We start from the raw sequence: 288,358 nt of genomic DNA, 5'->3' as shown, positions 1-288,358 counted from the left end.
ATGATGTGTGTTTACAGTACAGTCAACGTAACACTACATCATGATGTGTGTTTACAGTATAATCAATTAAACTGTATATCTTCTACCACTGCTAAAATTAACGTCCGAACTCTGAAGAAGACCAAATATAATTCACTTACTAACTGACATTATAATACGATAACTACTGTGCTGTGTAGTCGTGTAATGGAAGCGGTTTGTATTTTACCAACAGCAATGTATTGTGGAGATATTCCTTAAGTATATTTTGTCTATCATATGCTAATCCTTGAACGACATTATTAAAATATAAATAAATAGTATTTTCAGCATGCTTAACGTTACCCAGAAAATAGCACTGCATTACATTACGTTAGAAAGAAATACGAGATGTTGGTAAGATGTTACAAACAAACAAACATTTTATATACGACTATAGGTTTGTCACATTGGGAGAGGCGTTACGAATGTAGTTGAACGGAGGTGTATCTATGTTTGATACGTCTACGGATTTACAACGCTAAAACCAGGGGTTGGATTTCCCTTGGTGGACTCAGCAGATAGCCTGATGTGAATTTGCTATAAGAAAACACATACACACACACATCTATGTTCGACTAAATCTTAAGGGTTCCAAAAAATTTTTGGTGCCACCTCCATGTTTAATCCGAGTACAGCCGTTATCATGGATATAAAAACAAATTGAGAAGACATAACATTGAGCGTGAAATATTTGTTAACATTTGGTTTGTTTTGAATTTCGCGCAAAGCTACACGAGGGCTATCTGCGCTAGCCGTCCCTACTTTAGCAGTGTAAGACTAGAAGGAAGGCAGCTAGTCATCACCACCCACCGCCAACTCTTAGGCTACTCTTTAACCAACGAATAGTAGGATTAACCATCACATTATAACGTCCTCACGGCTAAGGGGGCGAGTATGTTTGATGTGACGGGGATTCGAACCCGCGACCCTCAGATTACGAGTCGAGTGCCTTGTCGAGTTTATTTACAAAGGATACTTTTTATCTTTCTAAACAGGCCAGGAATAGCCAGGTGATTAAGGCACTCTACTCGTTATCCGAGGGTCAAAGGTTCGAATCCCCATCACACCAAGCATGCTCGACCTTTTTAGCCTTTGGGGTGTTATAATGTGACAGTCAATCCCACTATTCGTTTGTAAAAGAGTAGCCCAAGAACTGGCTGTGGGTTGTGATGACTAGCTGCTTTCCCTCTAGTCTTACTCTGCTAAAATAGGGACGGCTAGCACAGATAGCCCTCGTGTAGCTTTGCGCGAAATTTAAAAGAAAACAAACCTTTCTAAAAAGTAAAAAAAAAAAACTGGTCTAATATGCGGCGTATCACTAGTTATTTATTTTAATTACACATTTTCTGAAAATATTATACTGTAATTATGTGTTATATATTCCATCAACTAATAACTGTTTTCCATCAAAAATGTCGGTGGACTCAGCAGATAGCCCGATGTGGCTTTGCTCTAAGAAAACACGCACATTGAAAATGATGTAAAAAACTCGACTAATTTAAGTTAGGCAGATTCAAGCTTTTGCAGTATGTATATCATAATGGCTGGTATGGGTGTTAACACTTTTATTGATTTTCTAGTATGCTTTATGTAGGTCAATTAGAAGAGCTAATTTTTGTTACTTTCCCGTCACATTTATCCTTATAAGCATTGATCGTAAGGCTAATAATACGAGCCTAGTTTTGTGGTTCCTTTTAAAAAAATGTATATTTAAGTACAATCATACGTAATATTGAAAGATGCGATCGATTCTTTTGCAATGTAATAAAGAAAAATTTATGTAAACGAACTTCGGAGCATTTTCTTAGTTATAGGGGAGGAGATATGTGTAACGTGGTTCCATAAAAGATTTTTAAAAATAACGTCATTAGTGAGAATGAAATGTGATTGGATGATTTGATATTTTACCGAATCAGGCGTGAACAAGAAAATATACGTTCTGCTTACTTCAGTGTTTTTTTTTTTTTTGTCTTTCATTGAATTTCTATCACCTCAATGGATTGCTAACTTATTACCGGAAAAAGCCAAAAAAAGAAAAAGAAAACGTGATATAAAGAAACGAGGGAGAAATCTGGGCAAGTGGATTTGTAGTAGTGATTATATTACAACTTTTTTGATGTGGATAAATCAGAATTGTGTTATATACAACTAAAAAAAGATGGTATTGAGTTGAATCCATAATGTCATAGCAGATCACTACTGGGTTAAACTTACATCACAACGAACTCTGCAAGTATATTATTTTTAATATATTATGCTGGTTATATGTTACAGTGGAAGTTTGTTATATTGAACGTACTTCACAAAGAAACCGATAAATATACCATTGTTATGATATTATGCTGGGAATAAGTCATAGTAGAACACTGTTTCGTTAAAATGACTTCACAATTAAACTTATAAATATGTCGTTTGTAGCTGTTGCTTTATTTACACTTACATCACAAAGCAACCACTTGAGGATATCATTGTTATATATGTAAGAAACGGCTAGTATGTGTAGAGAAGGCACTATGTAGAGGAGCAAACAACGTTTCGACCTTCTTTGGTCATTGTTAGGTTCACAAAGAAAGAAAGAAGTCAGTTACCTCTACATAGTGCTTTCTCTACCCATACCAGCCGTATTTTACAAATATAATTTTCTCCACAAGTGGGTTTTCTCGTCATCACGAAATATCATTGTTAATTTATATTGTTGTATCATAGAGCAACCGCTTAAGTATATCATTGTTAATTTATATTGTTGTATCATAGAGCAACCGCTTAAGTATATCATTGTTAATTTATATTGTTGTATCATAGAGCAACCGCTTAAGTATATCATTGTTAATTTATATTGCTGTTAATAAAAAATTGGATTAGTATGCTTATATTACGGTGATAACTTATTATTAAGTTGGAATATAGTTTGGTTTTGGTTTTGAATTTCACGCAAAGCTACTGAGGACTATCTACGCTAGCCGTTCCTAATTTAGCAGTGGAAAGCAGCTAGTCATCACCACCCACCGCTAACTTTTGGGCTACTCTTTTACCAACGAAAAGTGGGATTGACCGTCACATTATAACGCCCTCACGGCTGAAAGGGTGAGCATGTTTGGCGTGACGGGGATTCGAACTCGCGACCCTCAGATTACGAGTCGAGTGCCTTAACCATATGGCCATACCGGGACAAGTTGGAACATAACATAAACAGTTGTACAGAGTTTATATTGCACTAACAGTTGACCAGTGTTTATGGAACGATTTGGAAAAACTAGGGAAACGAAAACTTGTGAACAACGTACAATTATTGTTGCTTAACTTATTTCAGCATGAGTTATTTTTAGCTTCATCAGTAATACAGTATTTATTATAAAAGCTATGAATCAAAAACTGCTACATAGCTGGTTGTTTTTCTTTTACGTTCAGAATGTCATATTAGTTTTTATTTTACATGCATAGAGCTGAGTCATGTCCACCAAAGATGCTAAGTGAATTGGATCACAGTTCGCCAGAAGACTGTTTCGCCCCCTAGTGGCACAGCAGTATGTCTATGAACTCATATTGCAATAAACCGGATTTCAATACCTGTGGTGGACGGAGCACAGATAGCCCGAAAATGTCGTTAAGAGAATAAATATATTTAAAGCATTTTTATAGAAAATATATATTATCGGTTCAGGCGCAAAACTATTATGAAATAAACGTTAATTCTCCAGAATATCTTATTCTTGGAATGGGAGAGACCGCTTTATTTGTCTTCACTAACTAAATTTTCGCGAAATGGGGAATGCATTGAAAATGCAAGCGATAAATTAGCCTAAAAACAGTTCATTGTCTAGGTTAAATACAATATAATTTTATGACACTCTAATAAAAAAATATCCTACCATCAAAAATAACACGTATACCCATCCAAGAAGCGGTGTAGTTATATTGTATGACGTAAACATGAAAGTTTAGAATAATATATAAGAAAGTGAGGATTATTACGACCTCATATTGTATAAGCACACTGACTTGATATTGTATTATCTCACTATCTTAATGCTCTATTTGCACACTATCTTGATGTGTTTACACACTATCTTAATATATTGTTTGTTTCATTTGTAATTGTTAACGTGTGTTTGTTTTGATGTTTAGCACAGAGCTGCACAATGGGGTATCTATGTGGTGCTGATCACGAGTATAGAAACCCAAATTTTAGCGCATAAGTCCACAAACGGGGGGGGGGGGTTATTGGTAATAAAGTAAAATTATGTTTTTGTACTTTATTGGTACATTTTACTGATAATATAAATTATATTTTGATTTATTAGTATAAATAAAGAGAGCTCGTATTTTAAAATATTTTGATAAATTAATAATAATATTGAAAACATTTACACTTAATATATTAAAAATAACGTAATTCATAATAATTAACCAATCACTGCTAAAAGAAACATTTTTTTTCCCGATGCTTCTTTGAAATGGTTATGACGCTCGACTCGTAATCTGAGGGTCACGGGTTCGAATCCTAAAGATACTCGCTCTTTCAGTCGTGAAGGCGTTATAATGTTCCAGTCAGTCCAACTATTCATTGGCAGTGATGACTAACTTCCTTCCCTATAAATTATGGACATCTAGCGCAGATAGCCCTCATGCAGCTATGGCGAAAATATAAACCTTTCACACCAAACATGATTTCATTAATTTATTTCATCACATAAAAATGGGTGTGATGGTTTGTTAACCGTGTGTAAAATATAAACCTTTCATACAAAATATGATTTTGTTAATTTATTTCATCACATAAAGATGGGTGAGATGGTTTGTTAACCGTGTATAAAATATAAACCTTTCACACCAAATATGATTTTGTTAATTTATTTCATCACATAAAGATGGGTGTGATGGTTTGTTAACCGTGTGTAAAATATAAACCTTTCACACCAAATATGATTTTGTTAATTTATTTCATCACATAAAGATGGGTGTGATGGTTTGTTAACCGTGTGTAAAATATAAACCTTTCACACCAAATATGATTTTGTTAATTTATTTCATCACATAAAGATGGGTGTGATGGTTTGTTAACCGTGTGTAAAGTATAAACCTTTCACACCAAATATGATTTTGTTAATTTATTTCATCACATAAAGATGGGTGTGATGGTTTGTTAACCGTGTGTAAAATATAAACCTTTCACACCAAATATGATTTTGTTAATTTATTTCATCACATAAAGATGGGTGTGATGGTTTGTTAACCGTGTATAAAATGTAAAACTTTCACACCAAATATGATTTTGTTAATTTATTTCATCACATAAAGATGGGTGTGATGGTTTGTTAACCGTGTGTAAAATATAAACCTTTCACACCAAATATGATTTTGTTAATTTATTTCATCACATAAAGATGGGTGTGATGGTTTGTTAACCGTGTATAAAATGTAAAACTTTCACACCAAATATGATTTTGTTAATTTATTTCATCACATAAAGATGGGTGTGATGGTTTGTTAACCGTGTATAAAATGTAAAACTTTCACACCAAATATGATTTTGTTAATTTATTTCATCACATAAAGATGGGTGTGATGGTTTGTTAACCGTGTATAAAATGTAAAACTTTCACACCAAATATGATTTTGTTAATTTATTTCATCACATAAAGATGGGTGTGATGGTTTGTTAACCGTGTATAAAATGTAAAACTTTCACACAAATTACGATTTTTGTTCATTTATTTCCGGATACAGAAATACGTTTGATGGTTGTTTAGCCACGTTTAAAATACTTGTAAGTCATCCAATACTAACCACATATTTCTTAAGTATCATAACTTAGGTGTAAAAAACTATTTTACTCGTGAAATGGGGTGAACTTCTACATTCACTCACAACTTCTCTTCACACCATTCACTTTTTTCTTTTCATTAGAATTTTCTCCCATTTGTTCTATTTGAAATCAATATTATCGATATTACACAAATTCAACAGTTTTCATTAGAAAACTCTAATACAACGTTTTAGCTTTAGAATCGACTTTCATCTGTGGCTTGAACTTATGTATTGAAATATACTCCGGGGTATTTTATTGTTATGTTGAATTCCAGTGGCACAATGCATCAACAACTCAAATGTCTTCCTCTCTGATGTGCTTCTCTCTTATTTCTAAACAGCTCTCGCTTCACTGATTCAATCTTGAACCGTACAGGTAATCTTTGATCAACGTATTTTTGTGTCAATATTATCTGACGACTGAAATAACAGAATTATTTACATTTAATCATTTGATTTTTTTTTTATAACTTTACATTAATTTAATTATCACTTCTGAAGATCATCTTGAACAATGTCTTGAACGGAATACAACTAGGCTTAACACATCGGTTTATGGTGCCTTTAACTTTTTATTGATTCCTTACTCACAGCCATTTCGCGTAAAGAAGTGTATGATAACTGCTTTTGGCAAGAAACACGTGAGGTTATTTCTCACCATTTCAAGTTGTATCTTGTAGTAAACCAAGCAGACGCTCAGATCACGTTCTGAGGCTAATGCGTCCTTATTTAATCTTGGTTAGAACAAAGATTCCAAACTTGCTTCATCAACTGATTTCAAAATTAATTTTCGAAAGTAACCAGTTATTATTTAATTAGCTACCATGTCTGAGACATACACAATTAGAAAAATCTATAATAAAAACAATAAAGCTTCCAGCGTTTTAAGCTTAACCAGTTTCTATCATTTATCTTAAACCTAACTTATAGTAATGGAAAAGTTTGTCGTATCCAGGAAAGGTGCGGTAGATAAGCTGTTCAGTTGAAGATATATTCGTCCTTTTTATTGATATTCTGATTTGTTCTTATTGAATATTTTAAATAAGAAAAATCGTAGTGATGCACTACTAAAAAAACAAAGAATATTGTGAACTGGTTATTGGCTCATTGTCTGTCAAAGTAGTTAGCGCATCAAAATTCGATGGCGTCATGCCGCCAACACATTCATACTTGGAATTGTGGGCGCGCTAAGAGATTGGTAGTGGATCCTGTTATTCGATTTTAAAAGGAGGATAATTCTCTTATCGCGACAGTTGTTTCTGGATGGCCATTTTCCTCCTGGTCAATAGTTCAAAATTAAGGACAGTTATGCTCGATTACCAAAGACCTTTGACTTAGCCGTTTAGCCCACAAGGGGCTCGCAGATTAACATTTTAAATTACAATTCGAACAAACATAATTTACCCAGCTGTTGGAGGTCTTACATGTAAGTTTCACATTTAGGTTTATTAAATGCGGTAGTAGTTGTAAGAACTGGATATAATTAAAAAACGTGTTTGTACTTGTTAAAAACTCGATGTAATCCAAACATTATTTACTTCTAAGCCTACGCTAAATGTGTTTGTATTGATAAGAACTGGATATAATTAAAAAACGTGTTTGTACTTGTTAAAACTCGATGTAATCAAACATTATTTACTTCTAAGCCTACGCTAAATGTGTTTGTATTGATAAGAACTGGATATAATTAAAAACCTGTTTGTACTGGTTAAAAACTCGATGTAATCCAAACATTATTTACTTCTAGGCCTACGCTAAATGTGTTTGTATTGATAAGAACTGGATATAATTAAAAAACGTGTTTGTACTTGTTAAAAACTCGATGTAATCCAAACATTATTTACTTCTAAGCCTACGCTAAATGTGTTTGTATTGATAAGAACTGGATATAATTAAAAACCTGTTTGTACTGGTTAAAAACTCGATGTAATCCAAACATTATTTACTTCTAGGCCTACGCTAAATGTGTTTGTATTGATAAGAACTGGATATAATTAAAAAACGTGTTTGTACTTGTTAAAAACTCGATGTAATCCAAACATTATTTACTTCTAAGCCTACGCTAAATGTGTTTGTATTGATAAGAACTGGATATAATTAAAAAACGTGTTTGTACTTGTTAAAACTCGATGTAATCAAACATTATTTACTTCTAAGCCTACGCTAAATGTGTTTGTATTGATAAGAACTGGATATAATTAAAAACGTGTTTGTACTTGTTAAAACTCGATGTAATCAAACATTATTTACTTCTAAGCCTACGCTAAATGTGTTTGTATTGATAAGAACTGGATATAATTAAAAAACGTGTTTGTACTTGTTAAAAACTCGATGTAATCCAAACATTATTTACTTCTAAGCCTACGCTAAATGTGTTTGTATTGATAAGAACTGGATATAATTAAAAAACCTGTTTGTACTGGTTAAAAACTCGATGTAATCCAAACATTATTTACTTCTAGGCCTACGCTAAATGTGTTTGTATTGATAAGAACTGGATATAATTAAAAACGTGTTTGTACTTGTTAAAACTCGATGTAATCAAACATTATTTACTTCTAAGCCTACGCTAAATGTGTTTGTATTGATAAGAACTGGATATAATTAAAAACCTGTTTGTACTGGTTAAAAACTCGATGTAATCCAAACATTATTTACTTCTAGGCCTACGCTAAATGTGTTTGTATTGATAAGAACTGGATATAATTAAAAAACGTGTTTGTACTTGTTAAAAACTCGATGTAATCCAAACATTATTTACTTCTAAGCCTACGCTAAATGTGTTTGTATTGATAAGAACTGGATATAATTAAAAAACGTGTTTGTACTTGTTAAAAACTCGATGTAATCCAAACATTATTTACTTCTAAGCCTACGCTAAATGTGTTTGTATTGATAAGAACTGGATATAATTAAAAACCTGTTTGTACTGGTTAAAAACTCGATGTAATCCAAACATTATTTACTTCTAGGCCTACGCTAAATGTGTTTGTATTGATAAGAACTGGATATAATTAAAAAACGTGTTTGTACTTGTTAAAAACTCGATGTAATCCAAACATTATTTACTTCTAAGCCTACGCTAAATGTGTTTGTATTGATAAGAACTGGATATAATTAAAAACCTGTTTGTACTTGTTAAAAACTCGATGTAATCCAAACATTATTTACTTCTAGGCCTACGCTAAATGTGTTTGTACTGATAAGAACTGGATATAATTAAAAAATTCAGCGATTACATCTCCGCATTTTTGTCATACGTTTTATTTTTTATATTTCACGAATGTTACTGTACGAACATGCGTCTTACAAGAAATATTGCTCATTATATTGCATTTTCGTTAGGTCTTCTAGATGTTTGCAGTAACGCGTTTCAGAAAAGTCAGTTTCCGTTTAGTTTGTGTGTACAACTACATAGAATTCGTAATATAAATATATTCTGTTGCTCCAACTGATACTATAATCTAAAATATTATATCACAGATTTAAGCTTTGTAGTGTAGCATAACTTTAATATTATTAAAGGGGGAGATATAGTTATTAAGCAGATCAGATTGCTGTTAGAAAAGAGGTACTTTAGGCTTAGCTCTAAGTAGCAAATTAAACACGTGACAACTGTAAATATTAATCTTGCCACCCAACTCAGAATAAACTGATGCATGTTATTTTCCATTTTAATTCCTTTGCAATTAGTGTTTATATAATAAGGTTTAAGTAACATAAAAAAAAGACACCTGGATACACGGGCTGTAAGAAAACGAGAAAAGAAAACTTTGTGGGTTGTAAGAAAACCTGGAAGGAAAAATTAATGGGTTGCAAGTAAACCTGGAAGGGAAAAATACATGGATTTTAAGAAAACCTGGAAGGAAGGATTAATGGCTTGCAAGAAAACCAGAAAGGAAAAAAATACATGGCTTTTAAGAAAGCCTGAAAGGATGAATTAATGGGGTGCAAGAAAACCTGGAAAGAAAAACACAGGGTGTCAAGTAATGGTATGAACGTGTAAAAATCAGTAATACGGTGTATTTTGTAAAGTCTGATTGTACATAAGTATAAGGAGTTTGATGAGCATTTTTTTAGTTTTAGCGTAAAATCACACAAATGGCCATTTTTTCGCTGTCCACCTTGTGGAAACGGACCTCGGATATTCGCGTTTTAGTTCGTTAGCTTATTGCTAACTTACCAGGGGGCTGTTTGGCGTGAACATAATCTAGCTAGTTAAAAAGTTTCATGCTTTCGAATCAATAAACACACAATTTGATGTCAATAGATCATAGTAAGTAATAAGCTAGACATAAACATAATTTAGTTGCATAAAGTTTGATCTAAATACAATCTAGTGGTATAACATCTGATATAAGAAATGCAGTAGTACAAAGTTTATTGTCAACGTAATGTATTAGATATAAAGTTTGATGTAAACGTCTTTTAATAAATAGAAAACTTGATATAAACCGAATTTTGGGATAGGCTTGGTTTGTTTTGAATTTCGCGCAAAGCTACACAGGGGATATCTACCTGTCCCTAATTTGGAAGTGTTAGACCAGAGGGAAAGTAGGCTAGTCATCACCATCCATCGGCAACTCCTGGGCGACTCTTTTACTAACAAATAATGGGATTGATCATCACATTATAACGCTCCCACAGCTTAAAGGACGAACATATTTAGAGTGGCGAGGAGTTTTGGGATAGGAAGCTTAATGTAAACACATTTGACATGTTATCCAAATGTGATGATCAAATACAAAAATGGCCAATGTTAATTTCTGTCCCAACCTGCTGGTGACTTAATACGGGACCAATTCCAAACATTTTTGGAAGTTTAATGTGATCACAAGCAATTACCACAACAAAATAAAAAAAAAGATATATCTGTTGATGCGTTATAACTGTAACAGTCAGTTCCACTATTCGATTAAGATTACCCGCAATAGGGCTGTTGATTTGCTTCTTTTCCTCTGGCCAGAATTAGGAGTGACTGTGCCTGAGCCTTCAAGTTTTTTGATCTGCTATTTAGCCCTAACCTGCTTCGTATGGGCGGGGGGTATTTGTGGTTGAACATTCAAAGTACATAACTTTTGGTTTTATTTATGACAAAGAACTACGTTTTGTGATATTTTATAGCTGCAAAATGACCCCATTTAAAAATAAGTCAAGAATGTGTGAAGTTGCGCAGTTCGTCACTTTATTTTCGTAAAAACTGATGAAAATAGTGAACGTCTGAAAATGAATTCCATTATTAAGACACACGAAAATAATTTATGTAAAAGAAAACTTATCTCCATAGCACTTGAAAATAGCCTGATAGAGAGCAGTGTACATTTAGCCCTAAAATGACTCAATTTTTGTTGCCATTCACTACCGATAGGGTCCATTTATTACGTCATAAAGAGTAATTTAATATTTTAGCTTTATTCAGCACTTCTAGTGGAGAACATTTCCAACAAAACTGAGTGAAATCGCCTGTTTTCTATGTAAAAAAATAGTTAAAATACCACCAGCCGTAATTAGTAAATTTAACTCCAGTATTTGTGTTACTTACGTTTACATACTTTGTTTAATGATTCCATACTATTTGGGACCTTCTACGGGCTTGAGAGTAATTTTATATATGTGTTAAAAAAATGTTAGTAACATCCATGACTCATCGGTAATTCTATGATGAAACTAACTCGTTTCCCGAAGAAGTAGACCATTAAATACTAACTATAAAGTGAGTCGGTGTGATTGTGGCGCCGCTATGTGGCGTGGGTTCAAGGGTAAATAAATAAATGACTGTGAAAAATGCCCAAGAGCAGTGAAAGTAGTGAGAAATCGATTGAAATTAGAAAAGGGAATAATTTGTGCCATCACAAGTTCATGGATCTACAAGAGTACAATACTTGGGTTTTCGTTTTTTTTTTTTTATTTTCGAAGGATATAGGTTTCTATCAGTTTGTCTTCATTACAAAGCATGCACGTTACGTTGTTTTGGTATGGGTAGGTCAAAGTGCGCATGTCACAACCATTTTGCAAAGGTATATTTAAAATTTAATTGAAAAGTTTAATATTTATTGCATATCAATAACCCTAGCATCAAGACATTATTGATAAGTCAAACTTTACTACTGTTTATGTTTTAATTTCTAAGCTTAGAAGAAAACGTTTAACTAAATTTGTAATGTTAAATGTGTCACTATCATGCGACGCTTGTTTATAATTCAATACTACAACATTATATATGTGTATGATACAGCTTTAACTGCGTAATTAGATGTAAAGCAAGGTTCAAAGAGTTATAAAAATAAAATTGAATAAAAACAGACTTAAGTTGTTAAGAGTCTTAAGTTGTTAAGGATACATAGTTGTAATATTATGTTACAATTTACAATCATTCTAGGAAGAGAAAAAGCTAAAGCAAATTTACTTTATATTTTTGTGGTGGTTACGGAATAGATGAAAATGACCTAGTCGTTATAGTGTTAAGACAGCGAAAATGAAACATAAAAGTTAACAACAACTGTTTGATATTAATTTCGGAGGTTCTAGAGAAATAAATATGAAAACAGTAGTATGAATAAAAGTGTATTTAATCTTGGCATAAAACCCACCTTGTGCTTACTGTAAAAAGTGGTGTTTTTAAACACACAGAGCTGAACTTACACCCTCACACTATGGCATACAATGGGAGTGATTCTTATTGGTGTTCTATTTCTTTGTTACCCCCAGCGGCACAGTGTTAAGTGTGAAGGTTTATAACGCCAAAAACCGGGTTTTGATACTCGTGATGGGTACAGCCCGGATAGCCCATTTTGTAGCTCTGTGCTTAACTAAATGGAAAAAAAAATCTTTGCTTTTCTTAAGTACATTTTTTAAACTACTGATGAAATATTACGATATGTAAAAAGGGTAAGAATGGTACATTTGAACTTGGAAGTATAACTCAGAAGATAATAAGTTGTGATAATGAAGCTAAATGCAAGGATTTTAGAAAACGAACCTGTGACGGTCAAGCTGAAGGAAGGTGTTTTATGCTGATTTAAATATTAAGTCAAATAGTATAAAACTTTAAAAGATAACGTGCCTTTGTTAATGACTGAATCGGAAGCAGATGAACAATTTCCAATAGATGGCGGTAACAGCAGAATCGAATAATTCATAATTTTAATATATTTATAATACGTATTGTTGTATTACTTTAGAGGGAATATAGCGTTATTTGTTGTAGCAAAACTCTATTCATATTCAGCAATAAATAATATAGAATATTATAGTAATGTCAATAATGGTATTGCGCTTCTTTTGTTTTGAGAATTACATGTTGTACTAGTTTTTCTGAATTTATTGAATGTTTTATTTTGCGTTTTAGACTCGTAAACTAATCTGACTTAAGTATTTGTAAAAGCCATTCGCGAAAAGTTACACGAGGGCTATTAGCATATTACTGTCCCCAATTTTTAACGGTTGAACTACGAGCAAAGCAGTTAGTTTCCAGCATCCATCGATTATTATTTTGGGTTTTTACCATCTGATCAAAAAACTGAAATTTGACTGTCACTCCTATAGTACACCAAAGACTTCAAAATGTGTAGCGTATCTTCTCCGCGACAGCACACGAACCATGAGTACAACTCAAGTTAACCCTAAGCATTGGGCCACTCTCAATCGAAACCAGTACTGAAAGTGTAGTAGTTTAATATTGAAAAAATTTTATCATATAAAAATGATAGCGTGAATTTATTTTTATCTCGATATTCTGTGATATTGAAGAGAAATAATGTTTCAAATAGGGCTTCACTCATTATGGAATTGGTTGGTAAACACTTTCAGAAGGAGTAAAAGAAACCGATCTTTCTGTTATTAGAACGATTAGATTTCTCGTCACAGTCTGGTTAATGGAAAATATATCATTGTAATGGAATTTCAACTGATCGACCGGAAAGCCTAGGTGGCCAAAAAATCGTCAACTGACGTGCATTTCTTCTACGCAGAGGCTAAAATGAAGGCTCCTTTATGTAACCTTGTAGTGATATGTGAAATCAGTTAGTGGTTAAATCGCGTGCGCCCGTGAATTTTTCTTTAGTTGTCTCCGGCTCGTGTATTGGATAACTCGTCTTTGGTCTATCGAAACCAGTAATTGTTAAGTCTGGTGTTTTTGTTATTAGCTTTCCTGTCACTAGGGGAGCACGTGACATATATACACAAACCGATATATTTTTTTTCAATCGATCGAAACGATTACGTCGCCGTAAGGGAAAAGCAACAGTTTTGAGAATTATAAAATAAAACCTTGATTTTAACAGCTTTGACAGTGAAGAGATGTAATGGTGACAAATTAGAACTGACATATGTCAAACCTAGACAAATTTCTTCCTCAACTAGCGATTATATAAACGTAGTGCAGTGAAATTGATGACCTGGTGGTGGCGAGATCGAATCACTTTCGACGAAAATGCTCACCCTTTCGAACCGCGGAGCATTGTTATGTGACGATCAATACTATTATTCGTAGATAAAAGAGTTGTCGGTGGTTATTGTAGACTAGATGATTTTTACTGCTAAACTAGGGATGGCCAGGAGAGAATATGATTTAACTGAACAAAACAAAAATAAAAACAAATAAATCTGGAGACGAAAAGAAACAATGACCTAAAGATAATTTGATGACTTTATTTACAATGTGAAAGTTATTTTTTTTTAAACTGAGGCATATTATCTAAGTTTCTATTTTATTTTGTGTTAAATACGAAGTTTCTAGAAAGTTGAACGCATCAACTTTGTTAACTAGTACTTGGAGTCTACAAACATACAAAGTTGATATATTACTTTAATGATCTGGACTACTACAGTCACTGGATTCAGGAAGTATCGTCCAACGAAATTCTCATTACACAGTCACTAGTAAAGATATGATAAAAAAGAAGCCAAATAACATGTTAATTTCGTATTGTTTCGTTTCTGTGGACTTTAACTGTATTTTAATTTTAATTCTTACTTTAAGTCTAAGCAAATACGTGGACGTTGGATCGTCCAATTAACTGGAAATCCTTTTTTACAGATAGTTAGTATGTGGGTAAATCGTAAGAAACATCTGAACGCTTGTTGTTACAAACTATATATAATTTCGTTTTCAGTACCATCAAACTGATCGCATAGTATAACCGTCTAAACTTGAAAGTAGGGCCGAACTGTTTTTTTTTTCTTTCTTTTTTAATTTCGCGGAGAAAAAGATCTGATATTCGCATAGTCATCGGATAAGCTTTATTTATTTCTTTTAGTAAGATAGTAGAGGAGATAAGATGGTTTCGTTTTTTGTTTTTTTTTTAATTTCGTGCAAAGCTACACAAGGGCTATCTGCGCTAGCTGTCCCTAATTTAGCAGTGTAAGACTGGATGGAAGGGAGCTAGTCATCACCACCCACTGCCAACTCTTTTACCAAAGAATAGTGGGGTTGACCGTCACATTATAACGTCGCCACGCCTGAAATGGTGAGCATGTTTGATGCGACGGGATTCGAACTCGCGACTCTCAGATTACTAGTCGAACGCCTTAACCAACCTAACCAGCCGGGCCCGCGTTGAAATTATGGATAAAATAAGAAAATTTGGAAAACTTCTAAAATGATTCTGAAAATTTAGAAAATGTCATGATAGTAAAACCATGTAATCACAGGAAAACAACTTGTAGAAGGGAAAAACCGCAAATATGGAGAAAGTATTTTTTTTATCGTAACAGCTCAGCAACAATCAATAATTTTGACAAATTAAAAAGGTAAGAGGGAAGGATGGTGGTAGCTCTTCATAGGATGTTTTTAGTTGAAATAGCTCAAAAGAATACTGATGATGTGCAAATTCAGGGGTTTTGACATTTTTCTTGAGTCACTCAAATGGATTTATTTTAAAAGCTAGTTAACCTCTTAAGGCCTTACCTCACACTTTTGTTTTTATATTGGAATCATTTAAAACGACCAGGTGATCAGGATGATTGACTCGTAATCTGAGGGTCACGGGTTCGAATCCCCGTCATACTATACATACCCGCCCTTTCAGTCGTAGGGGAGTTATAATCTGATTGTCAATTCATTGGTAAAAGAGTAGCCCAAGAGTTGGGTGGCGATGGCTAGCTGTCTTCCCTCTAGTCTTAAACTGTTAAATTAGGGATGGATAGCGCAGATAGCCCTCGTATAGCTTTGCGTGAAAATTTCAACAAACAGATCAAAATAACAGCAGTTCAGGACAACAGAGAAACTTTCTTGTTAAAAAAAAACAGACTTTAGAATTACAAGCTGGAAAGTTATAATATTTTTTTCCTTGGAAGATTTTGGAAAACTAACCAGATGGTGGCCCTCGGAAGTCATTTTAACGAAGTTCACAGAGTTCGACTGACGACCTCAAGTGTTATGTCTGCGGACTTACAATGGTACAATCCGGGTTTCGTTACTCGTGGTGGGCAGAACACAGATTACTCATTGTGTTGCTTTGTACTTAACTTCAAAGAAACAAACGTTAGACTGATATTGCATCTGAGGACTTAGATAACAAAATAAATGTTTCTGGTTTTGTGTGAACCATTTTAATATTAGTAAAAATGTATATTAAGTAACGAATCCAAGTCATTCTAGAAACTGATTTAACGGGTGAATTTCTGAAGGATTATAAGACGTACTTCTGGAAGATTTTATGGTCAGAGCAAATTTTTTGTAAGAATTTGAGGGCTGAAAAACTCTTCGCCATATTGGTTTTCTTTAGAGTTTAAGTTTAGAAACGAAATTTCTTTCTTTTATAAACGAGCGTCTAAACTAGTTTTGTTTACAAAACTAAGTGACAAACACGTATTTGTTTCGATGACTGTCAGGGTGGACGAACTTACCATAAAAAAAAATTCTCGTTTGTCTTTCCTTTAAGATACTGTAGTTTTTTTTGTCACTTCATTGCGTGATTTTGTAAAAGTAAAACATCTTTCATCTTTTTTTTCTTCAACAACGACCTCTTTGAGTATATGAATCCCAGAAAAACGTTCAAGCTGGAGTTCAAATATCTCAAAAGGCAAGAAACACGAGAAAAATAAAATAAAAATTATTTGTTGCCCAAAAAACATTATGTTTTACAATTAACACTGAGCCACGATCTATTGTTACTTTTTAATTTTAAAATTAATTGCATTAATTTTTTTTTGTTTTACCTCAAAATACAAGAGTTTTCACTTCTGCATCAGAATTATTTCGCTGTATCTTTGTATCTTTTCTTTCGAAAGACACGTCTCTATGAATAACGTATTTAGAATACTTTAAGTTCAGTTTGACTGTATTTCCATGTTCAACGTACAGTGTACATAATAATTCATTGTTCTATTTAGAATCTACGAACACGTGACATTCCCTAATTTAAATATGATAAATTAAAGGCGAAAACAGCGAGCCAACAGCACCCATTATCACCTCTTGGTCAATCCCACCTAAATGAATAAGCAGAGTTGACTGTCACTTTTATAATGCACCCACGGTACTACAGTGGAAGTAGCACATGTTTGCAATAAACCAGGTTTATGAACTCTTTGTTTTACTCTCTGGATATACTAATCACAAAACTACATTAGGCCCACTGTTCCTGACACCCCGTAACTTCTATGCTCAAAACAGCTCAACGTTATTTGTGGAATTTGAAACTGGTTCTTAAAGAAACAACAATTACAACAACAAAAACACCATCTCTAACACGTTTGAACCGTAGATAATTTGCTCATTAAGTTAAACAAAAGATACATTCTTTAGCATGGTGAATAATTCTGATGGGATCTCGAAAGCCAATGCAATCTTTAAACTTTGTAACAGTCATATATTCAGACATCTTTCATCTGTTAATTACGATAATTATGTTATTGTAAGTTCAAGTTCGTTATGTTACTTCTCTTCTGGCCAAAATTCGAAAATCATATACAATCAAACAAAGGAGGAAAAAGGGAAACTATTTTATAACAAAAAAGTTTGGTTTCGGCGGAAAGCTACCTGCGCTAGTCGTCCCTAATTTAGCAGTGTAAGACAAGAGGGAAGGCACCTAATCTTCAACACTCACCGCCAATTGTTGGGCTACTCCTTTATAAATTAATAGTGGCATTATAACGCCCTCACGGCTGAAGGGATGAGCATGTTTGGTGCGACGGGGACTCGAACTCGCCACCCTAAGATTAGGAGTCGAGTGCTTTATCCACTTGGCCATGTCCTGCCTTGAAAAGAAAGAAAGAAAGAAAGGGATTGATATATGCCATTTGAGTAACCCATTTACCAAGAAAGCTTTCAAAAAAATCGGATACCAAAGGTTTGAAAGGGTCACTGGTGTCGCTCCGAAACTTAATGGGTGTTGCTCCGAAACTTAATGGAATGCTAATCCTTTCTCAAGGCAGTTTGAAACTGTTATGACTGCCTAGGGAACATTGTATCACACCATAATAACGAAACTGATTTTGAGTCCTTGTTCTTACGACTTTTACCGTTGTACGGAATCAGAAGAATTTTATAAAGACCTTCCTTATGGCATATTTTTCCTCACGTTTTTATGGCATTCTGAGCTTGAAATCCCTGCGAACGTTAGATGTTGCATAATTTTTACAAATTATATCACATGACGATGTAACCACAAAAAGTTACTTTAAAGTTTCGATAATTTTAGATAGGACGTAAAATTGTCTTTTTCTTCTGGTTTAAATATTGCTGTTGTATGTACTGAAATCAGATCCGTACAGATGTTACATTTTGTTTAATAAACACAAAAAATGAGGATTTGATGTGAGCTAAAATATCTTCCAGAAGTATGTTTTACGATCCTTCTGAAAGTTCCCGTTCAATTCAGTTTCGAAAATATCTAGGATTAATTGTGTAAGCATAGTTTAGAGATAGAAAGGACCCACACAAAACCAGAAATATCGGTTTTTATATATTGAGGTATTAATGTAAAACATAATCTAAGGGTCGCAGGTTCGAATCCCGGTCGCACCAAACATGCTCGCTGGTGGCGTTATATTGTGACGGGCAATCCCACTACTCGTTGGTAAAAGAATAGTCCAAGAATTGGCGGTGGGTGGTGATGACTAGATGCCTTCCCTCTAGTCTTAAACTGCTAACTTAGGGACGGCTAGCGCAGATAGCCCTCGTGTAGCTTTGCGCGAAATTAAAAAACAAACAAAAAAATTAATGTAAAAGAGAAAAGATTTAAAGCAGAAGTATCGACAGACGTTAGCGTCTTTTCCTCTGAAGTCGATTGTTTTGGTTTATTTTAGGGCTCGGCATGGCCAAGCGTGTTAAGGCGTGCGACTCGTAATCTGAGGGTCGCGGATTCGCATCCCCGTCGCGCCAAACATGCTCGCCCCCTTTTAGCCGTGGGGCGTTATAATGTGACGGTTAATCCCACTATTCGTTGGTAAAAGAGTAGCCCAAGAGTTGGCGGTGGGTGGTGATTAGCTGCCTTCCCTCTAGTCTTACACTGCTAAATTAGGGACGGCTAGCACAGATAACCCTCGAGTAGCTTTGTGCGAAATTAAAAAAAAAAAATTGAATTTCGGCTGAAAGGGCGAGCATGTTTGATGCGACGGAGATTCGAACCATCTACTCTCGGATTACGAGTCGAGGAAGTCCGTTGAAGAGTCGTTCACGACTTGAATTATTTTCTAAACATTAAAAGTGGAAATAAATAGTGTCCATTTTTACACATCGCTTGAACCTTTTCACCTTCTGATTTACCTACCCATTATAATAAATATTTAGATTTGAGCTGGATTGAGTTTAGTACAGTTACTTGCGTCAGTCAGTCTTAAAATAGAATAAAAAGTTATAGTATTTTCACCTTTAGATTTATAAAGTATCTCAAACAGGTTCCGGATATCATAACTTGAGTGGTCCGCCGGAATTTTATTACTGTTGGCTGTTCCTCTATAAACAGTTTTATTTGAAAGTCCTGTATCATTTGACATCTAATTCGAGTCAGATTTCGTGTAGATTTAGCTTAAAAAATAACGACTCGCAACATTCGTTGAGTGCTGCTCTGCTACACCTAATAAAAATTGGAACATTAATTAATGGATAACGAAACGCACTTGTCGTATTGTTAATGAAAACAACGCAATGTAATATGTAATTAGTTTATCATTATACCTGCAACAGCCATATAGTTCTTTTAAATTACATATGCTAAATATTTCAGAAAATTCAGTTGTTACAAAAATAAATAGAAAAACGTTTTATTTAGGCACGTATAAATTTATATATATTTATTAATCTATAATCGAGTAATTCTGCTTATGTTTTTGTACGTTTTTTTCCTTATAGCAAAACCACATCGGACTGTCTGCTTTGCCCACCTAGGAGAATCGAACTCCTAATTTTAGTGTTGTAAATCCGAAGACTTACCGTTGTCCCTTACAGTGGGGAACTTTGCATATGCAACTTAAATATATTATAAACTGTACTTCCATTTATCTTAGTTCATTAATATAGAGGGGTTGGCAATAAATAGAAGAGAAAATTCCACCAGTATTTGTTTAATAAATTTATTTTGTTTAATGTAGTTTTACATCTGATCTTACAACTGCTTCTGTTTTTATAGTTTGTGCACCTGGAGATTTTGGAAGATGTGCTGAGAAAATAGGCTTAGTTACTCGAGGACAAATTTGAAATAAACATGGAGGTCTCGTTCACTTGTGATGATCTCCCAATCACTATAACGTTTATCTGATGTTAGTTTATGAGATAATCTCCTCACTGTAACGTGTACCTGATCATACTTTATGAGATACTCTCATCCATGTAACGTGTACCTGATCATACTTTATGAGATAATCTCCTCACTGTAACGTGTACCTGATCATACTTTATGAGATACTCTCATCCATGTAACGTGTACCTGATCCTTTATGATACTCTCATCCATGTAATACCTGATCATACTTTATGAGATACTCTCATCCATGTAACGTGTACCTGATCATACTTTATGAGATACTCTCATCCATGTAACGTGTACCTGATCATACTTTATGAGATACTCTCATCCATGTAACGTGTACCTGATCATACTTTATGAGATACTCTCATCCATGTAACGTGTACCTGATCATACTTTATGAGATACTCTCCACACTGTAACATGTATCTGATCATACTTTATGAGATACTCTCATCCATGTAACGTGTACCTGATCATACTTTATGAGATACTCTCATCCATGTAACGTGTACCTGATCATACTTTATGAGATACTCTCATCCATGTAACGTGTACCTGATCATACTTTATGAGATTCTCTCATCCATGTAACATGTACCTGATCATACTTTATGAGATACTCTCATCCATGTAACGTGTACCTGATCATACTTTATGAGATACTCTCATCCATGTAACATGTACCTGATCATACTTTATCAGATACTCTCATCCATGTAACGTGTACCTGATCATACTTTATGAGATACTCTCATCCATGTAACGTGTACCTGATCATACTTTATGAGATACTCTCATCCATGTAACATGTACCTGATCATACTTTATGAGATACTCTCATCCATGTAACGTGTACCTGATCATACTTTATGAGATTCTCTCATCCATGTAACATGTACCTGATCATACTTTATGAGATAATCACCAATCTGAAGAAAAACGTTTAATACTGTTCCTCTCACTAAACAAGTAATAGAGTACTTGAGTCGCTGAAACTCATGTTTGGAGTCAAGGTTTTCTACAAAAAAAATACTATTGACGAATGAAAGAGGGGTAGTGATCTTTTATAAGATATTCGATATTATGTCAATTATTTTAAACGACGTCTGGGGGAAAGTAGTGCCGTTTTTTTGTTTTTTTTTACGCCAGTCAATCTTAAAATAAATTAATTTGCTTCCACCTTTAGATTAATCAAATATCTCGAACAGGTTTGGGGTATCAGAACTTAAATTATCACTGGTTATTAGTGTCTTACAATCTGTTATATTTGAAAGTTATATAGTGCTTAACATCTGACGTGAATTAATCACTCAGTTGAGAATCTAGTGCATTTCATACTCGAGGAAGAAGGGTGCACATGTTTCACCTTTCTTTTTAATATCTGTAACTTTATTTACACATTATGTTCTCAAATTTTAATAGTTTTCTACACTCTTAGTTACAAGCTATATGCCCTCCCCCCAGTGGCACAGCGGTATGTCTGTGGACATACAACGCTAAAAACCAGGTTTCGATGTTTTACTCTAGATTTTGTTTAAACTAGCAGGACGCCCCAAACCATGAAGTGAGCCATTACTACTATTATGAACTGAGCCTCGTGTTTGTAGATTTACTCTAGATTTTGTTTGTTTCACTTGAATTGCTTGTTGGATAATTTGTCACTTTAGACTTGCCTGGTGATGCAGGTGATGTGACATTCTGGAACGTCTCAGAGGACCTAACAGCTGTAACAGAATTGTAAGTGAAAAAAGCGCTTTTTGTTAGAAGTTAGTATAATTTGCCCTTCTTATCGGTTAGTGTAGTTTTATTGTGTGCTGACTCAGTTACTACTCACAGAGAAGCTACCTAGAAACAAATATGGTGTATTAAACACACTTACCCGGCATAAAGTTTCATTAAAAACAAATAATCAAACAACAACAACAACACAAAAAATGTCCTACGAGAATTTAGTTTCTAAAAGGAAAAAAAAATTCTAAACTGGGTATTCAGAGTCACTAGTATTATCACTCTCGCGTCGTTCGCTATAATTTATTTGTGTGCGTGTGTTTTCTTATAGCAAAGCCAGGAAAGGCTCTCTGCTGAGTCCATCGAGGGGAATCGAACCCCTGATTTTAGCGTTGTAAATCCGTAGATTTACCGCTGTAGCAGTGGGGGACAGATTTATTTGTTACATTTGTGAATGAGTTAATTCCCCCGCTAGTACAGCGGTATGCCTACGGATTTTCAACGCTAAAATTAGGGGTTTGATTCCCCTCGATGAAATAATGTGTAAGTTTCTAAAAGAAATGTCCGAGACCAGTTTCTTTATAATCCAGTCAAACTCAATTCTGATGAAATCTCCCATTTTTGAGGTTTAGCAGCTTTCTTGTTAACTTAATCTTTATAAAACTAGAAAATTTCAACAGAGGAGCACTTTCTCAAACTAGATCTTTTCTATAGTAATTAAAATTAGGTTATCTACCATGGTGGACATTATTTGTTGGTCATTTACCGTTTTTTTTGTTTTGTTTTTTTTGTTGTTGATTGATCAGCACAAAGCTACACAATGGGTTTCTGTGCCCTGCCCACCAGGGATGAAGAATAATCCGCTTCTAGCGTTTATTGCCACAAGGGGTTTGGTGGTTTATTTGTGGATTATATCTGAACATAAGGGTAAGAAGTGCAGTTTTTGGAGGTAGGACATATCTCGACAGCAAACTGAAAAAACTGGTAACGGTTTTAGGCTTTCGAAGAAGGAGCTATATTAATAACTGTTTATGGGTGCACGTGATAAACGACAAAGGTCAATAGTCATTGTTTATCAGGTACCGACTAAATGATAATGACATTTGTGATGTGAACCTCAAAGCTATTGACCTCATTACGATATCAACAGTACTGTATAAAGTGGTGGTGAGCGGTAAATGTATAGAATTCTGGGTTTCGATTCCACGCGTTGTACACAGCAGATAGCCCAGTTGGTTTCGTACTAAAACAAACAAATGACAAAACTGTTTGTAAGTTTAGCTTTTAATATAAAGTTATGACGGTTAACCAATACGTTTGTTTCGGTACAAAAAAGACCAATCATGGCCAGGTAGGTGGTTAAGGCATTTGGCTTGCAACCCGAGGGTCGCGGGTTCGAATCCCCATCACATCAAACATGCTCGTCCTTTCATCCGTGGGGGCGTTAACGTGACGGTTAATCCCACTCTTCGGTGGTAAAAAAATAGCCCAAGAGTTGGCGGTGGGTGGTGATGACTAGCTGCCTTCCCTCTTGTCTTACACTGCTAAATTAGGAACGGCTAGCGCAGATAGCCTTCTTGTGGCTTTGCGCGAAATTCAAAACAAACCAAAGTGGAACATTGAGTTTAAAATAAAAAAGATCATTCTATGAGACACCATCAGAGTTATCACAGTGTTTGTTTGTTTTTTAAATTTAACGTTTAGCAATACAACGTATATACTAATACTCATCACGTTATTTGGAGATCACAATACGTGAATTTTATTTCACTGTGTATTACGTTAATTATATCACCTATGCCTCCAGTAACGTTTGCCCTCTCCAAAAGAATCTTTAGAAACGAAGCGAGAAAAAGCTTCATGAGGTATATAAAGTAAATCAGTTATCTTTTAATTCAAGGTAAAATAGATACATATGTGATTTTTAAAAAAAAATGTTTAACTTTTCATTTACATATTTGATCTACGTATTTTTCAATTAACTGTTTCCCTTGGCACTATTTCTCGTGAATAAGCAGTGAGATTGGGATTGATAAGTATAAATCACTCTGTTGATTATATTAAAAAACAACAACACCAATTTAATTAGTTCTTGTTGTTCACGTGAGGGGGCTCAGGTTATATATATGTCAAATCTTGCGCCGGTAACCTTTCATTTCGCTTGTTTATTAACAAAGAAACAGCAGTTGTTTCATTAAATGGGTAAAAATTACCAGCACTTACGTTGGTGGGATAATATTTGAGCGAAGGTGGCTGTCGCACGTTGAAACAAAGTTTATTTATACACCAAGCAAGGCTGGGAATTTAGCTCTTTATTTATCAAATAACAAAATAATATAACGCAGAAGTAAATAATAATAATACAAAAATTACTGTTTTTAATGTAGCATATATATATATGTATATCAAATTCGAGGTATTCTTTTAAATGTTTTAACATGGAAAGAAACGGATAAGTCGAAACTATGATATTATTAGACAATATTACTACATTGAGCAAAATAAACCATTTTAACAATCAAACTGTTTCATACAGGAAAGTATAGTAATACTAAGCAACCAGTTATAACTTTAGTTTCGATATAAAATATATGTTTCGTACCGTAATAGCAGAAACCTGGGTTAAGTACATATACTAATATGATTCTAAAATGTAACAGTTGTATGTAAGTACGCTTTAACGCTGTCACCAGTGAGAGACACTAGCACTAAACCAGGATCATGGACCTACCAGGAACTTAAACTAATAAAACAAATGCTCTGATTTCACACATAAAAAACATTTCTTTTCTTGCAGCTCAACAAACAACATGTGTTAATGATGTTAGTGTTGATTATGCAGTCATGCGATTCGTCCTTGATGTCAATCGGCAGATTGAAACAGAAACAGACTTTCAACCATTTCGTTATGTTTGGTTAATATCATTGATTTATAATTCTTCAAACAACACGTTTTGTTCCTTCCAATTATGAACTTCGTTTTCGTTCACGAGAATGAAAATCTCAAGGCTTTGGGATAATTAGGAGGATTATACATACAGGTTTCCAGCCAGAAATAGCCTCACAACAGAGATATTTTACCTTTGTACACATATACACATGTAACACAGCTGAACAATGAGGCTGGAAAAAGTTTTATAGGGGGCGCTGAAAACCACTGAAAAAATCGAAATTCCCATATGTGATAGGAAGAACGCCAAACCAGAGATGCTGATACATCTTCAGCAACCCTAATTCATGCATCCTTGCAGTTGGAACATTGATCGTTTGTTTGTTTTTGAATTTCGCGCAAAGCTACACGAAGGTTATCTGCTCTAGCCGTCCCTAATTTAGCAGTGTAAGACTAAAGGAAAGGCAACTAGTCATCACCACCTACCGCCAACTATTTGGCTACTATTTTTCAACGAATAGTGGGATTGACTGTCACATAATAACAGCCCCACGGATGAAAGGGCGAGCATGTTTGGTGCGAGTGGGATTCGCAGGGCCAACATTCATTGATGTAAATGGTTTGTCTGTATCTTAACTGTGATTATTCTCGGGCACTTTTAAACGTATTCTCTTAGTTAAAACTGCTTGACAGGAAAACGTTCGTTTTTCCTTTGTTGTCTTCTCTTATGAAAGAAACGCGTAATAATTTCACTGAATATTTTCGGTTGATAATAAACTGACCTGAAGTGAATAATAAAAACAAGTTAAACGTGTAAACACTTCAGTTTCTTAAGTTTTCTATATCTTCTCCCAGCTTTATAGATTGAGGTAAATATTTGTAAAAATAATATCGATAAAACTTTCTATATTTTATTAAATTTACCAAGAAAAACTAATAATAATTGCATTAATTTTGGTTAATTACGATATTTTGCTAGACTAGTTTATTTTCGCTTCGTATTTATTTTCTTAGTTTATGTTTGCGTAAACATAAACATAAACCTGGCATGGCCAAGTGGTTAAGGCACTCGACTCTTAATCCGAGGGTCGCGGGTTCGAATCCCTGTCACACCAAACATGCTCACCCTTTCAGCCGTGGGGACGTTATAATTTCATGGTCAATCCCACTATTCGTTGGTAAAAGAGTAGCCCAAGACTTGGCGGTGGGTGATGATAACTAGCTGCCTTCCCTCTAGTTTTACGCTGCTAAATTAGGGATGACTAGCGCAGTTAGCTCTCGAGTAGCTTTGCGCGAAATTCAAAAACAAACAAACAGTTACTTTGGTTAATTAGTAAAATGCTTATATATACAAAGGTTAGCTATTAAACTAGTACGTTTAAAATAATTCCTCTGAGTTATGAAGGTGGTATATGATTTCCCTGCATGAATCACCTTAATCTGACGATATTCTATAAATTAAAAACATGTTTTTATTCGATTCTTCATTGACAATTCGTTTCCGTATGCTCTAATTCTCCATCATATCTGTGCTGAACATTGTTACGTTTTCTATGTAAAGGCGCTGCGGGAAATGTCTTGCCAAAGTAGCAATGTATCACTCATTCGTTGTACAGAATTTATTAAATCCACCACCATCACCACTAGTGAGTTAATTAAAACTCGAACCTTGTTTTCACTTATCTTGTTGTGGTCTTTCTAACAACAGTGACTGCGAGCTAGTTACAAGTTCCATTCCAGTCGTTTACAAAGTTTAGCAGAGGGCAGCAAAACTTGTTCTCCAAAATTAATATTCCAGTCATGACAGAGTTTCATTAAAACTTCTGTTATCTTGAAACTACTTTGACAGTTTCGAGTGTTTTCTAGGTACGGATGATATTAAAATAAACACCAGAATACAGGATAATCTGGAATATATATTCGTGGAAAAGGAAGCGTGTAGTAAGGTGTAGTCATGGAAGCAGAAGCCACGTCGAGTATTAAACTTTAGAGAATTCTTAGTGTTTGAAGAATATAATATCGCCTTTCATTTCCTCCTTGCTCATTAGCAAGAACTTTCACTGTCTAACTGAATGTGTTTTTCGTCACAATTGTGAAGGCCAATGCTTGTATCGTTTTTCGTCTCAAGCCTAGAAAAACTGAGACAAGAAGAAGACAAAAACATAAAAATTGAGTTTTCATCAATTTGTACAAATTTATATATATATGCTTTTCTAATTATAATTAACTTACAAGTAACACATACAAATTATAAACAAGAAGCAATTACTTTGAAGAAGTAATGTATCAACCTGTCTCGAGCTGTACGTTTTTTTTTTTATATTTATTTCTGCAGAAATGTAACTTTGAGCACAGTAAGTCTGAAGGATTTATAGGTTTCTAGTCTGTCCAATCACTAATATTCCCGAAATACGAGTTTACTCTCGTAATAAAGAACAAAGTATTTGTCAGCCAATCACACTGGATGGGATGATTTCTCATGAGTAATCTATTCAACTCTTTTACAATATGGAACTCGTTTTTTTCTTTTTGTCTAAGTAATTAGTTATTTTTTGTCCTCTTAGACTGGTCTTTCAAATATAAATTTGAACTATTTTTAGTATTGTAGCATACTTAATTTTAGGTAATTAATTATATAATGAATTACCGGACTACAGAGAACTCCATTAAGCTTTAGCATGTATGGTTAATCTCCGAGGGAAATGGCTGTTTTATAACAATAAAGAATACTTAATTAAGTTTCAATGTTTTCAAAAGCTTTTGGCTTGAAGTGCTGTCTTGGTAGTTACCCCAGTGAGTGACTGGCTGTAATCAATTATGTAGGGTGTTTACAAAGCTTCAACCCATATCATTTGAAAATTATTAGGTTTTGGTTTTGTTTAGCTGAAGTTCAGCACGTGAAATCGTTCCTTTGTAATACTAAATAACGTTAGGGACAACTTTCGACTATTTCATGGCGCGTATTAGTTTAACAAGAAGGTTCACGTGTTTCTACTGATGTCATAAAAGTAAATAACGTTTCTTTTGGGTTTAAAAATTTTCACATTCTTTATCACGACGAGTTTCAAGTAACCGTAATTATATTTGAAGGCTGACCTATTTAGTCTAAAAGTAATATTTTGGAAGATCATTTCAACTATTTCGTAAGTAGAAGGATTATTTTTGATTATCTGTGGAGTCTATAGATTAGATCTGCGTGTGACGTTTTCATGACGTCATATCTACACCCTGAGAATGAAGAAAAATAAAGTTTTCCTTGATGAGAAACGGAGGCGAAGCGGGAAAATCGTGAACCTATTGTAAATATGCATACACACAGAAAAAGAATTCGCGAAGTTGGGGGTTGCTCATCGCGTAATAAAAAAGGTTTTTTCCAGTATCATATAAGCAAGAGATCCATTACAGTATGATGAGGAATTATTTTTCAACTAATAAAGATTTAAGCTCATCACATGTATAAGGGTTTGTTGTGCTATGAGACTAATAACATATAATCAGGCCATATTTTAAACAGATTTCTGTCTCCTGTTTAATCACATGAACAATCGGTTCATGGTATAATGGTTTTGTTGGCAAAAAGAAACAACAAAAAACACTTATGTAGGAAACAAATATTTTGATATCATTCTTTGTCGTTTTATTTATTATACAGCACATTAGATGTTTTTATCAACGTTCCACTGTGTTATTACATATTATAAGGTGATATGTAGTATTTTGACGATATGTATAATAGAGCAAGGGGGGATGTTCTGTCCCTAAATTAGTTAATAGAATTTTGTTGCTACAGATAATAAAGTGAAAGGTTGTAATTCGACATTGTGAAAAGTACACCAAAAGGTGTATTTCGATTTAAAAACTAGATAAATGTCCTGCTTAGATGTTAGACGAAACATTAAAAAAATTCTATATCTATAAAGCATTTTAAACGTTATTGCAAAGTTTTGTAAAACTACGGGACGAATAGAACAAGGCTTAGTGTTGTCGACTAAGTTTTGTGCATCAAAATAACTGTCATTAATCTCAACATTTAATGTAACCAAGTTTACCAAAATAACGAACCAATCAACCGGTTAGGTGTGGAATGAAACTAACATTTGACACCACCAGGTTTATGAACATAACGAACCAGTATTTGTATTTTTTTTTATATTGAATTTCGCGCAAAGCTATGGTTCGTCGTTTGTTTGTTTTGAATTTCGCACAAAGGTACACGAGGGCTATCTGCGCTAGCCGTCCCTAATTTAGTAGTGTAAGACTAGAAGGAAGGCAGCTAGTCATCACCACCCACCGCCAACTCTTGGGCTACTCTTTTACCAACGAATAGTGGGGTTGACCGTCACATTATAAAGCCCCCACGGCTGAAATGGCGAGCATGTTTGATGCGACGGGGATTCGAACTCGCGACCGTCAGATTACGAGTCGAACGCCTTAACCAACCTGGCCATGCCAGGCCCATAACGAACAAATTTACTCAGTTAGATATAAAATGAAATGGCTTTGGTATTCTTCCCGGAACGGTGTTGTGTTATAAAGAAATGAATATTATAAATTTTTCGCCATGCAAACACTTTGGCATCAACATTTTTACAGGTAATATTAGATAAAAATTTTATTATAGTTAAGTTGTTTTTAAATGTTCAAAGTTACGTTCATTTCTTCGCAAACTATTTTTGCCAAAACTGGCGAGCAATGTCACAGAATGTCCTGCTATCATTTTAGTGAATTATTTGTCAACTGATATTTAACATTTTGGATTTCTCTAAAATAAATTACACAGTATGGCTAATAAAAAATTAAATCTCTTGTTGAAGCCGTTAGCGGTAGTTTCATAGTACGTTATTTGTAAGATAGCTGAGAGTGCGGAGCTTTTTTAGCCCTACTGCGTTACCTAAAAGACAACTGAGATTTGTCTTAGTATGTTACCTTAAACACAACCGAAAGTATGAAGCTTGTTCAGTAGCATTTCGGACTCGAACGTTCTACTTTCTATTTACGGCTGAAGACGACGGAAACCAATCCTTTAAGATAATCTTCATAAAGGAGCAGCCACTTAACGGTTAGCAATTCAAATATAAATGTAACCATTGAGGAGTCGTTACGTAAGTCCTCGGTGGCTCTGATGGTAAGCTTATAAGGCTGACGTTCCAGATTCGATCGCTGCGGTGGGCAAGTATGAAAAGACCACTGGGAAACTTGTGCTTAACAAACAAACAAACAAACACGTTACTTGGGAACACCTTTATTAATAAAGATTAACTAATATATATGTATATATTTTTGCGTTTCATTATCGAGTCTAAAAACATTCGTCTAAACATGCATCACAGTCATCGTTGGGAATGAAGTATTTAGCCCCTCACTATCTATCATGCATGTCAGCGACATGTCGCTCAAAGAACCAAACCACACTTTCTGTTCACAGTTCGCAAATGTTGTTGTATTCTGGAAGAACACCCAACAACTGCAATGTACAATATTTACAACTGCTACTGAACAACATATAGTAGTACTGTAGTAAATGGAGAATTAGTGATTAAATAACTCAACACAAATCATGTTATTTACAAGATCGTACAAAACAAATTAGTACCACAGGGGACTCTCTTACAAGTAACAACACCAGCAAAATTCTACATTTGACTGATTATTAAACGATACAAGACATTAATAGATAAGAACCAAAATATAGAGAAATATAAACAAGTTACTTTAAAAGTATGACTACTGGCATTAACCAAGGGGATTCCTCACAACACGTTAAAAACCTACAGAACATACTGAGAGCAGTTGTAGAATATGCTTGTATAACATGAACAAATGTGTCAAAAACACATCAACAAAATACGGCAAATACAGAACTATATTTAACAAAGTATATAGTGACCTACTGTCAACAAACTCCGTATTTCAATACACTGACAGGCAGACTCTTGAAAAATTCGCTTCAATATTATAATAAAAATATTAATAAATGTGAAGCAAACTAAATAGTTACATAATATATGATAAACCTAATTCTAAGTACTTCCCCCTCAAACGTCATAAATAAGAATCGTACAGGTTAAACTGAACCATAGACACAAACACAACTGTATTTTAAAATGATTTTAATGTAAAAATAGGATTATATGTATGTGTGTGTATATAATTGTTATGTGAACACAGACTAATAGGGCGATCATGTGTAAGTGAAGCTACTGACAATACACGATTTAATATTACCCTATAAGTTGGACATAACGCGTAAAGGGTATATTAATTGAAACTGCAGACAATGGACAGACTATAACATTCAGTGAGTGATGCAAAAACTAAGTAACAAGTGTTGTTACCTAGGATTCAGTAATAGTGTAAACAAAATAATTCCTGAGAGGGAGGAAGAGGTCAAAAATGACCATCCCTGGTTCAGATCTAAGAACAGTGTACAATATAAAAACAGTTTAAAATGACCATCCCTGGTTCATATCTAAGAACAGTGTAAAATATAAAAACAGTTTAAAATGACCATCCCCGGTTCAGATCTGAGAACAGTGTACAATATAAAAACAGTTTAAAATGACCATCTCTGGTTCAGATCTGAGAACAGTGTACAATATAAAAACAGTTTAAAATGACCATCCCTGGTTCATATCTGAGAACAGTGTACAATATAAAATCAGTTTAAAATGACCATCTCTGGTTCATATCTGAGAACAGTGTAAAATATAAAAACAGTTTGAAATGACCATCCCTGGTTCATATCTGAGAACAGTGTACAATATAAAATCAGTTTAAAATGACCATCTCTGGTTCATATCTGAGAACAGTGTAAAATATAAAAACAGTTTGAAATGACCATCCCTGGTTCATATCTGAGAACAGTGTACAATATAAAAAAAGTTTAAAATGACCATCCCTGGTTCAGATATAAGAACAGTGTACAATATAAAAAAAGTTTAAAATGACCATCCCTGGTTCAGATATAAGAACAGTGTACAATATAAAAACAGTTTAAAATGACCATCCCTGGTTCATATCTGAGAACAGTGTAAAATATAAAAACAGTTTAAAATGACCATCCCCGGTTCAGATCTGAGAACAGTGTATAATATAAAAACAGTTTAAAATGACCATCTCTGGTTCAGATCTGAGAACAGTGTACAATATAAAAACAGCTTAAAATGACCATCCCTGGTTCATATCTGAGAACAGTGTACAATATAAAAGCAGTTTAAAATGACCATTCCTGGTTCATATCTGAGAACAGTGTAAAATATAAAAACAGTTTGAAATGACCATCCCTGGTTCATATCTGAGAACAGTGTACAATATAAAAACAGTTTAAAATGACTATTCCTGGGTCATATCTGATAACAGTGTACAATATAAAAACAGTTTAAAATGACCATCTCTGGTTCATATCTGAGAACAGTGTAAAATATAAAAACAGTTTAAAATGACCATCTCTGGTTCAGGTCTGAGAACAGTGTACAATATAGAAACAGTTTAAAATGACCATCCCTGGTTCAGATCATGGATCGAGTAAGGAATCCAAAGAGTGACCGCATAACTAACTACAAATATTTAATTCTCAGATTGTGGTTTTAGTTTCACAAATTAAAACAACAAACTGTGTTAATCACGTAACCGTTCATTTTACAATCTAAGTAGCTGATGTCAATTGTTTACATCGTGAAGCAAAAATCGATAACGTAACCTTTTGAAAAAATCTCAATGTCCGGTCCGTGTCTGCTCGTCTATGTAGGAATGATACATTATTCGATGTGTACACATTACGTCATAGCTTCGTAATACGAAAGAAGAGGATCTGATAATATTACTAGAGTCAGTATTTGTTTGTGTTTCTCGTCATGTTTGGCAAGTCGCGTGTTCTATATATTAAATAGGTTTGGTATATCCCTGCTGGGACAGCGGTAAGTCTTTGGATTTACAACGCTGGAATCAGAGGCTTAATTTCCCTCGGTGAACACAGCAGATAACTTGATTTGGCTTTTTTAAATAAAAAAACACACACACAGGTTTCGTATACAGAGATGATAATTAAACTTATTTATTCTTCAGAAACTTAAGTAACTTAAATATATGCGTTTTGAAAATTTGTTTTAAGGATTTCATAAAAAGCTTTGATCTTAAGTCAATAACTTCCCATTAAATTTGACGTCCTAGAATACTGTATATAAATAATTATTAATAATTGTCTACTGAAAACTATTTATTCACTTATTGTTAACAACGAGGAAAACATTAGTAACAATATATTTTTGTTGAATTTCACGCAAAGCTACTCGAGGGTTATCTGCGCTAGCCGTCCCTAATTTAGCAGTGTAAGACTAGAGAGAAGGCAGCTAGTCATCACTACCCACCGCCAACTCTTGGGTTACTCTTTTACCAACGAATAGTTGGATTGACCGTAACATTATAACGCCCCCACGGCTGAAAAGGCGAGCTCGTTTGGTGCGGCGGGGGATGCGAACCCGCGACCCTCGGATTACGAGTCGCACGCCTTAACCCACCTGGCCATGCCGGGCCTGTAACAATAACGGAAATTGTACTTCGCGTTATAGTTTCGTGTACTGCTTTAATTAAAGTTTTAATACCCACAACAACCGTCTTGGGAATACATTTTTGCTTTCTAAACAGTATTAGGTCCGGCATGGCCAGATGGTTTGGGCGCTCGACTTGTAATTTGAAGATCGAGGCTTAGAATTCCTGTCACATGAAACACGCTTTCTTTTCAGTTGCGGTTTTTTTAATATAAAATGACGGCCAATCCCACTAATCATTGGTTAAACAGTAACCCAAGAGTTGACGGCGGGTGGTAATGACTAGCTGCCTTCCCACTCCTAAATGACAGACGTTTAGTGCAGATAGCCTTCGTGTAGCTTCGTGCGAAAATTCAAAACAAACATACAAACAGTTGTAAGACTTTTGGAAGCAAAGAACATAAATTCAAACAGACGAAGAGAAATCTGAGAACTGTGTACTGTAGCATGAGTCTCTGAGAATAGTGTATTGTGTTGTGAGTCTCTGAGAACAGTGTACATTATAAAAACAGTTTAAAATAATTTATAAGAAGATTGTATTGTGCATGCATGTTGTTTAAAATGTTTTTTTTCAATCAGTAATTTTTTTTAATAAGAGTCATGTAGGGGTGACATTGCTAAAAATACAGAACTAAATTAGAGATTAATACACAAAAATTATACAGAAAAACTACATAAGTATTCAAAATTTCCAAGAAACACATTTATCTAGAACAACATGTTGAATTTCTATTACTTGGTCCTCGCTAGTACAGTGGTAAGTCCACGGACTTACAACGCTAAAGTCAGCGGTTCGATCCCCCTCGGTGGACTGAGTAGATAACCCGATGTGGCTTTGCTATTAAAACACACACACCTATCAGTTGTGTGAATTCAACTTTGAATTAAAGCGTTTAAACTGAATAATACTATATAGTCTTACAATGGTTAATTTCCTGCGGCCTGGCATGGCCAGGTGGGTTAAGGCGCTCAACTTGTAAGCTGAGGGTCGCGGGTTCGAACCTCTGTCACACCAAAGATGCTCGTCCTTTCAGCTATGTGGACGTTATAATGTGACAGTCAGTCTCACTATTCGTTGGTAAAAGAGTAGCCCGAGAGCTGGCGGATGATAGTGATGTCTAGCTGCCTTCCCTCTAGTCTTACACTGCTAAATTAGGAACGGCTAGCGCAGATATCCCTCGTATAGCTTTTCGCGAAATTCAAAAACGAAAACACACTTGTTTCAGTCGATATAACCCTATAATTATTTCATTTCTAGCATCAATTTAAACCTAAATCCACTCTTATGTGTTTCTGGACACTGTAAGATGTCATCGTTCAGTCATAATAATTAGCAGTGATAAAAAAAATCACAGTTCTAGAGTAAATGATATTATCATTACCCTTTGAAGCTTACTTTTTTACAGAACTCCAGTGTTTGTTTAAAAAAAATGTAAGTGCAAGGTAAAACAGGAATTATCAACGAATGAAAGACAACACTAGATGACCGTAACGTAGGGAGCTGACCTTTATATTGTGTACGAAGTAAAGGAGTAAAAAAATCAATGCACATGATATTGAATTTTATTACACATATTCATAGAACACAGAAGCTTATAATCATGGGGAAAATGTCACAAAAGAAATAAAAGAATATGTAAATGAAAAATGATGTGAGGATGGCAGTGTTAAAATATTGAAAATAGCAATATTATGATGATACAGATATACATAGATCATCCCTGCATGACTTTCAGTATTAAAATTTAATGTCACACTGTGAAGTGTACAAGAACAAAAGTGTTGTGAGGTCAATTCGACCGACCTCGTAACGAACGTTTATACTAGTCTGTAATAATCAAAATATGTTTTAATTTAACTTGATATTCCTTGTACGTAAGTTCTAGTTTCATAGTTACACCACAATGATGCATACCCCATCGTGACCATGATATTATAATAAACAAACTACATACCACAAGTCAGAAATATATAACTTCCAGCTATAGTAATATTAAAGTCAAGTATTCATTTTATAGTGTGGCGTTAAATTTTAGTATTAAATGTCATGTAGGGGTGATCAGTGTATAGCTGTATCATTTTATAGTCTAATTTGCGTTATTTTGGGCACTGCTATCCAAACATCATTTTATGTTTCCAAAATGCTTTCATTAGTCCTAGAGGAGGTTCTGAGAACAGTATAATTTTAGATGGGATTATGAGGGTAAAGTGGAGCTGAGACTATGGGAACAATGATTAATGGAGATGAGGTAGGGTCTGAGAATAGAGTAGAATATAAATGAAACTTTAAGAACAGTGTAGAAGAGATTATTAGAACACTATAGAACACAGATGAGATTATTAGAACAATGTAACAATGTAGATGAGATTATGGAAACACTGTAGAGTGTAGACGGGGTTCTGAAGAAATTGTGCAGTATAGATGAGATTTCTTTACCGAAGAAATGTTGAAACCGAATTTTCTAGATTTAATGAAACGATTTATATATATATATTTGAAAACATACATATATAGATATTTGAAAAGTGTCTACAATATTCTAACTAAAGATATATACCTTTTATTTATGATAGGTAAAGATAGTTGGCAAAAAAAAGTTTATTCTAAGACGCTCTTGTATCAGAACTAGGATAAAAAAAATCATTCAGTTTCCTTTACGTTTCTTACGAAAGGATCTTGTGATGATATTAATGTTACAGTCCGCTGAAAGCTTGCGTAGATGTAACAGAGACTGCAAACTTCACATGCAATGCTAAACTTCTGCTGTGACCTGCAATGCACGGTTGTATGTAAGATCGTGGTTGTAAAATGTTTTTGAAGAAAATCAAGTAACGCCAGTAAAGTGAATCATGTACATGAAGAGGAACTGATAACCATAGTTCTTTTACAAACTTGAACATGAATGAGGAACTGATTACCATAGTTCTTTTACAAACTTCAACATGAATGAGGAACTGATTACCATAGTTCTTTTACAAACTTCAACATGAATGAGGAACTGATTACCATAATTATTTTACAAATTTGAACATGAATGAGGAACTGATAACTATACTTCTTTCAAAACGTGTACATGAACAAGGAACTGATAAACATTCTTGTTTTTAATACTTGAGCACAAAGTATTCTTTGAACAAATAACAAAGTTTCATGAGGTTAAATTATTGGTACTTAACTAGACGTTTCATAGAACTTGTAAACAATTAGTTGTGTATTAAATAAGAGTTACTAATATTGTATATCTAAACATGATGGAGAGAATCTTTGAAATACTCTAGTAAATGAAATTATTAAGTTTTGTAGCAGTGTTATTTTAACTTTCATTTAATAATAAAATCAAAACCCAGAGATCGTTATTAATAATACTTGGACGGATCAGCTCTTTAACCTGTTCAGTGCTGTAGACGAGATAACTCGTCCAAGCCGATCACTAACACAGTGCCAAGGACATAAAACAAACCACCATTTAACACTTGCTCTTACTTCTAATAAGGGGTCCTCTTTTAATGGCACTATTGTCACTTGTCACTTTTGTTTGTTGTATTATCTACGACTTGCTGCTATCATGTCGTCTCGGAATAACTGCAGTAATTTGAAAACTATTAGGGTTAGTGTTTAGTATTATAACTAGGTTAGTAGTTAGGGTTACTTGATTTAATAAATGGTGATTTTGGTAAAGTACATAAATAGCTTCATATTCTACTGCATGTTATACATAGGGAAAGCTGGTGTATGAGATTATGGCCATAGTTTATAACTTCGGACGGGAACAACAGAAATAGAAGTGCATATGAATACATGTAGTTTAACCATTTAGACATCACAAACTGACAAACCAGTAGGGGTATCAACAGTGTAACTTTGACAACGCTTCTGGATGTGATATTGCTTACGTTGTAACTGTGTTTAAATATTACGTTTAGTGAGAATACTGAAAATTCGTCAAAGATACACAGTGGTGGCGCTAATAAAAGTTAGTTCTTCAAATATTTCAACGTCTATGAGAGCTTTTGTGAGCTGTGTTATCGCGCACACAGTGGGAAAAACGCTTTAATATTTTAAACCTCCAAACTGCTCTCACATGATACCTAAATTACATCAGGTTGAGAAAACAATAACTTACGTTACGTCATGATGGGTAATACATTGTAATTCGTCATCCATCTGGTGTTCCCTGATGATAGTGAAGCTGGAAGATATTAAATGCCTTGTGCTAACATAGATAATCTGAAATATGGATCTGCCATTCTAGTTGAGAATTAGAAGAGGTCTATACAGAGACAATACTAATTAAACCTGACAGTGAATGTTGCCACAATACCAGGAGAATGTAACAGCAGTGTGAGTTCATGAACTAATAAGCATTGTTTCTGATTTCATAATATGTTATATTGTGTACTATTATATACAGTTATCCCAGTGTTCGCGAAGGTTTTTCCTTTCGTGAGAAAAAGGAACTAGCGAAGACCAGTGGTTAGTGCACTGGACTGGTGAACTTAGGTTTTGTGGTTTGCGTCCCTTTATTGAAACAAAGAAATAAACAAAACACGCTCTGCATTTTAGGGTGTGTGAGAGTGGGAAAACATGGATGCACCGTAATTGTCACGGTAAAAATATCTGGTGTCTTTCTTCTGATGGATATTTCAAAATCAGGGAAGACTAAAACAGATAGCCTTGAGGTTAGTTTGCTCGAAATCCAACAAATAAAGAAAATGTGAGAGATAATATATAAGTTAGTTTTCTTATAAAACTCTAGTGCCCCTTTAAAAATGTAAGTACAAGGTAAAATAAGAATTACCAGCCAATAAAAAAAACGAACATTAGATAACAGTAACATGTAGAATATTCATTGCTTTGTACACTATACAATCGGTGTCTTTAGGGAGCCAACTCCTACATTATGTATGACATGAAGTAGTTAAAAGAAAATCAATACACATAATGTTGAATCCAACAAATAAAGTTTGAGAAGAATATATAAAGAATGGGATAATTAAAATAATTGAAAAATAACCATTATAACAGTGACGTTGTTAGAACTACTGTTAATGTATATGGCAATGTATGAAATATTCCAGATAAATGTATATACTTATATATACTATCCAAAATTTCAAAGGTAAGTATTAACGAAAGCTTTCGACAGAATGTCAATTTATAGAAGCATTAAGGGTTTACTCATGCTTAATATTTGTAGCCACAGTTTTGGTAAAACTATTTCTTGTTTAAACAATGTGACGCACGTGCTATCTCCATTTGCCTTGCCATTAATTCGATCTTTTCTTAAAACAACAACTGAAAGAGCTGACAGTGTTTTAAAATTTGTCTCTGTATGTTATATGAGCCCAAAATGGTTTCAGCCACATATATATATATATATATATATATATATAAAGAAGAAATTCGAGACGCTGTGAGGGAGCAGTTATAATGACGATAAATCGTTTAAGGGTAACCCGGATACGTGTACATTAAAGTCTAATAGTAGAAAAGCTGGGAGAAACAAATCAATACAAATTTAATATGAGCTATTTGTTAAGCAAACTACGGGTTCTGGCATTAAAAGTATATTCAAGCAGGTGCTGATTTATGTTTCCTTGGCAACATGCCAGTTGTAAGCGTGTGTATGTGTTACGTTACTGCTTAAAATACACTATCCATCTCAGGATAAATGGACTTTATTGGTAAGTGAGGTATTTCTCGTAGTCGTAGCATTACATAAGGATATGTTTACCATAACTTCAGTCTTCTGTTATAAGTGACTAAGAATAACTCTTTCGAAGCCCATTTGTGTCGAAAGAGTCTTCAATGACGAATACTTTCTAGTTTTCACTAATATTCGCTGCGCCATTTGTGTCCTTAAGTTTAATACCGGATTCCTTGTATTCTTCAAATATCCGTTACGTGGACGGGAATCCGTTTGGCATAAAGATGTTTTACGTTTTACTTGGGGGTTTTGGATGATCAGTAAATCAGTATTTTACTACGAATTGTATATACACTTTTACATGTTTATATACATATATATATATTTACTCACACATGCACATACATGTCTATATATATATATATATACACGCACATGTTTAATCTTCTCTCTATATATATAAATATTCACACGTGCACGTACATGTTTATGTATACAAACAAACGAAAATAAAAATGAAAGAAACGCTGCACCAATCAAAAGCATCCTCAGGTTACAGGCTATGATGTGGGGTGTAAAATATATTGGAGGTAACTGAAGATGTAGAACACACATTGCGATGGGGATACACCGTCTATCAGTCTTAGTCAACTTTACATGAAGGGACCCAGCATGGCCAGTTGGTTAGGGCACTCGTTTCGTAATCTGAGAGTTGCTGGCTTGAATACATGTCACACCTTTCAGTCGTGGGAATGTTATAATGTGACGGTCAATCAAACTATTCATTGGCAATAGAGTAGCCCAAGAGTTGATAGTGGGTGGTGATGACCAGCTATCTTCCCTCTAGTCTTACACTCCTAAATTAGGGATGGCTAGCAGAGATAACACTCGTGTAGCTTTTAACTGTGGGAGCGTTATAATAGAACTAAACGAGTAGTACAAGAGTTGGCGGTGGGTAGTGTTGACTAGCTGCCTTCACTCCAGTCGCCCCAGTTGGCACAGCGCAATGTCTTCTGACTTATTTTGCTAGAAATTGGGTTTTGATACCCGTAGTACGCACAGCACAGACAGTCCTTTATATAGCGTTGTGCTTAATAATAAACAAAAAGAGTTTCTCCAGTCTAGTGACGGCTAATGCACATAATTCATAAGTAGATGTGCGCGAAATTCAACAAAAAAATTTTTTTTTTAAGATCGAGGATTGTCTAAACGTTAGCTTATCGGGCTGCTTTACTGTAATTCCGGCGTTAAAGACATGCTACTTCTGCTGAAGGTCTGTGCTTTCATCAAATTATTACTGATGTCGATCCGTTGTTTGGTTTTCTGAACTGAAAAAAAAACCCAAACACAGTACTGCCGGATACTGTAAAAACGAGAAGCATGTTGATAGATACTGTAATAGTGAATACCACACTGGCAGACCCATGATATCATGAAATATGTTATAATGACGGATATTTTACAAACAGATGTGGTAGTAACAAATGCTATACTGAAGGATATTGTACTGATGGACACTATATTGACAGATGGATGTGACATGATGGATACTATACTGGCAGATGGATATTGTAATGGTGGATACTATACTGACATATGAATGTTGTAATGAAAGATACTGTACTGACAGATGGATATTGTAATGATGAATACTATACTGACAGATGAATGTTGTAATGATTAATACTATACTGACAGATGAATGTTGTAATGATGAATACTATACTGACAGATGAATGTTGTAATGATGAGTACTATACTGACAGATGAATGTTGTAATGATTAATACTATACTGACAGATGAATGCTGTAATGATTAATACTATACTGACAGATGAATGTTGTAATAATTATTACTATACTGACAGATGGATTTTGTAGTGGTGGATACTGTACTGACAGATGGATTTTGTAGTGGTGGATACTATAATGACAGATGGATTTTGTAGTGGTGGATACTGTAATGACAGATAGATATTGTAATGATGAATACTGTACTGACAGATGGATATTTCACTGACATACATTGTATCAACAACTATTAAAATAACGAATGATGTAGTAAAATATATTATAAAAACGATTATTGCTGGTGTTTGTTATTAAGCACAAAGCTACACAAAGAGCTATCTATAGTCTGCCCACAACGGGTTTTGAAACCCAATTTCTAACAGTATAACTTCGCAGGCATTTTGAGTGTGTAAACTGATATAATTCAAGAATGAATTTAAATAAAAGACTAAATAAGACAGTGAGAAGACAAAACTGGCAGCTGCTCTCAAACACACGTTAAAAGTTTTTTGGTTCATCAATAATTGCTTGTATTTAGGTTTACATCAGATTCTACGCCTAGATAAAAATTAACATATATGTAAAACTAGAAGGCTAGCCTTCATTACTTTTGCATAAATCCACATTAAAAAAAAATCATTACAAAATTATAACTGTGGATGCTTTATTGATTATTCCTGTTCTAACGGATATAACTGTGACGAATGTTGGATGAACTAAATTGTACTGGAAGAAACAGGACTGGTGTAACATGCAGGCATATTATATTTTTCCATCTGCTTTAGTGATATAGATATTTAAAAATATATTTTGTTTATTCGTTTTCTGTTCTGTAATGGAGGCAACACGTGATCTAGAAAGTCGTTAAGATTACCTTATTCCAGTTGTTTGTTTCCTTGTTTTCTGTATGTCATGTCTTTCCTGCTAGAAAGAATTTTGTTACTTCAACATATGGCATCCAAATTAAAGTGACTAGCAATGTAATGACCTTCTTGGCTGATTATGATGTTGAATGTAATTGAAATGTAATGGCCGACCAGTTTTATGAGGAAACGAAAGTCACGTGGTGGTACTATCAGCTGGACAAAGAAAGCGAGTTTACTTGTTGAATTCAGGAATATATATCTAATAAATAAAGCTAAGTTTGTGTCTGTTTGTTGAAATCTTTAAACTCCTATAAGATCAGGCCTGTATAGATATATAATCACCGTACTCGGGTTTAAAATTTGTACCGTCATGTTTCATGTCAATGGAAACCTTCTAACCTATTTTCTTCCACATAAGACGGATTTTTTTTTTGATCTAATTAAAGTGGAAATAATATCAGAAAAATTTATGCATATTTCGATAAAAAATTATCTAAAAATTGGCCTTTCCCAAACTGGGTTCTTGTTTCATAGTTTGAAATGTTAATAAGAAAAAGAAGGTAAGAAAGAATAATGAAGAATGACGTAAGATAAGGAATTCAGAGCGAAAGTATGTGAAAGTATTTCAGGAGGCAGTCATTTGATACACATAGACTCAATAAGACAGCAGCCAAAGGTGCGGTATTACTTTTGTAAGCTTTACCCTGCCATTAGAGAGCGTCAAAGCTAGCGAGGCATGAAAGCCTTTGAGGCCACAGAGAGTAACAGAACATCACAGTATACCATGAAGGCTTCAGGCATGAGATTTTTAGTGGGCAGTGTACAGGATGCTGTGTTCAGAATCGAGACAAATAGCATTTACACTACATCTCGTGTGCCGCACGTCACTACTATGAAGCTTCTCTGAGTATCTGAGCTCATATTTCCTGGGTTATGGAACTGGCACCACGAATCGAAACACAATGTAATACCGAAATTACCATTGGAGTAGAAAGCCCATGCTGATGGAAACGTGGCGGCTGTTCAGCCCACAGGGTATTTTAGTACTATCACTATAAAGTGTTGGCTCATATGGGGCTCCTCCGATTAAATAAGAGATAATTTTTTATTGGTGTGAACGACAGTTGTAATGGTGTTGGATCCCTCTTTATTTTTTTCTCTCTAAAACCTTAAAGGAACTGCTAAGGATAATGTGCTAGAACTTACCAGCAGCCTGTAGTGAAAACCTTGTTAGGTTTTGATTATCTTTAAAACCAGCATGTACGCTGGTGTCTAAAGACTTTGTGTTGAAACCGAACGAACGGTTCCTTCCTTGACTTTTGAACAACAGTATATATAATTATTTTTACAATCACTTTGAAACGCTTATATCGTAAAAACTAGTATTAAAGTAACACAATAATGAATTTTAATATAAAAACATGAATGTATCTTGAAACATACCAATGTATTTAATAATGTACAATATTACTTTACAAGTCTATTTTAATACGAACAATATACAGTACCTTTACAACACAACAATGTATTTTAACATGAACAATATTACTTTACAACTGTATTTTAATACGAACAATATACAGTACCTTTACAACACAACAATGTATTTTAACATGAACAATATTACTTTACAAGTGTATTTTAATACGAACAGTATAACAGTACCTTTACAACACAACAATGTATTTTAACATGAACAATATTACTTTACAAGTGTATTTTAATACAAACAATATACAGTACCTTTACAACACAACAATCTATTTTAACATGAACAATATTACTTTACAAGTCTATTTTAGTACGAACAATATACAGTACCTTTACAACACAACAATGTATTTTAACATAAACAATATTACTTTACAAGCGTATTTTAATACGAACAATATACAGTACCTTTACAACACAACAATGTATTTTAACATAAACAATATTACTTTACAAGTGTATTTTAATACGAACAATATAACAATACCTTTACAACACAACAATGTATTTTAACATAAATAATATTACTTTACAAGTGTATTTTAATACGAACAGTATAACAGTACCTTTACAAAACAATAATGTATTTTAATACAAATAATATAACCGTACTTTCACAACACAAAAATATATTTCAAATTCAAAACTGTGAGTTATTTATGTTCTTGGAAAAAAACACATCAACATTGTACGTTTTTACTGGTTCAACCGTTAGTTGTTTCACAGTTCACACGAGTTATGTGTTTCGACGAAAACTTGTGTTGTGATATAACACAATGTTTGTGTTAATGTACGACACGAGGTTTAACTGGTGTTCCTTCGTGACTGGAATCTTCTCTTTACATCTCAATGCTTTTGTAATATTGCACGTGATAAAAGCTTTAAAGAGCGAACTGTTGTTCATTAAGAAAAACCGCGAGTACACGAAGACTTTGATAGTGATGTATGACGGATAGTAAAACAAATAACAAGAAACGAGTGTCTAGTATGCTTATACATGTGATTAAAGAAGCATCGTAGCATTGCCATATTAATTATCATAGTTACAATTCTTACGTTCGGGTGTTCAGTAATTTTATATATATAGTTACAGAACCGTTGTCATACTAATTATCATAGTTACAATTCTTACGTTCGGGTGTTCAGTATTTTTATATATATAGTTACAGAACCGTTGTCATACTAATTATCATAGTTACAATTCTTACGTTCGAGTTTTCAGTATTTTTATATATATAGTTACAGAACCATTGTCATATTAATTATTACAGTTACCGTTCTTACGTTCGGGTGTACAATACTTTTATATACTAGTTACAGAACCGTTGTCATACTAATTATCATAGTTACAATTCTTACGTTCGAGTGTTTAGTACTTTTATATATATAGTTACAGAACCGTTGTTATACTAATTATCATAGTTACAATTCTTACGTTCGAGTGTTTAGTACTTTTATATATATAGTTACAGAACTGTTGTCATATTAATTATTATAGTTACAGTTCTCACGTTCGAGTTCTGAGACAGTTTATTAACTGTTGTGTTTACTTTTGTTAAAACAGTTTCAAGGAATAGTGTTGATTTCCTCACTGAAACTGCCACTAAATGGTACAGTAGCTAGTCTACGCTAAAAATAGTGTTTCGATACCCGTGGGGGCACAGTATAGATAGCCCATATTGTGGTTTAACTTTACGTTTTGGTTTAATAAAGAGACCTTATTTTGTGTGTGTGTATTATGCACACACTTTTCTCTATGTTAAAATTTTTTTGCAAGTTTTCCGTTCTCTTATCGGAACTATTATATTACGTATATAGTTAAAGAAACATTGTCATATTAATCATTATAATTACAATTTTAACATTCGAGTGTCCAGTACTTTTATATATTTTGGTTAAAGAAATATTGTCATCACGGCATCCTGTTTACACAGCATGAACATAACTAAGACATCGGTGTTTCCGAAACTATACAAACTAATGACATGGATAGGCTGTTCATTACTTCAGTACTACCCAGTATAACACCTTCATTTAATCAGAATAGCAATCCGGTTCACCAATACTACCGACTATAACATCTTTTTCGACTGTATTAACCAGTATAACATCACGTTTTACCAATACCACTCAGTATAACATCACGTTTTACCAATACCACTCAGTATAACATCACGTTTTACCAATACCACTCAGTATAACATCACGTTTTACCAATACCACTCAGTATAACATCACGTTTTACCAATACCACTCAGTATAACATCACGTTTTACCAATACCACTCAGTATAACATCACGTTTTACCAATACCACTCAGTATAACATCACGTTTTACCAATACCACTCAGTATAACACACGGTTTACCAATACCACTCAGTATAACATCACGTTTTACCAATACCACTCAGTATAACACACGGTTTACCAATACCACCCAGTATAAAATCACGTTTTACCAATACCACTCAGTATAACATCACGTTTTACCAATACCACTCAGTATAACACCACAGTATAACATCACGTTTTACCAATACCACTCAGTATAACACACGGTTTACCAATACCACTCAGTATAACATCACGGTTTTACCAATACCACTCACGGTTTACCAATATAACATCACGTTTTACCAATACCACTCAGTATAACATCACGTTTTACCAATACCACTCAGTATAACATCACGTTTTACCAATACCACTCAGTATAACATCACGTTTTACCAATACCACTCAGTATAACATCACGTTTTACCAATACCACTCAGTATAACATCACGTTTTACCAATACCACTCAGTATAACATCACGTTTTACCAATACCACTCAGTATAACACACGGTTTACCAATACCACTCAGTATAACACACGGTTTACCAATACCACTCAGTATAACATCACGTTTTACCAATACCACTCAGTATAACATCACGTTTTACCAAAACCACTCAGTATAACATCACGGTTTACCAATACCACTCAGTATAACATCACGTTTTACCAATACCACTCAGTATAACATCACGTTTTACCAAAACCACTCAGTATAACACACGGTTTACCAATACCACTCAGTATAACATCACGTTTTACCAATACCACTCAGTATAACACACGGTTTACCAATACCACTCAGTATAACACACGGTTTACCAATACCACTCAGTATAACATCACGTTTTACCAATACCACTCAGTATAACATCACGTTTTACCAATACCACTCAGTATAAAATCACGTTTTACCAATACCACTCAGTATAACATCACGTTTTACCAATACCACTCAGTATAACATCACGTTTTACCAATACCACTCAGTATAACACACGGTTTACCAATACCACTCAGTATAACATCACGTTTTACCAATACCACTCAGTATAACATCACGTTTTACCAATACCACTCAGTATAACATCACGTTTTACCAATACCACTCAGTATAACATCACGTTTTACCAATACCACTCAGTATAACATCACGTTTTACAAATACCACTCAGTATAACATCACGTTTTACCAATACCACTCAGTATAACATCACGTTTTACCAAAACCACTCAGTATAACACACGGTTTACCAATACCACTCAGTATAACACACGGTTTACCAATACCACTCAGTATAACACACGGTTTACCAATACCAATACCACTCAGTATAAAATCACGTTTTACCAATACCACTCAGTATAACACACGGTTTACCAATACCACCCAGTATAACACACGGTTTACCAATACCACCCAGTATAAAATCACGTTTTACCAATACCACTCAGTATAACACACGGTTTACCAATACCACTCAGTATAACATCACGTTTTACCAATACCACTCAGTATAACACACGGTTTACCAATACCACTCAGTATAACATCACGTTTTACCAATACCACTCAGTATAACATCACGTTTTACCAATACCACTCAGTATAAAATCACGTTTTACCAATACCACTCAGTATAACATCACGTTTTACCAATACCACTCAGTATAACATCACGTTTTACCAATACCACCCAGTATAACATCACGTTTTACCAATACCACTCAGTATAACATCACGTTTTACCAATACCACTCAGTATAACACACGGTTTACCAATACCACTCAGTATAACACACGGTTTACCAATACCACTCAGTATAACACACGGTTTACCAATACCACTCAGTATAACATCACGTTTTACCAATACCACTCAGTATAACATCACGTTTTACCAATACCACTCAGTATAACATCACGTTTTACCAATACCACTCAGTATAACATCACGTTTTACCAATACCACTCAGTATAACATCACGTTTTATTAATACCACTCAGTATAAAATCACGTTTTACCAATACCACTCAGTATAACATCAAGTTTTACCAATACCACTCAGTATAACATCAAGTTTTACCAATACCACTCAGTATAACACACGGTTTACCAATACCACTCAGTATAACATCACGTTTTACCAATACCACTCAGTATAACATCACGTTTTACCAATACCACTCAGTATAACATCACGTTTTACCAATACCACTCAGTATAACATCACGTTTTACCAATACCACTCAGTATAACACACGGTTTACCAATACCACTCAGTATAACACACGGTTTACCAATACCACTCAGTATAACATCACGTTTTACCAATACCACTCAGTATAACACACGGTTTACCAATACCACTCAGTATAACACACGGTTTACCAATACCACTCAGTATAACATCACGTTTTACCAATACCACTCAGTATAACATCACGTTTTACCAATACCACTCAGTATAACACACGGTTTACCAATACCACTCAGTATAACATCACGTTTTACCAATACCACTCAGTATAACATCACGTTTTACCAATACCACTCAGTATAACACACGGTTTACCAATACCACTCAGTATAACATCACGTTTTACCAATACCACTCAGTATAACACACGGTTTACCAATACCACTCAGTATAACATCACGTTTTACCAATACCACTCAGTATAACATCACGTTTTACCAATACCACTCAGTATAAAATCACGTTTTACCAATACCACTCAGTATAACATCACGTTTTACCAATACCACTCAGTATAACATCACGTTTTACCAATACCACTCAGTATAACATCACGTTTTACCAATACCACTCAGTATAACATCACGTTTTACCAATACCACTCAGTATAACATCACGTTTTACCAATACCACTCAGTATAACATCACGTTTTACCAATACCACTCAGTATAACATCACGTTTTACCAATACCACTCAGTATAACATCACGTTTTACCAATACCACTCAGTATAACATCACGTTTTACCAATACCACTCAGTATAACATCACGTTTTACCAATACCACTCAGTATAACATCACGTTTTACCAATACCACTCAGTATAACATCACGTTTTACCAATACCACTCAGTATAACATCACGTTTTACCAATACCACTCAGTATAACATCACGTTTTACCAATACCACTCAGTATAACATCACGTTTTACCAATACCACTCAGTATAACATCACGTTTTACCAATACCACTCAGTATAACATCACGTTTTACCAATACCACTCAGTATAACATCACGTTTTACCAATACCACTCAGTATAACATCACGTTTTACCAATACCACTCAGTATAACACACGGTTTACCAATACCACTCAGTATAACATCACGGTTTACCAATACCACTCAGTATAACACACGGTTTACCAATACCACTCAGTATAACATCACGTTTTACCAATACCACTCAGTATAACATCACGTTTTACCAATACCACTCAGTATAACATCACGTTTTACCAATACCACTCAGTATAACATCACGTTTTACCAATACCACTCAGTATAACATCACGTTTTACCAATACCACTCAGTATAACATCACGTTTTACCAATACCACTCAGTATAACATCACGTTTTACCAATACCACTCAGTATAACATCACGTTTTACCAATACCACTCAGTATAACATCACGTTTTACCAATACCACTCAGTATAACATCACGTTTTACCAATACCACTCAGTATAACATCACGTTTTACCAATACCACTCAGTATAACATCACGTTTTACCAATACCACTCAGTATAACATCACGTTTTACCAATACCACTCAGTATAACATCACGTTTTACCAATACCACTCAGTATAACATCACGTTTTACCAATACCACTCAGTATAACATCACGTTTTACCAATACCACAGTATAACACACGGTTTACCAATACCACTCAGTATAACATCACGTTTTACCAATACCACTCAGTATAACACACGGTTTACCAATACCACTCAGTATAACACACGGTTTACCAATACCACTCAGTATAACATCACGTTTTACCAATACCACTCAGTATAACATCACGTTTTACCAAAACCACTCAGTATAACACACGGTTTACCAATACCACTCAGTATAACATCACGTTTTACCAATACCACTCAGTATAACATCACGTTTTACCAATACCACTCAGTATAACACACGGTTTACCAATACCACTCAGTATAACATCACGTTTTACCAATACCACTCAGTATAACACACGGTTTACCAATACCACTCAGTATAACACACTGTTTACCAATACCACTCAGTATAACATCACGTTTTACCAATACCACTCAGTATAACATCACGTTTTACCAATACCACTCAGTATAACACACGGTTTACCAATACCACTCAGTATAACACACGGTTTACCAATACCACTCAGTATAAAATCACGTTAAACCAATACCACTCAGTATAACACACGGTTTACCAATACCACTCAGTATAACACACGGTTTACCAATACCACTCAGTATAACATCACGTTTTACCAATACCACTCAGTATAACATCACGTTTTACCAATACCACTCAGTATAACATCACGTTTTACCAATACCACTCAGTATAACATCACGTTTTACCAATACCACTCAGTATAACACACGGTTTACCAATACCACTCAGTATAACACACGGTTTACCAATACCACTCAGTATAAAATCACGTTTTACCAATACCACTCAGTATAACACACGGTTTACCAATACCACTCAGTATAACATCACGTTTTACCAATACCACTCAGTATAACATCACGTTTTACCAATACCACTCAGTATAACATCACGTTTTACCAATACCACTCAGTATAACATCACGTTTTACCAATACCACTCAGTATAACATCACGTTTTACCAATACCACTCAGTATAACATCACGTTTTACCAATACCACTCAGTATAACACACGTTTTACCAATACCACTCAGTATAACACACGGTTTACCAATACCACTCAGTATAAAATCACGTTTTACCAATACCACTCAGTATAACACACGGTTTACCAATACCACTCAGTATAACATCACGTTTTACCAATACCACTCAGTATAACATCACGTTTTACCAATACCACTCAGTATAACATCACGTTTTACCAATACCACTCAGTATAACATCACGTTTTACCAATACCACTCAGTATAACACACGGTTTACCAATACCACTCAGTATAACACACGGTTTACCAATACCACTCAGTATAACATCACGTTTTACCAATACCACTCAGTATAACACACGGTTTACCAATACCACTCAGTATAACATCACGTTTTACCAATACCACTCAGTATAACATCACGTTTTACCAATACCACTCAGTATAACACACGGTTTACCAATACCACTCAGTATAACATCACGTTTTACCAATACCACTCAGTATAACACACGGTTTACCAATACCACTCAGTATAACACACGGTTTACCAATACCACTCAGTATAACATCACGTTTTACCAATACCACTCAGTATAACATCACGTTTTACCAATACCACTCAGTATAACACACGGTTTACCAATACCACTCAGTATAACATCACGTTTTACCAATACCACTCAGTATAACACACGGTTTACCAATACCACTCAGTATAACACACGGTTTACCAATACCACTCAGTATAAAATCACGTTTTACCAATACCACTCAGTATAACACACGGTTTACCAATACCACTCAGTATAACATCACGTTTTACCAATACCACTCAGTATAACATCACGTTTTACCAATACCACTCAGTATAACATCACGTTTTACCAATACCACTCAGTATAACACACGGTTTACCAATACCACTCAGTATAACATCACGTTTTACCAATACCACTCAGTATAACACACGGTTTACCAATACCACTCAGTATAACATCACGTTTTACCAATACCACTCAGTATAACATCACGTTTTACCAATACCACTCAGTATAACATCACGTTTTACCAATACCACTCAGTATAACATCACGTTTTACCAATACCACTCAGTATAACACACGGTTTACCAATACCACTCAGTATAACATCACGTTTTACCAATACCACTCAGTAAAACACACGGTTTACCAATACCACTCAGTATAACATCACGTTTTACCAATACCACTCAGTATAACATCACGTTTTACCAATACTACTCAGTATAACATCACGTTTTACCAATACCACTCAGTATAACACACGGTTTACCAATACCACTCAGTATAACACACGGTTTACCAATACCACTCAGTATAACACACGGTTTACCAATACCACTCAGTATAACATCACGTTTTACCAATACCACTCAGTATAACATCACGTTTTACCAATACCACTCAGTATAACATCACGTTTTACCAATACCACTCAGTATAACACACGGTTTTACCAATACCACTCAGTATAACACACGGTTTACCAATACCACTCAGTATAACATCACGTTTTACCAATACCACTCAGTATAACATCACGTTTTACCAATACCACTCAGTATAACATCACGTTTTACCAATACCACTCAGTATAACACACGGTTTACCAATACCACTCAGTATAACATCACGTTTTACCAATACCACTCAGTATAACATCACGTTTTACCAATACCACTCAGTATAACATCACGTTTTACCAATACCACTCAGTATAACGTCACGTTTTACCAATACCACTCAGTATAACGTCACGTTTTACCAATACCACTCAGTATAACGTCACGTTTTACCAATACCACTCAGTATAACACACGTTTTACCAATACCACTCAGTATAACACACGGTTTACCAATACCACTCAGTATAACACACGGTTTACCAATACCACTCAGTATAACACACGGTTTACCAATACCACTCAGTATAACATCACGGTTTACCAATACCACTCAGTATAACATCACGGTTTACCAATACCACTCAGTATAACATCACGTTTTACCAATACCACTCAGTATAACATCACGTTTTACCAATACCACTCAGTATAACACACGGTTTACCAATACCACTCAGTATAACATCACGTTTTACCAATACCACTCAGTATAACATCACGTTTTACCAATACCACTCAGTATAACATCACGTTTTACCAATACCACTCAGTATAACACACGGTTTACCAATACCACTCAGTATAACATCACGTTTTACCAATACCACTCAGTATAACATCACGTTTTACCAATACCACTCAGTATAACATCACGTTTTACCAATACCACTCAGTATAACGTCACGTTTTACCAATACCACTCAGTATAACGTCACGTTTTACCAATACCACTCAGTATAACGTCACGTTTTACCAATACCACTCAGTATAACACACGGTTTACCAATACCACTCAGTATAACACCACAGTATAACACACGGTTTACCAATACCACTCAGTATAACATCACGTTTTACCAATACCACTCAGTATAACACACGGTTTACCAATACCACTCAGTATAACATCACGGTTTTACCAATACCACTCAGTATAACACACGGTTTACCAATACCACTCAGTATAACATCACGTTTTACCAATACCACTCAGTATAACATCACGTTTTACCAATACCACTCAGTATAACACACGGTTTACCAATACCACTCAGTATAACATCACGTTTTACCAATACCACTCAGTATAACACACGGTTTACCAAAACCACTCAGTATAACACACGGTTTACCAATACCACTCAGTATAACATCACGTTTTACCAATGCCACTCAGTATAACATCACGTTTTACCAATACCACTCAGTATAACACACGGTTTACCAATACCACTCAGTATAACATCACGTTTTACCAATACCACTCAGTATAACATCACGTTTTACCAATACCACTCAGTATAACACACGGTTTACCAATACCACTCAGTATAACACACGGTTTACCAATACCACTCAGTATAACACACGGTTTACCAATACCACTCAGTATAACACACGGTTTACCAATACCACTCAGTATAACATCACGTTTTACCAATACCACTCAGTATAACATCACGTTTTACCAATACCACTCAGTATAACATCACGTTTTACCAATACCACTCAGTATAACATCACGTTTTACCAATACCACTCAGTATAACATCACGTTTTACCAATACCACTCAGTTTAACACACGTTTTACCAATACCACTCAGTTTAACACACGTTTTACCAATACCACTCAGTATAACATCACGTTTTACCAATACCACTCAGTATAACATCACGTTTTACCAATACCACTCAGTATAACACACGGTTTACCAATACCACTCAGTATAACATCACGTTTTACCAATACCACTCAGTATAACATCTCGTTTTACCAATACCACTCAGTATAACATCACGTTTTACCAGCACTATAACAACCATGTTGTCAATATTACCCGGTATAATATCACGTTTCATCAGTTCTAGCCAGTATAACGTATCTTTTTGCAAATAATTCCTAGATAACATGCGTTTCACCAATGCTACCAAGTATTACATCAGTTTCGTCAGCACCTTTGTCAAATTAATTTATTTTTTATTAATATTAAAAATCGCAAAACTGTCATTTATCCTTTTTATTAATTTCCTTATTAGCTTTACTTTAATTATTGGTGTTTTAAAATATTTCGTGTTTTAAGTTACTCCATTATCTGCCTGTTTTTAAATTTTTATTAATTGGATATGTAAATGTTTTGCCAATATTCATTTGGATTTTAAAGTTTCAAGTTATTTGTAACTATTAAAGTTTTTTGTTTTTTTATCAGTTTATAAATTACATTAGTTACTTTGGGAGAAACTACTTTGTCTCCTAACAACAAGAGTGAGAACAGTTCTCTTAACCCAGTTATTAACATACAGATAACAATAATACGGCCCTTCTTCCTTTTATGTCTGATTGAATAAATATGGACTAAAAACCAAAAAACAAAGCGGACAGGATGTTCTAATTGTATCAGAACTTTGTCTATTTTACGTCGTCTTTGTATCATCATTATAGTTCTAATTAATATCAATTAGGTGTACACCCTATTAAAAGTTTGTGATTAAACGTGATTCTAAAAGAATCCATAGTTTTTATAAATGCATTAAATTGGTGTCTTAGTGTTATAAAATACGCTAATTAAAATGGAACAGCAACATGAGCTTACATTTCGAGTTATTTGGACTCATTGAAAAGGATTCTACCAGAGGGGGAATCCCAGAAGTTGAAGGAAATGTCACGAATTCGACAATAGCTTTTTTTACTCAAAATTTCCAAGTCAGGTAATGTTGGAATTTTCTTAATAGCGGTTTTAAATAATTTGAAGATTTATTGAATGTAATCCCTTGTATTAATCATGTTTTTAATGGAAAATAATCATTAGTATATATATATATATATATGCTTAATTTAGGTCAGCTAGAGTAGTAAGCTATGAAAACTTACTTGTTTCGTATTTTAAATATTAGAAATACCGGTAGTTCAACGATAAATTTTATTAAGGTTGATTATTGTAAGGATCCAAGGTTAGAGTCGTGACACGATACTGAACACACTATGCACCTTCAGTTGTGTATAACTATCACACTGAAACCCCGCCAGTAGGTTAGACTAAATTTGTTTTAATTTTGAGCAAAGCTACATAAGGGCTATCTCTTCTAGCCGTCCTTAATTTAGTAGTGAAAGACTAGAGGAAAAGGCATCTTGTCATCATATCACCCACCAATAACTCTTGGGTTATTATTTTACTAACGAATAGAGGGACTGACAGCTACATTAAAACGCCATCACGATTGAAAGGGCGAAGAGTTGAGTGGGACAGTGATTCGAACCCACGACTTTCAGATTGCGAGTCTAATCATCTTGCCGTACCGAGCCAATAATCAGTTAATGGTGACTTTGTAGGTGGCGGGTATCTCTGGCTGGCTGTCCTTCCCTGACAAGTGTTTTAAATTACCAACGGCTGTATCTGAAGTAATCACGTATTTACGTTTTTCACAAGGTGTCGCACAGGTTGGAAATGTCAGAAAGTTAAATGTGAAAACTCTAACGAATTCTAAACAAGGATATAAACATGAATATAACGTATCTTTAAGGTCTATAAATATATATAGTATATATATTAGAAGACTGCATGGTGGTAGATATTCGATTATATATATATATATATATATTTAATTCAATGTTAAAGCGTTTTCAATGAACATGGGCCCCGGCATGGCCAGGTGTTTAGGGCACTTGACTCACAATCTGAGGGTTGCGGGTTCGAATCACCGTCACACCAAACATGCCTGCTTTTTCAGGTGTGGAGGCGTTATAAAGTTACGGTCAATCCCACTATTCGTCGGTAACAGAGTAGCCCAAGAGTTGGCGGTTGGCGGGATGACTAGCTATCTTCCATCAGGACTTACTGCTAAATTAGGGACGGCTAGCACAGATAACCGTCGTGTAGCTTTACGCGAGAATTCAGAAACGACAACAAAAAACATTAATGAACATGGGCTGTTGCACTGATATATGTAGTACTTGAATAAATATATAGCAATGTTTAAGGTGAACCCAAGTTATGACTGTAGGAAGCACGTCTATTTTCAGTTTTCAGTGTTTAATTAGTATCAAATATATTAGTTGGAAAAGTTCATGCAAACCGTATGGATAAATTGCTCGGCTATGAATTGAATAGCCAGAAACCTTGTCACTAGCACCTGCTTTACTCTGGATGTATAACCTGGTGAGACTGTACGCTCTAGAGCATCCGCATCGGTTGATGATTGCACTGTAATTAGCAGCACAGCGTTACACCAGTGCAACGTTTATTGTTAACTGAGAAGCAATGTTCCTCGAGAAACAGAATAGAGTCAAAGCTTGGAGTTTCCAACACATCGTCTTGATTGTGAATGCTGTGAGCTCACTAAACCTGACTGCAAATGCTGGTTATTCAAAATATCAATAGTTGAACACACTTCTCACATATTCAGCTGTGAGTGCGTTATAAACGTGACAGTCAATCCCATTATTTGGTTAAGAGTAGCCGTGTAGGTGATAGGTGCTTCTGAGTGATGGATTTTCATCTGGTTAGTAGTTTTAACTTAAGAACGGTTATATTTGAACCTAAGGATCATTGATTTGGTAATTTAACGCTTGTGTCACTTAAGATGTTTAAATCGAAAACGCATAATATTTTTATAGTAGAATAAGACCTTGGATCACTAAACCTAAGTTATAAAGGTAGACCAGTCCTCGTAAACCCTTAAACGATTCGAGTCACATTAGCTTATTTGTGTCATAACATACAAACCCACGTTAGAAAAGGATCAAATGGTTCGTAAGATTATAACCAGTAATGAACTAATTACAACTACTTTGTGTCATAACATACAAACCCACGTTAGAAAAGGATCAAATGGTTCGTAAGATTATAACCAGTAATGAACTAATTACAACTACTTTGACCAGTTTTGAAGAAATTGCAATTACTATGACCAGTGTTGAACAAATAACAATAATAGGAAACAAATAAGATTGCATTACATTTATTGTATTATCGTACGACTCTAACACTATGCTTTTTAAAGAGACAGAAGTATTTTCATTATTAAATCTTACGTTTTTTCAGTACCGTTATGTACTTATGACATACGAATGGACTTTTTCTTTCGTTATCAATTAATTTTATATTTCATAAAGAAGTTAAACTAATTACTTTGATTTGTTTCTGCATCGCATACTTTTAATTATATATTTATATTTTTTATTTAAGAATTTGCTCTTGTCTATAATTTCTGTACATACCAGAAACTCATCTATATACTATTATTATATTCTGTTTCTTAACGAAACGCCCCCTGTGGTTCAACAATAACTCTCTGTGCTTGCAACGCTACAAATCAGTTGTGATACCACACGATGGGAGGAGCAAAGAGAGACATTTGTGAAGTTTAGTTGCTGCACAGAAACAATAACAACAAAGAAACAGTTTTAATGTAATATTTATATAGATCTTTATATGGTGGGGTAGATCAGTAGAAAACCTATATGATTCACGTGTTTTCTTTAGGTCAGAACAAGTTCTTATAATCATTAACGAATCTCTTTGTTTGACGAGACTTGAAACTTTATTGATTGAAGTAAGACCGAATTCTCGGTTGAATAACAAAGCTGAGGTATTGAAGGCTGACATATACAAACAAATAACGTGGGAGAAACATGTTAGAATGCTATTTTAATTGAAGAGATTATTCTGTGTGTGGGTTTGAAATGTATGAATGAAATCTTTCGTAGACGTGCAGTCCTACTAATCAGAAACCATTTTGACATATGGCATGAACTGCTCCTTCATTCTGTTTGGCTTGTAGGTGACGACATTTGGAACCCTGTACTGATAAAAGACTCAGCGCAGATCTCGAAACGTCATCTCCAAACAAGATATAGGGCGGTAGCTACTCAGAGCAAACTATTCAACATGTCAGCTTGAAGCATCGAACACGTAATCAACTTATGTGAAACTATTCTTTTATAGTGGTAAAGCTATATAAAAACTGTTAAATTTAATCTCTGTTACTCTACGTTTTTAATTTTCGTTAAAGAAACACCCTCTCAGGTGTAATCTGATTCTTTTGTTCTCCACTCCTGAGAATCCTGTTTCTCATAGCATCCAAAAATCTGATGTGTTTGTTTTTTTAATTAAAAGACGATAAGGCAGAAAGATAGACATAATATGGTTCTCTTCTAATCCGTCATACGAGTTTAGTGGGCGGAATGCCCCACAGGGGTTATTTAGTGATTCCTGATTTCAAATTTCGACCTATTTTGTTGGTTCAAAATAAACTCTTTTCAGAAATAATGTAATATCGACTGACATTTTTGTTCTGAAATATCATGGCACGTTCATCTGTAATGTGTTGTTTGTTTTATTTAAGAATTTTCGCGATAGTTACACGATGGGAGTTTGGTACTTAACTATTCTTAGTTTTGGAAAAATAGAGTTTAGGGAAATAGTTACAAACAACAAATTTCAGTTCTGGATCTACTCTTGTCAAAACGAAGCTTTGAAGCGTTATAAAGAATTTTAACAGAATAACGGAATGTATTGACTTCAACATTTAAAGAGTCACTTCTACAAATAATTATGAATTATTTTTATGTTTCTAATGTGCATACAAACACACAAGTATAGAAAGACTTTAGCACCATTTCTCCAGTTTTCATTACGCCTATCGTCTCTTGTCATTGAATTTATTTCTGTCATTGGATCTGTTCTTCTCTTGTCTTTCTCCAACTACATTTCTTATTACTAGGTTTGTTTTTATCTTATCTTCTACACAACTACATTTCTTATTATTAGGTTTGCTACTCTCTTGTCTTCCACACAACATTTCTTGTCATTAGATTATTATTATTATTATTATTATTAAATGACAACATTTCTTGTCATTGGATCTGTTCTTCTCTTGTCTTCCACACAACTACATTTCTTGTCATTGGATCTGTTCTTCTCTTGTCTTCCACACAACTACATTTCTTGTCATTGGATCTGTTCTTCTCTTGTCTTCCACACAACTACATTTCTTGTAATTGGATCTGTTCTTCTCTTTTCTTCCACACAACTACATTTCTTGTCATTGGATCTGTTCTTCTCTTGTCTTCCACACAACTACATTTCTTGTCATTGGATCTGTTCATTTCTCATTGGATCTGTTCTTTCTCGTCTTCCACACAACTACATTTCTTGTCATTGGATCTGTTCTTCTCTCGTCTTCCACACAACTACATTTCTTGTCATTGGATCTGTTCTTCTCTCGTCTTCTACACAACTACATTTCTTGTCATTGGGTCTGTTATTCTCTTGTTTTCCACACAACTACATTTCTTGTTATTGGATCTGTTCTTCTCTCGTCTTCCACACAACTACATTTCTTGTCATTGGATCTGTTCTTCTCTCGTCTTCCACACAACTACATTTCTTGTCATAGGATCTGTTCTTCTCTTGTCTTCCACACAATTACATTTCTTGTCATTGGACCTGTTCTTCTCTTTTCTTCCACACAACTACATTTCTTGTCATTGGATCTGTTCTTCTTTCATCTTCCACACAACTACATTTCTTGTCATTGGATCTGTTCTTCTCTCGTCTTCCACACAACTACATTTCTTGTCATTGGGTCTGTTCTTCTCTTGTCTTCCACACAACTACATTTCTTGTTATTGGATCTGTTCTTCTCTCGTCTTCCACACAACTACATTTCTTGTCATTGGATCTGTTCTTCTCTCGTCTTCCACACAACTGCACTTCAGGTTAATCTTCTTCATTAGGAAGCATTCTAAGATGAAAAAATGAGATGTGTTTATGAGTATATATCATTGTACCGAAGTAATGAGTTTATATCATTGTACCAAAGTAATGAATATATATCATGGTACCAAAGTAATGAGTATATATCATGGTACCAAAGTAGTGAGTATATATCATTGTACCAAAGTAAGTCAAAACATATTTTTAATCTTACCTTTTTAGACTCTAAAATTAAGTTTGAAATTTGTTTTTCTCCAAGAAATATTCAATATTTGTAATTATGATTCCTTTTCAAATGCAGTTGCATTTCTTCTTCCAATTCAATAATTTTGTACATCAAAGTCAGTATCAACGTTCGTCGCAAAGTCTCACAGCAAATAAAACGTCTTTAAAAATAAGTATTGACTCCTCCAGAGATTTCGAAACGTGAACATCTAACGATTCAATGACTAAATGAACCTCCAGCCAGATCTAATTCCTTTTGCTCTTTATTCACTTTGGAAAAAAATTAAAACAGAATTTTTAGACAAACAAACTAGATACCTTCTGATAAACAAAACCTACATCTTTTTAACAATAATCCTTCTATGGCTTCCTATTTACCGACTTCGTTGCGAATTTTGTAGGTACATAAAAATCCTATCACCTGCTGATTTTGTAACTAAATTTTTCCAAGGTGATAGGACTTTCCTGGAAAACTAATTTCTTCACGAGATATTCGATTTCAAGCTTGTCAGATAGTACTGAAATCAGTAAACCTACGACATACTGCCATTTAATTAGTTCTGAGGTCCAAACAGTTTCTCAAAATAAATACACTTTTCATAATTTCACTTCGTCACTCTATAACTTGTCCAACTAATTAAACAGTGTATTAAATTACTTGCTTTAACTCACTCATTTTCCAGTTTTTCGAGATCGTCTGAGCCATCGTCACGTATTGAGATATATGGGTTGATAATGTAAAAATCATGAGTTCGAAATAGTAACACAATCGAAATTTATCAAACATAGAGCTAGGGAACCAGCCAAGCAGTTTAGGCACTATCAGATTAATGATATATAAATGTTTTTTTTTTGGCTTGTTTTGAATTTCGCACAAAGCTACACGAGATGTGTCTGCGCTAGCCGTCCCTAATTTTGCTGTGCAAGACTAGAGGGAAGACAGCTAATCATCACCACCCACCGCCAACTCTTTTACCAATGAATATTGGGATTGACCGTCACATTATACCGTTCCCAGTTTGGTGTAACGGGGACTCGAACCTTCGAGTTTCGAGATGAGTTCCTCATCCACTTGGCCATTCCCTAAATGAAATGTCACGGTTTTCAAAATAGTAACACAATGAAAATTCCTCAAAAATAGAGCATGGAAACCAGCCAGGCAGTTTAGGCAGTATCAACTTAGCGATTCTGTTCATTAATAGAAATCCTTCGAGTGATTTCTCTTTGCAAATGTGTTTGATTGGTACACAGGAGAATGAGTTGATAGTTCTCTCTCTGTTTATTGCACATGATCAATCATGATTACACTCATGATGTCTCGCAGTAATTGACATGGTCTTATCCGATGACAGATAATTGGCATGGTCTTATCCGATGACAGATAATTGGCATGGTCTTATCCGATGACGGATAATTGTCATGGTCTTATCCGATAACGGCTAGAGACGAAACAAGATTGTTCTTGGTTTCCCAATGTAATCTGTTTATATCCTTGACTATTAATTGTTCTCCAGAAACCCACAACAAATTGTGTCTTTTATCAAGTACTTGTTTGTTTTGAATTTCGTGCAAAGCTACTCGATGGCTATCTGCGCTGTCAAGTACTTACACTTAATAGTTCGTAGATCATTTCTGTATTTCCAATTGCTTCCTAATCTTCGCCTAAACATGTACTCCGTCAGTATCCGGGAAAATAATTTTTGCAGTCTAATCTTTTTAGACTTTTCGCTGTTTTTTTGTTTTTTGTTTGTTTTTCCGTTTAGCTAAAATTTGTATTACAAATCGTAGCAGTAATAAACACCCTGTGGTTTTTCTGATAAATTTATGTCGGGGAGTATCAGTGCGCCATCTATTGACTCAAATTTTCTGTTTCCACATGGACCAGGTGTTATCAAGTTTTCATTCAATATTCTATGATTGGGCCACCACCTGATTGTTCCATTAAATTATTTATGTGATGAACTTACTCGGACAAAAAAATTTAATATTCATTACGAACTTTGTTTTGTGCTGTAAATGTATAAACGAATAGTCAGCTAGACAAACTGTTCATTTTTTTAAGCACAAAGCTGCACAATCGGCTATTTACGTTCTAACAACCGCGGGTTTCGAACCCAAATTTTTATTTTCGTGAGCTCTGAATATTACATTTGTACTATCGGCGGCCCGGCATGGCCAAGTGTGTTAAGGCGTTCGACTCGTAATCCGAGGGTCGCGGGTTCGAATTCCGGTCGCACCAAACATGCTCGCCCTTTCAGCCGTGGGGGCGTTATAATGTTACGGTCAATCCCATTATTCGTTGGTAAAAGAGTAGCCTAAGAGTTGGCGGTGGGTGGTGATGACTAGCTGTCTTCCCTCTAGTCTTACACTGCTAAATTAGGGACGGCTAGCGCAGATAGCCTTCGAGTAGCTTTGCGCGAAATTCAAAACAAACAAACAAACAATGTATTATCGGCAATAATATATGCATAAAGAAATGCAATGCTTGTGTTATTCTTACCATGCTCATTGTTGCGTTTCAGTTATAAACTGTTTTAGTGTTATGGAATAAAAGTATAAATAAGTTAAGATGGAACGAAACAATTAAATAAAGTATTTAGATATACGAAAACTGTTCCTTTATTTCCTTGTTTGTTCGTAACAAAGCATACACTGAGGGTTATACGTTTTCTGCTCACTACGAGCATCGAAACGCAGACTTGGACATATGAACCCTCGGTTTGTTTTTCGAATTTCGCGCAAAGCTGCACGAGGGCTATCTGCGCTAGCCCCTCCCTAATTTAGCAGCGTTAGACTAGAAGGAAGGCAGCTAGTCATCATCATCCACCGCCGACTCTTGGGCTACTTTTTTACCAACGAATAGAGGAATTAACCGTCACATATTAACGTCCTCATGGGTGAAAGGACGAGCATGTTTGGTGCGATGGGGATTTGAACCCGCAACCCTCAGATTACGAGTCGAATGCCTTAACCCACCTGACCATGCTGGGCACATGAACACTCGGACTTCGTGAAATACATTTAATGTTTACTACAAGGTATAACGAATCAGATGTCATGTTATTAGCTGTAGTGTTTGTGAAAAGAAAAAGTTAACTAGATTTGGTGAACTAAATGAAAAGAAACACTTCCTATTTTATAAATTAATTTCAAAACGAAATAATTACTAAGTTGCTCTCCGAAGAAACAAATAAGTATATAATTTAACTCATGAAGTAATCGGTGATGTTAACTTATTTCATCCGTCTTCATAATTCGAAACAGTTTCTGTGTTCAAAAACTGTTAATTATTAAGATAATTCGAAATAAACGCTGAATTTGTTCACCTTGACGAAATAACCAAGATGTTTTTTGTTCTTTTTTGCTTAAACACTGAAAGTGTTTATATAAAAAGTAAATACATTTTGCAAAGAAATAATCCAATAATATTCATACACTGTCTGTTGAAGTGATTGACCTCGATTTCAACTGTTCATGGATGAATTAACATAAAGTTTAATTAAGACATTTCGTGAGTGATATATATATAATATCTCACGTGTGCTTTGAGGTAATTAAAATATTTAACCTTTAACATTTGTTTTCTCAATATAAAAATCATGTCTTGAATATTTATAAAATAACGAATGCTTTAATTTTATTGATAAATTACCCTTGTTGGGAGTATTTCAGAAACAACACGGTGACATATTTGAAAGACGCTTTCTTAAATAAAATGTTACTGTAATTTCTTGTCTCTGAATATGTGTACAAGGAAACCGAGAAATTTGTTTTGGAAATAATATCAGACGTGGCTTTGCTATAAGAAAAACACACAAACACACAAGCAAGTAAGTACCTACCATGTAGTAAACAAAAGAACATAGTCTTACGTGAGGCTTTCCATTAAGGAGAAAAAAATAAAAGAGATATATTGAACGTATAAGAAGTCTCAGCGTTTATATTTTTTGCGGGACGTCATGATGGATGCTATATCATAGTGTGTGATAAATTACAAAACAATGCCTAACATAATTTTATCTAAATATAATTATACATCACCTAATGTATTTTTGGAGCATCTTACCTACAGAGTCTGCCGGTTTATGCAACTCACTTCCTCTTTCCACTCATGGAAATCCACTTAAACGCGTATGTGAAATTGATTGTTTGTGTGAAGTGTTATGTTAATGACGTAAATACAGAGCAAGGATGTCTCTCGCTTTTCAAAGGGGCATGGTAGTTGATATCCATCCGATAGGAGCGTCATTATTAAAAACCATGACATCGTTTATCACATGAAATCCAACTGTTACCATAGAAAATTAACGGTGGAACTCAAGAGGGAGCTCAGTCTTCACATGGAAGACCTGTAGTCGCCAACGGCCGCCTACCGATGATGATTGGTTAAGAAAGGAAGAGCGGTTGGTTTGTAAAGAGCAACAGTACTTTGGTTTTTCTTTTGGTCCAAATAACAGAATGTGACTAAACATAGATATCTGCTATGTCTAAGCTAACAAAGTTGAATGATGAATGTCTTATAATGTCCAGTCATTATAAGCATATCACATGAATTATTTATCATTAATTGTCAGTCCTGTATCGTCAACGAATCAATTTCTGTAATTCGATTTATAAGTTAATAAACAACGAATTAGTACGAACAACATATATGTATATATATACTGATATATACCTTATGATATCAGAGGTTTGCTTGTCCATATTTCATTATACATACAGCTTATTGGTTCATGGTTTATATTATTAATGATTTACTATCCTGTTATTTACAGTTTCTATTATTTTAGTCTGCAATTAGAAACAACAACCAAAGTGTATTCTATTGTGAAGATTTAGTTATATCTTTTACCGCATGAGTAAAAAGGTCATATATTATAACGTTTAAGTCGATTCATTTTCCAATACTGATCCTAACGTCTTGTGTTTCTACTACATTTTCCCTCTGCTAATGTCATAAATAAAAAATTAGCTTATACCTAGCGTAAGAGGAAGAACCATTTAGATGTTGCATGAGGTGTAATACTCTGGCAGATATTATGGGTGATGAATTCTCCATCACAGTATATATACAGTAACGCTTTCTTGCTTTAATGTGAATTATGGCTTGTAGGCTTAGTAGCAATGTTATGTAAATGATGCGTATACATTCTGAATGAATGGACGTCAAGTAAGAATAAAGAAAATAAAGATATATACGTCCATCAAAGGGGCGGCATCCTTAAATCATACGGGTTCACAGTAACTATATAAACAGGCATTATTATAGACGTTTACGTGTTAAACTGCCCTTGTAAGTCCTATCTTTCTACATTTATTCTAAAACTGAACTGATACGTAGATACATGAAACTAATAAGTACTTGATACAGTAAACGTAAGCATGTTGGTACACGTAAGAAACTAATCAGAATATCGAGAACCAGTGAGATTCTCATAAAAAAATACAGAGAATGGGAAGACCATAAAATATGACAAGCTGGTAAGTATCAGAATCCATATAATCCTACCTAACATATGGACTGTGATAGGCAAAGTTTTCTTATCATATAAAGACTGACCCCAACAGTGCTGTTTCCAACGTGACGTTTCTCGCTTGTGCACAATCTCTGTTGGTGACTTCTAAATCAAACCTGAATTTTTTGTTCCACCAAATCCATGTTTTATTAGGGGAGGTAGGAGATTAAATTTGGATGTAGAAGTTGATTTTATTATTGCTATTTATTACATGAGAAATAAAACACAGACATTTTTAGATTCTGTTTCGTACCAAATAAAAATAGTTTCTTATGTTTTAGTTTCAAAAAAACGTTTTGGTCTGTGTCATAGGTCAATCTTCATTCAGTCTAAACTCTTGTATTTGACGTGTTATAGTTTTTGACCTAGACTAAATGATTTTGTATTAGCCCATCAATAGGTTATATGTATCGTGCATCTACGGGAATCAAATCCTAAATCTTACTTCTGAATTAGCGGAGGAGAGCTTAAGGTTATAAATTACTGTACAAAGAGTACCTAAGTCATTACAACTTGGATTATTCTTAAGAAAACTTTACTCTTTTAGTCCAAACTAATTGACAATCGTATGTTGGATATTATTGGCAAGAAGTCAATTATAAATATTTATAGAATACACCGTTACATTGAAGGAAAATAATGTGAAAAATTCCAACTCGTAGCTGTTGCACCAGTTACACACAGGTATATATATATATATATGTGTGTGTGTGTGTGTGTGTGAACGAAAATTAAAGCCACAATGCAGCCATGTTAATTTAACGTTTTAATGATACCATGACCAACGCCGGCATGGCCAGTCGATTAAGGCACAAGATTCGTAATTCGAAGGTCGCGAGTTCGAATCCCCGTCACACCACACCTGCTCACCTTTTCAGCCATGGTGGCGTTATAATGTTACGGTGAATCTCACTATTTGCTGGTAAAAGAGTAGCCCGAGAGCTGAGGGTGGGTAGTGATGATTATCTGCCTTCCCTCTGGTCTTACACTGGTAAATTAGGGACGGCTATCTTTGTGCGAAATTAAACAACAACAACAACAAAGAAACATCACGAACTAGAAGAGTGACTGGCCTCAAAGTGCAGAGTGGTGGAACATGTTTGAAGGTAAGGAGACGGGGAGGATTCACAGTTCGAGTACTTTAAAACTTGGCTACTTTAGGCTAAGGTAAAGTAAAAGATTCATGTTCCCTAAAGCGAAAAACAACAAATCAATCTTTGTACACTAATATTAAGATCATTACTGGCCTCAGAAACTGTTTTAGTTTGTGTTTGAATTTACTTGTTGGTTTCTTTGTCTTCGAACTTTCTTTTATAGCTGTGCAACTAATAGTATCAAACTTGGCAGACATATTCAGATTTGGCCAGGATTTGCTCTTGTATTTGTGACGTATTTCCAACCATGATTGAAGTCTATAAGTATGGTTTCGTAGTTCACATTTTGTGTTTCTGTCCCCCTCTTAGGGACCTTCGGGGCTCCATGTTGGAAACTGGTTACATATCTCCTAAACGCAGTAATCGTTGAAGTAACACGAGCGGCCGTTGTAGGAGTTTTGTTTCTCGTATATGGCCCCCTCCCCACTTGAGGCAGCTGTAGAGAAAGAAGATTATATGAGTACATTAAGATTTCTGTGAACCACGAGAGGAGCCTTTGTACCCTCAAGTGGAACTCGGGTATTTTATATTGGGCCAAAATTAATTCACGTTTTGTGTGAATATTTTTTTTGTTTCTTTGCCTGCCAAAAAAAAAACAAACCAACTTCTCTCACAGTTTTGAGGCTAGCAAGACCAAATTTGGCAGGCACACTTTAGGAAACCCGGGGAATTGACCTTATCTGTAATAGCTTAACCTCCTACCATGGACACTAAAGTTAGCTGAATGCCCCATAAAGGTCACTTAGGCATGATGGAGTCTAGGATTAGGTTTGTGTGGTTAATTAACCAGAATCTGGAACCAGATGTTATATTCCTGACCATGATATATTCCTAGGATCATGTGGAGCAGTGTTTGAAACTATTCACGTCCCTTCTCGCAAGCTAACAGGACCAAGCACGTGTGGGTGTATTCCAATGGGTTTTATGTTGGGTACTGTCCCCATTGGGGTATCTATAGATGTAATTGGAACTAATGGAAGAGTACATTGAGGTCTTTGAGTCATGCAATACAGAGCAGGTGTTTTGTACATATATTTTTAACGTGCTTAGTTTTTGTTGGGTGTTGTACCAGTGTTTTGGAGTTCCACTTATGACTTGCGTATCAAAATATTAAATAAAAATAAAAGTATTTACTTACTGTATAAAATAAATTCTCAGTAAGTGATAATTCATCATGATGGTATTAACAATCACATTACAGTTATTTTATTTGTTCTCTTTAGGTGTCTTTTTTCGCTGTTTCTAAGGTTTATTCTTATTAAATACTATTTCTTATGAGGTCACATAATGTTCAACTTTTTGTCGTTGAGTCACTCAATGTTGAACTATATTTGTCATAGATTCAAAGAACGCTTGACTACTTGTGGTAATGTCACACAACATTTGATGTTTTCTTATGGTGTCACACAACTCTTAGCTGTTTGTTGTGATGTCCGCCCGTAAAAATTTACTTGTTTGTCACGGATCAAAGCAACTCAGTGCAGTGCTATAGACATTACCGTATTTTACACCCATGTAGAGCAAGCGGTTTTTCATGTCCTAACTAAAGGACGAGACCAATTGATTTACAGTAAAGTCATAAAACAGATGAGGCTGTAAAGTTTCACTTAAGAGAGACATGTCCCACGAGATGAATTAATAATCCAGTTTCACAAATGAGGAACAGCATCACAAATTTTCTTCAGCACAACATGAACCTTCGTAACTTGTTCAGCGCTACCATATATATATATGTTGTGTTATAAGATTTGACAAACATGTATATCGCACGACTTCTTTTCCTTGGAGTTATATTCGCTTAAGACGCTGTAGGAGCAAAACAAATGGCAATTTTGTTTTCTGGAAGGTACTTAACCCTATATCAGGATTGCAAGACTTATTTATATACTTACACTCTAACTTGTATATTTTGTCATGACACAGTTCTGTAGTTTATATTTTGTTTATTCGTCAGATGGCCTCTCTGTCTTATAGAATTATGTAAAGTAAAAGAACCTAAAATATTTATATTTGTTTGTTTTTTTAAGTCAATCAATAAACGTAGAATGTGAATTCACCACCAAAACACGTTCCTTACTTTTGGGGCCATTGGTGCGTTATTAGAGTAGCTGTAAAATCTCTCTATTTTTCAGATAAGATTAGCTCAATAATTTATATTTATACTAGGTATTGTTGCCTTCTATCTAGTCTTTTAGTTCAAAGTTAGGGAGTGATATGCGCAGATATTTCTTCGTGTAGCTTTTGTCGAGCATTCTGTAACTTATTACGCTAAAGGATATTAATTTATTATAGTTTGGCTGCTAAGAAATGGGCCTGACACGGCGGACGTGGCTAGGATGCTTGACTCGTAATCTGAAGGTCGTGGGTTCGAAGTTTTATCCCATCAAACATAGTCACCCTTTCAGCCGTAGGGGCGTTATAATGTAACAGTTAATTCCACTGTTCGTTGGCAAAAGAGTAGCCCAAGAGTTAGTAGTCTTACATTGCTAAATTAGGGACGGCTTGCGCAAATAGCCCTCGTGTAGTTTTGCGCAAAATTCAAAACAAACAATGCTAAGAAATGAGGCCACTCCTATTCATAGATGAAAGTTGTGGCGCCTTCTGCTGAGTTTATTCTCTTTCAAATATAATAATTTTATAAAAATTTGTTCAGAATTCAGCCCAAGGTCTTTGGGATTAATTTACTTTTATTGTTTTCTTTACATAATTTATTAAGTTATTTATACTTAGGAGCTATTTCATAATGAAATGTGCGAACTTAATATTTACGCTTCATCACTTAGAATTTTGATTAATTAATTGACCTCTTCTTGGTAGGTCTGGCATGGTCAGGTGGGTTAAGGGGTTCGTCTCGTAATCTGCGGGTCAAGGGTTCGAATCCCCGTCGCACCAAACATGCTCGTCCTTTCAGCCGTGTGGTCATTTTAATGTTGTGGCCAATCCACTATTCGTTGGTAAATGAGTAGCCCAAGAGTTGGCGGTGGGTGGTGATGACTAGCTGCCTTCCTCTGGTCTTATACTGCAAAATTAGGGAAGGCTAACGCAGATATCCCTCGTGCAACTTTGCGCGAAATTAAAAAAAAAAAATTCTTCAATACGTACAACATGTAGCTTCTTTGATATTTTACATTTTTTTATTTCAAAAAATAGCACCTCGTAGAAAGGTCTTCTTTCTTCTTCTTCTATAAGTTTAAGCTAATCTTTGACTGTTGAATCTTCAGATGCTCTTGAATATTCACACTTTCGTTTCAAAAGTTCATTTTCTCACTTTTAGAGTTAAAGAATATATTTCTATTCAAATATTTTATTCAAAATATTAACATACAAAGTCTACTATAAACGACAATTTGTATTAGAAACATTTAAAATGTAAACATACTGTTTTCAATGTCGATAACATACATTTAACACAAAATTTTATCTTTTAACACTCACTGCTCACTTGTTATTTGTGGCAATACGGATTATTTTGTTGAAATATTTGTGCATTTGGACATACTGAATTCGAGTCTTCAACGTGTTTCTCGAAATTTAACAACAAACGAGAAAGTTGTGTTTTGGCCACTTTTATTTATATCTTCGGAACTCTTTCAAATTTTAAAGCTATGATTTCGTCGAATACATTTCTAAGTGTGAATCGTTTTTTATATATCATATAACGTTTTTATATACATCATATAACATCTTTATATACATCATATAACATTTTTATATACATCATATAACATTTTTATATACGTCATATAACATCTTTATATATATCACATAACATTTTTATATATATCATATAACATTTTATATACATCATATAACATTTTATATACGTCATATAACATCTTTATATATACTATATAACATTTTTATATACATCATATAACATTTTTATATATATCATATAACATTTTTATATACGTCATATAACATCTTTATATATATCACATAACATTTTTATACGTCATATAACATTTTTATATACGTCATATAACATCTTTATATATATCATATAACGTTTTTATATACGTCATATAACATCTTTATATATACCATATAACATTTTTATATACATCATATAACATTTTTTATATATCATATAACGTTTTTTATATACGTCATATAACATCTTTATATATATCATATAACATTTTTTATATACGTCATATAACATCTTTATATATATCACATAACATTTTTGTATGTCATATAACATTTTTTATATACATCATATAACATTTTTTATATACGTCATATAACATCTTTATATATATCATATAACGTTTTATATACATCATATAACATCTTTATATATATCATATAACATTTTTATATACATCATATAACATTTTTATATACGTCATATAACATCTTTATATATATCATATAACGTTTTTATATACGTCATATAACATCTTTATATATACCATATAACATTTTTATATACATCATATAACATTTTTATATATATCATATAACGTTTTTATATACGTCATATAACATCTTTATATATACCATATAACATTTTTATATACATCATATAACATTTTTTATATATCATATAACGTTTTTATATACGTCATATAACATCTTTATATATATCATATAACATTTTTATATACGTCATATAACATCTTTATATATATCACATAACATTTTTGTACGTCATATAACATTTTTATATACATCATATAACATTTTTATATACGTCATATAACATCTTTATATATATCATATAACGTTTTTATATACATCATATAACATCTTTATATATACCATATAACATTTTTATATACATCATATAACATTTTTATATACGTCATATAACATCTTTATATATATCATATAACGTTTTTATATACGTCATATAACATCTTTATATATACCATATAACATTTTTATATACATCATATAACATTTTTATATACGTCATATAACATCTTTATATATATCATATAACGTTTTTATATACGTCATATAACATCTTTATATATACCATATAACATTTTTATATACATCATATAACATTTTTATATATATCATATAACGTTTTTATATACGTCATATAACATCTTTATATATACCATATAACATTTTTATATACATCATATAACATTTTTTATATATCATATAACGTTTTTATATACGTCATATAACATCTTTATATATATCATATAACATTTTTATATACGTCATATAACATCTTTATATATATCACATAACATTTTTGTACGTCATATAACATTTTTATATACATCATATAACATTTTTATATACGTCATATAACATCTTTATATATATCATATAACGTTTTTATATACATCATATAACATCTTTATATATACCATATAACATTTTTATATACATCATATAACATTTTTATATACGTCATATAACATCTTTATATATATCATATAACGTTTTTATATACGTCATATAACATCTTTATATATACCATATAACATTTTTATATACATCATATAACATTTTTATATATATCATATAACGTTTTCATATACATCATATAACATCTTTAAATATCACATAACATTTTCATATATACCGTATAACATCTTTACATATCACATAACATTTTCATGTATACCATATAACATCTTTATATACATTATAACATTTTAAACTGAAATAGTATATATCCAGACTAAACGTGTAAATCGTTTTTAAAAGAAAGATAATTTTAGATCTAGTCCAGTACCAGACCTACTCTGGTAAATCATGATCGTTTCATGATTAAATAAACGGCTTTTTTACTTGCAGATACCAAAGTTAACAGTTTTTCATTTAATGTTTTGAATCCCTTTCTTGACTTTAGGTCATTTAACAGTTTTTACGAATGCGGTTAGTTGACTACTTGCCAAAGTAATGAAAATATAAAGAAATAATAAAAAAGTTGTTGTTTTTATCCTAGGTTTACATTTTCCTCTGAGTCAATGCAACTTAACCTATCATTATTCGGGCCCGGCATGGCCGAGCGCGTTAGGCGTGCGACTCGTAATCCGAGGGTCGCGGGTTCGCATCCCAGTCCCGCTAAACATGCTCGCCCTTTCAGCCGTGGGGGCGTTATAATGTTACGGTCAATCCCACTTTTCGTTGGTGGTGCTCGAACGAAGCTCTCTTCTTAGCTCATACCTTGAACCAAAACAACCAAACCCAGTTGCTACGTTCACGAACATCAGTTCCATGCCAAGTGAATGTATTTTATTTGATATCTAGGCGTAGGCACTTTAGTATTATATCCTGTGAACCACACGTAATGAACAGGACAGGGTTAGGGTTAAGTGATGCACAAATTGTGTTGAACTACTGAACCACATGTAATGAACAGGACAGGGTTAGGGTTAAGTGATGCACAAATTGTGTTGAACTACTGAACCACACGTAATGAACAGGACAGGGTTAGGGTTAAGTGATGCACAAATTGTGTTGAACTACTGAACCACGCGTAATGAACAGGACAGGGTTAGGGTTAAGTGATGCACAAATTGTGTTGAACTACGAGCAGGGTGTTACAACTTCATCGATAGTTATGTGTAGAGGGAGCTACTTAATGTAAAATATGATATTATTTTATCAAAATTAACAGTAATGATATTCGAAAAAAATTACACTGTTTTATCGTAAATGTTATAAAGCTCGTTCAATCATATTTAAATTATTTTGATAATATACATACACAGCCAACGGCAATTTGTTAGTAACATGTTCCGGACATACATAAACAGAAAGTGATATATATATAGAAATCCATTTAAGTATACTTAGTAATTAACGCATAAATAAACAAGTGGAAATGAAATGTATTCAGAATTTAAGTAAGACTAGTTATGGTTAACCGAAAGGTTATCAGTAGGAATAGACAAGAAGGAAAATATAGCCCAGCTTAGCTTGAGGGTTGAAAGCAGTGCATAATTCTGAAAAATGCATGTAGTCGTTTTACAGACTTAAAACCTTAATTATCAAACTTTATTATGCCACCTGGGTATTAACGCATGTAATGATAATTATGTGTTTCCATTTCACACGATTCCCCTATAAAGAAGTCTGAAGTTAAAACTACTTATGGACGCATTATATTAAACTGTACCACATTTAGAGGGTGTAAACTTACATTCACCATAATATATTCATTTATGAATTTCGTGCCTTCTCTGTAACCAGTCCTAAATCGAAGGAGACGATTTGGATCTAAATCAATCGATTTTTAAATCAATTAGTACATCTTACTAACCGATTTGTTTGTTTTGAATTTCGCGCAAAGCTACTAGAGGGCTATCTGCGCTAGCCGTCCCTAATTTAGCAGTGTAAGACTAGAGGTGTGTGTGTTTCTTATAGCAAAGCTACATTGAGCTATCTGCTGAGTCCACCGAGAGGAATCGAACCCCTGATTTTAGCGTTGTAAACCCGTAGACTTACCGCTGTACAAGCGGGGGACAAGACTAGAGGGAAGGCAGCTAGTCATCACCACCAATCGCCAACTCTTGGGCTAATTTTTTACCAAGGAATAGTGGAATTGATTGTCACATTATAACGTCCCCATGGCTGAAAGAGCGAGCATGTTTGGTGCGACGGGGATTCGAACCCGCGACCCTCAGATTACGAGTCGAACGCCTTAACCACCTGGCCATGCCGTGGCCTTACTAACCGAAGGGGTAAGGAACATAAAATGTAATGCCAGATTCGAGTTTGTCGATTCTGCAAATTTACTCTCACATTCCCCCTTCCCCACCCACAGACGTGTCTGAATGACATCCCAGGGGCATTTGAGCTCCTTAGTACTCCCTTGCTATGTTATATAATGACAGGCCTGGACCTTCTGTAGTTTGCTTGTCAAATTATGTTCTGCTAGTTCCAAAATTATGAAAGTTTACTGACAAAAGAACAAGTAAATTAACCCACGATGTAAACTAATAGAAACTACGTGCTCATTGCTACCGATATATAATTAATAATTGAGGTTTAGTTAACAGTTTTGAGTCTCATAAATAACAATGTTTTGCTAATAAGACAGTTCGAAGTTAAACAACATAACGTAAATAACAAGCATACTTTATTATTTCTTTTGGCCTTTTGGAGAACTTGGACAATTTTACAATAAATCCTGATACATTACGTGTATCGAATGGGCTCCAAGTAGTCTGATTTAAGTTTTTTTTTAATTTCTCGCAATACTACTCCGGGGTTTTTTGCGCTAACCGTCCCTAATTTAACAGTGTAACACTAGAGGGAAGGCAGCTAGTCATCACTACTTACCGCCAACTTTTGGGCTACTCTTTTACCAACGAATAGTGGGATTGACCGTCACATATAACGCCTCCACGGCTGAAAGGGCGAGCTTGGTTGGTGTGATGGAGATTCGAACCCGCGACCCTCAGATTATGAGTCGAAAGCCCTAGTTATCTGGTCCCGAAATAATTGAAGGATAAATGTTCAAACAAACTCTTTTGAAGAAGTTCTTTGAATGAAGCTTTGGGGAAAATTTATATGTCTACAGTAAAGTCATGTATATATATATATCTTATTTCCATGTATATATATATATATCTTATTTCCATGTATATATATATATCTTATTTCCAGTAATCGTATTACGGACAAAAGCCTCGATTTTACGCTCTATATCAAAGTACGATGGAAGTTTCGTTGTGTAAGCCCTAAGGGCGTTCAGTATTGATTATTGCTTTGTAATGATATTTAAGCTTCACTACTTTTCTTTTGTAAGTAATATAACATTTTAAGGACACTATCATCAGGAATATTAAATGCGACAACGTTTTTAAAGTCCAAATACCTCGAACGCTACAAACAAGCGAGTAAGTCACGACGCCCCCCTCTTCCGCACTTTCTTCAGTCGTGCTGTGATTGGTGAATGGGCGACACTGGCTGTGGTGGGGAAGCCTCCATGGTTAATGCTCTTGTCCAGGTTTCGATGTGTTTCCATCCACTACAGCGTGTCCTCTGTCGAGCTGGTTCTGGGGTACACGGGCAGTAGGTGATTCAACAGGTCTTCTGAGGTAAGACTTCTATATCTTTTGCATTTATACTTAGCCAAGAAGCTTTAATAAACAGGTTAACCTATTTGAACAAACGAGCGAGCCTGCTGTTTCCGCAGAGAAGCACGCTGGCGGTGCTACTTCATAAGCATCTCTTACGAAGGCACGTGAAAGCCTGTTGCTGTCACTTGCCTCCAAACAGCCTCTACCTGTTGCGGACCGAAACACCATCACGAGAACTAAACCGATTAGTTTTCAGTACATTCATTATGACGTTAAAAGAAGGTGATGATTTTTTTTAATGCAGTAATGAGGGAATATTGCGTAAGTCCAAACCCGAAATATTGCTTAACATCGTTAAATAATCTATTCGAATTGGTTGTTTATGTCAATATGATCTGAAATGGTATTTTTGAAAAGAAAACATGTTTGCCACAGCTAAGTGTCTTCGTTGAAAATAAATATATGATTATTTGTTTGAAATATTTTTTGATTGTTGCTTCGTGTTTGTAAGTAATAAATTCCAAGATGCTCTGTAGCTGTGCCCCATTTTAGTGAAGCTTCTATATCGCTCTGAGCCATATATGGTAAAGCTACACTGTTGTTTTTCCTCGCATTTAGTTAAACTTATCTGTAGCTGTGCCCCATATGTAGTGACGACGCTTCGTGGATCTGTCTTACATTTAGTTAAATTTATCTGTAGCTGTGCCCCATATTTAGTGACGATGCTTCGTGGATCTGCCTTACATTTAGTTAAATTTATCTGTAGTTGTGCCCCATATTTAGTGACGACGCTTCGTGGATCTGTCTTATATTTAATTAAACTTATCTGTAGTTGTGCCCCATATTTAGTGACGACGCTTCGTGGATCTGTCTTATATTTAATTAAACTTATCTGTAGTTGTGCCCCATATTTAGTGACGGCGCTTCGCAGGTCTGTGTCACATTTAGTTAAACTTCTTTATAACTGTGCCCCATATTTAGTGACGGCGCTTCGCAGGTCTGTGTCACATTTAGTTAAACTTCTTTATAACTGTGCCCCATATTTAATTTAACTGGTTAGTTTCTGTGTCCCACCCTTAGTGAAGCTCCTTTGTAGCTGTGCTTCACATTCAGTGAAACTTATCTGTAGTTTTACTCACATTTAATGAAGCTTACATGTAGCTCTGACCCACACGTGGTGAATTCTGTAGTTCTGTGCCACATTAATGAAGCTAATCCTTAGCCCTGCTCCTCACTTAGTGTTACACATTCGCTGTCTGAATACCAAATTAGCGCAAGGTATCAAGACACTGGCCCGAACTTAAAACATGAGTTACCTGAACCAATTACTTATTGTAGAAAATCTGAACAAAGGCAAGAACTTCGAAATCGTCGCCCCAAAAAATAATATATTACATCTAGAAAAATTTGATTCATTCAAAGTTTTGAAGAGTTGTTAAGACGTTTCTGGATGTTATATAACATTAGGCAGATTTAGTCATATATCACATCATAAATAAAGTGGTTGTGCGTCATGTGCTCGTTCTAAACTTTCGCTTGTAACATGAGCTCTGGTTGATTGAAAAATAATCCATAACTCACATTTGTTTTGTTATCTTATGACTTTTATTGTTTTTTTATATTTTCCTAATTAACGAAGTAAGGCACTGAAGCTATCACACTTTTTATAAACTATTTTAACAACCAGGTCACGTTTCTTACGTAAGTAATAACAAACAACTTACACGAGCTTAACTTATTGCTAACCCTTGCAATGCCGACACTACTAGAACTAATAACGTCTATGCTATATATATAGACTAATTTCGTAGATGTACTGAAATCGAATTTTAAAATATAAATCCACCATGTTTCAACCTATATATATGTATTTCTTTTATCTCCTCATGCGACCATTTAACAAATATTAATTATTTTAATTAAAACATCTCCCCTTTATTGCAATGGTTTGTAAGTCTCGAACGCAAACAAAACAAATTTTTCTCAAATGTAAACATGCTCCTATAGATATAACTCTCGTGAAACTAACACTAGTTTCACTGAAGAATATACTGTTCACACTTTAAACGAATGGCATTTGCGGTTCTATACGAACCTTGCAAAATCCAGATAGAATTATATTCAATAGAATTTTCACGTATTCGTTGTATAGAATTCTAAGAACAGACATAATGCAACATAACTGCAAACATGAAATATTTCATAAGTATAAACTAGAGAAATATATTATCCCTCCCCAATTGATATTTTAGTCTAAATAATCAATATCCATCCCCCTATCGATGTATGGAGCCACTTAGAGTTTGAGAGGAGATGGGTGCTATACTATTTTGGTATTTAACCTTAGGCTTAGCTAATCTAGATGCAGTATTGTATACATTGTGAAAGAAAATCGAAGACTTGGACAATTTTCCATACAGAATTACGAAATTTGACTGATGCGATACATATATATATATTATAACCATAAAATATTCAAACCATAAACCAAAGCACATTAACATGAAATTCAAAACAACACGCTACACATTTTTTTTAAAAAAAGGGATCCTATGGTACAAGCTACAACGTGGGATCATAAAATGTATCCTAGAATTTACTGTTTTTAACGTCGTACTTTCTCATGATTTTGCTTACAGGGGTTAGGTTTTGCTGTTTTTAACGTAGTACTTTCTCATGATTTTGCTTACAGGGGTTAGGTTTTGCTGTTTTTAACGTAGTACTTTCTCATGATTTTGATTACAGGGGTTAGGTTTTGCTGTTTTTAACGTAGTACTTTCTCATGATTTTGCTTATTCTTTGAACTTCATTTAGATATAAATTATTTAATTTCACTTTTATATATATATATATATAAACAAAGTCTCCTCTTCTTTTTTAACTTCAAAAAGTAAAAGAACATAACGTGATCATGTGAATCCAATAAGTAAGTAGGCCTAAGCAAGAAATTGATTTGTTATAAACACCATGATTGAGTAATAATCACGTGGAAAGTAAAACGCGGAATTTCGTGTTTTTTTTTTTTTGTTTTTTACTGCGCGGAAGTGTTGGATATTTATTTCATGAAAATTAAATATTTTAATTTCTGAACTGTTAAACTGAAAATCCCCAATTTCCGTTAACTGTAAAATAAAAATATATTTCAGAATTAGATAAGAACGTAAAAAAGTAACTTTTCAAAAGTTCGTGAAATTATTTAACTTTAGTTAACTCAATTTAAATTATCGGCATTGTTCCTTTGTCCTTGAAATCTTCGAGGTCAGAATTGCAACAGATAGTTGATAAAGTTATCGGAAGTTATTTCTGCCACATCCGAATACAGTCTTTAATAGCTTCACAATCCACTAAATACGGAAATTGAAAACAAAACAAATATAAACTTTCTGTTCCTAATACACAAAGCCCGGAAACTATGCCAGCTTTTTTATCTAGATAAATAGGTGGATATAAATTAACTCAGAAGTCTTAGCCTTGTCAGGCTAACGAAAACTGAATGACTAGTATCACTGAAGTGTAAAATGTTGGAATGCAGCGCCTGGAGGAGGTCTTTTCTGTTAAGCATTCGATTGCTGCGTGAATCTTTTTGATTAAGGATCTTAAGTTCAAGTCCAGTTTAGTTTATAAAAGTGGTCTTTGTACTCAACGTCTGGTTTTGTTTTGTTTTTGGCTCTTTGTGCAGAACTTGTCCACGTAATCGTCATAAAAATATTATTTGAATATCACTGACAGAACACAAAGCTACATCTAAAAGGTTGTTCAACAACGAGTAATGTGACGTCAAATATCAGTAGTAAACACCAATTCACACATATGTAACTAAGTCAGAGATATCTAATTTCAAATTCAAAACTGAGGTCGCTATTGTTTTACTTGAAATAGGCCATTAGCATTAGGCCTATTATATTTTGAAACACTACTTTCTTAATGTAGCCCCTTAGTGACTTTCAAAAATTAGAAGGGTGTGTAATAATAATATTTCAACTGCACTATATTTTCTATTCATTGCCGAAAATGCATGGTTAGAAACACCACCATTTCAAAAAACCAAATGGATATTACATTTCACATATAGTGTGTATTATAACAAACACTTCTGATTTTGGATATTAAAAGGCCCTGGCGTGGCCTGGTGCTTAGGGCGCTCGACTAGAAACTTGCGGGTTCGAATCCCCGTCACTGAACATGGTCGACCTTTACAGTCGTGGGGGAGTAATATGTGATGGTCAATCCCACTATTCATTTTTAAAAGAGTAGTTCAAGACATAGATGTGACTAGTGTTGACTAGCCGCCTACCTTCCAGTCTATCACTGCTAAATTAGGGACGGCGAGGGCAGATAAGATAGCCATTGTTTTACTTTACGCTAAAATTTAAAATATGCCAAAAAACATATATTTCTTCCCCACTGAAAGTTGAAAACTTTTGTAACTAGGACCAATAGAAGCGTAGAACAGAGAATAATGTAAGAACAAAAAGTATATATATATACTGAAAATTTTATAGCCTTTAAGAAACAACAGAAAAATCCAGAAGGTAAATATGAAACGTCCAAGCTACGTTGTTTAATGAATATCTCTTCTTTTCTTTTCTTCTCTCAAATTACGTTTATCCTTTGGATTCTCGATAGTAAGACCTGTTCTAGAAGGTTCCAATATACAAGTCAATACAAGCTTGACAAACGATTTCTGTTTCTATCAATAAGTGCAACAACTTATGTCTGCCAAACAAGTTGCACATAACTATGGCAGGACATTGATGGGGTGTGCTGTTCCCATGACAACCAGGAAACCTCAGGAACGCACCAGCAATGCTCTTTCTAATGAACTAGCTCTGGGCTCAGGGTTGACTTGACGCATTTCCGTTTTTCTCAAAACATCGCAACGTGTTCCCCACCGCTCCCCAAATTGATATTTTTTTGTAATCTACGTGATAATATCTACACCTAATTATTGTCGTTGGTTCAAACATTAATTAATTGACAGAGTGAAAAACCTATAAAATACATGGTTATTAACGCAAAAAAATGAACAGTTTGGTGGTTTTCTTAGAGCGTTTTTATATATCATTCATTATCAACACGTCTGTCTACATATGACAGACTAATAGCGAGATTGATTGGCGCCATGCTGAAAATAAAATATATGTTCTTTACGCCATTTAAGTACAAATGAGTTTCTGTCGTAATTTTTTTCTGATTTATTTTTATGTATGTAAATTAGCCTGAAAATACCAAATGCACTTTTATATACGTTGGTGATTTGGTGTAATGCTAACGGTAGAGAGAAGCGTAGGTGGATTGGGGATCTGCTACATTTTACCAATAGAGAAAACATCTGCTTATTTTTAAAGTTGATGCAGAACTACGGTCAGAAAATCGCTAAATACGTTAAGATTTATTGCATTATTGTGATCAGAAAATTGCAAAATACATTGAGATTTATTAAATTATTTGTTGATTTTGTTTTTGAATTTCGCGCTAAGCTACTCGAGGGTTATCTGTACTAGCCGTCCCTAATTTAGCAGTGTAAGATTAGAGGGAAGGCACCTAGTCATCACCACCTACCGCCAACTGTTGAGCTACTCTTTTATCAAGCATGTTTGGTCTTACCATTGCTATGGTAAGAAAATTGCCAAGTAAGTTGAAATTTATTGTAGAACAATGATAAGAAAATCTCTCAATGGGATGGGTTTATTACATTATTATGAGCAGAAAATCATTAGATACGTTGGGGTGTAGTGCACTACGATTAGTGGAAAACTACAAGGAAATTGAGATGTTCTTATAACATTAAGAACATAGAAAACATTAGCTAGTTTGGAAATTTACTACATTATTATAAGCATTAATTCGCAAAATAACTTGGGTTTTAAACCATTATTACTATGAGCAGAACGTCTTTAGGTAACCTGAAAAATTGCTGCATTGTTATATACAGATAAGGCTAAGTTTAGCCTTACAGATTAGCCATTACATTATTTTATACAGATAAAGCTAAGTTGATTAGTTATTAAATTATTTTATACAGACAAAGCTAAGTTGATTAGTTGTTACTTTATTATATACAGATAAAGCTAAGTTGATTAGTTATTACATTATTATATACAGATAAAGCTAAGTTGATTAGTTGTTACATTATTATATACAGATAAGGCTAAGTTGATTAGTTATTACGTTATTATATACAGATAAAGCTAAGTTGATTAGTTATTACATTATTATATACAGATAAGGCTAAGTTGATTAGTTGTTACATACATTATTATATACAGATAAAGCTAAGTTGATTAGTTATTACATTATTTTATACAGACAAAGCTAAGTTGATTAGTTATTACATTATTATATACAGATAAAGCTAAGTTGATTAGTTGTTACATTATCATATACAGACAAAGCTAAGTTGATTAGTTGTTACATACATTATTATATACAGATAAAGCTAAGTTGATTAGTTGTTACATTATCATATACAGATAAAGCTAAGTTGATTAGTTGTTACATTATTATATACAGATAAAGCTAAGTTGATTAGTTGTTACATTATTATATACAGACAATGCTAAGTTGATTAGTTGTTACATTATCATATGCAGATAAAGTTAAGTGAGTTGATTAGTTGGTACATTCTTATGAACAGATAAAGCATAGTAAGTTGATTGGTTGTTACATTATAGTGAAAAAATAATACTAAGTAAGTTGAGCAGTTGTTACAATATATTTAACACATATTGTTAAGTAACTTGAGCAGCTGCCACAATATAATGAACACAAAACGATGAATAAGTTGAGCAGTTGTTGTATTATTACAACAGAACAAATGGTACATTACTACAGGAGACTGAGTTGTTACTGTCGGTATAGAAAAGTTTGATATTACTAGGGTATTGTAGCGTTATTGAGAAAAGGTAAAACGCTGCGTAAGTAGGAGAGATCTATGAATTAACATTAGTGGAAAAGCAACACGTCCGACTCTTATTCACTATCTAGAATGAAACTATGTTATGGTTTGGAGTGTTTTGGTTTGCTTTCCTTCGTTTCCTTGCCTAACACCTGATAATGCAACATTATGTAAATTTTCGAGACTTATTAAATCCTAACAAAAGTACATTGTTGTAGTTCCTTATTATACACTCGTATAATAATATGTGTGTGAATTAATATTTGGAACGTAGTTCCTAACACTAAAACTATTTCTTTGTTACACATAGCAGTACTGGCTTAACTTGATGGAATCCTAATCAGCTACATGCTTTGAAATCTAAACAGCTCAATTAGGAAAAGTTATGCTGTTGACCCAAGGCTACTTTAATGGACGCAAGCTTTTGAAAACGTTTTCTTGTGGTGCACTGTGTAGTTTAGAGTTTTCAATATTATACCCTCGGTTTGCTGTTCGTGAGTATTTTCGTTGAAGTTTGGTATGAATTCGTAAAAGCATAATTTTACTGAATGAACTTTCACTGAAGAAAGGTGACCAGTCGTGATATAGTAATTAGCTTACCTGAACTGCGAAGGTAAATATTCGTGTCCCGTTTCCTCAAAAGCACGCATAACGCTTTAGGATGTGGGTGAGCTATTGAAGTTGCAGTCAAGCAATACTATTCTGTCAGACAACATTGGTCCAAGAGTGGGTTTGGTGTTACTGAGTAGTCGTCTCTTTCCATCTAGTCTGTCTATCTAACCTGCAGTCATTCCTCTTTAGATGTAACTTTCCGTTCAGACCAGACCAGTATTTCTTATTCTTGGCATACCGTGTCCACATTCCGTTCAGACCAGACTAGTATTTCTTATTCTTAGAATACCGTGTCCACTTTCCGTTCAGAGCAGACCAGTATTTTTTATTTTTAGAATACCGTGTCCACTTTCCGTTCAGAGCAGACAAGTATTTCTTATTCTTAGAATACCGTGTCCACTTTCTGTTCATAGCAGACCAGTATTTTTTATTTTTAGAATACCGTGTCCACATTCCGTTCAGACCAGACTAGTATTTCTTATTCTTAGAATACCGTGTCCACATTCCGTTCAGACCAGACTAGTATTTCTTATTCTTAGAATACCGTGTCCACATTCCGTTCAGACCAGACTAGTATTTCTTATTCTTAGAATACCGTGTCCACTTTCTGTTCATAGCAGACCAGTATTTTTTATTTTTAGAATACCGTGTCCACATTCCGTTCAGACCAGACTAGTATTTCTTATTCTTAGAATACCGTGTCCACATTCCGTTCAGACCAGACCAGTATTTCTTATTCTTAGAACACCGTGTCCACTTTCCGTTCAGAGCAGACCAGTATTTCTTATTTTTAGAATACCGTGTCCACTTTCCGTTCAGACCAGACCAGTATTTCTTATTCTTAGAATACCGTGTCCACTTTCCGTTCAGAGCAGACAAGTATTTCTTATTCTTAGAATACCGTGTCCACTTTCCGTTCAGAGCAGACAAGTATTTCTTATTCTTAGAACACCGTGTCCACTTTCCGTTCAGAGCAGACCAGTATTTCTTATTCTTAGAATACCGTGTCCACTTTCCGTTCAGAGCAGACAAGTATTTCTTATTCTTAGAACACCGTGTCCACTTTCCGTTCAGAGCAGACAAGTATTTCTTATTCTTAGAATACCGTGTCCACTTTCCGTTCAGAGCAGACAAGTATTTCTTATTCTTAGAACACCGTGTCCACTTTCCGTTCAGACCAGACCAGTATTTCTTATTCTTAGAATACCGTGTCCACTTTCCGTTCAGAGCAGACAAGTATTTCTTATTCTTAGAACACCGTGTCCACTTTCCGTTCAGACCAGACCAGTATTTCTTATTCTTAGAACACCGTGTCCAGTTTCCGTTCAGACCAGACCAGTATTTCTTATTCTTAGAATACCGTGTCTACTTTCCGTTCAGACCAGACCAGTATTTTTATTCTTAGCATACCGTGTCCACCTGATTCCCTCTTTCCCCACTGTGCCGTTCTTCCATCTTTCCTTTTGCCTTTCTTTAGATCTTTTCCCTATCCTAGGTTGCCTCTAGTCTACAAGCTCAAAAGTAGGAATGGTTATTAAAAGACAAACTTGGTGTAGATTTGAGCGAAATTTCGACAAACAACATCCAAACAAAACAGATTTTCTGTAGAAAGTTAGCATTTACATTTCTAAAAGAACTCGAGTCATGTGTACCACTTAAGGTAGTTTTATCCCAATTGGATGAATAGCAGATGCGTGATACCATAATCCCTGTGCGATTCATCGAGAACACAAGGTAGAAATAAGTTAGAGAACAAAACAAAACTAATTAATGAATGATTCAATAACAGCTTTATAGCACAGTTAAAGTTACAATAGTAAAATAAGTAAATGTTTTATTTGACACACTATTTAATATTAATGTAAAGTGTTATTTTTTTCTACCCTAATTTTAATCTTCTATTATACATTATGTATGGTTGATTTTCATTCATAGTGTCGAGTCTGACTAATAAGATATCTTGGAGTGCCCAAAGTTGGTTTTTATCCTTAATGAGCAGTTAGAATACGTGTTGCATGTGATGATGAACGTCTATACCCATAATTCCGAGGAGTCAATTAGTCCTTTCATATTCCTGTAGTCTGAATATGTAATGAGACTACAGGAATACTGAGCGAATTCTACCACACAAATGACAATTTTCCGAAAACTTTATCGTGACTGGAATAATAGTAAAATTAGCGCCCGTGTACTCTTGTCTGATTTGGTTACAAATTACTCGGTTGTACTGGTATATATATATTTAATTTAATGTGTATGTTAAGTATTATTCTTAAAGCGTAATAATGTTCAACGTTTTCTGTTTGTTTTAAGCGCAAAGCTACATAATGGTCTGTCAGCACTGTGTTCACTGGGGGTATCGAATCATCTAAACCATGGAATTTTATAAGTCCCAAAGTTAAGCCGCCGGGAGGACTGTTTATAATAGAAGAACACGTTATACAAGATCTACACATTATCTTGATTCTTTCACTGCTATGGAAACATGTATGTCCCTTCTCTTGAGTGAGCAAATTTATATCCCCCTCTAGTGCACTGCCATGAAAATTTTGTTCCATCACAAATTAATGGAATTTCCTTTCAAACTACCCAAAGTTTACCAGTTTCAAGTTTAAGATAAGTAATGACATATTAAAATATGTGGCCTTTTGTGTTTTTTGTTTTGTTTTTTATCTACGAATAATTCTGGCACTAGGGGAGTTATTTATCAATAAAAGTAGCAGTGAACCATTTTATAATAAAATATATCGTGCTCAAAATGTACATATTTTATTTACTGACTACTTTTATAATAACTCCAAAATGAATGAATACAATGCCCACCATTTTTCAAGTACTTCGTGCAGATATTCATGAAATGCGTGAATTGTTCTGACTATTGAGTTATTAGAAAGTGTTATATTTATTGCTTCCAAGAAGTTTTTATTTAAATATAATTAATATTTTTTATGGAATAGCATTCTGAGTGAAAATAAAATATTTTTACAACAAGACAGCTTGAAATGGGTCCTTACAAACACCTAAACATCTATACGTAGAGTCATTAGATCCTTGTAAGCAGAGGCCCAAGGTTCATGTCTATTGTACGTGTAGTTGCTTAGAAGAAATCACGTGATTTCTTCAGACGTTTCTATATTCGGTCAGAGTAAAAAAGTGATGTTGTAAAAGCACCATCAAATAGGCCTATAGATTTGTTCTTAGGTGTTCCTTTAAAAACGAAAACGACAAGCAAAAAAGATCACAATTACTTTCGTATTTAACCTCAGGGTACTGTTGGATTTGCTAAGAAAAACTACAACGTTTCTCTGTTGAATTTTTCCTAAAGGTATTCAAGAGCTATCTGCGTCAGCAATCTCTTATTTTGAATTGGCAGACAAGAGGGAAGAAAGCTAGTTAATATCATACACCATCAACTCTTGAGGTGCGTTTTACTTGCTAATAGTGAGATTAATCGTCACATTATAACCCCCCACGACGTAAAGGGCGAACATTTTCGGTGAAGTCATTCGATCTCCCGACCCAACAGATTACGATTTGAACGTCTTAACAAAAAGCCAATGCCAGGTCACAAAGGTCTATCTGTGCTCTCTGTCCATAGCGGCGGGTCTTAGCGTTATAATCTCTTAGATTTTTACCCTAATCCTCAGGGACAAAAATTAAAAGGAACAATATGGTTTCCTAAGTAAGCATGTGGCATTTAGCTGTCTTTGAATTGGAGTCCAGTGTATATCACATTATTTAATGTGTTAGGCTTATTTTGTACTATTAACCAAAGCGATATATATTTCAAATCATATCATATAACATCTGGGCAGGATGTGGTCCTATTGTTATCATTCACAACTGTGAAAGAGAGTTCGGTTCTCGTCTGTCAATTTATCCTACCTTTCGATTAACGTAGCTCAACACCTGATGGTGGATGCTTTTGATTGGCTGCTTCCTCTCTAGCCTATCAGTCGAAAATTAGGAATAGCTAGTGCAGTCAAATCAACATATCCGAAAAAAACAAGTATAATAATTTTAAATTCCCCTCAGTGGGCTGAGCAGATAGCCTTTGTGGCTTTGCTAAAAGAAAACACACACAATAATTTAAAAAAAAAATCACCAGGTTCGTTACAACGTTAAAACTTCATTAATACTGACACCGACCGATCTGACTCGACACACGTTTTAAGAATCATAAAGAACGAGCAATAAATCTCTACTGAATTATTCAGCGTCCGTATTTGTTTTCAATTTTGACCGTAAAGTTTCTGGAAACTTGAAAGAGAATACAAAAACAGGAAACCTTACGATATTTTTACCATACATTTTAAGATATCCAATATCAAACGGAAAGGAGAAAGATGGTCTTTAGTTTGACTCACGAATCACATATATCATCTTTTCAAAATAATGCTTCAGTTATACGTTTCTGTAGTCTCACTTTACGATATATTGCGAGAAGACGGCTGTTCGCATCAGTCTTTCGTCAAGACTTCTCTGTTGTACTACGTAAAATATCTGAATTTTTTAGTGATCTAAAACTTAAGACCTGGCTGAGAGCGAGGGTTAGTTAAAAGCTGTGAACCCAGCAACAAAATTTAACAAATCGATCTAATTTTTATTTACAACGAAAAACACAAGTATAAACAATTTCAAACGTGTATCATCAGAAGATGCGATGGCTCAAGATGGCGGCAAGCTTTAACTGCAGACATAACTTTTGATTCTGGTATATTTTTATTTTTCCTTCTTGCTTTTATCAATACTTACTTAAAATATCTGTTAACGTTGCATACATCTATTCAGAACAGTATGATGAAATACCCGTATTAATTATTGGGTTAGCGTTTAGTTCTGATGTATTTAAGTAACTTACTTTTATTGGACGTTATTTTGTATAATCAAAGATAACACTCACTATCTATCATCTTGTTATCAGTATAAATATATAAGATATCACCTGATAGAAAAATGCTGCAAAAATAAGTGTCTGATGAAAGATGCGGGTATTACCTCCACATAAATATAATTCAACCAAAGGAGAAGCCATTTACTGTCATATTCGGGATTGTAGAAAGCATTATGGTGTTTTCTAAGTCGAGAGAAAAATCAAAAGAAAAATATAACTCTATTGTTCTCTGAAACCACACAGAGAGTAAAGGATACAGATAGCCCCTTACTATAAAATATAACATCAAAATTCAACATGTCACTAAAGCTTTAACTACTTTCACGGCTACTTATAATCAAATAGGAACGTCTACTATCATTTCTATAACGCATTTGTACATAAAAGTGTAGAGCATGATCAGTGGATTCTCGCGACTCGAACCTTGGGTTTTTCACCCCGCAGCCCGTGCTCGGCTCAGTATACAGAGGAACATAATAAATTTACTTTTATAATACAGATAAAAATACTTATAATAACTACATCGACTGAGAAATACCAGTGTTAATTAAATATGAGAGTGTTTGAATTTCGCACAAAGCTACTCGAGGGCTATCTGCGCTAGCCGCCCCTAATTTAACAGTCATCATCACCCACCGCCAACTCTTGAACTACTCTTTTACCAACAAATAGTAGGATTGATCATACATTATAACTCCTTCACGGCTGAAAGGACGAGCATATTTGATGTGACAGGGATTCGAACCAGCGACCCTCATATTAAGAGTCAAAATCTCCGAAATAATTGAATATAACGCCCCCACGGCAAAGAGGGCAAACATGTTTGGTGCGACGGGGATTCGACCTTTGGATTACGAGTCGAGTACCTTAACCCTCCTGACCATGCCGGGCCACTATGCAAATAAAAAGTTAAATATATAGAATTCTACAAATTTATCCCGCCCCCCAAAACGAAGCTAAGGTTGGTCTTGTAGTGACGTATACAACAAAATATTGAATTAACCAGCCTTTGCAATACATTTCACCTCCATTTTGAAGAAAAACAGTATTGGTTAAAATAACACTTTGATTACAGATGTTTTTCTCCACATTTGTCTGGAATATTTTTTTTAAATTTTTAACCTAAGGTATATAAAAAAAGTGTCTTCCACGGTGTACTTTACCAAAATAATTAGAAATTTAATGCAACGATAGAAGAAAACCATAGAATTTCACAAATACTTTCGATTGCCACAGGTTAAATCTAGGTGCGTTTACTTGTTTATATGCACAAAGCTTCTCAAGAGTTATCTTCGTTAACCGTTTTTGAACTGTAAAAATACAGAAAGGGCCTATCTAGGCCGCATTACCTACCGTTGGTGGTTAGGCTATTCTTAGGTGCTCAAATAGTCAGATTCGACTGTCGCCTTTATATCGCACCCCAGATTCCAAAGCGAAGACCGCGATTTGTTTCTAATATGGCGACAGAACACAGTTCTTGAACTCGTATGTCAACCTACAGATCGGTAAGTGAACTTACTCTGATGCCTTTCCTACCAGCTATACCCATCGTATATAATAGTCTAAAAATAGTTTGTTTGGTTTTTATTTCGCGCAAAGCTACACAAGGGCTACCTGCGATAGCCGTCCCTGATTTAGCAGTGTAAGGCTAGAGGGAAGGCAGTTAGTCATCACCACCCACCGCCAACTCTTGGGCTACTCTTTTACCAACGAATAATGGGATTGACCGTTACATTTAACGCCCCCACGGCTGAAAGGGCGAGCATGTTTGGTGTGACAAGGATCCGAACTCGTGACCCTCAATATCTTTTCATAAAGAGCAGGATATATAGCGTCTAATGGTCTTGGTTCAGGTAAGTAGGAGTGGTTTTTAAAGTTATTTTACATGTTTTTCACGTGGTTGTGGTGACACTGCTTGACAAGAATAGGTTACATATTCATATGGTTACTTATTTACATCTATTTCTGGTGTTTTGTCAGTTGGGAAGGTTCTAAACGTGGCACGCTGAAAATTGATTCTGTTTTTTATCCTTGTCTTTCTACCTTGTTGGAAGACTTAGTGTGTAAGTGTCAAAGGGACATTATTGTTATTATCTAATTCAATGTAGAACAAGATGATATTTGTATCATGCCACGTGACCGTGTAAGACAGCCAGGAGTTTTCAAAGCTACACAAGGGCTACCTGCGATAGCCGTCCCTGATTTAGCAGTGTAAAATTAGTCATCACCACCCACCTCCAACTTTTGAACTACTCTTTTACCAACAAATAGTAGGATTGACCGTACATTATAACTCCTTCACGGCTGAAAGGACGAGCATGTTTGGTGTGACGGGGATTCGAACCAGCGACCCTCATATTATGAGTCAAAAGCTCCGAAAGAATTGAAGGATAAAAGTTCAAAGAAACTGTTTTGAAGAAGTTCCTTAGACGAAACGTCACACGCGAGAGTTGTGTATACTTTCAACATCTTATTAGAAAATGCATCTCATTCAAAACATTTACTAATATGACATATACAGATGTGTAGAGACATAGAAAAGCTTTTAAAAAAAAAACGAGCTGGAGAAAATATTTTTAGATTTCAGAACACAAGTAATGTAAATAATTTTATGTGAAGCGGGTCCAAGCTTTTGTTTCTGTTACATATTACAAACCACAACGATCACTGTCTTACGTCCTTCTCTTTATGAACAATGAGGACAATGTTAAGATGAAATATCATGTTTGCAATGATGTGGTTACCTGGACATATGTTTCAGATGTAACATTATACTCCATTACTGCGAATAAATTATAGTCTTTTCCGTGATCATTTTGTTTATAATTGTCGAACTTTTTTCTTCGACCTTAGCACATCACATGCTCTGGCTGAATGAGGGCAAGTAAACAAGATTCTAATTACTAAAGTAGTTCCAATTCTTTTTGTCAACGCTCTCTTATTAGTAGCTATAGAGGTTGAGTTATTTGTATTATAGCAACTTTAGAACCTCATCACGTCGCTGGAGCCCGTGTTTTACGCCCAGTCGTACTCTATCTGATGATTGTTTATCTTCAGAATAGCCCTGCAATGTTCTTTCATTCGAAAATGTTTCATCATGAGGCTGTCATTGTCGGATCGTACTTTGCTTCCCAGTAGCTTTCCATAAGTCTTATTTTTTTTTTATCGGTCATTCTCTAGCTGCTTGAAATATGAGACAGTTGAACGGGAATGCCATGTAAGTAGCTTTCTACATGTCGCTTGTATCGCTTTTCCAGAGAGAGATCCTTCGTTATGTTGCGTACTGTTGTCTCTGGTATGCAGACCAATTTTGCCATTTACCTTGCAAGATGTCGCTTTTTGCTTACCATGGTTGGGGTGTGACTTGAAGCAGGTCTCTTTCTGATTGGGCATGGTGCCCCAAGTTGATCCATATTCCTTTGTTTTACAGTGTCATTAGTACGAGGGATATCTCCATCTTGGAAATTTGCGAAAAAAGGGTTATTATACAACCTTCCATAAAGTGATCAATATTTATTTGCATCACACTATTAATGAAGGCCAAGGAATATCAAAATGAATTTCTGATATGTGCAGTCCCACTGCGGTTTTACAATAGCTGCGGTTGTCATGCGATATGTGGATTTGCGAAATATTTTTAAATATTTGTATCTGTTTTGCTCAAACGTTTGTACAATAAATTAAATCTAGGCAAAACAGTAAGAATAAAAATGTATACATTATCTTACTGGCTGCGTACTTAGAAAAATACAATAAACCCGTTTCTTAGTGAACTTGTAATTAACTCATTTCTATTCCATTCAGATAAGACATCAATAATAATAAAAGGGCGTGTGTCTGTGTGTGACCGCCATAGCTCCAAGAGCAAAAAACCTAGAAATATGATAAGTACAAGAATGCTGATATTGTCTCATATGAGAACGTCTTTTGTCTGTGTCTACTGTATGCATAAATATCAGTGATTAGAAGTTATGTTTTGTAAGGAATGTACACAAAGAAGAGAACTTGGAAAACTTTATCTCTAAATTAATGTATTATACTGCACCAAACAAATACATAATAGTACTTTGTAAGAATGATGCAAGCACGTGCTAATCCAGTGGCATGTTGTAGAGCCACGGACGACATGTTTTCCGTTTAAACCTTTTCTTACAATAAATTTCCAGACATACGGCAATGCAATGTGGTCGTGGGTAGGCAGCTGCCTGAAGGACATTGCCACAGTCATCTTCGAGGAAGACTGGCATGGCCTAGATTTTAAGACTCTTGATTCGCAATCTGAGGGTCTTGGATTAACATATTGTTAAGAATAAAACAGGTAACAGTCTCTGAGCTAAAGAGCTCTAAAAATAGACAAAAGAAATTAAAGAAAAAAATTCTCTCACATTTTATGCTTTTGTATGACAGAGACAGACACAAAACAGTATAAGAATTAATGTGAATAAAACGACAATAAACTTATCTATTTTCAATTAACTTGTTAAAGTATTCTTTGTTACATTAGAGTGTCTTTTTACATATATAATTTTCTCTACAAGTGGGTTTTCTCGACATCACGAAAACTGTGTTTTTGTAATCTGTATTTTTTTCTTATAAAGTAAATTGTATAGCATCTCTAACGTTGTCAATATACTGTAGAGTCGGCTTTATTTTGAATGTTTCGAAATAAAATGAGCTCGATATTTGGATATTTGCTCTTGTTGGACGTAAGGTTGTAGTTTTCTCATGTTAGAAGTTTGATCATGGATCTCCGAGGTTTAGTAAATTTTTTCAAACTTATTCGTATCGGAATGTAATTTTGTTCATTCAGTTCTTCTTTCAATTACTTATTTAAGTTTTTGCCTTTGTTAGAGCTTAATTTTGGTTCTCTTTTCATCCCGTTTGTTTTTATGAATTTAGTTTTGAAATTTACTCTTTTAAACTACTAGTTTCTCTTCAGCGCTGCAATGATATTATTGAATCTCTATTCTATGGATTGAAATTAAAAAAAAAATTACCTCCGATTTTTTTATTACCACAAAAGATATGATATCGAAAATTCTCTTTGTCTCTTCCAACTGTTTTTATTTTTAAATTCCTCACTGGTGAACTCACCACGTTTAAAGTATTTCCAGGCGAGGTAACACAGCTTAGATATTCACAATCAAGTCCGATGCATTACTGCTTTATCCATAGGTTACAATGATGCACATTCGAGTGATGCATGTACAAACTTAATATTCCTTAAAAAGTGTTCACATCTGGAACACGCTTATGTTTAACCTAAACAATAGACCTTTCGACTAGAGGTGAAAATAAATTTCTTGAAATCATTACTGGCAACAATATAGAGTGAATACACTTTACCTTTATCACTCTATTTACTCAGAATATGGAAGGTAATGTTGTGAATCCGTGGGGTTTCAAGTTCGTGTCCCGTTGCTGAAAAAAAAAACATGTTCTGTTTGCTGGAAGCGTTAGAGTGCTTATAGAAGTGGCGGTCGAATCCAACTTTTCAGTCAGATAAGTGTATTTCAGGTGCTAACATTGATTGACGCTGACTAGCTACTTTATTTCTCGCCTGTCAATTCGATATTGCAGACGACAAAAAGTTTAAAATAACACGCATATATCACTATGTTACTTTACTGTTTGCAAAACACATATATCTGTATCGCACATTTATGTTCGTGCAACACATATATAGTTACATAAGTACTAAACAAAAATGCTTGTAGTTCATATTTTAAACTCATTCCAAAACTTGCTAAAGTGTAGAAACAAACACGTTTATCATACATTTGCTGACAGACCTAGTTTGACAGTTTAGTAAATCAATTCCATGCTATAGCTCGGAATGCAATAATGAGTGTGTGTTTGTGAAAATAAAAAAAAACTACAATTATTCAAAAGTATAATTTTCTAGCTATGACTTATCCTTAAGGTTTAATTTTTAAACATTCTTAAAGAAAGAAATAACAAGGTTTATAAACTCTTTAAAATGTTGAGGTGGTAATTACTGCACCACTAGTATTCGAGTGAAATATGTGCCCCAAGTTGGGGCAAGTTTCTTTGATCAAACTATGATATGTGAAATCGGGGAAAATTTATTTAATCAGAATATAAGTTATGAGATTGGGTCCAGTTTATTTCATCAAACTATGATCTATGAAATCACGACACATCTATTCACTATTTGATCTATGAGATTGGGCCCAGTTTATTTCATCAAACTATGATCTATGAAATCACGACACATCTATTCACTGTTTGATCTATGAGATTGGGTCCAGTTTATTTCATCAAACTATGATCTATGAAATCACGACACATCTATTCACTATTTGATCTATGAGATTGGGTCCAGTTTATTTCATTAAACTATGATCTATGAAATAAGTACATATTTATTTAATCAGAACATGATCTATGAGGTTTGGTCCAGTTTATTTAATCACACTATGATCTACGAAATCAGTACACATTTCTTTAATCAGAATATGATCTATGAGATTGGGCCCAATTTGTTTAATTAAACTATGATCTATGAAATTCAGTTGTAAGTAATCACAGAGTAAACACATTATCTGTAAAAAACAAAACAGAAATCACTGAAACGATTTTTTTTTCCAGGATTGTTAACATGAGATTTCTTCAATAATGGGTTTTAATAGCTAACCACCAAATGATTGTAACACTCATTGGGAAATTTTTCGCAGATACAAGAGGGAAAAATACTTTACGAATTAAGATATTGGAAGGTTATTGAAGAGAGGTAAGAGTTACTATCTTGCATTTTTATGGTTAAATAAAGATTTATTTTTAAAGCATTTTGTTAGTAGGCGAAATAATATTAGATATTACATATAGCGGCCCGGCATGGCCAAGCGTGTTAAGGCGTGTGACTCGTAATATGAGGGTCGCGGGTTCGCATCCCCGTCGCGCCAAACATGCTTGCACCCTCAGCCGTGGGGGCGTTATAAAGTTACGGTCAATCCCACTATACGTTGCTAAAAGAATAGCCCAAGAGTTGGCGGGTGGTGGTGATGACTAGCTGCCTTCCCTCTAGCCTTACACTGCTAAATTAGGGACGGCTAGCACAAATAGTCCTCGAGTAGCTTTGTGCGAAATTCAAAAAACAAAAAACAAACAATTACATAGAGCACATGATCAAATTGAACTAATGAACTGCTTTAAATTTACTTTATAAAGATAAATCAGTATATAACTGAATAGCAGACCAATGTAATATTTCTTGATTTATTCGCGATACACTTTATAACCTGCATCGTTTTTGTCTATTTTACCAACTTTTCGAAGCGCTATTATTTATATTTAAGCTTCTTATAAAATTCAGACCTGAAACAAATTGAATCTTTTATTTATCTGAATTAAATATCTGCTGTTTTCTCGTAACTAGGCAGATGTGTTGTTTTTTCTTCTCAATTCAGATGTGTTTTGAAGATTTTATCAAAGATGGGTAACATTTGATGTCTTTGCATTTTAAACAAATATCTACCAGTTTATTGTTATTTGTGTTTCAAAAATTAAAATTGAAATTTAAGTCAGAACGAACTATCAAAAGAAATCTTGAATGCGGTGATTCATTCCGCTTAAACTTTGAGTTGCTTTTAAAAAACAACAGTTTCCTTTCCCGAAAAATCTGACTAGTAAACTGTCCATACCAACAAAACCATATTACGATTTTGTCCCATAAAAGCGACATCCTCGTAAGTGTATGTACAAAGACAATTAAAGACTATACGTTTAAGACAATTAAAGAGTATACGGTTAAGACAATTAAAGACTATACGTTTAAGACAATTAAAGAGTATACGTTTAAGACAATTAAAGAGTATACGTTTAAGACAATTAAAGACTATACGTTTAAGACAATTAAAGAGTATACGTTTAAGACAGTTAAAGACTATACGTTTAAGACAATTAAAGACTATACGTTTAAGACAATTAAAGAGCATACGTTTAAGACAATTAAAGAGTATACGTTTAAGACAATTAAAGAGTATACGTTTAAGCTTTGCAACCAAAATTCTCCAGGAAGAAAAGGAAAAGCTAAAACTTGGTGTTCGTCCTATATTGGCTGTTTGTTTGTTTTTTGCTGCTGATGGTTAACATGTGAGAAAGGTTTTATTTTACACTGTGTATTAGAATAGAACACTGTACCTAAACTTTATAACTGAAGTTTCTTCAGAAGAAAAGATAAAAAACACTATCGTGGAATTCAATGAGCGGCATTCTTTGTGGTGTCGTATAACTTTTCTCGTGTTGTTTTTACTGTGACATCACGTGGTGCTGCTGTTTGTTATTAAATTCACGAGGCACCACGAAAACGTACCCGTGTCTTCTCTCAATTATATTTTAACCTCGCTACAAATTCTATGCTGTAACACATTTTTGTTTGGGGGGGAGAGATTATTTCCAGACACACGACTGGAAATCAGAATTTTTCGAAGATTGCAAAACCCATTAAGTTTGTACAATGGCTATTTGAAAAAAAAAAAAAAAATATATAAGTCTGAAATATTATTAAAGGAAGTTTTGATATAATTCCAAACACACATACACCTACAAAATCTTACACAACGAGCTGAGTTGGAATGAAAGTTTGTCATGTGTGGCTTAATGAACCTATGTAATTAGATGTTCATTCATGGCCAGGTGGTTAGGACGCTTGACTCGTGATCTTAAGGTCACGGATTCGAATCCCCGTCACACCAAACATGTTTGCCCTTTCAGCCAGGAGATCTGTATTATGTAACGGTCAATCCCACTATTCGTTGGTAAACGTGTAGCCCAACAGTTGGCGGTAGTCGGTGAGAGTTAGCTGCTTTTTTTCTAATCTTAGCGCAGATAGCCCTCGTGTAGCTTTGCACGAAATTCAAAAACAAACAAACATTCCTTAGCTATTTTTAAATTAAGAATTAGTCACTGAGTGACTCAATATTTGATATAAAGAAACGGAACTTAACTTATAATAATCTGTTTCATTTTGTTTGTTCGTTAACGGAAAACATTTTCCAATTATAAAACGTCATCACGACATTTTCCGGTTATAAAAGTTTGGATTGAAAATAATTGTTTTAAAATCAAGTAAGGATGTCATCTTGTATTGTGGGCACTGATAATAATCTTGACAGATTCAAAACAACAATTTTCTGAAATTAATTGTATTTGTAAGGACTTTGTTCTAGGTCCAGTGCTACAACAGTCTTCATCGCCGAGTCTAATAATAATAAACATGCATTATTGTCTAACACTGTAGTTTCCAAAGTAATGGTCCGGCACGGCCAGGCGGCTAAAGCACTCGACTCTAATCCGAGGGCCGCGGGTTCGAATCACCGTCGCACCAAAATTGTTTGCACTTTCACCCATGGGGGCGTTATAATGTGACCGTCAATCTCATTATTCGTTGGTAAAAGAGCAGCCCAAGAGTTGGTGATGATGACTAGCTGCCTTCCCTCTAGTCTTACACTGCTAAATTAGGGACGGCTAGCGCATATAGCCCTCGTGTAGCTTTGCGTGAAATTCAAAACAAACCAAATCCAAAGTAATGAGCTTCTGGAGAGGATAGCGAGGCCGATTTGAAGCTACACAACTTTCAGGAAATCCTCCGCTCTATGTGAGTATCGACTTCTGAGAACATGGTTAAGCAAACCTAGTCGACAGGCATGTGGTAAAATTGGATTATTGGATTTCAGCTCCCTTGTTTACTAACTTCTTTGTGAAAACAACCTTTGATTTTAAGACGTGTCTAAAAGCTTGTGAACTTTTGTTCTTGCAAACTTCTGTAAATGTCTATTTACAGAAACAGGAGACTGTCGTCTATCGTTGGGTCAAAAGGTTCTCTTTAGTAACCGTATCTTTACTTTGTATATGAGTACGTAGTTCCTTATTATACTGTTTAAGTCCTGGTGTGCTAGTTCCTTCTTTTCTATTTCCATGTGGTATCATTTGGGACAGCGGTAAGTTTACGGACTTACAACGCTAAAATTCGAGGTTCGATTCTCCGCAATGAGCACATCAGATAGCCCGATGTGGCTTTGCACTAAAACAAACAAACAAATTCTTTGGATCTCAATCATTTAATGATCTCACGATATAAATATCCTTCCCTGAAGAAAGGCTGGGACGTATTCTCTAAACCATAAGTCTATGCGGTGGTATGGAAGTAGTGAATTATCTAGATTTTGTTGCAAACCAGATATATAGATATTAAGAATGTTATCTTCAGCCACACACGACTGTGTTGACATATACAATATATGTTATGAAGAACGATTAACTTTCTGTAATGATATGGATAAGACAAGAAAATTTTTAGCTGGTCTGCTTTGGTTTATATTTAGCGCAAAGCTACTCGAGGGCTATCTGCGCTAGCCGTCCCTAATTTAGTAGTGTAAGACTAGAGGGAAGGCAGCTAGTCATCACCACCCACCGCCAACTCTTGGGCTACTCTTTTACCAACGAATATTGGGATTGATCGTCACATTATAACACCCCCACGGCTGGGAGGACGAGTATGTTTGATGTGAAGGAGATGCGAACCCGCGAACCCCAGATTACGAGTCGCACGCCTTAACACGCTTGGCCATGCCGGGCCCTGGAAAATGAAATACGCTGACTAGTGTATAGAGGGCGAGGCAAAACTAGTTATAATTTCTTTCAGTTGAAATATTCCTTGTTGAATGGCTGTTAGCAAGCGTTACGACAATACTCGACCATAGTTCGTATTCTGATTGGGATTATTCGCTCCAAGATGTGATAGTCGGAAGGATTTGTGTGTGTGTGAGGCCATTACTTGTATCTAACAATTAAAAAAAAACGTTGGTACTAAACCACTCTCACTTAGTACACACGCGACAGGCACTTAGTTTACGATGAGTTAAGTTCGTCAGATAAGACTTGGTAACTCGCTAAGGTGATTAGCTATTACTATTAGAAACAGTGTAAACCTTACAAAGATTATCCATTCTGCTTACTCGCTAGTAGGAGCAGAGATCAGATAAGCCCCGGTTCTTCTTCAATGTTGCGTCTTATCTCTTTTACTTAGTATTATCTAGGTACAGTGTTATAGCTGGAATCAGAAATGAACAACAACTGTGGAGGCTGTCACACTCCATTTTGTTTTCTCCCTGTATATAAATAACAGCAACGCTGTAAATGTACCATTGTTTGGTTTTATTTTTATCTTTAAACACACAATAGTTCTTCTGCTTAAAGTTTACGTGTTTGTCTCTCAAGGCCAGTGTTGTTCATATGTTTGTCTGCGGTACTTCCAGTTTGGTTTTATCTTATTGACAATTCACTAAATTTCCGGATTTGCCGAACTTATACACGTCGAATAATCTTTTCTTCTCATTATTTGAAACAGAACAACAGCATATTTTCTCTCTTTTTATGTGTTTGTTTCACACAATAAGTTACATAATTGACTGAATATAACAAAATATGCTACTTATTATGAAGCGTACACACAAATGTAACCTAGGCCCGACATCGTCAAGCGTGTTAAGGCGTTCGACTCGTATTCCGATGGTCGGGGGTTTGAATCCCAGTCGCACCAAACATGCTCGCCCTTTCAGCCGTGGGGGCGTTATAATGTGACGGTCAATCCCACTATTCGTTGGTAAAAGAGTATCCCAAGAGTTGGCGGTGGGTGTTGATGACTAGCTGCCTTCCCTCTATTCTTACACTGCTAAATTAGGGACGGCTAGCGTAGATAGCCCTCGAGTAGCTTTGCGCAAAATTCAAAACAAACAAATGTAACCGACCTTCGTGGGCAACTATCTCGTGCCTGATCTTTGTTACCTCCGCCATCAGATGTTATTGTTTCGTCCCTCTGTGTTTTTTTTTTTTTTTTTATGTTTATCAGCAAGGCTTCTCGAAAACGGCTGAATACATTTAGAGGAAATATATTATACATTTAGACTGTGACTCAATTTGGAAGTGATTAGATTTTGGAGAGCCAAATGCGAGAACAACGTCCCGAAAAAAGAAACTTTTCCCTACTTATTAGTATAGGGATCGATTGTTCACACTACGTTTGTTCTATAATGCACAGGGCGTAGGGCTAATTTAGCCAACACTGCTTGTTATTATGTTATAATGTAAATAAGTTTATGTTTGAGTTTTTTTATAAAAACGAAGATTTACGTTAATTTCTTATCTTTCAGTTAAAAAAGTAAAATTTGTCTAAACATTTGGTTTGTGTTGAATTTCACGCCCCCGCTAACACAGCGGTATGTCTCCAGATTTACAACGCTAAAATCAGGGGTTCGATTCCCCTCGGTGGGCTGAGCAGATAGCCCTTTGTGGCTTTGCTATAAGAAAAACACAAACACTTGAATTTCACGCAAAAGTGCTCGAGTACTATGTGCGCTAACCGGCCCTAATTTAGCAGTGAAATTCTAGAAAAAAGGCAGCTTTTAAATACCACCCACTACCAACTCTTGGACTACTCTCTTTTACCAACGAATAGTGGGATTGACCGCCACATTATAACACTTCCATGGCTGAAAAGGGGAGCATATCTGGTGTGACAGGGATTCGAACCCACAACCCACAGTTTGCTTGTCGAGCAATCTAACCATCAAGTCATGCCAGAGCATAGGCTAATGTGACCTGAAACATTACAGAAGCACATAAATTCTGAATCTAGTGGGAGACCTAAAATGTTAGTCTTGTATTGTTGTGAGAGTTAAAATGTTAGTTTTATTTTACTGTTGTGACAGTAAAATGTTAGTTTTTTTTTACTGTTGTGAGAGTTAAAATTTTAGTTTTGTTTTATCGTTGTGAGAATTAAAATGTTAACTTTGTATTGTTGTGAGTGTTAAAATGTTAATCTTATATTGTTGTGAGAATTAAAATGTTAGTTTTTTTTACTGTTGTGAGAGTTAAAATTTTAGTTTTGTTTTATCGTTGTGAGAATTAAAATGTTAACTTTGTATTGTTGTGAGTGTTAAAATGTTAATCTTATATTGTTGTGAGAGTTAAAATGTTTATTTTATTTTATCGTTGTAAGAGTTAACATTTTAATCTTGTATTGTTGTGAGAGTTAAAATGTTAGTTTTCCTTGATAACGAGAAAACCCACATGTAGAGAAAAATATATATGTAAAAACGGCTAGTATGGATTGAGAAAATTTAATGTAGAGGAGCGAACAAGGTTTCAACTTTCTTCGTTCATCATTCAGGTTCATCGTCACAAAACACAAAAAGTCACCTTCCCACGTTTTCGAACACTGCAAGTCAAATAAACACAACATAACCATAGAAAACACCCAAATACTAAATAAAGAAACAAATGCAAAATTAAAGAAGCCTTACTTATACAACGACTTAAGCCCAAAATAAACCAACACAAAGGAACACCTTTATACCTATATTAATAAATATAATCAAACATTTAAGCACGCCCTCTACATTCCTACACTCAGTTACACAATCCATTTCAAACGTCAGCTATCGGTCAGTTACCTCTTTCTTCCTATGTGAACCTGACGATGATCGAAGAAGGTCGAAACGTTGTTCGCTCCTCTACAATTTTCTCAATCCATACCAGCTGTTTTTACATATATAAAATGTTAGTTTTGTTTTATCGTTGTGAGAGTTAAACTGCTAGTTTTGTTTTATTGTTGTGAGAATTAAAATGCTAGTTTTATTTTATCGTTGTGAGAGTTAAAATGTTAATCTTGTATTGTTGTGAGATTTAAAATGTTAGTTTCGTTTTAATGTTGTGCGAATTAAAATGTTAATCTTGTTTTGTTGTGAGAATTAAAATGTTAATTTTGTTTTGTTGTGAGAATTAAAATGTTAATCTTGTTTTGTTGTGAGAATTAAAATGTTAGTTTTGTTTTAATGTTGTGCGAATTAAAATGTTAATCTTGTATTGTTGTGAGAGTTAACATTTTAATCTTGTATTGTGAGAGTTAAAATGTTAGTTTTGTCTTGTTGTGAGAGTTACAATGGTAGTTTTGATTTTTTGTTGTGAGAGTTAAAATGTTGGTTTCATTGTATTGCTGTTTTGAACTCGTTTCGACCCAGCATAGAAGACTATATATTAGGGTAATTAGTTAATTTATTTTAACGAGTTTTAGCATATATTAATGACATTCACTATTCACTAATTATTGGATAGCAAGTTTAATAGTTCATGTTAACCCATAATTATGTTAAAATGTGAAGTTGTAAACATAATTACGTAACCCAGTGGGTACATTGTGAAACACCGAAATATTACATATCTGTATACATTTCTCACTTCGTTTTATACAATAGCAGTCACGCAAAATAAAATAAAACCCTTTTTGAAAAACGTAATATGTGTGTTTACATTGAGCAAAGCCACATCAGGCGATCTGCTGTTTCCACAGAGGGTAATCGAACCCCTGATTTTATTTTATTTTTTTATTTAAAAACAATAAGAGTCGTGACTAGCTGCCTTCCATCCAGTCTTGCACTGCTAAACTATGAACGGCTAGAGCAGTTTGACCTCGCGTAGCTCTGGGTGAAATTCAAAACAAACCAATCAGAGATAAAGAGACGTGGTGTAACATGTGTTTATTTACGGTGAAAGGAATGCTATATTGGAAGGTGGTCATATGCATCTCTATATAAGAATCGTTATTGGAAGATAGTTGTATCCGTGTAGTACGAACGTTGATAACAAAGAGATGGATGAATCTATGTAGTAGGAATGTTATTGCAAATTTTCTTTTACGTTTTTTGAACAATATTCTTCCGCTGCTAATCATGCCAAAGAACACTTGTGTTTATACACCTGTAAATGATAAAAAAAATTCAACTCCGCTACTCCATAGTACAGTCTAAGTTAGGAGAAATGTTCTGTCACGCTTCATCATAGGTCAGTCTTAAGAGAAATGTTCTCAGACACTATGCCATAGTCCAGACTAAGTAAAAAGTAATGTTTTATCACGCCACGCCATAATCCAGTCTAAGTAGGAGATATATTCGCTCACTCTACGCCATAGTCCAATCTCAATTACAAGAAATATTCTCTCACGCTTAGCCATAGTCCAGTCTAAGAAAAGAGACATTTTGTTCCATGTTATGCCATAATTCAGTCTAGCTAAGGAGATATGTTTTCTCACCGTACTCCATTATTTAGTCTAGGTAAGCAGAAATGTTCTTCCACGGTACTTCTTAGTCCATTTAAGTAAACAGAAATATTTACCACACTACTCCATAGTCTAGTCTAGGTAAACAGAAATGTTCTCCCACACTACTTTATAGTCCAATCTAGGTAAACAGAAAAGTTCTTCCATGGTACTCCACAGTCCAGCCTACGTAAACAGAAATGTTCTCCTACGCTACTCTATAGTCCAGTCTAGGTAAACAGAAATGTTCTCCTACGCTACTCTATAGTCCAGTCTAGGTAAACAGAAATGTTCTTCCATGATACTTCATAGTCCAGTCTAGGTAAACAGAAATGTTCTCCTACGCTACTCTATAGTCCAGTCTAGGTAAACAGAAATGTTCTTCCATGGTACTTCATAGTCTAGTCTAAGGAAACAGAAATGTTCTTCCACACCACTCTATAGTCCAATCTAGGTAAACAGAAATGTTCTTCCATGTTACTTCATAGTCCAGTCTAGGTAAACAGAAATGTTCTCCTACGCTACTCTATAGTCCAGTCTAGGTAAACAGAAATGTTCTTCCATGGTACTTCATAGTCTAGTCTAAGGAAACAGAAATGTTCTTCCACACCACTCTATAGTCCAATCTAGGTAAACAGAAATGTTCTTCCATGGTACTTCATAGTCCAGTTTAAGTAAACAGAAATGTTCTTCCACACCACTCTATAGTCCAATCTAGGTAAACAGAAATGTTCTTCCATGGTACTTCATAGTCCAGTCTAGGTAAACAGGAATGTTCTTCCATGGTACTTCATAGTCTAGTCTAAGTAAACAGAAATGTTCTTCCACACCACTGTATAGTCTAATCTAGGTAAACAGAAATGTTCTTCCATGTTACTTCATAGTCCAGTCTAGGTAAACAGGAATGTTCTTCCACACCACTCTATAGTCCAATCTAGGTAAAAAGGAATGTTCTTCCATGGTACTTCATAGTCTAGTCTAAGTAAACAGAAATGTTCTTCCATGGTACTTCATAGTCCAGTCTAGGTAAACAGGAATGTTCTTGCACACCACTCTATAGTCCAATCTAGGTAAACAGAAATGTTCTCCTATTACAGTTACTTTTTATCGTTAGATACCAAAAGTAGACAGTGTTAACATTCGTTTCTTACTTTGTTCCGGATATTGTCTCAAAGTTGCACAAGGGCTATCTTTGATATTCGTTCCTAATTTCGAAGTGACAGACTACAGAAAAGTCAGCTAATCAATAATACCGTCTGCGAGCTCTTGGACTATTCTAACCGAATATTAGGAGTTGACAGTCACTGTTATGACGCACTCACAATCCATAGGCGTTAAACGCGATTCTGTGGCAACTAGAATAATTTAGGAAAGGCCTTCTCGTTTCGAATGAGATATAGTTTTACATATTTTCAAAAAATAAAAAAACTAAAACATTGAAGTGTAATTTAACCATAGAACATTTGTATTTTTCTTCAGTGTTTATTGGATAATGTTTTATATCGAAGCTTAAGAGTTACATCCCAAAATGAAATGTAACATCATGTAGCAAGAACAGACTACATCATTTACAAACTACGCCATTTTAGTTCCATAGTTGTGCAATGTATTATCCTCATTTTATCCACTACAGAGATCCAAACTTGACTTTTTATAGTTCTAATTCATGTTTGTCTCTGACCCATCCGGGAGCAGCTACAGAGATGTATATAACCTTATATTTTAATTAATTATAATTGTAAAACCCTCTTTTTCATAATATATTCCTGACTGAAACGCGTACCAACTAAATCCATAAATAAACATGTAAAACAATTACCGAGTATCACGTATCTTTTTATGGTTATAACAAGAATGCAGGCATCTGAATTCAAATGTTTTAAACATTTATAAAAATATAAATACGTTTTCACATTTTTAATGAATTTGTTAATATTTCTATATAGAACTTTATAGTAAATGATTCATACGTCTCTGTAAGGTATATGCAACGATCGAATGAACAGGAAATTACGTTCTTTCACGCGGAATAAAGCACGAGTGTGGCCGAAAGGCACTCGTTTATAAACAAACATAACAAAAGTGCCTCAAACATTCTCCATCCATACGTTTGTGAACAGTATATGCGAGGGAAATCAGCTGTTTATGCATAACTTACAATTAATGTTAGAAGGTATTCTAGCTATTTTAGTAATATTCTAATGCTATTATAGCACGTGAGTGCGTTCAAGCCAAACTTCATCATCGTTGGCAAGAACCGAAACAATAGTATTCCGAACGAGCAAGCTGGGAATAATGTTTATAATACTGGGTCGTTAAAGCACTTTCAGGAATGGCATACTAGCTCAGCAAATGCCATTCGCTCCTCCTATTGGCTGAAATAATATTGGCTTGACTTTCACGAGGGGATGCTCAGTCTTATCTAACCTACAGATATGCACTAAACGTTTGCAAAGCTACACTTTAATGTCATTTCGTTTTATTAACAGGTTTAATTGCCTGACAGCTTGAAATACATCAAGATCAAAACTAGTCGCCTACGTAGGATCACAGAATGCTCGCACAACCTTAACTCCGTAAACAGAGAAAATACGACATCCGTTAGAGTCTTAAGTAAATCGTCATCTTTAATACTGTCGGTGTAAAGTGTGATCCGAAATACAAGGTAAGCACACCACGACCTGTTAGCTGGGAAACCTTTCTCAGGAACAGACAGCAGTGTTATCAAAGCAGGACACGTCGTGTGTTATTAACAGGCAGGACTCGTAGTGTGTTATTAACAGGAGGTATAGTTTAGTAATGTTCCACCTTCTTTACCTCGGACTGTGTTAAACCAAGCTACCACATATTTCCACAGATTTACGTTAGTGCACTCCTATATCATATACCAAATTTTATGACAATCCGCTAAGAAATGCCTGAGATATAATATCTCCAATTGTGATTCAGCATCTTGATATTTTTCGCGCTATAAATAAGGAAACTTTATCTGATAGTAAAAAAATAATTAACTTTTCGTGTGTGTTTTTTTTTATTTTATTACCGAACAGGCTTTTTTGTCTTACAGTTTCGAATCTCATTTGGTGTAAATATGAACTAAAAAAATCGTTCAAATATGACGAACATTTTGGTACACCCCTGCACAAAACATCGTGTGAGCCATCGATTTAACATTTTTACTGCAACTTAAACTAAGAATGAAAGTAGACCATTTGTAGTTTTTTATCATTCGAATTAAGCACGATTGATTCAGAGAAGCAGAAATATAAGGTGAAAATAAGTGGACATACATAAGTATTGGTCAGGCCAAGTAAACTATATTAGCAGTTTCTATTTCAAGTTTTCAAAAGAATCATATGGGTGGACGTTGTTGTTAATTATTCGTTGACAGCTATTAAGCAGAAATTTACTAAATTTTATGAAATTATTTATACTAATTAAACAGCGTTTAGCGTCACGTAATATTAGTTTAAGCAATTAGCACAAATACAGCTTTATATAGCTGTACGGATTACGTGAGGCTGATGGCAAGAAACTGTTAATCTAAATTCCATGGCGTTACTATAATACTGTTTTATAGACGATAGCCTAGTTGAAGGAATGAAATCAAAATTATAGCAAATATTAATTGATTGGACAGCCTGACCGCGTATTTTGTTTTGTTCGTTGTCATGCCCCAAGTTGAACAAATAACTACAACAAAGAAATGTAGTCTGGCTAACGAATGAATGAATATTTTTGTGAAATTGTTATTAATGCTATAGGTGTAGCTAATAATTTGACCGCCAATTTTGATTTCAATCCTTTCAGTTGCACACTCAATCATTGTTTAGCTAAACTTTTCTTTTTTCACACCTAAAGTGTTACTTATTAGAAGTGTGTGTGTTTTTCGTAAAGCAAAGCCACAAAGGGCTATCTGCTCAGCTCACCGAGGGGAATCGAACCCCTGATTTTAGCGTTGTAAATCCGGAGACATACCGCTGTACTAACGGGGGGCTACTTATTAGGAATGATTTTAATTAATCAATAAGATAGACGAGAGCTGGAGCGACTGATATTTCCACGATAACATCGATAATTTAAACATGGAAATGAAGCTGTCACTCTATTATTGAGAACAAAAACAATAACGAGGAATGAAATGAAAACTATCAACTTTATTCACACGGTGGTTAAACGTCCAGGTCGCAAACCTCGAGCTATTAACCAGAATTAATCACTATTACCTACTGTTTCAAGACTTTGGTTCGACTCTTGGAACTGAATAACGTGACTGACTGACATCCTGTGTTTGTTTGTTTGTTTTTGAATTTCGCACAAGGCTACTCGAGGGCTATCTGTGCTAGCCGTCCCTAATTTAGCAGTGTAAGACTAGAGGAAAGGCAGCTAGTCATCACCCCCCGCCGCCACCTCTTGGGCTACTCTTTTACCAACAAATAGTGAGATTGACCGTCACATTATAACGCTCCCACGGCTGGGAGGGCGAGCATGTTTGGCGCGACGGGGATGCGAGCCCGCGACCCTCAGGTTACGAGTCGCACGCCTTAACACGCTTGGTCATGCCGGACCATTAGCACTGTAGGACCAGATGGAAGGCAGCTATTTATCACCACCCACAGGTTTGGCTTCTCTTTTATCAACGAATAGTGGGATTGACCATAACATTATAATGCCACCACGGCTGAAAGGGTGAGCATGTTTAGTGCGACGGGAATTCGAACCAGCGACCCTCAGATCATGGAGAGCCTTAACCACTTGACCATGCCTGGCAACTCAGTTGATAAATATATCGATTTACAAGCAGTTGTAAACTTCGATCTCTTCTCACTTAGGAAACTGACAAATGTACAACACGTGGTACATAACTGTTGTAACAAATGTACAACATTTGGTACATAACTGTTGTAACAAATGTACAACACGTGGCACATAACTGTTGTAACAAATGTACAACACGTGGTACATAACTGTTGTAACAAATGTACAACATTTGGTACATATCTGTTGTTGCAGCAAATGATTTCATTTTTTTATTTCTTTTTACATACTTTGAATTCGTTTAATACATTAACATTGGAGCTAATAAACTTGAAAAACACAACAAGCAGCTAAGGTATAGTAAAACGAACCACATATTTTAAATATTAGAAATAAACTATATTGTTTTTAATTCACACGAGTTTTTTTATCGATTGTACGTAGTGAAACTTTTGTTATTTTGTTCACAATGTGCCTGAGGTTTTTATAGCAGAGCCACATCGGGCTATCTGCTGAGCCCACCGAGGGGAATCGAACCCCTGGTAAGGTACAAGAACTGGAGGTAACAGAAATCAATTTTAGAAACAAAATATTATATAAGAATTTATAACAATGGAAGTCTATAAGCACGTGACTAAGATTGGTATTCCCATAGATTTTCACGTGATTCCTTTACGAGGTTTTGGTTTTTGTTTATCCCATTTCATGTACCTCATCTGATGGTACCAGGTAAATCTGTGAAAACGTTGTGAAGAAAATAAACAAATGTTTTACTATGTAAAACCGACGAACATGTCTTACGACGAATGTTTTACTATGTAAAGCCGACGAACATGTATTACGACGAATGTTTTACTATGTAAAGCCGGCGAACATGTATTACGACGAATGTTTTACTATGTGAAACCGACGAACATGTATTACGACGAATGTTTTACTACGTAAAACCGACGAACATGTATTACGTTTCTTGATATGATCATATATTCGTTGTTTTTGTATGGTGAACTTGACTTTTGAGGCTGGTCAGCATGGCCAGGTGGTTAGGGCGCTGGACTCATAATCTGAAGGTCGCGGATTCGAATCTCCGTGCCGAGAAGCATGCTTACTCTCTCAGCCGTGGGTGCGTTAAATGTGCTGGTCAATCCCACTATTCGTTGGTTAAATGGTAGCATAAGAGTTGCTGAATTAGGAACGGCTAGCACAAATAGCCCTCCAAACAAACAAATTCATGTATGTTACTTTGTTACACTTCTCTTTTAAATTCTCAAGTCTTCTGTGACATTTATACTAACCTGTATTTTCCTATACTTATTAAGCCAAACCAGTGAAAAACATAGTTGGATAATTTGTTACTATACACAATATATACATGAACCTCCTTACAATATAGGATTATATGGATGACGTTGCACATAATTCCTGTAAATCAATAGTTCCGGTTTAAGCTTAGGTTTCTGGAAGCACGAATATAACACTGGTTTCCATTACGTGCATCAGATCAGGAACAACTGTCTCACCCAGCTCTTTTAAGCATGTATTTAGTACATACGCCAATTATATCTTATTAAATATCTATTTTTATAGAAACAGTGACTTGAAATCCCATAAGTAACGTGTTCATTCATCTAAAGAGCTCTGTAAAGTTAATCATTAGATATAATGTTGTTTTGTTTCTCTTCTGAAAAAACGCTTACCTTAGCAACCACTTCCTTTCATTTCATTTTTTTTAAATCTTGACCCATAAATATTTATTTTACAGCTCTTACTAGAAAACCAAACTCGAATTTCGCAAGAGTGCTTTTTATTGTTTGATTTTTTTTAATTGTTTGTTGCGTAAATTCTGTATGCTATGCTCACCACAGAATCGAATCCATGATTTTAGCGTTTGTAATCCCACATATAAGTTACCGCTGACTCACCAAGGAATCACCCTTTTTGCTTAAATTAATCACCTTATTCTACAAACTGGTTGAGCAACATAATTTAGAGAAAGGTTCCACAACTTACTGTAAAAATCGGTTTCCAAATATTTTGTTAAATCTCCAATGGGGGCGTTATAATGTCATGGCCAATCTAATTATTCGTTTTCAAAAGAGTAGCCAAAGAGTTGGCGGTAGGTGGTGATGACTAGTTGCCTCCTCTCTAGTCTCACACTGCTAAAGTAAGAACGGCTAGCGCAGATAGCTCTCGTGTAGCTTTGTGCGATGTTAAGAGACAATCAAAATCTCCAATGCATATTCAACGTTTCAAGTTACCATCTGTGTGTGACAGTCAATTCTAGTTCCATCCATGTATGTCCACTATTTCTTATAGGAAGAACACAAAAGACGTTCCGTTACTATGTTCCGTGTGTTACAATGCGTAAGTATAGTCATAGTTTGACTTATATTCTACGGTTCTCAAGAAAATAATGGAGAATGTATGCGAGTTTAACCGCTGCCTGTCCGATTGCTTAGCATTATTCCAATACTAATTAAACACAATATGACCTTCAATATCACATTATTCCAAAACTAATTTAGCACAATCTGACCATAAACATTGTGTTATTTCAATACTCATTCAACATAATTTGACCACGAACGTTGCATTATTCGAAAACTTTTGAGGCGCGACCTGAAATAAAAGTGTTGAATTATTTATTTTTTGAAAAATACATGTTGCATAACATGGAATAATATTACGGTTATGCTCAGAAGCAACTGGAACTGATATCATTATAAGATAAGCTGTAGTGTCTCAGGTGCCTTCTCTTGGGCGAGTGCGTCCATTTAGAAACTTGTAAATCGTTCAGAAGCCAATGACGTAGAAACATTGCAATTATCCTAAAAAATGATTAAGCCTAAAAGTGGCTGTGGAAGCACGAGAAATATGGGTTTTCTTGATGGAATCTTGACGAGAAATATTTGTGTAAACTGAGCTTTTACTTGTCTTTGTTTTCAACCGAAAACTAAAATTTCCAGTCGCAAAGAAATATCTGGTAGAAATTGGTCAAACTGATCGCTTCCTTTTTTCCACCACTGTCCTTAGTCATATCTTAAAATGATCTCGCGGTAATTCGACGGTACAAAATACGTCACACGCACGTAAGTCTTGACCTAATACTTTTGACTTTGCCCTTGCTTTCACGATAGTGAGGTCCTAAAGGCAAAAAAAAAAAAAAATCATGTTTGTAAGGTACTAGTCTCAGGAGAGTGTCTTACTGCTTCGTTAAACCTTCTTAAAGGCTTAACTGGAGCTAGTGATAAGAACAGCATGGTTTTATTATTATTATTATTATTTTGTATAAGTCTACTGATTAAGAGAGTGTGGTTACAGCTTTATCTAAGCCTATTAGGAGATGTGTGGCGTTTTTACACGTAAGTCGTAAAACAAGAATCGAGTGACATTTGATATACTGACTACAGTTTTGTTTACAAGTAAAATACGTCATCATGTGTGGCAGGACCACCATGTCAGAGGTAGTAATATAGATTTCTATTAATTAACTAATTCTTATACTTGTAGTTAGCACTATTTTGTTTCTTTTCTTTAACTGTTGAAAATGCAAAGAGGTGAAGGGTTTTCCTAACGGTCTTTACTTTTCTGATAAAAGACAATGGAAAGAATGAGAGATTTCATATTTTAAACACATCCGTCTTACCTCTAGGTTAAGTGCGACCAATACACGAAACCCGGCATGGCCAGGTAGTTAAGGCACACGTCTCGTAATCTGATGGTCGCGAGTTCTAATCCCCGTTTCACCGAACATGTTCGCCATTTCGGTCGTAAGGGTGTTATAAGGTAATAATCAATCCCACTATTTGTTGTTAAAAGTACAGCCTAAAAGTGGCGGTGGATGGTGATGACTAGTCGCTTTTCCTCTAGTGTTGCACTAATAAATTAAGGACGGCTAGCACAGATAGCCCGCGTGCAGCTTTGCGCGAAATTCAAAAATAAATAAACCAATACACAAGCGTAGTATATAAAGCAATGAAAAAAAAAACATCACTCGTTATGACACGCACAAGTAAATTGAGGATTATTCACAATTAACAGATAAATGGACGGATATAAGGTTCAAGTTGTTCAGAAATAATGAATGTTATTATTAGTTATATTCTAATTGATGTCGGTATAGAAATCAGTGTGAGTTAACTGACATTGAAAGACAAATGTTTTACCTATTGGCTATTTTCTGTTTGTGATGCAAAACGACGCAAAAATTTAACGTCATTGAAGGAAGTTAGAACCCTTTTATTTAATTACGTTTATGTTTTAAGTTACGTTTTTGAATTTTGCGCAAAACTACACAAGGGCTATCTGCGCTAGTCGTCCCTAATTTTGCAATGTAAGACTAGAGGGAAGGCAGTCAATCATCACCACCCACTGCAAACTCTTGGGGGCTACTCTTTTATCAACGAATAGTGGGATTGGTTGTACATTATAACGCCCCACGGCTGAAAGGGCGAGCATGTTTGGTGCGACAGGGATTCGAGCCCGCGACCCACAGATTACGAGTAAAGCACCTTAATCACCTGGCCATGCCAGACTCATTTTATTTAATTAACAGGGGGTCTATATAACTTACAGGATCGTGTGACTCATTATTTAAATAATTTTAGTGTTAATTTAGTAGCGCCGCCATGTGGTCTGTTACATAAGTCACAGAGTGAAACTGCTTAGAATAGACTCGCTTGGTAATATTTGTCTTTTGTTCTCAACTGTGCTTCAAATTTGGACAACCTTACATATTCACTGCTCCCTAAGTGGCACCGCGGTATTTCTACGGACTTACAGCGCTAGAACCTGAGTTTAAATACCCGTGGTAGGCAAAGCACGGGTAATCAATTCGTTGTGTAGCTTTGCGCTTAGTTACAAGTAAACAAGAATAGAAAGTATAATAGACTTAATTAATTTTATGATTACGATTATTATTAACATAAGTATAACAACGTGCACAAAGATTAATTCAAGGATCAAAATAAGACATCTCTTTCTCCCCTGAAAGATCCCTCGGTTGGGTCACCTGATTTTTAGCATTCGCACAATAGTGCGTTGTTTGTCAGTCAGTCTTTAAACACTAAAATGACGTCACATAATAGACATTTAATGTTGCAGTTTTTACTGTCGTGATGTAAGTAAATAGTGCGCGTGTCATGAATCACGAGAAGAATTATACACTCTGCTGACATGTGGATTTTATAAACAAGAAATAAAAATATTCGTTATTCTTGATTCTGGTTTTATTTACTATTAAAAGAGAACAGTTTCGGGGACCCTGCAGAAATAAGTCCAGTGTATGTATGTGTACTTTTATGTCCCTAAACACGTTTTCAGTTTAAAATACAATTTTTATATCAATTTTATGATATGTAATTATGTTATATTGTTGTTATCGTACCCGTGAAAAATTGTGAAGCGATAAAAACATTTTTACAATTTTTATCATATACAACTATATGTACATCATCATATCAATATACAACTATATGTACATCATCATATTAATAAACAACTATATGTACATCATCATATCAATATACAACTATATGTACATCATCATATCAATATACAACTATATGTACATCATGAATATACAACTATTTGTACATCATCATATCAATATACAACTATATGTACATCATCATATTAATATACAACTATATGTACATCATCATATCAATATACAACTATATGTACATCATCATATCAATATACAACTATATGTACATCATCATATCAATATACAACTATATGTACATCATCATACCAATATACAACTATATGTACATCATCATATCAATAAACAACTATATGTACATCATCATATTAATATACAACTATATGTACATCATCATATCAATATACAACTATATGTACATCATCATACCAATATACAACTATATGTACATCATCATATCAATAAACAACTATATGTACATCATCATATCAATATACAACTATATGTACATCATCATATCAATATTCAACTATATGTACATCATCATATCAATAAACAACTATATGTACATCATCATACCAATATACAACTATATGTACATCATCATATCAATATACAACTATATGTACATCATCATACCAATATACAACTATATGTACATCATCATATCAATATACAACTATATGTACATCATCATATCAATATACAACTATATGTACATCATCATACCAATATACAACTATATGTACATCATCATATCAATAAACAACTATATGTACATCATCATATTCAATATACAACTATATGTACATCATCATATCAATATACAACTATATGTACATCATCATACCAATATACAACTATATGTACATCATCATATCAATAAACAACTATATGTACATCATCATATCAATATACAACTATATGTACATCATCATATCAATATACAACTATATGTACATCATCATATCAATAAACAACTATATGTACATCATCATACCAATATACAACTATATGTACATCATCATATCAATATACAACTATATGTACATCATCATACCAATATACAACTATATGTACATCATCATATTCAATAATATACAACTATATGTACATCATCATATCCAATATACAACTATATGTACATCATCATGTACAACTATATCATCATATCAATATACAACTATATGTACATCATCATATCAATATACAACTATATGTACATCATCATATCAATAAACAACTATATGTACATCATCATATCAATATACAACTATATGTACATCATCATATTAATATACAACTATATGTACATCGTCATATCAATATACAACTATATGTACATCGTCATATCAATATACAACTATATGTACATCATCATATTAATAAACAACTATATGTACATCATCATATCAATATTCAACTATATGTACATCATCATATCAATAAACAACTATATGTACATCATCATATCAATATACAACTATATGTACATCATCATATCAATATACAACTATATGTACATCATCATATCATCATATCAATATACAACTATACATCATCATCAATACATGTACATCATCATCAATATACAACTATATGTACATCATCATATCAATATACAACTATATGTACATCATCATCATATCAAATATACAACATATTAATATACAACTATATGTACATCATCATATCAATATACAACTATATGTACATCATCATATCAATATACAACTATATGTACATCATCATATCAATATACAACTATATGTACATCATCATATCAATATACAACTATATGTACATCATCATATCAATATACAACTATATGTCATCATACAATATCTATATGTACATCATCATATAATATACAACTATATGTACATCATCATATCAATATACAACTATATTTACATCATCATATCAATATACAACTATATGTACATCATCATATTGATTACTTCAAGTGAGAATCAAATGTATAATATTTAAAGTTGAACAAAATCCACACTTGTTTAGAAATTTGGCAAAAAGACTCTGATGTCAGGATGGACACTCATGTATACGAGATTTCCCCTATGTTCTGTGTACTCTTTACTACCATATCAAATAACACCAACTCTCTGAACAGGATCCCAGGTTTAAAACCTCTCTCAAAAACAATTTTAGAGATTTTAATACAATACAACACAATGGTTGTTGTCATTTTAAAATCGTACTATTAAAATAATGTAGTTGCTGTAAATTGAGATCTGGAACTGCACCGGCACTTTAGATTTTGCCAAACCCTATTTTACGATTCGAAGTTATCTAATTATATCACTTGAACATTTTATTGAAAATGACTGCCTTGCTAAGTAGATTAAGTTAGTCCACAAATAAGACATGTTTTGGAACCTTGTTTACTGACTTTACTTAATATAATTTTAAGTATATATAATACCGCCATGATCAATTTTGAATTTGCTCTTTAGCATTACTTTATCTTGAGAACTGAGACAGGAAGCAAGTTGTTTATTTTATTAAACACCGTTATAATTATTTACATAACAATGTTCTTCACCATCCATATCTAAGCACTGTTGTTATCAGTAAACAACGTATTTGTTTTACTCGTGTTAAAGCGCGAGACCTGATCACCAACAACGCAGGTGCTCCTCACTGGCTAAGTGATAAGTTTGGATTGTCTGGTTTGTTTTTGAATTTCGTGCAAAGCTACACGAGGGCTATCTGCGCTAGCCGTCCCTAATTTAGCAGTGTAAGACTAAAGGGAAGGCAGTTAGCCATTACCACCCACTGCCAACTTTTGGGTTACTCTTTTACCAACGAATAGTGGGACTGACCGTCACATTATAACGCCCTCCAGGTTGAAAGGGCAAGAATGTTTGATGTGAAGGGGATTCGAACCTGCAACCTTCAGATTACGCGCTGAGTGCCTTAACCACCTGGCCATGCCGGGCCCAGCGATAAGTTCACAGGATTATGACATTAAAAACCGAGTTTCGATTTGCAAGTTGGTCATAGTGTAGATAGCTTTGTGCTAAGCTAAAAACAAATAAAAACAGTATTGATTTCACAAACGTGGACAACGAATTATCATTATATGGAGTTCAATGGATAAACATTAAACCGATTGCAAGAGTCTGCTTTATGCTGTCTCCGTAAAGTGCAAAAAGTGCAACAGATAAAACATCAAAGTGATTAGCGTTAATTAATGCGAGGACTAGCAACCTCGCCAAAAGTATGAGACCTGAGCACCGATCAGGAATTCATCAGGCTGTAACACAGTATACGTTTAAGCATATACTAGTCTCTACTTTTACATGTATATATAGTGAGTGAATACATTAGACAATTATATAGTATTCTATGACTTAAGTAACAATTCTGACCATTCTGTATGGAACATTATTATGAAGATTTAGAATAGTTAGTGTACTATTCGACATAAGGAAATTTCTTAATTTAAAAAAATTGTGTTTTACCTTGCAATGGGGATAAATAGTAACTGTGGGTCAAAAAGATCGAATCAGTATATAATCAGACCAAGTTCAAATTAAGTTAATTAAGTAAAAGAAACACGTGTTTCTTTAAGTTATTACACGTTCCTAATTAAACAGAATATTTTTAGTTTAGTACATGTATCTGTGTTGTCTTGTTTTCCTTTCTTGCGTATATGTCACTTCTCTGAAATAAATGGTTTCAAAGATAGACAGGTAAGAAGTTACCAATTAATTTAAGAAATTTTTGTCTCTACTTTTGATTAAGGTTGTTTTGCCAATAGTTTGGTCATTGAAGATAATTAGCCAAGATACATCGTAAGCCAAATATTTTTTTTTAGCTGGTTTAACCAAATATTGGGTGTAAATAATAGTTAATCAGTGGTTATAAATTTAATAATACACTCTAAAATCCGTTTTTACCTTGGCTTCCCCTAGTTTTGTCCAACTTCTATTCTTACAATTTTATCTCTATTTTCTACCTGTTATTTTATCTCTATTTTCTACCCCTATTTGTTCTTTTTATTTCTTCATATTGATTTCGATAATCACGCCATAAATGTCGGATTCGGCAGACGTTTTGTAGAGAGCGCCCTCATGTGATTACCTAATGTATTTCAATTCCCAAATGTCACTAATTTTGAAATATAATAAGATTAATTTCTTAATTCACTTGAAGAAATAAAACAAAGAAACGAACAAAAATGAAAAGAATTATTAACTTTTGATGGAGCATTATTAAATTAATTATAGTTTAACGGAATAGTAATTTTGTTGGACACTAAGTAACAGCCGTTTAATACAACTCAGCTAGTGCTAAAATATACGTTTTGCCTGTGTATAATATTTTGTGGAAAGAACAAAGTAGCTCTCTCAATTATATTCTTTATGTAGAAGTTATCTCTTATTTGATTGTTAGTTTAAACAATTCAAAGTTTTGTATCAGGGGAAATTTTTGGTAAAGCCATCACATTATTTTTTTTTTTTATTTTTATTTTGCAAATATTGTCATTATTTAAACCTTGCAGACCTATGTATAGTCACGAGAGGGCGTAGTGACGTTTTTTTTTCATTTGTCCTTAAATAAAAATATGCTGAGCAAACAATGGAGAAAACAAAAAAGACAAAACAAAACACATATTTACATCATGTTGAAAATGAAATGAAAATTTTCTGGTCAATGTTTCAAACTTTACCTGGTTTTTCGGAATTCTCATTTCCTCGTCTCTAGTGATATTTAGGGATATTATTTGTTTGTTTGGAATGAAACACAAAGCTACATAATGAACTGTATATGCTCTGCCCACCACGGGTACCGAAACTCTGTTTCAAGCACCACGGTCCAGCATGGTCAGGTGGTTAGGGCGCTCTACTCGTAATCTTAGGGTCGCGGGTTTCAATTCCCCTCGCCCCCCAGTGGCTCAGCGGTATGTCTGCGGACTTACAACGCTAAAAACCGGGCTTCGATACCCGTGGTGGGCAGAGCTCAGATAGCCCATTGTGTAGCTTTGTGCTTAATTCAAAACAACATTCAATCCCCCTCACACCAAACATGCTAACCCTTTCAGTCCCAAGGGTTACTAAGTTACTAATAACTACTGTTATTAAGTGACAGTAAATCTCGTTGGCAAAAGAGTAGCCCAAGAGTTGGGTCCGGCATGGCCAGGTGGTTAAGGCACTCGGCTGTAATCCGAGGTTCACGGGTTCGAATCCCTGTCACACCAAACCTGATCGCCCCTTTCAGCCAAGGAGACGTTATAAAGTGACGGTCAATCCCACTATTCGTTGGTAAAAGAGTAGCCCAAGAGTTCGCGGTGGGTGGTGATGACTAGCTGCTTTACCTCTGGTCTTACACTGCCAAATTATGGACGGCTAGCGCAATTAGTCCCAGTTTAACTTTGCGCAAAATTTAAAACAAACAAACAGACAGACACCTCGCTGTTCAACTGGGAGCTTATAGAGATATAAGAATGACACGGAATGATAAGATTAAGCTTTTTGATATTATTCAGGTAGCGTGACAAACATGAATTGAAGAAACATTTGACCTGACGTACAGATGAATAACTGATTTTTCTTGTATGTGCAAGTTTCAAGCTTCTAAAAACATTTTTTATAAATTTTTTTCTTGATTTTAACGCAAAGCTACAAAAGATGGCCATCATTACTAGCCGTCTCTGTTTTAAAGATGAATGATGGTAACTAGCTAACTCTTCAGTGACTCCTTTATCATCAAATAGTAGGAGTAATCATTACTGTATAACGCTTCAAAATGTGGTGGCACATTTGAGCACTGGACTCGAACTCATGGTCCGCTAGTTTCGAAACGAGTGGTGTAGCCACATGAACATACCAGGTTCTAGGCGAATAGGCTTTTGATGTAAGTATTTCGCTTTATACACAAATGCTTGGTCCCCAGTGGCACAACGGTATGTCTGCGGACTCACACCCTAAAACCGGGATTCAATACCCGTGGTAGGTAGAGCACGGATAACTCCTGTGTAGCTTTGTGCTTAATTTAGAAACAACAACAGTACTAATGTTCTACACAACTCGACAGTAAATTCAATGTTTATATAAATTTTAAAATATATTTTGTTTCTTGTATGCTCAATCACACAATATAACAAAATTTTTACTTTTTCTTGTTCCTGGGCAGAAAGTGTTATTTCCTTTTGTGACCTGGGAGCGTACAACGAAAACATGTCATTTATTGGCTGATACGTGAAAGTGATTCACATCACAGTCGCAAATCTCGAAAAACTACTCACTTCTAAACATTTTTGTTCAACTTTAGTATAAATACATGTAATTTTGATTCATATGTTGTTTTATTCACACCTTATGTTAATGAAAATGTGCAAATTTGCCTGTTTTTACATAGAAAATAAGTTAATTTCTAAATTTCATTGTTTGTTTGTTTTTTTAATTTCGCACAAAGCTACTCGAGGGCTATCTGTGCAAGCCGTCCCTAATTTAGCAGTGTAAGACTAGAGGGAAAGCAGCTAGTCATCACCACCCACCGCCAACTCTTGAGCTACTCTTTTATCAACGAATAGATGGATTGACCGTCACATTATAATGCCCCCAGGCCTGAAAGAGAGAGCATGTTTGATGCGACGGGGATGCGAACCCGCGACCCTCAGATTACGAGTCGCACGCCTTAACACGCTTGGCCATGCCGGGACCTAAATTTCATTATCCAGGTCACAAAAACAAAGTCTGAAGGGAATAATGACCATTTTCTGTACTTTTACAACATAAGTAATTAAGAGATAACACATACTATCCAGGAACAAAATTTGTGTTGCATGGCGTAATCTTCCTTTCAAATTAACTGTGATGATTCATTTTAAATCTTACCCAACTTCAGTAATTCACGCAGAAGAACATAAAGTAATATTCTGATATATTACCTATGTTTATGGAGATTATTACATAAAGTTCTAAAAAAATGTGTTTTAAAAATTGGTTTATTATATGCAACTCGTAGTTCAGCTTTAAACACATTGTTTTTACATTAAATACTATGGGGCTTTCAAATGATAAAATATAGTATATAAACACACACTATTTCGATTCTTCCATGCGATTTCCTTGAAGTCCATTGTTCATTCCAACTCTGCAATTTTATCACGTGTTTTTTTTTTTAACCAACTCATTGTTTGGAAGCAGAGAAGAGAAAAGACGAGTGCTAGTAATCTTTGTATGAGAAAACTTAAGAAGCTTAATATAAGATGAAGGTGACTTTGGATGGCTGTCTGTTTAAATATTACATGTCAGGAATTATAACAGATGTCACACTCATTGCCACGTCTTCTATTATTTACGATGCTTATTTGAATAAAGCTTTCTACCACAAAGTAAAGCTAAAACCTTTAGGACTTTGCGAAACTTCTCGGCTTCTCTCGAGAGATATGACAGTGCATTTCCTTTCTGGTATGTTGATTCTAACTTTGGAATCTATTAAGCTTTAGATGGCGGGAGATTTATACTTGTAATGGTGAAATTGATTCTTAAACATTTTTTCTTGTAAAATATTTGTTTGGTTACATTGTGAACCACATTATATGTAAATACGAAATGTTTATAGACCTGTAAAATTGAACAACTATCCAGATGTAAGAATTTTAGTGTCAAGTTACTGCAGATTCAGTGAGATAAATGATAGGTACAGAGAAAATGACGAGATATATTAATATTAGAAACATAAAAAAAGATGATATTAAATGTATAGAAGAAACACATACATGAATACTAAGCGAACACTGAGTTCATCCAAGAATAGCAAAGACGTTTTACTTACTACGTTTTAGTATTGTGTGTTGTCGGAAAACGTGATACTGTCTCTAGGCAGTAGGTATCTTAGTAATAACATATTTGTGTTTTTGAGTTGGGTTTTCACTCGTTCATATGAGAAAAAAAAAACGACATTTGTTTACTATGTTTCTGAATTGTGTACTGTTGAAAAGAAACATTTCCTCTTAAGACAGTAACGTAGCAACAACATATTCTCGATTCTCAGCTTGTTGTCCCATTTTCCACACTCTGGGTATTAAATAACATTAACAGCCGATGAATAACTTGGTATATCTTATTTAATATAACAGTTCTAAGTAAATAACAAAAAATAATATGAAAATGTTTGTTGGATTCTATTACGTTGATTCAGTTTAATATTTTTACCTTGTGCCAAGAAATTAAATATATTTTTGTTTCGTAATAAACAGAAACTCACAAAAAGTAAAAAAAAATGTATTCTCAAGACGGTTGGTATGGGTATTAAACTTTTAATTAAAAACGTTGTTCTGTACTGTATTTTAATTAAAGTTTTAATTTCCATACTTGCTATCTTGAGAATAAATGTTTTACATTCTTTGTCGGTAAGCCTAACGTTTCGAATGGGCAATCTGTGCTATCGAACCCCAGATTTTAGCATAAAAAGCCTGAAAACTTGCTGTTAAGCCACAGAGATAAAAGTAAAATATATTTTAGAAAGATAATGTAATTATATATAGTTATTGTAAAGTATAATAACAAATTATTGAAGCAGCTATCTTTCACTTGTGGGATGTGTATATTTTTTCGGTTGTTGTAAGAGGTAGAAAACAAAGAAATATCTAATTTTAAATGACTTACTGGTGTTTAATTTAGGCCTAACTAGCCGTGGTATTGTGTGGAATATTTCCGTCACCACAAACCTACCAAAATAAAACAAATATGTAATCTTGTAATCTTTGTTGTAAAACCCATTGTTAAGTCTAGCATTGAACAATTGTACAAGGAACACTCCACACATTATTTTAACAAAGAACTGTGGCTGTTAACAGCTTTTGTTATACAAGCTTGAAGTTCTGTCAGTCTTTTACAAACACGCTCATGATATAAGCGCAAAGCTATACAATAAACTATCTACACTCTGCTCACGGCGCGAAATTGAACTCCGGATTTTAGTGTTGCAGGTATGTAAACTTATTGCTGATTCTCCGGAAGAGTGTTTATTAATAGGTGTCGCCCTGGGGTAACCCACCTACTTATATAACAAACTGCTACTAATACAGTAAGTAGAATGTATCGAAAAATAATATTAGTTTTCTTATTAATACCTAATAGAGGCCCGGCATGGCCAAGTGTGTTAAGACGTTCGACTCGTAATCCGATGGGCGCGGATTCGAATCCCGGCCGTACTAAACATGCTCGCCCTTGGGGGCGTTATAACGTGACGGTCAATCCCACTATTCGTTGGTAAAAGAGTAGCCCAAGAGTTGGCGGTGGGCGACTAGATATGAAAGATGACTAGCTGCCTTCCCTCTAGTCTTACACTGCTAAATTAGGGACGGCTAGCACAGATAGTCCTCGAGTAGTTTTGCGCGAAATTCAAAAAACAAACAATAACTGATAGATTTGTTTAGAAATTAAAGGTCTAAGCTTTTATTTAATTATATACGTTTGTTTTTCTGATCTTACGCACACTTATAATGTAAATTTAACGGATATTATGAGTTTAATAAGTCAGTTTAAGTTTACAGTTTACTTTTGGCTTTAAACAAAAGTGATCCATCGTATTGAGTCGGATGACATTGCTGCCCTTAACGATGTATTTACGATTTCGAAACTACACCGATAAGTTTAATCTAGCAGATATAAACAGGTCTTTAATTAAACATCGCATGTTATGACTGAGTTAGAAACGTTATTCAAAATATAAAGCACGTGCTTCATCAATACACCACAGCTTTCATGAACACCTTTGTTTTTCTCATATTTCTCGGAATGGTAAACTGATGGAATTTAATTATTTGGAAACGATATTTAGATATGAAAGATGGCTTCCTTATCACAAGTATTTGTACTGATGGCAAAGCCGCTGTCTCTAATTTTGAACTACTTACTAGAGGGGAGACAACGAGCCAATAACAACTTACCATCCACTAATCATATAAGAGATTGGCTGTCACTGTTTTGTAGTATTCGAAGAATTTGAACCCGACTCGCCAACTCTTAAATACCGGACTAATCCCTGCCTCTATTTGTTATTATAAACACTGCATTAGAAATTTAAACATATATGTATAATCTGTTTATTATTATAAACACTGCATTAGATATTTAAACATATATATATATACATCTCTTTGTTATTATAAACACTGCATTAGATATTTAAACATATACACACATCTGTTTGTTAGTATAAACATTGCATTAGATATTAAAACACATAAACACATCTGTTTGTTATTATAAACACTGCATTAAATATTTAAACATAATCATCATCAAACTTATTCTCAGTCAGAAATATAGGATATCTGCATTGTTTGGATACAAATGTAGGATATCTGCATTGTTTGGATACAAATGTAGAATATCTGCATTGTTTGGATACAAATATAGGATATCTGCATTGTTTGGATACAAATATAGGATATCTGCATTGTTTGAATACAAATATAGGATATCTGCATTGTTTGGATACAAATGTAGGACATCTGCATTGTTTGAATACAAATATACAATATCTGCATTGTTTGGATACAAATGTAGGATATCTGCATTGTTTGGATACAAATATAGGATACCTGCATTGTTTGAATACAAATGTAGGACATCTGCATTGTTTGGATACAAATATAGGATATCTGCATTGTTTGGATACAAATGTAGGACATCTGCATTGTTTGAATACAAATATACAATATCTGCATTGTTTGGATACAAATGTAGGATATCTGCATTGTTTGGATACAAATATAGGATATCTGCATTGTTTGGATACAAATGTAGGACATCTGCATTGTTTGAATACAAATATACAATATCTGCATTGTTTGAATACAAATATAGGATATCTGCATTGTTTGGATACAAATGTAGGATATCTGCATTGTTTGGATACAAATGTAGAATATCTGCATTGTTTGGATACAAATATAGGATATCTGCATTGTTTGGATACAAATATAGGATATCTGCATTGTTTGAATACAAATATAGGATATCTGCATTGTTTGGATACAAATGTAGGACATCTGCATTGTTTGAATACAAATATACAATATCTGCATTGTTTGGATACAAATGTAGGATATCTGCATTGTTTGGATACAAATATAGGATACCTGCATTGTTTGAATACAAATATAGAATATCTGCATTGTTTGAATACAAATATAGGATATCTGCATTGTTTGGATACAAATATAGGATATCTGCATTGTTTGAATACAAATATAGGATATCTGCATTGTTTGGATACAAATGTAGGATATCTGCATTGTTTGAATACAAATATAGAATATCTGCATTGTTTGGATACAAATGTAGGATATCTGCATTGTTTGGATACAAATATAGGATATCTGCATTGTTTGAATACAAATATAGAATATCTGCATTGTTTGAATACAAATGTAGGATATCTGCATTGTTTGGATACAAATGTAGGATATCTGCATTGTTTGAATACAAATATAGAATATCTGCATTGTTTGAATACAAATATAGGATATCTGCATTGTTTGGATACAAATATAGGATATCTGCATTGTTTGGATACAAATATAGGATATCTGCATTGTTTGGATACAAATATAGGATATCTGCATTGTTTGAATACAAATAAGGATATCTGCATTGTTTGGATACAAATGTAGGATATCTGCATTGTTTGAATACAAATGTAGGATATCTGCATTGTTTGAATACAAATATAGGATATCTGCATTGTTTGAATACAAATATAGGATATCTGCATTGTTTGGATACAAATATAGGATATCTGCATTGTTTCGATACATTTTCAAATATTTCTAGAATGAGCATGAACAATACTTAATATTGTGTTGGTATTTTCAATCTGACCAACACCTTTTTAAACTAGCACTGTTGTCCATAAATTGGACAATACACGCCACCTATGAGGCTATTCTTAGCCAACTGTCCTGATAAATATGTAATGGATATTAAAATTAATTCATGGAAATATTACATTACTTGAATCAAAATATACGTTAAACCCTCGTTTAACTCGTTTGTTTGTATTTGAATTTCGCACAAAGTTACACGAGGGCTATCTGCGCTAGTCGTCCCTGATTTAGCAGTATAAGACTAGAGGGAAGGCAGCTAGTCGTTATCACCCACCGTCAACTCTTAGGCTACTCTTTTACCAACGAATAGTGGGATTAACCGTTGAATTATAACGTCCCCACAGTTGAAATGACAATCATGTTTGGTGCGACGGGGATTTGTACCTGTGACCCTCAGATTACGAGTCGAGCGCCTTAACCACCTGGCCATGTCGGGCCTAATCCTGTACTTATTTATATTTAGATAATTTTCTTCAATCGTACGTCTAACTGGCCTCATCATTATTCTAAAATAATTGGGATGTTGTACAAAAATATCACACGTTTTGTATCTTTTTTTTTCGAGATGGTCAGTGAGTGGTGCCTGTCTGTACACGTTCTTTTTAAAATGCCAACACAACATTCCTCCGTCCTACTTTAACTTACCAACATGACATTTATACACAGTTGGCCCACGAAGTGTGCATAGACGATTCTTTCAGTTTATTTCAGTTTTCAATTTTGTTTTGTTCATTAAAGTGTCACTTCTGATTTGCTGTTCTCAATGCGTTCCTTCCTTTTGATCTTACTTTACTTGACTGTATGTTTTATACATATATATGTATTTCTCTAAGGACAAGAGTTTCGAAGTTAATGTTCACCGACTTTCTCATAAACAATGTTTTAACTCTTAGATCAAACTAAAAATAAGCGTTTAGTATTTATAAGAAATCGTGAAAAACGCATTAAATTTAAATAAGCGAAATACTGACGTTTTTTAAGCGATGTGTGAGCTTTGGACAACGTCAGATGCTTTAAAATTTTACACTATGTCAAGGTTTATACGGCTGGGTAAAACATGAAACAATAAATTAATTACAATGTAGTAAATAAATATATTTCTTGAGGGGTTGAAAGTTTTCCCAATAATTTCACAATTATAATAATGTACTGCATCTGACGCCATATTTTGGGTAAGTTTTATAAGTTTTGTTTTTCTTATTACATTTCAGAAATTATTACCCAGTGAAAGGTTTATACGTGCGTGAACTTACGTAACAAAAGTTAACTTTTGTCAGAAATTTGGACGAACTCCTATATTAGAGAGCCCTCTAGTGGCACAACAGTATGTCTGCGGACCTACAACGCTAGAAGCCGGATTTTGATACCCGTGGCGGGCAGAGCACAGATAATCCATTTTGTAGATTTGTGTTTAATTTTAAACAAATTTATTTTGACTTATATGCTTATAGTTCAGATAGAAGTTGATAATAATAAAAACTATGCAAGTTATGATATATGACTGGGTGTAACCGCAAATTATTATCTTTTCTGGTAATTAGTAAGTTGAGGGTATCTTAAAAATGTGTTGTTGTTTTTAATTTATGGTACAGAACACGTGGCCAAACTTACCAATAGTTCTACCTGATGGCTATGGTTCGGCTTCATTCTTCAATCTGATCTAACATGAAAAACTTCGGTTACAGTGTTAAGAATTTGATCTATAGAAAATATATATATAATACTTCTGTTCTGCTTCCCGGTGTCACTTAGATCATTGATCTAAGATGCTGATACTTCACTGGTGGCGCACAGACTGATTTACCTGGTGTTAACAGAGTAGAGGAAATGCAGCTGGTTAATACCGCTCACCGCCAACTCTTGGGCTACTCTTTTACCAACGAATGATGGGATTGACCGTAACATTATAACAACATGGTGGTCTTTCGAAGCATCATTAGTTTATAACGGTAAGCAGTCAAGCGTCAATATTTCTGTTAAAAACGAATTTAGTTCTGGTTTTGGTTGTTTTATTTTTAAAAACAAAGCTAAACAATGGACCATCTGTATTCTGCTCGTCATAAGTATCGAAATTCGACTTTCGGCTCGAGCTTGTCGACTTTCCACTAAAGGGCACCCATGTGATTATAAACATTCGCCTTTAGAAGTTAATATCCCAAATAACTCTGCTCGAGTTAATATTAAGATTTATCATGACACTACTTCCACTGAGAGTTTTAATCCTTTGGGATGTGAATAGAACATGTTTTTAACCTTAATCTGAAAAGCCTTTCTGCTCACAGGAAATTAAAAAGGCTTTTTCTGCATTTCTGTGAATAGAATCACTGAAGATGGCGCTGATGAACTTAGATGTCGCAGTATTCCGAATAAAGCTATAACTTGAGTTGCATTTTACTTGGTAACTGTTTCTTTCGTGATTAAAAAGAAAACAAAGATAACTTGCAAACGGATATTTCCTGCGAAGTTTACGTAAAACGTGTCTTCAAAACTTAAATAAGTTTATTTTCAGTCGCGGCATAGCAGCTCATAGAACACTGTGTTTTGTTGTTTTTCGAGTACTAACTCTTAACTTGTAGCTATGTCGTTCCTTGACAGATTTGAGATCTATTTACCAATTTGGACTCATCAGGTCAAACCCTTTCGATGGATCACACCCAAGGCCTAATAAATTAATTTATTTATCCTGTCTAAAGGAAGTTCAGATTGAGGGCAGGCTGCTAGATGATTAATAATAAAATTTAATCGGGTATACGCATACGCCACTAACGTACAAAATATAACTAATAAAAAAAAAAAAAAACAGTCTCGTTGATTAATTTACCGAATTTATTAGGCCCAGCATAGCCAGGTGGTTAAGGCACCCGACTCCGAAGTTTGCGGGTTCGAATCTCCATCACACCAAACATGCTCGCTCTTTCAGCCATGGGAGGGTTATAATGTTACGGTCAATCCCACTATTTGTTGGTAAAAGAGTAGCCCAAGAGTTGGAGGCGGGTGGGATGACTAACTGCCTTTCCTTTAGTCTTACACTGTTAAATTATGGATGGCTAGCGCAGATACCCCTGGAGTAGCTGTGCGCGAAATTGAACACAAACCAATCTGAACCTAATTTATCGTGGCTATTGAGAATTCCTTCTTATTTTGCATCGCACAGTTTATTCACTTCTTTAAGCACAAGTTAAGTTCCAAAATATATGTGAAATTATATTAATATACTTTCATTTTTGCTTTAGTAGGTGAGTTTAAAACATATTTGACAAATAAGATTAAATGAACGTATATCGTATTAAAACCATTAGTGGCTCAGTGATAAATCTAAGGTCTAATAACGCCAAAAATCTGGCTTTGATATCCATATTAGGTAATGCACAGCTAACCTATTGTGCAGCTTGGGGCTTAACAGCAAACAAACGAGTACGTTGTATTGGTTAAAATGCTCAAAATACAGAGCAATATATCTATCAAGGATACCCGGCATGGCCAGGGGGTTAAAGCACATGACTCGTGATCTGAGGTTCGTGAGCTCAAATCCCCGTCGCACCAAACATGCTCACCCTTTCAGCCGTGGAGGCGTTGTAATGTAACACTCAATCCCACTATTATTTGGTAAAAGAGTAGCCCAGCCCACGAGTTGGCGGTGGGTGGTGATGACTAGCTGCCTCCCCTCTAATCTTATACTGCTAAATTAGGGACGGCTAGCGCAGATAGCCCTCGTGTAGCTTTGCGCGAAATAAAAAGAAACAAAGAAACTAACCCGCCGAAGGAAGTTGATTCATTCATTTAATCTATTTCTTTAAGATGTCAAAGAATGCTGGTTTTAAGTTTGAAAGGATTAGAGATCTGTTGATAAAAATAAGATTTCAGCATTCTTTTTTGTCATAAAAATTGCATAATTACAATAAGTTATTTTATATAATCTCAAACAACGTGAAATATTAAAAATCTTATCTATATTAAGTTTTTAATGCTTTCGAATTGCTTCGCTCTCGTGGCAAGTCTGCAAACTAATAACGCTAGCAAATGAGTTTCGATACACACGACTGGCAGAATACAGACAGCCCAAGAGCAAAATAGTAACCAAGTTGGCGGTGGGTGTTGATGACAAGTTGCCTTCCTTCTAATCTTTCACTGCTAAATTAGAGACGGTTAGCGCAGATAGGCCTCGTGTAGCTTTGCACGGAATTTCAAAACAAACCATATTAGTTCAAACAAGCGAGAGCAGCATGTGTGGCTCTTCCGTCTGTAAAGGGTCTTCTGCTTAATAAAGACTTAATGCTTGACTTAATATTTAGTTAATTAATATCAGTTATTTAATACACATTGTCTGAAAAAGAGGAATGTACGGGTATCGAAACCCAGTATTTCGCATCGTAAGTCTACAGACTTATCGCCGAGTCGAAGAAGTTTATAAGAATTGTACGAACATTATTATATTATTATTATTGAAAATAATTTTTAAATGTTGGTTTGTTAATCACAAAACTACATAAAAGGCTGACTATGCTCGTGCTACCACAGATATCGAAACCCTCTTTCAAGCCTTATAAGTCTGCCCCTTAGGGGCTTGTAAATGTTGTCGGCGTCAGTTTGCTGTAAGTTGGTGGATGTTACATAAGGGTAAAGTTTGTGGAAAATGTATTGTTTTCGAAAGAAGATGTAATGCTGATATAAGTATGAAATTCGTCTACAAAACAACTATCATAATCCGAGGGTCGCGGGTTCGAATCCCCTTCACACCAAATATGCTTGCCCTTTTAACTGTGGGGGTGTTATAATGTTTCAGTCAATCCCACGATTCGTTGGTAAAAGAGTAGTCCAAGAGTTGGCGGTGGGTGGTGATGACTAGCTGCCTTCCCTCTAGTCTTACACTGCTAAATTAGGGACGGCTAGCGCAGATAGCCCTCGTGTAGCTTTGTGCGGAATTCAAAACAAAACAAAACAAACAAAACAGATTATCATACCTCTCTCTTGAAGTCCTAAACAAACCCGTTAAAAGTACCTTGCCCGCTGTGTTCACATTAGTTTTATACATGGGCCATTTGATATCATTATTTGTATTGTAAGTAACAACACCAATTGTTTGGCTCAGACGTATAGTCTTATACCCACCACCGATAATACAAAATACTTTAGTTATTTGTAAAATATGTGACAAAACCGTCACAATTAACCAATTAACCAATCAATGAACCAAATGGTTATTATTTATTTTTTTTCACCAGTACTTTAATTTCAGAGTAAAAGATGATGGACAAGCATAATATATTCTCTGATTCGTTACCGCCTTTGCAACAGACTAGTTTCGCTAACTTCATGGCTCACTGATGCTACTTGGAATAGTAAAGCAAATAACTATAGTATGAATCATATAACTTGAAAGATAAGAAATTTATTTCTTTTAGATTTATAATCCGTTACTCGTAACTAATAGTCTAAGATATTTTAGGCTGTTAGATAAAAGTGGTAAACACATTTAATTATGGTATATCTTATATTTATATACTCACTATTTATGTGAGAAAGGTCACTCGCTTTAGTGCAGTGTCAGATTTGAAGGGCTTTAGTATGGTATACATTAATCTATTAATTTCTTTATCAAAAATAAGTTAACAAATTAATAGATAATAATAAATATGTATGTCACTTGTTATTTAACTGCATAAGTATTTTATTATACTTTATCTATTTATGTGTTAACTTATTACCCCCCAGTGGCTCAACGGTATGTCTGCGGACTTACAACCCATTGTGTGTCTTTGTGCTTATTTTAAAACAACAAGTTGTTAACTTATTTTTTGGTAAAGGTATTAATAGATTAATGTATACCACACTGAACCTCTTCAGATCTGATATTGCACAAAAAGGAGTGACCTTTCTCACATAAACAGTGATAATATACCTTCATATATATATATATATTATAGTAAAATAAATTTTAATGTTCACCTTAGATATTATTTTCTCGCTATATTTCAAATATGCAGCGAAGTTTGCAGCCAGGTAAAACAACAACCGTGGTGATAACGTTCTATCGGTTTTTACCGCCAGTAGAATGGCATGGATGAAGTTTAAGGGAACACATCATTATCAGCTAAGCATATTAAGAAGAGGACATAAGTAACATTCCCGAACGAACTTTTAACTCGTTATTTACGAGGTGAAGTTCAGCTACTCTAAAAACAATCGATTAATTTCTACGCATCTTAAAGAACTTCGAGGCCTTTATTTTGAGACTCGAATAGTGAGAACTTGTTTTTAGAGAGTGCGTGTGTCACTGAAAATTTCGCAATGTTTATTAAGTTATGTGTTTACTGTAACTATGGAAAAGGGGTTATTAAACAACCCATTGATTTTTCCACGAAATACTGTTTAAAAACATACAACATTGTATTTTGTTTATTGGGTATAGATATCCATGTATCACAGAAACATTTGAACCTCATTTTTATTACATTTAAAAAAGATTATTTTATGTAGTTGATTCAGACATATTTCATTAGTCTTGTTGTTGTTGTTGTTTTGAATTAAGCTACACAATAAGCTATCTGGGCTCTGCCCATCACGGGTATCGGAACCCGGTTTCCAGCCTTGTAAGTCCTCAGACATACCGCTGAGCCACTGGGGGGGCTCATTGGTATTAAACTGGATAACTGAGAAGTAGCCTCCATTATTTTAGTGGTATGTCGGAGGGCTTATAATGCTAAAAATAGAGTTTCGATACTTGCGGTAGGCACAGATTATATCGTCCATTGTTATGTGATGGTCAATCCCACTAGTCGTTGGTCAAAGAGTAGCCCAAGAGTTGGTGGTGAGTGTTGATAACTAGCTGCCTTCCTTCTAGTCTTACAGTGCTAAACTAGGGACGGCTGGCGCAAATAGCCCTCGTGTATCTTTGCCCGAAATTCAAAACAAACCAAACCACTTTCAAGTTTTGAGGGAAACGTTTGTAATTTTTCATTTCATTTACTACTTTAAAATATTCCAGTTTTTAACAAACACTAAACATTCTGTTATACAGGAGCGTAGATCCTGAAGGGATGGGGGATACATCCCCCCTTCATTTTAAGTTGAGGTATGGTGCATACAATCATCTCCCCCTACAGTTTGGTCTGTTGAATTGTTTTATTGCATGACAGGCCTACAATTTGTGTGTTTGTTCTTGCGATTCTCGTGTTCTTACCAATCAAATTACATAATTAGGCCTAGATGTACGCTTTTTCAGTAAGCGAAATGTACATCTTTAATATAGGCGTGCTTCTAAGCTTTTCGATCTAAGCGATAGTTCGTAAGTATCAGTCAGTAGGCCTAAGTATACAATGCAAGGCTTGCAAGTAATATTACAGAATTTACGTACGTCTTGTACGTAGTGTAAGATTAAGTAAAATTTTCATCACAACAGATTGAACAGAGCATGAAATTCTAAAGTATTTCTTCCAAACGTAAACTCCTGTGATCTAGATCTGGCAGACCATTTGTAACTTGTAGCTGCATCAATCTTATGTGTATATTGTGCGGTTTTCCTACGCCATTTGTTCTTATGCATGTCTAGCTGGTTTTACTGTCGAACGCCTTACTCTCCTTAGCTGCCAAAGCCGCTGACCATACTGTACGTTTAGTGTACAGTTAACGACAGGTTTGGGCCGCTCGGATCCAGGCGCGCCCTACATCACCCCCTCCGCTCCTTTTAGTCGGAGCCTTGATTTTACAACAGGGCTCATTAGACCTGTGTTTGTGGCTTTCATTAATCCATGAAATTTCAGATTATCACCGCCCTCTAATAAAGTCCTCGTGCTTTATGGTAAAAGAACTATATTCTCTTATCATAGATAGTATAAATATTCTATTTTCTTGTATAATTAGAACACAAAAGGAGCGATTTCCACAGCCTGAAGCCTCTACTCTAATTGTATTGCTAGTTTTTGTTTAGGTGTTTTTATTTAATAGACGTGCTTATAGATATTATATCACAACGTGTTTGATGAGCTTTAACAGTAATATAATATATTTGTGATTGTTTAAGTATTTTTCGAGAAATATGCAATTACTTGTGTTGTAACTAGCACACATTATTGTCCCAGCGATGCCCAGTCGGTCAATTAGCTCGGTAGTCACTGTTTAGTCCCACTTCCATTCTGTTCTATCTTTGTTCGTTGTACGCTAGAGTTTTTCAATAAAGACTGTATTTTAGCCTGTTGAGTCATCTGGAAAACAGATTCCAATTATGACAAGCAAGCGTCTGAAACTTTCCGATATTAGACAGTTCTACAGGCCAGTTACTAGTACTACAAGTGACAATGCAGATGCAGATAATCCAACAACCTCAAACAAAGGAATAGAAATTTGCCATACAGAGGAAATACCATGTTCGTTGGAGGACGAGTCTGAATATGCTTGTGCAACTGTTGCGCATCATGAACCATCAGATAGTTGTGAAACAAGTTTGTGCAGTAATGAAAAATCTGACACTCCACAGATACAGTGTGGAAAGCCATATCATCCAGACACACAACTAATACCACGACAGAAAGCAAAATCTCAAAATATCAACTTCCAGGGCAAGTGGTTTGATGAGTTCCCATGTCTGCACTTTAACAATCAGACTCAAAAAGTCATATGCTTTCATTGTGCCAAGGCGAAAAATAGAGGCCTTTTTACAGGGAAATTGGAGAGACCAGTGGAGTATATTTTCATATCCACCGGTTTCTGCAATTGGAAAAAGGCAAAACAGAAATTCAACGAACACCAATCCTCCTCTTAGCACAGATTCGCTATATCTCCAGAAGGTTCACTTGATGTAACTCCAGTGACTGTCCAGCTACATGATGGAAAAAAGAAGCAGCAGGAAGAATACAAAAGAAGTCTAGCGAAAATATTCAGAAGTTTACGTTTTTTACTGCGTCAAGGCTTAGCATTACGTGGACATACTGATACGGAGGGAACTTCCTGCAGTTAATAAAGCTCCTGGAAGAGGAAGATCCTGAGTTGACGGCCTACTTGTCAAAAAAAAACCACATTCACATCACCCCAGGCTCAGAATGAAATAATGGAGATGTTCAGCCATCAAATACTGAGGAACATAGCACACAAAGTGCAGCAAAGTAAAATCTTTGCATTAATGGTTGATAGCACTCAAGATGTTACAGGTGCCGAACAGGAAGCAATATGTGTACGATACGTAGATGAGAACCTTGATGTCCATGAGACATTTCTCGGTTTGTACATTGTTTCCAATACAACTAGTGAAACAATATCCTCGACTATACTTGATGTACTGACTAGACTCAATTTACCACTGTCAGGATTAAGAACACAAACTTATGATGGAGTCACTAACATGAGTGGTGCGTACAGTGGATGTCAGGCAAAAATAAAGAGAAGCAACCGTCAGCTTTGTTTCTTCACTGCAGAGCACACAAGGCTAATTTAATAATGCAACATGCAGTTGAAGCTTGTGAATGTGTTCGAGATTCTATCCAGTTGGTACATGAACTTGGTGTCTTGCTTCAGAAGTCAGGCAAATACAAGACAATATTTGAAAATATTGTATCGTCAGACAGCCACAATGGTCCAGTTAAATACATCCGCCCACTGTCTCCAACACGCTGGTTGTGCCGCCTATCTGCAATTACATGTGCTAATGATCACTACAGTGACATTGTTGATTCTTTGTCTGAATTAGCAAATGAAAAATCAGATGTAGCAGTGAAAGCACGAGGTCTGCTGGACAGATTTGCGAAAGGAAAGACAGTTTTAGGATTGTTGATGGCTCAGCATCCATTAGCTGCACTAGAGGAACTAAACCGTGCATTCCAAGCAAAATCAGCGACAGTATCTGGAATGATTGAAGCATCTACAATGACAGTTGAGCAACTGCGGGTATTGCGAACAGAGGAAAATTACAACAAGATATTAGATGAAGCTGAGAAAAAGGTAACTTCCCTAGAACTGGTGCCTATTGAACTACCACGAATTCGCAGACCCCCCAGAAAGATCACAGGTGATGACTCAGCACACCATTTTACAACAGCTAGAGATTACCACAGAAGAAAAAAATTTGAATTTGTGGATACAGTCATAGAACATCTGATTACTAGATTCAATGCAGACAACAATGACTTGAGGCAATATCTGGCACTTCAGAACATGATCACATCTGGCAAGACTGACAATCGGTTATAAACTTCTATCCAGAAATCTCTGCACAACGGCTCGAGTTTCAGAGAAACTCAAAGGAACAACAAAAGCAGTATCTCTGAAAGGTGTGAAGGATGCTTACTGTAAAATGCATGAAACAAGCCAGCAGATGTTTAGTGAAGTGTTTCTTCTTATGAAAAGTTTGCTTGTATGTCCAGTATCCAGCTGCGATTGTGAACGCAGCCTTTCTGCATTAAGACGGTTGAAGACGTGTTTTAGGTCAACTGTGCCTCAGTGCCGCCTCAACCACGTGGCAGTTTGTCACACTCACAAAGATGAGGTCGACAAGATAAATATAGAAGAGCTTATGAAAGAATTCATAAACAGATCATCACAAAGGAGGTCTACGTTTGGGAACATGTAGACTAGAGAACTAAATGAATCTTACTTCAATGAAAAGTATGAATAATTATGTGCTACATTGTATTGATGTGTAATTTTCAAGAGTTCGCAAAGACATTTTAATTATTTTTATCAAACAACATGAACAGTTTTTCAGTAGATATAAACTTATCAAGGGTAATTACTAATTTTATTAATATTTGAAAACGTAATTCATGCAATGAAAGTTATTAGTAACCTTGTCAAGTATAATGGCCATCTTTTATACTGTGTAGTGTGCAGGAACAAATTCATGTGGCAGTTAATTTATGACACATTTGTCTTTATTCTATTAACATTTTGATAACTGTTCACAACACCTCACTTATACAAACCTACATGGAAACCTTGAAGTATCGAGGCAACAAGATTACTCTGTGACTTCATGTTTACAGCTTTCAGGTTCACGTAATCAGAGATTACCAATTTGTAAATTGAACAGTCCACATAAGTGGTTGCAAAAATCATCCCCCCCATCGGGTGTAAAAAACCTACGCCCCTGAAGTTATAGAAATATATTGCATGCATTTTGAGAGTAATCGCTTTTATTACGAGTTAAAGCGATTATCATTTACTATAAAATCACTACAGCTCTTGCATAAGTTGATTTAAAACGCTTGTCTATCAACACTGTATTTTTAGTTGATTGAGAACTAATACGTTTACCCATGCTATGTATGGAATGTATGCAATTTGGTTAAAATATAAGTTTATGTTACATGATAGTGGTGTGTGTTTTGGTTTAATCAAATAGCTTTTGATGTAATCTGCGAATCGTGATTTGCGTTCATTAGAAGCTATTGCTAAGCACCGAAACCGTAAGAGCTGATTTCTGTGGTACTGATCACGCCGCCACCTATAACTTCATATGTATTTACATAATATAATACGTTATGAATATTATTCACGAATAATTTATAATTTCAATTGAAAAAGTATGTGATTTCTTATAGTAAAGCTACATTGGGCTGTCTGTTGTGTCCACCGAGACGAATCGACCCCCTGATTTTAACGTTGTAAATTAGTAGACTTACCGCTGTTCCACTAGGGGACGCAATTGAAAAATATATAAATAAAAGGAGTATGATATTTGTAACGATTTATTTTAAGGTAAAGCGCGATAAGTTACATAGATAAGAAAAGAATAGGAACTATTTCTAGTTTAACTACTTCATTATAAAAACGTACACATCCGCTTGTTTGTTTTAAGCGCAAAGTTACAGAATGGCCTACCTCAGTTGAGCTAAACGTGGGCACCGAATTCTGAGGTTTGTCATTATAAGACCTCAGACTTCATGTTAAGTCACCGAAAGAAATGCAAGGCTATATTTTGTTAAGTCTAAATTAAATTACAATAAAGTTAAATTTTGTTTTTCGTAAAATATTTGTTTGTTTCAGCAAATTGGTTTATGAACCACGGAAACACTCGAAATTATCGATACAAAAAAACAAACTGAACTCGTTAGTGATTTACTGGTGAAGAAGGTTTTATTCCAGTATAGAAGAAAATACTGGTTTCACCACTGTGAGATATTCCAGTTTATTAATAAGTAAGGATATGATTAGGTAAAACTGGTTTCACCACTGTGAGATATTCCAGTTCATTAATAAATAAGGATATGATTAGGTAAAACTGGTTTCACCACTGTGAGATATTCTAGTTCATTAATAAATAAGGATATGATTAGGTAAAACTGGTTTCACCACTGTGAGATATTCCAGTTCATTAATAAATAAGGATATGATTAGGTAAAGCTGGTTTCACCACTGTGAGATATTCCAGTTCATTAATTAATAAGGATATGATCAGGTAAAACTGGTTTCACCACTGTGAGATATTCCAGTTCATTAATAAATAAGGATATGATCAGGTAAAACTGGTTTCACCACTGTGAGATATTCCAGTTCATTAATAAATAAGGATATGATTAGGTTTAATCTAATCATATCACTGGTTTAATCGCTGTGAGATATTCAATTTTCTAGTAAACAAGGATGTAATTAGGTAAAAATGGTTCTGTGTCGTGAGATCTTCCAGTTTACCAATAAACAAGAATATGATTAGGTGAAACTGGTTTAATCACTGTGAGATATTCCAGTTTCTAGTAAACAAGGATGTAATTAGGTAGAAATGGTTCTTTAACCGTGAGATCTTCCAGTTTACCATTAAACAAGGATATGATCAGGTAAAACTGGTTTAATCACTGTGAGATATTCCACTTTCTAGTAAATAAGGATGTAATTAGGTAAAAATGGTTCTTTGACCGTGAGATCTTCCAGTTTACCAATAAATAAGGATATGATCAGGTAAAAGTGTTTTAATCACTGTGAGAAATTCCATTTTTTAGTAAACAAGGATGTAATTTGGTAAAATTAGTTTTATGGCCGTGAGATCTTTCAGTTTACCAATAAACAAGGATATGATCAGGTAAAACTGGTTTAATCACTGTGAGATATTCTACTTTCTAGTAAACAAGGATATTATTAGGTAAAATTGACTCTATGACCGTGAAATATTCCAATTTACCAATAAACAAGGATGTAATTACGTAAAACTGGTTTAATGATTGTGAGACCTTCTACTTTACCACTAAACAAGGACTTAATAGGTAAAACTGGCTTCATGAGTGTGAGATCTTCCAGTTTAAGAGAAGCAAGGGTTGGTTTAAATTAACTGGTTTGATGACTGTAAAATAAGTAAAAACAAAATCGGTTGTACAAATTGATTGCATGGCTGTGAAATGTTTTATTTTCGTGAAAGATTATAATTGCAGCTGATATCATCTGTTCTTTAATTTGTTGCTTGTAAAATAAACAACATAATTTATTAACGTTCAACAGTTTGGCTTCCCCACCTTAATGTAATCAAACACTTGACTTGTGTAAAAACAAAAAATCCCAAACAGTAATCCCACCTCTAATTACCCCTTCCTTCTTCCCTATAAATGTTTAGTGAATCAATCCTCGTGACGTAGCAACAGAGATCTGAAGACGATCTGCTATACAGATGTAGCAACCAGTTAAATCAAAACTTGAAGTTTGAAACATGTTATATATACAATGAAAATAATCCACAGTGTATTACAAATTGATAGAGCTGTATGGATAGAATGCAAAGAAAGACCGATTTGACAATAAGTGTAACTATTTAAGTGTAATATTCTAACAGTTAGAATGCATCAATTGGATATTCTCCCCGTTAACAGTATTTTCGGATATGGTAGAAATATCCGTTCTTATGGAATTGAGAACGAAACAGAACTGATAATAAAGATAACAAATGATACGTTTGTCCAACATAATGTTCCAGGAATTTCTCCTAACCTACTGAATTTTGTTTCTGAGAAGTATAGTGAAGGATAATTATTTACTCTTGCTGGATAGAAACAACACTCTTTGTTTATGTAAATATATGAAGTTAAGAAATGCCCAATTCAAATACCAACGTGCATAAAAGTTGGCCATAAAACAAGTCAGCAATGTTTCAGTTTCATACAGCCAGAATAAAAGTTATCCATTAAAACAAGTCAGCAACGTTTCAGTTTCATACAGCCAAAATAAAAGTTATCCATTAAAACAAGTCAGCAACGTTTCAGTTTCATACAACTCAAATAAAATTATCCATTAAAACAAGTCAGCAACGTTTCAGTTTCATACAGCCAAAATAAAAGTTATCCATTAAAACAAGTCAGCAACGTTTCAGTTTCATACAGCCAGAATAAAAGTTATCCATTAAAACAAGTCAGCAACGTTTCAGTTTCATACAGCCAAAATAAAAGTTATCCATTAAAACAAGTCAGCAACGTTTTAGTTTCATACAGCTCAAATAAAATTATCCATTAAAACAAGTCAGCAACGTTTCAGTTTCATACAGCCAAAATAAAAGTTATCCATTAAAACAAGTCAGCAACGTTTCAGTTTCATACAGCCAGAATAAAAGTTATCCATTAAAACAAGTCAGCAACGTTTCAGTTTCATACAGCCAGAATAAAAGTTATCCATTAAAACAAGTCAGCAACGTTTTAGTTTCATACAGCTCAAATAAAATTATCCATTAAAACAAGTCAGCAATGTTTCAGTTTCATACAGCCAGAATAAAAGTTATCCATTAAAACAAGTCAGCAACGCTTCACTTTCATATTGTCAAAGTTGATCCCTTTAAAACTAAGAGTTTAGGATAGCAATGTTTTGGTACGTATTATTTACATACAAAACAGGCTTAGCATAACCAAGTGGTAAGAGCGCTCTACATGCTTTCTGCATGTCGCGAAACTGAGTCCTGTCAGAAAACAGGCTCTCCTTTTCTGCCGTACCAACGTTATAATACATAGCTTTATCCCGCTCTTCATTCTTAGAGTAGTCCAAGAGTTGGCAGTAAGTGGTATTGACCAGTTGCATTTCCTCTAGTTTATCGTTTCAAATTTAGAAACGGTTAGTGCAGATAGCTTGATGCGAAATTCAACAAATTACGTAAAACTGTATGTTGCAAGTGTTATACAATTGTTTTGTTGTTGTTTTTGGAATTTCGCACAAAGCTACTCGAGGGTTACCTGCGCTAGCCGTCCCTAATTTAGCAGTGTAAGACTAGAAGGGAGGCAGCTAGTCATCACCACCCACCGTCGACTCTTAGGCTACTCTTTTACCAACGAATAGTGGGATTGACCGTCACATTATAACGCCCTCACAGCTGAAAAAGCGAGCATGTTTGGTGCGACCGGGAGTCGAGTACCTTAACCCACCTGGCCATGCCGTGGCACTTATATTTATTAAAGCAAGAACTAGGACATTTCCAATTCCCAAAAACGGTGTCTAAATAACACGACCTTTATCAAATGACATCCAGACATATTTCACAAAGCTGACGGTAAAATCTAAATCCAAAATAAATGGATGTCGTATTAAAATGCAGTGTTCTTTTCAAAGTTTTTTTTCAGTCTAATTACTGTAACCACTGTACAAGATCAATCACAACAAAATAGCTGGCAGAATCACGAAAATGTTAAGATTATTGAAAACGACTCAGAAATCGAAAACATTCGAAGGTTTGGTCCTTAAAGAGAGAAAGGATGGCTGTAAAAAATTAAACTCTACTCTTTATATGCATTGCATATGATATCAATATCGAAGTAACAGAGACACTAATCTGTTTTCAGGACACCAGCACAGTTGAAGCTCTCTCAAACTGTCTTGCCAATTATTGAACAGTGTCTTTTGTTGTGCTGGTTAATGCATGCCAAACAGGAATTTTCTTGAAAACTTGAACATGTTACGGGAATCCGTCACTTTATTTTTCATATAACTAGTTTCTATTGCACTTGAAAATGGTTGATTCATCATTCACAGAAATAGCGTACTCCAATATGGTTCGGTTTATTGATTAGAAGCAACAACACGAATGGTAGAAAAAGATTTGGTTTATTGTTCCAATAGAACAACTTAAAACTGATAGAAGAAGGTATGGCATGTTTTTCACAATAACAACTTTAAAGATATCAGGAAAAGGGTTATGTTTATTATTCAAAAAGAATACTGTGAACATGGTGGAAGACGACTAGGTTTATTTTTGACAAGGACAGCTTCTAAGGTATTCAGAAACAAGTTCTGTTTAACATTCACACACAGAAATCCTTCGAACTCGGTGGATGACTGGTTGGTATTCCACGTAGACAGCTTGGAAGATATTGGGAAAAGTATCGATTTTAATTCACAGAGAAGCATTCCAACTTGGTGGAATACACTCTGGTTTATTATTGACGTTCATATCTTCGAAGATATTGGAGAAGAGATCAGATTTATCATTCTCAAAGATAGCTTACAGCCTCATGTGAGAAAGCAAAACTTTCTATTCTACATAGTTTCAGACAATAATGTGTTTTAGTACTTTTATCATCGATAAAAGAATTTTCTCTGCCACGCTGCCCTTTTATTATTATTACAAATTCCAGTGTTGTTTTTCTCTTTATAAAATCCAGACAACAATTTCGATTGTTAACCTAAACTCTCAGAGAAATAGATGTGGTAGCCAAATACCAAAGTCAATGGTTGTGTTCTCAAAATCGGAATATATATAGCGAGCAATAGTGCTTGTTTAATGTATTCAAGTTATTCTAATATATTAGTTTAGTTATTATGTTTATGTACCTATTCTAGTGCAAGGTAAATAAATAAGACAATGAAGAAAACTAATATCGCATTAATTTTTACGTAAATAAAATTATATGATGAGTGAATGAACAACGTCGTTAATGAATGCTCCTTGAACTTAGAAATTGAATCAATATGGCAAAACTGATGTGGAAAATTGCACACGTCAGTCCTCTCTGTGCTGCTGGTCTGTTTTGCTTTACTTTGTCTAGTTTAATATCTATCTCTTTGTCTATTTAGTTATCTTAATCGATTTGCTTCTCGATTGGGATTTATTTTCTGATGATAAATGCAGTCCACATATTGCGTTCTTTCTTTTCGTATCCAGTTGATTGTTACGATTAATTAAAAAACAAACTCCCCCATCTGTTTGTGGCTTAGCGTCAAGTTTGAGGACCTATAATGTTAACATTTCGAGTGGTGTTTCTTTGTTATGTTTGTTTATTGTCAAGAACAGATTTGCGCAATGCGTTACATGTGAAGTATCCGCCTTCAGGGATTAAAAACCAAATTTTTAAGACTAAACATACCACCCCGCTGGTATAGCGGTAAGTTTACGGATTTGAAACGCTAAAATCAGGGGCTCGATTTCCCTTCGGTGGACTTTGCAGATAGCCAGTTGTCGATTTGCTATAAGAAAACACACACTTGCTAAACATTTCAAAACAAGCAAAGCAGTAAGAAAACGTAGTCACTCAGCAGCGTGTATGAGATTTGATAAAACTAAAATTCGAGGTTCGATTCCGGAAATGGCATTTCACATTTATAGCCCATTGTGAAGCTGACCTAACAACAAACAAAATAGTAAGAAATCTCGGTAGTTCTCTGTCATGTTGAAGGGCTTATAACACTAGAAATTAGGAATTTGATCCTTGAAATGGGCATTTCATATATAGCCCGTCATGCAGCCACTGCTTAACAACAAGCAAGGAAATATTACAGTGAGTCTTACTGGAAGACTTAATATTCAGAATATTCGTTAAATCAACAGATGGGCCCGACATGGCTAGGTGGTTAGGGCGCTCGACTCGTAATTCGAGGGTCGCTGGTTCGAATTCCCGTCACACCAAATATGCTCGTCCTTTCAGCTGTGGGGGCGTTATAATGTGACGGTGAATCCCATTGTTCGTAGGTAAAAGAGTTGGCGGTGGGTTGTGATGACTAGCTGCCTTCCCTCTAGTCTTACACTGGTAAATATGGAACGGTTAGCGCAGATAGCTCTCGTGTAGCTTTGCGTGAAATTCAAAAGAAAGTCGCAGGTTCGAGTCCCCGTCTCGCCAAATATGCTCACCCTTTCACCCGTTGGGACGTTATAATGTGACGGTCAATTCCACTATTCGTTAGTAAAAGAGTATCCCAATAGTTGGCGATGGATGGTGATGGCTAGCTGCCTTCTAGTCTTACACTGCTAAATTAGGGACAGCTAACGCAGATAGCCCTCGTGTAGCTTTCCGCTAAATATTAAAACAAAAAATATATATAATTAAAAATTGGTTTTGTAGCCTGTGGCGTTTATAGACCCTCGAAAAAAAAGCGTAAATCGAAACGTCGGGATAGAATAAATAAACATTTATTGGAAGTTGTTCGTCGTCTTCATTGAAAATGGATTCCTTCAACAGCGAAGCTTTAGAAACAAGAAGACGAATTAGGCTTAATATGTTACCGTTTAAATATTGTAGAGTAAACAGTGATAACAAAATGGTTTGTTTTGTTCGTTTTTGAATAGAGAAGTGACACAACCGTGGGCACAGGTTTTCAAAAAGCAAACTTTTCATTTAATAACGTTATTGATAAATTTAACGAAAGGGGAAAAAAAAACTTTAATCGGGCTAGAATTGTTTTCAGTATTTCGATCGGTTTTAATACCACTTTATTCAAAACATATATTATTGAAGGATAAGATTTAAAACAACCTTAATTATTTCTTGAATTTACGGCAAAAACAAAAGGAATACTATATGTATTCAAATTTATTTTCGTTGCATATAAGCTTAAAAAACGTTTTTCAAAAATAAAAAACAATAACCAATAACTTATTTGCAAAACACAATAATCTCTTTTCAATATGCCAAATAAACAAAAAAGAATATTATACTCAAGTTTTTATGAATAATTTATTTTGATGTCTATCTTTCATATAATATGCAATAACTCTTTGTGCGCATGGTTATTTATTTAAAAATAAAAAATAAAGGTTTTCAGGGCATTTCGTGTTTCACTCGCAAAATGTATGAAGAAAAGTTTCCAATTCGTGCTGGCCCGACACGGCTAGTTGGTTAAGGCACTCGACTCGTAATCCGACGGTCACGGGTTCGAATCCCCGTCACACGAAACATGCTCGCTCTTTTAGCCATGGGAGTAATATAATGTAACGTTCAATCCCACTATTCGTCTGTAAAAGAGTAGCCCAAGAGTTGGCGGTGAGTGGTGATGTCTAGCTGCCGTCTCTCTTCTCTTGCATAACAAAATTAGGGACGGCTAGCGCAGATAGCTCTCGTGTAGCGTTGCGCGAAATTCAAAACAATACGTGCTCTTCCTGGAAGGGTTAACGAACATGTGTCTGGTATTTTTATGCCTTTGTATGTTTCAAGTAATGTACCGATACGTATTTTTCTTAAACCAGTCTTAACCAGTAGTTATGCTTTTGAGGTGATGTAATCTTAAGTGTTTTTTTAACAAGTCTTGCGATTAGACTAAATTACTAATATGTTTAAATCTTTATAATACTTCTATCAAACATAAATCATAACAAAAATATTGCGTTTTTTATGTTCTTTGTTGTTACAAAAAACAACAGATAAATAAACCTTGTATAAAACTGAATCCCTCTTAAGGGCTAGATGTAAATATGTGGGCTTATATCGCTACAGATCAGGCTTCGATACACTCAGTGATCAGAGCAAAAGACAGTCCTTTGTGTAGTTTTGAGCTTAACAACAAATCAAAAACTTAAGACAGGCTTTGCTGGACAGTCCAATCGTCTCAGTCGATTTTGTCGAGAGGATCTAAATATTTTTCCGACACCCCCCACTTAAAAGTACGACGTTTATCATCTGCTGATTGAACCGGCGATTAACTTCTAAGGAAAGATTCGGTCGCTATGGAAACTAACATCACGTGCCCTGCGCGGATCAGATGAGAAACCTCGTTGTTGAAGCGTATTGGCAGTTGGATAACGCGGTTGTCAGAAGCGTGTTACTCATTGTAGAATCGCTAGCTTCGCTTCTTTTGACATTTCGTGAAACGTTGCTGCTCCACGGATGGCACTCGTCTTGCCTGCAAAGCCTTGTGTAAGTCTAAGTTTCTTGATTCAACTTAAATACAGTGTCCTTGGATCGCTAGATAGAGATAAAATATAAACAAGATATATTTTTTTTTCATTAAAGGCGATAATAGATAAATTGTAGAGTCTAATTTTAGGGTAATTGAAAAGCACTGTTTCTGGTGAGTTTTATTTACGGAGTGTGTACTGAATTTGAAATGTTCCTGAAATATATCTGCCTAAAATATAGAGATATATGACACTTCAGTTCCCGTGGTGAGTCTTCATCAGATAATTGACGCAACCGAACCCTTGGCTTCTTTATAACTATTGTGAAGCAGAAAAGACCCCACGTATGTCTAACTTTCTCTGTCGCATCTGAGAAAGTGAAAGTAGACAAAGTTATTTGTTTATTTTATGTATTAAAACAACTGTACTTAAGAAATGTTACAATGATCAGATCATATAGTACTAGTCTTCACCCTTTGGTTTGAAGACAGTGTACCAATACCAAGGTTGATAGATTAAACATGCAACAAGAAACTAATATATACCTTTTATTCGGGCGGGTTTAAAATGTTTCAACTAAGATCCTGGATTTGTAACGACGTTTTGGTATTTTATGAAAGGGCTCTTCGGCAGAGTAGTGCACGTAAAGTGCAGATGAAGTGTTACTACACACACATCCTTATTCCAAATTAACGTTGCATTGAAAAAAAATGTGCTTTAAACGATTTCTTACTTTGATGTAATATTATTTGTATTAACAATCGTACTTCAACACAATGACACTAAAGGTAGGTAGTACACTTGGATTAGCTCCTAACAACACAGGTATTGTTGTACACTTGGATTAGCTCCTAACAACACAGGTATTGTGGTACACTTGGATTAGCTCCTAACAACACAGGTATTGTGGTACACTTGGATTAGCTCCTAACAACACAGGTATTGTGGTACACTTGGATTAGCTCCTAACAACACAGGTATTGTTGTACACTTGGATTAGTTACTAACGACACAGGTGTTGTTGTACACTTGGATTAGTTACTAAAAACACAGGTGTTGTTGTACACTTGGATTAGCTCCTAACAACACAGGTATTGTTGTACACTTGGATTAGCTCCTAATAACACAGGTATTGTTGTACACTTGGATTAGTTACTAACAACACAGGTATTGTTGTACACTTGGATTAGTTACTAACAACACAGGTATTGTTGTACACTTGGATTAGCTCCTAACAACACAGGTATTGTTGTACACTTGGATTAGCTCCTAACAACACAGGTATTGTTGTACACTTGGATTAGCTCCTAACAACACAGGTCTTGTTGTACACTTAGATTAGTTACTAACAACACAGGTCTTGTTGTACACTTGGATTAGTTACTAAAAACACAGGTGTTGTTGTACAATTGGATTAGTTACTAACAACACAGGTATTGTACACTTGGATTAACTAACAACAGGTATTGTTGTACACTTGGATTAGTTACTAACAACACAGGTACACTTGATTGTACACAGGTATTGTTGTGGATTAGTTACTAACAACACAGGTATTGTTGTACACTTGGATTAGTTACTAACAACACAGGTATTGTTGTACACTTGGTATTGTTGTACAGATTAGCTCCTAACAACACAGGTATTGTTGTACACTTGGATTAGCTCCTAACAACACAGGTATTGTTGTACACTTGGATTAGCTCCTAACAACACAGGTATTGTTGGTACACTTGGATTAGTTACTAACAACACAGGTATTGTTGTACACTTGGATTAGTTACTAACAACACAGGTATTGTTGTACACTTGGATTAGTTACTAACAACACAGGTATTGTTGTACACTTGGATTAGTTACTAACAACACAGGTATTGTTGTACACTTGGATTAGTAAAACACAGGTGTTGTTGTACACTTGGATTAGTTACTAACAACACAGGTATTGTTGTACAGGTAGTTGTTGTACACTTGGATTAGTTACTAACAACACAGGTATTCTTGTACACTTGGATTAGCTCCTAACAACACAGGTATTGTTGTACACTTGGATTAGTTACTAAAAACACAGGTGTTGTTGTACACTTGGATTAGTTACTAACAACACAGGTATTGTTGTACACTTGGATTAGCTTAACAACACTACAACAACAACACAGGTATTGTTGTACACTTGGATTAGCTCCTAACAACACAGGTATTGTTGTACACTTGGATTAGTTACTAAAAACACAGGTGTTGTTGTACACTTGGATTAGTTACTAACAACACAGGTGTTGTTGTACACTTGGATTAGTTACTAACAACACAGGTCTTGTTGTACACTTGGATTAGTTACTAACAACACAGGTATTGTTGTACACTTGGATTAGCTCCTAACAACACAGGTATTGTTGTACACTTGGATTATTAGTTACTAACAACACAGGTATTGTTGTACACTTAGATTAGTTACTAACAACACAGGTATTGTTGTACACTTGGATTAGCTCCTAACAACACAGGTATTGTTGTACACTTGGATTAGTTACTAACAACACAGGTATTGTTGTACACTTGGATTAGTTACTAACAACACAGGTATTGTTGTACACTTGGATTAGCTCCTAACAACACAGGTATTGTTGTACACTTGGATTAGCTCCTAACAACACAGGTATTGTTGTACACTTGGTTTAGCTCCTAACAACACAGGTATTGTTGTACACTTGGATTAGCTCCTAACAACACAGGTATTGTGGTACACTTGGATTAGTTACTAACAACACAGGTATTGTTGTACACTTGGATTAGTTACTAACAACACAGGTATTGTTGTACACTTGGATTAGTTACTAACAACACAGGTATTGTTGTACACTTGGATTAGTTACTAAAAACACAGGTGTTGTTGTACACTTGGATTAGTTACTAACAACACAGGTGTTGTTGTACACTTGGATTAGTTACTAACAACACAGGTATTGTTGTACACTTGGATTAGCTCCTAACAACACAGGTATTGTGGTACACTTGGATTAGTTACTAACAACACAGGTATTCTTGTACACTTGGATTAGCTCCTAACAACACAGGTATTGTTGTACACTTGGATTAGTTACTAAAAACACAGGTGTTGTTGTACAATTGGATTAGTTACAAACAACACAGGTATTGTTGTACACTTGGATTAGCTCCTAACAACACAGGTATTGTTGTACACTTGGTTTAGCTCCTAACAACACAGGTATTGTTGTACACTTGGATTAGCTCCTAACAACACAGGTCTTGTTGTACACTTGGATTAGTTACTAAAAACACAGGTGTTGTTGTACACTTGGATTAGTTACTAACAACACAGGTGTTGTTGTACACTTGGATTAGTTACTAACAACACAAGTGTTGTTGTTCACTTGGATTAGTTACTAACAACACAGGTATTGTTGTACACTTGGGTTAGCTCCTAACAACACAGGTATTGTGGTACACTTGGATTAGTTACTAACAACACAGGTATTGTTGTACACTTGGATTAGTTACTAACAACACAGGTATTGTTGTACACTTGGATTAGTTACTAAAAACACAGGTGTTGTTGTACACTTGGATTAGTTACTAACAACACAGGTATTGTTGTACACTTGGATTAGTTACTAACAACACAGGTATTGTGGTACACTTGGATTAGTTACTAACAACACAGGTATTGTTGTACACTTGGATTAGTTACTAAAAACACAGGTGTTGTTGTACACTTGGATTAGTTACTAACAACACAGGTGTTGTTGTACACTCGGATTAGTTACTAAAAACACAGGTGTTGTTACACATTTGGATTAGCTCCTAACAACACAGGTGTTGTTGTATACTCGAATTAGTTACTAACAACACAGGTGTTGTTGTACGCTCGAATTAGTTACTAACAATACAGGTGTTGTTGTACACTTGGATTAGTTACTGACAACACAGGTGTTGTTGTGTACTCGAATTAGTTACTAACAACACAAGTGTTGTTGTACGCTCGAATTAGTTACTAACAATTCAGGTGTTGTTGTACACTTGGATTAGTTACTAACAACACAGGTGTTGTTGTATACTCGAATTAGTTACTAACAATACAGGTGTTGTTGTACACTTGGATTAGTTACTAACAACACAGGTGTTGTTTTATACTCGAATTAGTTACTAACAATACAGGTGTTGTGGTACACTTGGATTAGTTACTAACAACACAGGTGTTGTTGTACACATGGATTAGTTACTAACAACACAGGTATTGTTGTACACTTGGTTTAGCTCCTAACAACACAGGTGTTGTTGTACACTTGGATTAGTTACTAACAACACAGGTGTTGTTTTATACTCGAATTAGTTACCAACAACACAGGTGTTGTTGTATACTCGAATTAGTTACTAACAATACAGGTGTTGTTGTACACTTGGATTAGTTACTGACAACACAGGTGTTGTTGTGTACTCGAATTATTTACTAACAACACAGGTGTTGTTGTACGCTCGAATTAGTTACTAACAATACAGGTGTTGTTGTACACTTGGATTAGTTACTAACAACCCAGGTGTTGTTGTATACTCGAATTAGTTACTAACAATACAGGTGTTGTTGTACACTTGGATTAGTTACTAACAACACAGGTGTTGTTTTATACTCGTATTAGTTACCAACAACACAGGTGTTGTATACTCGAATTAGTTACTAACAACACAGGTATTGTTGTACACTTGGATTAGTTACGAACAACACAGGTGTTGTTGTACACTTGGATTAGTTACTAACAACACAGGTGTTGTTTTATACTCGAATTAGTTACTAACAACACAGGTATTGTTGTACACTTGGATTAGTTACTAACAACACAGGTATTGTTGTACACTTGGATTAGTTACGAACAACACAGGTGTTGTTGTACACTTGAATTAGCTCATAACATTATAAATATTGTTGTATACTGATATCCATGACTTCTGGTATAAGAGTTGAGAACATTAAAAAAAAAGTTAGATGCTTATACCCTCTGAGTCGATTGCGCAATCCTTGCAAATTCAACTGTGTAATCCTCACAGAATCACATGTGTAACGTGTACACTAGTTGGTTAACACTGAAAAATTGAGAACTAGAGTGAACAAAACCGTGCCCAATATACAACTAGCAGGCCTAGTATACCACATATACTGTTGTAAACAGTGCATTATTTGTCTCATAATAAAGATATATTTTCCCTTACAGTTCAACAATAACTCATTCGTGTACCATGTTTCTTCGCCACTAGTTACAGTCACGTGACATTTAAACCCGTTTTTGTCAGAGTCGCGTTACATGGGGGTAATCCACATAAAGTCAGGTTATAATCCTCCCAGAATCAGTTGTGCAACCCTCATAGAGCAAGATGATGTATGTCTGTTATGTATAAGTTCCAATCACATAGTCTTCTATTTTGTTAACCCTACGAGCGTATATGTTTGTTTGTTTTGTATCCGGGCGTAAAGAATAAAGTCCATGTTTTTCCTTCCAACATTAATAATTATTAATTTAGAGAGATAACTTTTTATTATGGCGTTCATTCAAGCGTTTGACCATTATGGTGCTGAAATGACAATTTCAGGTTTAGTGGTCATCTTAATAGTTCGTCTTTGCTACAAGATTTATTATTTTATATTCTACTTCTGAATTAACTTTTATTGCTCTTGAATATCATTCAGAAGACTGACCACCTTTCCACAATTCACCCCAGACAGTGGGTGGTAGTGTCAGATGTGCAACTTTGGGCGGCTCAGTATCCTTATATCTGATCCTCCTTTTGTTTTGTGTGTGAGACTTACACATTAAACCCGAATGCAACAGGTAGTACAAACGCACTACTATGTGTTTATTTCTTCTCTTACTATGTTAAATTTTATTTACCCATCTTTTGGTTTGTACGTACTTTTACTTGTCTGAATTTAATGTTTGGTTTTGGTAATACTGTCTGATTATTTATATATAAACTGATTCAAGGTTTGAAGATATTGAATTCTATCGCATAATCTTTAAAACGTAAGCTAAGTGTAGGCCTTATGTAATCAATTTAAATGTATTTGAGTTCAATCAGCATGTACTTTTTAAAACAACAACAACAGTCGAACAGTGAAACTGGCATATCTTGGTTTGTTTGTTGTTGTTTTGTTTTTTTTTTGTAATTTCGCGCAAAGCTACACGAGGGCTATCAGCGTTAGCCGTCCCTTATTTGGCAGTGTAAGACTAGAGGGAAGGCAGCTAGTCATCACTACCCATCGCCAACTTTTGGGCTACTCCCAACGAATAATGGGATTGACTATCACATTGTAACGCTCCCACGACTAAAAGGACGAGCATGTTTGGTGCAATGAGGATTCGAACCTGCGACCCTCGAATTACGAATGGAGTGCCTTATCTAGTATTTAATGTTAAAAAGGATCATACTTTAATCCATTTTGTGTTTAAATTAATACAATGCACTATGTGCACTATGTCAATCGCGGGTATCGAACTCCATAGGTCACATGAGCATCATAGGTGGAGGATAAAAATTTGTGCATGTCATAGTTTTCCAGTATATCTTAAATGACTAATTAAACTATGTAACAACATTTTTACTTTTTCTTGTTCCTGGGTAGAAAGTGTTATTTCCCAATTGCTTATGCCTAAAGTAAATGGAAAAGACCTATTTTTCTCTTCAAACTTTGCTTTTGTGACCTGTGAACGTATAACGAAAACATGATGGGAGACTATATTTGGGGGCTGACGTGAAAGTGATTTACATTACAGTCACAAATCTCGAAAAACTACTCACTTCTAAACATTTTTGTATAACTTTAGTATAAATATATGTAAATCTTAATTCATATGTTGTTTTATTCAGACCTTATGTAAATGAAAATGTAAAAATTTACCCATTTTCATAGAAAATAGTTTAATTTCTAAATTTCATTATCCAGGTCACAAAAGGAAAGTTTGAAGGGAAAAATGGTCATTTTCTGTACTTTTACAACATAAGAAATTAAGAAATAACACATACTATCCAGGAACACAATCTGTATTACATGGTATTATTTTCCGTAAAGCAAGTCACACTTTTCTTGCTTTGTCAGTATACTGACTGTTTACCCTAACTCGTGAAACATTTTGAAACATAAGTTAAGGGTTTTTAAATCATCAAACAGGACGTGAAACATAATAGGTAAACGAAAAACGAAGTAACTGTAGAAAACTAATACATGGTGGATTTTTGTTTCTCATTCGGTACATTGTTCGGTTCCTTATGATCGGTTTCGCAGAAGCAATAAAAAAACCCAACAAAAACAACTCTGTTTTCCTTCGCTGTCATCAATTCGACGTGGTCTTAGGCTGAGGGATGGATGGAGTTGATAGATAACTCTACATTAGCTGTAACTGTGGTAACATTGCTACCTCGCATTGAAAAATTGTTGTTTTTCTAGCTAACTGAGAACTAGAATGAACCAAGCCATGTTCAATATACAACTATCACGCCTGGCATTCTAGATATTGTATACTGCATTCTTTTTTTTATCATGATAAAAATATATTTTTTCCTTACAGTTCAACAAGAACTCATTCGAGCACCATGTTATTTCGCCATCAAAATGGCTGCTCACTATTTGCAGATACGTAATATTTAAACTTGTTTTTGTTAGAATCAGGTTGCGTGTAAAATGATGTGTTGTATTACAGACGTTGTAACAGCTGGATGAGCGTTAAAAACCGATTTATTCTTAAGACAAAATTCACTTCAAATTGAGTTAGAATTGTTACTACATATCCAAATATCATTCTTCGTAATGGATCGGGCGAGGCCAAGTGGTTAGTGTACCACCCTGTAACTCCGAAGGTCCAAGCTTCTCGTCCCATCGACTCAAAATTGCGCACCGTACTTTGAGGCCATAGGCATGTTAAAAACATCAAATCGTATCCTCTGTTAGACTAGCTGGCTGTGAGCAACGTTTAGCAAATATCTTTCTAGTCCAGGGATAGGCAAAAATTTATGGAGTGAACCTTTTTAGAGAGCCCACGACACACGCTAGACTCTAGCTGGCCTAGAACCACAGAATCTACGTAGTGGGCCTTTTGTTAGATGATACGAAAAGAAAGACAATCAACAATTATTTCATAATGTTTAGGAGGATATTTTTCACATACAACCAGTTAGTTATTCAAGTGTATATAAAGCAAAGTGTATAGTACAGTGTACGCGATCCAAATGCCCGAGATCATAGGCTGGTAACTCTGGGAAATACATCTAGTATTCCATATCATTTACCGCCAATTCTTCGGCCACTTTTATGGAATAGCGGGATTTTACTGTCACTCTTATAACGTACTCGTGACTTCGAGGTCTGTAATTAGACTTTGCTAGAACAAGCTCTATAAAATAACCTTCATACTTATGAAAATTATATCAGTGCTTAACGTGATAACAACATTTTAGCATTGTGTATAAATATTTCTCTAACTATCAGCAGTTGTAAGCTATCCTACTCTGAAAATTTTATATGAATCATAGATTAATTCTGGAAAATATTTTTTTAAATATAGTTAAAATCCTTTTTCCTAATTTTCTCAGAATAATCTCTCACAGGTGTCTGTTAGTTGGTGAGTAAACATTAAAATGTCATCACGTAAAGGACGCTGAACATCATAATTTTTACTGTTGTGACGTCTGTAAAACGTGCGCATGCCATGAATCACGAGAATAATTATGCACTATGTAGGCCACTGCACAGTATAACATATGAACTTCACAACTAAGACATAAAGGCTCGACATGGCCAGATGGTTAAGGCACTCGAATCGCAATCCGAGAATCGCCGGTTCGAATCCCCGTCTCACCAAACATGCTCGCCCTTTCACCCATAGGGGCGTTATAATTTTACGGTCAATCTCACTATTCGTTAGCAAAAGAGTAGCCCAAGAGTTGGTGGTGGGTGGTGGTGACCAGCTGCCTTCCCTCTAGTCTTACATTGCTAAATTAGGGACGGCTAGCGCTGATAGCCCTCGAGAAGCTTTGCGCGAAATTCAAAAAACACTAAATGCGCCATTCTCACCAATTAACTTGTTTTTTATGTGTTGAAAATATGGATAGCATATGTAAATACGCAGGGCCGTATGACGGGTGGACCAGAAGGAGAAGCTCTAACAGGTTCCCCAACTTAAAGAAATATTTTGTTTTACGCATTTTATTGGAGCAAATGTTATGATACTGCCTCAGCCCGCCAATGTATTTACGTGTTGCACGATAAAAAACACGTGTCACAGCTCCAGTTCGTGACTTGCAGGATACAAAGTCGTCGTCAACGGTTTTTTTATTGGATGACCCACTGCGAGAAAATTGTGTTGTCCTTTTAACAAATAACATCAATTATTCATTATGTGATTGTGAAACTTCTGAAATAGTTGGTATTTCTGGTAAATTTCGCTACAGTGATGTGTTCTCTGGACTTAAAATATTCATATTGCCTCACGTTTTCTCGCTGGCTCTTGTGTGCAATAAAACATTTCTCACAGAAAGAAATTCTGCCCTACTGAAACTGAATGTGGCGTTAAAAAGTTTGTAGTTTTTATAGAAACTTATATTCAGGTTTCTATTTACTGAATGGTTGCTCGAAACACACAATCTTTTAAGTTCGAATGAACGAGTTTTAATTTGTTTGGCATTTAAAGCCACGAGCTACCTCTTCTGGATCTATTGCTAAGGTTGTTTTGAATCAGCAGACAAGGATTGCCAACGTTTCTGGTGTAAGATATCTTACAGAACATTCTTAGAATCAGATCTCAAGTTACCGAGTGGGACAGTGGTAAACCTACAAACTTACAACGCTAAAATTTGGGGTTCGGTTTCCCGCTGTGGACACAACAGATAGCCCGCAAATAAACTAATCAAATCCACTCTTTGACGTCGCGGGTTGACCTTACGGTAGAACGTTTAAGGCTAAGACTGACGTTGCGTTCTAAGAGTGACAGTTAATCGCTTAGAGCGGATAGGGGGTGGAAAAGTTCTGCTCTCTGTCTGCCTTCCCTTTGTTCACTAGTTGAAAATTGGGATTTGCGGCAGATAGCTTTGACAGCGTCTCCACATATATGAAATACAAACACAATGCATTCTTTGACAGTCTGTTCCTTCCATGCTTCGAAATACAAGATCTTACGTTGTTATACAAACGGAAAAAGATACCACTACAATGTTAATAAATACTTCCAGACTATCATTTTCGTTTAAGATTGTTCTGAATCTCTCATAGCCTGTTGACGTAGGCCTGAGTCAAACATAGTCTTTTGAGGGTGGGTCCGAGTCTAGCATAATTTAATGGAGTACTTATGAGTCTATCATAGTCTATTTAGTCTGAGTCTGGTATATAGTGTGTTGAGGGTAGATCTGAATCTAGCATAATGTGTTGAGGGTATGTCTAAATCTAACATCGCAAAACGCAGGATTCCTTGAAGATAAATAAATGTCTACGTCTCCAACTTATCTTCAACAATAGTTATACTTTTGGTAAAATTTTATTATCATTAAATATTATATCCATTTTTAGTTTCTCTACACTACATTAGGTGTTTCCTACAGAAAGAAACGAAGGTAATGAAACTTTAAACAGAGCAAACAAACACAAAATAGGCTTTGTCTAAAACAAATATAAATAGTTTCACAAGTTTCGGACGTTGTGATATACTATTTCTAGAAATATTTCCTCCAACCTAGACTCATCTCAAGATCTTATTTTCTTAGATACTGCTTTTGGTATTTGTGACTTATTTCTATCGTTCCTATTACCTTCTCTAAGTTTGTTTTTTTTTTACTTTTTATTCTCTCCGTCGAGATAGTAAATCACAACGGTAGAACAGTATTAGATTCTACTTAGATAATTGTAAGCAACAAAATGTTCAACCGAGTTGCAAAGATGCAACACGCATTAAAAGAAAAACTTTTAATCGTGTAACATTAGCGAAACAAATTCGCTTTCAGCACGAAGTACGTATCTGTGTTCCCTTTAGTTGTATTACGTATCTGTGTTCCCTTTAGTTGTATTACGTATCTGTGTTCCCGAAACAAATTCACTTTCAGCACGAAGTACGTATCTGTGTTCCTTTAGTTGTATTACGCTATCATACCTCATGAAATTCAGGAAATGTTTATGAAATTATTACATTTAATATAACATAATATAATATTTTGTTTTAGTAATTAAATACTGTAGCATTTTGTAAAACAAGTGGGATATTTCTTTAAGTTAAAGGCGTTAAATTAGTTTAGTAACTTTTTTGTTTATGTTAACAAATGTATAAAATATGAATAAGAAACAAGAAAAGGTTTTTCATGATGTGTCAGTCAAGTTTGAAGTTGTTATGTATTCCTGTATCTATAATCTCAGTATAAGAACATTGCGGAAATCTATCAAAATCATCTAGAATTTTTCCTTTCTTGCTTGTTGTGTTTGAACATCACGAAACTAGCGTGCCAAGCATGTTTAGGCGTTCGACTCGTAATCCGAGGGTCGCGGGTTCGAATCCCGGTCGCACCAAACATGTTCGCCCTCCCAGCTATGGAGGTGTTATAATGTGACAGTCAATCCCACTATTCTTGGGTAAAAGAGTAGCCCAAGAGTAGGCGGTGGGTGGTGATGACTAGTTGCCTTCCCTCTAATCTTACACTGCTAAATTAGGGACGGCTAGCGCAGATAGCCCTCGAGTAGCTTTGCGCAAAATTAAAAAAAAACAAACAAACTAGCTATAATATATCAGATGAAATGCTGAAACAAAAACGGAAAAAAAAAGCGAAACTGATTTTTTTGTTATTCTAACGTTTCTAATATCCGGCTGATGATTAGCTACTACTTTGTTGAAGTTTCATATTACGTAACCTGTACGTAAAATTCATTAGAATCTAATCTAAACATAGTTCTTGCAGAATTAAGTTGAAAGTATATTTAACTCTTTTCAAAGCAAATACACTTGTCTGAGATCTCGCGCTTTTACCAATGTTCCTCTAATCATATCACTGTAGAAAAGAGAAAGAGTCAATATTTGGAATAACTAACGTCAAGTGAAGACAAGTCTTCCAAAAGAATAAAAGCCTATGCAAAGACAGAGATTCCCAATGCTGGATACAGAAAGAAAATCGATAATTTTGATCTTTGCTGATTAGAATGAAGCAGCCTTTAATAGAAAGACTGACAATTTTTTTCCTGCTGTTATGTGTATTAGAATCGAAACTAATGAGACCTGTCTTGTTTTCGGTCTCAATAGTCGTCGGTAAAAACATTGCTGTGACTTCTAGGAAAACATGACGTCCCTTCACTCGATCGTCTAAACTCTCGAGACTTGTAGAATAATCGATTCTGCATTTAAAAGGCTTCGTGTGTACAATGTCCTCGTCTTGGTGAAACTGGTTCTTTTGTCTGAGCACACTACTGGAGAATATTCATCTAGTGGGTATCTTTCATATTATCAACTTACATACGGGTATCCTCTCCAGCTAGACTAAACACACAGTCTTCGATACTTGTTACCCTCGCAATACCTAGAAAATATGTTCCTTTCACTTATCCTTCAGGCTTCTCTACTACATTTTAATAATGAAACTAGCAGTTTTGTTCGGGAACCATATATACATTCAATTACACAACCGCCTTCACACATGTGGTCAGCTTCCGCTCAGTAACCCTTTCTTTCTTTATGAACCTGATGATGACCGAAGAAGGTCGAAACTTTGTTCGTTCCTCTACGTAAAAAAAATGTCTCAACCCAAACCAGCCGTTTTTACATATATATATATTTTTCTCTACAAGTGGGTTTTCTCGTCATCACGGATTATATATAAAAAATAATACATGTAATCTGTCTTTTGGATGGAAAAATGGTTGGGAAGTTTGAGATTCTGAGAAAATGAGGAACGAAGGTTTACTCATTCGTCACGTTGTAGAACCTCTTCATATTACATTACTTCAATGGTTTCCCATTAGTCGCTCCAATCTCTTTTGAAACATATTTTTTGACACATTTGTTACATCAGTTCATTTATCGAGAGATAACTTTACGGTCTCGTACAAGAATGTAAGTACGCACAAACCCTTGAGTAAACATGTCAGTCTTGAGATCTTTGTGGCGGGATCGAATATTGAATATTTGAAGAAAGTAAGGGTATTATTATTTAAAAAAAAAAAGGAAGGAATTTATACCCATGCATATAATTACAAACTCAATGCATGCGGGTATGTTAATAGTTTTTTGTTTGTTTTTTACAAATTACAGGAAAAATTATATCGATAATTTAAAGCTTTAATGAGATATAAAAAAGAATCTGCTACATGATTTTAGTTTAAAGGGAACATTTGCATCAGAAATAAACCAAGGTAATATATTATTATTCAAATAAATGGCCACCAGTGTCTTTATCATTTAACGTTGTTTCATGCGAGAAAACTAAAAAAACAAAAATAAAACCTTTAATTTCCCTTAGACCCTACGATCAGAAACTTTATTTAAATCTATAACTCAGTTGTTTTTATTTCACAAGTTTTCTACCTCGGTAGCGAATCTAGCAGCATGTGAGTCCCTGATGTACGGTGTACAAATTGTTCGTTCTTAGTTAAAGAGCTGTCAGTGCAAACGCATACAAAATCAAATACTGAAGCACTACAGTTTCAAACATTAACGGAATGTGTGCGTATCCAAACAGTAATACTAAGAATGTAGAGCGTCCAAAAGTGCTTTGCAGGATCTACGCATGTTATGTATTACAGAGTAGTGAGTTTAAACTGGTTACACATTGTAGGCCAAAGTTCTAATATACATCTCTGTGGAATAAAACTTTGTTTTAAATAATATAAATGGAGTAACGTGGACTTTAATAGGCTGAAGTATCTTAACAGAGTTAGAACTAACCATACTCAGAGACTAAAAATATTGCTGGGTTCAAATGTGCCTCTTTAGCCTAATTGTATATTTCTGCTTTGTCCATATTGGTTAATCTCGGAGTTCTCGATTTTCTAATATATGAAGCAATAATTCAGTTTTCATTGTGTTAGACAAAGTTTGATAATATCTTAAAGTAGTTATAATTAATAGGCCCATTGAATTTAGGTCATTTTAAGATACCTAATGAAGTGACAATTAGCTTCAACGACAATATTTAGAGAAAATACAGAAAAATATTAAAACGTTTGTTCAGTACGTGGTCAGGACACTCGACTCTCAATCTTATGGTCATGGGATCAAATCCCGTCCCTCTACGTCCTTTCAGTCGCGGGAGAGATATAACGTAACGATCAATCTCACTATTCGTTGGTGAATTGTAAAACACAAGCAGATTTACGCGGATTTCAAAACGAATTTATTCGACAGAGGGCGTTTTTGTAATCATCTCGTTTAATTCTTTCATATTTTATTATTTTAATGCTTATAAAACATACGTTAACTCGTGAACAAAATTGACATTTACTGTACTTTTGCAGGTTTTAAAAATCGCTGTATCTAGGCTTGATCACAATTGTTCGGGCAATAAAGGATTTGTCTGTATTGTACATTCGAAACTCTCTGCTGTTTTGTTTTTCATCTCCTTTCTCGTATATTAGTATTTATTCTTATACATTTACGTATAATTAATTATTATGATCAAACCACACCAGTAAGTGTTTATGTCACAGCTCTTGGCTACTGAACCAAGGGGAATTCTCAACAGTGTTTTATTACTGATTCAGTTACAACAGTTGGAACCTCATGTGAGTAATGCTGTGTGTGTCATAATGTGATAATGGTTGCGTTCAAGCTGGCATGAACAGGAATTAATATTTATAATACTTTTAAAAAATGATTAAAAATACAATTGCCATGTTTATACGGGAAATTACAGGTATCATGTACCATTATACGTTTCTGGAACATATGATGCCCACGACGTATGCATTCCGGTCGCATTCACGCACTTCCCGCATCGTATAAACAAGGACGTATGTAATTAGGCTGTGAAAATATTGATAGCGTATGTATATGTGTTAACGTGCTTACACGTGCTGTACATTTTCCTACTCAGTGCCAGTAAAGTCGAACTGCGATGTTGGAAACCGTTCAACATATGTAGATATATTAATATATTGTTATACCTATATATGTGTACGTGTGGTTTACGTTTTCCATACCAGTAACCCCAAGTTGTGCTACGCCTTGAAAATATGATCAAGGTATGCCGTAAATGCGGTTGTTATTTGGGTTTTCTCTGGCGTGTACTCATTGCTTTAGGACGTTATTGTAGGTTGTTTTCGTTGTGAGGTCACTATACCCCTTTGATGTAGAAATAAGCTGTAGCTATGCTCGAAAACGATGCTGACTGCCACAACAGTGTTACAGTGTGAATAATACTGATTGCCACAACAGTGTTACAGTGTGAATAATACTGACTGCCACAACAGTGTTACAGTGTGAATAATACTGACTGCCACAACAGTGTTACAGTGTGAATAATACTGATTGCCACAACAGTGTTACAGTGTGAATAATTCTGACTGCCACAACAGTGTTACAGTGTGAATAATACTGATTGCCACAACAATGTTACAGTGTGAATAATACTGATTGCCACAACTGTGTTACAGTGTGAATAATACTGACTGCCACAACTGTGTTACAGTGTGAATAATACTGACTGCCACAACAGTGTTACAGTGTGAATAATACTGACTGCCACAACAGTGTTACAGTGTGAATAATACTGATTGCCACAACAATGTTACAGTGTGAATAATACTGATTGCCACAACTGTGTTACAGTGTGAATAATACTGACTGCCACAACAATGTTACAGTGTGAATAATACTGACTGCCACAACAGTGTTACAGTGTGAATAATACTGACTGCCACAACAGTGTTACAGTGTGAATAATACTGACTGCCACAACAGTGTTACAGTGTGAATAATTCTGACTGCCACAACAGTGTTACAGTGTGAATAATACTGACTGCCACAACAGTGTTACAGTGTGAATAATACTGATTGCCACAACAGTGTTACAGTGTGAATAATACTGATTGCCACAACAGTGTTACAGTGTGAATAATACTGATTGCCACAACAATGTTACAGTGTGAATAATACTGACTGCCACAACAGTGTTACAGTGTGAATAATACTGACTGCCACAACTGTGTTACAGTGTGAATAATACTGATTGCCACAACAATGTTACAGTGTGAATAATACTGATTGCCACAACAATGTTACAGTGTGAATAATACTGATTGCCACAACTGTGTTACAGTGTGAATAATACTGATTGCCACAACAATGTTACAGTGTGAATAATACTGACTGCCACAACAGTGTTACAGTGTGAATAATACTGATTGCCACAACTGTGTTACAGTGTGAATAATACTGATTGCCACAACAATGTTACAGTGTGAATAATACTGACTGCCACAACAGTGTTATAGTGTGAATAATACTGACTGCCACAACAATGTTACAGTGTGAATAATACTTACTGCCACAACAGTGTTACAGTGTGAATAATTCTGACTGCCACAACAGTGTTACAGTGTGAACAATACTGACTGCCACAACAATGTTACAGTGTGAATAATACTGACTGCCACAACAGTGTTACAGTGTGAATAATACTGATTGCCACAACAGTGTTACAGTGTGAATAATACTGATTGCCGCAACAATGTTACAGTGTGAATAATACTGATTGCCACAACAGTGTTACAGTGTGAATAATACTGATTGCCATAGCAATGTTACAGTGTGAATAATACTGATTGCCACAACAATGTTATAGTGTGAATAATACTGATTGCCACAACAATGTTATAGTGTGAATAATACTGACTGCCACAACAATAGTACGGTGTGAACAATATATAATAGGAATAGCTGGCCTTGAAAGACGTGAGAACGACGCAGTTGTAAACACTCGTGCTTTGCTACTGTAGGTTTCGAGTTCTAAATCACGAAGTTTACATTTCAAGTTTCAGAAATTGATTCCTTCTCCCACGTAAAATGCTTGATATGTAACTAGGAAGAAGATAAAACCCTATCTGAATTCACAGTTGAATCACTTTATATGTGTGTTTATTTATTTTGATTTAACACACACACTTGCCGTCTTTTTTATATCCTTTAAAATCAAAATAAGCTACAAGTGGGAGCAACATTACTGTTTCTAGACGGCCCCTTATATTTGTATTGTTATGTGTATGTGTTGTGTCTAGACTACTGATCATGACGTCTGAGATGAACGTTAGCTTGTGTTGACTTGACATTGGTAAAGAACACCTGACACTGGTTGGTCACTTTACAGCTACCGCTTGGGTTCTATCGAATCAGAAATGCTTAACATTCCTTTAGTATCTAAAAGGTAAAGAAGAATTCGACTTAGAACAAGTTCCTGTCAGGAGAAGAATAACTGATCTCAATGTCTGAATGGGAAATGTAAAAGAAAGATTCTTAACTAGTAATATTAAAGGTATCGTCAGTCTTTGTTTTTCTGCTACCACAAACACGTTCTAAAACGATGCGTCAAACCGAAACGGAGAAACACAATACTGTTCTTCAGTTTCTGCTAGTGACGTTGTTCTGACATATGCAGAGGCACTTCCGTTGGAAAACTGTCATCACGTGGAATGTGTATTGACAAGTTTCATGAAAACCAGGGAGCTGCGGAAAGCGGAAATACGAAATGATACTCCACATACACACTGTTCATATATCTATCTGCTCACTGAGGTTAATTAGGACTAGCGACGTTTAATCATTCACATCTTATGGTTTCTCTCAACACTGCGTACACTTGGAGATATATATTGAAAGTTTAGTCGAGATTTACTTATTTGGTTGTTTCTGTTGTTGGTTGTATGGTTGTTACATTGTTCTTTAGTTTTAATTCTAAATTAATGCGCAGTTCTAGACTTTGTTTGCCTTTGAAAATACACTGTCGACTGTTTCAAAAATTGCTTTAAAATATTGCACCGTCTCTGTGTTCTTGTTTTTCTGTTGGAAATTGACCTGAAAAGTGGGATGTCTGGGGTTTACAGCCTGAAATTCACAGGGAAACACAGAATTTTTATTGACTTTAGCTCGTTCCCGATTGGTTTAATTACCAATTACGTGTAAATGTAATGATGCTAACTGGTACGGTCAGTTCCAGAGATACTGACCACAGAACATACGACAGAGTTTTATATAAATAAAATGTTGTTTGGAAACTTTAGTTGTTAGTTTCGGTCTCTGTGTGTCGCTTTTGTGTCATTCATTCACTTGGGTGTGTTTGTGTCTTCACAAATACTGCTTTTTAAGTACGCATGCGCACTTCGTTTCAAAGGATCTAAATAAAAGAGAAATTTAAATATACTTTAGTAAACATTTTGTGCAACAACAACACATTAAAAGCTTTGAATAGGCCTAACGTCAGATCGCGGGCAGCATTACAGTGTTAATTTATCTCTTTATTGAATGTAAGCCGTATTAATAAAGGCTTAACTAATGTTAGACCTAAAACAAGTGGACTCGTAGATTTCGGTGTCTGTCATTAGAATTCAGATTATAATTAGCATTATTCTAGAAATTATCTGCTTGAAGAATTACTGCGGGGATAAAGACATTGATTTGAACAGCATGTTCATTTTGAGTGTCAAGATGACTCGCAATTATGGTGGACTTGGAAGAGAAGACATTTTATTAGTTTCACATTTTAATGGCTTGTTCTCGAGTAGCGTGTTTGCTTCTCAGTGACATACATTACAACATATATCCAACTTACCTCAGTATTGTAAATAGTCTTTTTTCCTGATTCATAAGAATCTCTTTGTTTTCTGTGCGTGTGTTTGTGTTTCTGAAATTCACTCAAAGCTACACAAGGGCTATCTGCGCTAGCCAGAAGAGACGGAAGGCAGCTAGTCATCGCCACACACCGTCAACATTTGATATACGTTTTGACCAATAAATAGTGAGATTAGTCATGATATTATAACACCCCAACGACTGAAAGGGGGAGCATGTTCGTTGAGGGGGATTCAAGTCTAGACCCTCAGATTTCAAGTCTTAACCATCAGAACATGCCAAGTCCCACGCCCCTACGATTGGTGGTCTTATTCAATGTATAGTTTATCTGATTTTCATGTGTCATTGATATAAAATGCTATGCGAAATTGTGTACAATGGAATGTAACATGTCACTAAAGAGTAAAGTGACATCTGTATTATTTTGCTTTTATTTAATAGCAGGCTAATTAACGATAAGAAACTCCTTGAATGGTATATGAAATATACCAGGTGTTTCTTTTCATTTATATTAGGTTTTAGAAATTGTTCATAATTCCGTGCGTTCGGGCACGCACGTACCTTTGGCATTTATAGTAAGAGCAGTTTTAGAATTATTTTATCTTGTTAGTGTCCTAGTTACACATTGTAATAGGTCCTTCCCCTTTGGAAATGCTGAATTTTTTCCACGAAATATCACATAATTTCTCTAGGGAGGTTAAGCATACCTGGAGGTTATGTTCTTTCATTTTGTTACTGAACAAATAACGTCGGTCATTGCGTAGGTCTGTACTTAAGAAAGTTTTATTTGTTCTTTAGTTTCTTATAGCAAAGCCACATCGGGCTATCTGCTGAGTTCACCGAGGGGAATCGAACACCTTATTTTAGCGTTGTAAATCCGGAGACATACCGATGTACTAGAGGGGGGCTACTTAAGAAAGAAACAAACCTTTTCCACTCGTACATTTGAGTTGTGTTACTTTGAGTAAATATTGATGTTCACTATGCTTCTACGTCAGTCAAAAGTCAAGAATTCAGGTTAACTCCTGCCGTTCCTCTTGTTATTACTGTTACTTTCCTCACCTGTAAAGTAATCAGTGTGCCTGAGAATTCCTCACATGTAAGAGAAAACATCTAGCTGTGTAAAACTTGCGAGGAAAACAGCGATAACAAAATATATACGTTTGAAAATATCAAACTTTACGAGAAAAATTAGTAAAATAATAACATCCAAATCTGGTTGTATTCTCACAATGTTGAAGAGAAACAAATGTTATTAAATATTTCTCATTTGTCATGTTAACATGAAAATTAAAAGTTTCGAATCTGTTTCATTCCACGTGAGATTATTTCCGGGTTAGAGGTTTTAATACTTTAATACCAATTTATGCAAGATGGAAGAAAAACTTACGTCCAACCACAACTATCCACTATTGCTGATGAAGATATGCCTAGTGTGTTTTTTTTCTCTTATAGCAAAGCCACTTGGGGCTATATGCTGAGCCCACCGAGTGGAATCGAACGCCTGATTTTAGCGTTCTAAATCCGGAGACTTACCGATGTACTAGCGGGGGGCTGAGATATGCCTAGATTCGTACATTTTGTCCACTGTTAATGTAAGGAATCAAATTAGGTTTTCTTATCATTAGAACATAGCCTTCTGTAAAAAAAATTAAAAAAAATCTCTTTAAAGCAATTAATTCATTCGGAAGCTAGTACCTAGTTCCCACTTATATTTGAAAAGGGCGTAAATTTTGGAAAGCACGTAACAAGAGTGGTTTTACACATAATTAGATAAAGTTCTCTTTACCCTAACTAATGTATCACAGTCATGTTATTTAGTCATGTTATCAACCAGGTTAAAATATTTTTCACGTGATTAAATTAACAACTAAAAATTCAGTAGTTTTCTAAAAAGTTGTGATTGATTAATTTATTTTACTTTAATTAATGTTTAAATAGGAACCTTTTTTTTTTTTGGTGATTGCCAGTCAAATCAAAGAAAAATAGCTAATACGTAATGTATGGATGTACTTCGTTAAAAATTAAACGACTTTCAAAGTATAATATATCAACCAGCCTTTCTACACACAAATGACAACCAATTGTAAACATTAATCAAAATAATAAGAAACTCACTTCCTAATCAAACCAAGAAAATTTCTGGTACGAATTATTTTCTTTCAGCAGAAGCACTCGATCTAAGGAACTAATCAGTTACCAATAGTCCCGGCATGGCCAGTTGGTTAGGGCACACGACTCGTAATCTGAAGGTCGATGGTTCGAATCCTCGTCACACCAAACATGCTCGCCCTTTCAGTCGTAGGGGCGTTATAATTTGACGGTCAATTCCAGTATTCGTTGGTAAAAGAGTAGCCCAAGAGCAGGTGGTGGGTAGTGATCATTAACTGCTTTTCCTCTTGACTTACAGCGCTAAATTAGAGATGGCTAGCGCAGATAACCCTTTCATAGCTTCGTGCGAAATTCAAAAACAAAACAAACAATTTGCAAGTGATAATTGATATTATTAGTATTACAAGCAACAGGCCCGGCATGGCCAAACGTGTTAAGGCGTGCGACTCGTAATCTGAGGGTCGCGGGTTCGCATCCCCAACCCGCCAAACATGCTCGCCCTTTCAGCCGTGGGGGTGTTATAATGTGACGGTCAATCCCACTGTTCGTTGGTAAAAGAGTAACCCAAGAGTTGGCGGTTGGTGGTAATGACGAGCTGCCTTCCCTCTAGTCTTACACTGCTAAATTAGGGACGGCTAGCACAGATAGCCCTCTAGTAGCTATGTGCGAAATTAAAAAAACAAACAAACATTACAAGAAACAATAAAACCAGTCCGAGCCGACTTGTCGTAACTTATCTCTTTCGCAATTATACTTTGTCAAACGTTGTGCTTATTTGCATGACTAAAACTTTTAGAGAATATTCTTAATTATTTAAAGTGTCTACTAAGTTGTTTTATCACCTTGGTTGAATTCGAATAGAATTTTTAACCTAAATAGTATCTTATTAACATGCCTAAAAGGTAAGGTAAGAGACCCCAAGAAAGTTCGACATGGCCACGTGGTTAGAGTGCTCAACTCAGTCTGTGGGTCGCAGGTTCGAATCCCGTCCCACCAGACATGCTTTCCCCTTTTACCCGTGGGGCGTTATAAAGTACAATCAATTCCACTCTTCGTTGGTAAACAATGCCTCAAGAAATGGCGGTAGGTGGTGTTGACTAGTTGCCTTTTCTCTAGTTTTACACTGCTAAATTAGTGACTGCTAGCACAGATCGCTCTTGTGTGTGGCTTTGCGCGAAATTCAAACCTAACCAAACCAAACTGAAGACCCCTAGAATTAATATGCTGATATCTCTAATATCCAAGTATCGATCAAAGTGAAAACAACACACCAACAGTTACCGACGCCACAAGGTCTTTATTCCGATATGTTTAAAAAGCTGAACAGGATTGACTATTATTTATATAAAACACATCAGCTAAATATGCGGACCGTATTCAACAGAACTGAATCTAGAACTTCGGTCTTTACTATCTGCAGCTCAGCACGTCAACCACTTCGCTCGTGAAAATGTAAACAAATTACTCATGATTTCTTTTACATATGGGTAGTTTATTGCCCGTCAGTGGTTTTGTGGATATTCACGACTTACATTACAACGCCAAAACACATGTTTTTGTTACTCATGGTGGGCACAGACGCAGGTAGACTGTTGTATAGCTTTGTGATCTACTACAAACAAACAGGGTAATTTATCTGCATGAATATTTAATATTTTCAATATCTAGTTTTTATTCGAATATTTTGACAATAAACAAAACAAAGAATTGGAAAGTGGAATATATAAAGTTAGACAGAAAAAAAATAAAGTAAACCAGTCAGAGCTAATTACCTTTTCCTTCCAAGCATGCCAGAACCAATTAAATGTGTTTTTCTCCCTTCCAGTCGAAAGCTATTGTACCTAATTATCCGTATTTCGTCCACCCGATTTTCTATTTACCTAAGGAGCTAACGTTATTCTAATTAATTAATGTTTGTTGTATGTGCATGTGTTTTTTTATCTCAAACACGAATATTTTTATTTTTCCGTTTAGTTGTTATTAGGAACAAAATGACAATAATAGCTGATGACTCTTTGTCTTATCCATAATTTTAGGTTTCTCAAGGAGGTTTTATCAGAGCAGTATTGAATAACAACATAAGGGTTAACAATCTGCTTTCTTACGTAAGTTATCTGATTCTTACAAGCCAATGACGCCCTGCAGATAACCTTGAATTAGTGGAAGTTTTTAGTTATATTAGAAAAATATGAATCTCAGATTTTCAACAGTGAATATTATCAACTGGTACATTTAAATTATACTTGTGTTTTTGCCTTTGCTTGAGAATATGCGAGTCAGTAACATACAGTATATGACTCGATGTAAGATTTTTCGGGCTCACACTTCTTCTGACATCTTGAATGCAAGATGGAAAAAAACATGTATTCCAATTTGGGTTTTTACGGACTAGCCATCTCTAGTGACATCTTCTTGAATACATTTATGGCAAATACGTTTTTTTTATGGATTAATCAGGTCTTTTTAATTTCGCGCAAAGCTACACGAGGGCTATCTGCGCTAGCCGTCCCTAATTTAGCAGTGTAAGACTAAAGGGAAGGCAGCTAGTCATCACCGTCCACCGTCAACTCTTGGACTACTCTTTTACCAACGAATACTGGGATTGACCGTTACATTATAACGCCCCGACGGCTGAAAAAAGCGAACATGTTTGGTACGACGGGGATTGGAACCCGCGACCCTCTCAGATTACGAGTCGAACGCCTTAACCCACCTGGCCATGCCGGGCCTAATCAGGTCTCTGGTGACTCTTGAGAATACATATAGGAAGTATATTTTCTGATCTAAGTCTGTATTGGCTAGCCATTTCTAGAAACACATGATAGAGTGACATGATATAAATTAATCTAAGAGTGACATGATATAAATTAATCCAAGAGTGACATGATATAAATTAATCTAATAGTGACATGATATAAATTAATCCAGGAGTGACATGATATAAATTAATCCAAGAGTGACATGATATAAAGTAATCCAAGAGTGACATGATATAAATTAATCCAAGAGTGACATGATATAAAGTAATCCAAGAGTGACATGATATAAATTAATCCAGAAGTGACATGATATAAATTAATCCAGGAGTGACATGATATAAATTAATCCAAGAGTGACATGATATAAATTAATCCAAGAGTGACATGATATAAAGTAATCCAAGAGTGATATGATATAAATTAATCCAAGAGTGACATGATATAAATTAATCCAGGAGTGACATGATATAAATTAATCCAGGAGTGACATGATATAAATTAATCCAAGAGTGACATGATATAAATTAATCCAAGAGTGACATGATATAAATTAATCCAAGAGTGACATGATATAAATTAATCCAAGAGTGACATGGTTTAAACTGCTATTAATTTTATCATGACATAATTTCACACACATATTATTTTAATGCTTATATAGAACAACCCCTCCCGTAACAAATAAATGAAATAATTAAATATCCATGAAAATGTCTAGATTAACCCTCTTAACCTGCGAATTTTTTTTTTCAGTAGTATTATAACCATCAATATTTAACTATAGTTCATTAAAATGTCCACCTTTTGGTATCGACCTGAAAACACTTAATTACTAACACACTGAAAGAACGGCTGAGAGAAATGTGAAGACCAGAAACGTCTTACGTGTTACAGACAGTGTGGCGGTTCAGTAGGTGTTACAGACAGAATGGAGGTTCAGTAGGTGTTACAGACAGTATGGCGGTTCAGTAGGTGTTACAGACAATACGGCGGTTCAGTAGGTGTTACAGACAGTATGGCGGTTCAGTAGGTGTTACAAACAGTAAGGCGGTTCAGTAGGTGTTACAGACAGAATGGAGGTTCAGTAGGTGTTACAGACAGAACGGAGGTTTAGTAGGTGTTACAGACAATACGGCGGTTCAGTAGGTGTTACAGACAGTATGGCGGTTCAGTAGGTGTTACAGACAGTATGGCGGTTCAGTAGGTGTTACAGACAGTATGGCGGTTCAGTAGGTGTTACAAACAGTAAGGCGGTTCAGTAGGTGTTACAGACAGAATGGAGGTTCAGTAGGTGTTACAGACAGTAAGGCGGTTCAGTAGGTGTTACAGACAGAATGGAGGTTCAGTAGGTGTTACAGACAATATGGCGGTTCAGTAGGTGTTACAGACAGTACAGCGGTTCAGTAGGTGTTACAGACAGAATGGAGGTTCAGTAGGTGTTACAAACAGTAAGGCAGTTCAGTAGGTGTCACAAACAGTAAGGCGGTTCAGTAGGTGTTACAGACAGAATGGAGGTTTAGTAGGTGTTACAGACAGAATGGAGGTTCAGTAGGTGTTACAGACAATATGGCAGTTCAGTAGGTGTTACAGACAGTACGGCGGTTCAATAGGTGTTACAGACAGTACGGCGGTTCAGTAGGTGTTACAGACAGTACGGCGGTTCAGTAGGTGTTACAGACAGTACGGCGGTTCAGTAGGTGTTACAGACAGAATGGAGGTTCAGTAGTTGTTACAAACAGTAAGGCGGTTCAGTAGGTGTTACAGACAGAATGGAGGTTTAGTAGGTGTTACAGACAGTAAGGCGATTCTATTTGCTTTGATTTTTTTTTAAAATCATGAATAATTTAAGAAATCAAAAATTTTTTGTTGGTTAAGAAGTTTGTATGAGCGATGTTTACAAAGATTATCCTCCTGTGGTCTTCTTTGTTGTTTCTCAGTTATGAGAGTTACCACTTTCACCAGCAATGTATTTCATCAAATACAAAGATGTGGCTAAATACATTCTGCCCACTGCTGATACAGGGGTAGATATACGGATTTACAACGCTAAAAACAGGAATTCGATTTCCCTCGGTTGACTCAGCAGATAGCCCGATGTGGCATTGTTATAACAAAACACAACACACATACAGATACGTTCTGTATTTTACGATCTATAAGTTTGGATGGATATAGATGCGTTTTAGACAGTTGTTGTTTTACGTTTTGCAATATTAATTTAAACTTTTCTTATGAATATTTTTGTTCGAACGTATAACCCAAAGCAGTTTCTAAGATCAGTCTTATAAGTTTTAGCAGCTGAAGTTAGATTTGGTGATTCGGATTAACACACTCAGTACTAGAAATTCGATAACACATTCATCATTGTTGCCATAGAAACATATGCATTCCTGATATCAGACTACTGAGCACCTCCATGTCTCCTAAGGACTGAGTTAGAATTAAAACTTATTCTTCAGTTGGATCTTGGACTTAATACATAGTTTTGTAAGGACTTTTACAGGATGTCAAACGATTCGACGAAGAAACTGCCGCGACGTTTCAAAGCGTTTCAAATATTCAGTAGGTTTGATTGTTTGTTTGTTTGTTTGTTTAATTTTGCGCATAGCTACACGAGGGCTATCTGCGCTAGCCGTCCCTAATTTAGCCAACTCTTAGACTACTCTTTTACCAACGAATAGTGGGAGGAATTGACAGTCAAATTATGACGCCCCCACAGCTGAGAGAGCGAACACGTTTGGTGTGATATGGGGATTCGAACCTGTAACTCTCAGGTTACGAGTCGAGTGCCTTCACCACCTGACCATGCCGAGCCAATATTGACTAATGAATGGTCCGATAGTTTACTTTCTCTGATTTTATTTACTTAATCTGAGGAAAACTAAAATGTGAAAGAGACGTTAACTTTGGTGATATACGAGAGAAAGAAAGCAACTGGTCATCACCACCTACCGCCAACTCTTGGGCTATTCTTTTACCAACGAAGAGTGGGATTGATCGTAACATTATAACTTGCCCACAGTTCAGAAGGCGGGCATGTTTGATGACGAGTATTCGAACTCGTGACCCTCACGAGTCGAGCGTTCAAGTCATCAGGCCATACCAAGTCTAAACATTACATGTATTTCATTCCTTTGGGAAGCGTAAATACTAGAATATAAAAGGGCTTACTGATTTTACGTGTTGCCGCTGTGATAGACCATAAGTCCGTTACTGGCCGTTTTATGAAAGAGAAGTGGACATCAAGCACGATTACATATCTCAGACTACAGCTCCTTGTACCTTGGAAGACCCTACACCGTGACGACCACCAAGATATAAACAAAACAAACATTCCGCTAAAAACTCGAAGTGTCTGAATTTATTTAACAAGTTCTACTTTATTTGACATTCATAGAATGGAAGTAGAGGGCACAGCTTGTTTGAGGAATAAGGGAACGTTGCTCAGTTAGCATCCACTGATATTATTATGTTCCTCAGTTATTGCACCACAAACATGTCATGAAACGTTCATCTGAACTACATCGCTGAAAACATCTAACGTGCGTTCGTTTCATGTTTTTTAATGAGTGACATTTTCATTTTGTTCATGAAGTCCTTGAAGGGTCTCTTCATCCGTGTAAGTTAACATCGAGCAAACCCGCACGCGGAACAAGTTAATTATCAAATGGAATTTCTACAATGATGTTACTTCTTCTGCTTTAACCAGAGAAGATCTCCATACGACAATCTTGCTTGATTTTTACTACCCTTTCTATAACCTTTTAATCTCATTACTTAAGCAATGCAGTAATTTTCTAACTCAATTATTTCGAATGGAATACTTTTTTTTTTTAGCTACTGCAATAATAATAATAGTTACAATGTTTTTCTTTCTTAAAACAACTGTAACTCCCATACAGACACACAGACGTCTCTATGCCATCCTGATATTTCACTAATACAAAAATATCAACCTCTTTCCTTGTATTGAAGAGTCATACTTTAGAACATGAGTGTAGAGTCAACTGGGTGATGCACATAATGAAAACAAAATTCAAATTATTGTTTGTCATATATTTAAATGCGTAAAAATACTTGCAATTTTAACCTCTGTATTCTTGCAGGAAACAGTTTTATATACATGTTTTAAGTAAACATATCTCTCTCTTTCACCCCCACACGTCGCCAAGTAGTGAGTTTGTTTTGAATTTCACTCAAAGCTACACGAGTCTCTAGCCGTCCCTAATTTAGCAGTGGAAGACTAGAGGGAAGGCAGCTAGTCGTCACCATCCATCGCTAACTCTTAGGCTACTCGTTTACCACCAAATAGTGGGATTGACAGCAACATTATAACGCACTCACGGCTGAAAGGGCGAGCAAATTTGGTGTGACGGGGATTCGAACCCGCGACCCTAAGATTACGAGTCGAGTGCCTCAACCACCTGGCCATGCCATGTCTCCCAGCGGTAAGTGGTCCCGGGTTATAAATTCGATAATTTCCAGAATTCAATTGATTTTTAGTAAGAAAAAAAAAACTGTTCATTATAATCTGATAATTAATTTGTTTGAAAATAAGTAGTGCGCTTTGTACGTTTTTATTTTTATTTTAAATACAGAGAAAGGATTTATTTTATTAACTTAAGAAGTTTGATTTCCTGTACTTTCTAATCGTTGGCGAAATGAAATAATATTATTTACTTACCATCTTTTATTTGTATGGATAATTGTTCATCCGAGCACAAAATATTACCATCAAATACATCATAATCAATCCATTTCCGCTTTCGCTGTAGTTTACGAATGTTTCGATCGGTCAGTCTTCTTGACACAGAAAACTGTGCATTTGTACACAGTTATCTGATTCAAAACAGTTTTAAAACGTATGATATGGCCAGTATATACTGCTAGTGTTTTATATCGTCATGAATGGGTAAAGTGCGTGCATTCATGTTCGTATTTCACGATTGTCGTTTATTAAAGTTTCCAACCTTCTCGTGTGACTGTTTTAACCCTCGAATTGTCGTATTGCATCGTATTAGTGTTTTACGTTTTCTACCTGTCAAAACACTTAGTGTCAGTAATTGAACAAAATAGGTAACTGTTTCTGTGTCAAATGTAGAAGAAACAACCATTTATAACTAGGATAAAATGTAGTGCAAGATTATTAATATGTTGTTTTCATGTGTGTACTTTATAGGTTATTATGTAACCAATAAAGACACTAGTAACATAAATAGTTTAGAAAACTGTGTTTTAAAAAGTCTGATTGGTCCGTTGGGTCCTACCAAAAACTAAAGAGTATTTTTCACTGCAAATGTCGTATTTGTGATGGATCTTATGAAAAGAAAATTATACACATGCATCCCGCCATCTCTCGTATTGTTTTTATACTAGTAAGTGGTCGATTTAAGATCAGAGCCGAACTTATAATTTATGTACGATATATATCACATATACAATTGTTATAAAATACAAATATATACATTTTCTGAGATTTCGTATTTCCTGCTGTATTTATACAGTGTTAATAGTAAGATTATACGCATACATCTATGTATTTCGAACACAAATATCTTGGCAAATATTGTTTTATATAAGAGACAAGACTGTATGAAGGTCAGTAGATTATGTTATTGTGCTTGGCACTGGAAAAAGAAATTAAATATGATATATTTCCGAGCAATGTCTAAATGTTTATGAAAGTAAAAGTAAATATTATCTGGATTTTTCTTCTCTTAACGTGTATTCAAAACAAGATGTGCTTCACTGATGATCTATAGAAAAATTACCTAACCATTCTTAACACGTGAGGTTAATTTTCATTTTTGAAAGGCATCGTGGCCATTCTATTGAGTCAAATATACTTGATATTTCCATGAAAGAGAAATATCTGGTTCAAATATGTGGATGTAGTAGTGCATCTATTAATTAGCAGAGCTGTGTCGAAACTTGGAGATCTGTCAGACATACACACTCTCAGTTAAGTTCGGAGCGCGCCGTGGCCAAGTGGTTATCGCGCTTAAAGTGTAATCTAAGTGTTCCGGGTTCGAATCTTCCCCCACCAAATATGATCGCTCTTTCAACAGTGGGAGCATTACAATGTGACGGTCGATTCCAATATTTATTGGTGAAAGAGTAGCTCAAGAGTTGGTGGAGATGATTAACTGGCTTCTCTTTAGTCTTACACTACTAAATTAGGGATGGCTAGCGCAGATAGCTCACGTCTGGTTTTGCGAGAATTCCAAAAACAAACAAATAAACAATTTGAGTTGATATATTCGTCTAATCTGAAAATGTGTGTCCACTGTTGTGAAGTCAAATGCTGTACTTCTTCCACCGTCAGATTTCAAAGCATTATGTATGTAGTTAAAATATGTATTTTTGTCATTATATGCGTTTGAAACCAAGTTATAAAACGTCGTCTTTTTTCATTTTACAATAATTTGAACGAGCTGACAAAAGAAGCCAGAGTAGAATTTGTTTTGTAATATTTTTAAACCATTTTGTCTGCCTATGATCGCTGAAGATAAATAATAATAAAAGTTAAATTATACAAATCCCATTAAAACAATTACAGTTTGATGGAGATTTTATTCGTGTGTTTTTGTATTGTAAACTTAAACAAATAACTATTAACATCAAGTTTTGTTTTTTGGTGAAAAGAATGTTCTGACTGTTTTTTTTTTAATCCCAGAAAACCTTTTTTATACGAACAAAATAAATTACATTCGCTTGTAATCATTTCTTGAAGCTTACGTATATTTTGGTTTGGTTTGTTTTGAATTTCGCGCAAACCTACACTAGGGCTATCTGCGATAGCCGTCCCTAATTTAGCAGTGTAAGACTAGAGGGAAGTCAGCTAGTCATCACCATCCATCGCCAACTCTTGGGCTACTCTTTTACCAACGAATAGTGAGATTGAACGTAACATTATAAAGCCCCCACGGCTGAAAGAGGGAGCGTGATTGGTGTTACGTGTATTTGAACCCGTCACTTTTAGACTGCGAGTCGAGTGCCTAAACACCTGGCTATGCCGAGCCAATAGTACCTATATGTCACATTATTTGGTGCAAAGTTACTATGACGGTGGTAACTTCTAACCGGCGGGTTTCTTATACAAAATTGGGGATTGCTATACGTAAGTCTTAGGATTATCTGTCTTTGACGTTTAAACGCTGTTACATAACGTGTTTTTCGGATTGAAAATACCAGCAGGAATTAGGTATATTTTTGTAAGTTCTAAATGCGAATAAAAAGTTATTCATTGTTACTTCTGTGTCTGAGTCAAGCCATACAAAATAGTGTTATACATTTGTAGGTTTGTTTGTTGTAGACCACAAAGACACGTAATGGGCTATTTTTGCTGTGCTCAACACGGGTGTTGAAATTTGAATTTTAACTTTATAAACCATCATAACTGTCGCCGACTCACTGGGAGACATATGTTCGTTATAACAGGAATAATGTAGATACGTATAATTCTTATATATTTTCATATAGTAATAATAGTCTATTAGGCCGAGACGAGATTAAATGATTAGCATACATAGACTTTGAATTCGAAAGTTCAAGGTTCGCATTCCATTATCGCAAAAAAGGCGTTCAACACTTAAGGATTTTGAGTGCGCTATAAGTGTGGCAGTCAGATCCCATTATTAAAATCAAATAAGAGGACCCTAAGAATTAAAAGGACCCGCTGTTTAATACCAGTCTTCCGTGTATGTCTATCATGTTAAAATCTAACTTTGTGATAAAAATCTGAAAAGAAAAAAAAAATCCAGGAATTTCTTTCAGAGCGAGAAGAACAAAAATAACAATAACTCATGTCAGTAATTTCAGTCCCGACTGAATTCCCTTTGCTTACCTGTATATAAACATTCATTTCATTCAACGCATCTAAACCTGGCATGAATTCAATTTTTCGACAAATTCTTGAAGTCCAGATCAAATGGGCCACAAATATTCTTGTCATGCGGACGATGTAAAAGTAATTTAAAAAACGGAAGATTTTTACGATTTGGTGGAAACATGCACGAGACGTTACACTTTTTCCCTTTATTCCAAGAAAATCAGCAAACAATGTCCACATATGTAGCACGCGCGAGAGATATGGTGTTAAATACATACTATGCTTCTGACTCCAAAATGAGATCTGTCCAAATCCAAATCTGAGCCTTACTGTAGTTCCCAATTCCATGTGTTTCTAGATTTCTAATCCAAAAGTAAGCTTTATCATTGGAACTATTTCTACTTGCATATAAGTGTTTGATCCAATCTATAGCTTTATCTCAAACTAAATCTATTTCATCCTAGGTGTCTCATCTAACATCTGGATTTTATTGTGCTAGTTAATTCCATCATTTCAAAAGTGGCACCTTATTCAAATTTGGGGCCTGGGACATGGCTTGGTCGTTAGGGCGCTCGACTCCAAACATGAAGGTCGCGAATTCGAATATCCGTTGCTGAACGTGCTTGTTCTATACGATTGCTTATTAGATCAGCACCTCTGGTGTAAAAAAGCCTTGCTTACATAAACACCTACCGACACCAACTTAGTTACGGGAAAAAATTCCAAGTAAAATTTATTATGCCATCTATTTCCATCTGTTTCTAGGTGTTTAGTCCTAACTGAGCTTCATTTATCGCGCCATCTGTTGTTAGGGTTTGGATTCAAACTGGGACTTTATCATGTCAGCTATTTCCACCTGTTTCTAGGTTTTAGTCCTAACTGAGCTTCATCTAACGCGCCATCTGCTGTTAGGGTTTGGATTCAAACTGGGACTTTATCATGTCAGCTTTATCCATTTGTTTCAAATCCGATCTTAAGTTCATCATCCTAGTTATTTTAATTTTTTTCTAAATAAACCATTTTGAAAATAAATGAATTGAAATTTAAAAAGTTTAAGTATCGAAAAAAAAACGAATGACAAAAAATCTATTTTCATTAAGACATGAATTTTTTTAGCCTGAGCTTGAATTTGTTTAGTATTAATAGGATCCTAAACCCACGTGCATAGTTGATGAAGGAAATTAACATAATTATTTTGGAAAAGATAACTAACTGGCAACTTACTACATCTTAAGAAAGGTTTCAAGATATAGACGATTTATTCGACGTTTGATTATGCTATTTTTTCAGCGTAATTCACTAGTTTTATTCTAATATATCGAACCAGTAACAGTATATACACGTCTATAATTTTCGATTGAATTACGGTACAGGTTTTAAATGTCTACATTACTTTGTAGCCAAGTGTCGAATATTTAGGCTTAGATATATGAACGCATAGAAATATCAAACTAAACGGAATAACTTTAGTTGTATATTATTTGCATTCTCAGAGATGGTAAACAGTTACATTTCGTACGAGACATTAACTGAAACTATAAAACATTTCTCAGCGTTGTATGTGTTGATACTTTATGATTGTTATGCAAAATCAGTACAGTCACGGCTACCAATGAAGATGTTCAAGCGCCTAGCTACTTTTTACTACACGAAAAACATATTAAGTTCTAATAACGTGCTTTATTTACATACAAAAATTCGTAAAGAGTTTTCTCTGCGCTAGCTGATAAACTGATATAGTTGAATAAAGGTAGCAAGTCAACAGCACTCATCGCTAAACTTTGGACCACTGTACTCGAATAGTGGAGTTTATAAAGTCACAACCACGGTCTTAAAGTTTTGTAGCGACGGGATGCAAACCACGGATCCTGCCACAGTGAATATGGTAACACTAGTCCCACTTTCGTACTAAATCAGACAATGACAGGACTTCAGTAAAAATATTAATTTACATCTGATATTATACGATTAAAATACATTACCGAAACTTGCACATTACAACTCAAAGGGCCCGGCATGGCCAAGCGCGTAAGGCGTGCGACTCGTAATCCGAGGGTCGCGGGTTCGCGCCCGCGTCACGCTAAACATGCTCGCTCTCCCAGCCGTGGGGGCGTTATAATGTGACGGTCAATCCCACTTTTCGTTGGTAAAAGAGTAGCCCAAGAGTTGGCGGTGGGTGGTGATGACTAGCTGCCTTCCCTCTAGTCTTACACTGCTAAATTAGGGACGGCTAGCACAGATAGCCCTCGAGTAGCTTTGTGCGAAATTCCAAGAAAACAAACAAAACAATACAACTCAAAGATACGTAATACCTTAGTAATGACATGACCTGGTGGTTAAGGCGTTCGGTTGTTAACCTGCTGGTCGCTTCACATCCCTTCCTGAAACATGTTTCCCTTTCAACCAGGGGGGTGTTATAATGTGACACTCAATCCCACTTTTCGTTGGTAAAAGAGTAGCCCAAGAGTTGGTGGGTGGTGTTGACTAGCTGCCTTCCCTCTAGCTTGTCACTTCGAAATTAACGATGGCTAATTGGGATAAATACGGAGTGTTTTATGAACGTGTGAAACGTATTTAATTTCAAAAGTTTCGTTTTTACATATATGTAAATGAGTTGCATGCGCATGCGTTTTATTATACCATTCTGAACGTTCTCTTTACACGTGAAAAAATTAAAAAGAAGTTTTATAATAAAAAGAAAGAGGGCGTTGAAACTTTCTTATAAATTTGTTTTGTTTCATTTATTTTAATGAAGACGTTGTAAGCCTTCTATATTTTGTTACTGTTTCACTCGTTAAACTGAAATGACCATGTTAAAAGGTCAATTTGATCTCAGAACAAACAGAAGTTAGTCCTAAAACGTAATCATTTTGTATATAGAAATTACGAGTCACAAAATTAAAGGAAAAATGGAAATTACGAGTCACAAAATTAAAGGAAAAAATGGAAACTACGAGTCACAAAATTAAAGGAAAAATGGAAATTACGAATCACAAAATTAAAGGAAAAAGGAAATTACGAGTCACAAAATTAAAGGAAAAATGGAAATTACGAATCACAAAATTAAAGGAAAAAGGAAATTACGAGTCACAAAATTAAAGGAGAAATGGATTATTAAGTTAACATCCAACGTTAAAATCTGAAAGCTCTTTATATAGTGCATTTGTTTCTAATTAAGAAACATATAGATATTTTTAGGGTTTTAAAGGAATCTATTCTAATGACACAAAAGGTGTTATTAACCTTTGAAGGTTTTGTACTGTATGCCTCTTAACCACATAAAAGTGAGACAAATGCAGTAGGCAGACATGTGACACCTTTTGGTATCTTACTTTATTTGGTATGTCTTATTACGAAGTGCTTAGAAGTGACCACAACATTCATTTATTAACTAAAGATTGCCTTCTGATTAAGTCGACAAATGTGCACAGAACCAGCCAAACCTACAACACAGTGTTGTAGGTTTGGCTGGTTCTGTACACAGTGTTGGTTTAGGTGGTTGTATAAATAGTCTTGTAGGTTTGGCTGGTTCTGTATATAGCGTTGGAGATTCGGCTGGTTCTGTATACATTATTAAAAGTTTGGCTACTTCTGTACATAGCGTTGTATATTTGGTTGGTTTTGTGTATAGTGTTGTAGGTTTGGCTGGTTCTATATACAGACAGTACGGTAAGCTTAGCTGGTTCTATATACAGACAGTACGGTAGGCTTAGCTGGTTCTGTACATAGACAGTACTGTAGCTGGTTCTATATAAAGACAGTATTATTGGCTTGGGTGGCTCTATATATAGACAGTACTGTAGGCTTGGCTGGTTCTGTATACAGACAGTATTGTAGGCTTGGCTGGTTTTGTATATAGATGGTATTGTAGGCTTGGCTGGTGTAACAATCAAGATGACCATCCAGGAGACCAACAATATTCACACCATAGAGTGTTCCTTCTTCAGGGGTGAAATAGATATTTTAAATGAGTGATGAAACATAACACTACAAAAAAAAGGAAACTCAGTTATTTATCGAGATTAAAACTTATCGTCCTACAAACAGTTGAAATGTATAACTAAATGTAACACCAGGATGTAATATACATGATACAAAGACAGTTGAAATGTATAACTAAATGTAACACCAGGATGTAATATACATGATACAAAGACAGTTGAAATGTATAACTAAATGTAACACCAGGATGTAATATACATGATACAAAGACAGTTGAAATGTATAACTAAATGTAACACCAGGATGTAATATACATGATACAAAGACAGTTGAAATGTATAACTAAATGTAACACCAGGATGTAATATACATGATACAAAGACAGTTGAAATGTATAACTAAATGTAACACCAGGATGTAATATACATGATACAAAGACAGTTGAAATGTACAACTAAATGTAACACCAGGATGTAATATACATGATACAAAGACAGTTGAAATGTATAACTAAATGTAACACCAGGATGTAATATACATGATACAAAGACAGTTGAAATGTATAACTAAATGTAACACCAGGATGTAATATACATGATACAAAGACAGTTGAAATGTATAACTAAATGTAACACCAGGATGTAATATACATGATACAAAGAAATCATGCAGGATGAAAGCGTTAATGATTCGAAAAGAGATGAAACTCGATAACTCGAGTGTTTTCGAAGGGAAGAGATTTCTTCTCAGGCGAGATACAGATAAGCAGCTCGATAGACGAGCGCTCACACAGAATATTTTTTTTTTCCTATCTTCACTCCTGAAAAACAAAAAACGAAAGAGACGGGTTTATATTATCAGACTTCTTATTTTGTTATTCTTATAATTTTATGTTGTTGGCTTTTGTTTTATTGTAAGTGATTTCTTAATATATTAAATTATAACATTAATATGTTTAGGCTAAGATTTTAGGGAGAGCTCGGTGTAGGTTAAAGCGTTGGTTGGTTCGGAGTTATCTATATCAGTGTAGGTTTTGGTTTTGTTTTCTGAATTTCGCGCAAAGCTACACGAGATCTATCTGCGCTAGCTGTCCCTAATTTAGCAATGTAATACTAGAGGGAAGGCAACTAGTCGTCACCACCCCCGATAACTCTTGGGCCACTCTGAGCGATTCATGATCACACGTTTCCTTCTATTTAATCTTGACTAGATATTTAACCCACAATAGAAATAACACAATATCCATAATACGTAGCGCTAATGAGGCACACATTATTGTTAATACCAGAAACGTGTTTTTAATTTTTTTTATGATAAGCATTGTGACACAACATAATGGTTTTCTGTATTACTGAGAAGACCGTTTGTTTTCTCCGGTAAATTTAGTTTATCAAATTCCTAGAAGAATCTTGCGTTCTTTGAACATCGATACTTATTGTACAGTTTATTTTGAAAAATAGTTAGTTATGAAATGCAAATATTAAGCTGTCAGATTTTTGTATGGGGGGTGGGTGGAAAACAGAGAGAGAAAAAAGGATAATTAATTGTTGGGGCTACAAGAGTATTGCTTTCTTAGTAAAGATGAGAAATTATACGGACGTGAGGAACAAAAGACACCTCTAGCTCAAAACATGATGAATAGAGCACGGACAGGTGGCGCTGTATCACGCTTGATGAAACTACGTAAAAAAAACAAGCAGAAAAGACAGTCTTTGTATAGCGTACAAAATTGCTGATTCTGTTCACTTCAGTCACATATTTATGTAAAGTGTACTGAGAAGGAAATTACTTGTCACTAAGGTCGCGGACGAATCAAGAAACACGAATAATTTTGTCACATTTCTTCTTCCTATCGGATTTGGTTTCCTGATTCATATAAGTTAATTTTTTTCTTCATTTCTTATGGAAATTAGGAATGAAATAGTTCATCCGCGCAGAAAATAGATCACCTTTGGATAACATGTGGATAAAAACGTGCGAAAAATGAAAGTGTGAACACCTCGTAAAAGGTATTATTCACTATAACTAAATATTTGATATTACTTCGTCTTAGTCGCGAGCCTTTTATTGCCTTGTTTCTGAAACGTATCAAGGACTTGACACCTTCGAGGTTCCCCAGAATCTTCGGTGGTTTGTCTTAAGAAACGCGTTGATATTGAAAGTGAGAAACCGTGTTCTGCCGTTTCTAGAAATCTTCGGGGTACAGTATCGTTGTTACGTTACAATTCAGTTGCTATATTTAGGGCTGTTTGCCTTCTTTAGTACGTCAAAAGTTATTGTAGTGTTAGCGCGTTGAAAAGAAACTCGACTCATCACCTTTTTTATCCACGTTAATGGACGTTGTAATGTTCGTTTAGGAACAGAAAAGTAGCAAAGGAAGTGTCAGCTTATAAAAAGAAACGTTGAAAGCACATTTGAGCTTTGAAAATCTTCTGTAGAAAAGGCTTCCTCATAAAACAATGCACACATACTCTTAGATAAAATGCCACGAAAAACTTGGAGAACTTTCAAGTTATATCTCAGACAGTTCGAGTTTTTTTTTTTTAATATAATCACTTTTACTCGAGAATCACGCGATTTAAGTTTTAAAACTTTTATAGAAACTAACGATAACAATTGTCACGTTCTCTGGACTGGACTTTAAGTATTAGGTGCCCAAAACATCTCCCCCCAACATACACACCATCATTACCATCTGCTTATTGGTTACATATTTTTTCAACAACAGATTTCAAGGTGATTATGAAATTCGTAGTTTAAAATTAAATTACCAATGAACGAAAGGTAAAGTCTTGAAAATCAAACATTCTGTCGTAAAAATAATATTTTAAGCGTAAATCAGTAAATTGTATTGTATAATATTGTCACAAACTTCGAGAGTTTATTTACGATTGGTCACTTCGTAAAGGGAATAAGTTTGTTTGTTTTCTGAATTTCGCATAAAGCTACTCGAGGGCTATCTGCGCTAGCCGTCCCTAATTTCGCAGTGTAAGACTAGAGGGAAGGCAGCTAGTCATCACCACCCACCGCCAACTCTTGGGCTACTCTTTTACTAACGAATAGTGGGATTGACCATCACGTTATAACGCCCCCACAGCTGAAAGGGCAAGTATGTTTGGCGCGACGGGGATGCGAACCCGCGACCCTCAGATTACGAGTCGCACTCCTTAACCCACCTGGCCATGCCGGGGTCCGTAAAGGGAATAAAGGAAATAAACTTTGGAGAAAAAAATTAGTTTGTAAATAGAAGGTTGGATTTATAGCAATAAATTAATATTAACCCCTTTATTTTAGACCCTACCTGGAGTTAACTCAACATTTATCTGAAAGTATGTAATAAATATAAAGATAAATCATAAAGTTGTGATTCTTACACATTCCTCAAACCTTCAGGCATACGATAAAGTAACCCATAGGATGTTGCACACAATATGTATGGTAATAAGATATAACTCATCACTCTTGGTATATATACATCTACATCATTCGACATAACTTACAACTGCCGGTATTATTCAGTACGTTTAGATTCCTCAACATAACTTACAACTGCCGGTATTATTCAGTACGTTTAGATTACTCAACATAACTTACAACTGCCGGTATTATTCAGTACGTTTAGATTACTCAACATAACTTACAACTGCCGGTATTATTCAGTACGTTTAGATTACTCAACATAACTTACAACTGCTGGTATTATTCAGTACGTTTAGATTACTCAACATAACTTACAACTGCCGGTATTATTCAGTACGTTTAGATTACTCAACATAACTTACAACTGCCGGTATTATTCAGTACGTTTAGATTATTCAACATAACTTACAACTTTGGTGTTATTAAGTACGTTTAAATTAGTCAACATAACTTACAACTCCCGGTATTGTTAAGTTCGTTTAGATTATTCAACATAACTTACAATGTTAATCAATTTTCTGGTTGTACTACGAAGTATTAGGGGAAGACATATTTGCAGGGGTTAGGTGACACACAATAGTTAGTGAAGCACCTTTCTGAAGTATACGATACAATATTATGTACACATAACCTACATGTGTACACGACAAAATAAATGTTTTTCAACCCGAATGCAATTAAAATGTAATAACATTTATGATGTAATATATAACATAATTTATTTATCAATATTTGTTACTTAATACTTCTCTGATATTAATACGACATTGGGTACTTCAGTATCAAAAGTTACACCAATGGAAACATTACAAACAAATCACACCCTGAAATCGTAGTAAAATGCAGATTGACATATAACTGAAAACACAACTCAAGTTAGATGAATATACACCTCAAGCTCTGATGATCCTCTCCTGTCAAAGAAAGTATAAATATTGAATAGTTTATCCTAAAACAACAACTTGCTAAACCATCAATGGAACCATAACTATGAGAAATGAATCATATACTACAATCTCTAAAATCATGTAATGTTAGTTTCATAACACATACTTCACAACCTTGACTATACAAATAAAACTGTAACGTCTATGGAATGAAACATTTAACTTTAAGCATAAATATGCAACTGAACAATAAAGAATGGAGATGTCATCCAACCATATCACTGATGGCCTTTGTAAATGAATGGAGATGTCATCCAAGCATATCACTGATGGCCTTTGTAGAAGAATGGAGATGTCATCCAACCATATCAATGATGGCATTTGTAGAAGAATGGAGATGCCATCCAACCATATCACTGATGGCCTTTGTAGAAGAATGGAAATGTCATCCAACCATATCACTGATGGCCTTTGTAGAAGAAGAGAGATGTCGTCCAACCACATCACTTATTCCCTTTGTAAAAGAACCATATCAATGATGGTCTTTGTAGAAGAACAGAGATGTCATCCAACCATATCACTGATGGCCTTTGTAGAAGAATGGAGATGTCATCCAACCATATCAGTGATGGCCTTTGTAGAAGAATGGAGATGTCATCCAACCATATCAGTGATGGTCTTTGTAAAAGAAGAGAAGTGTCATCCAACAATATCACTGATGGCCTTTGTAAAAGAACTGAGATATCATCCAAGCATATCACTGATGGCCTTTGTAGAAGAATGGAGATGTCATCCAACCATATCAATGATAGCCTTTGTAGAAGAATGGAGATGTCATCCAACCATATCAGTGATGGCCTTTGTAGAAGAATGGAGATGTCATCCAACCATATCAGTGATGGTCTTTGTAAAAGAAGAGAAGTGTCATCCAACAATATCACTGATGGCCTTTGTAGAAGAAGAGAGATGTCATTCAACGACATCACTGATGGCCTTTGTAGAAGAATGGAGATGTCATCCAACCATATCACTGATGGCCTTTGAAAATGAATTGAGATGTCATCCAACCATATCAATGATAGCCTTTGTAGAAGAATGGAGATGTCATCCAAGCATATCAATGATGGCCTTTGTAGAAGAATGGAAATATCATCCAACCATATCACTGATGGCCTTTGTAAAAGAAGAGAGATGTCATCCAACCATATCACTGATGGCCTTTGTAGAAGAATGGAAATATCATCCAACCATATCACTGATGGCCTTTGTAGAAGAATGGAGATGTCATCCAACCATATCACTGATGGCCTTTGTAGAAGAAGAGAGATGTCATCCAACCATATCAATGATGGTCTTTGTAGAAGAATGGAGATGTCATTCAACGATATCACTGATGGCCTTTGTAGAAGAATGGACATGTTATCCAACCATATCACTGAGGCCTTTGTAGAAGAAGAGAGATGTCATCCAACCATATCAATGATGGCCTTTGTAGAAGAATGGAAATATCATCCAACCATATCACTGATGGCCTTTGTAGAAGAATGGAGATGTCATCCAACCATATCACTGATGGCCTTTGTAGAAGAAGAGAGATGTCATCCAACCATATCAATGATGGTCTTTGTAGAAGAATGGAGATGTCATTTAACGATATCACTGATGGCCTTTGTAAAAGAATGGACATGTTATCCAACGATATTACTGATGGCCTTTGTAGAAGAATGGAGATGTCATCCAACGATATCACTGATGGCCTTTGTAGAAGAATGGAGATGTCATCCAACCATATCACTGATGGCCTTTGAAAATGAATTGAGATGTCATCCAACCATATCACTGATGGGATTTGTAAAAGAATGGAGATGTCATCCAACCATATCACCGATGGTCTTTGTAGAAGAATGGGAATATCATACAACCATATGACTGATGGCCTTTGCAGAAGAAGAGAGATGTCATCCAACGATATCAGTGATGGCCTTTGTAGAAGAATGGAGATGTCATCCAACCATATCACTGATGGTCTTTGTAGAAGAATGGAGATGTCATCCAACCATATCACTGATGGAATTTGCAGAAGAAGAGAGATGTCATCCAACCATATCACTGATGGCCTCTGTAGAAAAAGAAAGTTAGCTCTACAGAGTAGTAATGGCCATTTTCACTGTTAATGATATGGCTTCCGCATCCCATTGGACATAATCAAACAGCCCACTTGAGACTAACAGAAATAATGTCATAAAACAGCTGTTTATAAAGATACTGGTTGAATATTATTGGTTATCTCAAGATCTGTTGTCTGGCCATAACTTTAGCACATGAGGAATTGGTGATTGTTGTTGTAGTGGTAGCTGTTGTTATGGAAATCAGTAGTTCTATTGTCGTTGCTTCAGCATAAGCTTTAGTTGCACCAATCGTGGAACAGAAATTGTTGTTCAGACTTGAGTTTTGGGGTGAGCACCTCGGGTCTTTGGCTCTTTGCTTTTGTTGTTATACTTGTAACTAGTAATGAGCTCCCCTCAGACACTCATTAACTCTCTGAATTTTAGGCTCGTCTGGTAATGTTTTCCCACATCCACTAATGTCAGATGCTGCTCAAAAAAACAACAACCCTAGCTCACCTTGTTTTGACTGTGATGAGGATAGCTGGAAATTTTTTTTCTACTATAGGTTTCTAAGTTGTGTTTCCAATAATGATGTTAATTGTAGTGTTGTTATCACAGTTTATGGTAATTCCCTTGTTCAATTGATTAATATAAAAGTAACTAAAGTCAGTACTGAGCTCCGGTTTCCAATAACGCATGTGGATGGGATTTTACCGGACGGGATGCACAGCTGGATAAATAGGTGTCTTATTCAAGGTTATAAAGACTGGAAGTGGACAATTAACAAAGTCTTTTGAGTACAAGAAACAAGCAGTGTATTACTTAACTGTGCTTATACTGTGGTTGGTGTAGCTCTGAAAGCCAAAACCAAAATCATGTGCAGTTTCTGAAACTGAGAATCAAAGTAATTAAAAAAAAATTGTCATTAATCAAGATTAAATCACTCATTACCTCACGTGAGTGAAGAGTTCCTCCTGCCACATCTACCTATAGTTGAATATCAATGGTACAAATGTTAAAGAAGACGCATTTACCTCTATGACGCAACAGTGGACTACCATAGCTTCTTCAAACACCCTCTAGCTCAACACAGGCTTCTTTGGATTAAATCTCACCATTTATTTCAGGTTTCTAAAATAGCTGAAAACTATGATGTTTTTAGTTGGAACTTGTGTAAGAAATAAACTTTTCAAAACAGATTTTTCCTTCTCAGGCAAGATTGTGGAAGAATTCATTTGTTTTGCCTAAAAAAGGCTTGCAGTTCATTTTCAATCATAGCACAAACAGTATGCGATATATGATCGTATACCAATAGTTTCCGAAGCTTGAAACAACTCTGTTATATTTATGTTACACATTTACCACGTTGAATTGTACTTGTATTCTTTTACAAATCAAAATAAATGAGTTAAATGAAAGTTACACTCAAGATATAACTAAAATTATGTTTGAAAATCGCTGATGTAGAGGAAGCAGACGATGTCACCGGCAAACAATAATGTTTTATTTGTTTGTTTGTTTTTGAATTCCGCGCAAAGCTACGCGAGGGCTATCTGTGCTAGCCGTCCCTAATTTAGCAGTGTAAGACTAGAGGGAAGGCAGCTAGTCATCACCACCCACCGTCAACTCTTGGGCTACTCTTTTACCAACGAATAGTAGGATTGAACGTCACATTGTAACGCTCCTACGGCTGAAAGGATGATCATGTTTGGTGCGACGGGGACTCGAACCCGCGACCCTCAGATTACGAGTCGAACGCCTTAACCCTCCTGGCCATGCCAAGCCAACAATTAGGAACAGCTCAGATTTCCATGAAGGACAATATAGACTTGCTGTCTCTAACCTAGCTCATGTTTGGGTTCCCAAACTTTCTAAGCACAATAACCTTCAGAAAGCATCTCAGAACGGCTTGTGTGGGTATTAACACTTTTATTCATAAGCACAGAACAAGTTTCGATCTTTCAAGAGGGTTTCTCGTCATCAAGCACACCCAGAAAGTTTTGCACCATGACTGAGGTTCACCCCATCCACCCAGTAAATCTTATATAGTGAATTCTTTAGTGGTATTATGCATTTTGTGTGTTTACTTTCTCTTGTCACCAGGGGAATCTGCGACGTCAGTTTGTGAACCGCTGACCGAACACGTGTTAAGGTTAGGTACGTGAGACATGAGTCGCTATAGCGTGACAATACCATAAAGTTGCTGGTGTCTCATTTCTATCTTGTACTCTTGATCGTATGTGGTATATGGTATAATCATTCAACCCATTTACAGCAGCTATAAGACAATTAGCAAAGCCATAAAAGTGTAATAAACAAGTGTTTCACACTTTATTAGTCCATTGTGCTCGTATTATCTTCAGCATAGTTTGAAATGTCAAAACCTCAGTCTAAAACTTGGATGTGTTTTTAACAGCTAAAGCGAAACTAACGCACATAAATTTGACATTAACTTGAAGTGCATTGAAGGTTTCTTTTGCCTTATTTGGCAATAAAGATTCTAAAATTTTCAATAAAGAATAACTTCGCAAATTGGCAACACCTTTTTGCTTTATGTCTTTATCCTTTGTACGTAACCAAACATTACTTACACCTATATACAGAACACGATTTATTTAACGATAAATCTATAGCATGATATACACATCTAGTGAACAATTACTGGATTTCGCCAGTGCTTGCTTATTCACATTACACACGACGTAGTTGCAACACGTAGTGCCATCTATGATTCAGTAATTATAACGCTAATCACTTTTTGTCAATGGTACTATTCGCGAGTTTATAGAATTTTGTACAGGATTTTGAAAAAAAAACCAAAAAACTACGTCTTATATAACTACGCAACATTTCGCAAAAACATAGCACTGCAAATGCTCGCGCTAAAGATAGTGACTTTTGTTAAAGTTGTATATCCTTTCTCTGTTTGCAGTTAAGCGCAAAGCCACACAATGGGCTGTCTGTGCTCTGCCAACTATGGGTATCGAAAACCCGTTCATAGCGTTATAAGCACGCAAACATACCGCTGTGCTACTGGTGGGAGTGACTATGAATTGGCACGAATAACCATTTTACTTCTCAGCTGCGTATGGTTTATTTTTACTTTGCATCGTACACTTTTACATGCAACTGAGAATTATCTTTTATTTAAACAAGAACAATAGAATCGAATAAACAAGAGATCATTCGCCATTTTAAAGAGCCAGCAGATTTGCGCGTGACACCCTGCTTGGCGGGGGGTGCTTCTAACTTGAATAGAACAAACAAGTTTTCCCCATATGGTTTAAAAGTTTCATGTAACAGCACATGTCTAAAACACAGCTGGTTTCTTTCTTTATTTCGTCGTGCGTCATGTTGAGAAAATTCATTAAATCCGAAGCATGTGGGGCTAATGAAATAATTAAAATATTCATTATACACAGCTACAGTAGATTGTACTGTCTTGTTGTTCTTTTTTCAAAGAAAACTGGAAAACAAATCACCCAGTGCAATAAAATAATACAAAGATGAAACTAAAGTTCAATAACCACAAGTAATTGTACTTTGTTGGTAGCGATACAAACGATTTGTATGAGTGGTGCTCCAGTATTCATTCATATTTAATACTGTAAGGCTTAGTTTCAAACATTCGAAACTGAGAGGTTTAGGTTCAAATATTCGAAAATGTAATGATTAGGTTAAAATATTCGAAAGTGTAAGACTCAGATTTAAACAGTTGAAAATGTAAAGCTTATATTCGAATACTTAAAACTGTGAAGCCTAGATTCAAATATTTAAAACTATAAGGCTTAGTTTCGAACCTTCGTAACTGTGAGGCTTAGCTTCAAATATTCGAAAATGTAAGGCTTAAATTTAAACATTTGAAAGTGTAAAGCTTATATTCGAATACTTAAAACTTTGAAGCCTAGATTGAGATATTTAAAACTATAAGGCTTAGTTTCAAACATTCGAAGCTGTGAGGCTTAGGTTCAAATATTCGAAATGTATGGCCTAATTTCAAATATTCGAAAATGTAAGGCTTAAATTTGAACATTTGAAATTGTAAAGCTTTTATTCGAATACTTAAAACTGCTGTGAGCCTAGATTCAAATATTTAAAACTATGAGGCTTAGTTTCAAACATTCGAAGCTGTGAGGCTTAGGTTCAAATATTCGAAAATGTAAGGCTTAAATTCAAGTATTCGCAATCACAAATGCTCGTGACAAAATAAAGTCAAATGTGTAAACTCAGTATAAGAAAACGTAAAATATTGAAGTTGTGGACAAGGCAACAGGAAAAGAAGAAAACAAATAATATAAAACATGAAACAGTGCGTTAAACAAAATAAAATGTAATAAATAAGGAATAAACATGTAAATTGCTAAAACTCAAGATAAAACAAATTAAAGCATGAAAATTCGGTACAAAACAAATAAAATATGAAACTTTAAGACGAAATAACTTGAGGAATGAAACTGGGGATAACTTTCAAGACAGTGAAGTCTCTGTTCAAAGCATTATGGAAAGAACGGTTTCGACAAACAGCGTAGAATTCGAACTTATGAAAAGCGAAACTTTGGACAAGACAAATTTGAAACGTTTTATAGCCTAAAAATATGTAAACAAAGCATTTTTATATGAATGATTGTGGACAAACTAGAAAATGTACAAAATATATAATAGAATAACAGGGCGCACGATATGAAATATTTATAATAAGACTCCGAAGTAAACATAAAAAGTGTTCTACGCATGTATACATTTTCAAAGTGTTTGTATATCTAATAGTGGGCTATTTGATAAACACAAATACAGCTTTCGCAACATACATGTAGCCATGACAAAATCTGTAGCATGGGCAGTATATAACATTCATCTCTTGTGTAATCCCAGACGGCTCGGCATGGCCAGTTGGTTTAGGCACTTGACTCGTAATCCGAGGGTCGCGGGCTCTCGAATTCCCGTCTCATCAGATATGCTCGTCCTCTCATACGTGGGGGCGTTATAGTATACGGTCAATCCCACTATTCGTAGTAAAAGAGTATCCCAATAATTGGTGGTGGGTGGTGATGATTAGCTGCCTTCCCTCTAGTCTTACACTGCTAAATTAGGGACGGCTAGCGCATATAATCCTCGTGTAGATTTGCGCGAAATTAAAAAAAAAAAAAAAAAAAATCTAAGATTAAATATAAAAAGTTATAAATTCGAGACACCAACGACTCTCCAAGTCTAACTAATGTGATACTTCAAGTAGTTTACAAGTCTAGCTAATGTTCTGCGAACTATTTGAAGCTAAGCATAAAGCTACACAATGGGCTATGTGTGTTCTGCCCACCACGGGTACCTAAACTCGGTTTCAAACAGGAAAAAGTAATTCTTGTCAATTTTTAAATTTCTGTCTTTGAACGCTCAAATTCTGTGTGCGACCTAAAAATCAAATTTATTTGAGACAATGTTAGTTGTAATTACTAGAAAGGAGGGAAGCAGGATTGAAAGCTAGCAGATCATACATCTGTCGTATTAAGCATATTCTGTCGTTTATGTAAACATACGAAATCATAATAATAATTTCATGATAAATCTGTTTACTGTCTGTTGATATTGAATAAATTATATGATAAACGATTTTATATCCTCACCACATCATGCTCTCTCTGATGACCGTGAAACTTGACAGTACGTCTGTTGCGTAGTTTTCATTGTCAGTTTTTTAGCATTTTACAAAACGCTACGCTATATATATTACTGTTTGGATACAATTTGCTGCAGGTCTCTTTCTGGGTGGTCCTGATCACCAAAGCTGATCCATATTCCTTTGTTTTATAATGTCGATAAGTAAAATGAAGATTTCTGTCTTGAAAATTTTAAATACACGACAAATAAATCTCTACTTTTTGGGATTATGGATATTTTATGTAGGAAAGAGCTGTTACATACTCTTTCAAATCAACCAATTTTCTGTGACATCACACCAATCAGGAACTGTAAAATAATATGGAAATGTAATTCTGATACATGCTGTTCCATCGTGATTTTCTATACGCTGTACTTGTTTCGGGATTTGTTGATTTAAATATTCAAAATTGTTCGTACATAATACAGTTGATTTTTAGTATTCTCTTCCTTCTATCAAGTGGCCACTCCATTACCACCACGGGAAATCGAACCCCGGATTTTATCTTTGTGAGTCATTAAACTTAACACTTTTCCGCTGTAAAACTGTCCAAAAAAAAAGAGACGAATATGTTTATCAGGTTCTTTCAACGGTCACTGTCACTTTTATAACACATACACAGCTGAAACTGTACGGCATGTTCAGCAGTATCGCTGTATCTTTAGGTATTCTGCTGGACAAGCTAGTCAGAGGTCGTGTTTAGCTCAGTAAGTGTGTGAGAAAAATGTCAAGAAATACTACAAAAAATGTTTCATTATTTCAAACTTTCCATGAAGAGTATATTAAACCCAATTACTATTATTTATATCAAACACTGATTGCTGTTTTAAATTATTATTTGTAGCATGAATGTAACTCCATATTTCCAGTAACAGTCCTGAAGTTAATTTGGATCATAAACCAACGAATTATTTTTCACGAATGTTGATAAACTTTCCATAACTTGTTTTAAACAGTAATTATTGTAGTTTGTGGTGGTGTTCAATTTTTTCGTAATCATCCTTAAAATATCGATGGGTTGAATGCCTATATCAGTTACTAAAATTAAAATATTATTTATTTATAAGGGAAAAAAGGTATAACGTTTCACATACGTTTGTTTCTTTTCTTGAATTTCGCGCAAAGCTACACGAGAGCTTTCTGTGCTTTCAAATACGTATGAGCGTTTTTTTACTTGCTTATTGTATACTATCAGTATTTATACATTTGTATTTGTATGTGTGTGTGTGTTTGTGTGTGATGATTTTGGTTAGGTTGTTTGTTTGTTTTTTGAAGTTAAGCACAAAGGTACATAATGGGCTCTTTATGTTTCACTTACCACGGGTATCGACCCTAGGGTTCTAGCGATGTTAGTTTGCAGATATACTGCTGTGCCACTGGGGAGAGACCTTCGATTGGAATACGAAACGCGTTCAATAAAAGTATACATAGGCAGGACAGTGACATATAAGTTAAGTTTATGAATAAATATAGAACATTTCACTTTTGAAAATCGAATTTTTTTTATCTATGTTTAATTATAATTAATATTATAATATTAATTAATATCATGTTTATGATGTTTAACCTACAGGTCAGGATGCTTTGAAACGAAAAATAAACATTTGAAATGTAATGGTTATATGAGAAGAAAAATAAATTGGCGTGTTACACTTCCCTCGTGAGGGTGGTGGGTGCATTACTTAAGATGGGAAAAAAGAAGGACATTGACCATGAATATAGCTTTCAAGTGACTTAAAACTGTTTGCTTTTTTAACAGAAATAGATTACTTACAAATGTAATAATAAATAGGATTTTGGGGTTTCCATTTACACAGAATTACTCAGGAAATTAAGTGCCGTTAAAAGTGTTGAACGTAAAAAATGTGACACTGCTTCTAATCTCATTAATTGTGACTTAAGCAACGGTTATCACTGTAGATGTTTGTCATACCCTCAAAATCTTCCAGTCCAGATGTTTGTCATACCCTCAAAATCTTTCAGTCCAATTTAAATCCTTCTTCGCTAATCGTGAAAATATTAAATTTTGTTTTGAATATTAGAAAAACAGATTCAACAGTTCAAATTAACTGAGGAGTAGATTGTATATGAGAAAGTAAAAGTGGATACTTCCTACCAGAACTTGATGGTGAGGACTGATATTCAGATTGTATTTGTACTGTAAAGTTTAGGCTTAGATAACACAGAAAAGTGGAATTGGGATTATGGATTATTAAAGTTATGGAATAATAAATTCCATAAGAATCTGGCGTAGAAAGACAGTGGTATGAATTTAAAATGAAACAAGAAGTATTCGATATAAGATTCTCGTAACTGTATTGTTAAATCTAAATCAGTAACTGTATTGTTAAATCTAAATCACCTAATGAGTTTGAGTTGCTCAGTAGGAATAAGAAAGGTTAGATGACATATTTCTATAGAAATCGAGAATGGTTTGTGTTATTAGATTGATAGGAATAACTGCCTATGACATCCTTTCATTATATCATTCAATGACAACGGCTACTTTCTTTTCATTCTAAGCCTAATTTCTAGCTTATTTTGTTCTTATAATTCTTTCCTTGATTTTTATCTTACCGAGGTGCGGAGAGCACTCTGAACGTAACTGCTTGTTTAGCGCAAACATAGACGATAGACTATCTGCGAGGAATCGAACACCGGATTTGAGGGTAATATATCCTCAAACGTATCAATGACCCACTGGAGGAACCAAGCGAGTACATACAGTCTAAATCTGTCAGAAGTATATTTTAACGTTTCATGTATCAGACTAACGACTTCGTACTACTGTAAGCGTTATGTTTAATTATATCATTATATTAGACGAACGTAAAATAAATAGTGTTATTTGATCAACGGTTAAGCAGTAGAACATTGTTAAAAGAGTGTTTTGTGTTCTATACAAACTTCGAACTGATAAACGTATCAATTCATTTTTTTTCTTCTTTAGATGAACCGTCCAATCCAGGTAAAACCTGCCGACAGTGAGAACAGATGGGGTAAGTACTGAGAAAGAAATGCGAATTCTAATCTATCATGTGTTTTAACACTTGTCTCTGAGTTACTATTACCACGCCTGGCTGGTTATCCTAGACAAGAAGGGCAAATCCAAAGAATAAGACAAGGCTTCATTTATTGGTGGAGTGTGTGTTACATGTCTTTCACTCCCACAGTAGGCCTGGCATGGCCAAGCGTGTTAAGGCGTGCGACTCGTAATCTGAGGGTCGCGGGTTCGCATCCCCGTCGCGCCAAACATGCTCGCCCTTTCAGCCGTGGGGGCGTTATAATGTTACGGTCAATCTCACTATTCGTTGGTAAAAGAGTAGCCCAAGAGTTGGCGGTGGGTGGTGATGACTAGCTAGCTGCCTTCCCTCTAGTCTTACACTGCTAAATTAGGGACGGCTAGCGCAGATAGCCCTCGAGTAGCTTTGCGCGAAATTAAAAACAAAACAAAAACCAAGCCACTCCCACAGTAATCTAATATTTTATAATAAACTAGCTGAAGTACCCGTCTCCTGGACGGAAGTTATGTAAATCCAAGATTAGTGAAAGGTTATCTTGGAACGTGAAAACGTACTTTCTTTAACGTGGGCGTAGTAGCAGTAAAAACACCCATAAAATTTGCAAAACTGAAAATGTGTGTGTATATACCCATGGATATAATGAACCTCTATACCAATTTTGGTCAAGATCCATACACACACTGCGAAGTACTTACATGGATATACAACACGAAGTACTGTTATATTTATATAGATTTAATATACGACATTTTCGACCATAAAATGCTGAACATCAGTGACATTTCTTTATACATACAGGTTGTTATTATTCGTTTATTAGTGCAATGTTACACAGTGATTTATCTAGACCGTCGGAATCGAACCCCGAATTTTAGTATTATAAATCGATAAAGTTACCGTTAACCAAACCGGAGTACTTAATTATGGCATTACTGTATGGATAAAATATATTTCAATCCATCAGACAGGTAATATAAGTGTCGCCACCATATTTCTATGCTGTGGGGAGATATTTTCTTTGCAACCTGATTGATGTCATAATTACAAGTTGAACTATAACTATACACGATAAATGAACATCGTTACAAAGATGCATAACCTTTGGATGTGATTTGAGTTTTATTAAAAAATAGTTTAATTTACAATACATTAACCTTTCTGAACTGTTCTAGTCCTTTAAAAGTCGTTGTGTTGTGTTTTCTTATAGCAAAGCCACATTGGGCTATCTGCTGAACCCACCGAGGGGAATCGAACCCCTGATTTTGGCGTTGTAAATCCGAAGACTTACCGCTGTACTAGCGGGGGGCTCTTTTAAAGTCAGTTCATATGTATCGTCCAAAACGTTGGAAAGGTGTATTATGCTCCAGGCGTCAGATCAGTTTATTAGGGTTAGCATTACGGCTTTATAGAATTTGAAAATACAACATTCTTGCACTGACACAGACGTACACACTATCTGATCAGATAACGATGCTGTTAAAATTCCCGACGAAACATCACGTTGTTGTAAGTGCGTCATCTGTACGCTATTTCTTACTACTGAACAGAGTTGAATATAAGATTGAAATTGATTAGTATATGAAACATATCGAAAGTTTTAAGTTCTCTGAAACTCTCAAATATATTCTGGTATTGTTTAATTTGTCATACTACAAATGTTAATGTATTTTGTTTGTATTCATAGTGACATCAAGTCTGTCACTGACTTCTATATTTCTGTAAGACCAGCTGTCAAGATCACGTAAAAAACAAAACCTGAACCTACGTTTAGGTTGGTAAGCTCTAACGTCCAGAATTCCTATATGCGCATGTGTGTAATGCAGGAAAGTATGTCTTCTCTGTTATTAACTTTGAAGAACTTTACTGTTACTGGCGTTTTGATAGAAAATGGGGTAAAACTGGAAAACCTGAACCTCCTTAGCATATCAAACAAGAAATGGAGGTCTCGTCTGACAGATGGCCCGGCCCTGACCAAGTGGTTAAGGCACTCGTCTCGTAATCCGAGGGTCGTGGATTCGAATCCCGGTCGAACCAAACATGATCGCCCTTTCAGCCGCGGGGGCGTTATAATGTGACGCTCAATTCCACTATTCGTTGATAAAAGCGTATCCTAAGAGTTGGCGGTGGGTGGTAATGACTAGCTGCCTTCCCTCTAGTCGTACACTGCTAAATTAGGGACATATAGTGCAGATAGTCCTCGTGTAGCTTTGCGCGAAATTCAAAACAAACTAAAACAACTGACAGTTTATATGAATGAAGTGACTAGAAATATATGTCCGAAACGATAACACTATTATATCTTCCTCACATAACGTTACTAAGCGATATCAAACATAAGCTTTGCCCTTTTAGGTTGTGAAACAAATATGAAAAGTCGTAAAGGCAGTTTGGGCAAGGTACCATTTACAAACATACATGCTATACTTACCAAAACCGTGAGAATCGTTGTGTATTAACATTTATATTGGTAGGCCTAAACCTGATTTATTTCTTATTATTTGAGTGTGTGTGTTAGTTTCTTATATATATAGCTTCTTATCGATATATATATATATAGACACACACATATCATATTTATTATAATTTCAAAAACTATTTTGTGTTAATTTACCAAGAATGTACTTTCTTATCAAGTTATTAAACCTCACTTCACGATTCGTAGAACACCCACACTTGCTCTTAACGGAGAAGGTATATAATACACTACTCTTGACGGTAACTTGGTTTAATCTGAGAATCAGCCATGGAGGTAATGGGCTGGAACTTTAAAGGTCCAGTTACATAACAGAATCGATCAATAGGCCGACATGAATCTGAGAAACAGAAGGAATTCGTTGTATTACATTATTTGATAGATGTTTAATTTTGGGCAGTTTAAATGTTTTTGTTCTTTTTTATCTTTTCTCTCTCTCATAAAATGTTAGTGCACCTCCCAAAAAAAGTGAAAAAAACACCAACAGGGTTTAACTAATATGTGTGAAAACGTGAAACGATAACTTAATATAACACTTCACACTCACATTTGTTAGCACTGTTCATCACTCGTGTGAGCATCGTATGTAATTTAACACAAAGGCAGCAGATACGATGATATATCATAGAAAAGCAGACATGGTACCATACGATGAGATACTACACACATAACAGACAGTATATCACGCCACGTGGTACTACATAGCTAACAGAGAGGACGTGACACCTGAAACACTTCAACTTGTTTTTAACGGCCAGCATGTTCAAAACTTGTCGACAGCTTGGTTTAGTTTGAGAAACAAATTGTAAACAAACAAACAAAATTTATGTGCCAATGTTTGTTTGTTTGTTTCAGAGTAAAGCCACATGGGGTTATTTGTTATGTCCTCCTCGGAGGATCGAACTCCAGACTTTAACGCTGTAAGCCCCTAGACTTATTGTTGCCCCACTGGAAGACGGCGTATGTCTTACAGGTTTCTAACAACGTATGTAGCTTTGCGCGAAATTTAAAAAAAACAAACAAACAAACAATTATGTGCGTTATTCATTTTGAATCGGAACAATTTCGAGTCGCGCATGCTTGGACATAAATGCAGAATTTTACTGAAAGTGTAACGTTTAGTAAGACGAGTATTTGATAGTATAACAGAAACGTTGAAGCAGTTCTGATATTATACGTCTGAAACGTACTCTTGAACGCAGTTGTTTAAAACATTCATTCATATAAGAAAATTTCAAAACAAAATAGCCAATTTAAACCGGTTTCGTGAAACTGAAAGTCTGTGTGCATAAGCGCAGAGATGTAGTCCAAATGGGTTACCGATTCTGTGCCCACCACAGTCAGTGATCCTCAAATGTTAGCGTTATAAACCTTCGAGTTTATCATTGGTCCACCGTTTTCTTTTACGAAACATCAACTGGCAAGCCAGGTTGATAAAATAATACGTATCAGTTGTATAAAATATTACGTCGTCGAACACGAGACACTATCATAAACTATTCAACTAGTTTATGTCAACACTTTATGGTGTAACTATAAGTAAAGGATTTGTTTGTTTGTTTTGGAATTTCGCGTAAAGCTACTCAAGGGCTATCTGTGCTAGCCGTCCCTAATTTAGCAGTGTAATACTAGAGGGTAGGCACGTAGTGATTATTTTATACGAATATGAACTCAGAATATTTTTGTTTTGTCTATCTGACGCATCAGACCTGACCTGGAGTGTCTGCAAACAGAAGCTTAACCGATAACGTGCTTAAGCCTACTATCTGGACGCCTTCCTATCGTTTATATATTTCTAACTGGCAAATGAGCTAGCAAAGAAGATAGACAACTAGGAATAGTGGGTGGACTTATAGCTAGTTGTCATGGGTTATCAACGCATGTTGGGATATCTGCCTCAATACAGTGGCTTTAAAATCATCTCCCCTTACCGTACTTGTCTTCTTCGCTAGTTGCCATGAAAGTCATCATCGGTTTTCATCTAATGGACAGATATATGATAAGCCCTGGGCACGGGTAGCTGCCTTTTTCTTCGTTCTGGAGCACGTATGCAGCACATGCGGACGAGGACTACGTTTTTGAACACGGAATGTGACAAAATCTACACATATACATTTGTGTGTGTGTTTGGGTGGCTTGAATAACAAAACTTACATTATTTTCGCCCCAAATGAAGAAATGAATTACGCTTGACTCAAGACTGGATATAACTTCTTTTTTATTTATTATTTTCAGACACCGAAGCAACCTCCTCTCGCGTGATAATATCAAAATATATGGTGTTTATTTAAACAGATATTTAAAAACAATATTTATGTGTAGCTTTGCGTGGAATTCAAACCAAACCGTATTCTTTATAGACGTTTTTGTTACTGGTGTGGTTCGGATGTTAAATAAAATATATTCCATCACTCAGCGTAAAAAAAATTTGAAAACATCTGGTGAATTTGTTTGTTTTGGATTTCGGGCAAAGCTACACGAGGGCTATCTGCGCTAGCCGTCCCTAATTTAGCAGTGTAAGACTAGAGGGAAAGCAGCTAGTCATCACCACCCACCGCCAACTCTTGGACTACCCTTTTACCAACAAATAGGGGGATTGACCGTCACTTTATAATGTCCCCACAGCTGAAAGAGCGAGCATGTTTGATGCGACGGGGATTCGAACCACCGACCTTCGGATTAGGAGTCGAACGCCTTAACATACTTGGCCATGCCGGGCCACATCTGGTGAAATCACTCGTTTTTAAATAAAATATTTAAGTGACCCTAGCAGTAATTGTTTGAACTGTAATATTTGTGGCATTTTTTATATTGGTGTTTGGGGCAGTTGACTTGTAATACGATGGTCGTGGGTTCGAATCCCCGTCACACCAAACATGCTCGCTTTTTCAGCCGTGGGGGCGTTATAATATAACGGTCATTCCCACTATTCGTTGATAAAAAACTATCTCATGAGTTGAATGTGGGTGGTGATGACTAGCTGCCTTCCCTCTAGTCTTACACTGCTAAATTAGGGACGACTAGCGCAGATAGCCCTTGTGTAGCTTTGCGCGAAATTCAAAACAAACCAAAATTTCAAAATTAGGGATGTTTACCGCAACTAAGCCCTTTTGTTGCTTTGCGCGATAATTTAACAAATAATCAAATCAACATAATAATAAATACAGTTATATGGGTGATTAAAGTAGTGGAGTAAGGAATTTTGTAATACGTTACACAAACACAGTATCCGCGAGAGGGCGTAGCAAATAGAATATTTCATGTGATAAATTGTTCTCATCAGATACTTATTTTTGTTTGTTCATGATTTATCTGAAATTCACGCATTCGGCTGCTAAGCTTTCACATTACAGGAACGTGGAATTCGACATTTTATGGACATAACCTCTCAAGCTTACTGTTGAGCCACCTTTGTTTGAAATATTAATTAACCTCGTTAAACCTTCTGAGTTATGAAATCTCCGTAATTACGTCGTTTATAGCAGATTTCAAAGCTTGAAACAAAGCCAGAGGTTTGCGACTTGTGATATTGTGACAATTTCGCACACGCACAAAACTATTCGTTGGTAAAAGAGTAGGTCAAGAGTTGGCGGTGGGTGGTGATGATTACTAGCTGCCTTCCCTCCAGTCTTACACTGCTAAATTAGAGACGGCTGGCGCAGATAGCCCTCGAGTAGCTTTGCGTAAAATTCAAAAACAAACAAACAAAACATAACTGTATCTAACAAAACATAACTGTATCTAACAAAACATAACTGTATCTAACCTTTTCGCTGCCAATTTTGATTATTCACTTCCTTGCAGTACCTTTCATTTTCACACCTAAGACGTTTTTGATTAAACAGTGAGTTAGCCACGACTGAAATACAGTTTGATAAGTATGTCGCACATGGCGATATGGCTCTCATCTATGGCTTTATACCACTGTATTAGCATATCCAAACCGGTCTGTTAAAGCCCTTTTAATCCTATGCACAGATCTTTGTTTAACTGCATTGTTAATGCTCTGAAAACTCGAAACAAAACTAAATTGTCTTCATTACTATAAAATGTTCAGAAATTTCTGTGCATATCATTCAGTATTTCTTTTTGTCTCTACGAACATATGTATATCGTGTATATAAATACAGATATTTAATAAGTTTTACGGAGTTTGAGAGTTTGTTTGTTTAGAATTAAGCACAAAGCTACACAATGGGCCATATGTGCTCTGCTCAACACGGGTATTGAGACAATCCGCTGTGCCGCTTCTGAACGAGCTTCAGAAAGCATAAATTACTAACAAGTGACATGGGTCTTATAGATTACTAACAAGTGGCATGGGTCTTATAGATTACTAACAAGTGACATAGGTCTTATAGATTACTAACAAGTAACATAGGTCTTATAGATTACTAACAAGTGACATGGGTCTTATAGATTACTAACAAGTGACATAGGTCTTATAGATTACTAACAAGTAACATAGGTCTTATAGATTACTAACAAGTAACATAGGTCTTATAGATTACTAACAAGTGACATAGGTCTTATAGATTACTAACAAGTAACATAGGTCTTATAGATTACTAACAAGTGACATGGGTCTTATAGATTACTAACAAGTGACATAGGTCTTATAGATTACTAACAAGTGACATGGGTCTTATAGATTACTAACAAGTGACATGGGTCTTATAGATTACTAACAAGTAACATAGGTCTTATAGATTACTAACAAGTAACATAGGTCTTATAGATTACTAACAACTAACATAGGTCTTATAGATAGGTCTTATAGATTACTAACAAGTAACATAGGTCTTATAGATTACTAACAAGTAACATAGATTTTATAGATTACTGACAAGTAACATAGGTCTTATAGATTACTAACAAGTAACATAGGTCTTATAGATTACTGACAAGTAACATAGGTCTTATAGATTACTAACAAGTAACATAGATTTTATAGATTACTGACAAGTAACATAGGTCTTATAGATTACTAACAAGATTTTATAGATTATAGTAACATAGGTCTTATAGATTACTAACAAGTAACATAGGTCTTATAGATTACTAACAAGTAACATAGGTAACTTAAAGATTACTAACAAGTAACATAGATTTTATAGATTACTGACAAGTAACATAGGTCTTATAGATTACTGACAAGTAACATAGGTCTTATAGAGTAACAAGTAACATAGATTTTATAGATTACTGACAAGTAACATAGGTCTTATAGATTAACATAGATTTTATAGATTAACAAGTAACATAGGTCTTATAGATTACTAACAAGTGACATAGGTCTTATAGATTACTAACAAGTAACATAGGTCTTATAGATTACTAACAAGTAACATAGGTCTTATAGATTACTAACATAACAAACATAGGTCTTATAGATTATAGATTAAGTAACATAGGTCTTATAGATTACTAACAAGTAACATAGGTCTTATAGATTACTAACAAGTAACATAGGTCTTATAGATTACTAACAAGTAACATAGGTCTTATAGATTACTAACAAGTAACATAGGTCTTATAGATTACTAACAAGTAACATAGGTCTTATAGATTACTAACAAGTAACATAGGTCTTATAGATTACTAACAAGTAACATAGGTCTTATAGATTACTAACAAGTAACATAGGTCTTATAGATTTAACATAGATTTTATAGATTAACAAGTAACATAGGTCTTATAGATTACTAACAAGTAACATAGGTCTTATAGATTACATAGATTTTATAGATTACTGACAAGTAACATAGATTTTATAGATTACTGACAAGTAACATAGGTCTTATAGATTACTAACAAGTAACATAGGTCTTATAGATTACTAACAAGTAACATAGATTTTATAGATTACTGACAAGTAACATAGGTCTTATAGATTACTAACAAGTAACATAGATTTTATAGATTACTGACAAGTAACATAGGTCTTATAGATTACTAACAAGTAACATAGGTCTTATAGATTACTAACAAGTAACATAGATTTTATAGATTACTAACAAGTAACATAGGTCTTAAAGATTACTAACAAGTGACAGGTCTTATAGATTACTAACAAGTAACATAGGTCTTATAGATTACTAACAAGTAACATAGATTTTATAGATTACTGACAAGTAACATAGGTCTTATAGATTACTAACAAGTAACATAGGTCTTATAGATTACTAACAAGTAACATAGGTCTTATAGATTACTAACAAGTAACATAGGTCTTATAGATTACTAACAAGTAACATAGGTCTTATAGATTACTAACAAGTAACATAGATTTTATAGATTACTGACAAGTAACATAGGTCTTATAGATTACTAAGAAGTAACATAGGTCTTACTTTTAGAAAAAAGTTTATTTTCACACAAATACCAATATGCTAGAATAAGAAGAACATGAGATAGATAGATAGACAGACAGATAGATAGATTGATGAATGGATACTCGTTTTTATTTTCTACGCGGTTTGTTTTTATACGGTAGACAAAAATTTTTTAACTTAGTTTGCACCCGTTACTATTGGAATGGTCAGTCGATACCATAAAGGAAGATCATAGAGGCTTTTTAAGCCGTGGCAACAATATCCATTACAATAAGGATTAGAACTGATAAACTGTCTGAAACTACTTACATACAGAGGTCTGCCTGCTCCAGATAAGATAACAACGTTTCTTTCACCCTATTTATGTGTTACTTTAATAATGTTTGTATAGAGCAAAACATATTGTGAGGAAACCTCTTTTCTAATGGAAACTTTATTATAGTTTCATTAAAATATAGACGTTTTCACTTAAACAAGTATTTTTTCTCAGATGAGCAACTGATGTTCTATTATGATCTGCAGGATCTTTATAAAATAAGATTGTCCAATCTATTTAACCATTAATGTAAATCTATCGCTTTGAAACATAAAATAGATACTAATACATAGGGTCAACTGCCATTAATACAGACGACAATGTTTGTTTGTTTTGAAATAAGCACAAAACTACACAATGGGCTGTCTGTGCTCTTCCCACCACGGGTATCGAAACCAGGTTTCTAGTGGTGTGAGTTCGCAGACATATCGCTTTGCCATTGGAGGGCTAAGGGTGGTAATCCGGTACTATTACAGAGGGTAGTCTGGCACTAATACAGAGGGTAATCTGGCACTAAAACGGAGGGTCAACTGGCACTAATACAGAGGGTCATCTGGCACTAAAACGGAGGGTCAACTGGCACTAATACAGAGGGTAATCTGGCACTAAAACGGAGGGTCAACTGGCACTAATACAGAGGGTCATCTGGCACTAAAACGGAGGGTCAACTGGCACTAATACAGAGGGTAATCTGGCACTAAAACGGAGGGTAATCTGGCACTAATACAGAGGGTCATCTGGTGCTAATGCAGAGGGTCAACTGGCACTAATACAGAGGGTAACCTGGCACTAAAACGGAGGGTCATCTGGCACTAATACAGAGGGTAATCTGGCACTAAAACAGAGGGTAATCTGGCACTAATACAGAGGGTCACCTGGCACTAAAACAGGAGGTCAACTGGCACTAAAACAGAGGGTAATCTGGCACTAATACAGAGGGTCACCTGGCACTAAAACAGGAGGTCAACTGGCACTAAGACGAAGGATCGTCTGGCGGAACTGCCACTGATGCAGAGGGTCATATACTCGCTATGAAAATGCAAAAAAATTAGCTACTGTTTCCTTGTATACAGTCACGTGATAGACAGGTGTCTGTTCCGATTATGAAAACAAGTTACATTGCCTGAACACGCAAATTGTCTTCAAAAACATAATCAGTCATACTTCCTTCCGAAAAGAAATATTTATACAGCGAGGTTTCTGAAAGACCTAGTACCAAACGAAATGGGACTGACATTTCCAAGAATATGTCGTCTGTTTAATATTAAAGCAGAAGAGTGTTTATGACAACACCAAGATACTGAACCACATCCAAGCCAGTCACGACTAATGACCTCTTTCGCAAAGTGAAAGATATAGTTAAGAAAACCAAAACTAAATCCTCTACACTCACCAAAAAAAAAAGAAAACGTCATTGAGATAAAATTTGGTTGTTATCTTCTGATATCGTTAACACAGTAATAAGTTAGGATTTATACATATCGAAATTATCGACTGTTTTCCTAAGAAAGATGGCTGAAGGAACAGGAATTGTATAGTCTTGTGCAACCACCAATACAACACTGATGGTTGTAGTTGTTTCATCACACAGTTATATAACGGGCGTTATGCCTTCAGTCCTCCTCGGGGAATCGAATTCTGAACTTTAGCAGCTCCAATGGACTTTAGTGTAGTGATCTGTTTAATCATGCATTTGAAAGTTGCAATAAACGTAAGGCTTTAAGCCAGTTTACGGAAATCTGTACAAGAGGACTAAGACCCGCTCGTGGTATAAAAGCTATGAATTCTTCCCTGTTTTCCGTTTGTGATACATACTTAACGTATTTAAATACAATTTTAACAGCCTATACTTGTATCCAAGACAAAGAGCTTCGCTGTATTTAATCGTAGAAACAATTCGTTTATAGAGAGAAAACAAACAGTATTCTAAACGATTCAATACACATTGCTGTGTTGGCTGACAAAAACAGAGAGTTACACTTGTCCATCTTTGCATGGATGTTATTTAAACACCGCGTTGGGGTTTGGAACTGAAAAGGCCATTTAAAAATGGTCGTTGAAACAGTTTGGTCATAAAAATGTAGCTTCATTGTTTCCAATGTCTAGTTTTGCCAGTGATGCTGTTTTAATGTTGCGTCATTATCTGTTATATCTTTGGACACGGAGTCTTTGTTTGTTTTGAAATTTCGCACAAAGTTACTCGAGGGCTATCTGTGCTAGCCGTCCCTAATTTGGCAGTGTAAGACTAGAGGAAAGGCAGCTAGTCATCACCGCCAACCCTTGGGCTACTCTTTTACCAACGAATTGTGGGATTGATCGTAACATTATAACGCCCCCACGGCTGGGAGGATGAGCATGTTTAGCGCGACGCGGGCGCGAACCCGCGACCCTCGGATTACGAGTCGCACGCCTTACGCGCTTGGCCATGCCAGGCCAGACACGGAGTCATTTTACATCTGTTATCATAGTTAATTAATGTGAATTAAAGTTCCATGGGATAACGAAACGCGATGGTTTTTACTTGCAATTAGCGAAAGGTTATTTTTTTTTTCGATCAACTACCATAAACTGAAGCGACATTTAAGTTCATTTCTGTAGGGATGGTATTAAATAGTGTATTAAAAGTTATTAATACAACTTCAACCAAACGTTAAGAAATAAGACAAACTTAGAAGCATATATAGAATTCAACAGGAAATACGCATAATTAAAGTAAAATCTCAACGTGCCATTAATGTAAACTAAGTTAAACGTAAATTTATATTTTAATATAAATTTGTCAATACTTCTGAAGCGTTATGAAAACAACTTTGGTTAAATTATACCACCAATTCTTTCTCTCTCTCTTTCTCCCTAACTTAACATATTGTTATTAATTTGTCATTAGATTAAAATTAATAACTTTCCAGCTGGCAAATACATGTACACCTTCAGGATTTAAAAAAAAAACTCGTTAAATAAGTTAAACCCGAGCATTATAAGAGTCACTGCGTTCTCTAAGCAGATGTGGTGTTAGATCTTATGTTAGAAAATGTATAGAATTCTTTTGTATTATTCTTTATGTTGATTTTACCACAAAGTGTGAACAAAAAGCACTGATTTATATATAGCCAGACACAGGTGTGCAGTAGAAGTTAAACTAGCCTTGTACTAGAAATTCCTTCAAGCTTCTCAGATTTAAATTTCTTATCTTATACGTCATTGGTAATATTTGCTCATAGGGTAATATTTTCGGGCAGCTATGACACAAGGATGATTGCAGATTTTGTCCGTTTTTATGGTCAACCATTCAATTTCACCGATGTTTCCAAATGGTCGACTTTTGTGCTTCAAAGAGCAGAAAATATTTTCCTTAGAGTATGTTTAATACACCGCTTAGATAGACGAAAATGGAATGTTCAAAATGCCTGAACATCTGAGACCCAGTCTTTCACAAACTCTTCTATAGAAAACCATACAAAGAAATGGGTCAATGATCTGTTTTCTTTTCTTAGAAATTTAACAATTCTTGCAAGTGATAGTTTTGTATGGTTGTAAAGTCCAGAGTTAATTAACGTTGGCGACAAACCCTGGAGCTACTGACATTCGTAGTGAATTATGTTTTCCGGCCAAGTGGATCACGAGAGTTGGCAACAGCTACGGGTCATGTACGGAAATGAAGAAAAAAATTGTTTTTCGTGGTTGCTACACTTTATGAAGTTAACATCTAAGCATTTCGTAGCGGTGACTGATACAACCAACTAATTATCACCTTGATATGCTAAACTGTTCTTATAACCAGAAGGTAAAGGGTTTATTTGTGAAGAATATAAAACTTTTTGGTCAGAGGGTAAGATAGTTTACATAGTGACACATGTTAAAACAATAATAACAGTTTCTTACATTTTATTTGTAATGAACAGTTAGTTCATATCAAGTGATTTGATAACGTATCACCACGCGCCATAATTACAAGCACTTTTAGAATGGAATAATAAACACACCACGTGATGTGAACAACCTGATTTAGTATACAAACACTTAAATGACATATCATCTAAACTAGAATAACACAGCGTGCTTTAATCAGTAATAAATACGTATTTAAAATTACGAAGTCAGTTCAAACCATTTATTTTTGATACTTACTGATTAACCTGAAATATCTCTTAAGCTTTTAACCAATAGTCGTTCTTGTTGATGGTTACGTAATGTTAACTGAGTGTTACAACTTGAACAAGTTCTGATGTTCTGACTTTTATCTAACACCTGATGTACTACAGACAAAGGTGAACGTCTGATGACAAACTAATGTGTTATTCTTCAAATTAATTATCTTCATAGCTACGAATGTAGAGGCGGATAGCAACATTCAATTTTAACTGAAGGCAGGAGGGCGCTACATCGATTAGAAAATAAAACGTATTATAGTAGTAATTTTATGCCAAAGTTTACTTGTGCCGTAGTGATAAGGAAACCCGTACTAAAGTGGTAATTTTACGCCCACGTACACTAGTGCTATACCGATCAAAAAGAAACGTTCATAAGAAATCATTTTATGTCCAAGTATAATGATATACTGATTGGAAAGATCGAATAAATGTAGTAATTTTGTTCACAAGTTTACTAGTGCTACAACGATTAGAAAGAAACGTAATGTAGTAGTGCCACTACGATTAAGAAAAAAATTATTCGAACAGCACTTTTATGTTCAAATGTATAATTCAAATAAATTACTACTCATCTTTGAACCGAGTTTTAATTAAAATAAGTGATGTTAGTTTTCATCCAGCGACATAATTATTTCAAAACTCGTGAACTGGAAGCTTCAGTGTTTTGTAAAGCATCAGAAGGCCACATTTTCTTCATCACTATGACAACAAACAAACGAAAATAATGAAATACTTCAATAACAGTTACTTAGTTTGATTATATGGATGACCTTATTTAAGGTTTTTAACATTTTTTTTGTGTCATAAAGATAACTACAGTAAATAACTTCCAAAACCTCGTTTGGGTGATCTGAACTTGGGAAAAAATTGTAGATTGACAATTAGCTTGCATGTGTAAACTCAGAATACTTTGAGTAGGTGAATAGGAAAGTTGAATATAGTTAACTTGCGTAATGGGACAGTATTAAACTGTTTATGCTCAGTCATAGTTAATTACCAGCCTCTGTTTTCAAGGCAAAATTATACAAAGAGCTGTCTTTCCACCCCTTGAAATCGAACCATAGGGCATGTGCGATATATTACAGTCGCTCTACAGATAACAAAGTGAACGTTCATTTGAATATTTTTACCTTTCTCTTTCCTTCTTTCCCAAAACAAGCGGCCCTGGCATGGCCAGATGGTTAAAGCACTCGATTCGGAGAGTGGCGGGTTCGAATCCCCGTCACACCAAACATTCACCGCGGGGGATCAAGTCCCCGACCTTAGCGTTGAAAGTCCATGGAACTCTTTGGCAAGAGTTGAAGATACCAGTCCAGATGGACACTTCTTTTTCAAATCGATCAACAATTATAGCGTTTCGTTTTCAGACGAGTAGAGGAAGACTTACGAAACGTCGTCCTCTTCACTTATGTTTCTACAACAGACAGTTGCCATCTATTCAACTAGGTCCAACTTGGCCAGGTGGGTTAAGGCGTTCGACTCGTAATCGGAGAGTGGCGGGTTCTAATCCCCGTCACACCAAACATGTTCGCCCTTTCAGCCTTGGGGACGTTATAATGTTATGGTTAATCCCATTATTCGTTAGTAAAAGAGTAGCCCAAGAGTTGGCGGTGGATGGTGATGACAAGCTGCCTTCCCTCTAGTCTTACACTGTTAAAGTAGGGACGGCTAGCGCAGATAGCCCTCGAGTAACTTTGCGCGAAATTCAAAACAAACCAAACCAAAATAAGCTTTTTGGTTTCTCGAAATAGCTAGTGAGATTTAAACTAGCATGTGATATTTCCATCTTTAATTTATCTAAACTTTATTAGCATCATGGTCGCCGAGAGTTTGGCTAGGCCCTAGGATAATCATGCATATATGGGTCCCTGTAATACCAGTTAACCCTAAAATGAAACATTTCGAACCTTTTTTATCGGAAAGTTACTAATGCACTCTGAAAAGTCAATTTGGTAAACTCTTGTATGGGTCCCTGATTACCCCGGGACCGGGGGAGTAATCCCTGTTACCTCCTCTGTTATTGGTTGTCTTGACTTAACCATAGAGACAGATAAAGTGTCGCAGAATAATTTCGATCTCTGTATATTAATTCAGACATAGAGTATAATATAATAATTTCGAGTACTATGAATTGAGTCAGAGATACGGTCTCAAAGAAATGTTTCGAGTACCCGGTACCGAGTCGTGGAAACAAACAAACATGATGTCATAAACATCGTTTTTAATATTACGTTTTCGGTGTTCAGCTCCACACTACAGTTTTAAAGTATCTTGAAATATATTAATGTTAACCACTAGGCCATACCAGTCTGTCTTTTAATTAATTATATTGAATCTAATGGAACACATCATCTGTGGAGTTAGGTTTGTTTTAAAGAAATAAAACTTCTGAACAAGCGAGTGTTTAACCCATCGCTTCGTTAATCGAGTACATCTGTGCTGTAACCAACTGAAGATGCAACTCCTCTGATATCTTCTTCGTTTTATCTTCACTTCAGTTTTGGAAATGAATGTTCAGTCAGCTCCACCAGAAGTTTCGGGGCGATTAATGAAGCTCCAAAGAAGAAGTCAAGAGTGGGGGACCACTGGTGGCGTTGGAACTTCGAGCTTAAATCTTTAAGACATCTAACCTAAGAATGGGTTGTGCGATCTTGTTCTGTTTCGATGTCTTCCTCCACTCTAACAGATGTCATATGGAGAACGTACCTCAAAAATTTCTGAATCACGTAAACATTATCTTTACGATTTTAAAACTGTTTCATTGTCGTGTGTCCACTTACTCATCCATGGTCAACGTTGAAGAGAACAACACAATTATCGTAGAAAAATAATTACTTGCCCACACTTTCTTAGATAGTAGCCCAAGAGTTAGCGATGGATGCTGGTGATTAGTTATCCAAGAAAATGCAACAAGTTTACAGTAGAGAAATGAAACTCTTAAAGATAAAAAACAAAGAGTTAACCTCGTTACATATCGTCGCCCAAATTGGTGCATTTGACTATTGTTGTTGTTTTATATTTCCCGCAAAACTACTCGAGGTCTATCTGCGCTAGCCGTCCCTAATTTAACAGTGCAAGACTAGAGGGAAGGTAGCTGCTCATCACCACCCACTGCAAATATTGGGCTGCTCTTTTACCAACGAATAGTGGGATTGATCGTCACATTATAACGCCCCCACGGCTGAGAGGGCAAGCGTGTTTGGTGCGAAGGGGTTCTAACTCGCGACTCTCAGATTACGAGTTGAGCGGCCTAATCACCAGGACACGTTTGACCGGAGTAACTTAAAAACGCACTTGACAAAATATAACATGTTATTAGCAATGCATAGCTTTGATCCTTCGACAACATTACGTAGGAAAATAAGAATAGACTTTAAATGATTGTCTGTTAACTTGATCATTTCAATCCTTTAAAATAAGTACTATCAACGTAATTTCCGTGAAATGCTCTTCTTTCATTATTATGTCGACAGAAACATGCTAGGATTATCTCCATCTCGAGTGAGAGATCTACTTAGATTAACCCTTAAACAGAGGTAATGTTGCAGGTAGCAGCGTCACTTGATGATGGCGGACGTTTAGGGGTTAAAGAGCCACTTTATTAATCCTCGCTAAAAGCACTTAGAACCTATACCGTTGATCCTTGGTCTTTCGTTGGTAATCCTGGAGTTGTACAGAGTCTACTAAAACTCCAGTCTCGAAGTACTGATGGATGAGAGCGTCGGGAATTCTGACGAATATGGTTGACTCAAGACTTCACGTGAAGGTTATCGATTATTTCATGGCGCGTGGTGTTTATCCTTGGGTGTTTTTAAAGGCGTTGAACATTTCTTCTACGACCAAGCTTTAGGTAATGCACATGCGTGTCTTTTTTTATTTTCTTACGATAAAAGAAATATGCTGTCCGTCTTTATATCTTCTATTAGATTAAAAGAAAAAAAATAAGTCCACGGTAAAATAAAAGAGAAAAACATCATGCGCTTTCAAAGGAAAAGACAAAAGAACATAAATTTTGTGTCATAAGCTTCTGTAAAATCATCGCTTTCAGTTGTTCTTATCTTTTTACCATTGTTGTTCATATAGTAAGTGCCTTAGGCCCTTATATTTCTGACTACCTCGGTTTCCAGTCGTTCGTTGAAGGGCGTGAATTTCTAGATCCTCCAATACAGAAAATAGCTTACTAAAACGCCCCCGAGTGGCTCAGCGGTATGTCTGCGGGCTTACAACGCTAAAAACCGGGTTTCGATACCCGTGGTGGGCAGAGCACAGATAGCCCATTGTGTAGCTTTGTGCTTAACTCAAAACAATAACAACTAAAACTACACGGTTGAAATGGTAGCAAACAATAACACGCTGCTTTAACAATATGCAAACTGCCCTACCGACATATTGTTTAAACGTCATTTCACAATAGCTGGTAGAGTGATCTCAATAATTAGTTTATATCGAGCATCAGTTCTGTATGAAGCAGGAGGGTAGAAACCAACTACAATTCAGCCAACAGACTGGACATATTGTTTAAGTATCATTAAACAACAAGTTTAAGTGCTAACTATTTTATGTAAAGCATCAGTTCTGTAAAGGAAGAATTGGAACAAGCATATTACAGAGGATATATATATATATATATATATATGTTGAAAACAATAAATCAAATACAATGATATTGTAACGTAACTTAAATGTATCTTAATACATAAAACATCTCTTTCATTCTGGGATCATACCTCTAATTAAATCGACCGTATTTATGAATGTGGAGACTGGTTTATTTATCTGCTAACTTGACAGACCGTACGTATCTGTAAATGATAATTTTCGTAAGACTAACAGACCTGTTACAACATGACAGAAGTCCTACTGGTCAGTAAACACTGTCACCGAGTGACATTTGACATTTATGACATTTGAAGAGAGCGTCTGGTGAAGACTGTTTAGAAACTGATGGCTCGGCATCGGCCAGGTGGTTAAGGCACTCGATCCGTAATCTGAGAGTCGCGGGGTCGAATTCCGGTCGCACCAAACATGCTTGCCCTTTCAGCCGTGAAAACGTTATAATGTGACAGTCAATCTTACTATTCGCTGGTAAAAGAGGAGCCAAAGGGTTGGCGGTGGGTGGTGATAACTAACTTTCTTCCCTCTAGTCTTACACTGCTGAGTTAGGAATGACTAGCGCAGATAGTCCTCGTGTAGCTTTGCGAGAAATTCTAAACGAACAAACAAACCTAAACAGCTCGACCGACACACAGATCAATTAATTTATTTTTATCTGTTCAACGTAAAATATTAACCAATTTTTCATCCGTCTAACGTACAATGTTAATATCTTTTTCATCTCTTCAACGTACAATATTGATCTAATTTTCATTTATTCAACGTACAATATTAATCTATTTTTCATTTATTCAACGTACAATATTAATCTAATTTTCATCTCTTCAACGTACAATATTAATCTCTTTTTCATCTATTCGAGGTACAATATTAATGTATATTTCATCAATTAAACATACAATATTAATGTATTTTTTCATCTATTTATTGTACAATATTAACGGGTTCGTTATATAATTCTCTATATTTAATTCTTACTTTGGAAAAATTGAAATTAATCAGGAACATTGAAGTTGACCGAAACAATTCATAACACATTTCACATATTTCCAGCTGCTTATCTTGTCATGTCGTGAGGTGGGAGAGGGTAGAACAGCCTATGAATATTAGAGACACCTAATCACATGGAGAAACGAGTCGGAAAGATCCTTTTTACCCATGTTTCTCAAGGAAACATAACACTACCCATCTGGATCAACACATCTCTAACGCTGTTATTGTCACTCTCTATTTCGTTGACGATTCACAGCGTCTGGGATTTACATATTAATAAGTCCTGTTAAACATTTAGTCATAAGGCTGCAAAGCTTCATAACTGATCTAGTCGACAAAAATTGTTTTACTTGTGAAAAAGCCTGCTTTCATGCTGTTCTACTCTGAGCAGGGTTTGGATATTTGTAACTTTGAGGTTCGGCTAACAACATGTCATGTTTGGATATACTATATTAGCGACATCTATCGGTATATATATATATAGTAATACATTTTGGAGTAAGTAACAGCTAATAAACCAAGTCTGAGAAAAGTAAAACAAAAAAAGACCTGAGTGTACGCACTATTGGTACACACAATAAAGTTTTGATTAATCATATAGTATGTGCGTATTGGTGCGTATCTTTAAAACACACGAAACGACTGCAACAGCTACTGGTAACAATATCAATGACTTATTTATGGTATTAGAGTTAATAACTAAAACTTGTATTTCTCTCCAGGTTCAATGTAATGGTATTGTCATACTCGGAAATTAGGTTGGATGGTTACACTTTTATGCAGGTTTTCTAGTAAATAAACTGTCTTTTTTTTGTTATTATGTCGTTAAAAATATTTAAAAAATAAACGTGCATGACCTCTTTATATCTAATTTTACCACTGTGAAACAGAAGACATTTACTATTAGCTTTAAAATCTTTTAATTATTTCATTTTTTATGAAGAGTTTGTACCTTGAGACAAAACCTATCATAGAAGGTTTGGGAAAGGTGACTTGTTGTTGTGTTACAGGTGACTTGTTGTCTTATAGGTGACTTGTTGTCTTATAGGTGACTTGTTGTCATATAGGTGACTTGTTGCTGTCTTACAGATGACTTGTTGCTGTCTTATAGGTGATTTGTTGCTGTCTTATAGGTGATTTGTTGCTGTTTTATAAGTGACTTGTTGTTATGTTATAGGTGACTTGTTGTTGTGTTATAGGTGACTTGTTGTTGTGTTATAGGTGACTTGTTGTTGTGTTATAGGTGACTTGTTGTTGTGTTATAGGTCACTTGTTGCTGTCGTATAGGTGACTTGTTGTTGTGTTATAGGTGACATGTTGTCTTATAGATGACTTGTTGCTGTCTTATAGGTGATTTGTTGCTGTTTTATAGGTGACTTGTTGTTTTATATATGACTTGTTGTTGTCGTATAGGTGACTTGTTGCTGTCTTATAGGTGACTTGTTGTTGTCGTATAGGTGACTTGTTGCTGTCTTATAGGTGACTTGTTGTTGTGTTATAGGTGACTTATTGTTGTCTTATAGGTGACTTGTTGTTGTGTTATAGGTCACGTGTTGCTGTCGTATAGGTGACTTGTTGTTGTGTTATAGGTGACTTGTTGCTGTCTTATAGGTGACTTGTTGTTGTGTTATAGGTGACTTATTGTTGTCTTATAGGTGACTTGTTGTTGTGTTATAGGTCACGTGTTGCTGTCGTATAGGTGACTTGTTGTTGTGTTATAGGTGACTTGTTGCTGTCTTATAGGTGACTTGTTGTGTTATAGGTGACTTATTGTTGTCTTATAGGTGACTTGTTGTTGTGTTATAGGTCACGTGTTGCTGTCGTATAGGTGACTTGTTGTTGTGTTATAGGTGACTTGTTGTTGTTTATAGCTTTCTCCTCCTCCTTTTTTAACAATACCTTTTTGTCGTCCATGTTCTTCTTATCTAAATATTTCTTCTATTCCTTCATTTTTAACAGAAAAGTTTCTCGACCCTGTAAAGTTTTCTTCATGTGAAGTTACATTTTATCTAATGCAGGTAAGTAGTTCAGTGAGAGACAGGTCTTTTGTTTTCCTACATGTTGGGTTCCAAATATCTGAGACGTCACGACTTTGATTCCTAATCGAGGTCCGTTTGTACCTAACTCAAGAAATGTTTGACCGTACAAAGTGAGACCACTGCACAATGAACATTTTGTGAAATGCACAAACGAATGAGGTGACTGATGGGAAATATTTTCATGAACTTGATTTCAGATTTTGAAAATCGAAAATATTCTTAATGTGATGTTTGAGTTGTGATCATTATAGGATTTTACGTTGAATCTCTTATCAGATGTAAAGGTTCTTGGTTGTTTATTTTTTTCGGATTAGACACATTCACTGATTTCACTATTTTTATATTTAGTGTTTCATATATTTTGTAAGCCTGCTATTAATTAAACTCAAAACTAAGAGAAATAATGTGTTTCTAATAGTACTAATTTTGTTTTGTGTTTTCAGTGAGTTTGTGAATTCTTACACAGCTATCTGTCTACGTATACAAGTAATAGTTTGTCAGTTAACTTTGAACTATAATATTTAATGGTAAGGTAATATAACTACACATAAAATAGCATGTTTTGTATTTATGTGTGTTTAGTTAAATAAGCATTTTAAAATGCATTATTATGTATTGTTAAAATGAAAACAATTAACATACGTTCTTCACTTTTAATTCATTTTCCATAAATTTATGAAACAATACCGATAGTTAAAGTTGTTTCAATAAAACCATGTTAATTGTTATGCACAATAAGTGGGTGGATTTTGATTGTTGAAATCATAGTGAATGTGATGGTTCTAAAAATACGCCTGTAGTGATTTCCCGTACATTGTATGTCACCAGTAGTTTACTGAATTGTGAAGTATTATTATTATTCAAGCACGTTCAATATGCTTGGTCAATTTCTAAGAAATCAACAACTCCCGCCACTACTGCTCAAACAACCAATAGTGTTTGCGTTTCTAGCTTATCTCTTCTGAAAACACGATCTCCTCTTCTGGTTTAAACTAATCTGTCCATGAAAACAGTGACATAAATCAACGTTTTAATTATTAAAAGTCAGGCACTTGTCAAGTACATTGTAACAATAGACAGATTTAAGCAGTGTATTTCTGGTGTGTGTGTGTTTTTTTTTCTAATTGATAAGCGGTTTAGTTTGGAGTGTTTTATCTTTGTTTTGGTGATAGAATTATGAATTATCGCGGTACAAAAAACATTTATGAGGGATGAATTTACGTTGTCCAAAGTGGCACAGTGGTATGTCTGCGGACCACCGCTAGAAACTGGGTTTCGATACCCGTGGCGGATAGAGTAGAGGTAGCCCATTATGTACCTTTGTGGTTATTTTCAAACAAATTCGTTAATAAAAACTAATATCTGACCCATTTAAGGTTTCAGACTGTTGCTAAATATTATATTTTCCTCATAAAATTGTTTTTTTTATCTATTTTTCCAACAGAGGATCGCAAACTCTTTGTGGGCATGCTCAGTAAGCAACAGACAGAAGAGGACGTTCGACAGTTATTTCAACCTTATGGAAAAATAGATGAGTGTACTATTCTCCGGGGACCTGATGGCCAGAGTAAAGGCAAGTGAAACTCAAAGTTCGTTAGGAGCTTAGAATATCTGGAAAATTAATTCTTTCTTATGTAATTACTCAAAATTTTACTGAACTACGTTGTTGGAAAAGGTAGCTTGTATTCTACTCTGTCGAGTAAAGTCAGAGTCTTAAATTATATGCGACGTGAATATTCATCAAGCCTCTCGTTAAGTCTTTCCTGAAACGGAAACTTTTGAAGTGAATGATTGAGAGTAAATATCAGTTCTTGGCTTTAACAGGAGCAGGACCAGAAAGTCGGTCAGGCTTTATGAAAGGATCTTGAATTATCGTATTCTGACTAATTGGGACCTCCATTCTCAAGAAGTATCTATCGTTCAAAATGTATGATTATCTCAAGTTTTCCATGAAATAAATTCATCATACTGAAAAATCACTAACTATCTAAAGGTATCTCATGCGAGATGTAATATCTTTCTCTTTAAGAGGCATTGATTTTAAAGGGTGCGCAAAAGGTTTAGTTTATTAATGCACTATGGACCTAAATGATGCTACAGTGTACAATGTAAGGGGAAAACCTCCTTGTGAATGGAGCGTTAGTCAGAGGTGGGCTATTGTATGGTTATTTAGAAGCAAGATACGGACTCCTACTCTTTAACGGAGACAAACAAAATTATGGTGTATGAATAGAACGCGCGCAGTGTATGCTGTCGAAAGATAATTGTTGTAGCTTAATGTTAAACAGTAGCATATCTAGATCTCATATCGATCAATAAATGAAGATACGAGCCATTCTATGGTCCGCAAGCCGCGGATACAAAAGACAGTTGATCTCTTGTACTAATCTACTTGTCGCTATGTGTCATTTCTCTGAGATTTTGAGGCCCGGCATAGCCATGTGGTTAAGGCACTCGACTCGTAACCTGAGGGTCGCGGATTCAAACCCCCGTCACGCCAAACATGCTTAACCTTTCAGCTGGGGGGGCTTTACAATGTGACGGTCAATCCCACTATTCGTTGGCAAAAGAGTGGCCCTAATTTAGCAGAGTAAGACTAGAGGGAAGGCTTTGTTTTGTTTTTTGTTTGTTTTTTGAATTTCGCACAAAGCTACTCGAGGGCTATCTGTACTAGCCGTCCCTAATTTAGTAGTGTAAGACTAGAGGAAAGGCAGCTAGTCATCACTACCCACCGCTAACTCTTGGGCTACTTTTTACCAACGAATAGTGGGATTGATTGTAACATTATAACGCCCACATGGCTGAAAGGGCGAGCAGGTTTGGTGTGATGGGGATTCGAACCCGCGACTCTCAGATTAGGAGTCGAACGCCTTAACCCACCTGGCCATGTCGAGCCACATTGAGATAAGATAATTCTGTTTGTCTTTAATTTTTTGCGCGGGTTGTTTGCACCTAGCTGTTTAATAGTATCCACAACCAACTATTAAACAGTGGTATTTGATCATACTTGTAAAATAGTACACCCACAATACCAACTATTCGGAGCGCGTTTTTATAGCAACGGACAGCGAACAGGGAATCCTCAGATTCATGCTAACTACTGTAGTACAAAAGAGGTTATATAAATTACAACTACACCAGAACAATAAAACACTGTGTTCTTATCCTCAACTGAGTGCAGAAACAACTATTAAATACCAGCTTCAGTATGTTCTCATGTGCTCTAATTAGATCTTATGTTCACTTTGTCGTATAATACCCACGATCTACGAGAAGCGAAATCCGTAGAACTTTTCCCAGCGTACCATGCGGCAACCATGGAATGTAATGTTCATTTTATGCACATATTCACGTATCTGAGGTATCTTCTAAATCAGATGCTGGGATATTCAAACATCGCAGAAAATATATCGTAAATAACGTTTTTTGTTGTTGTTGAAATATTATAGTATGTTTATAACGTTATTTTCTACTGGAAGACGAACATTCTAAGCTGGTGAAAAACAAACTGTTCCGTCGATATTTCTACACATTTATAACACTTCTAAGCCCTATATTCTTTCTACGACCCTGTGTGGAAAGTCTAGGAATACATCCTTTCGATTTATAGTAATATTTAAGGAAAAAGAGATACAAGAACGAAAATATTGGCTTCTGAACAACATATATTTTCGTAGTGGCGCTGTGCTGAAAGTCATAGAATGTATATCCTTTTCATATGCATCAAAATTTAAGGGAAGACATAACATTAACTGAATATTGCAACCATGAAATAACCAGGGACGAAGAAAGTACGTGGATATTTATTTTAATTCGGTCCTGTTATTAACATGTTAATGTAATACAACTTCAATGTACAACTGTATGCTGGTATTTCTTTGACAAAAATATTATTGCTACTATAGTCAAGATGTAAACAAGACTTGTAGGTGTTTGATGGAATAATACAAAAAAAAGGTGTGATTACGTTAGTTATGTTTTATTTCAACACAGAGGATGGCGTGTTGCTAAAGTTACGCAATACTTTCCTCTTATTACTGGTAATTTTTAAAGGTCTTCCTTTGGTTTTATCTTTCTGAAACGCCACTATCCAAATAATTTTTTTTCTTGTCCTGTTTGTTTGTTTTGAATTTCGTGCAAAGTTACACGAGGTTTAACTGCGCTAGTCATCCATCATTTAGGAGTGTAAGACTAGAGAGAAGGCGGTTAGTCACCACCACCCACCGCCAACTCTTGGACTACTCTTTTACTAACGTATAATGGGAATAATGGTCACTTTATAACGCTCCCACGGCTGAAAGGGCGAGAATGTTTGGTGTGATTGGGATTCGAACCTGTGATTCTCAGATTACGAATCGAGCACCTTAACCGCCTGGATATGCCAGGCCGAGAACAGTTTGAAAGAAATTATTCTTCATTATATTCAATGCGTGAAGATTCTCATGAAAAACATTTAGAAGTTCACTGTATGAAACAAACACGATAATGACAGGCTGTTCTAGCTCTTTCTGCTTTTGAGCTTCATTCGGACATGGTTGTTATTCAACACTTGTCTTATCTTGAACTTTAGAATCGCCATTTTGGATGCATTTTGCTTTACAAAAACCCTTGGAGATCACGTGGGCGAGGAAAACGGATGTGTCCGTCATAGCACGAGCTCGTTGATCTAACTTAAATGCAAATGAAAAGGCAAATTTAGCCATAAACAGGTAATCTTTGAAGCCACACCCAGAAGTTCGTGGACTGTATCCACTCTTCTAGTGTGCTGTGTAAAACATTTAGAGGATTCAATAGATACGAGTTTCTATTTATCAATTGGATACTTTGAAGTGCAGTAAAGAAAGCTTTTCTTATACCATATATTCATACACTTATATGCTAGATTTAACATTTTAATAAAAATTATCAGAGGCCATTTTGAAATGTTACTTGATTGAGCGCATAGCTGTACAATAGGACACCTGTACTATTCTCGTTTATTAAATCTTCAAATTATAAACTTATGAGCTAATCGCTGAGCCAGGAGAGGGTGTTAAAATGTGCTTTTTGAAATATCTTTTTCGAATGTTCGAAAAAGTAAGATGGATTTAAGTATTTCTTCATAGAGGGACAGTAAGGTATCATTTACGCCTTTCCTCGATTTACAAAAATGTCTCTTCAACGAACAATTACTGTTAATTTCATATATTTTCTCATTAGAAAGAGATATGAAAAGTATAATTAATTAACTAATAACCTTAAAACTCGTAATAATTATTTGAGAGGTTAACTCCACTTAGAAATAGTGTATTTTTTTAAAACAATAGAATCCGTTGATAAACAAGGTTAGATTTGTTGATAACACAATAAATGACATGTCTTTTTCAATTAAAGTCCATTGATTATTAAGAATCTTGTAGGAACCTGTTAACCTTAATAGTATCATGTAGTCCTAGCATGCCCAGGTGGTCAGAGCGTTCAACTTGCAATCTGAGGATCGCTGGTTCGAATCCCCGTCGCACCACATGTTCTCATTATTTCAGCCATGAGGATGATATAATGATACAGTCAATGTATCTATTCATTGGTACAAGAGTAGCCCAAGACTTGACGGTGGGTGGTGATAACTAGATGAATTCTCTCTAGTCTTACACCATAAATTAGGGACGACTAGCGCAGATAGCCCTCGTGTAGCTTTGCTCAAAATTCAAAATCAAGCAAACAAGTATTTTGTGTGCATGTACATAAAATATACATGTACATGGGTTATGTACAAGTAGATGATATCTCTTAAGGCACTAGAATACTTATCTTCAGTTCATTTGTTTTGTCATGAATTTCTCGCAAAGCTACTCGATGGTCAACTACCCAAGTCGTCTTTAATTTAGTGGCGATAGACTAGAAGGAAGACTGCTAGATAACATCATCCACCCCAACTCTTGGACTACTCTTTTACCAACGAAAAGTGAGATTGACTAGAACATTATAACACCTCCACAACTAAAAGGGCGAGTATGTTCGGTGACTGAGATTCAAACTTTCGATTCGTAAACTTTGGGTCGGAAGTTTAAATCCCAGTCAATGGGCTTTCCTGATACTCTTATAACGCGCTCACAGTCGAAAGAGCAGCAATATGTCTTGAACTCTGGATCTTTAGAATGGCAGCCATACACGCTTTTTAAATTACGTCAACGATTATTATTCAACGTTCATCCTACGCTCTATACTTCTGATTATCTTGTTTAAAAATATTTCTTTTTGTAAACATAAGAGCACGTAGGACATAGAAACAATCGGTTTGAAGCAGCCGTGCAGTGAAACCTAACTAAATCACTTTATCTAATGATTACGTTGAAAGTCGTCTTTAGGTTTACTCTAGAAATAACCCCTGGGGTTTGTTAAAAAGTAATTTAGTTTTGAACATGAGTATCAGACTCAAGACAGTATGAACTACTGGCGTTCAGCTCTTCAGGTTTTCGTTTTCGGTTTGTTTTTATTAAAACCACAGGCCTATGTCTTTCAACCTAACGATTCTGTTTTTTTTGTTTTTTTTGTGGAGTTACATTAATGCAATAAAAACAATAATATACCAGTATTTCTAAAATCAAAAAAGAATAATTTCACTTCGTGAAAATAATGTAAACAACATGGGAAAGGTCTGGTTTTTTATTAGTGTTATTTACAAATTGTTTTTCTGATGTCTTTATTGTTTGTTTTTGTTCTTGAATTTCGCACAAAGCTACTCGAGGGCTATCTGCGCTAGTTGTCTCTAATTTAGCAGTGTAAGACTAGAGGGGAAGGCAGCTAGTCATCACCAACCACCGCCAACTCTTGGGCTACTCTTTTACGAACGAATAGTGGGATTGACCGTCACATTATAACGCCCCCACGGCTAAAAGGGGCGAGCATGTTTGACGCGACTGGGATACGAACCCGCGACCCTCGGATTACGAGTCGCACGCTTTAACCCACCTGGCCATGCCGGTGGCCCTTTATTGTTTATGGAACCTGACAAGTTTCCAGAACGAACGTCTTTACAACAGTATACAAATACGGGTATAAATTATACATATTTAAATATATTAAAAAGTGCATATGCTACTTCAAAGTTTGATATATAATATATTCCATTTAGTTATCATGCCGAACTTTACGTAATTACCTTCTAACTGAGTTTATAACTTTACGTCACAAGCGTGCTGTACGTAATTTGAATGATTTATAGGGTGATCAGGTAATGTCTAAAGAGTTCTGTGTTAGTAACGATGGATTATTCGTATGACAAACGTTGGTAAGTAAGTGAGCTGCTGACACTGTTTGCTATTTTTGTATGTTCCTGTGTAATGTGTATATATATATATATTTAATTTGTAAAGAAGAGAACATAATTCACTTTACAATTTTCTGAAAAGCAAGATTTATCTATCTCAAAAACTCTATGAAATATTGGCGCTATGAATGGCTCTATCTATAGAGACCAATAGAAATGATTAGATCTAAGTGTATAAGCCTAGTGTGTGTGTGTTAGAGGATTACTGTTGAAAGTTTCGTACATGGGTTTAATTAGTTTCTAATTACTTCCAGGCTGTGCATTTGTGAAGTTTGACTCTTGTTCAGAGGCGCAAGCAGCTATCAACGGACTCCATGGTAGCCAAACCATGCCAGTAAGTAAGGGCCTACAGTTAACTTAGCTTAGGATAGTTCACTGATTTTGTACATTAATGTATCACTAATCCAGTTAACAATAAACTCGTGTCTGCAAGTTTGATGTCAGAATTATAAAACCAAATGAGCGTGTGTGTGTGTGTGTGTAGAAGATTAATACACAATATTTAAGTAAATGAAACAAAATGAAAACAACAAATCCAAAACTCTGATTAATGATATTTTCTTATAAACAAAAACAAGCCCAAACAAAAATAAAAAAAAACGCTACACTAGTCGAAAAGATCCTTAGAGTAGACTACAATGTGGGATATAAAATGTACCCTAGGTTTTGGAGGTGACTGCAGTAGTAGGACTCACATAGCAGTGGGGGTACACCGTCTATCAGTCTTCATCTCCGTTAGCCAATATATACAACTCGTGTACATAACATTATTTATCGTCGATCGAGCTTGAGAACTGTGAACTCATGAAGCTCGAAGTGGCGTTCATTAGCTAGTTGTGATATATGCACATCACGAGTAAAGGCCTTTCATATTTCAACGAGCAGGTTTAATGTGCTAATTAATGCAGCGTCACCATCACTATATTGTTGTTTTTACGAAAACCTTTTGCTCTTCCCAAGATTATTTTTTAGCTTGCTAGTTTCTATGAGGTTTTGGGTCTCAATGAAACAGCGTTTCTTATGATCGTTTAATGGCGAAGACTCACATGTTATAAATCATTCAAAAATAATAGTTTTTATACGTTGTGGAAAACAAAATTTAAATTTTTGTTTTCATTTTCGTAATGAAAACCAGGTGTTATGAAGTGTTATAGCAATATACATATATATTTTTAACTACAGAGCCTTGCAAAAGTGCTCGCCCATTACCATCAATGTCACATTATGACGAAATACAAATAATGTAAAAAAAATAATGAACTTTTTTTATTCAAGACTCCAATAATCAAACTTAACAATGCAACGTGTGAAGGAAGTTGAATGTCACCAAAATCTGCCAAAAATATATAAATCGATATTTGTTAAATGCATAAGTATTCAATCCCATGTCAGTATTGGTGGAAGTAATTACTGCTTTGAGTCTTCTTGGATAGGTCTCTACCAGTTTTACACAATGGAATGGTGTAGTTCTTGTTCGTTCTTCCTGGAGAAAATGCTGCAATTCTGACTAGTTTGTTGGGGATGTTTGGTAGACTATAATCTTCAAGTCTTTCCATACATTTTTCACAAGATTCAACTCAGAACTTTGACTGGATCACCCCAGGAGACTCACTTTCTTCTTTAGAAACTACTCTAGTGAGGTTTACCTTGTGTTTCGGGTTATTTTTTTGCTGAGATGTAAATTTTCGACTCAGTTTTAGGTTCTTCCTGACTCAAACAGGTTTTCCTCTAGGATTTGCCTCTATTTGTTACCATCCACCTTCCCTTTAATTCCTACAACGTTTTCTCAGTTCCTATAACATGATTCTATCACCACCATGCTTGACAGATGGAATGGTGTTGACTGGGTGACGTAGTGGTACTTGGTTTGTGCCAGACGTCACGCTTTGAATTTAGACGAGAAAGCTCAATTTCTGTCTCGTCTAACCACAAAGCTTTCTGCCACATGTTTTAAGAATCATGTATAAACTGTGTTACAAACTCCATACGACAGTAAAGATTATTCTTTTCAGTAACTTCTTTCTTGCTTCTCGTTCACATAAGTCAACTACGATATTGTCGAACACTGACTCAGACATGGAATTCTGCAACTCTTTCAAAGCTAATGAAAGTGACACCTACAATCAGTATCCTGCTTTTCCGTGCATTAGTTTGGAAATGCAACCTGACGTGAGTAGTAACTGGGTGGTATAAAGAACATTCCACTTCTAAAAGGGATAATCAGTGACTTTGAAATTTTCTTGTATCTTTTTCCAAAGCTGTGTTTCTCTATCACTTTATTTCTGATTTGTTTAGAAAACTCCTTGATCTTAATGGTTGGTTTGTCACATCACTTTGTGTGTTGTGGGTTGAATAGATCCATTTACTGTGAAATCAAGTTAAACCACTTTCATTACACATACAGAGAGACCATTACACTCATTATGTGACCTTTTGAACTAATCTTTTACACCTGAACTGATTTAGGGCTGGAGCAGATTGTGTAAGTTTTAAATGGAAAGTTACATTTGAAAGTTTGGCGATTCCAAGTTCAGATGGAAACGTAATTTGGAAACTTTACAGGGAAATGAATACTTTTGCAAGGTTCTGTAACTTTAACATACTAAACGGAAATAATATAAAGTAAAAAAACTTTACTTTCTTGAAGTACTCACATTAAAAAAATGAATCAATGAGCATTTCATATAATTTAAAACATTCAAGATTCCGTTGGCTCTTTTGCATGTTTCTCATCATTTAAAAAGTGTTTAAAATATTTTTGTTAAACTTTCCCTTCGCTAGTTTTGTTATTCTACTTATAGCCTAATTATTTGTTATGTTTTGGAAGTGTACAAGAATATTTTCAGTGTAATGTGTTTAAAATAAAAGCCCTATCAAAAGAACAAATATACTGAGTTCAACACAAAACATTGTTCAAAACATACACATTTTTTAAAGACTTTAGACACTTAATGTCTGGTATCTTTATTCCCAGCATGAATTAGCAAGCCGAGTGCTGCTAATGACAAGGTAAACAATTCCTTAGCCATAAACAACAGTCAGTATGTGAATTGATTCACATGGTATTTCGACTTAAGTACCAACCATTCGATCTATTCCACAGATGAGAAAGTTTGGATCACTAAGTTATTTTAGTTTTCGAATATCACAGCAGTATTCCGAGGAATTACGTCATCATCACAGTTGCTGGGACCTAGTGGACTATTGGAAACCTGGTCCACAGTATCAACACATAAATCCACTTTATAGCAACACACTAAACTAATGGCTGAAATATGTGGTTTTCCAGACAGTCCTAAAGGCTGATCGCGAAGTTAAGCCCAGTTGTGTTGATTTATAGGTTGATGCTGCCATTAGAGCCAATCTTATAAGCCACTTAAGCACTAGCTCTATTTAGTTTAGATCATCATACACCACCACCAGATAAGCAACACTAGTTTCACCCAATAAGAAGCAATATTCTCACCATAATTATCCTCGTCAGCAATGATTTTTACCCTTCATCTCTGATCCAACCACTAGTTAAGAGTTTCACTTTTTACATGTGACGTCAGTTTACTCACGTGATCCATGCACTTTCTCGCATAAAGTAAACACTGAATATTGCTCCTCAAAGGTTTGATCTGTTGAATGATGAGACAATGGCTAATTCAATCAAAACTGCTTCACTGTTATCAATTTGAGCTGAAACTCATCCGTTGTCTTTTCACACTCTCTCTTTTGCCACATGACCACTTTTGATGACGTACGAGTTCATATACATCAGTTAATACAGGTCTTATTTGCTCCACATATTCGTTTAGATTCTCTGTCCTGAAAAGTAGATAATAAATTGTCAACTGGAACGAGAAATATATTAATGAACATTAACAAGCTCAGGAAGTAGTAACTACACTTTATCTGACACTTCATCAAACATTAACAAGCTCAGGAAATAGTAACTACACTTTATCTGACACTTCATCAAACATTAACAAGCTCAGGAAGTAGTAACTACACTTTATCTGACACTTTATCAAACATTAACAAGCTCAGGAAGTAGTAACTACACTTTATCTGACACTTCATCAAACATTAACAAGCTCAGGAAGTAGTAACTACACTTTATCTGACACTTCATCAAACATTAACAAGCTCAGGAAGTAGTAACTACACTTTATCTGACACTTCATCAAACATTAACAAGCTCAGGAAGTAGTAACTACACTTTATCTGACACTTCATCAAACATTAACAAGCTCAGGAAATAGTAACTACACTTTATCTGACACTTCATCAAACATTAACAAGCTCAGGAAGTAGTAACTACACTTTATCTGACACTTTATCAAACATTAACAAGCTCAGGAAGTAGTAACTACACTTTATCTGACACTTCATCAAACATTAACAAGCTCAGGAAGTAGTAACTACACTTTATCTGACACTTCATCAAACATTAACAAGCTCAGGAGTAGTAACTACACTTTATCTGACACTTCATCAAACATTAACAAGCTCAGGAAGTAGTAACTACACTTTATCTGACACTTCATCAAACATTAACAAGCTCAGGAAGTAGTAACTACACTTTATCTGACACTTCATCAAACATTAACAAGCTCAGGAAGTAGTAACTACACTTTATCTGACACTTCATCAAACATTAACAAGCTCAGGAAGTAGTAACTACACTTTATCTGACACTTCATCAAACATTAACAAGCTCAGGAAGTAGTAACTACACTTTATCTGACACTTCATCAAACATTAACAAGCTCAGGAAGTAGTAACTACACTTTATCTGACACTTCATCAAACATTAACAAGCTCAGGAAGTAGTAACTACACTTTATCTGACACTTCATCAAACATTAACAAGCTCAGGAAGTAGTAACTACACTTTATCTGACACTTCATCAAACATTAACAAGCTCAGGAAGTAGTAACTACACTTTATCTGACACTTCATCAAACATTAACAAGCTCAGGAAGTAGTAACTACACTTTATCTGACACTTCATCAAACATTAACAAGCTCAGGAAGTAGTAACTACACTTTATCTGACACTTCATCAAACATTAACAAGCTCAGGAAGTAGTAACTACACTTTATCTGACACTTCATCAAACATTAACAAGCTCAGGAAGTAGTAACTACACTTTATCTGACACTTCATCAAACATTAACAAGCTCAGGAAGTAGTAACTACACTTTATCTGACACTTCATCAAACATTAACAAGCTCAGGAAGTAGTAACTACACTTTATCTGACACTTCATCAAACATTAACAAGCTCAGGAAGTAGTAACTACACTTTATCTGACACTTCATCAAACATTAACAAGCTCAGGAAGTAGTAACTACACTTTATCTGACACTTCATCAAACATTAACAAGCTCAGGAAGTAGTAACTACACTTTATCTGACACTTCATCAAACATTAACAAGCTCAGGAAGTAGTAACTACACTTTATCTGACACTTCATCAAACATTAACAAGCTCAGGAAGTAGTAACTACACTTTATCTGACACTTCATCAAACATTAACAAGCTCAGGAAGTAGTAACTACACTTTATCTGACACTTCATCAAACATTAACAAGCTCAGGAAGTAGTAACTACACTTTATCTGACACTTCATCAAACATTAACAAGCTCAGGAAGTAGTAACTACAATTTATCTGACACTTCATCAAACATTAACAAGCTCAGGAAGTAGTAACTACACTTTATCTGACACTTCATCAAACATTAACAAGCTCAGGAAGTAGTAACTACACTTTATCTGACACTTCATCAAACATTAACAAGCTCAGGAAGTAGTAACTACACTTTATCTGACACTTCATCAAACATTAACAAGCTCAGGAAGTAGTAACTACAATTTATCTGACACTTCATCAAACATTAACAAGCTCAGGAAGTAGTAACTACAATTTATCTGACACTTCATCAAACATTAACAAGCTCAGGAAGTAGTAACTACACTTTATCTGACACTTCATCAAACATTAACAAGCTCAGGAAGTAGTAACTACACTTTATCTGACACTTTATCAAACATTAACAAGCTCAGGAAGTAGTAACTACACTTTATCTGACACTTCATCAAACATTAACAAGCTCAGGAAGTAGTAACTACACTTTATCTGACACTTTATCAAACATTAACAAGCTCAGGAAGTAGTAACTACACTTTATCTGACACTTCATCAAACATTAACAAGCTCAGGAACTAGTAACTACACTTTATCTGACACTTCATCAAACATTAACAAGCTCAGGAACTAGTAACTACACTTTATCTGACACTTTATCAAACATTAACAAGCTCAGGAAGTAGTAACTACACTTTATCTGACACTTCATCAAACATTAACAAGCTCAGGAAGTAGTAACTACACTTTATCTGACACTTCATCAAACATTAACAAGCTCAGGAAGTAGTAACTACACTTTATCTGACACTTCATCAAACATTAACAAGCTCAGGAAGTAGTAACTACACTTTATCTGACACTTCATCAAACATTAACAAGCTCAGGAAGTAGTAACTACACTTTATCTGACACTTTATCAAACATTAACAAGCTCAGGAAGTAGTAACTACACTTTATCTGACACTTCATCAAACATTAACAAGCTCAGGAAGTAGTAACTACACTTTATCTGACACTTCATCATGCTATAATTACAATATTTCAATCCAAGATTCAGAAACTTCTCAAGCGTACATTTAATATTGTACATAACACATTAATACCAATCGATGTATGTCACATTCTAAACGTTTTTGTTTTCATCCACACTTATGTCTCCAGGTGCTTTGAGTCATGTTACTCATTGTTCTTTAGATTTGTGATTTATAGACTTTTTCAGCCGATGAATAAACTTTGGCCGATTTTAAAACAATTGATAAAAATCACTTCATACTGATTGTAATTATCATCCTTTATAAATGAGAATATATTAGCTATATCCAAGGTTTTTCTCTGTATTGTAGAGCTAACTATTTAGATTACCGATATCCAAGGTTTTTTTTTTCTGTATTGGAGAGCTTACTGTTTAAATTAGCTATTTCCATGGGTTTTTTTTCTGAACTGTAGAGCTAACAGTTCTCTGCTTCAGTTTGTGTTGATGCTGCTTTTTTTTTTTCCTGAGGAGTAAACATAGTACAATATTTGCAGTGTTCCTCAATGTGACGATCGGAATCCAGCTAGTAAAAATACGTCCAAACAATACTGTGTGAAACTCCCTGAGTTCATCCAATGAAAAGAAAATAATCTACTGGCTAAGAGACCATGATCTTACTAGCTGCATTAGAAGTAACGTTCTACATTTATAGAGTCTCAAAGGTTATACAACACAAAAACATACACTTACAGATTAGTTTATAAATGCCAGAAGTTACTTGCATCCAAGCTGCATCTACCAACTTGAAAAGGGTAAATTTACTTTGTTGTAAAATAAGTAGCATCCAAGGTAGAATTGGGTTCTTCAATTGGTCTTTCAAGTGCTCAATATTTTCCTTTCGTGATGTTTGTTACAGTCTAATGTTTATTGCTCTTACAATTTAATGTTACTGGCAAAACAGTGGCACTCACTGCGTTCAAGATAAGGACATTCGATAAAATTATAAGTTCATATCATTAGGTAAGTTAATTCATTTCAATAGCCATGCTATTGCCCTGAATAATGCTACACAATAGATTTATACTCTTTCAGTATTGTATTCTAATATGCAATCATAGCTCCTTGATGTCCTTTAACCACTTCAGTAGCACATGATCCATTCTAATAGTGAGTCCCTTACTATTCAAGTAGAGGCAGTTTTGTCATTCTTGTCCATTAGTGGTGTCCAGAAGCTATGAATGTGTTACTGACTTACCTGGTTCTTCTCTTGACCTTCTCATCTTTGTGGCAGTACTGCTATAATCTTATTATCCCTAGTATTTCAATCCAGGATAAATGAAAAAAGTTTGCTTGTTATGAAAATAACACTGGTGTACTGTAACAATATAAATGCTTATTTACAGTTTCAATCAATTTAAAATATGAATCATTTTTGGTGATGGTAGACTCTTCTGTAGATTTCCCTTATAGCCAAACACCAGGACCTGTCCACTCATCCCTACAGTAATCATAGAATCAGTGAAGAGTCCATTACTGCATACTTCATGACAAAGATGTTCCACATGTGCATGTAAACAGATGAAACTGCAAACATTGGAATACCATATATATAGTTGAGACACTTTGTAAGCTTATACAGCTGCTCAGATGTTGCATCAGAGAAGCTGAATGACATTAAAATAAATGTTTGCAGTCCGTATCAAAAGAAGAAAATAGCGTCATGTTTTTTCCTTTTATCATTTAATTTGAATTGTCAGTAGCCAGGCACCATATCTGGTGTGTTAATCCAGATTATACCTACAGTGCATTTAGACCTTTATCTATGTATGATAACACTCCATAGAGATCCTTAGTATCCATTCCTTTCTCTTCACTATCAGTACTAAGATAAACAAGCATTCTCTTCTCTGATGGCTGTATTATTTCGTCCTTCAAATCCACTCTGTTTCACTACTAGAAATATCCTTGGAGTTCTGCATAGTGATTATTTTATTGGATGCACATAACCTGTATTTGTGTGATGCCGTGATATTACTCATCCCACATACATATTAGCAAATTCTATCAATTGCTTACCAATTTACGACAAGATTGTAAAGTGTTCTAGCAATCATCTGTCTGGATGCAGGGTGGCTGAAGTAACATTAATTGTATGGCCAATTGCAGCCATTTATGCTGTACTCGGAGCATCACTACCTTTGTCATCTTATACGACTATCTCAACAACTATTTACTCATAATTACAAACTTTAAATACATTTATTTCTTGGAGAAATTCCTGTACATGTAAGTGCAGCTTATTTTCTGAATGGGAACCAGCATTCGATGCACTGTTGATGGCATTGAATAAGTTAAATTTGTACCACATCACAAGAAACCTTTTGTCCAGTAGAAGAAATGGTAACATCCTCCTCTTTGTGTGTGTTTTCGGTCCGTTTGGTTCTGATTGGCCTTCAATCTTCTGGGAATGCTTGAGTCATCACAACTTTGGATTGATGGTTTTGAACTTCATAAGACATAACTTTCAAAAGCACGTATCTGAAGAGGCTGTGATGCAGCTGCTACTACAGTAGGCGTTCCTTCTTCTGGCAACCATCTTGATGAAGAAATGAAATGTATCCAACATCCTTGTCAAATCGTCTGGACACCATTAATAAAATCCCAATAAACTTTTCAATGACGATTGATTTCAGTCTGAAGTTGCCATTCAGGAATATTCTATCTAATTAAGTGATGCAGATCAACCAAATATACATTAGAGTTTTCATGAAGGCCCAGATTTCAGTCTTTGATTTCCGCCTGCTAGATAGCTGTGATGTCTATAGTAGGTCAAATCTCCTGTGTAACACAGTCACTACTATATCCCAGTAATTAGACTGTTTCTCTGTCAAATTCTCTACAAAACCAAGTGTTTTAGCTTCTAAACTCATCATCAGATATTTATCCATCTCTTCCTGAGTCTGAGAATTTCTAAGCACTTTGTCTGATTCGTTTTAATAAACCCTCCAGATGTTATTTCGTGAAACTTCTGAAGTTTAATGTGTTGATTTATTTCACTTCCGTGTTTGTGTTTTCTTATTGGGCTATCTGCTGGGTCCACCGAGGGGAATCGAACCCCTGATTTTAGCGTTGTAAATACGCAGACTTACAGCTGTACTAGCGGGGGATATTTGCGTGTGAGTGTTTCTCTTAAAGCAAAGCCACATTGGGCTATCTGATGAGTCCATCGGGGGGAGCCGAACCCTTTTGGCGTCGTAAATCCATAGACTTACTGCTATACCAGCGGGGGACGTTCGCTTCCGTACTACCAATCGTCACTATCCTATGATAGTACCTTTACTCACTTGCACGTGGTGTATCAACTTCCTCAAAGGCACCAACTCTGCACATTCTGGTGTCTTGTTATTCATACAATACGCTTCACGTGTTTGGCTCACTCGAGGTCTTCAGCTTCTCTAGATCTCTTTATAAAATGCCCGTTTGAAAAACAGCTGTGTCAGTTTTGAATTCGACGGTCATTTTTATCGTAACAAATAAAGTGCCCTAAGTCATCGGCGTCCCCTAAAAATTCGTAAATGTTCTGATGCTCATAACTCGTCAAGATGCTTACTGTTTGTCCTGAGCTGAGTGCGAGACAACTCTGACTTTTAAGAGTGCAACTCTAATATTCTAGCTACAAGTAACTCCTACCAAAATATTTGTCTCATAACTCCTACCAAAATATTTTTTCCCATCTGGCTGGTGTCAATATGGAGTTTTTCTTGGTTGACCTGGCTGCTGTCAATATGGAGTTTTTCTTGGTTAAAGGCATCCCTTATTTTCCCAAGATGACCTGGCTGGTGTCAATATGGAGTTTTTCTTGGTTAGAGGCATCCCTTATTTTCCCAAGATGACCTGGCTGGTGTCAATACCGAGTTTTTCTTGGTTATAGGCATCCCATACTTTCCCAAGATGACCTGGCTGCTGTCAATATGGAGTTTTTCTTGGTTAGAGGCATCCTTTACTTTCCCAAGATGACCTGGCTGCTGTCAATATGGAGTTTTTCTTGGTTAGAGGCATTCCTTACTTTCCCAAGATGACCTGGCTGGTGTCAATATGGAGTTTTTCTTGGTTAGAGGCATCCTTTACTTTCCCAAGATGACCTGGCTGGTGTCAATATGGAGTTTTTCTTGGTTAGAGGCATCCCTTACTTTCCCAAGATGACCTGGCTGGTGTCAATATGGAGTTTTTCTTGGTTAGAGGCATCCCTTACTTTCCCAAGATGACCTGGCTGGTGTCAATATGGAGTTTTTCTTGGTTAGAGGCATCCCATACTTTCCCAAGATGACCTGGTTGGTGTCATTATGGAGTTTTTCTTGGTTAGAGGCATCCCTTACTTTTCCAAGATGACATAGCTTGTGTTTGTCACGGTGATCCTTGTTACCAACTTCACTCATTTATTCAAATCAGAACTGAGAGAGTGAAGTGGAAAGCAGAAAGTGTGGTCTTCAACTGAGATTCAACTCCTTGGGTTAATGACCGGATTTCAAAGTCATCCAGGAATACGCAGAATACAGAAGCACTGTGCATATAAGTAAGACCACTATTCGTGACTGTTTTTACACCGTATACCATAATTATAAACCAACAGTTATCTTACCCTCTCGTCAGTAAGATGTTGTATGTACACTGGAAATTACATATTACGTTTTAACGGTTACAAAATGTAGAAATAAGAAATAATTAAATGTTCAACATAAAAAAAAAACATTTGGAATTTGCATTCGACAACAGCTTTTATTCTTAATAACTTAATCCATGGTATTTTTAAACAATCTTGGAGTAATATTTGGTTTGTTTTGTTTTGGATTTCGCGCAAAGCTACACGAGAGCTATCTGCGCTAGCCGTTCATAATTTAGCGGTGTAAGACTAGAGGAAAGGCAGCTAGACATCACCACCCACCGCCAACTCTTGGGTTACTCTTTTACCAACGAATAGTGGAATTGACCGTCACATTATAACGCCCCCACGGCTGAAAGGGCGAGCATGTTTGGTGTGACGGGGATTCAAACCCGTGACCTTTAGATTACGAGTTGAACGCCTTAACCCACCTGGCCATGCCGGGCCTTGAAGTAATAGTATCCGACCATAGTTATAAGAGATCCTGAGCAGGTATACAGAAAGGATAGGTAGCTTTGACCCATCCAGAAGTAAAGAGTTTGTTACAATGTTGTTTTACAGAAAACAAACCAGACTGCAGTTAATCATATGCACAAACATGTATTAATGCGTGCAGTTTAGTGTCTATGGTGACACTATCTTAACACCAGGCTAGTTTCTGTCTGTAGTTGCAACAGTTGAATGTATAAACTTTTCAGACAAGAACCAACACATAACTGTATTAACTTCACTGCCACTGGGATTCTGCCAAGCTAATATTAGAACCATGTTACAGAAGGCCTAACCTCTGCTAAAACTCATCAAAAACTTAACGAAGATATTTCTGCCAAGAATGAAAATCGACCTTTTGCATCAACCCAAGTACGAAGCCTTTAAAGACAGGACAAGCACAGTTCAAATATGTCAAAACACTGTTTGTCTAAAGCCTTTAAAGACAGGACAAGCACAGTTCAAATATGTCAAAACACTGTTTGTCTAAAGCATTTAAAGACAGGACAAGCACAATTCAAATATGTCAAAACACTGTTTGTCTAAAGCCTTTAAAGACAGGACAAGCACAGCTCAAATATGTGAAAACACTGTTTGCCTAAAGACTTTAAAGACAGGACAAGCACAGTTCAAATATGTCAAAACACTGTTTGTCTAAAGACTTTAAAGACAGGACAAGCACAATTCAAATATGTCAAAACACTGTTTGTCTAAAGCATTTAAAGACAGGACAAGCACAATTCAAATATGTCAAAACACTGTTTGTCTAAAGACTTTAAAGACAGGACAAGCACAGCTCAAATATGTGAAAACACTGTTTGCCTAAAGACTTTAAAGACAGGACAAGCACAGTTCAAATGTGTGAAAACACTGTCTAAAGTCTTTAAAGCCAGGACTGGCGCAGTTCAAAGATAGGAAAACACTGTTTGTCTAAAGCTTTAAAAAAGACAGGGCAAGCGCAGTTCAAATATGTGAAAACACTGTCTAAAGTCTTTAAAGCCAGGACTGGCGCAGTTCAAAGATGGGAAAACACTGTTTGGCTAAAGCCTTTAAAGACAGGACAAGCACAGTTCAAATATGTGAAAACACTGTTTGGCTAAAGCCTTTAAAGACAGGACAAGCACTGTTCAAATATGTGAAAACTGTTTGTCTAAAGTCTTTAAAGACAGGACAAGCACAGTTTAAATATGTGAAAATACTGTTTGTCTAAAGCCTTTAAAGACAGGACTGGCACAGTTCAAATATGTGAAAACACTGTTTGTCTAAAGACTTTAAAGACAGGACTGGCGTAGTTCAAATATGTGAAAACACTGTTTGGCTAAAGCCTTTAAAGACAGGACAAGCACAGTTCAAATATGTGAAAACAGTTTGTCTAAAGCCTTTAAAGACAGGACAAGCACAGTTCAAATATGTGAAAACACTGTCTAAAGTCTTTAAAGCCAGGACTGGCGCAGTTCAAAGTTGGGAAAACACTGTTTGGGTAAAACCTTTAAAGACAGGACAAGCACAGTTCAAATATGTGAAAACTGTTTGTCTAATATCTTTAAAGACAGGGCAAGCGCAGTTCAAATATGTGAAAACACTGTTTGTCTAAAGCCTTTAAAGACAGGACAAGCGCAGTTCAAATATGTGAAAACACTGTTTGTCTAAAGCCTTTAAAGACAGGACAAGCACAGTTCAAATATGTGAAAACACTGTTTGTCTAAAGCATTTAAAGACAGGACAAGCACAGTTCAAATATGTGAAAACACTGTTTGTCTAAAGCCTTTAAAGACAGGACAAGCACAGTTCAAATATGTGAAAACACTGTTTGGCTAAAGCCTTTAAAGACAGGACAAGCACAGTTCAAATATGTGAGAACACTGTTTGTCTAAAGCATTTAAAGTCAGGACTGGCGTAGTTCAAAGATGGGAAAATACTGTTTGTCTAAAAGTCATAACTGAGTACAGGTAACTGTAATGAAATTTTGAAAATATCTGTGTATAAATATTTTAAAAAACTGTTGTGTAGAGTAGTTTAGTTTGACACATTACAACAGCAGTTACCACCCAAATCTTGTATTCCATTACAGCTTTGACTGGAAGTAAGATTTGGTTTTAGAACGCTAGTAAAAACTTATGTACTTCATAATGATCGCACCGGTGATTGAAACGTAATACTGGTTCTAGAACCAAATCTTACTTCCACTACAAGCTGTGACTTGTAATAAAATACACTTGGTCAGAAAGTAAAGTCGAAACTAAACTATTGAAATTCCTATACTGTTAGGTACAGAAACATCATGTTAGCTACTAATACCGATTCAACATGTGTAATTTTCCAATAATCATTACTATTTGTAAATAAAACTTAAAGGCCATAATAAAACTCACGCTTCTCTCTCTACTTGAACAGGGTGCGTCATCTAGTCTGGTTGTTAAATTCGCAGACACTGAAAAGGAACGTCAGATGAGACGAATGCAGCAAATGTTAGGAAACATGGGAGTCGTCAGTCCGTTCGTGTTGAGTCAGTTTGGTGCGTATAGTGCCTATACCCAGGTAAGAGGAAGAAGTGTGTTACATTGTACTATACCAGATTTTTAAAAATATAAATTACTTATTGGGAAATCTCTTTCACGTGTATATGTAATAATACCTTCAGGATAGTAATTTGATAAAACGATGTCAGAATAATATATGGTGTATTTAGAGCAAAGTTTGTTTTGTTGGAATTTCGCGCGAAGCTACACGAGGGCTGTCTGCGCCAGCCGTCCATAATATAACAATGTAAGACTAGAGGGAAGGCAGCTAGTCATTACCACCCACCGTATACTTTTGGGCTAATTTATTACTAACGAATTGACCATCACATTATAACGCTTCCTTAGCTGAAAGGGCGAGTCTGTTTGGTGGGACGGGGATTCGAACGCGCGACCCTCGGATTACGAGTGGAGTGCCTTAACCACCTGGCTATGCCGGGGTTTTAGAAGAGAGCCGAGATATACGGTAATGTAAAGCGTGGGAACTTACAAAAGCGATCTGAATAGATGTCTTCCCAGAACTAACACTATTTATCAGACTGATGAAAACTGAGCCATTAAGACAATTGTTTGATAATTTTCCATAACACTTGAAACAACATGTCTGGAAGAAAAGAAATGACAAAAACTAAATGAAGAAATTGGAATTAATTAAATCAGGTCATGAACGCCTGATTTTAGCGTTGTAAATCCGAAGACATACCGCTGTACTAGCGGAGGGGGGGGGGTTGATGACTAAAACGAGGTAATGCTTTCTCTGTAACGCAAATCAATAAACTCCGCTTGCTGTTCTCAAACAAGCGTACGCTCGCGCTGGAAAAGCTTCCTTATTTTTATTCCTTCCCGTTTTCACATTGACACAATGTTCGTTATTTTTAAACACCCAACTCTTAAGTTCTTCCAGGTGTTACGTTCGTTACTTTTGCGCATTCATTCTCTCACGTAGCTATGACGTTCGTTACTTTTGCGCATTCATTCTCTCACGTAGACATGACGTTCGTTACTTTTGCGCATTCATTCTCTCACGTAGCTATGACGTTCGTTACTTTTGCGCATTCATTCTCTCACGTAGACATGACGTTCGTTACTTTTGCGCATTCATTCTCTCACGTAGACATGACGTTCGTTACTTTTGCGCATTCATTCTCTCACGTAGCTATGACGTTCGTTACTTTTGCGCATTCATTCTCTCACGTAGACATGACGTTCGTTACTTTTACATATTTCTACTGTCACATTGATACGTTCTTCTAGTTACACATTATTTTACACATTTACTTTTCACATTATGTGAGTGTATAATATGAATTTAGTACTAATAATCAGAAGGCCCGGCATGGCCAAGCGTGTTAAGACGTGCGACTCGTAATCTGAGGGTCGCGGGTTTGCATCCCGGTCGCGCCAAACATGCTCGCTCTTTCAGCCGTGGGGGCGTTATAACGGCACGGTCAATCCCACTGTGCGTTGGTAAAAGAGTAGCCCAAGAGTTGGCGGTGGGTGGTGATGACTAGCTGCCTTCCCTCTAGTCTAACACTGCTAAATTAGGGACGGCTAGCACAGATAGCCCTCGAATAGCTTTGTGCGAAATTCAAAAACAAACAAACAAAACAAACTAATAATCAGATTACTTTCAATAAGCACGTGCAACAATATTTAGAGAATACTTTAAGTCGTGTGCTTGGGAATTCATTTATGTTCCATTTAACACTTACTAATTATCTCTATGGGCTATTTATTGAGCGACAATAACTCTATAGGCTTGGTTTTGAATTTCGCGCAGAGCTACACGAGGGCTAGCTGTCCCTAATTTTACAGTGTAAGACTAGAGGGAAGGCAGCTAGTCATCACCATCCACCGTTATCTTTTAGGCTACCTTTTCACCAACGAATTGATCGCACATTATAATGCCCCACAGCTGAAAGGGCGAGCATGTTTGGTGTGACGGGGATTCGAACTCGCGACCTTCGGATTATGAGTCGAATGCCTCAACCACCTGGCGTTATAATGTGACGGTCAGTCCCACTATTCGTTGGTAAAAGAGTAGCCAAAAGTTGGTGGTGGGTGGTGATGACTAGCTTCCTTCCCTTTAGTCTTACACTGCTAAATTAGGGACGGTTAGCGCAGATAGCCCTCGTGTAGCTTTGTGCGAAATTCAAAAACAAAAAAACACAGAACAGTAAGTGGTCCAATGAATAAATTCTGGGGAACAGATATGAGTATTACCTTACGGCTGTTCTTTGCTCTTAAGCTTGCAGATACACAAAGTGATATCTGTGATCCGGCCATGACGAGTATCGACAGCAAATTTCAAGCACTACAAGTCCGCAGACATGTCGTTGTGCCACTGGATGGGATGTTGTATTTTGTTTTTTTCTAATTAAGCACAAAGCTACACCATGGACTATTTGGGCTGTGCCCATCACAGGTATCGAAATCCGGTTTCTCGCGTTGTAAATCTGCAGACATGCCATTGTAATACTGTGGAAATGATACTGTAAGGAAGGAAAGGAATGTTTATGGTATAATATTTGATCCAAACAAGCTTGTATGTATGTGAATTAGTTATTATTATTAGGATATTTTCTCGGTTGAAAATATTACATATAAATATTGATTCACAATTTTAACGTTTTGACCGTACCTTATATATACGCCTTAATGTCGATGTGGGTCGGTTGGTCATGCTGGCTTGTGAAGCAATTGATTTAAAATTGAAACATCTGAAGCGCACCTTGACTATTAGATAAGCAAACATAGACTTGAATGTTAACAACTAATTAACTCTTCGCGTATTCAGCAAACCACATCCTTTACTTACGTACTCCAGATAGAAAACGCGGATCGATGATCGTTAACCTTTGAAAATTCACGTGGAACATCATGCGTTTAAGTTTGTTTTGAATTTCGCGCAAAGCTACATAAGGACTACTTGCGAGAGCTGTCCATAACTTTCACAGTGATAGATTACATGAAAGAAGGCAGCTAGTCAACTCTACCCACTGCAAACTTTTAGAATATTTATTATCAAACAATAATGGGTTTAAACATCACATTATAACGCCCCCACGATTTAAAGGGAAATAATATCCAACGAGAGGGTTTCAAAGCGGCAGCCCTCAGATTTGGAGTCATGCTCTCTCACTTGAAAGTCCATATCAGGACTCGTACGTTAAGATGAAATCCACACGTTTTTCCGCCTGGTGGAATATTTGAATAAATTATATCAATTATGGGTGGATTTGAATAATTACATTGCGACCACTGTTTACTCGGTATTTCTTCGTGCAATATCAGTAAAAGTTTAGTTCAGAGCCAAAGATCAGACCATGTCTTAAACAGTTCTTTCTTCCCGAGAATAGTGTTTAAAAATAACAAATTAAACTTTGATGCAAAGTTTGGGTTGTTTTGAACTTTCGCTCGAGCTACACGAGGGCTATCCGCGCTAGACGTCCCTAATTAGCAATATAAGACTAGAGGGAAGGCAGTTAGTCATCACCACCCACCACCAACTCTTGGGCTACTTACCAACGAATAGTGGGATAGACCGTCACGTTATAGCACCCTCAAGGCTGAAAGAACGAGCATGTTTGGTGTGAAAGGGATTCGAACCCGTGAACCTTTGCCTACGAGTCAAACGCCTTAACCCACCTGACCATGCCGGGCCTTGATATGTAGTAAAGAAGTCAATATTTTAAACAGAAAGTCAAGCTATTATTAGATCTTACAGGTTAATTATTAATACTTCACAATGTCTACTAATATATAATCTATTCAAAATAAGTAATACATGCGAAATGTTAAATTATCGCTTTTTTGGGCTAGACTTTGGATTCTTCAGAAACAAAAACAAATACATATATTTATTCTAACTTGAATGATTTTTCCGCTATTGGATTATTGTAATAAATGCTAACAATTCAACTTTTTTTTCTCCAGTTTTTCAAGTTGTCTGCCAAAAATAAGCAGAGAAACATATCGATATGGTAGTTAGCTTATAACAAGTAAAACTCTCTCGTGAAAGTCACGTGTATTTCACGAATTAGAAATATCGTTTAGACAAGTTTGTTTGTTTGTTTTTTGGAATTTCGCATAAAGCTACTCGAGAGCTATCTGTGCTAGCCGTCCCTAATTTAGCAGTGTAAGACTAGAGGGAAGGCAGCTAGTCATCACCACCCACCGCCAACTGTTGGGCTACTCTTTTACCAACGAATAGTGGGATTGACCGTCACATTATAACGCCCCCACGGCTGGGAGGGCGAGCATGTTTGGCGCGACCGGGATGCGAACCCGCGACCCTCAGATTACGAGTCGCACGCCTTAACACGCTTGGCCATGCCAGGCCCGTTAAGACAAGACGCGTGTTGTTGCTAGGTCTAATTCTACTCTATTTTATTGCTAACAATTAGCAGAAGTACATGTCTGAGTTCGTCGGAAATTAATCACGTGCTTTTTTCTAGGACTTATCTTAGGAAAACCAGTGAATACCAGATACACTATATTTCTAAACTGTTTTTTAAATATAAATGATTCAGTTTGTATGTCTCTTTTAATTATGAACAGTTAGCAACAGATAAAAGAGTAATATTTGTTTAAAAGTTAATATACGAGTAAACGTGTTAAACAGAACTTTGTTTTAATAAAAATATTCAGTTAATGATAAAGATGGTATTCACTAACCAGCTTGGTACATTGTGCTAAATGGGTAAGCATATTAAACAGATAAACCCAGAACTTTACCGATGATAGGTACACGTCACTATATTACACAACTTAGGCTGCAAGTTAAACAGACAAGAAAGTTCACATATTTCCTCTTACGTAATAAAAGTAATTAACATTTGTTTTGGGTTTAAAACTTTCACATTCTTTGTCACGACGAATTTCAAGTAATCGTAATTATGTTTCTAAATTTACATATTTAGTCGAAAAGTTGTTTGTTTTGTTTTTTAAGATCATTTCTACTGTTTTGCAAGTAGAGAGATTATGTTTGATTAACCGCATTACATTAGATCTGCTAGTGACATACTCATAACGTCGTATCTACACCCTAAGAATGGAGAAAAATAAAGTTTTCCGTGATAGGAAACGAAGGTCCCCCGCTAGTACAGCGGTATGTCTCCGGATTTACAACGCTAAAATCAGGGGTTCGATTCCCCTCGGTGGGCTGAGCAGATAGCCTTATATGGCTTTGCTAAAAGAAAAACACGCAGGAAACGAAGGCGAAGTTGGAAACTCGTGACTCCTATTGCAAACTACATGCACGTGGGTTAAAGATTTCGTAAAGTTGGGGGTTGCACATTGCGTAAAAAATAAAGTTTTTTCCAGTATCATATAAGCAAGAGTTCAATAATAGCGTGATAAACCTAAAACTTTACGAATAATAAGGAAACATCACAATATTACAAAACTAAGGTTGTACATTAAACAGATAAACCTAGAACTTTACGAATAATAGGGAAACATCACAATATTACAAAACTAAGGTTGTACATTAAACAGATAAACCCAGAACTTTACGAATAATAAGTAAACATCACATTATTACACACCTTTCGTTGCAAGTTAAATATATAAACCTAAAACTTTATAGATAATAAGTAAAAACAACAACAATATAAAGTGATACCACTGCTGAGCATGCGTAAAATAACGAATTGAAATGCGTGATGTTATCGGCACAGCTTATAATCGTAACCCAGATACAACATCTCGAAAAACCTCCCAGTAGTTTGTAGGACTACAGCGTATATAGGCAGTTTCAGCTGACACGGAAGTCAATCCTATATTACATAGTATCGTGTTTGTTTAAGAAACAGTAAATAACAATCGAAACTGTTTATGTCAGGTGATGACCCATCGGTTGATTACAAACCGTGGAGATCCTACTTTACAGATGGTCTTTGTTTTTGTAATTTTATGAGGTTTCTACACAATAATGTCAAAATTCTGCGTTTTAGGATCATGTTAGATCTAAAACACTTGTTTTCATTTTATAAATTTTACATAAGCTAGCTTTACGTTGTTTGAATAAAACTGCAAACCATTAAAGTAAAAATTTAACATCAATTGTTAAGCCTCATGTTTACCTATTTTCTGGTACAGTAGATATCAGTAAAAATTCTTCTCCATTTTTCGTAACTCAACTTAGCCTGCAGTCGTTATTTCTCATTGGTGTAACACTACTCTTCAAATCCAAATTTATCATGGTAGTCGTTTTGGTTTTAAAAACCTTCGTGAGAAAACCCAATAGGCAACCAGGGGCGCTCAGAAACTGTTGTTTCTCTTCAGCCCCGCACGAGTTCATTGGTTAGACATAACTTGAGAGGAAATAATTAATAAGAAAATTGATAATGCTGAATAAATGCAATAATGGTAATTATCTTGATGTCGGTCGGACTAGTCTAACCTGCACTATTATTTCATTTACTATTATTTGAAAGAACATATAACAACAACAACTGTTATGGTGTGACCGACTTTCACAAGCTGGAAAGTTACAATTACAAATAATTTACTTGCCATTAGACATTGTTACTAAACTTACTATAATTTGAAACACTATATTCTTTATCTTGTATTCTGGGTGTTTTGAAGAATTAGAAGAGTGTATGATAATAGTATTCCAACCACACTGTATTTATCAGTATTATACACTTTTCTAATTCTTAAAAATCCCTAACAAACTAGATATAAAATATGGTGCTTAAAAGTATAGTGAGCCCAATATTAATGTAATACAACATCGATTTGCTAGTTTTATCGTTGAAACACTGTTTATATCAACTACATTGTATAGGGACCCATAATACGCAAATTTATTTTGGTGGTTTTATTATTGTGCAATTGTTCGTATAACGTGAATTGTATAGAACTCTAGATAGTACAAATGTGTTTTAGAAATATTATTGCTGAACTACTATTTCTGTAATGTGAACTATACACGGATCGAAATAATGTAAATGTATTCTGATTTCATTGCTGAACCACTGTTTGTATAACCTAGATTGTACAAACATCCAGATAGTACAAACATGCTTCATGTTTTAGTTTCATTAACCTCCTGTTTGGAAGATTGTTTGTTTATTTTTACTTTATAAATCGTTATAAAACTCAATGACGTATAGCATATTTTATTCGAGCAATAATGAATTCAGATCCAATAATGAATAATAATGTTTAATAACAAAAAACAAAACTTATACAAACCAACTTAGCTGAAATGTATTGCTTAGTTAACTATCGAAATATCTAACTAAACACGACAACACATATGCGTTCAAACAGATAATTCGTCAGAGTTTTCCTATAACAGTGTAGGCACAAGTTAATCTTACAATGGATATGTATTGGACACCACCAGCTGTATCGATTTTCAACAAGCCTCGGGTCATGACAGAAAACGTACAGTTAATTTCGATCAAAATTCGATTTTAAGGTCAAACACAAACGAGTTTTCGAAGAGTGGATAACTGTTGGAGGATAGTGATGGATTGTTGCTAGGTTTTTCTTTGTGTAATTTCTTCTATAATCACATTGAAGAAGGCGTTAAAAACGAATATTTATACCATTTAGTTTTCTCTTCTGAGTCTCATAAAACACCAAGATTCAAAATCTTTGAAGCGAATTTTTTTACCATTCTCGTAGAAAATATGTTTGGAAAAAAAATTTGTTTACGTGATAATAGCATACTTGTTTTGGTCAATTGTGGGCTATTTTATTTTATTTTACATAGGTTCCTTTTTTTTTTGTCACAACTTTGAGTCTTAAGCAATGTGGAATACAAAACGTACATAAAAACAGTCATGACTTGTGACAAAAATCACATATTTTTTACCCTAATTTTAATTAAAATAACGCATATCAGAGGCATCACACACGTTCTTATTAATTATGCCATTAGGGATTTTGTTTCAGAGACATCTAGAGGAATAATAATAATTACTAGAAATGTGGGGAAAAAAATCATATGCGGTATATCAGGATTTTTTTTATCAGACGCATTCATCTCTTTGGTTCATCAGTTTTCGATGTTAAAAACGCGTCACAGGTTTTTTTTCTTTGTATTAATGGACACGCGAAATTTTTTCATCCACTGTTTTATTCTTTCTTATTTCTACAACTATGGTATTATTTTCACGATCACCACTATTGGAAGTGAGGCGGAATATGTGACGTTTAGGGTTTGGAACATAAAAGCTTCATACGAAGAGAATACGGATTGAAGACGTTGCTCATTTTATTTACTTATTTATTTATTTTTAGATCAAATTTTTAGTCTCGAAATGCTGCTTTCCTTTACATTCCAGGTACCTAAACTTCTATTTAACTACCATAATGTGAGGATTAAAATATTTCATTTTTTAGCTTTGCGGCTGTTTTCAAAACTCAGGAGCTCTATTATGGGAATCCAATAAAGCAGATATAAATAACTGCTCTTTAACACCGGCTATTCAAAAAGTAGTTTTAATGACCCTCTAAAGAAGATTCCACTAACCTGGTTGTCTCTTAAGAGTCGTTAATGCAATACCTTCTTCTTTTAAATTAAACTTTTGTCCATAGTTGCCGATAGGTGGCAATACTAAAAGAAAATATTTTCAAGCGGTATCTTTTGTAAGGAAAACGATATTATCTTATAAGTGGTTCTAAGCCTATTTTACTCCACGAATCGACGAAATGTTTGTAAAAAAAACTTAAAGACTGTTAAGAATATTTAGGCTTGTACTGCATTATGTGACGTATAGCAGTGGTTATCGAAGTTTAGGCTTACGTACCACTTTCTGATTAAACATTTTTTTTCTTTTGAGATATAAAAACAGGCTTACGTTTCTGTAATATCAAAATCAAAAAGATATTCATGCGTAATTAAGACAGAAAATCAGCTTTAAGCATACGATGATACTTTTCCACTGAACATATATTGCATATTTTAATTTTAAAAGTCGTTATAGTTGACTACAAGGTCAAAATCTCTCCAATAACCTTCATAAAAAGATGCCAAAGACACTAAAGCTAAAAACTAGTATCCTTGGCATTGTCGTCTGGAGTTGCTGTGACGATGACCTCAACAGATAGTTGAGTTCTAAACTGAAATAAGATCATCCAAATTCTGTTCGATTCCAATTCGTAAATGAATCCAAAGAAGAACATTCCACCAGAAACGTTGGGTATCAAAAATTAATTTTGAAATAACGAATTTCATATTTTACTTTGTTTTTATTGGTGTGTTGCTATTTCTTGATTTAAGTTTTTGATTTTATTTCTATCAATCATATTGCTTGTTTTTCATATTTCTACTTCTAGTTTTATTATAAATGATAACTATATTTGTAGTTTCTCACAATAAGTTCATGTGATATAGTTATTGTACTTTACCATAGTTCTACCTTCTGAGAATATTAACCTGTGACATTGTTATTGTGATTTATCATAGTTCTACCTTCTGAGAATATGAACCTGTGACATTGTTATTGTGATTTACCATAGTTCTACCTTCTGAGAATATGAACCTGTGACATTGTTATTGTAATTTACCATAGTTCTACCTTCTGAGAATCTGAACCTGTGATATTATTATTGTAATTTACCATAGTTCTACCTTCTGAGAATATGAACCTGTGACATTGTTATTGTGATTTACCATAGTTCTACCTTCTGAGAATATGAACCTGTGACATTGTTATTGTGATTTACCATAGTTCTACCTTCTGAGAATATGAACCTGTGACATTGTTATTGTGATTTACCATAGTTCTACCTTCTGAGAATATGAACCTGTGACATTGTTATTGTGATTTACCATAGTTCTACCTTCTGAGAATATGAACCTGTGACATTGTTATTGTGATTTACCATAGTTCTACCTTCTGAGAATATGAACCTGTGACATTGTTATTGTGATTTACCATAGTTCTACCTTCTGAGAATCTGAACCTGTGATATTGTTATTGTAATTTACCATAATTCTACCTTCTGAGAATATGAATCTGTGACAGTGTTATTGTGATTTACCATAGTTCTAGATTAACAAAATATGAACCTGCGATATTGTTATTGTAATTTATCATACTTGTAGTTTCTCAGAAAATGAACCTGTGATATTGTTATTGTAATTTATCATACTTGTAGTTTCTGAGAACATGAACCTGTGATATTGTTATTGTAATTTATTATACTTGTAGTTTCTGAGAACATGAACCTGTGATATTGTTATTGTAATTTATTATACTTGTAGTTTCTGAGAACATGAACCTGTGATATTGTTATTGTAATTTATTATACTTGTAGTCTCTGTGAACATGAACCTGTGATTTTGTTATTGTAATTTATTATACTTGTAGTTTCTGTGAACATGACCTGTGATATTGTTATTGTAATTTATTATACTTGTAGTTTCTGTGAACATGAACCTGTGATATTGTTATTGTAATTTATTATACTTGTAGTTTCTGTGAACATGAACCTGTGATATTGTTATTGTAATTTATTATACTTGTAGTTTCTCTGAACATGAACCTGTGATATTGTTATTGTAATTTATTATACTTGTAGTTTCTGTGAACATGAACCTGTGATATTGTTATTGTAATTTATTATACTTGTAGTTTCTGTGAACATGAACCTGTGATATTGTTATTGTAATTTATTATACTTGTAGTTTCTCTGAACATGAACCTGTGGTATTTTTCTTGGTTTTTGCTATAATTTCTAATACTGAAAATATACGGTATTATTATTTTCTTTTTTGTTTACGTTCCGATATTAGGAGGCCAGCATGGCCAAACGTGTCAAGGTGTCCGACTCGTAATCTGAAGGTCGCGGGTTCGCATCCCCATCGCACCAAACATGCTCGCCCTTTCAGCCGTGGGTACGTTAAATGTGACGGTTAATCTCACTATTAGTTGGTAGCCCAAGAGTTGGCGGTGGGTGGTGATGACTAGCTGCCTTCCCTTTAGTCTTACACTGCTAAATTAGGGACGGCTCGCACAAATAGCCCTTGAGTAGCTTTCTGCGAAATTCAAAAACAAACAAACAAATCCGATATTAGAATTTAGCATCAATACACTAAACATCTGCTATTTTTTGTGACTTTCTTTTCGTCTCTAACAATTATAACATATGATATTGTCTTTTGTAACTCAATAATTGGATATTTTACCAAAGGCAGATCTGGTACTGTTCGTTGTGGTTTGATTCAAGTTTCTAATAATAACATATTGTTCTTCGTGTCTGAATATTCTATCATATGCAATGTCTGCTATTGTTCCTGATGACTTGCTTCACGTTTCTAACAACTAAGGTATCTGGTATTCTTTCTTACGGTTAATGTATTTGATGTCTGTAATTAATACAAGTAGTATGTCATTAGACAGTGCTTAAGATCTTCTTGAGTGAAAGATATAAATTATCAAACTTTCTTTTTAACTTGTTTATTTGTTTAATTTCGCGCAAAGCTACACGATGGCTATCTGCGCTAGTCGTCCCTAATTTACAGTGTAAGACTACAGAGAAGGCAGTTAGTCATCAACACCCACCGCCAACTCTTGGGCTACTCTTTTACCAACGAATAGTGGGATTACCGTCACATTATAACACCCCCAAGACTTAAAGGGCGAGCATGTTTGGTGTGATGGGGATTCGAACCCACGATCTTCACATTACGAGTCGGGTGCTTTTTTAACTTCAATGCGTTTGTCTTACAATCATTTTTATACATATTAACAATTCGTGCTATTATCAGTTTCTACTTAAAAAGCTGCTTATAAGATTGAAGTAAAAATAACTGAAACAAAGTCATTTCTCTAATATATTACAAGTAAAATAAGTTGCATGTACAAAAACTGTCAACGTAGAAAATTCAGGATTTAACCTGTTGACTGTCAAGTATTTCAGCTGCTACAATACAACTCTAATGCTTCTTCATTTTGTAACTTTTTCGTGACGCCATTTTGGATCGAAAGTGAAACAATTTGTAAGTAGGTCAAATGCATGTATGGTTCTGACATCTAGCGTTGAAGTTAGGTATTACTGAGAACGAATTAACTCGTCCGTAGAATTGTGTTACCGATCGGCTTGGAAGAGCTATCTCGTCTACTGCACTGAACAGGTTAATATTAAAAGTTACAGCTTATTTCACATCTTGTACAGAATTTATTTCACGGAACTAATTTTTCACAATTCATTTTTTCAGTTCATGCAGCAACAGACTGCCATTATGGCTCAAGGGGGGTTCATCAACCCCATGACTGTGCTTGCAGCTAGTCAACTCCCACCAGTCGGAACTGTTCCAAACGGTCTCCCCAGTCCGGCTCTTACTCCAACAACAGGTAATGTTCTTGTTTTTATTTGTTTTTGAGAAGAATAAAAAGAAATAAATTCAGACTTTCTACGTCAATATCTGTGTTTTATCATGTTACACTTACAGTTGAACATCTGTGTTTTATCATGTTACACTTACAGTTGAACATGTTTTTTATCATGTTACACTTACAGTTACTGGACAACCTCAACTCTGACGTTCACAATTCTAAAAATTCTCTTGGTAGTTCCAGGTCTTGAACGATCACTGTACTCCCTGATATGGATGAGAAATTAGTTTAGATAAGTAAAACACTGTGTGCTCCCAAAAATAAATAAATTATTTAATGCTTCAAACTGTATGACATAGTGTGTGATCTTTTTCGAGAGTTACTTACATTGTCTCACATATCTACCACAGTCGCAGAGTTTCATAAATCATTTTGATAACTGACGAACAAAGTCTCTTTAAAACAGGACGAGATTATGTTCTGTCGTCTAGTATATGGTTTGTTTTGTTTTTGAATTTCGCGCAAAGCTACTCGAGGGCTATCTGTGCTAGCTGTCCCTAATTTAGCAGTGTAAGACTAGAGGGAAGGCAGCTAGTCATAACCCCCCACCGCCAACTCTTGGGTTACTCATTTACTGACGAATAGTGGGATTGACCGTCACATTATAACGTCCCCACGGCTGAAAGGGCGAGCATGTTTCGTGTGACGGGGATTCGAACCCGCCACTCTCCGATTACGAGTGGAACGCCTTAACCCACCTGGCCAAGTTGGACCTAGTTGAATAGATGGCAACTGCCTGTTGTAGAAACGTAAGTGTAGAGGACGACGTTTCGTAAGTCTCCCTCTACTCGTCTGAAAACGAAACGCTATAATTGTTGATCGATTTGAAAAAGAAGTGTTCATCTGGACTGGTATCTTCAACTCTTGCCAAAGAGTTCCATGGACTTGCAACGCTAAGGTCAGGGACTCGATCCCCCGCGATGAACTCGGCAGATGGTCCAGTGTGGCTTTGCTTTAAATAAAAAGAAACAAACAAGCATACCAAGGAAAGCGTTACAAATACCAGAGAGATGAATACGTACAACACCAGATGGAGCGAGTTTACACAGACGATATTTTGATAATTTTATTATACTGTCATTAAAAAGAACCGATACGAAAAATTAAAACTGATATTCAAAATCATTTTATTTTTTCTCAGTAGTAGTGTGAGTCCGCATTGCAACGGGGGAGCATCGTGTCTCGCGATTACTAAAATGTTTGTGTTTGATGTACTTACTGTATTTTACTTTTATGATTTCAGTTTTACGTATCGATTTATTAGCTTCAAGTAAAGACCTCCCTGTGGCTCAGCTGTAAGACGATGGGCCTACAATGGTAATATTCAGGTTTAACAACTGCGTTGTATCCGGCACAAAACGTCTATCGTGCAACTAACAGTGATTAATATAACCAATAAACTTAACATAATTGGGCAACGATATGTATATTGAGTTACCACAATAAACTTCCGGACTCGATTTCCCGCGTTTGTCACAGCAGATAGCCCAACGCGGTTTTGCTTTAAACCAAATAAGCAAGCTAATGGAAAGTTGTCTGTGGACTCGAAAATGTTGCTTATCTAAACATCGTAAGTTTATGTTGCAGGGTAACAACATTTGAAGCTCATATAGTGTAAGCGACTTCATAATAAAGTGAGTTAATGAAACGTGTGAAGATAAAACCTAACAAACGAACGGTTCCAAGAAAACCTGAAGTATACATTATGACGTAGCTATTATAACGAAACAGTTTCCAAGATCAACCAACTTGACGTTGTATCATTACGCTATAGTATCCGAAAGAAGAAAAAAAAGAAACTGAAACCAAACTTTCTGTTTGGGTTTTGTAAAAACATTTAAAATATATAATACACCACATGGTCAAAATTATGTTGACACCCCTTCTACTTAGTGGATTCGACTATTTCAGCCACACCCGTTTCTTACAGATACATAAACTCAAGCATACAGCCATGCAGTCTACATCGACAAACATTAGCAGTAGAATGGGTCGTACTGAATAGCTAAGTGAGTTTCAACGTGGTATTGTCATAGGATATCAACCATCCAACAAGTCAGTTTGTCAAATTTCTGCCCTCCTAGAGCTGCCCCGGTCAACTGTAAGTGCTGTTATTGGGAAGTGGAAACGTCTAGGAGCAACAACAGCTCAACCACGAAGCGGTAGGCCACACAAGCTCACAGAACGGGACCGTCGAGTGCTGAAGCGCGCAGAGCGTAAAAAATCGGCTGTCCACAGTTGCGACACTCACTACCGAGTTCCAAACTGCCTCTGGAAGCAACGTCAGCACGAGAACTGTTCGTCGACACCTTCATGAAATGGGTTTCCATGACCGAACAGGTGCACACAAGCTCAAAATCACAATGCACAATGCTAAGCGTCGGCTGGAATGGTGTAAAGCACACCGCCATTTGGCTCTGGTGCAGTGGAACCGCGTACTCTGGAGTGATGAATCACGCTTCACTATCTGGCAATATGATGGACGAACTTGGGTTTGGCGGATGCCAGGAGAACGCTAGATGTCACCACATTCTTACCCCACGAGAAACAACAACAAAACATAAACACATTGTGGAGGGAAAGCACACCAACAGTCTCAGAAAGTGCACCAGCACTCTCTGTCGAAGAATGCAATGAAAGAAAATGGCTGTCATCGCTGCTATAATACATAAATTTAGATAAACTTGCTGCTCCAGCAGCCACGATAATACTGATATGAAGAGCCCTGAACATGGCCTCATAACTTTATCCCGTAGGACATTTCTGCGGTCAATGACCGTCAATTAATTAATAATGTGAAACACTGTAAAAGATTTGTTTGTTTGTTTTTGAATTTCGCGCAAAGCTGCACGAGGACTAACTGCACCAGTTGTCCATAATGTAGTAGTGTAAGACTAGATGGAAAGCAATTAGTTATCACCACTCACCGCCAACTCTTGAGCTACTCTTTGATGAATAGATAAGAAGATTGACTGTCACATAATAACGCCTCCACGGCTTAAAGAGCAAGCATGTTTTGTGACAAGGATTCGAACTCATGACGTTCGTTCAGTCGCGCGCCATAACCACCTGTCCATACTGATTCCACTGCGGAAGGGCATTAAGAGCTGGGTGTTGTAAGCTAGTAACAGAAAGCATCCATACCATCAGTACTTTTCCCTTACCTCTTCCCACAAAGTCACCCTGACCGTCCACAGGGTGCAACATGTCTTATGTATGTACATGTTAAGCTATTAAAGCCTATACAAAACTTTGGTGAGGTAATAAATAGTGTAATAAAATGCTATGTAGTAAATAAACTTTGTGTCACAGAACTAACACCCGCATTCTTATACATTGATAACCTGTACAAAAGACTGGTATCTCAGTTTTTTTACTGAATAAAATCTACTGCATTGCAATACTTTGGTAATATATCATCGAACTTTGCTAAGACATTGAACCTCTTAGTGTCACACACAAAATAATTGAAAAAATTACACCTTTATAGGAGGAATACAATACTAATTGTATACTACGAAAGTAAAGGGGCTACAGAAGTATTTAAAAAGAATTAAACAGAATATCTCGATAAGTCAGCTTACTTTTAACAGAATGTTTTATTTGTTTCCGAGAAATTCGCGCGAAGCAACACAAGAACTGTCTGCGCTGTCACCAGTTTTGAACTGATGGTCAAAAAGTGTGTTTGTGTTTTTTTTATAACAAAGCCACATTGGTCTATCTGCTGAGCCCACCGAGGGGAATCGAAACCCTAATTTTAGCGTTGTAAACCCGTAGACTTACCGCTGTACCAGCAGGGGGGCTGGTCAAAAAGTGAAACAGCTAGTTAACAGCACCCACTTCCAACTTTATCTCATGGACCACAGAATTAAGTTTGTTCGTCATTCTCATAATGCATTCACTACCAACTCTTGGGCTACTCTTATTGCCCAAAGAATTACTTTTGGCATTCATCCTCATAATGCGCCCTCTAAGTGTAAAACGTGATACATTTTATGCTATTTCTGATAACGGGAAGCGAACCCTAGACCTACAAATCCTCAATCTGGCACGCTGACTCTGGGCTACAGCTGGCTTTAGTAATAAAACTATACTTTCTGTCTTCATCTGTTACCACGCTAGAAACTGGGTTTCGATAACCGAGATGGGCAGAGTATAGGTAACCCATTGGGTTGTTTAACTTCAAACAAACAAGCCATTTTCTTCTATAGCCTAGTTTGTGTCTCGTCATGTCCCCAATGGCACAGCACAATTTCTGCGGACTTAAACCTCTAGAAAGTCGGTTTCGACACCCGAGATGGGCAGAGCAGAGATCGCCCATTGTGTAGCTTTGTGCATAACTCCAACCTACTAATCATGTCTCGCCATTTTTATTGGCCCGGTGATGTATATGTTTACTAATAATGTTTTCCCATTAAATCTGATCACCCAAGGTCACTCAGATATGAGCAATAGAGCTTACAATGCTAGAATTGAAGTTTCGATCTTTGCGATGGGCACAACGTAGATAGCCATTAGAGTAATTTTTCGCTGAAGAACAAGCAAACAGTTAAATAAACTTCAAATAAGTAAGTTTTTTTTCAAGGCTGTTGTTCCTTCGTATAGCCACGAACGTGCTGGCTAAATTACACTGTAGCAACAAAGAGAAAATCTTCAATGTATCGTGAAAAGAGAAATTGTTAGACATCCTGAAAATATAAAGTTTCGTAATTAATAAAGATCCAGATTTGGATCCAGATTTCAAAATGTTGGAGAAATAGTTGTTGTTGTTGTTGTTTTTTGAAGCTTAAAAAGAAAAACTCGTATTCGTTAAAAACGTTCATTAGTTGCTATAAAATTAGGGAGCCATATCTTAAAATAACTTCAGGCCTAAAACTGCCACTAGATTGCGTTTCATAAACCGCCACTACTTTGTTTGTGTTTGTATATTTTTTTTTTCTGTCATATAGTCATTAAAATGGTTTAGACATCTATAATGACGTACGGATTTAATAACAAGAATTACATTTCTCTGGAATAGTAAATTGTTTTAACTATGGTACAACTATACAGTAATGTGTTGTCTGTCAGTCAGTCAGTAGACACTAAAATAACGGCCCAGCATGGTCAGGTGGTTAAGGCACTCGACTCGTAATCCGAGGGTCGCGGATTCAGATCTCCGTTACACAAACATGTTCGCCCTTTCAACCGTGGGGGCGTTATAATTGTACGGTCAATCCCACTTTTCGTTGGTGAATGAGTGGCCCAAGAGTTGTCGGTGGGTGGTGATGACTAGTTGCCTTCTCTCTAGTCTTAAACTGCTAAATTAGGAACGGCTAGCGCAAACAGCCCTCGTGTAGCGTTGCGCGAAATTCGAAACAAAACAAACACTGAAATAACACCACGTAAGGGATGCTGAACATTGCAATTTGTGCTGTGGTGATGTCTGTAAGAACTGTGTATGCTATGAATCATGGGAATAATTATTCACTATGTAGGCTATAACACAGTATGATTTTCAAACACCAAAAACAATAAATTAAAAATTTGTTACTCTTAATTTTGGTTGTACGTTCTATTGAAACAGAACACTTTCATAAGTTTTATACGAAGTTTACAAAAACAAATAAACACCATAAAAGTGCTTTCTTATTAGGACGTCCTTATAAAGAATGGGTCACTACTTGGATAGCACTTGACCTGTTGTATTGAGATTTTTTGCCTAGTTTCTTTTTATTATCACTTTGTTGCGTTTTTATTTTTAGTACAAAGTTCGAACCTTGGACTTAAGCGCGTTACATGTCCGTAAACTTAGTGCTGACCTACGGACATTTTATTTAAGTTAAAATTACAGTATTTTTTTCTCTAAAACTGCTTTTATTCTTAAGTACTACAGCTATTCGTGAAGAAATATTCAAAAAATATTGCTAATTATTTCGCATGACGTATACATTATCTGAACATTAAGTGTTTATATACTAAAATTCGGGAATAAATCCCTGCGATGAATACAACATAAACTGTCTCTTGTGCTGATTTATGATTATGAATAAACACAGTAGAATGAATACAATATACAGATACGTACGTATGTGTGTAAATCCCATGCAAGTTTTATGAAACTTAATGTCTTCTATCACGCAGTTTGAAAACTAAATGCACGTGACGAACATACTCAGAAAGAATTAACTTTTCTTCTTTTGACGCAGAAGGATATTAAATCTGCTATCTGACAACATCGATATAAGCATGGTTAGCTTTGTTTGGAATAGTCCAACGTCACATTACGAGTTCCAAAGAACGTAAGCATGACATAAACGCTTGAGGCTATGTTAAACTGGAACTGTTTAATATCCGATAAACCATGTCAGAGTTTGAAAATTTAGCATGTAGTGCACAAAAAAGAAAAACACAAAGAGACAGAAATCATAAAGTACATATTAAAATTGCTATTAGTAATGGAATATTGAAGAAATCTTGCGAAGGTTTTTGGATGCATTCTGCTTGTACCTAAAGGGCACGAAAATTCTAGTTTATGTTATAATGTAATACCTGAAGTTTCATGATTCGCAAACGTCAGAGAAATCAGTTTATTCCAAGCTTATAATGATTTTCCTAGAGAGATAATGAACCTCGCTGGTACAGCGGTAAGTCTACGGATTTACAACGCTAAAATCAATGGTTCGATTCTTCTCGATGAACATAGCAGATAGCCCTATGTGGCTTTGCTATGAAAAAACACATACCCACACTCGCTCTAGAGTGATAAAACCAGTAGATTTCATATAGCAGACATTTTCACCAAAAGCAAGAGAGTGTACTGTTTAAAAAAATGTTACAAATAAACTGTTTTATGTTGTACACAATAATACAGACACTATGTGTTGTTGGTGGTACTCTATATTTTAGGCCTAGGATTCTGATGATCTATTTTCCATTAATTAGTGGCCACCTTATGTTAACAAGGTGTGTGATAAAATGAGTGATTTTGGTTTAAATTCCGCGCAAAGCTACAGGACCGCCTTCTGCGTTAGCCGTCCCTAATGTTGCAGTGTAAGACAAGAGGGAAGGCAGCTTGTCATCACCACTCACCGCCAACTCTTGGGCTACTCTTTTACCAACGAATAGTGGGATTGACCGCACATTATAAAGTCCCCATGGTTGAAAGGGCAGCATGTTTGGCGTGCCGGAATTCGAACCCGCGACCCTCGGATTACGAATCGAGTGCCTTAACCACCTGGCCAAGAGAGATTTTGGAAAAAGTTAATTTACTACAGATATATACGTTAATCGTGTGTTAATTGTAAGTAATTCCAATTTAGAAATATTGGCTGAGTTTCAAAGTAATCAAAGATGATAAAACAAACTTGTGTATATTAATATACAGAAGAAAAAACAAATATTACATATATATATTTACTGGGGTTTAGTGCTGTTTTCAAAGAGATTCTTATTTCTAGTTTTTAAGAGCACTTATTAAATTTGTTTCTGCTATCTTACAGTCAGTAGCTAAGAGCTTTGTCGTATGTTCCGGATGAGTTTGTGTAAAGAAGGCTTAGCCTGAAAGTGTTAAATGAACACTAACTCTCAGCTAGTTTCGGTCATAATGAGTTTGTGTCACCATTTCTTTAAAAGCAAAAAAACAAAACAGTTTTCTTCTTGCCTTTCTTCTTTAAACATTTTGCTTTAAAAAGAGATTTATTTTTATCTGTTCTTCAATTTTATGACAGCAATATTTTACAATATTTACAATATTTTACCCATAAAATAAATATAAAGCAGATGTTTCTTTTGTGCCAAATGAGACCCTGTAACGCTTTGGTGCTTGTTTACCAAGTTTACACAAATATAAATAGTGTTAAATTAACCGAGTTGTGCTATTTTTTTTTCGAGACTTAACATTATATTAGATAAAGTATTGTTAACCTAGTTTGATAGAAATTATCAACGACTTTTATGTCAGTCGCATCGCAACAGATATAAAGAGCCTTGGTATTATTCGAAAGGCACAATCGGAACAGGATTTAGTAAAAATGTGTTCTCAAGACGGTTGGTATGGGTGTTAAAACTTTAATTAAAATAAAGTACAGAAGAACGTTTCGACCTTCTCAGGTCATCCTCAGGTTAACAGGTTTTAATACACCTACCAGCCATTTTAAGAGTATATTTTTGCTTCAAGTGGGTCATTACGAGGATTTAGTAAATACAGTGTTTTAACATAACTCAATCTTCTCTACTTTTACTCAGAGGGTCTTATTAATAAATGTACTTTTATAAAATCACTCTTGTATTTTTCACTTATAGGAACTCAGGCTGTCAATGGTACCATCCCAAACATTCCTTCCCCCACCATGCATACTTCAACCATACCTCAAGCTAACGGCCAGATAGGCGAAGTATACGCTAATGGAATGCTTCATTATCCCCGTAAGTGTAAACACGTTTTGTTCGTATGTGTGTTAAAATTCACAATCTGTGTACGTTTTAAAACGTTCATATCTCAGTTGATTATTGTAAGGACTGTAGATAACTAGTCTGAGAACGCGGAAAAGACGGTGATTTTAGTTTCTACGAGACTAAATAACCGAATCGAGAGAGACTAACACTTTTATAAAGCGCCCACAATTAAAAGAATGGAGTTGCATTTAGTAACATTAAATATGAACCACCTACTCCTTTGATTTTCAAATTAACCATTAATCGAAGTCCGACTCCATAGAGAGAAGACAAAACAACAATATTGGTTCCAAGTTAGAAGTAGCAGTTTTAACACATTGTTCATGACATACCGTGTTTCTCCGATAATAAGACCTACCCATAAAATAAGACATAGTGTGATATTTGGGGGTAGTTTTAATATAAGCCCTACCCTTAAAATAAGCCCTAGTTAAGAGTGGTAGGAAGAGGAAAGAAATAAAAAAAATTAATTTATTAATTAGTTTAATAGTTAGTTAATTAGTTTGTTTAAGTATTAATCAGTTAGTTTAATAGTTTAATAATAATTTATTTTAAATGGTTAGTTTAATAGTTTTACTTTGTAACTTCATTTTTTTAATATATCAAAATAAGATATCCCCCGAAAATAAGCCCTAGTGTCATATTTTGGAGTGAAAATTAATATAAGCCCTGTCTTATTTTCGGAGAAACACGATATCATTTGTATTAACGCACTTTCTTTTTCCCACGTTTTTTTTAACGCCCTAGTATTATTATTTGTCAGACCTGTATAGGTCATGCTTTTATTATTTTGTGGAATTATATGTTTTCAAAGTGAAGGTTTTTCCTAGTTATAAACAGGTTCATAAACATGGTTCGTTAAATTTTCTTATGACCCTCAACACGCCCTTAGAGATTCTGTCTGTTAGTTGAATATTATTTCATATTAGTCCATCAATATATTTTATTACATGTGATGTGAACGCTACATTGGTAATAACTTCGTTGTCTGATATATTTTACATTTAACTTTAATATCATAGTTGTAATAGTACGAGAGATTTTTATTTTCGATAAGATTATTTTTTTAAATTCTAAACTCATTTTATAATTATGTCTGTGTATTTGTATTGTATTTTTCTTTTAGCAAAGCCACAACGGGCTATCTGCTGAGCCCACCGAGGGGAATCGAACCCCTGATTTTAGCGTTGTAATATAATTATGTCTACTTGTGTCTGCTAACAAAGTTGGCCTTCAAGCGTATTTATCGAGTTCTTATTATATCTGGTATGTGGCACGTGAAAAAATGAGCTGGTCTGATACCTCGAGACTCAAACAATGTAATCTCTAATCTAGAACTGCTAGCCAGCGAGCGGCCAACTACTTACCAACATTCACCACCTTTGTGGCTCTTCTTAACATAATAATAAGGTAAGCAGTTACAACTTAAAGTACAAAGCGTGTTCAGCGGCAAACTGTGGCTCGAACTTTGGACCTTTCGATCCTCCTGTCCCACTCTCTTGCCAGAATGAGTTCCTCATCCGAAAGAATAAATAAAAGTTGTTGTTTTCCTATCGAAAAGGGGGATATGATAAAACGACTTTTAAACAACAATCTGCTTCTACACTAAAAATAAAATATTTATTCCGTGTAATCTGAGGGGGGGGAGTAGAGTGAGGCAGAATGTGTGCTTTATTTTGGTTTGGCTTGTTCTGAATTTCGCGCAAAGCTACACGAGGGCTAGTTGCGCTATCCGTCCCTAACTTAGCAATGTAAGACTAGAGGGAAAGCAGCTAGTCATCGCCACCCACCGTCAACTCTTGGCCCACTCTTTTACCAACGAATAATGTGATTGACCGTAACATTATAACGCCCCCACGGCTGAAAGGACGAGCATGTTTCGTGTGACGGAGATTCGAACCTGCGAGCCTCGGAATATGAGGCAGCTAGTCATCACCACCCACCACCAACTCTTGGGCTACTCCTTTACTAATGGACAGTGGAATTGACCGTCACATTATAACGCCTCCATTGCTGAAACGGCGAACATGTTTAGTGTGACGGAGACTCGAACCTGCGACCCTCGGATTACGAATTGAGTCCCTTAACCACCAGGCCTTTTGAGTTTTGATGCATTGTGTGTAAACATAAAAGTGTGTATACAGCACAGAGAATTCATAAACAGTATCCCCAGCGGTGTTGTGTTTTGAACGTACATCTTGAAGATCTAACGCTCCAGCAACTTTCTGAGAAATTCCAAAACACATTGAATGTAGCTTTCGTTGGTGGAAGTCTACTTTATGCTTATATCATCTGTTTACTTGTGGTTTTGTATTTCTTAACAGATGTTTCGTCAATTTCGTCATGGATTCTTTTTTTCTCAATGGGATCCACATCAGCTGGAATCGCTTCGGTTGCGACTGAACCAGCTTTAAATGAATTTCAATTATTGAAACATGGTGGTCGTATGGAACTGAAACGTTGGATTCTTTTCTTATTTTCCTGTATGTTCCCAGAACAGTCATACACGTTCGGCCCCCTTTCTGTATACTCAATTATCGCTGTAGAGTTTTGAGATAACGTTCTCTATTTATGATAAACCCATTAAATATTTTAACACATTAGACGTAAACTTCATATTCAGGCTGAAACATAAAAGGTTTAGTTTTCTTATCTCTTTCAGCTCAACCATTACCAAACGGAGAAGCGCTCCAACCTTCTGCTTATCCGAGTTTACATGGTTATCCTGGAATAGGTAAGCCTTATCTTTTGCATAGATTTTTACTTTTCAGATCGTCTGGTGCAAATGGTTCTAAATGTGATATAAATACTCTGGTCATCCTACTTATTTATTTTGTTTCATGGAGAGCATTCAATCCAATTGAGTTGTTGTTGTGAAACAGTTTATATATGTACTTTTTTACCAATAATAATGGTGCTTTAATATTGAATAACCGATTTCACGTAATTATCGTTTGATGTTGTCACTAAATCTTTATTCACTCTAGTTTTACTTTATTTTCACTGTATTTTTCCATGAGTAACTCACGAATTAAAGTCATTTTATAAATGTGGCTCTTAATATAATAAACTCAACATTGGCAGAGTTCTCTTTTTTTTCGTTGTCACCACAACCAAACGTGCATTTGTCGTTTCGTTTGTTCGTATGGATTGTAGTTCTTGATTGTTCAAGGTTGATATCATTTGTTCTGTGTTTGTACGAAAAAGCATCCTAGTGGCACAGTGATATGTCTACGGTCTTATACTAATAGAAAGTGGATTTCGATACCTCTGGTGGGCAGAGAACAGATAGCTCTTTGTGTAAATTTGTGCTTAATAACATTTACGGAAAAATTGGTCATGTCGTGACCTAGTCATTAGGGTATTTGACTGCTATTCTGTAAATTATGGGTTTGAATTCCATCACCTGACATGCATGCTCTTTCAGCCATGGATATATTGTAATGTAACAGCGAATCCCACTGTTCGTGAACAAAGAGTTGCCCAAGAGTTGCGGTGGGTGAAGCTGGTTAGCTTCTTTTACTCTAGTCTTTCATGTCACAATTTGGGACGGCTGGAGCAGTTAGCCCTACAGTAGAGTCACGTAAGATTCATATTACAAATTTGGTTGAAATTTTTCGTAAAACTTTACAGGGCTAAATGCACTATACGTCCCTAATTTGGCAGTAAAAGACTAGATGCAAGGCAGCTAGTCATCACCACCTTCCGTCACCTCTTGGACTACTTTTTTTTTAGCAACGAATAGTGTAATCGACCGTAAAATTATAACGCCCCTACAACTGAAAGGGCAAACATATGCGTCGATGGGAAATCGAACTTGCGGCCTTCAGGTTGAGAGTAGAGCCAGCCCATTACAAGACTGAACAGATAAATAAACCAAGAAGTAAAAGATAATTTATTTTAGTATGAAATCGCTAAAAGATTTCACATCTGATTTGCTGGTAAAATTGAGAACAATTAAAAGCTTTGCCGAGATGAAAAAGAGTAATAAACATGTGGAGATTAAAATCCACAAGTGACGTGAACGATTGATACACGTGAAACGTGGGAACGTGTCAGCATACTCAAACACACCAACATAATGTGCTTAAACAACTACAGACGTCGCTGTATCCGAATACACCAATATAATATACTTAAATAACTAGAGACTTAACTGTATCCAAACAAATCAATATTATATACTTAAAGAAGTCGCCCTATCTAAACACACTAATACAATGAACACCTAGAGAATAACTAGTGGATAGTACACTACTGCTTAGAAGTACAAATTTAGGAACGCTTCTGATGGACTCAGGGGCTTTGTCATAAATATAAGACTAGCCAGTAGCTCGGGGGTAACTCTGAAGGCTTGTTTATTTTTTTAATTACGCGCAAAGCTAGCAGCCCTACTCACAGTGTAAGACTAGTGGGAAGGCAGCCAATCATCACCACCCACCGCCAACTCTTGGGCTACTCTTTTACCAATGAACAATGGGATTGACGACTGGAAGGGCGAGCATATTTAGTGTGACACGAATTCGAACCCGCGACTCTTGGAGAAGGAATCGAGTGCTTTAACCACCTGGCCATGCCAGAACCAACTCTGAAGGATTAGAACAACAGACAAGCATACATACAAAATATATTATACCTTCACATGAATGCCTGATGTCCCTTGTTTCATTGTATTATTATTATTCAGGTGTTGATGTAACAGTTCTCTTTTATTATCACATGATTTTTGTCTAAGTTTAATAAATATGATTTTAATATAACCTTCGTCCATCCTGAAACTGACGTAACACATATTATTGGAAAGTTATGTGAAACGACCACAAGAGGGAGTCCTCAAAAACCACTAACTTTGAAACTATTTTAGGCTGGAATGAATTAAATTAATCTACTAAACTTTTTTTTCCCTTGTTTATTTTTTGTGCCAACAATACGTGGAACACGAGTGTACCCGATTCGATTTTACTACTCATCAGAAGTTTTAACCTCAAAATGAAATTATTTTAGGGAGAATTAAAATAAATTAACCTATAGGATCTTGGGCGTGGTTAAGGACATCAATCGAAAGGGTTTAACCTCTTGATTTCAAAAGTGTAATTAGATTTCAACTCGGTCAACAGATGGAGCTATGAGTTGAAAGTTTGTACTCGGTAAGAAAAACAAAATTAACAACAAACTCAGAGCCATTTTATAAGCCGTTATACCGCGGCTAAAATTTTTAATTGTGAGTAGAATAATTACATATTTCTTGCGAAACAACATTTACGAAAAGAAACGGGGTTTTATTATTCATACATCGTCATTAAATATAAAGGTTATTTAGAAGGTTATCTTTAGAAATGGGAAAAGACAGCAGCAGTGCACGAATGTATTTCATCTTACGCCTTTTTAACATAGAATAATTTAAGACACTGATTTATACAGTAGAGCAGAAATGAATATGACTTACACAATAAATATTTGATGACTGGCAAGCATACATGGTTTGTTTTTCTTTAATTTCGCGCAAAGCTACATCAGGGCTATCTACGCTATCTGTCCCTAATTTAGCAGTGTAAGACTAGAGGGAATACAGCTAGTCATTACCACCCACCGCCAACATTTGGGATTGCACTTTTACTAATGATTAGTTGGATTGCTCGTCACATAATAACACCCCTACGGCAGAAAAGGCGAATATTTTTGATGTGTGTGTTTGTGTGTGTGTGTTTTCTTATAGCAAAGCCACATCGGGCTATCTGCTGAGCCCACAGGAGGGAATCGAACCCCTGATTTTAGCGTTGTAAATCAGTAGACTTACCGCTGTACTAGCGGGTGGCATTTTTGATGTGATGGGGTCCGACTTGGGTCTGATAAACTCTATTAACGGATAATTATTCGAGTAAATGCACAGAAATGTTGATATTGTAGGTTTTGTAATGACAAATTGCTGTTAAACACTTTATTATTTTTTTAGCCGCCGCATATCCTGCAGGATACGGGCAGTTTGCTCAAGCACTGACCCAACAACCAACACTTATTCCCCAGTCTCAAAGAGAAGGTAAGTATGAAAGGTTTGGACAGTAAAAAGAAAACAACAAAACATCACGATTGTTTAAATATATAATAATATATTAACTAAGGTAACTAGTTTTCTTTAATCGTGCAGGGCCTGGCATGGCCAAGCTGTAAGGCGTGCGACTTGTAATCCGAGGGTCGCGGGTTCGCGCCCGCGTCGCGCTAAACATGCTCGCCCTCCCAGCCGTGGAGGTGTATAATGTGACGGTCAATCCCACTATTCGTTGGTAAAAGAGTAGCCCAAGAGTTGGCGGTGGGTGGTGATGACTAGCTGCCTTCCCTCTAGTCTTACACTGCTAAATTAGGGACGGCTAGCATAGATAGCCCTCGAGTAGCTTTGTGCGAAATTCCAAAACAAACAAACAATTAATCGTGCAGTTACCGGTGGTTTGTTTGTAAAGCCACGTGTGGCTTTCTCCTGTGTCCACCGCAGGGAATCGAACCGCAGATTATAGCGTTCTAAGCCCATTGATTTACTTATTCCCCTCGATGAATATTACTAACGGGATGCAACCCCATTAGCTTTTGGAACAATTTTTAAGCTGTTTATACACCAAACTACCAGCCCGTCTATATTTTTGTTGGTTACATGGCCTTTAATAACGTGTGAAACACAGAAAGAAATTACAAAAAATCCACATATAATGTCTTCAGTTGATAGTTACTGGGGTTTTTCTACCTATTTTAAGTAAAATTTGAATGATTTTTACCAAATATTTTAGTCAGTTCGTTAAACTGAGTGTTGTGTTAGGCTAAAACATAAAACTACGTTTCCCGGTGGGTCGGCGGTAAAGTTTGCAGACTTATAAAACTAAAATTCTGGATTCGATTCCTCTCGTTTGTACAGAGTGCAAGTACCTTATTATGTAGCTTCTCGCTAAAACAATAACATCAAGATAAAATTACCCAAAAAGAAACAACATGTTGACCCCATTGGTAATGAACCGTACGTGAAAAAATTGATAATTTTAGGGCTAAGTAGTACTTAACTAACAGCTATGTAATTATATATATTCTCAAAGTAAGTCCCTAACATATTGATTATTTAACAGGCGACGGCGAATTCTCTCTGTTATATATTTAGTTCATCTAAATATTCTTCTGTTAGGCTGTAAGCCACAAACAAAGGCTATGGAAGAGGGAGCTAAGAGTGAGGTTCCAAGAGATGGATTAGTAAGAAATAGATTTACTTACTCTACAATCCCAGCGTTAACAGGGCTAACGTAAAATACCTCCGATCCGCTACTGGGCGCAAATGGTTATTCATGGTTCAAAGAGGACTTAAGGTACTGAACAAGTTTTTCCGTTAGCCATAATCACTTTTATAGACCCGTTAGCACACCTGCAATGTGTCACCTGAGCACGTGTGGCATGTTTGGTTCCCCTGACCTATAACCTGAAGCGTTAACACATCTTCAAACATAGAATCAAAGGTTCCAAAGGTCATTCAGTGCCTTGGAACCTTGTTTCTATAAGATACAAATAACTTTTAATCTCGTATTTATAACTGTTTTAAGACTAACTGATATAAATATCCATAAATATTATAGATCTAGTTCTACTTTTTTTTTTTGTATAATATTCTTAAGTACTAAATCATCTAAATGTAGAATAAACAAAATACTCTAACGTATTTAACCCTAGAATTAACGTTAGAGGATCCACGTGTAGATATCTTCATCGACGTTTTAAAGCTTTTTTTTCTAAGCTTTTTACCCGCCAAACTGCTCGTGAGTTTTTGAAACCGTTCATTTGTTTGCTTTTCGAATTTTGAGCAAAGCTACACGAGGGCTATCTGCGCTAGCTGTCCCTAATTTAACAGCATAAGACTATAGGAAAGGCAGCTAGTCATCTCCGCTAAGCATCAATTCTTGGGCTACTCTTTTACCAACGAATAGTGGGATCGGCCGCAACATTATAACGCCCCCACGGCTTAAAGGGCGAGCATGTTCGATGTGACGAGGGATTTGAACCCGCGACTCTCGGATTATGGGTCGAGCGCCTTAACCATCTGATCATGCTAGGCCAGAAACCTGGTTACAGGATACCTAATAACACCTTAGACACACACAGAGCTTGAGCATTTAACTTTAATAATTACCGCTAGGACATCATACGCGTTTTGCATAGAAAATGAATGGTTTTATCTCATTTCTTTGAACGGTTATACATAATAAACAAAAGTATAAATTTATTCAGCATGGCAAGATATGTAGGCTCAAAATATACACAGCGATGTATAAAAATATTGGTAATTTGAGGGCTTAAATTACGGGTTTATGTAACTGACAATTCAGATTTATGACTTTCACCAGCCTTATGGAGGATCGTTTGGCCAAAACAATGGCTCCAAATAATTTTTTAAAAGCCACTTTCATCATTTTTGTATTATCAGATTTTACTGCGCTATATTATGCGTTACGTGAATTTAGAGCATCGTCTACTGTTTATGAAATTGCTAATGTTTCATCTCTTCATCCTTAAACGTATTTCAGAAGGTTATGTTTAGAAATCCAGGTGTCGTGGTCTTGTTGTAGTGTTAGACACAACGCTATATTATCATTTTGCTTCACACGCCTATCACGTCAAATCGCCATCTATGAGTAACCTGAAAAACGAAAGCTAATTATAAAGCAAATTGGAAAAAAGCTGAACGTTTATTTTTTCTTTTAAGGAAACTAAATAACTTATAAATTACTAATAAAATTCTATAATTATTTTGTAAATATTTTATAGCTGCTGTATAATAGATTTAAAGTGCATTTGGTTGCTGAAACAAGGTATTAGAAAATAGCTTCTATGTTTTACTGAACAACTAAAATAATTAATTTTCAAGTTGCCCGAGAGGACGCATGTCAAGTTTCTATTATGATGTCACATTTTATGCTTTGTTACTAAAATAAAAATTACTTTTTATCGAATTACTTCGTAAAACAGGTTTAGCTTGCCTGGTGGTTGACGTAGCTGGACTGTGAATTCAAGATTGTATAGTCCATAAAAACACGCTCCGCCTTTTGAGATCTTACGTGCACTATAAGAATTGTAGTGAAAGCCCACAACTTGATCAGATAAGAGTAACAAAATAGCCGGAGGTGTTTAATGTTGACTAGCCCCCTTATATTATTAGTCTATTAGTTCAAAATTAGAGATGGCTCTGCAGAGATAGTCCTTCTATAGTTCTATGCGAAATTCTTAAATAAACAATTTCGTAAGAGTAATGAAACTTGTGCACATAAATTGGATAGTTTATCACTTATTCGACGGCTTTTACGAAACAATATTTGTAGATTTGAAAGATAATATAACAAACTGACCTGACAGTATCCAAGAAACTTTAAAACAAATGGTTCATTTTCCACAAATGAATAACAGCACAGTTCATTCAGCTGTAAGAATATTCTTAAACGTATGTATATTTACACCTGCAGATTATTTCAACTTAAGTATTTATAAGAACTGCCATAGAACTTTTATAACTTGAAGTATAACTCATGTAATACAATGCTATTTTCGTTTTGTTGAGCTTTCATCGATTAATATTAATATTTATATTAATAACTTCAAATACATTTAAAAATAACATTATCAGTGCGGCTTACTCAGAGAAAACGGCGAGTTCTAATCAGATCCCACTAACGGTGAGTACTAATCAGGTCCCACTAACGGTGAGTACTAATCAGGTCCCACTAACGGTGAGTACTAATCAGATCCCACTAATGGTGAGTACTAATCAGATCCCACTAACGGTGAGTACTAATCAGATCCCACTAACGGTGAGTACTAATCAGATCCCACTAACGGTGAGTACTAATCAGGTCCCACCAACGGTGAGTACTATTCACATCCCACTAACGGTGAGTACTAATCAGGTCCCACTGACGGTGAGTACTAATCAGATCCCACTAACGGTGAGTACTAATCAGGTCCCACTAACGGTGAGTACTAATCAGGTTCCACTAACGGTGAGTACTAATCAGGTCCCACTAACGGTGAGTACTAATCAGGTCCCACTAACGGTGAGTACTAATCAGGTCCCACTAACGGTGAGTACTAATCAGGTCCCACTAACGGTGAGTACTAATCACGTCCCACTAACGGTGAGTACTAATCAGGTCCCACTAACGGTGAGTACTAATAAGGTCCCACTAACGGTGAGTACTAAGCACATCCCACTAACGGTGAGTACTAATCACATCCCACTAACGGTGAGTACTAAACAGGTCCCACTAACGGTGAGTACTAATAAGATCCCACTAACGGTGAGTACTAATCAGGTCCCACTAACGGTGAGTACTAATCAGATCCCACTAACGGTGAGTACTAATCAGATCCCACTAACGGTGAGTACTAATCAGATCCCACTAACGGTGAGTACTAATCAGATCCCACTAACGGTGAGTACTAATCAGGTCCCACTAACGGTGAGTACTAATCAGATCCCACTAACGGTGAGTACTAATCAGATCCCACTAACGGTGAGTACTAATCAGATCCCACTAACGGTGAGTACTAATCAGGTCCCACTAACGGTGAGTACTAATCAGATCCCACTAACGGTGAGTACTAATCAGGTCCCACTAACGGTGAGTACTAATCAGGTCCCACTAACGGTGAGTACTAATCACATCCCACTAACGGTGAGTACTAATCAGATCCCACTAACGGTGAGTACTAATAAGGTCCCACTAACGGTGAGTACTAAGCACATCCCACTAACGGTGAGTACTAATCACATCCCACTAACGGTGAGTACTAAACAGGTCCCACTAACGGTGAGTACTAATCAGATCCCACTAACGGTGAGTACTAATCAGGTCCCACTAACGGTGAGTACTAATCAGATCCCACTAACGGTGAGTACTAATCAGGTCCCACTAACGGTGAGTACTAATCAGATCCCACTAACGGTGAGTACTAATCACATCCCACTAACGGTGAGTACTAATCACATCCCACTAACGGTGAGTGCTAATCAGGTCCCACTAACGGTGAGTACTAATCACATCCCACTAACGGTGAGTACTAATCAGGTCCCACTAACGGTGAGTACTAATCAGATCCCACTAACGGTGAGTACTAATCAGATCCCACTAACGGTGAGTACTAATCAGATCCCACTAACGGTGAGTACTAATCACATCCCACTAACGGTGAGTACTAATCAGATCCCACTAACGGTGAGTACTAATCAGATCCCACTAACGGTGAGTACTAATCACATCCCACTAACGGTGAGTACTAATCACATCCCACTAACGGTGAGTACTAATCACATCCCACTAACGGTGAGTACTAATCAGATCCCACTAACGGTGAGTACTAATCAGGTCCCACTAACGGTGAGTACTAATCAGATCCCACTAACGGTGAGTACTAATCAGGTCCCACTAACGGTGAGTACTAATCAGATCCCACTAACGGTGAGTACTAATCAGGTCCCACTAACGGTGAGTACTAATCACATCCCACTAACGGTGAGTACTAATCACATCCCACTAACGGTGAGTACTAATCAGATCCCACTAACGGTGAGTACTAATCAGATCCCACTAACGGTGAGTACTAATCAGATCCCACTAACGGTGAGTACTAATCAGGTCCCACTAACGGTGAGTACTAATCAGATCCCACTAACGGTGAGTACTAATCAGGTCCCACTAACGGTGAGTACTAATCAGGTCCAACTAACGGTGAGTACTAATCAGGTCCCACTAACGGTGAGTACTAATCAGGTCCCACTAACGGTGAGTACTAATCAGGTCCCACTAACGGTGAGTACTAATCAGGTCCAACTAACGGTGAGTACTAATCAGGTCCCACTAACGGTGAGTACTAATCAGATCCCACTAACGGTGAGTACTAATCACATCCCACTAACGGTGAGTACTAATCAGGTCTCACTAACGGTGAGTACTAATCAGGTCCCACTAACGGTGAGTACTAATCAGGTCCCACTAACGGTGAGTACTAATCAGATCCCACTAACGGTGAGTACTAATCACATCCCACTAACGGTGAGTACTAATCAGGTCCCACTAACGGTGAGTACTAATCAGGTCCCACTAACGGTGAGTACTAATCAGATCCCACTAGCGGTTAGTACTAATCAGGTCCCACTAACGGTGAGTACTAATCAGATCCCACTAACGGTGAGTACTAATCAGGTCCCACTAACGGTGAGTACTAATCACATCCCACTAGCGGTTAGTACTAATCAGGTCCCACTAACGGTGAGTACTAATCAGGTCCCACTAACGGTGAGTACTAATCAGGTCCCACTAACGGTGAGTACTAATCAGATCCCACTAACGGTGAGTACTAATCAGGTCCCACTAACGGTGAGTACTAATCAGATCCCACTAACGGTGAGTACTAATCAGATCACACTAACGGTGAGTACTAATCACATCCCACTAACGGTGAGTACTAATCACATCCGACTAACCAACTCTTATCGAAAAATTACTACTTTTCTGTTCTAGATTTTTCTAGAGTAAAATAACTTACTTCCCACGACTTTCAGCACTTCACAAGTGTGGAGCACTTCTGTCTTTGTTTCCTAGTTGCAATGATTTTTTAGGTTTATTACACTATGCAACACAAATTTTGTTCCTGGATAGTATGTGTTATTTTTTAATTACTCAAGTTGTAAAAGTACAGAAAATGACCATTTTTCCCTTCAAACTTTGCTTTTGTGACCTGGATAATGAAATTTAGAAATTCACCTATTTTATATTGCACATTTTCATTTACATGAGGTCTGAATAAAACAACATATGAATCAAGATTTACATGTATTTATACTAAAGTTACACAAAATTACTTTCACGTATCAGCCACCAAATATCGTCTCCCATCATGTTTTCGTTAAACGCTCCCAGGTCACAAAAGCAGAGTTGGAAGAGAAAAACAGATTTTTTTTTTCCGTTTACTTTAGGCATAAGCAATTGGAAAGTAACACTTTCTGTCCAGGAACAAGAAGTAGTACAAATGTTATTACACAGTGTTATAGGAGAGAAACTTCATCAGAAATGTGTTGTTAAACGTGATAACGTGTGTAAAATAATACATGTATGACAAACAGTTCTGTAGATTATTGTGAAATAGTACACATATGACAAACAGTTCTGTAGGTTATTTTTAAATAGTACATATGTGATAAACAGTTCTATAGGTTATCTTGAAATAGTACATATACACGACAAACAGTTCTGTAGGTTGTTGGTTTGTGCGTCTTTTATTTTTTAATCTGTGGAACATATATAACACACCGAGATGTTTCAGACACACACACGAGCATAGCTCAGTTGTAATTAACATGTAAATTGCATTTGGATACTTGAAAACACGTGGTCGATAGAAATGTTCCACAGGAGTCATATATCATAATCGCTATTTTATAAATTACTTTATATCTCGTATTGAAATTTTAATAAGTTCTTACTTTAATGTAAAATTGATTGATGATAAGTACTGCATGTTTTGTTCCGCAATCAAACTTTGTACACAATTCTGAAAGATCAAATGCAATGCATTAAAATATATAATGTGTGTTTCCTCGGATTTCGATTATTTGAATACAAACTTATCAGAAGCTATGTATATAATCTGATTTTTCATATCAGTTTTTTTTTTCAATATTTGTGCTGGAAAGAGCATGCGAACTGATGTTGGTATTCTTGCTTTCAAATCGAATAACCAATACTAGATTACGTATTTGTTAATCTTTATCAGGGCCAGAAGGATGCAACCTCTTTATCTACCATTTGCCACAGGAATTCGGAGACGCTGAACTCATGCAGATGTTCTTGCCTTTCGGAAATGTCATTAGTGCTAAAGTTTTCATTGATCGTGCGACCAATCAGAGCAAGTGCTTTGGTGGGTTTGTTTCATTTGTTATTCCACACACAAAAAAAAACTGGCGTTCTTCTCAATCAATCATTTTTCGTATTTGAAAAGTTTTTACTTTGTTTGTAATAAACATCTGTAACTGTTTTGCGCGTTTAAGCTTAAAAGGACCGAGGTGTAAAAATAATGCTGGGTATTTTGGTATCACGTGAAACAAAATGTTAAATACGTCTCGTGCCTACACGAAGGCAAACTTAAGCTATCACTTATTGATACTTAATATATAATAAATTAAATATACTAGACGTATTCGTATTTACAGGGTTTCGAGACAGTGATAAATTGTACATGGTCATGGTTAGAGAATGTTTCTTTTTTTTTTAATACAGATACTAACGTGCTTTATTGTTTTTATTTTCACCAGACACTTTGCCTTTCAATGTTTATTAACAGAGAGATTTCTTGTTCTCAGTTTTAACCTATGATGTTTTCTGAGATTACAGTTTGTATGTTATTAGAATAAAAAAATAGTGTTATGTGGATAATATCTTGAAACTTTTCCATTTTTTAAGCTTTGTGAAAAATTATTTTCCTTTTTAGTGCCTTAAATTACATAGAAACAATAGTAGAAAACGAACTTTGATCATTTATTTATAGGATTTGTAAGTTTTGATAACCCTACAAGCGCCCAAACTGCGATCCAGGCCATGAATGGATTCCAGATTGGAATGAAGCGTCTAAAAGTTCAGCTAAAGCGGCCAAAAGACACCAACAGACCATATTAGTATTGAGGCCAATTCTTATTTTATGGAAATTCAAGGTAGGGCTAATAGAAACTTATTAACCTTAAAGTTTTCATTGCTTCGTAAAATTTGTGTCTGTTTAATGGTGGGAAGCTTGGTGATCTTTAGTGTAACGTTGCTGCTAGCATTCATGAAATTTGTAATGTTTTAGTTCCAGAATTACATACCAAACATTGGAGACCTGGAATGACGTACGTGTTAGGGGCGCTAGACTCATACTCTGCGGGTTGGAGTCCGAATCCCATTACCAAACATGCTCGCTCTTTTGCCATGTAATGTAATAGTCACTCCTGCGTTTTGGTGGTAAAACAGTAGCCTTAGAGCTGCCAGTGAGTGGTATTAACAAGCTGTCTTTCCTTTAGTCTATCACTTCGAAATTAGGGACGGCTAACGCAGGTAGCTCTTGAGTAGCTTTGTGTGAAATTTGAAAATTAAAAATATGTAGAAACTGAGAAATTTCACACATTTGATTGGTTAATTGCAATTTAGAAACGTACAAAATGAGGGATTTCACACATTTGATTGGTTAATTGCAATTTAGAAACGTACAAAATGAGGGATTTCACACATTTGATTGGTTAATTGCAATTTAGAAACGTACAAAATGAGGGATTTCACACATTTGATTGGTTAATTGCAATTTAGAAACGTACAAAATGAGGGATTTCACACATTTGATTGGTTAATTGCAATTTAGAAACGTACAAAATGAGGGATTTCACACATTTAATTGGTTAATTGAAATTTAAAAACGTACAAAATGAGGGATTTCACACATTTAATTGGTTAATTGCAATTTAAAAACGTACAAAATGAGGGATTTCACACATTTGATTGGTCAATTGCAATTTAGAAACGTACAAAATGTGGGATTTTACACATTTGATTGGTTAATTGCAATTTAGAAACGTACAAAATGAGGGATTTCACACATTTGATTGGTTAATTACGATTACAAACTTAGAAAAGTGAGAAATTTCACACATTTAATTGTTTGCTTCTTCAATACATTGAGTTTTGCAAGAGGTCAAAATATAAAAGTCATTACTTTTGAAAAGCTAAATATAAGGAAGTTTTAGAAATTATTTATACAAATATATATTGTGTAAGAGTCGAGGAAAATTTACTAAGTAACATAAAGAATCAGTTGATATTAGCATAAGTAACATAAAGAATCAGTTGATATTAACATAAGTAACAAAGAATCAATTGATATTAGCATAAGTAACATAAAGAATCAGTTGATATTAACATAAGTAACAAAGAATCAATTGATATTAGCATAAGTAACATAAAGAATCAGTTGATATCAGCATAAGTAACATAAAGAATCAGTTGATATTAACATAAGTAACATAAAAGAATCAGTTGATATTAACATAAGTAACATAAAGAATCAGTTGATATTAGCATAAGTAACATAAAGAATCAGTTGATATTAGCATAAGTAACATAAAGAATCAGTTGATATTAAAATAAGTAATATAAAGAATCAGTTGATATTAACATAAGTAACATAAAGAATCAGTTGATATTAAAATAAGTAATATAAAGAATCAGTTGATATTAACATAAGTAACATAAAAGAATCAGTTGATATTAGCAGCGCTGTGAAAAAGATGGTAGTTGAACGAATGAAAAAATAGAAATTTCAACACATGCAAACTTGATGAATCGTTTGTTTTATTGTTTTTTTAATCGATAATCATTTTTACATTTTTTACTAGTAATTAATTTTACATTCCAGTAATAAGAACGTTTGTTATTTTTTTATTATGTCTGAATTTCGTGCAAAGCTACACCAGGGCTATGTGGGATAACCGTTCTAAATTTAACACTATCTATCGACAACCAGAGAACAGAGAGATGTGATCGTCATATGATAATGCTTCCAGGGCTGAAGGGTTGAGCATGCTCAGTTTGACGGGGATGGATTGGAGCCCGTAACCTTCAGATTGTGATTCGAGCGCCCTAACCACCAGGCTATGTCATGCTACTATTTTTCGAACTATTGGCCTTAACACGTCAAAAAAATTCGAAATATTTTTGTTTTATAGGTAATGGCTACACGATAGCATCACACAGTAGCTCCCCCTTAAGGATCACTTAAAAATAACTTGTTTAATCCGAAAGAGATCATTTTCTTTACATAATCAAAACGCAGCATGGCCAAATGATGTCGCGCTACTGATATAAAGGTTCCTAACTCGAGACGCGATGCTGTTGTGCATGCTTGACATATTCAGGTGTGGATAGAACCGAACAAAGCCCCGTGTGGCTGCAAGTGCTGCTCTCTGGTTGTATTTTTCTCGTGTCAGTTGTTCAGTGTTAGGTATCGTTGAACCTGAATCCAAGGGGTCTATAAATCTTTCTGTTTAGCCCACGTGCGCCTAAAGTATCAATCGGGGTCAAATTCAAATTCTTGAAACGGAATACTGCACGATGCGAATTTATCGTTGAAAATATTTTTGTAGAGCGTTAAATGTGCGCGCGCGTAGATGATAATACACAAATGTTTATAAATAAAGCATGTAAACCTCCTTCAGACAGCATTATTTCTCATCATCTTTGTTAAGATTATAAGGGTCGCCATAGCTTTAAACCAGTGTTTCTCTGGTGGTTGTGTTAAGGAATGTAGATTGGTGTGCCCTGGCGGTTGTTTTATGAAATTCAAACTGTTGTCCTCTGGACGTCATCTTATGGAATATAATCTGGTGTCTCCTGGCAGTCGTCTTATGGAATGTAAATTGGCGTATCCTAGCAGTCGTCTTACGGAATGTACACTGTTGTTTCCTGGTGGTCGTCTTAATATAGATAAACTGGTGTTCCGTGACAGTCATATTATGGAATGTAAACTGGTGTCCCTTGTTGGACGTTTTATGGAATGTAAACTGGTGTTCTGTGATAGTTGACTTATGGAATATAAACTGGTGTCTCCTGGTGGTCGTCTTATGGAATGTAAACTGGTGTCTCCTGGTGGTCGTCTTATGGAATGTAAACTGGTGTCTCATGGTGGTCGTCTTGTGTAATATAAACTGGTGTTCCTTGGCAGTTGTATTATGGAATGTAAATTAGTGGCCCCTGGTGGTCGTCTTATGGAATGTAAACTGGTGTCTCCTGGTGGTCGTCTTATGGAATGTAAACTGGTGTCTCATGGTGGTCGTCTTGTGTAATATAAACTGGTGTTCCTTGGCAGTTGTATTATGGAATGTAAATTAGTGGCCCCTGGTGGTCGTTTTATTAAATGTAAACTGGTGTCCCCTGACAGTCATCTGATGGAATGTCATCCTGTATCTATAAACATGTTTTATTTGACAGTACTTCCGATGTTTGAACTTTTCGAAACCCTTAGTCCCTCTGAAACTCCGTAACTTTAATCATAAATTGTATGTCGTTAATTCAGAACACAGTGGGCTGCGTAACCGCTCCTACTGAATGTTAGAAGAATTAATACAAATTGAAATAAAATAATTAAGAGACGACTAAAAATGTTTAAGTCTCACCTTAGCGCAAAAATGCGTTACAGCACTGAACCTCAAAAACCTAGAGATAGGATCACCACCCAGTCTGTCGTGAGTGTCTATCTGTCACTGTTTCTGGCAACCACTAATTGAGAACGAGGCGTTGTCACATTCCAGCCACTAATTAATACGAAAAATGCAAGAAGATTAATCCGCTAATGCGTGTGTATATTTACTAACTACTAACGAATCGTGTACAGAGTTTAATTTTACATATTTTCTGTAATATCATAATGACATAGAAATAAAAAGAATACTCCTCTATTAAAATTAAAGTATTTAAATGGCATATTGCAACTGTTTTTTGTACATGCACCATTGTCCAGTTACAGCACATTTTCATTGTTCCTTAGTTATACGATAATAATTCATTCTAATTACGGGAATGAACTCGATAGGATTTTAAATGCATTTGCAGAGGGAGTAATATGAAGAATATGTTTGTATTACACGTAATGGTAGTAACTGGGTCTTAAGAATTCCTCCTTAATGGCATATTTCAATATATCCATTTATTTATACATATGTTATGTTAATAGACCAGATTGTATTCTTGTGGCTAACGTTCCGGGCTGCGCATCGTAGGGTCCGGGATTCGTGACAGTAGCCACTAAATACGCTCCCCAGTTCAAGTGTTGACACGCTAGTGACAGCCAGTTTTATTATATGTAGTCCTTTGAACAGTTACGGCTGACGATACCTGGTTATTTAACCCAGAGTGCATAGGGGGCCATTCTGTTTTAAAAATTACCTTTATTCCAGAGTTTTAATAACAAATCGATATGTGATTTTTAATTTCTTTTTGAATTTTTTTAATATTGGTAAATGTTTTTTTTTCTTCTTTTTCTTACAAAATATGTTTCCTTTGTGGCTCAGCGGAAAATCTATTTACTCTAAACAATTGGATTTCTATACCCATAGTAAGTCTTTTCACTCTAAACAATAGGGTTTCTATACCCACAATACGTCCATTCACTCTAAACAATGTGGTTTCTATACCCACATTATGTCTATTCACTCTAAACAATGGGGTTTATATACCCACAGTATGTCTATTCACTCTGAACAATAGGGTTTCTATACCTACAGTAAGGCCAGGCATGGCCAGGTGGTTAAGACACTCGACTCGTAATCTGAGGGTCGCGGGTTCGAATTCCCGTCACACCAAACATGCTTGCCCTTTCAGCCTGGGGAGCATTATAATGTGACGGTCAATCCAACTATTCATTGGTAAAAGAGTAGTCCAAGAGTTGGCGGTTGGTGGTGATGACTAGCTTCCTTCCCTCTAGGAATTTCCCTGCCAAAGTAGGGACGACTAGCGCAGATAGTCTTCGATTACCTTTGTGCAAAATTGAAAGCAAAACCAAACCAGTCTCCAAAGAGTTAAAACAGTTTACAAAAAAAAAAGAGATAAAAACAGGTTCTCCAAAAAGATAAAATATTGAAAAAATATCTTCCATATCAATAGCTCCTTACCGATTTAAACATCACAACTTCCATATCAATAGCTCCTTACCGTTTTAAACATCACAATTTCCACATCAATAGCTCCTTACCGTTTTAAACATCACAACTTCCATATCAGTAGCTCCTTACCGATTTAAACATCACAATTTCCACATCAATAGCTCCTTACCGTTTTAAACATCACAACTTCCACATCAATAGCTCCTTACCGATTTAAACATCACAACTTCCACATCAATAGCTCCTTACCGTTTTAAACATCACAATTTCCACATCAATAGCTCCTTACCGTTTTAAACATCACAACTTCCACATCAATAGCTCCTTACCGATTTAAACATCACAACTTCCATATCAATAGCTCCTTACCGTTTTAAACATCACAACTATAATCTATTCCTAATTTATCATAAAATCAGATAAAGTGACATCTTGGGCTAAATGATGACGGTTTCTTCATTTTTGTGAGCAACAAGTTACATTCTGACAACATTTATTTAAATATGTTTTACTTAGTTTATCTGAAATTTTGTTCACTGTGCTTTGCAACGTAGATGCAAATTAAAAAATGCATCTTTCATATTTTATAAAAACATTTTATTGCATTGTTTCCATTTTCAGATGCCAAGAGCCAGGAGAAGATGCTTGGTTGGAATTACGTGATATTTTCGTGTCTTCTCCTTTCCATCAGTGGTTACAGTCCGTGAAGTGGACCTGTAATTTTTTCTCATAAATTCAGAAAGCCTAGGAAGTGGGCTCAGATATGAATTACATATACAAATATATATATATGCGAATATATATATATATAAATGACTCACTAAACAAATAGATTTGCCGCTATATGAAAAAAAAAAGCTTACATACAAATATCATTGTAGTTGATTAGAAATTTTTGCTTTAATATGTATTAATTTAATAGATATGATTCTAAGAATTTCTAATAATTTTGCAGCTTCATGCCTAGTTGAACAACAATACGATGTGTTTTTTTTTTAAGCTTGAAGAAATTCTTTTAAAATTTATGCTTTAGAATCCGATGTCATAACTGGATTTCCTAATTTAATGGAATCTCAGTATTGTACTTAAACACACGTCATATCATATCCTTTGCTCATAAACTACCATCTGTAGAAGCTATTGGGACAAAATGGCGAAACTAGAATAGCAAGTGTTTTCATCGTGTATACATCATGTTGTTGTAGCTTAGTAAGCTTATCATAATCTTCATCATGAACTCAAAAGAAGGGAGTGGAAAACAAATGTGAATAACTGAGAGTTTTAGGAACATTTTAGTTATTATAGATGTATTAGTACTCTTCTTGTTTTCAACCTCCGCACTTTAGCTTTCAAACGTTTCGCCATATTAATTAAAGATTAACTTAGGCCTTAAAAATGTTCTCATGTTTACGTTTTTGGCATTCAGTTTTCGTTACTAGATTTTTATGTTAAATTGCACAAAAACTTGTAGAAGTAAATATATTTATTTTGTTATCTATTTATTTATCAATTATTAATGTATCAAACTGAAATATGTCGCGATAGGCCTAACTTTTCATATTCAGTTACATGAATCTTCCAGTCATTGTAAAACATTACTTTTTTATCACAGCGCTAGGTGGCGTTTTAGGCATGTGTTAGTTGTTGTTTGTTTTGTATTTTTACCGAGCTGGATTGTGGACCCGAGATAAGAAAAACAAACAAACAAATCGCATTTTAGGGCTTTGGCTGCGTTGTAAGAGTGATGGTCATATCTCACTTTACGGTTATAGAGGGCCAACAGGTGATGTTAGATGCCTTTCCTTTAGTCTATCAGTTGAAAGTTAGAGATGACCAATCCAAACAGCCCTCGTGTTACTTTGTGTAAATACTGGAGTGAAGTTTTTATCCTAATCGATTTTTTCTCAATATTAAAACATCTTACCTACAAATCTGGAAACCGACTAATAACGTAAGCTTGAAGAATTATGCGACAATTTCACAGATAATGAAATCTAAAGTTAGGAAACTGATAAAGTAAAGAACTTAAATTGTTAAAATGTAGGATTTGAAATTTAAATTTTTCAATCTTACACACATGTAATTTTTTTATTGAAAAGAAAATCTATATTGATCTTTCTATGCATGTTTAGAAACGTTTACGTTTTGTTACTTTAAGGAAAAAAACACTTTCTAAAAGGTATCCCACTTAAAAACCAGAGACTTAAAAATGATTATTTTAGAAAACCACAAATAGCTGTTAGACAAAAATAGAACTTTGAGCTCACAGAAATCAAACTCAGAAAACGATTGATAATATGAAAGTTAAATGCAAACCAAACAATACCATGTTTAGGTTTGACACGTGCTAGTGTTTGTGTTAAACCTATTATCAGTAATGTAGGCAATTATTTAGTAAATGAAGCCGCGAGACCTTTCATAAGAAATGGTAGTGAAGCTCTGATATAAAAGAATTTGCAGCAACTGAGCATGAGGTATTATGAATTACATATAAAATTATGAAAACGTTTACATATAAACAGTATTAAAAATAATAATAATGACATTATTACTCCAAAATCTAAAGAAACATTGTTGTACCTTGTATTGTACATTAACAAATGAGAACTCGAGAGTATTACATCCCGATATTACGTCATCAAAATCTGTAAAAAGGTGCTTCAAGCCATCATTAGCCCAAATCTCTGCTATAAACAAACGATAAGTGCTTCAGGCCATCATTAGTCCAAGTCTGCTATAAACAAACGATAAGTGCTTCACGCCATAATTAGTCCAAGTCTGCTATAAACAAACGATAAGTGCTTCACGCCATCATTAGCCCAAATCTGCTATAAACAAACGATAAGTGCTTCACGCCATAATTAGTCCAAGTCTGCTATAAACAAACGATAAGTGCTTCACGCCATCATTAGCCCAAGTCTGCTATAAACAAACGACAAGTGCTTCACGCCATAATTAGTCCAAGTCTGCTATAAACAAACGATAAGTGCTTCACGCCATCATTAGCCCAAATCTGCTATAAACAAACGATAAGTGCTTCACGCCATAATTAGTCCAAGTCTGCTATAAACAAACGATAAGTGCTTCACGCCATCATTAGCCCAAATCTGCTATAAACAAACGATAAGTGCTTCACGCCATCATTAGCCCAAATCTGCTATAAACAAACATGTCTTCTCGAACCTGTGATTATAGTTTTCAAATAAATAAATAAATAACAATATAACTGTTAACTCCAGAAGCATTCTACCTAAAGTTCCAATAGCCTAAGATTTGTTTGTCTGAGAACAACTGTTTACAGTAGTTATATGTATTTATTAGGAGGTAATATCTATCTTTAGAGATGTTTTGTATACACACTTAATGCCACAGACTTTTTGTGTAAAATAATGGTATTTTCAGCGGGTCTAAAATTCTCCATTTTAAAAAAAAATTAGGCTCTAATGAAGTATTCCTGATTTATTAAATATTCCTAAAGAAGACAGAACATTAAATATGTATTCGTATGTACCATATTTCCGCTTGTTTTGAGATGTCAATCTGGTGATGATGTCAAATTTCACCAGACTAAATAACGTGGCCACATTTATGTGGGTGGAACAAGAAATAGTATAGGTAAAACTGGTGTTTTCGTTATAATATAATTTCAGAAAATATCAAAGTATGTGTTTAAAACATCGTCCTAAATAACCTTTAATTAAATAAATAAGGAATAAATAATTCCTTTAAAAAACAGCAATACACCCAATATAAAATACATTGGCAGAATGCCTGAGAAAAGGCTAAACGAACTTAGAGATGTGATATTAAGAAAGTTAAACCAATGGAAAGCAAACAGCTATAATACAGTCTCAATAAAACAGCCTGGCTGCAGATTGCATATATTGTTCAAAGGTAGATAACCAACTTTAACATAAAAAACGAGAACTTTGTTTTGATTTCCTCTTCACCGAGAGATCGGCTGTAAGTTTACGAAGTTACAACGCTAAAATCCGGGGTTCAGTTCCTGGCGGTACACTGAGTGTAGATAGCCCATTAGGTAGCTTTGCGCTAAAACAGCATAATCTTTGTTTTGCCGGCAAAAGTGTATATCAGGTCCAGTATGTCACATTTTCGTAAAGTATGAAAAAGATATATTTTTGTTTATAAAGGCTTATAGGCTGAAAGTTTTCGAAAGTTACGGGACTAGGTACACATTGTTACGAAAATATTTCTAAACAATCTTAATTTTTCTGTTGCCATGAAAACAAAACGACATCAAACAATCTTAATTTTTCCGTTGCCATGAAAACAAAACGACATTAAACAATCTTAATTTTTCCGTTGCCATGAAAACAAAACGACATTAAACAATCTTAATTTTTCTGTTGCCATGAAAACAAAACGACATTAAACAATCTTAATTTTTCCGTTGCCATGAAAACAAAACGACATTAAACAATCTTAATTTTTCCGTTGCCATGAAAACAAAACGACATTAAACAATCTTAATTTTTCCGTTGCCATGAAAACAATACGACATTAAACAATCTTAATTTTTCCGTTGCCATGAAAACAAAACAATATTCACACGTCTTACGTGTGAATGGTCATGTTTGCTTGATTATTTTGTATCTAAATGCCCAGTTAATTATGTAAATAATTAGGCAAGAAAAATATTTTTAATTGAAAATTTGATTGGCGGCTCTTGTATAGAATTACGTAAGTAGACTCAAAAAAGCGTTTTATAATTATCTCTGTAGAAAACGTTAATGAATTTAATGAAGAAAAATATTATGACCTATGGGAGGTAATTTTGTTTATAACTTGTCGGTGAGAAAACGGAGAGCTATTTGTGTGCATTGTAACAAGTGTAACTCTAACTATTGGGGTTTGATTTATGTGTAAAGCTATAAGGAACTCGAGTGTAATGTTAAGTGTATATAGCATATCACTTCTTAAATGTTGAAAGTGAAGGACAGGTGTCGATAAGTGTATACACCCAAGTCATTCTGTCATATTCTGCACCTGACGCGCGCCATGCACACGATTTTTCCATTAGCTGTACTAGGTCCTCTCGGAATGAATGTTTTTCAGTTTGAAAATTTTGAACACCTATGATACATTTGGTAAATATAAAATACTTCTCTCCGACAGTTATTCAAAACAAAGAAGAATATATATCGTTTATTTATTTCTAACTTTAGTGGAGAAAATTGCTTTAAACTATACTAACCATAATATCTTTTTGCTAGTATTTTCTGACATTTCTTTCTTGGTCAATCTAAATGAATTTAGTAAAATCGAGAAGACCTAATATATATATATATATATACTTCCTCCATGATAATCACATTAATGTTGAGCTTGTATGTTATTGTTTATGCTCTAAAAAAATAAAGATATCACTTATTAAATCTGTCAGTGTCGAAATTCGATTTGTTAACAGTTGAAATAATATTTCCAAGGGATATTTATAGGAATTCAAGAAACGGGTCAAGTAAAGTCTTATTAACAGGTAGAAACGTGTCCAGTAGAGTCTTATTAACAGGTAGAAACGTGTCAAGTAAAGTCTTATTAACAGGTAGAAACGTGTCAAGTAAAGTCTTATTAACAGGTAGAAACGTGTTGGAACGAGTTGATATCATATCAGACTTTTCAGCATCACATGTCATAATCAACTTAACGAGTCTACAATAACATGGATACCTGTTTCATTTTCCAGCTACGCCCCCCCCCAGTGGCTCAGCGGTATGTCTGCGGACTTACAACGCTAAAAACCGGGTTTTGATACCCGTGGTGGGCAGAGCACAGATAGCCCATTGTGTAGCTTTGTGCTTAATTCAAAACAACAACAACAATTTCTAGCTACTTTAAGTATGCGACTGTTGAATGTATATGTCGTGGAAGCAGCTTGCGCACGTTTAACTTGTGTTGCTCTTCTGGAAAGAGATCCTTCTTGGTTATATCATTCACTGTTGCTTGGGTCACATGGACGAGTTTTGTCACTGATATTTGCGTGTGTAGATTCACACCTGTTACAAGACACGATACTCTGCTTACCATCGTGGATGTACGACTTCTTTTATATATCTTTCTGAATAGTCCTGGTGTCCCAAGTTGACCCATATGCCCTGTTTTCTCGTGCTATAAAGCAGAAAGTATAATTCTGTCTTGGAAATTCGTAATCCTTTATCTAAACTCACCTTTGTCATATGATTGTACGAAGATTTTGTGAAGAAAACATATATCTATTTTTTGGGGACATTACATTACTTACAAAATACCAAACAATGTAAAAAATGTAGTTCTGATACACTCCGTCCTACCGTGGCTTTATAAGTTGCATATTGAAAATCGTTTTAGCATAATTTACTCAACCCTCCGTATTTTACACAATCGATAGTACTGAGAGCATGGTCGTGTGAAGTTATTATAAAAATAAACTTCAAGTGGTGTTTCAATTTTTAACATCATTTGTAAACGTTGACCACAAAAACAAGTCATGGAAATATTTATCGTTCGTTATCAATTTTAACTTACCTAATCATAAACAAAAGCATCTATATAACTTTTCCCAAATGGCCCGGCATGGCCAAGCGTGTTACGGCGTGCGACTCGTAATCTGAGGGTCGCGGGTTCGCATCCCTGTCGAGCCAAACATGCTCGCCCTTTCAGCCGTGGAGGCGTTATAATGTGACGGTCAATCCCACTATTTGTTGGTAAAAGAGTAGCCCAAGAGTTGGCGGTGGGTGGTGATGACTAGCTGCCTTCCCTCTAGTCTTACACTGCTAAATTAGGGACGGATAGCACAGATAGCCCTCGAGTAGCTTTGTGCGAAATTCAAAAAACAAACAAACTTTTCCCAAAGACCTCGGTTCTTCTGTGGTTGGTAGCTAACAACACTAGATATGGTATCATCTGAGATGATACCTTAATTAACCCAATCAGCCTGAAACTAGACTTCGTTGCAATGTTCCAATATGTTTATTTTTGCTAAGAAAATGTTGTGGTGATGTTGTTGCTTGCTTATTTCTTGTTTATTCTGTTTTTTAAGGTTCTCTGGTTCAAACTGCATCTCAAGCTTTCAGTTACTCTATGGTCTTATTTTTGTTCTCATCAGAACAAGTATTGATTAAATAATGACCTATAGGTTGTAGTTGTGAGCATATGTTCTGGATGAGAAGATAAGTAAAAAACATTTTCCGTTACATATTTTTCTAAATACAAATTTTGTGTAATTTGTCAATGATCCCTATATCAGATATACCCTAAGAAGTAAACTTTAACAAGTAGTACTTATAAAAACGGCTGTCACATCCTAAAAAGAGATCCAATCTTTGATAACATAGCACTACTTACAAAACACCAAATAATGGAAAAAGGTAGTTCTGATACATTCCGTCCTAAGTAGCTGACTAACTGAAAACGTATTTTATAAGAACTTCAACAAAAACCATTTATCTGAGTAAGGGGGAGAATTTAACAGAGGAAATCGCTCATCGTAGAAAACTAAATAATGTCTTCACCTAAAACAACTTTAATTACATTTCACTTAAATATTACACATCAACTTAACACGACGTATATGAGTGATCAATACCTTATGATGGTCAATATTAGAACATTCGCTTTATGAAGCATATAGAACGCATTAAACACAACACTTAGTTGAATGGTCTTTTGTTGTTGTGTTTTTTAAATTTCACACAAAGCTACACGAGGGATATCTGTGTTAGCCATCCCTGATTTAGTAGTGTAAGACTAGAGGGAAGCCAGCTTGTCATCACCATCCACCGCCAACTCTTGGGCTACTCTTTTACCAACGAATAGTGGTATTGACCGTCACATTATAACGTCCCCACGGCTGAAAGGGCGAGCATGTTTGGTGTGACGGGGATTCGAACCCGCCACTCTCCGATTACGAGTGGAACGCCTTAACCCACCTGGCCAAGTTGGACCTAGTTGAATAGATGACAACTGCCTGTTGTAGAAACGTAAGTGTAGAGGACGACGTTTCGTAAGTCTTCCTTTATTCGTCTGAAAACGAAACGCTATAATTGTTGATCGATTTGAAAAAGAAGTGTCCATCTGGACTGGTATTTTCAACTCTTGCCAAAGAGTTCCATGGACTTGCAACGCTAAGGTCAGTGACTCGATCCCCCACGGTGAACTCGGCAGATGGTCCAGTGTGGCTTTGCTTTAAATAAAAAGAAACAAACAAGCTTACCAAGGAAAGCGTTACAAATACCAGAGAGATGAATACGTACAACACCAGATGGAGCGAGTTTACACAGACGATATTTTGATAATTTTATTATAGTGTCATTAAAAAGAACCGATACGAAAATTAAAACTGATATTCAAAATCAATTTATTTTTTCTTCAGTAATAGCGAATCATGTGCAGGTATATAAAGATATAAAATTATAATTATGTTAACTATGTCTGGAATACAACACAGAATGTTGGAGCTCGATTCTTGCAATAAGCACACTACAGTTAGTCCATTGTACAACCTTAGACTTAATAACAACCAAATAAGTATTGTATGCAAAAAATATAGTAACAACTATATCTAATCTTTATATCGATAACCACAAATTACTTGTGCCGGTTTCATTTCTAGCTCAAGAGTATCTTTAATAATTGTGGAATAGTAATGAATGTCATGGGGCAGTATGCATATTAAAGTTTCCAAGAAAATGGATAAAAACGATTTTACGTCGGATATATGTTTCTTTTTTTAAATAAGGACATGTCATATTCTATCACTGTGGGCCCCGTCATGGCCAGGTGGTTAAGGCACCCGATTCGGAATCCGAGGGTTGCGGGTTCGAATCCCCGTCACAACGAACATGCTCGCCCTTTCAGTCTGGGGAGCTTTATCATGTGACGATCAATCTCTCTATTCGTTGATAGTAGCTCAAGAGTTGGCGGTGGGTGGTGATGATTAGCTGCCTTCCCTCGAGTCTTACGTTGTTAAATTATGGACGGTTAGCGCAGATAGTCCTCGTGTAATTTTGCGCGAAATTAATGCAAGAAAGAAACTAGTGAATTCAAAAACGAGTGTTGACTTTAAAAATACCATTGGTATTGTTGCTATTAGTTTTATATCAGGTCACCCCATAAGTGATGTCCAAAAATTTAATACAGAAAGTACATCATCATTTCTGTCTAAAATATGTAGTAGG

General features: G+C 35.4%; 1 protein-coding gene across 5 annotated transcripts; it reads left to right on the top strand.

The window, feature by feature from the left end:
* Window positions 1-75,927: 75,927 nt before the first annotated feature.
* Window positions 75,928-282,353, top strand: LOC143237905 (CUGBP Elav-like family member 4). 5 transcript variants are annotated; one of them, XM_076477645.1, is made up of 12 exons: window positions 75,928-76,066; window positions 196,102-196,150; window positions 218,540-218,668; window positions 224,659-224,738; window positions 238,567-238,710; window positions 250,879-251,014; window positions 259,340-259,462; window positions 262,137-262,226; window positions 265,446-265,529; window positions 273,281-273,424; window positions 274,052-274,214; window positions 279,807-282,353. In XM_076477645.1, the coding sequence occupies exons 2-11, from the start codon at window positions 196,102-196,104 to the stop codon at window positions 274,177-274,179; spliced, it is 1,107 nt and encodes a 368-aa protein (XP_076333760.1). In that variant the 5' UTR covers window positions 75,928-76,066; the 3' UTR covers window positions 274,180-274,214; window positions 279,807-282,353. The 5 variants fall into 5 exon arrangements, with proteins under 5 accessions (XP_076333760.1, XP_076333759.1, XP_076333757.1 ...); XM_076477644.1 differs by lacking the exon at window positions 75,928-76,066 and adding an exon at window positions 145,541-145,649 and having other exon boundaries at window positions 262,155-262,226; XM_076477642.1 differs by lacking the exon at window positions 75,928-76,066 and adding an exon at window positions 145,541-145,649.
* The last annotated feature ends 6,005 nt before the right edge of the window (window positions 282,354-288,358 follow it).

Source organism: Tachypleus tridentatus, chromosome 13, assembly GCF_004210375.1.
Source record: "Tachypleus tridentatus isolate NWPU-2018 chromosome 13, ASM421037v1, whole genome shotgun sequence".
Classification (NCBI taxonomy): domain Eukaryota; kingdom Metazoa; phylum Arthropoda; class Merostomata; order Xiphosura; family Limulidae; genus Tachypleus; species Tachypleus tridentatus.
Note: the sequence above shows the minus strand (reverse complement) of the source record. Positions and strands in the feature narration are given on the sequence as shown.

Excerpts from the sequence above, each read along its gene's own strand:
- LOC143237905 (XM_076477642.1), top strand. The coding sequence starts at position 145,620 with ATGGCACTCGTCTTGCCTGCAAAGCCTTGT. Across the intron at positions 196,151-218,539 it reads CGACAGTGAGAACAGATGGG|AGGATCGCAAACTCTTTGTG; the intron begins GTAAGTACTGAG and ends TTTTTCCAACAG. Across the intron at positions 238,711-250,878 it reads CGTATAGTGCCTATACCCAG|TTCATGCAGCAACAGACTGC; the intron begins GTAAGAGGAAGA and ends TCATTTTTTCAG.